The sequence below is a fragment of the Dama dama genome, chromosome 20 (genome assembly GCF_033118175.1).
Source record: "Dama dama isolate Ldn47 chromosome 20, ASM3311817v1, whole genome shotgun sequence".
Classification (NCBI taxonomy): Eukaryota; Metazoa; Chordata; class Mammalia; order Artiodactyla; family Cervidae; genus Dama; species Dama dama.
This window is the reverse complement of record NC_083700.1, coordinates 102,463,396-102,709,626: the sequence shown is the minus strand read 5'-3', so window position 1 is coordinate 102,709,626 and position 246,231 is coordinate 102,463,396. Positions and strand designations below refer to the sequence as shown.

General features: G+C 40.6%; 5 protein-coding genes and 1 pseudogene across 6 annotated transcripts; 4 read left to right on the top strand and 2 right to left on the bottom strand.

The window, feature by feature from the left end:
• Positions 1–49,435: 49,435 nt before the first annotated feature.
• Positions 49,436–127,276, top strand: RLF (RLF zinc finger). Of its 2 annotated transcripts, XM_061122280.1 has the most exons (8): positions 49,436–49,689; positions 80,278–80,432; positions 81,346–81,427; positions 83,982–84,114; positions 89,163–89,365; positions 112,674–112,810; positions 117,639–117,780; positions 122,397–127,276. In XM_061122280.1, exons 1-8 carry the CDS (start codon positions 49,453–49,455, stop codon positions 127,044–127,046), a joined length of 5,739 nt encoding a protein of 1,912 aa, XP_060978263.1. In that variant the 5' UTR covers positions 49,436–49,452; the 3' UTR covers positions 127,047–127,276. The 2 variants fall into 2 exon arrangements, with proteins under 2 accessions (XP_060978263.1, XP_060978264.1); XM_061122281.1 differs by lacking the exons at positions 49,436–49,689; positions 80,278–80,432; positions 81,346–81,427 and adding an exon at positions 86,163–86,225 and having other exon boundaries at positions 84,070–84,114.
• A 3,076-nt stretch (positions 127,277–130,352) lies between these two features.
• Positions 130,353–137,805, top strand: TMCO2 (transmembrane and coiled-coil domains 2). Its single transcript, XM_061122282.1, has 2 exons — positions 130,353–135,314; positions 137,391–137,805. The coding sequence occupies exons 1-2, from the start codon at positions 135,081–135,083 to the stop codon at positions 137,703–137,705; spliced, it is 549 nt and encodes a 182-aa protein (XP_060978265.1). The 5' UTR covers positions 130,353–135,080; the 3' UTR covers positions 137,706–137,805.
• A 4,566-nt stretch (positions 137,806–142,371) lies between these two features.
• Positions 142,372–153,799, bottom strand: LOC133041527 (large ribosomal subunit protein eL19-like; annotated as a pseudogene).
• A 196-nt stretch (positions 153,800–153,995) lies between these two features.
• ZMPSTE24 (zinc metallopeptidase STE24) lies at positions 153,996–196,757 on the top strand. Its single transcript, XM_061122279.1, has 10 exons — positions 153,996–154,183; positions 156,374–156,520; positions 164,220–164,306; positions 170,147–170,263; positions 170,842–170,994; positions 172,318–172,459; positions 177,015–177,199; positions 190,124–190,228; positions 191,837–191,980; positions 195,054–196,757. The coding sequence occupies exons 1-10, from the start codon at positions 154,061–154,063 to the stop codon at positions 195,276–195,278; spliced, it is 1,428 nt and encodes a 475-aa protein (XP_060978262.1). The 5' UTR covers positions 153,996–154,060; the 3' UTR covers positions 195,279–196,757.
• Positions 196,758–203,832: 7,075 nt separating this feature from the next.
• COL9A2 (collagen type IX alpha 2 chain) lies at positions 203,833–219,272 on the bottom strand. Its single transcript, XM_061120085.1, has 32 exons — positions 219,125–219,272; positions 217,783–217,857; positions 216,548–216,583; positions 216,401–216,463; positions 215,308–215,361; positions 215,148–215,183; positions 215,032–215,055; positions 214,649–214,702; positions 214,280–214,333; positions 214,112–214,159; positions 213,828–213,884; positions 213,692–213,745; positions 213,327–213,380; positions 212,893–212,946; positions 212,736–212,789; positions 212,562–212,615; positions 210,944–210,997; positions 210,495–210,548; positions 210,210–210,263; positions 209,209–209,253; positions 208,767–208,820; positions 208,123–208,176; positions 207,825–207,878; positions 207,668–207,739; positions 207,390–207,425; positions 207,143–207,187; positions 207,022–207,054; positions 206,664–206,810; positions 206,351–206,405; positions 205,851–206,039; positions 205,046–205,123; positions 203,833–204,603 (listed from the first exon to the last, which is right to left on the bottom strand). The coding sequence occupies exons 1-32, from the start codon at positions 219,194–219,196 to the stop codon at positions 204,404–204,406; spliced, it is 2,067 nt and encodes a 688-aa protein (XP_060976068.1). The 5' UTR covers positions 219,197–219,272; the 3' UTR covers positions 203,833–204,403.
• A 10,510-nt stretch (positions 219,273–229,782) lies between these two features.
• LOC133040011 (cytochrome c oxidase copper chaperone-like) lies at positions 229,783–230,146 on the top strand. The gene has a single exon (XM_061119765.1). It carries the CDS (start codon positions 229,783–229,785, stop codon positions 230,044–230,046), a length of 264 nt encoding a protein of 87 aa, XP_060975748.1. The 3' UTR covers positions 230,047–230,146.
• Positions 230,147–246,231: the final 16,085 nt, after the last annotated feature.

The window sequence follows — 246,231 nt, the reverse complement described above, 5'->3', positions numbered from 1 at the left end:
ATTTTAGTGCTTTCCTGGCCATGAGAAGATGGAAGAATTTGGGCTCGTAAAATCTTCTCCTGAAAATCTCTGACTACCTGGAGGCCAGCTCTGCCTGTTGTTTCCAGAGCCCACAGTGCTTCATTCCCACCCTGAACTCCCTGAAGGGGATGTTGAAGGTCAAAGACTGCAGTGGCTAGTGACTTCATTTTCGTAGTACCGCATGACGAGCGACAGTTTTTAGTTGCCAATTATAAGGCACTTTCATTTTGTGTATTATGCACTTCTGTATGGTTTTAATTTTTATAGGAAGGATACATAACTTATTTTCCCCCCAGTTTTATTGACATATAGCTACAATATTGTATTAGTTTGAGGTATACAGCATAATGAGTATGTATAATAGATACATAAATTTTATAATCAGTAAAGATATATGTACATTAAAATTATTGTATTTCTCATTAAGATAATGAAATAAAGCTTTCTCATAGACTCTGTTTCCACCAATACCCAAGAAAGTTTTAAAAGTTAAAATTTCATCAACAGCAAGCAAAGAGTAACAGCTTAATATCTTAAATGTCAACAAGTGGCAGTCAAGGAAAGATATAGAAGACTCTGGTCTGGAGCATTCCATCAATACTCATACTGTTAAAACTCAAAATCCTAGAAATTAACACATACGTGTGCACATATATCCTGAGAGAAAAGTAAGTGGCTTCCTTATCTTATATCTCTTCTCTCTGGAGATGTGAAAATGGCTGCTGGGAAGAAGAAGGTGGAGTGAGAAGTGAAGAATAGACTGTCTTTAGGTAGCAGTGAAGACTCCAAGAAAGCCGAGTGAGTCAGGGGAGGCTCTTTCCCATAGTAGAGTGAATTCTGAAATAGACCCTTGAAACCTCAGAAGTGATTGCAGAATATTTGTATTCTAACAAAGACTGCATCCTCCCTCCCCTGAGTTCTGCCCCCTCCTCTCCTTCAAACCAGCTTATAAGTCATAGAAAAAGTGTATACAGCATAAAATAACAACCTCAAGTTGCTGTTCCTTAGGAAAATCAAACCAGTTTCAGATCAAGTAGGAAGGAATTCAGGAGGCAAATAGAGAATCAGAAAAAATCACCCCAAGTGCTTTGAGCACTCAAATAATCTAAGAAGAAAATAAACTCAGTAGGCAAAACTCAAAAATGAGACAATAAAAAAACTGAAAGAGATGGACAGTGAAATTGCACATCTGATAAAGCAGGGACCAAAACAGTGTCATTAAAGAACTAATAAATACATTAAAACAGCAAGGAACAGAATAGACATGGCTGGAAGTTGAATTATTGATGTGGAAAATGGCTTGAAATAATTACAATAAAGGCAAATTCAAAAACACCAAGAGATTAAAACAATCAGAGAGAAGCTACTAGATATGGAAGACAGAAGTTGTTGGTGTCTTCAGAGTTAAGAACTCTTAATGGAATAAGAAGTATTAAAAAAATATAAGAACAGAAGTTCCTCTAAGATGATAAGTTAGTCTGTAGCTTGAAAGGCCAAATATTTGATACAGAATATTTAACCCTGAGATGTATTTCAGTTATTTTATTGAAATTCAGACATCCAGGCAGAAAAAAAGGCAAATCATCTCTAAGAAAAAAAGTCAGACTGTCCTCAGATATCTCAGCAGCAACATTCTGAGACAGAAGACAGTGAAACATTGACTACAGGATTCTGAAAGGACAAATCTGTGATCTAAGAATTGTAAACCCAGTCAAGATGTCATTCAAAAGTAAAGGTATTGGGCAGTTCCCACAAATATAAAAGAACTTACAGAAAAGAGAAATACTTAAAGTGAAATTCAGGCAGTTAAGAAATAGGGCAAAATTAAGATTTTTAAGAATTGAGAATCAATGATTTTAATTTAAAACATGTTTTTTGAAAATAACAGAATAACAATATCAAAACCACTTTTTCTAACCTTAAATTGATATTTTAAGAAATGATAGCTCTTGTAGTGCATAAACCCTTATTTGATGTCTAGCTTTTCTTCTAGTTTTTTAAAATTCTGTTAAATTCAACTAAGTTTGAATTTAACACATGTTAATCTTTAAATATGGACTTCCCTGGTGGTTCAGACGGTAAAGCATCTGTCTGCAAAGAAATTTTTAAATAGCACATAACTTATGATGCCATTTTTAAAAATTAGATATATCATTTACATTCCTGTTTATCTATCATTCTATCTGTAATAAAGCATGCAAAGATATTTAGAATGAAGTTAGCCAAATGTTAATAGTGGTTATTTTAGATGGTGAGTTTTGAGGGATTTAAAATATTTTTCCTTTGTGTGTATGTGTTTGGCATTGCTTAAATTCTTTATCATGAAAATGTATTTTTTATAAGAACAACAGCATAATTTTTCTTAAAACAAAGCAAACTGAAAAAATTTCAACACTCTTCCTAGTCTTCAGGATATGGTTGATTCTTTTGCTTTCAAAAAACAAAAAACCCAAACTATCTTTCCAAACCTATCTCCTTCTAATCTTGAATTAACTGGTCTGATCTACTAGAGATATTGCTGAAAATCCCCTTTCTGCTCCTTCTCCTACATCATTTATACCATCTTGAATGGGCTCATCATCCTTATTCCAGGCAAATACAGTCCATCCCACAAAGCTCAACCTCTCGTCTGTCTCTTCCATTGATCTCTTCAGAGTTTATCCCCTGCCCAAGCATTTTTTAACCAAATAGTTCAAAGTATCCATGTAGAGAAGTACCAGCAGAGTTCTTACTTCCCTTGGATTTGGTTTTAAGAGGAACCATTTAGTATGAGACAAAGTTCTTTCAATTTAAGTCAATTCCAGATTGCTATTCTAATAAGTAGCTCCTGATGCTTATTAATATTATAATAGGAAGTGAGAGCTTGCAAAGTGTGAATTCCCATGTAGCTTCAAAGAATACCGAAAGTTAACAAGATACATATACATATACATAGGCAGGGAACAATGAGATATTGGAGAAGTATTTGCACACTCGTAAGTTTCAGTTCTCTTTTTTTGCAGACGAGAAATGAAAACACTCTTTATAGATTGTTAAAATTTAGTAAAGTTGCTTGCTATCAAAAAACATGATTATTGATGACCAAGAGCTAGACACTGACTTTTCAACAAAATTAACAGAGATTTCAAGTGACCACATATTATAATTCTATAAGTAATAGTTGTAGAACCAAGTAATGTGATTAGATCCTTAGTGACAGAAATATATCCATATATCATCAAAACTTTGTAGCTCAAAAGGAAGCCTTCCATGTATCAAGATCTTATGGATCTTTAATTTTTTTTTCCCAAAGTCTTTTTCACTTTGTCTAGTCTTATACTTCTATCTTTTTTATCCGATATTTTTTTTTTTAACCCACTGAAATGTTGTGAAGTAATTTTTTATCCGATATTATATAGATCTTTGTTAGATTCAATTTTCATTTTGTGAAAGTGTTGTGGGACTTCCCTGGTGGTCCAGTGGCTAAGACTCTGAGTTCCCAATGCAGGGGGCCTGGGTTCAATCCCTAGTCAGGGAACTAGATTCCCACGTGTTGCAACTAAGATCCAGCACAGCCAAATAAATAAAACAAACAAACAAAAATTCTGTTGCATGCTATGGGTGCTATGTCACTTCAGTCATGTCCAACTCTTTGCAACCATATGGACTGTAGCCTGCCAGGCTCCTCTGTCCATGGGATTCTCCAGGCAAGAATACTGGAGTAGGTTGCCATGTCCTTCTCCAGGGGATCTTCCTGATCCAGAGATTGAACTCACATCTCTTATATCACTGCATTGACAGGTGGGTTCTTTACCGCTGAGCCATAGAATCCTGTTATACAAGTTTATCAAGAATCCCCCTACCTTTCAGGTCTCTCCTCTTAGTAATGTCCATTCACTGACCCCCTCACTCTGCTCTTCCAGCTGTCTTTGTTGTATTTGAAAATGAGTTTTAGTGAAATTTAGTTTCACTGCCATGTTGCAATGGTACTAAATAAAATTTGTCTTTATACAGCCGTTAACTAGTACCTGGCTCAATTTCTTAACAATTCTAGGTTCAAACAATTATTCCCTCACAATGACATTCATTGCTAATGATGACAAGTCTCATTTCTTTATACAAGAACTTGTTTTGTTTGTTTGCTTCTTTTCCTTTTTAGATACCTGGTTGCCCATGCACATTCTTATATAGGGAGTTAGCTTGAATTTCCTCTGCATGTGTGTTTTCCCAGGAGACCTATCCCTTAACTTTGGGCTCTAAGTGAACAAGAAGTGAAGATCATATCATCATGTAGTCTTCGTTGCAGGTGCCTGGGGAGTAGGTGATCTCTGATTCCCCCTTCATAGATCAGATCCTTGTGGTAGAGAAGGGGCTTGCATCACTCAATGAAGCTATGAGCCACACCGTGCAGGGCTACTCAAGATGGATGGGTCATAGTGAAGAGTTCTAAAAAAACATGGTCCACTAGGGGAGGAAATGGCAAACCACTCCAGTATTCTTGCTGCAAGAACCCCATGCTCAGTATGAAAAGTCCAAAAGATATGACACCAGAAGATGAGCCCCCCCACACACACCAGGTCAGAAGGTGTCCAATATGCTACTGGGGAAGAGCAGAGGGCAATTACGAAAAGCTTCAGAAAGAATGAAGTGGCAGGGCCGAAGCGGAAATGACCTCAGTTGTGGATGTGTCTGGTGGTGAAAGTCTGATGCTATCAAGAACATTATTGCACAGGAACCTGGAAAGTTAGGTCCATGAATGAAGGTAAATTGGATAACATGGTTAGATAGCGTCACTGACTCAATGGACAAGAATTTGAGCAAGCCCTGGGAGATAGACAGTGAAGGACAGAGGAACCTGGTGTGCTACAGTCCATGAGGTCACAAAGAGTAGGACATGACTTAGAGACTGAACAACAACAAAGTAACAAAAATAACTGAATTGTTCCCAAGTGAAGTTGCTTTCCCACTCCCCACCCCTTGGTTCCTTTTATACAAGATTTACTTTTTGTCGGGTAAACTGTTCTGTCAAATCCCCACCGCCTTCAAAGAACAGGTATACTGTGATTAGCAGACAATTCCTTAAGAGAAACTGGTTAGGTTCTTCCTTTGATGAATGGCTGTGTCGGACTGTCTGTTGGAAATTCACCAGTGGAGTTCAGGTTACTGCCAGCCAATGAAAGTCATTCAGATGAGATTTGGAAAGCAAAGGAGAAGTGGAAGCTATATATTGTTTCTTGGCCAGCAGCAGGAAGACAAGAGGTTTTGCAGTAGTCTCCAAGTAATTCCCCACGCCTCCGTGCCGCTTGCAGGAGTAATCATTGCAGTTCCTAAAACTTCTGACTCTTTGAAAGCTAGTGACAGGTCTGAGAACAAAGGACGGCTTACTCTGAGCTTCAACCCTCCAGCTCTTCTAATGGTTTGAGAAAAAAACTATTTCCCTGAAATAAATTCCTTCCTGCTTGAAATATCTAAAATAGTTTCTGTTTCCCTGACTGACTTCCAACTGAAACAGTGACATGATAAGGAGGGCTGGGAAGATAAATATGCTTTAAGACAAAATTGGTTAGAGAAGGTCCCATGTGGTGAAGGCAGGAGGTGTCAGCTCTGAGAAGAGAGAAGCAAGGATTGAATGTCGGGGACTCACAGCAAAGAACAAAGGGCCCAACAACCCTCCAGAAGAAAGTGCCTGGGGAGTTGCTTTTAAACTGTGAAGACCCATCCTTGTTTACTACTATCTCCCTGGTGCATAGCACATGCTTGACACAGAACTAGTCTATGATAAACATGTCTAATAAATGTATAACCTAGTAGAGAACAGTGCCTTTCGTTGTGCTTCAGTTAGGATGATTTTGATTGCAAATAATAGAAATCCCAACGCAAACTGGCTTAAGCAATAAAGTGAAGTTGCTCAGTCATGTCCAACTCTTTGTGACCCCATGCACTGTAGCCTACCAGGCTCCTCCATCCATGGAATTTTCCAGGCAAGAGTACTGGAGTGGGTTGCCATTTTCTTCTCCAAGAGATCTTCCTGACCCAGGGATAGAACCCAGGTCTCCTGCATTGCCGGCAAACGTTTACCATCTGAGCCACCTGGGAAGCCCTAAAGGGAATATATTCCCTTAAGCAACATTCCTATAAGCAATAAAGGGAAATATATTATTCTACATAATTGAAAAATTTTGAGAACTGTGCTAAAACTTGGTACCAGAACTTCAGGTAATACACTAATCCAACAGCTCAACAAGGATATAATATATTTTCATCCCTTATCTCTGCCTTCTGAAATGTTGGCATAAAAGCCAGTCATAAAGCTGACTTCTTTTTTTATGAATTATATGTTTATTGAGTCATACAAGGAATTCATTATTCTACTTTACAATATCATTCCAGGTTTAATAATGAGGATACGGCAAACATAAACACTTTCTTACCTTGACCTTCATTTGACTGGTGAAATATATCATTCAATGTATCTGGCTGGCATGATTATCCAGTTGTATTTTTAAACATTTTTTACTGGAGTATAGTTACTTAATAATGCTGTTAGTTTCTGCTTTTCAGCAGAGTGAACCAGCTACGTGTGTTCGTATGTCCCCTCCTTTTTGGATTTCCTTCCCATTCAGGTCACCATGAAGCACTGAGTTGATTCCCTGTGCTATACAGTAGGTTCTCCTAGTTATCTATTTTATACATAATAGTGCATGTACGTCAGTCCCAACCTCCCAATTCGTCCCATCCCCTTTCCCCTCTTGATGTCCATGCATTTTTTTTTCTCTACATCTGTAAGACTGACTGCTTTTGTTAACTGATCGATGCCCAAAGCTCCAGGGTTTGGCATTGGGAATCTTTAGCCTAGGGTGTCTAAAAAAGATATGATTGGATTGGATTAGATCACAAGTCCACCCCTGGACCTGTGACTGTGGTCACGTGTGCACTCATCCCCTCCACCCCTGAGTTAGAGTCAGCTTCTCCAGACAAAATGAATAGTATGAAGGGAGATGTTTTTTAAAAAGCTTTCTATTCTTAATATCTGATCTACTCAACTTTATTGCTAATTCTTAGGGGGGGGTGATTCATATCTCTGTATAACTGGGACTGGGCTTGCTGTGGGAATCACTAGATCCATTGAGATTTGACAACGGGTAAGACACAACCAAATGATTCCATTTAGTGAGAGAGGATCCCATCTTTCTTGATGACAAGCCCAATCATTCTTTGGACAAGGATGCTCATTCTCCAGAACTAGTGCTGATAAAGAAGGGGGTCTGTCTCTACCCTAAGACCTGACCCATAAGAGGCAAGTCCTGTGTCTTCAGAATTTCCTGTAGCTACTGAAATGAGTGATCTAAAACCCTAAATGCCACTTCCTCTTACCTACTCCAGGAATTAGCTCATGAATTTATTCTGTCTCACTTCTACATCATCAGAATTTCCCTGTCTACTTTATTGTTTCCATGAGCCTACCAACATGGTCTCATTTCTCATCTCTTTAGAAGATCCCTCCCTTGAACCTCACACCATCCTCTGGTAATCACTCCATTTCCCACCTTCTCTTTACGGAAAAAATAGATCCCCTTTAAAAGCTTTGTGTACTAGAAGTCTCTATTGCCTCTTCTCTCATTTTCTTTAAAATCCATTTTAATCAAGCTCTTGTGCTAACCTGCTCTCATCAAGGTCACCAGTGATCACAACTTCCCTAAATGCAAGGGTTTTTTTTCAGTCCTCATCTTTCTCAGCAGCATTCAGCACAATTGATCCTTCCTTCCTCCTCCTCCTTCTTCTTTTTTTTCCCTAGTATTTTAATTCATGAACTAATTTTTTTTGGCTCTACCAGATCTTCATTGCTTTCTGTGGACTTTCTCTGGTTGTGGCGAGTGAGGATTACTCTTCGTTACGGTGCACAGGCTTCTTGTTGAAGTGGCTTCTCTTGTTGTGAAGCATGGGCTCTAGAGTGGGGCTTCAGTAGTTGTGGTGCATGGGTTTAGTTGCTCCACAGCATGTGGGGTCTTCCTGGACTGAACCCGTGTCCCCTGCATTGGCAGGTGGATTCTTACCCACTGGACCACCAGAGAAATCCAAATCCTCCCTCCTTCTTGAAACCCATTTTTCACTTGGCTTTCAAGATCCCACATTCCCTATCCTTTCCCTCACTTGTTGTTTCTTCTCAGCCCCCTCAAGTGGTTCTTAATCCTAAACTCTAAACCAGAGTCGTAGATCAATTCTCTGACCTCATCTCTATTTATACACACTCTGTGGGTAATGTCATTTGTTTAAAAACAATCCATTATATACTGAAATATTTATGGGGAAAGCAATAAATATCCAGAATTTGTTTAAAAATGCTCCAGCCCCAGGAAGAGCAGAGGAGGATGGGACAAGACTAACAAAATACTAGTAATTGATGAAGCTAGGTGATGGATATGTAGATGATGGCTATGTTATTCTCTCCACTTTTGTATATGCTTATAAGTTGTTCCATAATGCAAATAAATAACATCTATATACTGAACCTTTCTGTATTTATACTTCTAGCCCTGACTTTTTCCCCCTGAACTTCAGATAAGTATTTTCAATTGCCTAGTCAGCATTTTTACTTGATTGTTTAACAGTCATCTCAAACTCAACATGTCTAAAATGAACTCCGGGCTATCCTTCCTCTTTACTGCAACCCTCTCCCCACCTCCCCAAACCCTATTCCTCTTCCATGGTTTCCTGTCTATGTAAGTGACACTATATTCACCCAGTTGCTCAGATCAAAACCTCTGGAGTCACCCTTCACATTTCTCCTTCTCTTATAACTCCACCCAATCCTATGAGCAAAACACATTTGGAAACTGGCAACAGATTCCTCTGCTGCCATTCCTCTACTGCTACCATCCTTGCCTGTTATTTCTCCCCTGAGCTCCTGCAAAGGCCTTGAAACAAGTCTCCTTGCTTCCACTTTGGTCCCTACAATTTGTTCTCCACAAGCAACCAGACTGATTCTTTGAAAATGTGAATCAGATCATGCTACTCCTCAACTTTCCAGTAAGGTCCAATCGCACTTAGAATAAAGCCCAGTATCCTTACGATGCCTGCAAGACCCTGCATGATCTGTCCCTAGCCTCCAGCCTCACGTCCCTGGCTGCATCTCTTCCCCCATCATTGTCATCTCCTGAGTTCTAGCGCACTGGCCTTCAGCTACTCCATGAGCCCACCAAGCAGACTCTCACCTTAAGATGCCTGCTATTCCTTCTGCCTGAAATGCTCTTCCCCCAAGTATTTGCATGGCTGACAACCTCACTTCATTCTCATCTCCATTCAGTGGTCACCTATGTAGAGAGGCAGCGGTGCTAAGTTACTTCCGTTGTGTCTGCGCAACCCTGTGGACTGTAGTCTGTGAGGCCCCTCTGTCCATGGGATTTTCCAGGTAAGAATACTGGAGTGGGTTGCCATTTCCTCCTCCATAGGCTCTTCCCAGGAGGGAAGGGAATCGAACTGACTTCTTTTACATCTACCTGCATCGGCAGGAAGGTTCTTTTCCACTAGCGCCTTCTGGGAGTTTTCAGCAAATAATATATGTTAAATATACAAATATAATTATTTATTTCTCTTTTCCTGTTTATTTTTCCGCCTGTTTTATATCCATTATTTTATGACTTTCTCTGCAATCTACCTAAGAGCAAGAACTTTGTCTTGTTTACTACTATATTCCAAGTCGATATAAGTATAATAATTGATTTAAGTATAAGTCGATAACCAACACTGAGTGAATGAATGATTAAATGAGTGGGTCTTAGATAAGGGTTAAAGACATCTCTGTTTTTGAAAACTCTAGAATGAGAGGTAACTATCCCTTCCTCACTCCCAGCTTCTCCCATGCTCACTTGAACAGATAAAACTATGTCGCTTTAATATCCAATGGTTTGTTCTTAGAGTAGAGTCAACTAAGTCTGTTTAGGTCAGATGGAGCCTGACTCCAGAGTCTAAGTCTTCATAAAGGAATTGTGAAAATTCTGCTTGTGATGGTCACGCACTGAGAAATGAGGAAAGGAGTACATGGGTTAGGCTGTTCACATAGGAAAGTGGGAGAAAGTGCAGTGGCAGAGAGGATTGGAAATGCTCTAAGAGGACTGAGTATTCTAGGCGTAGGCCTCCTGCTGGGTACAACCTGCTCACTCAGATGATATCCTGAGACCACAGATAACTCAGTGGATTTCTCCTTCTGAATACATACCTTATCCTTACTTAGCCCAGGAATGGTCTTGGTTCAGGAGGGCCCATGAGCAGCCCTTCCGGATACCTCCATCTCCGGTGAGAACATGGTTGGCAGAAAGAAGAGCAATTAAGGAGAATGAAGCTGTTGGTGCCATGCTTTCTCTTCTGTCTGCTTGCACTCAATAAACAAGCTGTTGGTGCCATGGTGTGACCCCATGCAGTTCATGGGGTCACAAAGAGTCGGACATGACTAAGCAACTTAACTGAACTGAAGGAAGCTTCATTGTATAGGCATGATTGATCTTAATTCAGTTTACAGTTCCCTTCCCAAAGGATGGTGGTGGGTGGGGTTGAAAGTTCCAAGCATCTAATCATGGCTTGGTCTTTCTGGTGACCAGCCCTCCCTAGGAGACCCCCAAGAGTTGTCTCGCTAAAACAAAGACATTCCTATTGCCCTCAAAATTCCAAGGGATTTGGGAGTTCTGTGTCAGGAACCAGAAACAAAGACCAAATATTAGAGCAAAAGATGTTCCTAGTTCTCCTATCACTTGAGAAATTACAAAGGTTTTAGAAGTTCTGTACCAGGAACCGGGGGCAGAGAACAATATGCATTTTTTATATTTCACAGAAGTGTATGAAGGTATTCTAATGAAGGTTATCTAACAACAACCCTATGAAGTGAGCCCAATCATCCTCAATTTTCAGATGAACGCAGGACAATGAAGTTGTCAAGGTGAAGGGAAGGTAAGAAACAGAATTTAAAGCCAACAATCTTTACTTCGGAGAACCAAGTAGCTAATCTCACTGCTACCTATGACTTGCCAATTCTTATGAGACTTATGAACTCACAAGATACAAAGGCATCCTGGAGTCACAATTCTGAGGAGTCAACTTTTATAAAGGATTTTATGTGGTGTAAGCCTGCATGTGCTAAAAAAAAAAAAATAAATTATTGGTTGCCTAGCTTTTTCAATGGATATGGTGCTAGATTTCAAGTTTTAGTTTATTAAATGTGTTCTGGCTGTGAGTTGCTTCAAATATTTTCTATATAAGGTTTAACATAAATAAATCTAATAAGCCATGTATTATTGGTACAGAAACTCATCTTTTACTTATGAGAGGTGGATGTGGTATAAAGAGATCAAGAGAAGGAGTCAGATCATTCTACAACATCTCTTACCAGAGTTTTTTCACTTATAAAACTGGGAGTAGCAATGTTATGTGCCAGCCTGGATGGGGGAGAATGGATATATGTATATGTATGGCTGAGTCCCTTTGCTGGTCACCTGAAACTACCACAACATTGTTAATTGGCTATATCCCAATAAAAAATAAAAAGTTTAAAGTTTGAAAGGAGAAAACAATTGGAAGTGGGGTACAATAAGCTAAGTTATTGTTCAATCCTTTCGGCCCCAAATTCTGGGCTTCTACAGTGTCAGATTTATCAGTAGACCTTAATTTAATAGTTTCCTATTTTATTTTTTTTTAAGAGGAGAGCAAGGAAAATTGTACCATATTTCAGGATGTAAAGTGGTAGGCAACAGTTCCATATTAAGATACTGAAAATAAAATACTTAGAGCTCAACACAGTACAAATGTACCATGCTAGTTTATTAACTATGAACCATGTACTGAGCAAAGCATAGAATACAGTAATGTTAAAATATTTTAAAATATTCATGCTAGAGATCAACATTTAATACATCTTCTTGATCCTTGAATCCCTTTCAGGGTAACTTATACTATAACAAAACTTACTTTAGTTTAGCATGTTTCTAAACATATTATTACTAAAAAGTTCATTGTTAGCTTTGTTTTAATTATATTTATGATACACAGAGATAAATTTAAACTTATTCCAATTTAACAATTGACACACTCTGCTTATTTCAACTTAATTATTTAAGAAGATTGATAACCTATCAACATAACAATTTAAAAATTATATATTTGTTGACCAGATATATTACAAAGTGAAAAACAAGCAAAAGTTGTCTTCCTGACTAATTTTTAAGTTCAGTTCAGTTCAGTCGCTCAGTCGTGTCCGATTGTTTGTGACCCCATGAATCGCAGCACGCCAGGCCTCCCTGTCCATCACCAACTCCCAGAGTCTACTCAAACTCATGTCCATCAAGTTGGTGATGCCATCCAGCCATCTCATCTTTTGTCGTCCCCTTCTCCTCCTGCCCCCAATCCCTCCCAGCATCAGGGTCTTTTCCATTGAGTCAGCTCTTCACATCAGGTGGCCAAAGTATTGGAGTTTCAGCTTCAGCATCAGTTCTTCCAATGAACACCCAGGACTGATCTCCTTTAGGATGGACTGGTTGGATCTCCTTGCAGTCCAAGGGACTCTCAAGAGTCTTCTCCAACACCACAGTTCAAAAGCACCAATTCTTCAGTGCTCAGCTTTCTTCACAGTCCAACTCTCACATCCATACATGACCACTGGAAAAACCACAGCCTTGACTAGACGAACCTTTGTTGGCAAAGTAATGTCTCTGCTAATATGCTGTCTAGGTTGGTCATAACTTTCCTTCCAAGGAGTAAGCGTCTTTTAATTTCATGGCTGCAATCACCATCTGCAGTGATTTTTAAGTTACTATGGGTTTAAAATGAAGAATTATTTGATTCTATGTGGTGGGGTTGTTGACTGCCAAATAAAAGCTCCCTGACTTATGGAAATAATTTGGGAGTTTTCCAAGTCTTTACGAACAAAAGTAAACTATTGCTTTTAAGGATAATTTTTCCTATAATTTGTGTGCACATGTGTGTGTGTTTATACTATACAGTCCATGGAATTCTTCAGGCCAGAATACTAGAGTGGGTAGCTGTTCCCTTCTCCAGGGAATCTTCCCAACCCAGGTCTCCCACATTGCAGGTGAATTCTTTACCAGCTGAGCCATCTGGGAAGCCCGTATGTTTATACAGGGAAGTGTTTTCTCTATTTGCTCTTATTTGGAAAATTTGTGGGCAAAACAAAAAATGAACAGTGATTGACTTAATTTTGTTAATATCTAGATGCGGTGTATTTTCAAAATACAATGAACAGAGATAAGGTAAGCAGGCTGGCCCAGTGTTTTATGAGAATTCAATTTTATCTTGAATATTCAATATGGAAACAATGAGATTCTGGGAACCCAGTTGGTGTTTAACTGGCTATGCAATTTATTTCCTGGAGACCAGCACAGAGAGTTTGATAATTTCCTGATTCAACCCATGGACTCACAAGAAGAAAATCTTGTTTGCAGGTGAGAATGTATTGTTACATATAATTTATAACACGTAGTGTGGATTTTTAGAAAATTCTTGATTTTTAAAAGTCTTTTGGAATTTTGAAATTGGTAGTGAATAGAGAAGACTTATATGCTTTTTAAAAAAATCTATTGATGTATAGTCGATTTACAATGTGTTAATTTCTGTTATACAGCAAAATGATTTAGTTATACATACATATACATATACGTATATATATATATATATATACAACTACTTTTTCGTATTCTTTTTCATTATGGCTTATCACAAGATGTTGAATTCCCTGTGCTATACATAGTAGGACCTTGTTGTTTATCCATTCTGTATATAATAGTTTGCATCTACTAATCTCAAACTTCCAATCCATCCCTCCCTGCCCCCTCCCCCTTGTCAACAACAAGTTTGTTCTCCATGTATGAAATTTATTTCTCTTTTGTAGATAAATTCATTTATGTCATATTTTAGATTCCACATATAGGTAATATCATATGGCATTTGTCTCTCTTTGTGACTTACTTGACTTAGTATGTTAATCTCTAGACCCAACCATCTTGCTGCAAATGACATTGAAAATACCTAAATACTTTAAAAAGCTTTGAAAATTATCAAGTTCATCCATTTAAATCATGCAATTAATATTTATTGACAGTTACTAGTGGGCTTCCCTGATGACTCAGCAGGTAAAGAATCTACCTGCAATGCAGGAGACCCAGGAGACATGAGTTCAATCCCTGGGTTGGGAAGATCCCCTGGAGAAGGAAAGGGCAATCCACCAGTACTCTTGCCTGGGAAATCCCATGAACATTGGAGTGTCGTGTGCTACAGTCATTGGGATAGTAAAGATATGCCAGGCAGTGTTCCTTGGACATCCCTTGTGGTTCAGCTGGTAAAGAATTAGCCTGCAATGCGGGAGATCTGGGTTCGATCCTGGGTTGGGAAGATCCCTTGGAGAAGGGAAAGGCTACCCACTCCAGTATTCTGGCCTGGAGAATTCCATGGAATGTATAGTTCTTGGGGTCGCAAAGAGTTGGACATGGCTGAGCACCTTTCACTTCACTTCAAGTGTTCCAGGGAACTTGCGGTAGGTCAGTGAGCAAACTGCACAAAATTTCTTGTGGTGCTTATCACAGGGATAACAGACAACAGCAATAAATACAATAAATAAGCAAAGTTAAAAAATGTTAGTAGGTGATAAGTAAAATAGAATTAAAAAACAAAAATAGAACCGAGCAAGGATTGCTAGTGCCTGGGCAGGTATTGTAATTTTGTGTAACATGGTCAACATAGATCTCATTGAGAAGGGACATTTATTCCAAACCTTGTAGAAAGAGTGGGGATTGAGCTGTGTGGTTATTGAGGGAAGAGGCTCCTAACTAAAGGAACCAACATATGCAAAGCCCCCAAGGCAAAAATGTGCCGGGTGAGTCTGAGAAAGAATAGACCAGTGTGATTGATGGAGAGTGGGTGGAGCTGACAATAGACGCAGACAGCACCAGATCAGGTAGAGCTGTATCATCCATGGTAAGGACCTTGCTTTTTACTCTAGATCGAGGTGGCTCAGCCATGGCCCTGCAGACATTTGGGGCTGAATATTTCTCTCGTGTGGAGGACTGCCCAGTCTATCTCAGGAAGCTATGCAGCATCCTTGGCTTCTCCCCACTAGGTGCCACTAGCATCCTGCCAGTGAGACAAGTCAAAATGTCCCCAGCCAGTGTCAAATGTCCCTTGAAACAAATCCTCTTCTCTTCTGACCCTAGTCAGGAAATTCTACCTTTCAGCAACTTCCCCACTTTTACCTGCAGAACTTCTGTCTTCTTTATTTTTACATGATCAAGATGGGAAATATTTACATCCAATCTTCTGTGCTGTGCTTTGTCTATAGGTTGATTCTAAAAGTGGAAATCTACAGCATAGAACTTCTGTTGTTCTGACTATGTAATTATTATTCAGCGCAAAGACAAATAATAGCTGCTAATTTATATAAATTTCTTGCGGTTTTCATCCAGAAGGCAGGAGGAATAAAGCAGAGTTAAAGCTGTGCTTGGTGAAGAAGCAGCTGCTGTTGCCGTTGTTCAGTCATTAAGTTGTGTCTGACTCTTTGTGACCACGTGGACTGCAGCACATCAGTCTCCTCTGTCCTTCACTATCTCCCGGAGTTTGATCCAATTCAGGTGATCGAGTCAGTGATGCCATCTAACCATCTCATTCTCTGCCACTTCCTCCTTTTGCTTTCAATCTTTCTCAGCTTCAGGGTCTTTTCCGGTGAGTCGGCTCTTCACATCACTTGGCTAAAGTTCTGGGGCTTCAGCTTCAGCATCAGTCCTTCCAATGAATATTCAGGGTTGATTTCCTTTAGGATTGACTGGTTTGATCTCCTTGCAGTCCAAGGGACTCTCAACAGTTTTCTCTAGCACCACAATTTGAAAGCATCAGTTTTTTGGCGCTCAACCTTCTTTATGGTCCAACACTCACATCTATACATGACTATTGGAAAACCCATAGCTTTGACTATACAGACCTTTGTCAGCAAAGCAATGTCTCTGCTTTTTAAAACACTTGTCATAGCTTTTCTCCCAAGGAGCAAATGTCTTTTAATTTCATGGCTGCAGTCACCATCCATTGTGATTTTGGAGCCCAAGAAAAGAAAATCTGTCACTGCTTCCACTTTTTCCTCTTCTATTTGCCATCAAGTGATGAGACTAGATGCCATTACCTTAGTTTTTTAATGTTGATCTTTTTTTTTCTTTGGATGTCCTGCTAGGATATGAACTTAATGTTGAGTTTTAAGCCAACTTTTTCAACTCTCCTCTTTCAGCAGTAGTCATTCATATTATCCAGGGAAAGGAAATATGTTATTGTGGTTTAGACAAGCTTCTTGTTTTTGTCTGCTCAGACAAGATTATGGAGTGGTCTTGTTTTGTCTGCCTCTGTCATAATCAGAATGCTCTTATCTGATGTTAGTGTCCTGTAAAATTGTTTATGTTCAACAGGGGGACTCTGTGGCTGAATGGTGAGCCCCAGGCTAGCTCAGGCCCAGATGTGAGTTCCAGGACAGTTCCAGAAAACAGTCAAGGACTGCTTTCAATTTTTAACGATATTAAGAATGTGGGGACTTTCCTGGTGGCACACTGGATAAGAATCCACCTGTCAGTGTAGGGGACACTGGTTCGATCCTTGGTCCAGGAAGATTCCACATGCCATGAGACAACTAAGCGTGTGTGTCACAACCACTGAGCCCACACGCTGCAACTACTGAAGCCCAAATGCCCTAGAGCCCATACTTCTTAACGAGGGAAGTCTCCACAGTGAGACTGCAGAGCACCACAACGAAGAACAGCCTCAGCCTGCCACAACTAGAGAAAGCCCGCGCAAACAGCCAAGACCCAGCACAGCCAAAAATTAAAAATTAAAAAGAGAGAGAGAAATCAGAAATATTGGAGAGGGAGAATTGCACTGGCAAATAATTAGAATTAAAATTTCTATTTAGAATTATTATTCACATTAGAGTAAAATAAAAGTAAGGAGATTAATGTTGAATTGAGCTCATGACTCTGAAAGGCTTCCATTCAGCCAGTGAAATGATTAATGTTTATTTTTGGCCAGTTGACACCCAACAGTCACTGAGAAGGATACAAATGTAGCCCTAATACCTAAATCCTTCATGTTCATCCCTCACTAAAAGGAACCCAGGCTTCTTGGAAGAGAGCCAGTGCCAATTCTCCAGGTAGAGGAACACCTGGTACATACTGTTACTGATGGGAACCACCAGGTCTTTGGGGAGTTCATGTATAGTGTTGGAGGAGGCAAACAGGCCAGTTTGAGAAGAAAGTTTTCACACCCAGGGACAAACTAAATGACTGTAATTAACTGAAACAAGTTGAATCTAGAAAATGTCTTGAATCCAGGATAATATGGGGGGAAAAAGAGATATTAACATGAAGTATGGTTAAAATATAAAGGCATGTAGAAGTAAATTATTAACATACCTTTATGAACATTTGGAAATGTTATTTATTGATTAAGCAAAATTATGAGAAGTCCAGCTTAAACCTGCGGTCATGACTTTAAACAATCACAAATTGTTGTCCTGTGAGGTAGCACTGTCCAGTTAAAATAATATGTGAACCACATATGTAACTATTTTTATGAAAAAAAATTTTAGTGAACTTTATTTTTTAGAGCAGTTTTAAGGTTACAGCAAAATTGAGGGAAGTTACAGTGATTGCCCATATACATCTGGCCTCCATACATGCACAGTCTGCTCCATTATCAACATCCCCCACCAGAGTGAAACATTTATTACAATTGATGAACCTATGCTGACACATTATTAACACCCCAAATCCATAGTTTACATTAAGTTTCACTCTAGGTGTTGTTCAGCCTAATGGTTTTGCAAGTGTGTAATGACATGTATCCACCATTATAGTATCATATAATATAATTCTACTGCCCTAAAAATCTCTGCTCTACTCACCCATCCCTCCTTCTTCCCTATCCCCTTGGTAACCACTGATCTTGTTACAGTTTTCACAATTTTGCCTTTTCCAAAATGTCATAGAGGAGCCACAGTATGTTGTCTCTTCAGATTGGTTTCTTTCACTTGCATGTATGCATGCAAACTCGCTTCAGTGGTGTCCAACTCTGTGCGACCCTAGGGACTGTACCCCCAGGCTCCTCTGTCCATGGGATTCTCCAGGCAAGAATACTGGAGTGGGTTACCATGCCCTCCTCCAGGGGATCTTCCCGACCCAGGGATCAAACCCACATTTCTTGTGTCTCCTGAATTGGCAGGCAGGTTCTTTTCCATTAGTGCCATCGGGGAAGCCCTTCTTTCACTTAGTAACATACATTTAACTCCATGTCTTTTTGTGGCTTGATAGCTCATTTATTTTTAGTGCTGAATAATAATTCTGTTACCTGGTCATACTAGAGTTTATTTATCCATTCAACTCCTGAAGTTCATCTTGGTAGCTTTCAAGTTTTGACAATTATGAATAAAGTTGTTAGAAACATTATACGTGGGCTTTTGTGTGGACATAAGTTTTCAACTCCTTTGTGTAAATACTAAGTAGTACAATTGCTGGTTTATATGAGATAAGAATGTTTAGTTTGTAAGAGGTTTTCAAATTGTCCTCTGAGTGGTTGAATCATTTTGCGTTCACAGCAACAACGAACGAGAATTCCTGTTGCTCCGCATCCTCACCTGCATTCAGTGCTGTCAGTGTCCTGGATTTCGCCCATCACTTCACGGTAAATAGATGGGGAAACACTGGAAACAGTGAAAGACTTTATTTTCTTGGGATCCAAAATCACTGCGGTGGTGACAGCAGCCATGAAATTAAAAGACACTTGCTTCTTGGAAGAGAAGCTATGGCAAACCTACACCGTGTATTCAAAAGCAGAGGCATTACTTTGCTGACAAAAGGTCCATATAGCTAAAGGTATGATTTTTCCAGTGATCATGTATGGATATGAGAGTTGGAATGCTGAAGAATTTATGTTTTTGAATTGTGGTGTTTTGGAAGACTCTTGAGAGTCCCTTGGACTTCAAGGAGATCAAACCAGTCAATCCAAAAGGAAATCAACCCTGAATATTCATTGGAAGACTGATGCTGAAGCTGAAGCTCCAATACTTTGGCCATCTAATATGAACCACTGACTCATTAGAAAAGACCCCAATGCCGGGAAAGATAGAAGGTAGGAGGAGAAGGGGATGACAAAGGGCGAGATGGTTGGATAGCATCACTGACTCAATGGACATGAGTTTGAGCAAGCTCTGGGAGATGAAGGACAGGGAATCCTGGCGTGCTGCAGTCCATGGTTCCCAAGAGTCAGACATAACTGAGTGACTGAACAACAACAACTGGTGTATTTAGTTCAGTTCAGTTCAGTTCAGTTCAGTCGCTCAGTAGGGTTCGACTCTTTGCGACCCAATGAACCACAGCACGCCAGGCCTCCCTGTCCGTCACAAACTCCTGGAGTTTATTCAAACTCATGTCCATTGAGTCAGTGATGCCATCCAACCATCTCATCCTCTGTCATCCCCTTCTCCTCCTGCCCTTAATCTTTCCCAGCATCAGGGTCTTTTCAAATGAGTCAGCTGTTCACATCAGGTGGCCAAAGTATTGGAGTTTCAGCTTCAACATCAGTCCTTCCAATGAACACCCAGGACTGATCTCCTTTAGGATGGACTGGTTGGATCTCTTTGCAGTCCAAGAGACTCTCAAGAGTCTTCTCCAACACCACAGTTCAAAAGCATCAATTCTTTGCACTCAGCTTTCTTTATAGTCCAACTCTCACATCCATACATGACCACTGGAAAAACCATAGCCTTGACTGGACAGGCCTTTGCTGACAAAGTAACGTCTCTTTTTTTTAATATGCTGTCTAGGTTGGGCATAACTTTCCTTCCAAGGAGTAAGTGTCTTTTAATTTCGTTTATGTTATCATAATCTGCAGTGATTTTGGAGCCCAGAAAAATAAAGTCAGCCACTGTTTCTACTGTTTCCCCATCTATCTGCCATGAAGTGATGGGACCAGATGCCATGATCTTAGTTTTCTGAATGTGGAGCTTTAAGCCAACTTTTCCACTCTCCTCTTTCACTTTCATCAAGAGGCTCTTTACTTCTTCTTCACTTTCTGCCATAAGGGTGGTGTCATCTGCATATCTGAGGTTATTGACACTTCTCCCAGCAATCTTGATTCCAGCTTGTGCTTCATCCAGCCCAGCATTTCTCATGATGTACTCTGCATAGAAGTTAAATAAGCAGGGTGACAATATACAGCCTTGATATACTCCTTTTCCTATTTGGAACCAGTCTGTTGTTTCATGTCCAGTTCTAACTGTTGCTTCCTGACCTGCATACAGGTTTCTCAAGAGGCAGGTCAGGTGGTCTGGTATGCCCATCTCTTTCAGAATTTTCCACAGTTTATTGTGTTCCACACAGTCAAAGGCTTTGGCATAGTCAATAAAGCAGAAGTAGATGTTTTTCTGGAACTCTGTTGCTTTTTCAATGATCCATCAGATGTTGGCAATTTGATCTCTGGTTCCTCTGCCTTTTCTAAAACCAGTTTGAACATCTGGAAGTTCATGGTTCACGTATTGCTGAAGCCTGGCTTGGAGAATTTTGAGCATTACTTTGCTAGTGTGTGAGATGAGTGCAGTTCTGCTGTAGTTTGAGCATTCTTTGGCATTGCCTTTCTGTGGGATTGGAATGCAAACTGACCTTTTCCAGTCCTGTGGCAGTTGTTGAGTTTTCCATATTTGCTGGCATCTTGATTGCAGCACTTTCACAGCATCATCTTTCAGGATTTGAAATAGCTCAACTGGAATTCCATCACCTCCACTAGCTTTGTTCATAGTGATGCTTCCTAAGGCCCACTTGACTTCACATTCCAGGATGTCTGGCTCTAGGTGAGTGATCACACCATCGTGATTATCTGGGTCATGAAGATCTTTTTTGTACAGTTCTTCTGTGTATTCTTGCCATCTCTTCTTAATATCTTCTGCTTCTGTTAGGCCCATACCATTTCTATCCTTTATTGAGCCCATCTTTGCATGAAATGTTCCCTTGGTATCTCTAATTTTCTTGAAGAGATATCTAGTCTTTCCCTTTCTATTGTTTTCCTCTATTTCTTTGCATTGATTAGTGAGGAAGGCTTTCTTATCTCTCCTTGCTATTCTTTGGAACTCTGCATTCAAATGGGTATAACTTTCCTTTTCTCCTTTGCCTTTTGCTTCCCTTCTTTTCACAGCTATTTGTAAGGCCTCCTCAGAGAGCCATTTTGCTTTTTTGCATTTCTTTTTCTTGGGGAAAAAAAATGCAAATGGAAAAAAAAAATGCAAATTGGCATATAATCGTATCTTATAATTGTTGTGGGCTTCCCTGATGGCTCAGACTGTAAAAGAATCTGCTTGCAATGCAGCAGACCTGGTTTTAATTCCTGGGTCAGGAAGGTCCTCTGAAGAAGGGAATGGCAACCCACTCGAGTATTCTTGCCTGGAGAATTTCATGGACAGAGGAGCCTGGCAGGCTACAGTCCAGGGGGTTGCAAAGAGTTGGCCACAACTGAGCCACTAAGACACACACAAAATTGCATTAATTTGCATTTCTCTAAAGACATATGAGTCGCAAAGCGTTCAACATGACTGAGCAACTAAGCACATTACAATGACATATGAGGTGGAGCATTTTTCTGTGTGCTTATTTGCCATCTGTGTATCTTCTCTGGTGAAGTGTCTGTTAAGGTGTTTTCTAGTAGTCACGTTAAAAAAAAGATACAATTAAAATTAACTTTAATGATATATTTGTTTAATCCAATATGTTGAAAATACAATGATTTGAACATGTGATCAATACAAAATTATTAATGAAATTTTCATTTTTTTCATACTAAGACTTTGGAAATTGGTGTCTATTTTATGATTATAGCTCATTTTATTTTGTACAAGCTACATTTCAAGTGCTCAGTAACCTTAAGTGACCATAGGCTACCATGTTGGAAAAGTAGACAAAAGGCCTCAAAAATGAGTTGCTTGGTTGAAGGGTAAATGTCAAAAAAATCAATGCTTATTATGATAACTTATTCTTCATATGTCCAAGTTGTGCAGAAAGATAAGACATACCTAGTAAAGGAGTGGGCTTCATAGGAAATCATAGAAATATCTATTTATAATGTTAGCCAACACTTATTTAGCACTTTCTATGTGTCAGGCACTGTACCATGAGCTTCACAAGGGTTACTACCAGAAACTTGGCTTCTCTGTACACCAGTGCTGAATCAAATCCCAGAGACAGAGTTATGGGTGAAGAAGGAAAGGATACCTTTGTTGCTTTGCCAGTCAAAGGGAGGAGACACACCAGATTTCTGCCTTGAAAAACTGTATCTCAGCCCCAGAGAACTAAATGAGAATTTTTATGACACTGGGTCAAAGATTCAGTCTCTGACAAGATTAGGGTGTGAGCAGGGCTTGTTTGCCCTTAACCTTGTCTCAGGTGATCAGTCTCCTAGACTTGATGAGTCTGCTAGTCTCTGATCCCTTTAACCTTGCCTCAGGTGATTCCTTGACTGTTTCTCCTTTGATTATTCTAATCTGCCTTTGGCAACTATTCTAATCTGCCCTTTGGAACTCCAGGAAGGTCATGGAGGTTGGAGTCTTGCCTACAAAAATGGGGGACAGAAAGGCCTCCGTGCCTGGGAGCCCCACAGGGCCCTGCTCAGTTTCAAGGTTATTTCATTAATTTTAATCTGCCAATACCCAATAATGGAATAATAATGATTGGCGTTTATATAAAAGTGCTCTTCAAAGTTTATATATATATTAATGCATTTGAGACTCAGGCAACCATATGATGCTATTTCTTTCATTATTCCTTTTTAAAGATCTGAGACACAAAGAAATTAAGTAAGTGCAGAGCCAGAATTTGTATGCCTATTTTAAAAATATGCATTACTTATTATTTTTTCTTGTCTTACAGGAGGGTCATGTTGAAGATTTGATTTCAAATGTATTGTTTGAAGAAATAAATCAAAGATCATTTTATATTTCTGGGTGATGCTGGGTCTTTAAAGATGTTGTGACTGCATGTTATTGTTGTTCAGTCACTAAGTCGTGTCCGACTCTTTGCGACCCCATGGACTGCAGCACGCCAGGCTTCCCTGTCCTTCACTATCTCCCTGAGTTTGCTCACACTCATGTCCATTGAGTCAGTGATGCCATCTAACCATTTCATCCTCTGTTGCCTGCTTCTCCTCTTGCCCACAAGCTTTCCCAGCATCAGGGTCTTTTCCAGTGAGTCAGTTCTTGGCATCAGGTGGCCAAAATATTGGGGTTTCGGCTTCAGCATCAGTCCTTCCAATGAATATTCAGAGTTGATTTCCTTTAGGATTGTCTGATTTGATCTCCTTGGTGTCCAAGGGACTCTCAAGAGTCTTCTGCAGTACCACAGATCAAAAGCATCAATTCTTCAACACTCAGACTTCTTTATGTTTCAACTCTCACATCCATACATGATTACTGGAAAACCCATACCTTTGACTATATGGACCTTTGTCAGCAAAGTAATGTCTCTGCTTTTGAGTACGCTTTCTAGGTTTGTCAGCTTTTCTTCCAAGAAGCAAGCATCTTTTAATTTCATGCCTGAAGTCACTGTCTGCAGCGATTTTGGAGCCCAAGAAAATAAAACCTGTCACTGTTTCCTCCTTCCCTCCATCTATTTGCCATGAAGTGACTCCTTATTGCCAAATTTAGGCTCAAATTGAAGAAACTAGGGAAAACCGCTAGACCAATCAGATATGACCTAAATCAAATCCCTTACTATTATACAGTGGAAGTGACAAATAGATTCAAGGGATTAGATCTGATAGAGTGCCTGAAGAATTATGGATGGAGTTTCATGACATTGTACAGGAGGCAGTGATCAAGATCATCCCCAAGAAAAAGAAATGCAAAAAGGCAAACTGGTTGTCTGAGGAGGCTTTACAAAGAGTTGTGAGAAGAAGAGAAGCAAAAGGCAAAGGAGAAAAGGAAAGTTATACCCATTTGAATGCAGAGTTCCAAAGAATAGCAAGGAGAGACAAGAAAGCCTTCCTCAAAGATCAATGTAAAGAAATAGAGGAAAACAAAAGAATGGGAAAGACTAGATATCTCTTCAAGAAAATTAGAGATCCCAAGGGAACATTTCATGCAAAGATGGGCTCAATAAAGGACAGAAATGGTATGAACCTAACAGCAGCAGAAGATATTAAGAAGAGATGGCAAGAATACACATAAGAACTGCACAAAAAAGATCTTCATGACCCAGATAATCACAATGGCGTGATCACTCAGCTAGGGCCAGACATCCTGGAATGTGAAGTCAAGTGGGCCTTAGGAAGCATCACTACAAACAAAGCTAGTGGAGGTGATGGAATTCCACTTGAGCTATTTCAAATCCTGAAAGATGATGCTGTGAAAGTGCTGCACTCAAGATGCCAGCAAATTTGGAAAACTCAGCAGTGGCCATGGGACTGGAAAAGGTCAGTTTTCATTCCAATTCCAAAGAAAGGCAATGCCAAGGAATGTTCAAACCACCACACAATTTCACTCATCTCACACACTAGCAACGTAATGCTCAAAATTCTCCAAGTCAGGCTTCAAAAGTATGTGGACCATAAACTTCCAGATGTTCAAGCTGGTTTTAGAAAAGGAAGCAGAACCAGAGGTCAAGTTGCCAACATCTGTTGGACCATCGAAAAAGTGAGAGAGTTCCAGAAAAACATCTATTTCTGCTTTACTGACTATGCCAAAGCCTTTGACTGTGTGGATCACAACAAACTGTGGACAGTTCTTCAAGAGATGGGAATACCAGACCACCTGACCTGCCTCCTGAGAAATCCGTATGCAGGTCAAGAAGCAACAGTTAGAACTGAACATGGAACGACAGACTGGTCCCAAATCGGGAAAGGAGTACATCAAGGCTGTATATTGTCACCCTGCTTATTTAACTTAGATGCAGAGTACATCATGAGAAATGCTGGGCTGGATGAAGCACAAGCTGGAATCAAGATTGCTGGGAGAAGTGTCAATAACCTCAGATATGCAGATGACACCACCCTTATGGCAGAAAGCGAAGAACTAAAGAATATCTTGATAAAAGTGAAAGAAGAGAGTGAAAAGTTGGTTTAAACTCAACATTCAGAAAACTAAGATCATGGCATCTGGTCCCAGCATTTCATGGCAAATAGGTGGGGAAACTGGAAACAGTGGCTGACTTTATTTTTCTGGGCTCTAAAATCACTGCAAATGGTGGTTGCAGCCATGAAATTAAAATATGCTTACTCTGTGGAGGAAAAGTTGTGACCAACCTAGACAGCATATTAAAAAGCAGAGATGTTACTTTGTCAACAAAGTCTGTCTAGTCAAAACTATGGTTTTTCCAGTAGTCATGTATGGATGTGAGAGTTGGACTATAAAGAAAGCTGAGCGCCAAAGAATTGATGCTTTTGAACTGTGGTGTTGGAGAAGACTCTTGAGAGTCCCTTAGACTGCAAGGAGACCCAGCCGGTGCATCATAAAGGAAATCAGTCCTGAATATTCATTGGAAGGACTGATGTTGAAGCTGAAACTCCAATACTTTGGCCACCTGATGTGAAGAGCTGACTCAGAAAAGACCCTGATGCTGGGAAAGATTGAGGGCAGGAGAAGAAGGGTTCAAACAGAGGATGAGATGGTTGGATGACATCACTGACTCAGTGGACATGAGTTTGAGTAAACTCCTGGAGTTAGTGACAGACAGGAAGGCCTGGCATGCTGCGGTTCATGGGGTGGCAAAGAGTCAGACACGACTGAGCGACTGAATTGAACTGATGGGATTGGATGCCATGATTTTCATTTTTTGTATGTTGATTTTTTTTAATTAATATTTTTATTTATTTATCTGACTACACTGTGTTTCAGTTGTGCCACATGGGATCTTTTTTTTTGTGTGTGTGTGTGTGCTAAGTCACTTCAGTTGTGTCCAACTCTTTGCAACCCCATGAATGGTAGCCCTCCAGGCTCCTCTGTCCTTGGGGATTCTCCAGGCAAGAATACTGGAGTGTGTTGCCATGCCTTCCTCCAGGGGATCTTCCTGATCCAGGGATCGAACCTGAATCGAACCTTATGTCTCCTGCATTGGCAGGTAAGCTCTTTACCACTAGCAAAAGGGTGGATAGGGTGTGTGCATATAAAGTCTATAATCTGTCCCCTTAGGGGAACATACTTTCCTATCTTCATTCCAATCCTAATACAAAAGGCTATCATCACTCAGCACTATAAAGCACAGCCTATGGTTACTTCCCTCGGAGAAGGCAATGGCACCCCACTCCAGTACTCTTGCCTGGAAAATCCCATGGACGGAGGAGCGACTGAACGACTTCACTTTCACTTTTCACTTTCATGCGCTGGAGGAGGAAATGGCAACCCACTCCAGTGTTCTTGCCTGGAGAATCCCAGGGACAGGGGAGCCTGGTGGGCTGCCATCCATGGGTCGCACAGAGCTGGACATGACTGAAGTGACCCAGCAGCAGCAGCAGCATGGTTGCTTCCCTAGCCATAAACTTCTAAACTCGGGATCTTTAATTGCGGCATGCAAACTCATATGTGGGACCTATTTCCGTGACCAGGGATGGAACCCTGGCCCTTGGTATTGGGAGCAGGGAGTCTTAGCCATTGTACCACCAGGGAAGTCCCAAATATTGGGATTAAGCCAGTTTTTTCACTCTCCTCTCACTTTCATCAAGAGGCTCTTTAGTTCCTCTTCACTTTCTGCTACTAAGGTAGTATCTGCATATCTAAGGTTGATGTTTTTCCAACCTTGATTTCAGTTTGTGATTTCAGTTGGAAATCAAGTTTCCAACCTTGATTTCAGCTCAGCATTTTGCATGATATACTCTGCATATTGCTATCCAGTTCCATCACTTCATGGCAAATAAATGGGGAAGCAGTGACAGACTTTATTTTCTTGGGCTCCAAAATTACTGCAGCTGATGACTGCAGCCATGAAATTAAAAGACGCTTGCTCCTTGGAAGAAAAGCTATAGCAAACCTAGACAGTGTATTAAATACCAGGACATTACATTACGAACATAGGTCCATATAGTCAAAGCTATGGCTTTTGCAGTAGTCATGTATGGATGTGAGAGTTGGACCATAAAGAAGTCTGAGCACTGAAGAATTGGTGCTTTTGAACTGTGGTGTTGGATAAGACTCTTGAGAATCCCTTGGACTGCAAGGAGATCTAACCAGTCAGTCCTAAAGGAGATCAGTCCTGAATATTCATTGGCAGAACTGGTGCTGAAACTGAAGCTCCAATACTTTGACCACCTAATTTGAAGAGCTGAATCATTACGAAAGGCCCTGAAGCTGGGAAAGATTGAAGGCAGGAGGAGAAGGGGATGCAGAGGATGAGATGGTTGGATAGCATCACCAACTCAATGGACATGAGTTTGAGCAAGCTCCAAGAAATTGTGAAGGATAGGGAAGCCTGGCATGCTGCAGTCCATGGGGTGACAAAGAGTCAGACAAGACTGAGCGACTGAACAGCAAAAGCCACTCTGCATATAAGTTAAATAAGCAGGGTGACAATATAGTTTTGAAGTACTCCTTTTCCAATTTTGAACCAGTCCATTGTTCCTTGTCTGGTTCTAACTGTTGCTTGTCGTGCATGTCAGTTTCGCAGAGACAGGTAAGGTGGTCTGGTATTCCCATCACTTTAAGAATTTTCCTCGGTTTGTATGGTATTTGTTGAATTTTTTCTCCATGAATAAGGTAAAGCAATCCTATCAAGAATGCTAACCTCCACATAACTCTTAAAAAGTCTTTGGAACAAATAAACCAATGTCAGATAAGCTCTCTTTTCTGATGCAATAACTTTGGGAAATAGGACCAGGTGGATTATTGAGCCTGATCTCTTATGGGTAGAAACGGACTGGAGATCTCAAGAAATACTGTCTTAGGATTTTCAATTTCCTCTGTACAGGGATTCAGTACCATTAATGCATGTCTCCAAAGGTTCCCTAATTTCATCTCCGTGGCTAGTCACAAGGTTTCTAAGGAGAATCTTGAATTTTAAAAATGTGTACCAAGGATTTCCCTGGAAGTTTGGTGGTTAGGACTTAGTGTGTTTACTGCTGTGGCGTGGATTCTACTCCTGGCTAGGGAACTAAGATCCCGCAAACTGTGTGGTTTGGAGGAGAAAAAAAAAGCATACAATTTCTTTCCATAGAAAAATAGTTCTAAAAGTTTGTATTTTTATAGAAAAAAAAAATCAACATAAAATTCATATAGTATCTCAAGGAATCTCTAGGAGCAAAAATAATATTGAAAAATGACAAAGCTGTAGTTCTCACAGTTCCTGATTTCAAGTCAGCTTAGCAACTAAATAACGATAATGGATTAGCTACAACAGAGTACAAATTGTGAACTGTTTCATTAATAGCCCTTGTGTGTGTGCTCAGTAGCTCAGTTCTGTCAGACTCTTTGCAACCCAATGGACTGTGGCTTGCCAGGCTCCTCTGTCCATGGGATTCTCCAGGCAAGAATACTGGATTAGGTTGCTCTCCTGATGGGGATCTTCCTGACCCAGGGTGTGAACCTGAGTCTCTTAAGTCTCCTGCATTGGCAGGCAGGTTATTTACAGCTAGCACCATCTGGGAAGCTCCTCCTGTTTTCAAAGCTTAATCCAAAGCTACAGTAATCAAAACAGTGTGGTATTGATGTAAAGATAGACATATAACTCAATGGAAAAGAATAGAAAGCCCAGAAAAAATAACCTTGCATATATATATATATATATATATATATACATACATATATATATATAGTCAAATAATTTTTGACAAGAATGGCAAGTCCATTGGACAGGGAGAGATCAGGCTGGAGGCTCTAGGGGAGAATCTTTTATTTATCTCTTCCAGCTTCTGGTGGCTGCTGATATTCTTGCTTTGTCATTATACCACTCCAATCTCTCCCTCCTGCCTTGTCATCTTCCTCCATGTTCTTCTTTAGACCTTTCTTAAAAGGACAATTGTGACTGCATTTATTTATTTATTTTGTTTTGTGACTGCAATTATAGTTGACCTGGATAACCCAAGATAATTTCCCTGCCTCAAGATGCTTAATTAACTTCATCACATCTGCAAAGGCCCTTTTCCATGTAGAGTAACATTTATGGGTCCCAGGATTAGAACCTGATATTGATGAGGGTCATTATTCAGCTTACTACCTCCTCAATCTTTGATCAATTATTTTAGTAAGGAACAAATAACATATTTTACTACCCCAGTCATGGGATCAGCCATTTCTCCATATATGTTTCTTCTTTTTTTAATGAAGAATGGTATTTGGAAGTCAAAATGTAGATGCTAGATGGGCTTATTGCTGTTAGAGTGTCATTCTTGTACCTCCTTTCTCTAGGACTAGGAAATAGGACACCCGTTGGGAAATAATGTATGATCACACAGACACACACACACACAAAGATACGTATTATGTGCATTCTGAAAGGTTGATCTGGAATCAACTTCCAAGGGTTTGCAAAAGCCTACAATTAAATATTCTGGAATACTGTTAAACTAATGGCAATTTGAAATCAGCTACGGTGGGAATACTTACACCATGGAAATCAGCAAATATTATAAAGCAGTTTTTTTTTTTAAAATAAGAAAGCCCTTTTACTAGCACATAATTACGTATAACACACACATACCTTCTCTCTCTCTCTACTTATAGTGGTTAATATTATACACACACACATACACCAAGTAGGCTCACACCTCGACTTCTAATTCTCGTCCAGCATCAAATGGTTTGTTCTAGTCTTTCCTACTTTCTATATTTCTATCTTCTTCAACAGTCAGAAACCTGGCTCACATTATTCTCAATATATTGAGTTATTTACTCATTTTCCTGGCTATAGGAACCATCTCATTGGCCCTGTCCTTAGTGACCCCGACCAAAAGAACTGCCTCCTTAGCCCTGAACACGAAGGCCTTTTTCTGTCCTGACCTTTTGAGTTAGACCTAAGCCCCAGCCCTGCCAGCCCAGACCATCAGAGTTGTCTCCTTGGCCTGGGAACCCCCCAGCTCTAAACTCAACAACCAAATCTTGCCTTCAGTTCAGTTCAGTTCAGTCGCTCAGTTGTGTCCGACTCTTTGTGACCCCATGAACCGCAGCACGCCAGGCCTCCCTGTCCATCACCAACTCCGGGAGTCTACCCAAACCCATGTTCATTGAGTCGGTAATGCCATCCAACCATCTCATCCTCTGTCATCCCCTTCTCCTCCTGCCCTTAATCTTTCCCAGCATCAGGGTCTTTTCAAATGAGTCAGCTCTTCACATCAGGTGGCCAAAGTATTGGAGTTTCAGCTTCAACATCAGTCCTTCCAATGAACACCCAGGACTGATCTCCTTTAGGATGGACTGGTTGGATCTCCTTGCAGTTCAAGGAGAAGACTCTCAAGAGTCTTCTCCAACACCACAGTTCAGAAGCATCAATTTTTCGGCGCTCAGCTTTCCTCACAGTCCAACTCTTACATCCATACATGACCACTGGAAAAACCATAGCCTTGACTAGAGGGACCTTTATTGACAAAGTAACGTCTCTGCTTTTTAATATGCTGTCTAGGTTGGTCATAACTTTCCTTCCAAGGAGTAAGTGTCTTTTAATTTCATGGCTGCAATCACCATATACAGTGATTTTGGAGCCCTCCAAAATAAAGTCAGCCACTGTTTCCACTGTTTTCCCATCTATTTGCATGAAGTGATGGGACCGGATGCCATGATGTTAGTTTTCTGAACGTTGAGCTTTAAGCCAACTTTTTCACTCTCCTCTTTCACTTTCATCAAGAGGCTCTTTAGTTCTTCTTCACTTTCTGCCATAAGCTTCTTAAGAATCATAAGCTCCTTAAGGATCTTGCCTTAGCTCCTCATATTTCCTTCTTTGTATACTCTTCCCATTAAAAATGCTTATTTCCCTGTTCTTTTTTTTTTTCTTTTTTATTTTTTTCTGTTTTTTTTTTTTTTGTTTTTGTTTTTCTTTTTTTTTTCTGGGTTTTTTGTTTTGTTTTGTTTTGTTTTAAGTGCATGGTGACAAGTGGTTAGCTCGACTCATTTATGTAGGTTGTCAGACAAAATACTGTTAAGTTTGGATCTGGGACATACTTATACTAAAACATTGTTTATCTGAACTGGAAATCTAACTGGATGCTCTACATTTTTCTTTGCTAAGTCTGGCGATCCTAGTTAGAGCTACAGACAAGCTTCTTTTAATCCTAAACACCATCTGTAACGCTAGACTTCCCTGCACCCTCTGAGCTTCTAGCTCCTTCTCTTCTGAGTCCTTCCCACTGCACACGTCTGCTAGAAAGGCACAAGGTGAGCCTCTCTAGGCTTACCTTTATACCACACCTTTTCTCTACCTTTGACTTGCACATACCCTCCAAACAGCTATCAGAGTCACGGACCGTGTCACACAGTTGCACACAGTCTACCACTAGAGAGTTTATTTTACTAATTAGTTCAAGTGTTTTTATCTTGGAAATCATAAAGAAGATGAAGCAGCCTCATCAATCCTCCAGAATCTTTCACCTAGTTAGCCAGTAATTTGTACACCCATGGAATTCTTCTCATTCCTCTACCATTATTTTTATCTTCTGTTAACCAGAATTTGAGAAACAAAGCACTGATTGAAATGAAAGGGTGTTGATTTGTGGTTTGTTAGGATTGCAGCCCAGGAAACACAAATTCAAGAAGCACTTGAAGTGTGTTCCAATGGACTACAAAATGAGGGGGGCTTATAAAGGCAAAAGCTGCGAGGTTACAGTTAGTTACATGAATTGTTTATCATGAGTTGTAATTGGAGCTGGCAAAAAGTAAGGGTGCATGCCAAGTTAAGATTGCTTGGGGTTGAAATGATTGTACAGTTACAAGGACAGAACTTGAGATCATAAGGTGGCAGGTGACAGGCGTTCTGAATACAACTGGTAGTGTCCTTGGGCCTGCTACAGTTCAAAGAAAGTTCCACTTCTCAGTGGTGCAGAGAGGTGTCTGAGACCAGATCCTCCATGACCATCTCACTCTATTTCTGTATGCCTGAACTGTGATTACCCCCATTATAATTTCAATTTATGATCACTTCTTGTATTGAAAACTACCTATTTGATTTGTTGGTTGTGGAATTATCTCCAGAGTAGACTGTTCAGTTAAAAAAACCAGCAACAAGGAGAAGAACTAGAATAAAGAGAAAGTAAAGCTACTGTATATAAAGCTACCATATCTATACTATATACAAACATGTGTGTATATGAATAGAGTAATCTCTGCAGGGATAAAAATAAACTGTTTTGTAATAGTTGCTTTCAAGGAGAAGAATTATGAGACTGACAGACAGGGAAGGGAGGGACACTTTTACTATCTCTCAATAGATATTTGATCAGTACAAATGTTTAAAAATTAAATGCATATTTTAATTATTCAAAAATATTTAATTTTTTAAAGGTGAAATTATCTTTCTATGTGGATGTGCCCCTCCTTAGACAGTAAGCTACTGCTTGAGATCAGGGACCATGTCTATCTCGATTTATATCCCAAGAGCCCAGCACTGTGTCTAAGTCAGAGTCATAATTTTGGCTCTTTATATGTATATAAAAATAGCACATCCCCCCACCATTTCATTTCCATTGCTGATATTATCTAAGTTAAACTAAACTCTATTAAATTATTTAATGTTAAACATAAAAATTAATGAATAATAAAAATAATAAATGCCAAATTCAGTTATTAAATTAATTTAAAGGGGATAACCATTAAAATAATAAGGCCAATAAAAACACTGGAATTTAAAAAAAATTAGCTCTACTGAGGTACAGTATACAAACAATAAAACATCCATTTAGGTTGATTTGACGAATTTTGGCACATGTCTATACATATGTAATGACCACAATCAAAAAACAGAAAATTTCTGTTACCCTAAAAAGTTCTGGATGTCCCTTCTCAATCAGTTTCTACCTCTACCTCTCATGCATGGCCACTGGCAACCACTGAATAATCACATTGCCACCTATTAATGAATTTTAAATAAATTTAACTACACACATTTATTAACAGAAAGTCTATATTTTGCTATTAAATCAAAAAGCAAAGACTGCCCCCACACCCAAAAATGCATAGTTTGATCATGTTCTTATTTCAAATCATTTAAAAAAATTCTTTATTGGAGTAAATTTGTCAAGTAGCATAAGAAGGAAAAGTAGAAAGCCTGCCTTCTTTTCAAGAGCAATAATAGCAGTTGCCATTTATTGAACATCTAATATCTACCAGGCACCATATTTGCACTTTATGTGAATCCCTTTTCTCATTCGATCCTCACATCTACCCTGACAGCTGAAATATTCATTATTATCTTCCTTTTGCATATGGCTTAGAAGTACCCCTGACCTTAACTAACTATGGATAACACAAATGGATCACCCATTTAAAAATACCCCAAATTCCAATCTCTAAACAACCACGGCATACCTTCAATTTCAGTTCAGTCGCTAAGTCGTGTCCAACTCTTTGCGACCCCAGGGACTGCAGCACGCCAGGCCTCCCTGTCCATTGCCAACTCCTGGAGTTTATTCAAACTCATGTCTATTGAGTTGGTGATGCCATCCAGCCATTTCATCCTCTGTCGTCCTCTTCTCCTGCTTTCAATCTTTTCCAGCGTCAGGGTCTTTTCTAATGAGTCAGTTCTTTGCATCAGTTGGCCAAAGTATTGGAGTTTCCGCTTCAGCATCAGTCCTTCCAATGAATATTCAGGACTGATTTCCTTTAGGATGGACTGGTTGGATAGTAAATCCAGGCATTCAACCAGGTTCCCTCTCTAGTTCTCAAAAATAATGAGAAATACCATTGTCAACTCTGTGGCTCAAGGATAGCTGATCTTATCCAAGTCTGTGCTTGGATAGAAGCAAAAGGCAAAGGAGAAAAGGAGAGATATACCCATTTGAATGCAGAGTTCCAAAGAATAGCAAGGAGAGATAAGAAAGGCTTCCTCACTAATCAATGCAAAGAGATAGAGGAAAACAATAGAATGGGAAGGACAAGCGATCTCTTCAAGAAAATTAGAGATACCAAGGGAACATTTCATGCAAAGATGGGCACAATAAGGGACAGAAATGGTATGGACCTAACAGAAGCAGAAGATATTAAGAAGAGATGGCAAGAATACACAGAAGAACCGTACAAAAAAGATCTTCATGACCCAGATAATCACGATGGTGTGATCACTCACCTAGAGCCAGACATCCTGGAATGTGAAGTCAAGTGGGCCTTAGGAAGCATCACTATGAACAAAGCTAGTGGAGGTGATGGAATGCCAGTTGAGCTATTTCAAATGCTGAAAGATAATGCTGTGAAAGTGCTGCACTCAAGATGCCAGCAAATTTGGAAAACTCAGCAGTGGCCACAGGACTGGAAAAGGTCAGTTTTCATTCCAATCCCAAAGAAAGACAATGCCAAAGAATGTTCAAACTACGACACAATTGCACTCATCTCACATGATAGCAAAGTAATGCTCAAAATTCTCCAAGCCAGGCTTCAGCAATACGTGAACCATAAACTTCCAGATGCGCAAGCTGGATTTAGAAATGGCAGAGGAAGCAGAGATCAAATTGCCAATATTCTTTGGATCATGGAGAAAGCAAGGGAATTTCAGAAAAACAATTACTTCTGCTTCATTGACTATGCTAAAACCTTTGTGTGGATCACAACAAACTATGGAGAATTCTTAGAGATGGGAGTAGCAGACCACCTTGGGCTTCCCAGGTGGTGCTAGTGGTAAAGAACTGCCTGACAATGCAGGAGATGTAAGAGACCAGGGTTTGATCCATGGGTCAGGAAGATCCCCGAGAGGAGGGCATGACTACCCACTCCAGTGTTCTTGTCTGGAGATTTCCATAGACAGAGAAGGCTGCAGGCGACAGTCCATTGGGTCACAAAGAGCCTGACATGACTGAAACAACTTAGCACACACACACTAGACCACCTTACCTGTCTCCTGAGAAACCTGTATTCAGGTCACGAAGCAACGGTTAGAACCTGACATAAAACAACTGACTGGTCCCAAATTGGGAAAGGAGTGCCAAATATACAAGGCTGTATATTGTCACCCTGCTTAACTACTATGCAGAGCACATCATGCAAAACACCAGGCTTGATGAATTGCAAACTGGAATCAAGATTGCGGAGAGAAATATCAATAACCTCAGATATGCAGATGATACTACTCTAATGGCAAAAAGTGAAGAGGGACTAAAGAGATTCTTGGTGAGAGTGAAAAAGGAGAGTGGAAAAGCTAACTTGAAATGCAACATTAAAAAAACTAAGATCATGGCATCTGGTCCCATCACTTTGTGGCAAAGAGAAGGGGAAAATGTGGAAGCAGTGACAGATTTTCTTTTTTTGGACTCCAAAATCACTGTGGACAGTGACTGCAGCCATGACACTGAAAGATGCTTGCTCATTGGAAGGAAAGCTATGACAAACCTAAACATTAAGAAGAAGGGGTATTAAAAAGAAGGGGTATCACTTTGCTGAGAAAGGTCTGTATAGTCAAAGTACTCCAGGCGTCCCTGTCCTTTACTAGCTCCCGGAATTTGCTCAAATTCATGTCCACTGAGTCGGTGATGCTATCTAACCATTTCATCCCTGATGCCTCCTACTCCTTTTGCCTTCAATCTTTCCCCGTATCAGGATCTTTTCCAATGAGTGGTGTGGCTCTTTGTATCAGGTGGCCAAAGTATTGGAGCTGCAGCCTCAGCATTGGTCCTTCCAATGAATATTCAGCCCTTCCTTTAGGATTGACTGGTTTGATCTCCTTGCAGTGCAAGGGACTTTTAAGAGTCTTCTCCAGCACCACAAATCAAAAACATCAATTCTTTGGCACTCAGCCTTCTTTATAGTCCAATTCTCACATTCATATATGACTACTGGAAAAACCATAGCTTTGACTATATGGACCTTCGTTGGCAAAGTGATGTCTCTGCTTTATAATATACTGTCTAGGTTAGTCATAGTGTTCCCTCCAAGGAGCAAACATCCTTTAATTTCATGCCTGCAGTCACTGTCTGCAGTGATTTTGGAACCCAAGGAAGTAAAATCTAGATGATACTATATCTTGATTCTATTTAGTCCAAGTGGGAGGCAGTTTCAGGAAGAAGTGACAGATTGAGCAAAGGCATAGGCAGGAAAACTGTAATGTGCAGTGGAGTGGGGATGTGATTGGGGAAATACCAAACAACTCAGTGCTTTTAGAAGTAGCAAGCAATTGAACTTAAAAGCCAGGTTGAGTATTTTTTTTTTATTCTATTTGAAGCAAGAAAGGGCTATTGTGCTTAAGTGATGGAGGTAGATTTAAAAGATGAATCAGGGAGTAAGTGGTAGGATCTGGAAATAGCAATATCCCTTGGAGGACTCCTGCAATAGCCCAAGCAAGAGAAAAGTAAGACTTGTCTATGAGTGGTTGTGCAATGAAGGAACTGATCCTTCCTTAATCCCAACAGATAAAATTCCCCAAAAGGAAGAGCAAAGAAGAGTTATCTGGGGGGAATCTCCAGCAAGAGGGAAAAGGCTGAAACAGTGTCTGTGAGGTTTTCAGATTTTCTGCCTCCTTTGGGGCTTCTCTACCTTTGAGGCCCCGGATTCTTCATCAAGATACAGCAAAAAAGCCTCCTAGCAGGGAACACCTGAGCTCCCAGGGTTTCAGTGAGCTGACCACCCAAAGTCCAAAGGTGAGGGTTTGGGAGGGAGTAGTGACAGTCATGGTGGAAATCACTCAAAAGGAGATTCTAGGGTATAAACAATGCTCCCATCCACCAAGCTGCTCCCACCCACCAAGCTCTTCTTGGACCTTTAGAGGGGATGTTGTCATGCCCCTGGGCAAGGCAAGTGGAACTAGGTTAGAGAAGAGGTGGGTGGAAGAAAATTTCCTAAGGACAAATTCATAGGATTTGGCATCTCACCTGATTAGATTTTGAGAAAAGGAAAGAGAGACAATGGAAAATAATTCTGAGAAGCATGGGTGTTGGCACCAGGGTGACTGAAGACCTTCTAGCTGCCTTTCCACTGATTCTTACCCTCCCTAAGCAAACTTCTGGTGCTAATTTTATTTGTTTCCCAAGCCATCTTTTCTATAGGGATTCCATTATATTTCTTAGGATAAATTAGTAAATTGGGCTCTTGTGATTTAATTACCACCTGAGTGATATCATAGAACCAAATTCTTGAATTTGCAAGTCAGAAATTCTAGCCTGATCAGTTCCTTTAATAATCCACAGTATAGGTCTGTTCTCTGATCATTTTATCACTCACAGGGTAATCATGACAATAAATTGTTTCTACAGTCAGTATATGTGTGTGGGTTGGGAAGGTCTACAATAAGAGAAGCTAAAATTATTCTCTGAGACTGAACCTCATAGAAGTAATGATAATATTTACTTTGAGATTTCTCTGTGTCTGTCCTAAAGATAAACTTTGGCTACATTTTATTAGACCTTATGGCATTCCTATGAGATACAGGCTACAGTTACACTCGTCTTAAGAAACTGAAGTTCAAAGAAATTAAATGATCTAAAGGTACACTACTAAGAAGCAATGGAACTGGGGTTCAAAGCCAGCAATTTGCACTTTTACGTATATTTATATGAAATTATCACTACAATAGTAGGCATCCACAATGCTTTTTGAATTGGAATAGATGAATCTGCAAAAAGAAACAACACTACTTCATCACTTGTAAATGTGTGGCTGATGGTGTGTCGAAAAATACCCAGCTTCAATCAACGGGAACTGTGAGAACCCATGAAACTGGAATACAAAGTACAAAAAGTTGCAAATAAATTGTTGCTATTGTTCAGCCGCTCCGTCCTGTCCGACTCGTTGTGACCTCATGGACTGCAGCATGCCAGCCTTCCCTGACCTTCACCATCTCCCAGAGCTTGCTCAAATTCGTGTCCACTGAGCCGGTGATGCCATCCAACCATCTCATCCTCTATCGTCCTCTTTTCTTGCTGCCTTCAGTCTTTCCCAGCATCAGGGTCTTTGCATCAGGTGGCCAAATTATTGGACTTTTCAGCCTCAGCATCAGTCCTTCCAATAAATATTCAGAATTGATTTCCTTAGGATTGACAGGCTTGATCTCCTTGCAGTCCAAGGGACTCTCAAGAGTCTTCTTCAACACCACAGTTCAAAAACATCAATTCTTCGACAGTCAGCCTTCTTTATGGTCCATACATGACTACTGGAAAAACCATAGCCTTGACTAGATGGACTTTTGATGGCAAAGTAATGTCTCTGCTTTTTAACATGCTGTCTAGGTTTGTCATAGCTTTTATCCAAGGAGCAAATATCTTTTAATTTCATGGCTGCAGTCACCATCTGCAGTGATTTTGGAGCACAAGAAAAGAAAGTCTGTCACTGTTTTCATTGTTTCCCCATCTATTTGCCATGAAGTTATGGGACCTAAATCAAATCCCTCATGACTATACAGTGGAAGTGAGAAATAGATTTAAGGGACTAGATCTGATAGACAGAGTGCCTGATAAACTATGGATGGAGGTTCGTGACATTATACAGGAGACAGCAATCAAGACCATCCCCAAGAAAAAGAAATGCAAAAAGCAAAATGGCTGTCTAAGGAGGCCTTACAAATAGCTGTGAAATGAAGGGAAGTGAAAAGCAAAGGAGAAAAGGAAAGATATACCCATTTGAATGCAGAGTTCCAAAGAATAGCAAGGAGAGATAAGAAAGGCTTCCTCAGTGATCAGTGCAAAGAAATGGAGGAAAACAATAGAATGGGAAAGACTAGAGATCTCTTCAAGAAAACTAGGGATACAAAGGGGACATTTCATGCAAAGATGGGCACAATAAAGGACAGAAATGGTATGGACCTAACAGAAGCAGAAGATATTAAGAAGAGATGGCAAGAATACACAGAAGAACTGTACAAAAAAGATCTTCATGACCCAGATAATCACAATGGTATGATCACTCACCTAGAGCCAGACATCCTGGAATGTGAAGTCAAGTGGGCCTTAGGAAGCATCACTATGAACAAAGCTAGTGGAGGTGATGGAATTCCAGTTGAGCTATTTCAAATGCTGAAAGATGATGCTGTGAAAGTGCTGCACTCAAGATGCCAGCAAATTTGGAAAACTCAGCAATGGCCACAGGACTGGAAAAGGTCAGTTTGCATTCCAATCCCACAGAAAGGCAATGCCAAAGAATGCTCAAACCATTGCACAACTGAACTCATTTCACAAGCTATTAAAGTAATGCTCAAAATTCTCCAAGCCAGGCTTCAACAGTATGTGAACCGTGAACTTCCAGATGTTCAAGCTGGTTTTAGAAAAGGCAGAGGAACCAGAGATCAAATTGCCAACATCTGATGGATCATCAAAAAAGCAACAGAGTTCCAGAAAAACATCTATTTCTGCTTTATTGACTACGCCAAAGCCTTTGACTATGTGGATCACAATAAACTGTGGAAAATTCTGAAAGAGATGGGCATACCAGACCACCTGACCTGCCTCTTGAGAAACCTGTATGCAGGTCAGGAAGCAACAGTTAGAACTGGACATGGAACAACAGACTGGTTCCAAATAGGAAAGGGAGTATGTCAAGGCTGTATATTGTCACCCTGCTTATTTAACTTCTATGCAGTGTACATCATAAGAAATGCTGGGCTATATGAAGCACAAGCTGGAATCAAGATTGCTGGGAGAAGTGTCAATAACCTCAGATATGCAGATGACACCACCCTTATGGCAGAAAGTGAAGAAGAAGTAAAGAGCCTCTTGATGAAAGTGAAAGAGGAGAGTGGAAAAGTTGGCTTAAAGCTCCACATTCAGGAAACTAAGATCATGGCATCCGGTCCCATCACTTTATGGCAGATAGAATAGGAAACAGTGGCTAACTTTATTTTTCTGGGCTCCAAAATCACTACAGATTATGATAGCATAAATGAAAGTAAAAGACGCTTACTCCTTGGAAGGAAAGTTATGACCAACCTAGACAGCATATTAAAAAGCAGAGACATTACTTTGTCAACAAAGGTCCGTCTAGTCAAGGCTATGGTTTTTCCAGTGGTCATGTATGGATGTGAGAGTTGGACTATAAAGAAAGCTGAGCGCCGAAGAATTGATGCTTTTGAACTGTGTTGTTGGAGAAAACTCTTGAGAGTCCCTTGGGCTGCAAGGAGATCCAACCAGTCCATCCTAAAGGAGATCAGTCCTGGGTGTTCATTGGAAGGACTGATGTTGAAGCTGAAACTCCAATACTTTGGCTACCTGATGTGAAGAGCTGACTCATTTGCAAAGACCCTGATGCTGGGAAAGATTGAGGCAGGAGCAGAAGGGGACGACAGAGGATGAGATGGTTGGATGGCATCACCGACTCAATGAACATATTTTTGGGTGGACTCCAGGAGTTGGTGATGGACAGGGAGGCCTGGCATGCTGCAGTTCATGGGTTTGCAAAGAGTCGGACACGACTGAGTGACTGAACTGAACTATGGGACCAGAAGCCATATTCTTAGTTTTTTGAATTATGAGTTTTAAGCCAGCTTTTCAACTCTCCTCTTTCACTTTCATCAAGAGGCTCTTTAGTTTCTCTTCAATTTCTTCCGTAAGGGTGGTGTCATCAACATATCTGAGGTTGTTGATATTTCTCCCGGCAATCTTGATTCCAGTTTGTGAATCATCAAGCTTGGTGTTTTGCATGATGTACTCGGTATAGTAGTTAAATAAGCAGGGTGACAATACACAGTCTTGTCATACTCCTTTCCCAATTTGGAACCAGTCTGTTGTTCCATGTCCGGTTCTAACTGTTACAAGTTCTTGACCTGCATATAGATTTCTCAGGAGGCAGGTCAGGTAGTGTGGTATTCCCATCTCTATCAGAATTTTCCACAGTTTGTTGTAATCCACACAGTCAAAGGCTTTAGCATAGTCAATGAAGCAGATGTTTTTCTGGAATTCTTTTGCTTTTTCTATGATCCATCGTATGTTGCCAGTTTGATCTCTGGTTCCTCTCCCTTTTCTAAATCCAGCTTGAACATCTGGAAGTTCTGTGTTCACGTATTGTTGAAGCCTAGCCTGGAGAATATTTTTTAGCTTGAAGAATTTTGAGCATTACTTTGCTAGTGTGTGAAATGAGTGCATAAAATTGTGCAATAGTTTGAGCATTCTTTGGCATTGCCTTTCTTTGGGACTGGAATGAAAACTGACCTTTTCCAGTCCTTTGGCCACTGCAGAGTTTTCCAAATTTGCTGGCATATTGAGTGCAGCACTTTCATAGCATCATCTTTTATTATTTGAAATAGCTTAGCTGGAATTTCATCACCTCCACTACCTCTGTTTGTAGCGATGCTTCCTAAGGCCCACTTGACTTCGCACTCCCGAATGTCTGGCTCTAGATCACACCATCATGGTTATCTGGGTCATTAAGATCTCTTTTGCATAGTTCCTGTATATTCTTGCCACCTCTCCTTAATATCTTTTGTTTCTGTTAGGTCCATACTGTTTCTGTCCTTTATTGTGCCCATCTTTGCATGTAAAACAAATACATTAGCTATATTGTTTCTTCTGGGGGAAAAAAAGAATACAAACATAGCGGCAACGTTCTTTTATTCATGCCATGTTTCTGCCCCTAGGATGTACCTGAAACCTAGTAGTCTGTCAATGAATATTTTTCTTTTGGTCTGAGCTACACTGCTTTCAGGATCTTAGTTCCCTGACCAGGATTGCACAACCACTGTGCCACCAGGGAATCCCCAATTTTGTTAAATAAATGAATGAATGCCATTCAACACTGCCCTATAGTTTTCGTGCACATACCTAGTAAGTATTCTTTCCTATAACACTCCTAAGTAACCCTAATGAAGTTTTTTATCTCTCCTCAGAAGTTCAACACTGCCTCTCTTCCCTTCTGCTTGAAAAAAAGTGTCTCTAATTTGTATTCTAGATCAATTTTTTTCTTGATGGGCCAGGGATTTTTTTAGATAAATTATAAAATGCATAATTAATATATTATTACATATTTAGTTCATACAATTAATTTTCTTGCCCTAGTAAAATCACTGAGTATGTTGTTTATAAAGTTTTTCATAGTTTGTGTCTATAGTAATAATGAGCTAAAAAGGACTAAAAATAAAATGTAGTTGCATTCAAAGTGCATAAAATAATTCATGCAAAATAATATATTTATATGTAATATTAACATAATACAGTGCTAATACAAAATAAATGTTTTGATAAAAAATTAAAAATGTCATCTCAAAAAATTGTTTTTCATGTTTTCAAAAAAGTTATTTTTGTCTTAAAACATTGATGTTACCTCTTAAAATTAAATACAAAATTATCACAGTTTTAAATCCGAATTATGTAAATATTAAAAATATTTAGTTTTTAAGAATTAAGTGTTATTAAATATTTTTATAAAAATAATATCATGCCCAAGGCTAACATTCATTGTTCATCTATTGGCAATGTAAAGAATCAGTCTTCTTCTCTCATGTCACATCTAGACACACGCACACATGCCTATGTGCATGCATGCGTGCATGCTTAGTCCCTTCAGTTGTGTTTGACTCTGCGATCCTATGAGCACGCCAGCCTCCTCTGTCCGTGGGATTTTCCAGGCAAGAATACTGGAATGGGTTGCCATTTACTGCTCCTATATATACGTAAATACCTTAAGGGTCATAGGAATTGCAGAATTTTTTTCAGCTATGGGACACTGTGCTAATTCATCAGTTGTTTCTGAACCATGCATTGGAACATGAAGAGACACAATAATAAATAACAAACATTCACCACTACTGGGAAACAATACTTGATTATGCAAGAACTTACTGCATTTGTGCTATCTGAGAGGAAGGACATGACAAGTTCATTTGTGCTTGTCTTAAGTGCTTCTGTTGTTCAAATTCTCTGAGCATTTCAAAGCAGCGTGTTTCTCTTTAAGTGGCACAATGCAAAACCTTAAAGGTGTTGTGATATAATTACCATTGAGGTTTTTCATACTGTGTTAAATTTTGCCATTTTAACCATTTTTAGGTATACCGTTCAGCATTAAGGACATTCGCTTTGCTGTACAATCATCACCACCATCCATCTTTAGAAGGTTTTATCTTCCCAAATTGAAACTCTAATATTAATATTAAACACCAATTCTCCTTTCTTCTCTCTCTCCAGCCCCTGGCAACCACCATTCTACTTTCTGTCTCTATGATTCTGATTACTCTAGGTGCCTCATATAGGTGGAATCATACAGTATTTGTCTCTTTTTGATTTGCTTATTCAACTCAGGGTAATGTTGTCAAGGTTCAAGTACGCTGTAACATGTCAGAATGTCCGTCCTTTTTTAAGACGGACATTCATTCATTATTAATGGACATTTAATTCATTATTAATGAATAATGCTCCATTGTGGGGCTTCCCAGGTGGCGCTAGTGGTAAAGAACCCCACTTGTGAATGCAGGAGATATAAGGGATGTTGGTTTGATCCCAGGGTTGGAAAGATCCCCTGAAGGAGGGCATGGCAACCCACTCCAGTATTCTTGCCTGGAGAATCCCCATGGATAGAGGAGTCTGGCAAGTCCCTAGAGTCGCAAAGAGTCGAACGTGACTGAAGCACCTTAGTACACAATGTTCCATTGTATATATGTACTACATTTTGTTCATTCTTTCATCTACTGATGGACATTTGGTTATTTCCATGCTTTGGCTACTATGAATAATACTGTTGTGAATGAGTATACAAATACGTGTTTAAGTCCCTACTTTCAATTCACTGGGTGGTTTTAGTTTTGAGGACACAGAAATGTGGAGGAGAGAGAGGGTTCCCTGGAATAGTGTTGGTCATAAAAGAAAATTTTTAGGGTTGAATTTTGTGGTGAATGCTTGATTTTGCATGAGATAAGCAGCTATGTGTTTTTTTATATAGTTATATTTTCTGTGTGTGTACGCACGTGCATGTACAAACGAGAGAAAGAGAGAGAATGATGTTTGTGCCAGGGCAGGGACTTTCTTGCCTAGGCTTCAGGTAGTATTAACAATCATATCAATGCTGTATCAGTGATATGAGCCTGGGTGAGTATGCCAATGAGTGTGGACAGAAAAGAGACTGAAAGATTGTGCCTGCTGCATTTAGAAATCAGAATGGGAGAACAAGAAGAGAAACAATGAAAAAACACCAGAAGAATGTGGAGACTTGAAAACTACGTAAAATCAAGTGTTGGGGCATGATCAACAATGCCAAATACTGCTAAGAAACTGATAAATTAAGAGTCAGAACTCAAGATTTAACACAGCAAAAGTGGTAAATGACTGGTTACATTAAAAAGAGCAGCTTCAGCAAGTAATGGGGAATGAAACCCTGGCTGAAAAGGGTTCAAGAGAGAATGAAAACAGAATAAGTGGAAACAGAGGGTTTGGCTTTCCCTTTAGAAAAGTTTTTCCATAAAAGAGAGCAAAGAAGCAGAAAGAAAACTAGAGGAGGCCGTGGTGAAGTCAAGGAAAGAAGTTTTGGTCTAATAACAGGACATAACAAGTGATGACTTTGTATCTCCAGTCCTACCCTCTCTGTAGCTTCACAGTCATATACCCAAGTGCGTATCTGGTATCTCCATTCAGATGTCTCAGAGGAGAGTCAAACCTTCTTCCTTTTTTAAATTGAGGTGTAGTTGACTTGTATTAGCTTCAGGCATACAACTAGTGATTCAAATTTTTATAGATTATACTCCATTTATAGTTATAAAATATTGGCTATATTCCCTGGGGTGTACAATATATCCTTGTGTTAATAACTTATTTATTTTCTACATTGTAGTCTGTACCTCTTAATCCCTTACACCTATCTTGTCCCTACCCCCTTTTCCTCTCACCAGTAACCAGTAGTTTGTATATCTCTGTTTCTATTTTGTTATACTCATCAGTTTGTTTTATTCGTTAAGATTCCACATATAAGTGATAACCTACAGTATTTGCCTTTCTTTGACTTATTTCACTAAATATGATACCCTCCAGGACCATTCCTGTTCCTGTAAATGTCTAAGTTTCATTCCCTTTTTCTGCCTAATATTATTACATTGTACATATACACCACACGTTCTTTAAATTCTGTTTATTGAATTGTAAAATGATAATAATAATAGTAACTTTTCATGGTATTATTTTTTAGAATTTTTTTTGTCTTCATTGAATTTGTTACAATATTGCTTCTGTTTTACGTTTTGTTTTTTTGGCCAGGAGGCATGTGGGATCTTAGCTCCCCCACCAGGAGAGAACACACATCCCCTTTTATTAGAAGGCAAAATCATAAAAACTGGACCATCAGGGAAGTCACTATTTAGTAGGATTAAATGAATTAATATATGTAATGAATTTAGAAAGTTCAGTTCAGTTCAGTTCAGTTCAGTGGCTCACTCTTTGTGACCCCATGGACTGCAGCACACCAGGCCTTGAAGTCCGTCACCAACTCCCAGAGTCCACCCAAAAACATGTTCATTGAGTCGGTGATGCCATCCAACCATCTCATCCTCTGTCATCCCCTTCTCCTCCTGCCCTCAATCTTTCCCAGCATCAGGTTTCTTTCCAACGAGTCAGTTCTTCGCATCAGGTGGACAAAGTATTGGAGCTGCAGCTTCAATATCAGTCCTTCCAATGAATATTCAGGACTGATTTTCTTTAGGATTGACTGCTTTGATCTCCTTGCAGCCCAAGGGACTCTCAAGAGTTTTCTCCAACAACACAGTTCAAAAGCATCAATTCTTCAGCACTCAGCTTTCTTTATAGTCCAACTCTCACATCCATACATGACTACTGGAAAAACCATTGCCTTGACTAGATGGACCTTTGTTGGCAAAGTAACGTCTCTGCTTTTTAATATGCTGTCTAGGTTGGTCATAACTTTCCTTCCAAGGAGTAAGTGTCTTTTAATTTCATGGCTGCAGTCCCATCTGCAGTGATTTTGGAGCCCCCCAAAATAAAGTCTGCCACTGTTTCTACTGTTTCCCCATCTATCTGCCATGAAGTGATGGGACCGGATGCCATGATCTTAGTTTTCTGAATGTGGAGCTTTAAGCCAACTTTTTCACTCTCCTCTTTCACTTTCATCAAGAGGCTCTTTAGTTCTTCTTCGATTTCTGCCATAAGGGTGGTGTCATCTGCATATCTGAGGTTATTGACACTTCTCCCAGCAATCTTGATTCCAGCTTGTGCTTCATCTAGCCCAGCATTTCTCATGATGTACACTGCATAGACGTTAAATAAGCAGAGTGACAATATACAGCCTTGACATACTCCCTTTCCTATTTGGAACCCGTCTGTTGTTCCATGTCCAGTTCTAACTGTTGCTTCCTGACCTGCATATAGATTTCTCAGGAGGTAGGTCAGGTGGTCTGGTATGCCCATCTCTTTCAGAATTTTCCAGTTTTTTGTGATTCACACAAAGGCTTTGGCATAGTCAATAAAGCAGAAACAGATGTTTCTCTAGAACTCTCTTGCTTTTTTGATGATCCAACAGATGTTGGTAATTTGATCCCCGGTTCCTCTGCCTTTTCTAAAATCAGCTTGAACATCTGGAAGTTCACAGTTCACGTATTGCTGAAGCCTGGCTTGGAGAATTTTGAGCATTACTTTACTAGCGTCTGAGATGAGTGCAATTGTGCAGTAGTTTGAGTATTCTTTGGCATTGCCTTTCTTTGGGATTGGAATGAGAACTGACCTTTTCCAGTCCTGTGGCCACTGCTGAATTTTCCAAATTTGCTGGCATCTTGATTGCAGCACTTTCACAGCATCATCTTTCAGCATTTGAAATAGCTCAACTGGAATTCCATCACCTCCACTAGTTTTGTTCATAGTGATGCTTCCTAAGGCCCACTTGACTTCACATTCCAGGATGTCTGGCTCTAGGTGAGTGATCACACCATTGTGATTATCTGGGTCGTGAAGATCTTTTTTGTACAGTTCTGCGTATTCTTGCCACCTCTTCTTAATATCTTCTGCTTCTGTTAGGTCCATACCATTTCTGTCCTTTATTGAGCCCATCTTTGCATGAAATGTCCCCTTTGTATCCCTAGTTTTCTTGAAGAGATCTCTAGTCTTTCCCATTCTATTGTTTTCCTCCATTTCTTTGCACTGATCACTGAGGAAGCCTTTCTTATCTCTCCTTGCTATTCCTTGGAATTCTGCATTCAGATGGGTATAACTTTCCTTTTCTCCTTTGCTTTTTGTTTCTCTTCTTTTCACAGCTATTTGTAAGGCCTCCTTAGACAGCCATTTTGCTTTTTTGCATTTCTTTTTCTTGGGGATGGTCCTGATCCCTGACTCCTGCACAAAGTCAGGAACCTCCATCCATAGTTCATCAGGCACTCTGTCTATCAGATCTAGTCCCTTAAATCTATTTGTCACTTCTACTGTATAATTGTTAGGGATTTGATTTAGGTCATACCTGAATGGTCTAGTGGTTTTCCCTACTTTCTTCAATTTAAGTGTGAATTTGGCAATAAGGAGTTCATGATCTGAGCCACAGTCAGCTCCAGGTCTTGTTTTTGCTGATTGTATAGAACTTCTCCATCTTTGGCTGCAAAGAATATAATCAACCTGATTTCAGTGTTGACCATCTGGTGATGTCCATGTGTAGAGTTTTCTCTTGTGTTATTGGAAGAGGTTGTTTGCTATGACCAGTGCGTTCTCTTGGCAAAACTCTATTAGCCTTTTCCCTGCTTCATTCTGTATTCCAAGGCCAAATTTGCCTGTTACTCCAGGTGTTTCTTGACTTCCTACTTTTGCATTCCAGTCCCCTATAATGAAAGGGACATCTTTTCTGTGTGTTAGTTCAAGAAGGTCTTATAGGTCTTCATAGAAGCATTCAACTCCAGCTTCTTCACTATTACTGGTCGGGGCATAGACTTGGATTACCATGATATTGAATGGTTTGCCTTGGAAATGAACAGAAAATTACCTAGTACATATTAAATTTAGAAAATTATCTCCATCCATGGAATTTTCTAGGTATGAGTACTGGAGTGGGTTGCCATTCCCTTCTCCAAGAAAATTACCTAGCACATATTAAATCTCAATGAATATGGATGATGATGATTACTATTATTATTAGGAATTGCTGGCTTACACGACATGTGCATCTTTAATTATTACACATTCTTCTCCTAAATGATGTATCAATTTATACTTCTATCAGCAGCATGTAAGTTCCATTTTCCTAATTCCTAGCACATGGTACTAATTTAAAACTTCTGCCAAGCTGATGGGTATGGAATTATGTCTCACTGCTGTTTTAATTTGTACTATCATAGTTACAGTAAAGTTAGGTATCTTGTCATGGGTTTAACAGCCATCAGTTTTTTTGCGGGGGTGACCTACCTCGTAATATCTTTTCTCTACTTTTCTATTAGATTGTTTGCTTTTTACCTTTTGGTTTTGGTGACTTCTTGGATAGTAATCTTTTGATGGTTATATATGTAATGAATATTGTCAAGTCTTTGGCTTGTCATCATGCACCACCTTTTAAAACTTGTTACTGCAGAGTTAACAATTTCAATCTAATAATATTTTTCCTTACGGTTTGTGCTTTTTGGATCTTAAGAAATTCTCCATTTTGATATCATATTTATATTTCCTTTACTCCATTCAGCATTTATTTTTAGATACGGTTTGAGGTAAAAATCCTTTTTTTTTTTTCCTTTTGGAAAAAAATGTTCCAGCGCCATTTATTGAAAAGTTCATCCTTTAGCTACTGAGGTGTAATGCCCTCTCTGTTATCATCCACGTTCCCATGGGGGTAGTCTTCATTTCAACCTCACAACCTCCACAACCTTGCTTATTATTATTTTCTACTGGGGATGCTTTCCTTTCTTTTTTTTTTTTTTCTTTTATTATTATTATTATTATTATTTTTTTTTCCAGTGGGTTTTGTCATACATTGATATGAATCAGCCATGGATTTACATGTATTCCCAATCCCGATCCCCCGTCCCACCTCCCTCTCCACCCGATTCCTCTGGGTCTTCCCAGTGCACCAGGCCGGAGCACTTGTCTCGTGCATCCCGATGCTTTCCTTTCAAAAGGCTCTTCTGCTGGCTACATCTCTCTCGTTCTTCAGATCACAGCTCAAACATCATTCTTACATGTCTAGATTATGTCTGCATGTATGTCCCGTCTCACTGACGCCGTAACTCCAAAAGTAATGGAAGGACGGCAGTGGACAGGAACTTCTGGCCAGTTGTTGCCAGGCTGTTGCCAGGGCGGTTGTTGAGGAGGCCGCGGAGGGGAGGAGCGTCCAGAGTTCCAATGACGGAATCCAACGGGCGCCCGAGTCGCCCCGGAGTGCGTCACCACGCGCGGTCGGCCGGGGGCGGGGCCAGGTCTGAGTCACGTGGCTTGGTTGCCTACGCGCTGCTGGGCCGTGGGAAGATGGCGGACGGAAAGGGAGACGCCGCCGCCACCGCCGGGGCTGGGGCTGAGGCTCCGGCGGGAGCCGGAGCCGGAGAAGGAACCGAGACTGAGTCCATGGCTCGGGGCCATAGTCCCGCATCTCCGGCGCCGGTAGCCTCCGGATTGCGACCCTGTCTGTGGCAGCTGGAGACAGAACTGAGGGAGCAGGAGGTGTCGGAGGTCTCATCTTTGAACTACTGTCGGAGCTTCTGCCAGGTGAGGGGCGGACTGGCTGGCTGAGGGCGGCGGGGCGGGGAGGCCAGGGGAAGAGGCCCCGGATCTGTTGCTGCTGCCGGGGCTGGACTGATAGGCGCCACCTCCGTGTCTTGCCGCGCCCCCGGGGCCGGGAAGGCCCAGTTCGAAAGCCCAGCCGCTGGCCCCCCTCCGCCAAGTGCCCGACTTTGGCCACCGCCAGGGAGGGTTGCGCTGGGTCAGACTGAGAGCTGGGAGGGCGCCGGCGGCTCCCTGGAAGGGCCGTGCCCTGTCGTCGTTGCCTGTCCCCCAGCCGGGTGGTTGGAGCGCCATTGCCTGTTGAAAGATTGATTGCTCGTTTCTGCCAGGAGATCCTTTTTTGAGTGCAGATCTCCAAATTGGAAAGCCTGGATTTTCCTAACTAATTCGGAGATATATGTTGGGGCCAGAGACTTATCTTTGGAGTCAACGTCTTTTGGGCCCCTGAAAGGTATGACAGTTGGCTTTGAAAGGCGTCTAGGGCTTTCTGTTTAGGGATTGTGGAGCTGGTTGGTGGTTTGGTTTTGGCTGCCTTTTGGGGAGGGGGGGAGGGAGTATTAAAGCTGTTCTTTCGTCTTTTCTATGTTCTTTGGAGAATTGTGCTGCCAGAAACGAGGCTCTTGATCCTCGCAATGATTATTCGGGTCTTTGAGTAGAAGAGGATTGGGAAAGATGTGGAGTGTGGTCTGTTTTGGCAGTTCTGTGACTATTTCTGTGCCATAGTGGGTCCTAACCTATGATTACATATTTCTTGGTATGCTGAGTTTCCTTTCCTTGATCATGTCGCGATTTTTCTTTTTAAATTTTGAAGATGTGCCATGATTATTTTTTCGTCTGCTTGTTTGTTCTAATCATGTTTTGGTCCCGCCCCTCTGCTTCTCACCTGGTGCTCCTTAAAGGATGCAAAATAATGGTAGTGTTTTGGCACTTGGGCTCTTAATGAGTAATTGAGTGTGCAGAATAAATTGCGGTGTTCCAAAGTTATTATTTAGAGGGACAATTTGCTCTGTTGGTCCGGAGGAGGATCGAAAATTGACTTGATTGATTGCTTTTCTCTCTCCTCTGCTAAGCCAGAGGCACTTCCTCTTGAATGAATTTTGACCTTGCCAATGAATCTTTTCCATACATTGTATCACTCCAGTTTGTCTACAACCTGCAGCCTTTACCCTGAACTGTGAAGCACTGTGTCCTTTGCATCTTTACTCTCAATGAACATTCTTACTATACAAATTTACAAACTTTTACTGACTCCATAGGATGGTGCCAGACACTTTACCAAGTACTGAGGAAACATGAATCAGACAGCATTTACCCTTGATGAGTTTACCATTTGGAGGAGGTAGTAGAAATAACAGTATTGCCAGATGCAGTTTTGGTGGTGATGGAAGAGGATACCTTGTACAAAGAGGGGCGGGGCTTATGGGACATCTTATGGGAAGACAGTCAACTAGTAAAAATAAATGTAAAGGTTAACTTAGAAGTTACTAGGAGAGGCCAGTTTGGATGGAGTGGCCTGAGAAGGCCCTGTGCTTGAAGCGTTGAAAATGAGCCTTGTTAAGTATCGGGAAAGGAGGTGGTATTATAGTGTTAATGGTGGAGATGAGAAGGAAAACAGTGCTTTGGGAGAAGAGGGAACTAACTGGACCAGGATTAGTGAGGAGGAGAGCAGAACTGTTGGTTTGGGATAAGCCTTCTAAGCTTTCGTTGTCTTCTTGGAAGGATAGCAGGAACGGATATAACCAATCAAATTGAAGCTTGTCAGAGAATAACATATATATATATATGTTGCTTTAAGCCTAGTACTGGTGGCTTCGATTTTGATTGATTTTTTTTTTTTTTATTAGTTGGAGGCCAGTCACTTCACAACATTTCAGTGGGTTTTGTCATACATTGATATGAATCAGCCATGGATTTACACGTATTCCCCATCCCGATCCCCGTGTATTGTCTTTGCAACACTTAGATATGTGAGGGCATAGAAAAGTTTTCTTTTTTTTTTAGAAGAGTTTTTAAAACAAAATATTTTTGTAATTTTTTTTAGTGAATTTTTTTTTTTTTTGGTCTGAAATTCTCCTGAAACAGTTTTTTACACTTACAAAATAAAAGTATCAGTGACAGTATGTTGTAATGGAAAGCATTGGATTGGGAGTTATTTGGGTCTTAATTGTAACTCTACCACTTACTAACTAATAACCTTGGGCAAAATGTGACTGTGAGATTATGTTTTGTTTTCTGACCTTTATCTGCTTGTAATGCTTTATACAAACAGACCAGAAAGTTTATTTTCAACTCTTCACAATATTTGTCACATTATTTTGGCACATTTTTTCCCATAGCCCAGTCAACTTAGGCTATCCTTTCTTATTAGATAATAGAATTTTTTTTTTTTTTTTAGTTTTATGATGAAGTAGGAATAATTTCACCATCCAGATTTGGTTGAATAGCTTTTGGTTTCACATTGGAAAGGCAGTGTCCGATTTTTTCACCTCCTGACTGTGTGTGTGCCCGACATTGCACTTAGTGCTGGAAGTAGTGACCTGTCCTGCAGGAGTCCCTAAGGAATGTGTAAACAGAAGTAGTGATGTTACATTATCATAAAGGCCTCACCGATGCTCCCTGGGATGCTTAATTGCCACAAAAGGTATTTTTATCATATGTTTAAGTTAGAGATATTGTCTTAGGGACTTAGAGTGTGCAAAGTAGAACCTCCTGCAACAGGCTGGGACCATATTCCCTCTAGCTTTTGCTGCACTTGTAAGAAATGGCTCTGTCTTTGGAATTGCACCAAGTCAAGAAATAAACTAGCATATGAAAGGATAGAGAAGCTTGTTTCATTCTGGGCATGTTTTCAATTTTCAGAAGTTTGTAAAGATGATCAAAATGAAACTTCATAAGTAATAGTTACTAAGAAAATGATCTTTAGATGAAGTCGTAGTCAGTGAAAATTTGCATTCAGTGACTGTTGGATGTGGATTTCTGCCCCCCCCCCTCCCCTTCCCTCAGTTCCTTTTCTGAAAACATTGTCTGCCACACTTTGTGGATAAGATTAACTCTAGAAAACAGTCTTTCTTTGTCTTGCTGAAAAATTGATGATATCCTCTCAGGTTCTTACTATGTTTTGGGAACCCAGATTCCTGAAGTTTTCCAACTGGTTGGTGTATTTGTAACACAGATTTTGAAGACTTTTACAGTAGACTTCATTACAAAATTGACATTATTGAGTGAATGATTATACTTTGAGAGTATCGGGCACAGTAGCTTTATGAGTAATCCTTGTTTATGAGACACTTCCAGTTTTGGACTAACAGTAACTGTAGATTTTTAAATGTTAACTCAGTGAGTATTGAATATATTTCAGTTTTCCCTAGATTAGTGATTGGGTCCAAAGGGCTAAGTCAGATTGTCATTCTATACCATCTTTACCATTTAAACTAGCTGTGTGACCTTGGGTCATGTTAATTTTCTTTAAACCGAAGTTTCTCATTTGCAAATATAATAATAGTACTTATTGTTCTCTTATGTAAATACATTGTTGTGTGGACTAGATAAAACAATCTCTGTTAAAAGCCAGTGGCTCTGAAACTGAGTTATCCAGATTTCTTGGGATGAAAAGTCTTAACAGCCTTGCCCCCAGCTTACTTTTCAGCTCTTGAGTAGCCAGTCCCACCACCCCAGTTCTACTCTTATTCAGAATTACTGTACTTGGATACCATGGACCAAGTTTGGGATCTCAGTTACTCTGTGGTTAAAATTATGCCTACAAGTTTTTAGGTGCATTATTTCGGAAAGATGATCTTAATTGTCATTGGATTCATCAAGATCCAAAACACACGTTAGGCTTTCAGTAAATATTTTCCAGGTGACTGATCTACAAAGGATGGCATTACTACTTTAACAAGAGCTCAGTTCATCCAGCATTTTTAGGTCTTTCCCTTTCATTGTGCTGTGAAAAGTGAAAGTCCCTTGGTCCTTTCCAACTCTTTGCGACCCCGTGGACTGTACAGTCCATGGAATTCTCCAGGCCAGAATACTGGAGTGGTTAGCCTTTCCCTTCACCAGCTGAACCACAGGGGAAGCCTAAGAATACAGGAATGGGTAGCCTATCCTTTCCCATTGGGTCTTCCCGACCCAGGAATTGAACCAGGGTCTCCTGCATTGCAGGCAGTTCTTTACCAACTGAGCCATCAGGGAAGCCCCTTCATCGTGCTGTTCTATCCTTTCTCACATTTTCTGCATGGCTGACTTTCCTTCTTTAGGGCCCTGTGCAAATGTCACCTTATCTGTGATGCTTTCTTTGATTTTAATAGATTTCCTTTTAGTTGTTTGCTTTCTTTTGACACTTTGTATATACCTGTTGTTCAGTCGCTCAGCTGTGTCGACTTTTTGCCACCCTGCGGACTGCAGCACACCAGGCTTCCCTGTCCTTCACCATCTCCCAGAGCTTGCTCAAACTCAGGTCCATTGAGTCAGTGATGCCATCCAACCATCTCGTCCTCTGTCATCTCCTTCTCCTCTACCTTCTGTCTTTCCCAGCATCCAGGTCTTTTCTAATGAGTCTGCTCTTTGCATCAGATGGCCAAAGTATTGGAGCTGCAGCTTCAGCATCAGTCCTTCCAATGAATTTTCAGGCTTGATTTCCTCTAGGATTGACTGGTTTGACCTCCTTGCAGTCCAGGGGACTCTCAAGAGTCTTACCCGACACCACAGTTTGAAAGCATCAGTTGTGTGCTGAGCCTTCTTTATGGTCTAGCTCTCACATCCATAAGTGACTACTGGAAAAACCATAGCTTTGACTAGACAGACTTTTGTCGACAAAGTAATGTCTCTGCTTTTTAATATACTATGTAGGTTTATCATAGCTTTCCTTCCAAGGAGCAAGTGTCTTTTTATTTAGTGGCTGCAGTCACCATCTGCGGTGATTTTGGAGCCCAAGAAAATAGCCTGTCACTGTTTCCATTGTTTCCCCATCTATTTGCCATGAAGTGATGGGACCAGATGCCATATTCTTAGTTCTTTGAATGTTGAGTTTTAAGCCAACTTTTCCACTCTCTTCTTTTACCTTCATCAGTAAGCTTTTTAATTCTTCTTCACTTTCTGCCATAAGGGTGGTGTCACCAGAATATCTGAGGTTATTGATATTTCTCCTGGCAATCTTGATTCTGGCTTGCATATACCTATTTGGTTTTAACTCTTTTTCTTGCTGTCAAGGTCTTAGTTCAGGCTTCATAATGTCCTTTTACAGCTCTTCACTAATCTTCCTTGCCTTCCAAGTGACCTTATCTACAGTCCATTTTGGTGTTCCTTCTAAATTATAAACATGATCTTGTTGGACACTTCATTCACTAAAATTCTTCCTTTTTTTTTTTTTTGCCCCAAAGGCAAGATAAAATTCACACTTATTAACCTGGCAAGCAAAGCTTTTTAGGGTCTGGACTGTTCCACGCCTTACACCCAACTCTCTCTCTCTCTTTTTTTTTTTGGTCTATCTTTACCCCAGTGTTCATCTCTTAGTCTGCTTGACTAATCCCAGGGTCCTCCCTTGACTCATCTGCTTATCTATCCTTGACTACCTGGATCAAATAATAAGTGTTTTCAAACATTTTCTGATTTCATTAGATAGAATGAGGTGACTCTTCCACTTAGAATATGTACTCCAGTAGCACCTTGTACATCAGCATGGTACCTGAATTTTTTTTCCCCATGTTTATTTCTTGTATTGACTAGTAAGCCAACAAGTCTTTGTTTTACTCTTGGTACCTAGAAATTAATACAGTGCCTGGCCCACAGAACTAATTTGTTGAATAAATTTTGTAGGAACACTTAATGTAAAATCTGGTATGTTAACAGGTGGTTTTACCATAAGAAATTATTGTAAAGAAACAAGGTAGATTTTGGTCATTTCTTAGAGACATTACTTGTCAATTTGGCTTACATTCATATTAAGGTACACATTTACATGTGTGAAATGAGGGCTAGAGTTGATGGAGAGGGGCAAATAGGAGGCATTATATAGTATTGAGAAAGATGCTAGGGCTTCCCAGATGGCTCAGTGGTAAAGTATCTGCCTGCCAGTGCAGGAGACTCAGGAGACTCGGGTTCGATCCCTGGGTTGGGAAGATTCCCTGGAGTATGAAACGGCAACCCATTCCAGTATTTTTGCCTGGAAAATCCCATGGACAGAGGAGCTTGGTGGGCTGGAACCCATGGGGTTGCAAAGAGTCAGACACGACTGAGCACACATGACTTGGAGATGCTGAGATAGGAAGGATCAGTCTTCCAAACTCCTTGAGGTTGGTGGCCATGAAGACTCTTGAGCAATATCTTTTTATTTTTACTTCTTTCAATTATTTAGTTTAAAGGGTTTTTATTAAATGCATTAGCTTTTCTTCTTGTGTTGCCTTCTCTTGGGAGATAGCTATATAGGAACTAGAGAACAGTTAGTTATAATCACAAAAACTAGTTTTTCAGTGCATATCACCAAAACATTATTGTAAAGGTGATCTGTGAAGCAGTGGGAGCTCTGGGTGCTGTCATTTACCGTGGTACCACCTAGTCTCTTAAACTGTAGCCTCTAGTGACTACTGTGCTTACCTGTGGATCATGCTCTTCTGAACCACATTAGTAAAAAATCTAAATAGAAAACATCACTTATTTCAAGACTGCAGAGGCACTGGCAGACTAAAAAATATTTGTTTTCATTCTGTTCTAGACACCTGTCACCTGCCCCAGAGGTCTCCCTTGACTGTCTTATCTGAAGCAGCACATCCCCATCTTCTCTTGACTCCTTAGCACTCCTTTATAGTTCTTTTCATCACTGACTGCTGTCTGAAACATCTCTGTCTGTGTGCCCACCTGGAATGTGAGCAGCATGAGGGTATTGATTGTTCTGTTTACCCCTACCTATATTAGTCCCTGGCTTTTAATAGCTGCTCAGTCAGTATTTGTTGATCCTTTCTCTCCTTCCTTCCATATATCCTTGACTATACTTCTTGAGAGTAACAAGGGAGTTTTAACCTATCTTAATCAAAAAATAAGAACTTTTTTTGTCAAGAAGGTCATGCTGCTTCCAGTAGGGATCAGGTCTACTGTTCTTGTGTTTTGGTTAACTAAAAGTAGAATCTTGTTTTAATTTTATTTACATTTTCTAAGAACTTCCCCTCGTTTCTTATATTCCACAAACATTTAAAGTAATGAATTTTTCAGCAAGGTTTGTTTAGCCAGATTGAAGTATTTATTTTGGATGTGATTGACACCATATTAGAAAACCCGAACATAGATTGCAAGTTGATATAAAAAAATAGATTCCTGAAACTTTCATTGCTGATATAAGCCAACATGGAAACCATGTCAAAAAAATAGATATTTAATATATTGAGCATCTTTTTGTGTGCCAGGCACGTGGGTAAGTGGTGGTATTTTCCTTTTACAGATAGAAAACTGAGACTCAGGGAAATTATGTAACTTTCTCAAGATCACACAGCTGTGGTGAAGTCTGACTCCAAAGCCTATGCTGTTTTTTTTTTAATCAACATTTCCTAAATTATGTTTGCTCCATGAAATACATGTATTCATAAGCACGTCTTGAAATAAGGATTCTGTGTTCATGTAAATTGGGATGATGTTTGGAAAAATGCTTTTTTAAAAAATACAAGACACATTGTGACTCCTAGAAAGACATTTAAGTTTTGTATAACATTTGCTAAGATAAGGGTGTCTATAGAACATTTTGCCATGTTCTAAACCTGTATCAGCCCCCAAATCACATGTTTTGCTTTCATTATAGTAAAACAAATCACTATGGTGAATAGTTGATTGCTTTATGTTTCTGCACAGCACTGAGTTTTGATTTCTTGGTTTCGGCCTAAACGACTGGGAGCTTTTTATAAAAAATTTCCTTCCAAAGTTTTTGCCATTTTTAGATTATACTTATTGTCCCAAATGAACAATATTTTAATGTATTATAACTTTTTGGAAATTGAGAATGAATTGTATTTCAGACATATTTTGAGTTCGTTTATTCATATAGGTTTTCCTGTATTTCTGCAACACAGGTAGCTTGGGAACTATTAATACTGATGTATTTATCTGTTTCTTCTCACTTTTGTGCTATACTGATTTCTCAGTGTGTTTTTTTGAGGCGTTTTCTTGTCGTTTGGGGGGGAATCTAGTAGCTGATTGTGCTGACATTTATTTGGTTTTAAAGTATTTTTACTCCCAAAGAGATTAACCTGAGTGTGCCACATTAGCCAGAACAGTAATGCCTTTTAATATGGACACTTATAAGAATTATTACCAGGTATGATAGAATAAATGACTTAGCTTGGGAATTGTATTTTTATGATAAATGATTATATAAAATAGGTGTATTTTAATTTGTGATTTTGTTTTCTTTTATCATGTATATATATTTATATATATGTTTAAGGTATATAAGATATCTTAAGGTAATAAAACTGAATACTCATTTTTTGTTTTTTGTGACTCCAGACCGATGCATGCTCTTTCTAGAAGTTTAAGACAAGACGTATAAATGCATAAAGCAAAAAGTGAAAGTACCATGCAGTCTCACTGTTTAACTCATAAACGTAATTGTAAAAAAATTAGAATAATGTAAGAGAAGAGAAAGTAAAGATGGAAGCTATCACATACCCTCTATATTTCAGTGCTACATTTTCTTTAGGTAACAGTTTGGGAATTAAAAGTTACAACACATTAAAATATTTTTCATTTTCATCATTCATTCATATACTTACAGAATTTTTCTGTATGATATGTACTGTCTTTAAAAAATAGTGTCAAGTTTATATACTAAAACTTGCTTCTTTCATTTAGATATCTTTTCATGTGGAACACATACATATTGACTACATTAAAAAAGTAACTTCATGGTATTCCATTGAAAACTGCATCAATTTTAAATTGTGCAGGTAGCAAAACTGTCAACGCTTTTTTTTTTTTAATTAATTTATTTATTTGACTGTGCTGGGTCTTAGTTGTGACACTTGGTATCTTTAGTTGCAGCATGTGGGATCTAGTTCCCTGACCAGGGATCAAACCCAGGCCCCCTGCATTGGAACGTGGAGTCTTAGCCACTGGACCACCAGGGAAGTTCCAACACTCTTAATTAAAAACTTTTTTTAACTATAAAAGCAATGCTCATGGCAGAGTATATAAAGTTACAGAGACATTTAAGGGAAAAGTAAAAGCCCTCTTCTGCCTTCAGTTCCTCCAGTCACTTGGCAGAGAAGTTAACAGTGTCTCATGTACTTTTAAAAATGAAAATATACAGTCTTCTGAAATTTGCATTTTAATTTACAATATTGAGGACAATTTTCTGTATCAGGACAATTTTCTGTATCAGTACACCACAATTAAGTCATTTGTGTTCTTTTTTGTTGTTATCACAAATAATATTGAAGTGAATAACTTTAAACACTAAGCACCAGTTATTTAAATCCATATCATGGATTTCTGGAATTGAAATTACAATACTAGACTAAAGAGAATGTTTTTTAAAATTTTGATAGATACTGGCCTTGCCATTTCTGATATTACTGAACTTATTAATATTTGGCCATCTGGTTGTGGCAGATAATTGCTACTACACTATTAAATTAACAACATTTGTGTATTTTTTAGGTATTAAGTATTTACTTTTTCCCCCTGTGAGATTTGTCTTTACTTTTTTTAAACATACCTCTATTTGAAAATGTTATTAGTTAAAAGTCATTAAAATTTGATTGTGTCTAATCATTCAGTGTGACCTTGTAATCTTAGGATTCCATGCTGTTTGAGGTTCTCAAGAAGCAGAACATACTGTAGAGTTAGTTGTGCCCTAACCTGAGGCCCTTGGAATGTATGATACATTTAGTGATTTTTGTGAGAGATTTGTCAGTGTACTCATTTCCAACAAACGTTTATTGATCGTTCCTATTTTGGGGAGATTTGGGAATCTTTAGAAAGACTAATTCATAGCTGAATAAATGGAAAGACCCTCGTGCTTTTCATTGGCTAACTTTTTTTCTGTGTTGTTATCTTTATACATTTTCAAATAAAGTTTCACTGAATGGACGTATTCAGTTCAGTTGCTCAGTCGTGTCTGACTCTTTGTGACCTCATGGATTGCAGCACACCAGGCCTCCCTGTGGACATGTTACCTTGAGCCAAATCAGTTTGTTATGGGGCTTCAAATTGCTACTTAAATGAGATGACCTTTTAGATGTGATTCTCCTTCAAAAGTAAATAATTCTATTGGGAAACATTTGCTAAGGATTATTTTCTAAGTTTTCTCCAAACATTTGCCTTGTGCATCCTTATTGAAATAAATGAATATTAAAATTTTTTAATGCAATACTAATATATAAAGTACAAGCAAACACAGAAGTATAAAAAGGGTGAGGTTTTTAAAACTAATTTAAATAAAAGTTTCAATATTGGACTTCCCTGGTGGTGCTTGTATAAGAATCCACCTGTCAGTGCAGGGGACACGGGTTTGATCCCTGATCTGGGAAGATTCCACCTGCCGAGGAGCAAGTAAGCCCATGGACCACAATTATTGAACCTAGACTCTAGGGCTTTTGAGCCACAACTGCTAAGGCTGTGTGCCACAACTGCCAAAGCCCGCACACCTAGAGCCTGCACTCCGAAGCAGAAGAAGCCACCCCAGTGAAAAGTCCACTTACCACAACAGAGAACAGCGCCTTGGTCGCTGCAACTAGAGAAAGCTCACATGCAGCAACAAAGACATAGTGCAACTAAAAAAAAGTTTCAATATAGTATTTCTGCCCCTTGATGGGTTATCATTTATTCCTCTAGGGTAAATGGCCATCCCAGTGGAAGCTACTCTACTAATTCGAGCTGAAATTGTTTACATTCATTGTTATGCTCACTATCCTTATTTGGCTCTTCCTTCGTAGTGAAATCTTGATATTGATGTTTAAAGGACTTGGTAAATGAGAATGTTAAACCTAAGACAAATTATCCCATGAAGTTCTAACAGTAAATATGGGTAAAACATCATGTTTGGTCAGTCTTATGTTTTATTGTCTAATGAAATGGAGAACATACATAGGAACATACATTTGAAGTTAAGAGGTTTCATTTTAAATCCTCGTTCTGATTCTCTTGTGACCTTAAACTTTGCTGTACCTCTGTATTCCTGTCTATAAAATAGGGAGTAATTAAAAAGCCCCTGATGCTGGGAAAGATTGAGGGCAGTCATATCCCTACATAATTACTGAAAAAACCATAACTTTGACTATACAGATCTTTGTCTGGAAAGTGATGCCTCTGCTTTTGAATACATTGTCTAGGTTTGTCATAACTTTTCTTCCAAGGAGCAGGTGTCTTTTAATTTCATGGTTGCAGTCACCATCCACAGTGATTTTGGAGCCAAGAAAATAAAATCTGACACTGTTTCCACTTTTTCTTCATCTATTTGCCATGAAGAGATGCAGTGAGAATTTGGAATTAAATCTCTTCCATTTGAATTTGTTTTGGTATATAGGCATATTAGTCAAAGATATGTATGTGAAAAACTGTCTTAATCAAACTTCAAAAATAAGTTGTCAGTTTTATTTAGAATGAGTAGCCAACAAGGACCTGCTGTCTAGCACAGGGAATTCTGCTCAGTGTTATGTGGCAGCCTGGATAGGAGGGGAGTTTGAGGGAGAATGGATACATCTATATGTATGGCTGAGTCTCTTTGCTGTCCACCTGAAACTGTCACAACATTGCTAATCAGTGATACTCCAATATAAAATAAAATTTTTTAAAAAAAATTATAAAAAAATAAGTTAGATCTTTAATAACTTGGCAAAGAATCAAAAAGCAAATAATTGTAAAATACTTGCTACATACTACTCAGGGTTGTGGTCTGTAGTGAGCTTATTGTCTAGTGGAGAAGATAAGTGTTAAACATTGTTTCCTGTTGCATTTGCTGACTGTTAGAGTAGAGCAGTAGTCAGTGTTTGACGGTCGTGTGTATTTACCCACCTTCCAACCAGTGTGTCCCTAGGTAACAGGAGCTTAAGGAAAACAGTTCCCTTGTCTAACTATTATGTAGTAATTTAAAACATAAGTGTTTTTTAGTAAACATTGTCGCTCCTTCCAGTTGGTATAGACCATAAAGAGACAAATTTCCATGCCACTTTTCTATAATCAGCTTCACTGCCAAACTAAAAATTTGAAGCAAGTGTATGATTAAGAAGAGAAAAAAACCCCACTAATTTAAGGGAAAGCGGGAATGCCAGAAATCCATCTTGAAATGGATGAGGGCTTTTTTATTTTAGGTTTGAAAATGCCAAAAAAACAAGTACCCCTTGAACATCCCAGAGCCATAAAATGTTTGAGCTCAAGAGATTGTTACAAAGAATCAGAAAGCTTTTGTTTATGTATACAAGGCGTTCCTACCAAGACATACCAAATTGTTTTTATCAGGGTTATTTGGCCATAGAGAGTAGGAATAGAATTAGATGGAACACAGGTGTGATCTTTTACTTCTTTATTGCATACAGAACTTTAAAGTTCTGTATGTATGTATGTATGTATGTATTTATGTAAAGTAGGATTATGTGTGAATTTTCCTTTTTGGTGTATTTCAGTATTTTTTTTTTTCAAATTTAAACAGGCAAAAAGATACTGCTGTATGTATTGATAGGAAAGGTTATCCAGGATCTGTTTTTTATAAAAAACGTGTTAGAAAACCATAATATAATTTTATAAAGCAGTGCTATATGGAAAAAGTGTGAAACACAGTTACTAAAGTGTTATCATTTGTTTCATTTCAGTGAGGAATAAGTGGAACATTCCCTTTATATTTCTTGTGTTTTTGTATGGTTTGTACTTATGTTACCCTTTTAAATTAATTTTCATTGTATCATCTGTTGTTTCAGTACTTGTCTTCTCTTTTTTCCCTTGTTAGATCCTGTTTTCTGGCCGTCATGCCTTTGACTTGTTTTACTCCCCTATTTGGGGTGTGAGTTACCATTCAGTAGCTTCCTGAGGAGGTTTCCCCTTTCTTTTGTGTTAGTTAGGCTGGGGATAGGAATCTAGGTTGAAAATTAGTTTTGCTCAAAACTTTGAAGGGTATGTTACTTTTCAAAACAAATATTTCCAACATACAAGTGTAAAGTGTGTAATGCTAAAATGAACACAACCTCAGAAATAATTGAAGCTACCTGTGTGAGCTGTGTCAGAGATTGTCTACCTCCCACCATCATCCTGATTTTGCTATTTAATGTTTCTCCAGCATCTCTTTACTTTGTGAATTTTAATATAATGTGTAGTATTATTTCTTAGGTTTTCCAACTTTGCTTAAATGATGTACTATATAACACTAGCAGTAAAGAACTCACCTGCCAATGCAGGAGATGTAAGAGATGTGGGTTTGATCCCTGGATTGGGAAGATTCCTCAGAGGAGGGCACGGCAGCCAACTAGTATTCTTGGCCTGGAGAATCCCATGAACAGAGGAACCTAGCAGGCTACAGTCGATAGGGTCACAAAGAATCATACTGAAGTGACTTAGCACGAAGGCATGCACATGAGTTCTTCTGAAGCTTTTTGAATAATGTTTCTAAGAGTTATCTAGTTATATGTATACTTTTTGGTATATATAGTTTTGATAACATTCACTTTTTGATACATTCATGGTATGTAGTATTTCGTTATGTAAATACATCACAGTTCATTGGTCCATTCTTTTATTAATGGATTTGGAGGCATTTACATTAACTGCTGGGGTAGACATCTTTTTTTTTTGTATATTTATATGTGGATGCAAGAATTTCTTTCAGAGTATATGCTTTGAGTGCAATTCCTGGGTTCATACATAGGCCTATCTTCAACTATAATAAATACTGCCAGGTTATTCTCCACAGTATTTGTAGCAGTTTATGCAGTTATCAGTGTTTGAAAGTTACTCTTGCCTTATATTCTTGCTGATACTTGGTGTAGTCAGTTTAATTTTAGCCATAGAGTGGACTGTGCTATCTTATTGTGGGTTTTTGTTTTTCTGATGTGAAGAGTTGCTTATCTTTTTGGTTACATTTATTGCTATTCAGATTTTCTCTTTTGTGAGTTATCTTTCCCCATTTTCTGCTCATTTTTCATTTGAATTGTCTTTTTCTTAACAGGTTTTATGAAAGTATTTTCTAGACATGAATTCTTTGTTGGTCATTACTTCAGAATTACATTTTCTTCAGTTTATCTTTTCACTTTTTGTATTACCTCTATGTGCAGAATTTTTACGTTTTATTGCAGTGAAAATAGTAAATCTGACAATTAAAATTAAAATTGATTTAAATTTTTTTTATGGTTTTGTACATTTTATGGACCATTGTCTTTTCTTAAAAATAGCTTTATTGAGGTATAATTGACACACAGTAAACCTCATATTTAAAACTTGATAAGCTTTGGCATATTTTTATACCCATGAAACCACAGTCAAAATAATGACTATACCCATCACTCCTAGAACTTTCTACTCCCATTGTATTTCCTCTTTCTTACTTTTCTTCCATAATAACTTTCCATCCTCACTCAGTTATGCTGCTTTCTCTATAGATTAGATTATAGATTATATTGCATTTTTAGAATTTTACACAAAAACCCTATACAGTCTTTTTATTTTTTTTCAGCCAGTATAATTATTTTGAAATTCTTTTATGTTGTATATATTAATAATTAATTCTTTTTATTGCTGAGTATTCTTTGTATGGCTTTATCATGATTTGTTTGTCCATTCACCTGTTGGCCATTCAGCTTGTTTCCAGTTTTTGGCTGATACAAACAAAGCTGTTATGAACATTCATGTGTAAGTCTTTGTGTGAACAAATGCTTTTCTTTCTCTTGGGTAAATGAATGGCTGGGTCACATGTCAGGTTTTTCAGAGTAGTATCATTTTACATTCCTAACAACAATGTATGAGAGTTCTAGTTTTCCACTTCCTGATCAACACATGGCGTGGCCAGTCTTTTTTATTATAGTTTTAGCCACCCTAAAATTAGTGGCAGCTCATTGTGGTTCTTATTTGCATTTCCCTAGTGACTTTTGCTGGGTATCTTTTCACCTGCTTATTTGTCAACCATATATCTTCTTTGGAAATGTATCTTTTCAACTCTTTTGCTGACTTGAAAAAAATTAGATTGTTTTCGTATTGTTGAGTTTTGAGAGGAGTGTGTGTGTGTTTCTGGACCCAAGCCTTTTATTTAGTATATTCTTTTTTTTTTTTTTTCCGCTTTTTTAAATGTTGTGGCTTAGATGGCAAAGGGTAGACAGATTGGAGGTGGTGATTTGTATCACTTAAGTTACATACATTCTGTCACTGGTTCACTTGGTATCTCTGGCGGGAACACCCTTGACTGTGATACAGATTCCATTGTGCTGAGAGGGTGGGCATGAAGAGAGCCTAAGGTGCTCACTCCCAGCTTAGGGAGAGCAGATCATGACAAGGATGAACTGAGGCACAACAGCATAGTGTCAGGCACACATTGTGGACAGAACTGTTGGTAAATTCACACGAGGCACTATCAAGAACTTCAAGGAAAAATTGGGTGAGACATTAACAGGAAAGAGAAGTCCTACATTACTAGATGGCCCCAGGAGCAGCCAAGCCATGGCTTGTTGGCATGTATTCTCCTAGGCTGTGGCTTGTCTTTTTACTCTCTCAACAGTGTCTTTTGAAGAACACATGTTCTTAATTTTGACAAAGTTCAGTTTATCAATTTGTTCTTTTATTGATTATAGTTTTCATGTTATATCTGAGAAATCTGCCTAACCTAAGAGCACAAAGATGTTCTATATTCTCTTCTGTAAATGTTACTGTTTTAGGTTTAACATTTAGATCTATGATCCATTTGGAGTTCCTTTTTTGTGTATGTTGTGTGAGTGATGGATGGAAGTTCTAAAGATATGAGCATCTAAATGTCCCAGCAGGAATTGTTGAAAAGACTACTTTCCCACTGAATTGAGAAATCTCCTTTGCACTTGACTGAAAATCAATTAGCCATATGTATGTAGGTCTATTTCAGGACTTTATTCTGTTCCATTGTTCTAGTTGTATACCTTGATGCCATTACCACACTCTTGTGTTGCTTTTTTCAAACAGAAAATACGATATTATGAAAGTATATTGCACACAGACAGGAAGTAGAATGGTGGTTGCCAGGGGGTGGAGGGAAGGGGGGAATGGAGAGTTACTGTTTAATGGGCTCAATTTCAGTTTTGTAAGATGAAACAAGTTGTGTGGATGGATGGTGGTGGTGGTAGCACAGCAGTGTAAATATACTTAATATCATAGAACTGTTCACTTAAAATTGATTAAGATGGTAAATTTTGTTACATGTGTTTTGCCACAGGTTTTTTGTTTGTTTTGTTTTTAAGCTATATTGCACAATGGTGCAAAATGAGTACTCAGTCATTTCAGTTGAATGTTTTAAAAAAATCAAGACCCATTGTTAGCTGGCAAATAATGGGGGTAGAAGTTCGACTCCCCAACTGAAAGGTATTTTATTTCACTGTTTTACATAGCTGCCTCAGAATTGTAATCCTGTCCAGTGATAAAGCTCAAATTTTAAAATTTTCGTATTTAAGAAGTATCCTAGATCTCTTTAGTAGTAGTGACTTACTAAAACAGAAATGGGAAATAATTGAATTTATCCTCCTCTCTTTCCCCACTCTTCCTGTTCATGCTCACCCACTTCTGTTTCTTGAAAATTGCTCTTCTTAAATCTCAAGACATAAAGTTAACTTTTTTGGGTATTTTTTTACATTGTGGTAAAGTATGCATAATATAAAATTTGCCATTTTAGCTATTTTTAAGCATACACTTCTGTGGCATTAAGTATATTATGTTGTTATGCAACCATCACCACCATTCATCTCCAGAACATTTTCATCTTCTCAAACTGAACCTCTGAACTCATCAGACATTAATTTCCCATTCCTCCCTGTTTCTTGCCTCTGGTAACCACCATTCTATACTTTTTGTCTATGAATTTGACATAAGTGGAAACATATGTCACTTTGTGGCTTGCTTATTTTGTTTAGCATAATGACTTTAAGATTTATTGACTTTGTAGCAAGTGTCAAGTTTCCCTTTTAAGGCTGAATAATATTCCATTATGTTTATATACCACAATTTGTTCATCTATCCCTTGATGTTTTCTTGGATTGCTTCCACCTATTGTAAGTAATGCTGCTATGAACATGAGTACAAATAACTCTCCAAGTCCGTACTTTCAGTTCTTTTGGGTATATATTCAGAAGTGAAATTACTGGATCATATGATAATTCAGTTTGATTTTTGGAGAAACCACCATACATTTTGCACAGTGGCTGAACCATTTTACATTCCCATCAACAATGCACAGGGGTTCCAAATTTTCCACATCTTTACAAACGTTATTTTTTATCTTTTCAGGTGCTTATTGGCCACTTGTGTATCTTCTTTGGAGAAGTCTAAGTCCTTTGCCTATTACTGTTGGGGTTTTTTGATGTTGTGTTTTAAAACTTCTTTATATGTACTGGATATTAATCCTTTAACAGGTATATGATTTGGCAAATATTTTCACCTGTTCTGCAGGTTTTCTTTTTACCACAAGAATAGTGTCCAGATTTCAGGGTAGGAAAATTTTTATTTTGATATAGTTCAGTTTATATATTTTTACTTTTGTTACATAATGCTGTTGGTATCATATCTAAGAAATCATTTCCAAATCCAATGTCATGAAGCTTTTTCTCATTGTTTTCTTCCAAGAGTTTTATGATTTTAGTTCTTAGATTTTTTTTTTCCTTTTTTCTTTTTTTATTTGAAGTATATTTTATTTACAGTATGTGTTAGTTTTATGTGTACAGCAAGATTATTCAGTTACTTTTTTTTTCAGGTTGTTTTCCATTATAGGTTATTGCAAGATATTGCATATAGGTCTCTGTGTAATATGGTAAATCCTTCTTGCTTATCTGTTTTATGTGAAGCAGTTTGTATCTATTAATCCCATAGTACCCTTAATTTATCACCCACCTCCCCGTTTGGTAACCATAATTTATTTTCTGTGTCTGTGAGTCTGTTTTTTGTATATAGATTCATTTGTAGTATTTTTTAGATTCCATTTATAGGTGATATTATAAGATATTTGTGTTTTTCTATCTGATTGACTTCATTTAGTATGATATTCTCTAGGTCCCATCCATGTTGCTGCAAATGGCAATATTTCATTCTTTTTTATGACTGAGTAATATTTCACTTTGTGTGTTTGTGTGTCTACATGTACACACGTACCACATCTTCTCAAGTCAGTTGTCTGTCGATGGTTACTTGAATTTTTTCCATCTTGCTTATTGTAAATAGGGCTGCTGTGAACACTGGGGTACATGTATCTTTTTAAATTAGAGTTTTTGTCTTTTCAGTATTTATACCCAGGAGTAGAATTGCTAGATCATATGTAACTCTATTTTTAGTTTTTGAAGTAACCTTCATACTGTTTCCCATAGTCTCTGCACCAGTTTACATTCCCAACAAGAGTATAGGAAGGTTCCCTTGCTCCACACCCTCTCCAGCATTTGTTATTTTCATACTTTCTGATGATAGCCATTCTGACTGATGTGAAGTGATACCTCATTGTGGTTTTGATTTGTGTTTCTCTAATAATTAGTGATGTTGAGTATCTTTTCATGTGCCCGTTGGTCATCTGTATGTTTTGTTTTTGAGAGATACCTGTTTAGGTCTTCTGCACATTTTTTGATTGTGTTGTTTGGTTTTTTGATATTGAGTTGTAGAAGTTATTGGTATATTTTGGATATTAATCCCTTGTCAATCATATATCATTTGCAAATGTTTTCTCCCATTCCCTGTTTCAAAAAAGACATTTCATTTTGTTGATAGTTTCCTTTGCTGTGTAACAGTTTTTAAGTTTGATTAGGTCTTGTTTAGGGTTTATTTTTGCCTTTATTTCTTTTCCTTGGGAGTCTGATCGTGGATCTATTTTGAGTTAATTTATGTATATGGTATAAGGTAAGAGACAAATTCTTTTGCATGTGAATATTCAATTTTTCCAGTAGCACTTGTTGAAAAGACTGTCCTTTCCTCTGCTGAATGGTCTTGGCACCTTGGAAAATCATTTGACCGTATATATGAGGGTTTATGGCCCTAGTGGAAAGAACTCGCCTGCCAATGCAGGAGACATAAGAGACGCCAGTTTGATCCCTAGGTCTGGAAGGTCTTGTGAAGGAGGGCATGGCAACCCACTTGCCTGTAGAATCCCATGGGCAGAGGAGCCTAGCGGCCTCCAGTCCATAGGGTCACAAACAGTCAGACGTGACTGAACCAATTTAGCATGCACACACACATGCACATGATGGTTTATTTCTGGACTCTCTAGTCTGTTTCGTTGGTCTGGGTGTTAAGTTTATGCCAGTACACACTGCTTTGATTACTGTGGCTTTGTAGTAAATTTTGAAATCAGAAAGTGTGACATAGGAAAAGAAAAGAAAGTGTGTGATTCTACAACTTTATCTTCTTTTCAAGTTTGTTTTGGCAATTCAGGGTCCTTTGAGATGCCCCCCTCCCCCCCAGAATTGAGATTTTGCTAGGGATTTCATGAATCTGTGCATTGCTTTGTGTAGAATTGACATCTTACACTATTGTCTTCCATTCCGTGGACATTTTTGTGTCATGTCTTGCCATTTATTTGTGTCTTCTTTAGCGTCTTTGATTAAGTTTTAATGTTATAGTTTTCAGTGTGTAAGTCTTTCACTTCCTTGGTTAAGCTTATTCCTCTGTTTTTAAAATTTGTTAATTTTTGGCTGCCCTGGGTCTTTGTTATAATCCATGGGCTTTTCATTGTTGCATGTGGGCTTTCTCTAGTTGTGGCTGAGGAGCTACTCTTCATTGCAACACATGGGTTCTCATTTTGGTGGCTTCTCTTGTTGAGGAGCACGGACTGTAGGGCGGGTGGGCTTCAGTAATTGCAACACATGGGCTTAGTTGTCCAATGGCATGTGGGCAGATCTGGGATTAAACCTATGTCACTTGCATTGGCAGGCATATTCCTAACCACTGGACTAACAGGGAAGTCACTATTCCTGTATTTTTGATGCAATTATAAATGGAATGGTTGACCTCTTTTTCAGATTGTTCATTGTTGTTGTATAAAAACACAACTGAGGGAATTCCCTGGTGGTCCAGTAGTTAGGACTCTGCTTTCATCCCTGGCTGGGGAACTAAGATCCTGCAAGCTGTGTGTTGCAGCCAAAAACAAAAAAACAACACAGCTGATTTTTGTGTGTTGATTCCATATTGTGCAACTTTTCTGAACTTATTTGGTTAGTTGTTTTGATGTAGAATTTTCAGTATTTTCTACATATAAAATCATGTCATCTGCAAACAGTGATACTACTTTTCTTTCCAATTTGGATGCCATTTCTTTCTTCTTCTTGTCTAATTGCCCTCACTAGGACTTCAACTACTGTATAGAATAGAATTGGGGAATGTGGACATCTTTCTTCCTGACCTTAAAGGAAAAGCTTTAAGTCTCTCACCATTGAGTATAATGTTAGGATTTTTCGTTCATGGTCTATATTATTTTGAGGTACTTTTTGCCTACTCCTAGTTTGTTGAGTGTTTATCATGAAAGGTTATTGAATTTTTCAGATATTCTTTCTACATCAGTTGAGGTGACGTGAGGTTTTTTCGCTTCATGCTCTTAATGTGATTTTCATATGCTGAACCATTCTTGCATTCCAGGAATAAACCCCACTTGGTCATAGTGTACAGGTTATTTTAATATGCCATTGAATTCAGCTTGCTAATATTTTGTTGATGACTTTTGTATCATAAGGGATATTGGTCTGTAGTTTTTTTTACTTGTAGTCTTTGGCTTTGATGTCAAAGTCATGCTGGCCTCATAGAATGAGTTAGAATTTGTTCCTCTTCAGTTTTGGGGGGAAATTTAACTGTTGTTACTGTTCTCATTCAAGCTCTCTTCCTCACTATTATTGATAACTGAGATGAAGATACCATATAGATGCTGTAGTAGTTAAAGATATCATAAACATGAAAATTTTTATTCAATCACAGTAGTAATGAAAGGATTGTAAATTGAATAAACAAAATACTGTATTTGCCCTATCCACGTGACCCTGAAAAGACTGTATTTAGATTGTAATGTACAATAATTGTGATAATTTCTCAGTCTGTCGATATCTTAAATAATAGGAATGTAAATTGGAACAAATTTTCTGGTGCAGAATTTAGCACTATGTAAATTATTAAAAATTATGCATCCTTTGACCCAGCAATTCTATTTATAGACCATTGTGCTAAATATAGTAGTTATATAAATATTGCATATAGAAATTTCTAACTTTGCATGGTAATGAAAAGTTAGAAACCATCATGTCCAGAAACAGGGACTTGAGTAATAAATTGTGGTATACACATGAGGTATAAAAATATTGATGTTGAAGAAAGTTTCACAAAACAGTATAGCTTGAGTCCATTAATATGCTACTATTTAGGCATAAAAACCCCTCAAACTTAATTTTATCTGTTAACAGTGGTCTGTTTTGGGAGTAGTGGTAGTGTTTATTAATGACATTTTTATTTTTACTTCTCCATTATCTGTATTTTTTAAAACAATAAAGTATATTTTATTACAAAAATTTATTATTTTATTAAAGCAAAAGATATATTTATGAAATTTTTATTTATTTATTTTTGGCCTTATTGGGTTTTCGTTGCTGCGAGGGCTTTTCTCTAGTTGCAGAAAGTTGATGCTACTCCTCAGTTGCAGTGCTCGGGCTTTTCATTGTGGTGGTTTCTCTTCTTGCAGGCTTTAGTGGTTGTGGCTCCTGGCCTTTAGAATACAGGCTCAGTAGTTGCGATGCACAGGCTTAATTGTTGCATAGTATGTGGTATCTTCCTGGATCAGGGATTGAACCTATGTCTCCTGCATTGGCAGGCAGATTCTTTACCACTGAGCCATCAGGAAAGCCCGCAAAAAATATTTTTAAAATTGAAAATGAAGTTAGAAAGCATAGTTAAATCCCATGACAGAATCAGTATCTAAAAATAATCTTGGTCGGTGAGGATGATGGATTGAATCCTGTGAAAGTTAATCAGAACAGATAAGTAGGTAGGTAGATAAAGTAACAAGTCATATTTCTGGGTTTAAAAAGCCAACTATAACCAATATAAAAAGTGTGAGGTGTGGTCTAATAGCCATGTATGTTGTAAGACTTAAAAGTTGTAATTTACTCTAGCCACTTTCTGAATGTAAGCAGCCAGCTGTTCACTCCCCATTCCATTCCATCTCACACCCAGCTTAGTCTCTTCGAGAGAAATCTCCCATGCTTCCTTACCAAGTGATGTTAAGTCTTGTCACTGTTTTGCCCCATCTGTTCTATTGATTTTTTCTGATTTTGTTCAAGTTGCTGTCTACCTGAATTTCTTTCCCCCTCACTTTCACATTTTCAAACTTGACCCATACCTCAGAAATCCAACTCAAGTGCTACCCCTGCTGGAAGTCTGTCTGTCATAGTACAGTCACATTTTACTCAAATTTATTTAATTCTGGGAATTTCACATGTTGAGAAATTAAAATCAGTAAGATTTCTCGCTTAATGGGCAAAAATTGAAGTAATGCAAATCCTCTTCTATCAAAAGTCACATACAGACAGATTTAACAGTAAGGACCAAATACCAGATACCGTTTGTCATTTCTGTGTGAACCACCAACGTTCTAAAGTGTGGAGCGTCAATCTCACTATTGCTGAAAAACTTTCCCCAGGAGCAGTCATTTTAAATGGGAATTAAATGTTGTAAACTCTTGGGAAGAAGATCAAATGATGCCCATGATACCACTTGTAAAAGATTAAAGCTAGTGCTTGGGGGCAGGAGGGGCAGAATTTAAAATACAAGTAAAATAGTTGTCGAATTGTGCATTCTTGGAAGTCTTGTAGCAGAGTGGTTAAGTGTGGGCCCTGGAGTCAGATGACCCCAGTTCAAATCCTAAATCCAGCATTTACTACAATGGTAACTTTCAAAAAATAATCTATCTGTGCTTTTGTTTCCTCATTTTAAAAATAGGCTGATGATAAATCACTTACCTCTTTGGGTTATTGTATTAAATGTTAGTACCATGTAAAGCTCTTAGGAAAATACCTAGTGCATAGTGTGTGCTCAAAAATATTAACTATGACTATTCCACTGGAAAACTTAGACCATTTGAGTCTTAAATTGGAATGCATCCCTGCATAAAAAGTGACCATTATGAAAAAAATTTCTCCTTCCCTGGTAGTTTCAGAGAATAGTCCAGATGCTACCAACCTGTTTGAAACCATGTAGTGAGGAATGTAGATAGAATTGGGATAAGGGGAGATAATCTTTCCTTCTTACTATAAATATTATAATGCTTAATAAAGAAAATTTGGGAAGAATTTCAGAAAAATATAAAAATGATACAAAATTGTTTATAACCCTACTACTGTTGTTCAGTTGCCCAGTTGTGTCTGACTCTTTGTGACCCTATGAACTGCAGCACACCAGGCCTCCCTGTCCCTCACAATCTCCCAGAGTTTGCCCAAGTTCATATTCATTGCATCGGTGATGCCATCCAGCCACCTCTGACGCCTTCTTCTCCTTCTGCCCTCAATGTTTCCCAGCACCAGGGAGTTTTCCAATGAGTCGTCTGTTCGCATCAAATGACCAAAATACTAAAGCTTCAACTTCAGCATCAGTCCTTCCAGTAGTTCTTCCTAACATTAATATGGCTGAATTCCTTCTAATTTCCCCCCCTGTGCATTAGTTTTTTATGTACAAATAAGTTATGATTATAACACATACACAGACTGAAGAGTATTTAACTTAGAGAAGTAAACTGTTGTGGCATTCCAGATGAGGGATGTTCAGAGCCTGGTCTAGGTCACTGGCTATAGAAATAAAGCATAAGATCAGAGACAAAGGTATTCATGTTTTTGCCATTGAGTCAATAAACTTTGGTGTGGTGATTTCAGAGATAGTTTTTTTTTAGCTCTGGCTCCTGAAAAGAGACAGATGGAACATAGGAGGAAGAGCATATTTGCTGGGGAAGATGTTTGTTTTCACCATGTTGAATTTTAGATTTGAATAGGACATTTAGGATGGAAATGTCTAACAGGCATTTGAGGTATATAGCAAGGACTTGAGAGATAATCTGCCTGAGATATGAATGAGAACATCCTGTGAGAATGTTTAAAATAAAGATGGTACCTGTTTGGGCTAAGTGTACTTAGTTCTTTAAGGGCAGGAATGGAGTCTTCATCTCTGTTACCCTCCACATAAACTTTAGTAGAATAAATAAGTTTACTGAAACAAAGAGACGAGGCCATTAATTTGGTTTCTGAAGAATGCCAATGAACTTGAGGGAGTCATGATTATCATTTACTGCCCCTTTCTTAGTTTTGTTGGTGTCTAAAATTTAAATTCTTAAAGAGAAATAAAAGACTCCCATTTTTCTTTTCTGCTTTTGATGGAATTTTATTTACATGAGTTACTTAAAAATGTTATTTGGATGGCTATAATTCATTCAGTTTAATCTTGCGTTCTTAAAAACTATGATAGTAAAGAAGATTGTTCCAGTGGTTCTTTCAGTGTCCAGAGTATGCACATAGTGGATATGTTAAGGACACCTCCCTTGTAAAAAAATTTTTTTTTTTAAAAAAATTTTTTTAACCACTTTAACTTTTTGTTTTCTATTGAAATATAGCCGATTAACAATGTTGTGACGGTTTAAACAGCCAAGGGGCTCAGCCATACGTGTACGTGTATCCATTCTGCCCCAAACGCTCCTTCCTCCCAGGCTGCCACAACAGTGAGCAGAGTTCCCTGTGCTGTGCAGTAGGACCTTATGGTTATCCATTTTAAATATAGCAGTGAAGGACACTTCTTTAATGTGATTAACGTATAAGGGGGGAAAGGTTTAGGAATATAAAAAATATATAAATAAGTATAGGGGAAAATGTAAACATAAGTACTCAAAGGGTATTGAATCTTGTGTGGCTTGGGAGGCTTAATTGGACGTTTGTGTCAGAAGATATTAGATTGGTGGCAGGGGCTTCTGAGTAGGAAGGGCGACTGTGGAGAGAACCACCTCATCTCTATGCCCTCCACCCTTCTCTTTGCATACATTAGCCAGCAGTTGGTTAATTTGCACATGTGGTTTCAACTGTCAGGTTGTGTTGACTCATTCTGAAAGCTCCAGAATAGGCCCCTGTGTCTTTCCCCCCAGTACCTAGCGCCTTACTGGAGTAGGCTATGAAACAGTATTTGGGAAATGAATAGAATGATGAGTTTATTCAGTAAAATGGTGAATTAGTTCAGGAAACATTTAATGAGACTTGAATGTCCTGTGGAGATGGAAGTGAGTGGAGGAGTGTTGGCCTACTAAGGTTGATATTATCTGACCTTAAGGAACATAAATTCTGATACTGAATATAAATTTGTAAAACCTTCTGGTTTTCAGATTAACCAATGCAGAAAATAAGTAATTTGCTGACTCAAAACGGTTTCTTTCTGACATAGATTTTAAGAGATTTGTTAAAAGGTATTATGTGAAATAGTCCAAAATCACTGTAGATGGTGACTGCAGTCATGAAACTAAAAGATGCTTGTTGCTTGGAAGAAAAGCAATGACAAACCTAGACAGAGGTTTTAAAAAGAGACATCACTTTAAAAAGCAGAGACATCACTTTGCTTAGAAAGGTCCGTAGAGTCAAAGCTTTGATTTTTTTCCAGTAGTCATGTATGGATGTGAGAGTTGAACCATAAAGAAGGCTGAGTGCCAGAGAATTGCTGCCTTCCAACTGTGGTGCTGGAGAAGACTCTTGAGAGTCTCTTGGACAGCAAGGAGATCAAACCTGTCAGTCCTAAAGGAAATCAGCCCTGAATATTCACTGGAAGGACTGATGCTGAAGCTAAAGCTCCAGTACTTTGGCCCCTTGATGTAAAGAGCTGATTCATTGGAAAAGACCCTGATGCTAGGAAAGATTGAGGGCATGAAGAGGAAGGAGGCGATAGAGGATGAGATGGTCGGATGTCATCACCGATTCAGTGGACATGAGCTTGAGCAAACTCCAGGAGATAGTGAAGGACAGGGAAGCCTGCAGTTCATGGGTTTGCAGAGTCAGACATGACTTGGCGACTGAACAGCAACAGTGTGAAATCTTATTTATGTAACTAATAAGCACACAATTCTGCATTCCTTCTCTTCACTCATTTAGCTAGAAAGGATAATTATGGGATCAATTTTATGATCCTCTGTTATCATTCAGTTTTTTTCTTATTTTGTTAAAATTTGGGATTTGATTAGATGGGGACATCATGCTCTTCTGAAAATATAGGAGTCCATTTCTCTAAAGTGACTGTGGTAAAGCAGCAAGATACTTAATTGAATGGATGTACTGAAATATTAGGTTGGTGCAAAAGTAATTGTGGTTTTGCATTGTTGAACTTTGCTGTTTGATATTGGAATATATTCTTAAATTAATGTCGTTATGTTATACATCATTTTCACGCACTTTTCTCACTTTATGGCTTTTGCTAATGACTTATTGCTTGCTGTATATTTTATATTTATTTTAGGCTATGGAAATGATGTTAGACAAAAAGCAAATTAGAGCGATTTTCTTGTTCGAGTTCAAAATGGGTCGTAAATCAGCAGAGACAACTCAACATCAACAATGCATTTGGCCCAGGAACCCCTCATGTACGCATAGTGCAGTGGTGGTTCAAGAAGTCTTGCAGAGGAGACAAGAGCCTTGAAGATGAGGAGTATAGTGGCCGACCATCAGAAGTTGTTGTTCAGTTGCTCAGTCGTGCCTGACTCTTTTGCAACCCCATGGACTGCACCATGCCTGGCTTCCCTGTACTTTACTATCTTTTGAAGTTGACAGTGTCCAATTGAGAGGATCATCAAAGCCGATCCTCTTACAATTACATGAGAAGTTGCTGAAGAACTCAACTCCTACCATTCTACAGTTGTTTGGCATTTGAAGCAAATTGGGAAAAGCTCAGTTAGTGGGTGTTTGACTGCAAAAAAAAAATCGTCTTTTTGAAGTGTTGTCTTCTATTATTCTGCACAACAACAGTGAATGTTTCTTTTTTAAAAAAAAATTTTATTTCATTTGTTTATTTGGCTGTGCCTGGTCTTAGTTGCGGAACATGGGATCTTTGATGTGGCATGTGCATTCAAGCCCCCTGACCATGGCTTGAACCCAGACCCCCTGCATTGAGAGCATGGGGTCTTAGCCGCTGGGCCACCAGGGAAGTCCCCAATGAGCCATTTCTTGATTGGACCGTGATGTGCAACAAAAGGTGGATTTTACATTATAGCTGGTGATGACCAGCTCAGTGGTTGGACCGAGAAGAAGCTCCAAAGCACTTCCCAAAGCCAGACTTGCACCAAAAAAAGGTCATGGTCTCTGATGGCCTGATCCACTACATCTTCTGAATCCCGGCACAACCATTATATCTGGGAAGTGTGCTCAGCAAATCGAGGAGATTCACCCAAAACTGCAATGCCTGAAGCCAGCATTGGTCAACAGAATGGGCCCAATTCTTCTCCACGACAGTGCTCGACCACATGTCGCACAACAAACGCTTCAAAAGTTGAACGAATTGGTCTGTGAAGTTTTGCCTCCTCCACCTGACCTCTTGCCAACTGACTACCACTTGTTCAGCATCTCAGCAACTTTTTGCAGGGAAAATGCTTCCACAAGCAGCAGGAGGCAGAAAGTTCTAAGAGTTTGTTGAATCCCGAGGCACAGATTTTTTTTTTTCCATTTATTTTTATTAGTTGGAGACTAATTGCTTTACAATATTGTAGTGGTTTTTGCCATACATTGACATGAATCAGCCATGGATTTACATGTGTTCCCCATCCTGAACCCCCCTCCCACCTCCCTCCCCATCCCATCCCTCTGGGTCTTCCCAGTGCACCAGCCCCGAGCACTTGTCTCATGCATCTAACCTGGACTGGTGATCTGTTTCACCCTTGATAGTATACATGTTTCAATGCTATTCTCTCAGAACATCCCACCCTTGCCTTCTCCCACTCTCCCACAGAGTCCAAAAGTCTGTTCTGTACATCTGTGTCTCTTTTTCTGTTTTGCATATAGGGTTATCGTTACCATCTTTTAAAATTCCATATATATGCGTTAGTATACTGGATTGGTCTTTATCTTTCTGGCTTACTTCACTCTGTATAATGGGCTCCAGTTTCATCCATCTCATTAGAACTGATTCAAACGAATTCTTTTTAATGGCTGAGTAATATTCCATTGTGTATATGTACCACAGCTTTCTTATCCATTCGTCTGCTGATGGGCATCTAGGTTGCTTCCATGTCCTGGCTATTATAAACAGTGCTGTGATGAACATTGGGGTGCACGTGTCTCTTCCAGATCTGGTTTCCTTGGTGTGTATGCCCAGCAGTGGGATTGCTCCAGGCACAGATTTTTTTTTTTTTTTTTCTCTGCAGGGATCGAAGGGGTTTGGGGCAGGCACAGATTTTTATGCTACAGGAATAAACAAACTTACTTCTTGTTGGCAAAAATGCATTGATTGTAATGGTTCCTGTTTTGATTAATGAAGATGTGTTTGAGTCTAGTTATAATGACTTAAAATTGATAGTGCGAAACCGCAATTACTTTTCTTACCAACTTAATAGCTTAAGTATCTTGATCATTCAAGTATATAATGATCAGATAATTCAGTGTGTAAGTTAAGTGAGCTTTTATTAAAGTATATGATATAATGGTTTATCATTAATTTCCCTGTTAAGTTTTTTTTTTAAATAATCAAGACAGTTCTTAATTATCAGAACTGATACAAGGACTGTTATTGTGAAAACTACAGAAAAAAACTATAGAAAATCAATGGAATCCTGCAATACCACCAAGCTATTTGTAGTTTGCTAGGCAGAAAGATCAGAATATAGGAAGTTAGGAATCCTTGAAGAGATTATTACTGAAGTAGCCTTAACTGCCTACCTAACCAGTCAGAATGTGTGTTCTAGGTGGTGGGAAACTTGCATAATTCAAGTCTTAACCTGTTAATTAAACATGTATCAATTAAGCATAAGAAAAACTTATTCAGTTGTTAGAGGAAAGAAGTATATTACTAGAAGGGAGAGCAACTTTGTGGAACCTAGAGAGACTCCAAACAAGAACTTAGCCTATTTTCCACACTGTCCAAAGAGAACAGAAGCCAGCTTTCCATTGTGATTTGAACATGTAATTTTTCAGGCCTTATTGTGGTTCTGGTTTTCTTTTGTTTTAGATTTTTAACTCACCAGAAAACCTATTATATCAGAATATGGGGAATGAGGTCTCTAGGTGGTAATATGACTGTCCCCTTTGTAAACAAATAAACTGGCATCTGGCATTGCTGTTGTTCAGTCGCCAAGTTGTGTCTGACTCTTTGCGACCCCAAGACCTGCAGCACGCCAGGCTTCCCTGTCTTTTCACTATCTCCCAGAGTTTGCTCAAACTCCTGTCCATTGAGTCAGTGATACCAACTAGCCATGTCATCCTCTGTCACCCCCTGCTTCTCCTGCCCTCAGTCTTTCCCAGCATCAGGGTCTTTTCCAATGAGTTGGCCCTTTGCATCAGGGGGCCAAAGTACTGGAGCTTCAGCTTCAGCATCAGTCCTCCCAGTGACTTTTCAGGGTTGATTTCCTTTAGGATTGACTGGTTTAACTTCCTTACTGTCCAGAGGACTCTCAAGGGCCTTCTCCAGCACCACAGTTTGAAAGCATCATTTCTTTGACATTCAGGCTTCTTTGTGGTCCAGCTCTCATATCCCTACATGACTCTTGGAAAAACCATAACTTTGACTATAGGACCTTTGTAGGCAAAGTGATGTCTCTACTTTTTAATATGCTGTCTAAGTTTGTCATAGCTCTTCTTTTGAGGAGCAAGCGTCTTTTAATTTCGTGGCTACTGTCACTGTCCGCAGTGATTTTGGAGCATCTGGCATATATGTTAGTTTTTGAAATAACTTCATTAAATATAGCCATAACCTTTTATAAATTGATAAGTGTAAATTAAGCCTAATCAGTTCTGTGTGTGTGGGGAAAAAAGAGCTAAAGGCCACACAAAGCAATGTATTTTGTATAAGGCAGGAATCATAGTCTTGTTTAACCAGTGTATTGGTGCATGGTTGGTGCTCAATTTAGTGTTGTTATTAATGAAGCTAATTACTAAATTTCAGAGATGATAACTCCAGACCTCTATTGAGAACAACTATCAGCATTTTATGGCTCTATTCATAGATTTATTCTCATGTCAATAGATCAGTTCTGCCTTTTCTTTAATTCAGCAGAAACAATTCATTAAGTGATGAAAATAGAATTCTCCCAACAAACTAGAGCCAAATAAAAGGTGCATTTGTTAGAAAATGCACATGTTAGAAAATGCACATGTTAGCAGAAAATGCATCTGTTAGAAAAAAGGGATGGGGTAGTGCATTTGAGAACAAAGATAGTCTTATTTGTTTCATTGTCTTTATTTTTAAAATAATTAAAACTTTATTTTTTAGACCTTGTTGCAGTATGCAAGCAACAAGAATGCATCAGAACATATTGTGTATCTTCTGGAGGTATATCGACTTGCCATCCAAAGCTTTGCCAGTGCTCGCCCGTATTTAACTACTGAGTGTGAAGATGTCCTCTTAGTGCTTGGCAGATTAGTACTGTAAGTTTAAGAACTTAAATCACTGTTAAAATTGAGTATTTTCGGTTGTAATGTTTGTCGGACTTCTCTTTACTATGGCATCACATTGTTTAAAGGGTCATACCTTTGAATGAAATTTCTTTTGCTCTGACCCCTTTATATTCCCATTTTCAGGAGACAAGTGTAAGTGAAACTGCAATCAAGCAGCTGCAGTTAATATTTAATTGCCCTTAGAGTCTCTCTCTCTACTCAGGCTTAGGTTGATATGTTTTCTTTTTGTCCTTAGGTATAGATCAACTGAAGTGACAGAGTATCTGGAAGGTGTAGTGGTCTTTGAGGGAATTATTGTGAAATTCTGCAACTCAGTTGTATTATTCGAATTTTACTAGCAGAAAGTATCAGGGCACAGTATAAAATTACCACCCTAAGAGCCCATAATGATTTAGCTGATATTTTAATACTTGCCTGCCTAATAGCAGACAAAATTACACCTTTAATGTATTTTATTTGCAGAGTGAAAAAATATAACAACTGTTAGTTTTTAGTTCTGGAATCACTTTGATTCAGTTTACAGATTGTTGGTAGGATAAATTTTAGTCTAGGTGATCGATTTTGCTTTTCTGTAGTCTTAACTGTTTTCTTTCCTATTTTCCAAAATCCCACACCTGTAACATCATACTTTTTTTTTTTGGAACACATACATTCCTTGTTTTATAATCCTGTTATTCCTTCTCTAAAGCTTCATAGTTTTACTTTTTTATTTTTTTTAAAGTTGAAAAGTTAATATAACAATGTTGAATAAAATTTTGAAGAGTAAAGAATTTGAAAAATTTGAAATAGTCCAAATCTAAAATGTATATTGTGTCACTGTCATACTGTACTTGATTATGACTATAACCAGTGTTATATACTGACTTAGTTTTTCATATTCTAGGAGTTGTTTTGAATTACTGCTTTCAGTGTCTGAAAGTGAACTGCCATGTGAAGCCTGGGTACTCTTCCTTCAGTCTTTACAGGTGGGTTGATTTGTCCTCAAAAAAGTTCTCTGATTGGATATCCAAGACACCTAGTTAATTTCTCCCAGCAAACTGAAATTGGAAACTTAGAACAAAAACAAGTTCATTCTATATTGTGTTAAGTTCATGGAATGAGAAAGAGGCCTTCCAGATGAAGAGAGTATCCTAAAAATTATTGGGTTTTTTCCTTTCATTTGATTTTGTTAGTCTTTACATAGCTTAGAAGTCAACAAAAAATTTTTCATTCCTCAGAAAAAAAATTTTAGAATAAATCTATTAAAATATAAGATTGTATATGTTTATTATGTAACACTATTTGGTTCATTCATAGTACATTGATCTAGTAATTTCCCCTAAAATTTCAGGGACTTATAATGCTAACAATTAAAAGTAGCCATCAGAGATTCTGTTCATGCATTTTACTTACAGGAGAGCTATTAGTTCATCTGTTGGCTTGATAATAAGCATTCTTAGATGAGCAGATCAGAAAATAGCAAGTTGGGGAGAGGAGAGTAAGGTAGGAGAAAAAAAGCAAGTGTACTGCCAGCGATAGAAAACAAATTTGCCTGTTAGCAATAGAGATATTTAAAGAAAACAGACATAATAAGTAAAAAAGCTATCATTCAGTTATTATCATTAACTATGTGGCAAACAGTACTCTACATTATTTTTACATTTTGTATCTTTTAATCAAATTGCAAACCTTATATAACACAGAGATCATTTGAACCACAATTTATAAATAGGGAGGCAGGCATAGAGAGGTGAATTAACTTGCCTAAAGTTAACACCTAGATTTATACCTAGAACTTGCTTTGTTTAACTGTTTCCTCAAGGACACAAACTCCATAGTAGCCTGGACCTGTTTCATGCAGGCATAAGTCAAGGTTTGCATGTTAACAGACATACCTCATTATTTGAAAATTAATTTCTTCTTGACTATTTAATCCAAAACGAAATGATATAATGTTCAGTTCAGTTCAGTCATGTCTGACTGTTTGCGACCCTGTGGACCGCAGCACGCCGGGCCTCCCTGTCCATCGCCAGCTCCTGGATAATTGTTACTCTTTAGATTTTCTGTTTAAGAAGAATTCTTTGTCATGTCCTTGGCATGTTCTAATCCCTGTAATGTCCTAACTCTTCACGTATTCATATAGTTGTTAAAATCATCTCTCATGCAGAGCATACTGATTTTGTCATTCTCTCTTTTGGGGTCTGCCAGTAGTTTTGCCCTGGCATAAGACATTCTAGAAGGGCAAATGAACTTATCCTTATTAGGGTTGTTACTATTATTTTTTATTAGTATCCCTTTGCAGAGTGATACTTTCTTAGTATCTCTTCACTTTTTTTTTTTAGATTGTATGCCTAAATATTTGTCTTCCTCCCTACCTGTACAACTTTGTTAAAATATTTATCAGACAGTTCAGGATATATACATTCACATTTCTGAATATGTGTTCAATAAAATAAATACAGTAGGGGTACAGATAAATATAAGACACAATCCCTGTCGAAATACAAAGCATGAAAAATTGAAGTTTTCTTACTTTAGGTAAAAATGGATAAGACATCAGACTGTTTTGATGATACCTTTGGTAAGAGAATAGTTTTACCAGGCAGGCCACAGAGAGCATTCTCAACCACTATTTACAGCTTGTGTAACCCTTCCAGACCTTTTCTTTATGTATATAAAAATACATTCTGAAATGGAGTTTTAAATAAAAATGAGATCCTATGTTTTGCAACCTTTTTAACTTAATGATTTTATCGTGGACATATGTCTAGGATTGCATATGTAGATCTTCCTTGATCACTGCCTGGGATTCTGTTATGTGGCTGTACCATAAATTATTTGGCCAGATCTCTTTGCTGTTTATTGTAAATAATGCTATAGTGAACATCTTGCACTTGTATTTCTATATTGTAGATTTCAAGATGTGGACTTCGGATAGTGTTACCTTAAACAAGAAATTATTTTTAAAATTCCACCATAGTTTTTGAAGACTCTATTTGATGTTATTTAAAAAATTTTTTGTCTTTATTTGTTTATTTGGTCATGCTGCTCAGCTTGTGGAATCTTGGTTTCCCAACCAAGGATTGAACCTGTGGCCCCTGCATTGGAAGTCCATGGAGCCATCTGTCATGTAAAAAGTCTTCTGATAGAAGAGTTTAAACAATTAAAAAGATACATAAGAATAGATATCGTTGTCATGCTTATGTTAGAAGGAATAGGTTGCCTATGTGAATACTGCAGAATATTTTAAAAGAAAGCTGTGCCAGTGACCTTAAAATAATTTAGTAATTCAAGGATGTAAATTGAATTGTGGTGATAATTTTACTTAGGGGAATTCAGGAAAACATTTTAAAGGTACTCTTTAACTTAGAGAAAATGCCCTAGTTTCATTATTTAAAAGTAGCAACAGAATTTCATAAAACTTTGAGGATAGCTATTTTTTCCCCCCTGCTTATTTATTTTTAGGAAATCCAAGATAACAGGGCTTTTCATAGACTTTCAGATATTGCCTGTTTTCTGGAATGCTTTTTTTTTTTTTAGGAGTCACATGATGCATTATTGGAATTTGGGAATAATAACCTACAAATACTGGTTCATGTTACCAAGGAAGGGGTGTGGAAAAATCCTGTTCTTCTTAAAATACTGTCTCAACAGCCAGTAGAAACAGAAGAAGGTAAGCTTAAAACTGTACTGACTACTGAAGGAGGATTTAGTTCTAAGATAATTAAATTATGGGTTAAAATTTTGTGAATTTCACCTGTGTGAAATAACCAGTCATTCTGGTCTCCTTTGAATAATAAAAACTAGCCATTAGCACTTAATGTTTTGTTTAAAGATTCTTGAATTTTAACATAGAATTTTAAAAGTATCCCTTTGTCCTTGTTTTTAAATATTGCTTTGAATAACAATGTTTATATAGAGCTCCTGTGATAGAAATTAATAATCTGCTTCTAGTCCTGCGTATATAGTAGAGCTTTGCTTATATTTTGTTTAGGTTACTAGAGCTGAGGACTATGGCAGAAAATTACTTTTTATTTTAGATTTATGAAACGTTGGAATTTAGCATTTTATAGAGATGTACAAAGAAGAAAATTTTTATTTAAGAATTGTCAGTTGAAGACCAACAGATTTACGGATTTGGGTTGATGTGTTTGCATTTAGACGCACAAAATATCTCATTTTACATGTCCAACAATTATGATTTTGTTTGCTTTAAGTTAGTAGAAAATTAACAAGGATCACATCTTTCTTAAGTATGTTTCTGGAATAAGAATGAGTTTCAAAACAGTTTTTTATTTACACTTTTGATATATCTTTAGTTCAAGTCTCAGGCCTTTTGTATGTTGATATCTTAAAATATGGGCCTCCCAGGTGGCACTGATGAGAAAGAACCCGCCAGCGGGAGACTAAGACACACGGATTTGACCCTGGGTCAGGGAGCTCCCCTGGAGGGAGGGCGGGGCAACCAACTCCAGTGTTCTTGGCTGGAGAATCCCATAGTCACGGGAGCCTGGTGGGCTACAGTCCTTAAGGTCGCAAAGAAATGGGCACAACTGAAGCATGGAGACACATCTTAAAATATTTCAGTTAACTTATTCATTCCCCAAGTTTGATAACCTATTGTATACATGTTATTTGCGTTTTTCTTTATAGTGTGATCATTGATAATAAGAGTGCTTAGATTTTCTCTTGGTCCCTTACCTCTGATAATTCTACTGCTTATCAGTTATACTGACAAGAAAAAAAAAAGACCTGTTAAATAGAAATAGATTTGTATATATGTTTTACGTTGAGGTTCTTGATAAATGGCATCCTTTTGTAAATATAGGCAGGTGGACGCTCAGTGATTGCCTTTATCGTTATTAAAAATTGCATTGGCAGGAGGGATCTTTACCACTAGTGCCACCTGGGAAGTTTTTTTTTTTTTTTTAAGTGTTAGAGGACAACTCCACATAATTGCAAAAGGATCCTAGAATTAGCAGATTCCCAGATAAGGATCCAGGAGTGAAGAGTGCATGACCTTTGTAGACAGGTTCAAGCTCCAGAGGGAAGAAATGGAATTGCATTAAATGTCCCTCGTTTATTTTTCCTGATGTAACTAATCAAATATTTCACCCTCCTACCTCTGGAATTAATAGTATTCAGTTTCTTTTTCAGTTCAGTTCAGTCGCTCAGTCGTGTTCGACTCTTTGTGACCCCATGAACCGTAGCACACCAGGCCTCCCTGTCCATCACCAATTCCCGGAGTCCACCCAAACCCATGTCCATTGAGTTGGTGATGCCATCCAACCATCTCATCCTCTGTCATCCCCTTCTCCTCCTGCCCTCAGTCTTTCCCAGCATGAGGGTCTTTTCAAATGAAGGTGGCATCAGGTGGCCAAAGTATTGGAGTTTCAGCTTCAGCATCAGTCCTTCTAATGAATATTCAGGACTGATTTCCCTTAGTGTACACTTTATTGTGTCATTTTAAATATTGAAGTGTATGGATGGATTCCTTTTTAAAAATACAGTTAAGTAAGGATTGATTTTAACATAACAAAGTGTTTTTAAAATGCAGCTTTGATTTCTGTGTTAAAAATTGATACAGTGGTTTAACTGTGACTGTAAGCTATTGAGTAAAGTAGTTTTACCTCATAGAAATAATAGCTGTAATTTATAGCGTGCCTGTTATGTGATGGGCACTGTATTAGTTCTTTCCGTCTCATTTAATCCATTCAACAGGCGAGAGATTACACATGGGCAAGGCCATATAGTTAAAATTGTGGAGACAGAATTTGAACCCAGGTGAGGAAATATTTAAAAGTTTTTAATTGATTAAAAGTGATAACCATTTTGTTTCTAAATACATGGTTTTACCCAAAAGTTAACAAGGCATGGTATTTGTCCTCAAATCGCTGATTGTATAATCAGGTCGATATCAGAGCAAATAATAGCAGTGCTATTGAGCGTTCACTCTGCCTGGCCCCTGTGTTCAGTGTCTTCCTTGCATTCTGGTATTTCATTTATCATCCTTTCATTTCTGCCAGGTAAGCTTTTCATCGTTGAAGAAACTTGAGACTCAGGAAGGTCTGATTTGTCCAAGGGCCTCACAACTAGTATGTGTGAGAGTCATGATTTGGCCTCAGTTAATTGATTCCAAAATCTAAGATCTTAGCCTTTATACTCTGATCATTTATTACTATATGTAAAGAGAAAAATAAGTGTGGTAAAAGAAGTAAAATGTTAGGGGAATTTAGAAGGGATTGGACTGTATAGCTAACATACCTGTTTTCAGGTGTGAGATTTGTGAAAATGCGTATACTTGATAGAGTAGATCAATGGAGCATAATCTGATGTCAGGCAATTTAGGATGGAGGGGACAGATGTGGCAAGAATTAACATGAAGTAATTAGGTTGGAGAGAATTTTTAAAAGAATTGCTAGGACACGGTAACTAAGTTGATTTTCTTAGGAAAGGAGTTGGCAAGGAAGGGTAATTCCAGAATTTCATTTTTTAAAAAAATTGAGCGAATACCATTACTGAAAATAGAAGTAAGGAATGAGGAGCTATTTGAGATATGATTGTGAGTTCATTTTGTGGAATTTAGTGCTTGTGGGACTAAAATAAAGAAGTCCAAATGCAAGTGATCTATTTTCTGTCCATGCCTTTTGACCTTGACTGTGTATCAGAGTATCTGTGGAATTTAAAGCCAGAACACACAGACACATATCCCAGGTCCAGGCTTCATCTGCTAAATCAGGGTCTCCAGAGTTGAAGCTCTGAATACTGACCTTTTTGAAGTGCCGCAGGAAACAAGCCCTTCCACCTGTGCGTGCTGGGAGTATAAATTGGTACAATCTCTGAATATCAATCTGGCAGCAGTTTCACTTCTAGGAATTTTTTCTATAATTTTCTTCTAACCATGCATTGTGAAATGGTCTCTGTACAGGGCTGTAAGTTGTAGCATTATTGACAATTGCCAAAGGTTGGAAACAACTTGCAAGTTTATCAGGAGGGGATTGGTTAAATTAGTTAAAATTGATCTGTACAGTGGAATAATACACACTTGTTAAAAGTATTGAGCTCTCAGTGTACAGTGATGTGGTAGAATGACCTGTATGATATATTAAATAGGAAAAGAAATAGGTCTTCTGTACTCAGAAGGATTAACAAACTGTACTGGAAGGATAAACAAAAATGATTGTTGTTTCTTGAGGAAAGAGACTAAGAGACTGGAGTCAGAGTAGAAGGGAAACAACTTTTAACTGTACATCTTTTTGTGGGCCTTTTGACTTTTGTGTTATTTGCATGTATAATGTTACCTATTTTTTTAAAAGAGAAAATTAAAAAATCTCTACAGTTGATTCTCATATGTAGTTAAGATTGGGCCAGTGGTTCCCCCAACCCTGGTGGTTTATCATTAATTTTAATGATTTCTGTTCCACATGTGGCCTGTAGACCGAGTAGCATGGATGTTATCTTTGAGGCTTATTAGAAAAGCACAGTCTCAGATCCCATTCCAGACCTACTGAATTAGAATCTGCATTTTAATAGGATTTCCCTAGTGATTCAGAAGGCATTTTCAAGTTTGAGAAACACTGTGTTAGGTGAACCATCTAAAACACCTAAAGTGTTCGCTTGCAAGTCATCTTAACATGTACATTCCCACCTCTGTTCTTTAAGTAATACTGTGTAACAATGCCACACACTCGTTGAATATTTACTATTTATAAGTCAAGGGCTTGTTCAGAACACTGTAAAAATCAATGTGAGTACTGCTCCAAGCAGCATTTTCCAAAGTGTGTACTGAACCAGGAACATGGACTTTATGTCATGTTAATGATATGTGTAAAAGGGTTCTCTGGTCAAATCAGTTTGGGTAAAATTGGGTTTAAATAAGAGTGAACAGTTTTCTTCATTGCAGGACTGTTCAGAGATTTGACCAAGGAATCCTTTTTTTTTCTAGGACTATCTCTCAGGTCTTTTGCTCGGTGGAACACACTTTGAGAAATGCCTGGTTTAGAGGAAAGACCACCACTGACTTTGGAATCCTTGGCAAGTTACCTAATTTCTCTGAGTATTGATTTTCCTAACCTTAAACCGGGGATAACAATACTTGCCTTGGTGGTGGTGTGAAGAATAAATGAGAGGTGTGTAAAAACACTCAGAAGCTTGGTCCCTCATGAGTGTTTAAGTGGTAGTTGTTAATATTACACAGGATACTTCATTTTTCCTTGTTCTTATGTTTATAGTTCATTTCACTGTTCCTTACTATCCTTATCAGGATGTGAAGGAGGAGAAAGTGAAAGAATAAATTTTGGTGAAATGCTAGTAGTAGCTTTATTAAAAGGTTTGCTGTTTGTGGGACTTCCCTGGTGGTCCAGTGTTTGGGGCTCTATGCTTCCAATGCAGGGGGGCACGGGTTTGTTTGATCCTTGGTCAGGGAATTAGGATCCCACATGCCATTTGGTATGGCTAAAAAATAGAGTTAAAAAAAATTTTTTTTTAATGGTTTGATGTTCAAAGTAAAATTGCTAAGTAATATGGGAATAATTAGCAACATTATTTTGCTCTTTGCTCTGTTAAATGAGTACAGAGATCAGAGTAAACTTCCAGTTATGTCAACTGACCTTTTATCTGCTAAAAAAACAACAACAACAAAAGATATCAAACTTTCATCTTCACAACCTTGATATGTTATGTGGTATGTTATCAAACTGTTTTATTTTTCCTTTTTTCTAGTCAATAAATTGATTGCACAAGAAGGACCTTTCTTTCTGCAAATGCGAATAAAACATTTGTTGAAATCTAACTGCATCCCCCAGGCTACAGCTTTATCAAAACTGTGTGCAGAATCTAAAGAAATTTCAAATGTGTCATCTTTTCAGCAAGCCTATATCACATGCTTATGTTCTGTTCTTCCTAATGAAGAGGCTATTAAGGAGGTAGGTAAAGCAAGTAACTGCTGTTGTCATTCACACAATAAATTTATTAGATTTTAATAATTTTTGCATGACAGGATGAAAACCAAGACTTTTTTTTGGTTAGGCTACTGGTAAGTACCATTTTAATTGTATATTTAACTCTTCAGTACATTGAATATAAAATTGTGTCTTTTAGGTGTATTTGAAAAGTAGATACTTAAAAATATGCAGATAAATGCTTATGAATTTGGCTGATGGTTTGTTTTGAAATGTTTAAATGTGAAAGTCATTTTTTCTTCTTAAACTAACAATTTCTCTGGGAAATGTAGACATTATTAATAGTGGTGTCGAGATAAAACTAAAAAAAAAGATAAAACTAAAGATAATGGCAGTTAGCTTAAGTTACTTTATACATTTAAATCTGTAAGCAGAGAAGTATAGGACTTTAGAACCTGTGGATACACTTTGAACGATAATCAGGCAGACAAATGGGTTTTTTTGGTGGGTTTTTTTTTTTTTTTTAGCCTAAATCATTGTTTTCCTTAGAAAAGTTGGAATTAGTCTTTTGATAAATTATACAGAGAAAAATAAGGAATTCCAAGGCTATATTTCATCATCTATCTTTAATTCTCTTACCTGCCATTCAGGTCTTAATATGGATTCTCATTTTACCTCTACACTGAACTTGTTAAATGAAGGAATCACGAGGATCTGGTTCTATGCTGTAGTGATTCTTAAACGTCTATGACAATTTCAGCTGTAAATATCTCATTCTCCAAGTGAAACTGTCTTTCCATTTTAATAATTTTATTTGTTTATTTTTTGCTGTGCTGGGTCTTTGTTGCTGTGTGGGCTTTTCTCCAGTTGCTGAGAACGGGGGCTACTCTAGTTGTGGTGCTCGGGTTTCTCATTGCAGTGGCCTCTCTCGTTGTAGAGCTGGGGCTGAAGGACGAGCAGGCTCCAGTAGTTGCGGCTCCCAGCCTCTAGAACACAGGCTCAAGAGTGTGGCTTAGTTGCTCCTTGGCATGTGAGGTCCTCCCAGATCAGGGATGAAACCCATGTTTCTTGCATTGGCAGGTGAATTCTTTACCATTGAGCTACAAGGGAAGCCCCTATCTTTAGCCTTTATATACAGACTCCACCAGGACCAACAAATCTATCGGTCTCATCCACTTTTCACTCTCCTTCACTCTTCTCATATACTCACTTCTCTCCTTACCCTGCTTTCCATAGTCAATCACTATTATCATTCCTTTGCATATACCCTCAACTCCTCTGCTGGTCTTTTTCATAATTATACTTATTTGGCTAACGTGTATCCTTATTATCCCTACATCTCCACCTCCTTTGTATCTTTACCTGCATTAATAGTTTGGGGGGAAAAAACCTGCCAACTGATTCACTTTAATTGAGTCACACTGTGTTTCTTTAGTCTGTTCACTCTCCCACTCTCTGAGGTTACTATTTCATACTCTTAACTTTTTCTTTTAACCTGTACTGCAGCACCTTCTCCCCCATCTCTGTCTCCACTGATGAGCTTTCTTCCTCTTTCTCTGAGGAAATTGGGAATGTTGGAAGAGAATTTCCATGACCTCTATTGACCTACCTGCATTTATGTATTTACACCTTCTCTTCTGTTACTAAGGATAAACTATATCTGCTTTCCCCTGCAAAGGCCGACAGTCTTCTTGACTTTTGTACGAGATCCCATCTGCTCTTGTCCCCTCAAGGTTAATGCTGCAGCAGTTCTCCTTTTCTCTACTGCATTATCAATTCCCCCTCTGCTTGTAACCATCTTAACAGCACTTATGCTGTTATTTCTTCCATTTTTTAAAAAGAAATGCTTCTTTCAGCTACCACCTCGTTTCTCTCCTCCCCTTTCAGTATAATTTCTCAAATGAATTTTCTGAACTTACTGTTTGTTTTTCTCCTTGAACATATTCTGCTATGGTGTTGCCTTGTGCCAGCCAACACATCACTAAAACCAACTACAAAAGCACTTCTAAGAGGAAGTTTTATAGCAATACAAGCCTACCTTGGGAAACAAGAAAAATATCAAGTAAACAACCTAACTCTATACCTAAAGGAACTTAGCAGACTAAACCCAAAGTGTAGAAGGTAAGAAATCATAAGGAATCAAAGCAGGAATAAATGAAAGAGAAATTAAAAAAAAAAAACACAATAGAAAAGATCATTGAAACTTTCAACAAGCTGGTTCTTTGAAAAGATAAACAAAATTTGATGTCTTTTAGCCAGACTCATTAAGAAAAAAATGAGGGCCCAAATCAATTCAGAAATGAAGAGAGCTCACAACTGACACCAGGGAAATACAAAAGATCATAAGAAATTACTACAGACAGCTATATACCAATAAATGGATAACCTGGAAGAAATGGACAAATTCCTAGAAATGTACCTCTCCCAACACTGAACCAGGAAGAAATAGAAAATAGGAACAGATCAATTACCAGTAATGAAGTTGTTAGTTGTTTTTAAAACTCCTAAAAAACAAAACTCCAGGAGAAGATGGCTTCAGAGGTGAATGTTCTAAACATTACAGAAGAGTTAATACCTGTCCTCAAACTATTCTAAAATCTTGTAGAGGAAGGGATACTTCAGGACTTCCCTGGTGGTCCAGTGGTTAAGAATCCACCTGGCAATGTAGGAGACACTGGTTTGATCCCTGGTCTGGGAAGATTTCACACACCTTGGGGCAGCTAAGCCTGCATACATCAGCTGCTGAAGCCCAGGTGCCTTTAGCCTGTGCTCTGCAACAAGAGAAGCCACCACAATGAGAAGCCCATGCACTGCAACTAGAGAAAGCCCACGTATAGCAACAAAACCCAGGCACAGCCAAAAATAATAAATAAATAGAATTAAGAAGAAAAAAATACTTCAAACTCATTACACAAGGCCAGCATCACCCTGATACTAAAACCAGACAAAGACACCATGAAAAAAGAAAATTACGGGTTAATAGTACTGATAAACATAGATGTAAAACTTCCCAATGAAATATTAGCAAAGTGAATTCAACAATAAAGGATCATATACTATGATCAAGTGGGATTTATCCCAGGGATGTGATTATGGTTTGACATCTGGGCTTCCCTGGTAGCTCAGCTGGTAAAGAATCCACCTGCAATGCAGGAGACCCCAGGGTTGATTCCTGGGTCAGAAAGTTCCCCTGGAGAAGGGATAGGCTATCCACTTCAGTATTCTTGGGCTTCCCTGGTGGCTCAGATGGTAGAGAATCCACCTGCAGTGCGGGAAACCTGGGTTCGATCCCTGGGTTCGGGAGATCTCCTGGAGGAGGGCATGGTAACCAACTCCAGTATTCTTGCCTGGAGAATTCCATGGACAGAGGAGCCTGGTGGGCTACAGTCCATGGGGTTGCAAAGAGTCAGGCACAACTGAGTGACTAAACACACACACGTCTGCAAATTGGTCGGTGTGACTCAGCACATTAAATTGAAGAATAAAAATTATGTTAATCTCAATAGATGAAAAAAGGCTTTGACAAAATTCAGCATCCGTTTGTGATAAAAAAAAATAAAAAACTCAAAAAGTGTGAATAGAGGGTACATACCTCAACATAACAAAGGCCATATCTGACAAGCCTACAACTAACATCATACTCAATGGTGAAAAACGGAAAACATTTCTTCTAAGATCAGGAACAGAATGAGGATGTTCACTCTTACCTCTTTGATTCAACATGGTATTGGAAGTTCTATCCAGAGTGAAAGTGAACATCATTCTGTCGTGTCCGACTCTGTGCGCCCCCATGGACTGTAGAGTCCATGCAATTCTTCAAGCCAGAATACTGGAGTGGGAATCCTTTCCCTTCTCCAGGGGATCTTCCCAACCCTGGAGATCGAACCCAGGTCTCCCTCATTGCAGAGTAGTCAGACAAAAAAAGAAGAAGAATCCAAATTGAAAAGGAAGAAGTAAAATTGTCACTGTCTGCAGATGACATGTTTTACATAGAAAGTTCCAAAGACATCATCAAAAAACTACTAGAGCTCATCAGTGAGTTCAGTAGAGTTCATCATGAGTTCAGTAAAACTCATCAGTGATTTCAGAATACAAAATAAATATACAGAAATCTCTTATACTTTCTATACAGTAACAGTGAACTGTCAGAAAAAACAATCTCATTTATAGTCACATGAAAAAGAGTAAAGTACCTTGGAATGTGTTTATGTATGGAGGAAAATACCTGTATTCAGAAAACTATAAGACCCCCCTGGAGTAGACAGTGGCAATTCACTCCAGTATTCTTGCCTGGAGAATCCCAGGTACAGAGGAGCCTGGTGGGCTACAGTTCATGGAGTTGCAAAGAGTCGGACACGACTGAGTGATTAAGCACACAGGTGAAAGGATAATTAAACTGTGGTACATCCAGACAAAGAATATTATTCAGTGTTAAAAATATGTGAGCTGTTGAGCCATAAAAACACTTGGAGGAAGTTTTAAATACATATTACCAATTGAAGAAGTCAGTCTGAAAAGGGAGGGAGGGAAGATTAGGTGGAGCAAGTGGGAATTTTAGGGCATTAAACTACTCTTTGATAATATAATATATCATAATTATACTATAATATATGTATAATGCCATAATACTATAACATGATGTGTAAAACATGTCACTGTGTCTTTGTCCAAACCCATAGAATGTGCAACACCAAGAGTGAACCATAGTGTAAACTATGGACTCTGGGTGGTTGTGATTTGTCAAGTAGTCTCATCAGTTGTAGCAAATGTCATGCTCCAGTGGGGAAACCTTGATAATGGGGGAGGCAGTGGCAGGGGCTAAGTGGGAAATCTCTGTACCTTTCTCTCAATTTTGCTGTGAATCTAAAACGGACCTAAAGAAATAAAGTGTTTTATTCTATTAAAAAAAAAAAAAGGAAAACTATAAGATACTCATGAAATAAATTGAAGGTGACACAGATGGAAAGATACACTGTGTTCCTGGATTGGAAGAATTACTACTATTAAAAAGACCATACTCATGGCAGTCTACAGATTTCAGTGCAAACCCTATCAAGTGGCACTTTTCATAGAACTAGAACAAAGAATTCTAAAATTTGTATGGAAAACATGAAAAATCTCAAGTAGCCAAAACAGTCTTAAGAAAGAGCAACAAAGCTGGAGGTATCATATTCCCTGACTTTAGACTGTACTACAAAGCCACTGAAATGTTGGGAAGGATAAGGAGATGGAAGATTGCTTGCCTCTAATAACAGCTGCAATATTATGTGTTGGGAAGCTTGATCAGAGTAAGATGGAGTAATGGTTAGTCTCAGCACCTGATATAGGCCAAAAGAATTCAGAAGAAGCAAAATTGCTAGACCTTGGATTTGATTCTTCTTCTATAATAACAACTTTTCCTTTAATCTCTCAGACTTTGTTTATTTGAAACCTGTTTTGTTTTTAGCATTGTATTAGGCACTGGCAAATACAGAAGTGTGTGTATGGCCTAGTTTGGTTACCAGAAACAGTAGTAAGATACTTAACTATATGATAGTTCCCTGAGATTATGTAGAAATGGAGAGCATATCTTTGTAGAGTGGTGTAGATCCTTTTATAAGGCTTTACAAAAATTGATCCTTGAGTTGGACCTTGAAATAATGGTGGGGTTTTTGTAGGTAAAAAGAATGGTTTAGGGATAAATGTGATAGTAAAGGTACAAAAATGAATGTGCACTTTGTAGGGAATCACTAGAGAACACCTTGCCTGAGGAAAAGAGTGGATGTTGAGGTCTTATGAGAAGTAATTAGACCTGTTGTATAGGGCAAAGAAAGTCCTCGGAAACGGCAGTGCATTTGAACTTCTGAGGCAGTAGAAATTAGGACGGTTTTGAAGATAGGAAGTAAAATGACTGAAACAGTGTTTTAGGAAGCATAGACAGAAATAGATTTAGGAGAAGAGATTGGAGTTAGCAAGAAGAAAAAGAATGGGGCTTGCTGACAGGACCAAAATAGAGTATAATGTACAGAGATCCCTTCAAGAGACTCATGAGACCTTGAGAGACTGGAAAAAAGGGAGTGTTCTGCTGCTGACAAAAATGGCAAAGAAGGGAGAATATGGGACACTTTGTACAGAATCTTTCCTGGTTTATTAATAACAAGGCAAGAAAATAGGATTCCTTCCTGAGGTTATACAGATATCAACAAATTTGTTGGGTTATTGGAAATATGATTTGGTTTTTCTACAACAGGGACTGGCAAACTATGGCCTGTGGACCAGATCCACCCTGCTGTTTGTTTTTGTAAATAAAATTTTACTGGAACACAGTCACGCCCATTGGTTTATTATCTGTGACTGGCTTTGCTCCACAGTAGCAGAGATGAATAGCTGTAACTGAGACCATTTGACCAGCAGCATTGAAAATATTTTCTCTCTGACCCTTTACAAAAAATGTTTGCTGACCTTTGCTATGCAAGATTCAGATTTCCTAGTGCATTACAACCATTAAATATCATTTAGTTTAACCTTCCATGTTTTATCAATGGTGAGACTGAGGCCAAGAGGTAGTGTTTCCAAGGCCCTACCTTCATTAAGCTAATTATTGAGTCCAAGCCCAGGCCAGAACTCAGATCTCCTGACTCCCTGGCCAGCTCTTTTTACACTGTACAACTTATTACTAGTTGGTAAACATTGATGAGTCATGTTCTCATAGGAAACATTTTGGTGGTATTTCATTCCATTCATGTTTATACATTTATGTATAGGTGCAACTTAAAATATCTTTATAATGATTGGGATTAATTTGTTAAGTATGTTGATGTGAAAACGTTTGGCACGCTTCATAAAATTATTTTTAAAGGAACACTGGTACCATCATAATTAGTCTCTTATCCAGTGATGCTTTTTTTTGCAAGTGAGAGCACTGTTAAAGAAATCTTAAAATTTTGCTTTGGAAGAAGACCAGTGAATCACTTGATGTTCATTAATTGGAGTTTAAAATCAGCATATGTTCTAAGGCAGCAAAAGTTACATACACATTTGCCATCTTCTTCTGAGTTCAGGAGGAGAGTCAAATTAACTTCGGCAACAACTGGGAATAAAAGTACTTATGTGTTGGCACCTGTGGGTATCACAATAATGGGTGTGTGTAATGGGAAACCTCTGCTGGGGAAGATTTAGCCAAGCGCAATTAAGATTAATTGATGGAGTCAGCTTCAAAGCCAGAATTTTTATGTTTTTATTACTGAAAGAGAGAATCTTTGCAAAGATCAAGTTTTCCACATATAATATAAAGGATAAAGCTGTTTTAAACATGAAGCACTTCTGTTACTATGAAGAGCAAGAATTCTGTCTGCAGAGTTGTTGGCACAGATAAGGTAGGGGTTCAGTCTTGATCCTTGAATGAACTATATCTTCAGTGTCTGATGTGGTTACGAGGCTTGTTTCTTCTCTTGATGGGAAAAGACAAAGACAAACAGGACCTGATTTACTCACTGGTCTAACACTGTTGGGAATTAACTCAGTCACTAGGTATATAAATGATAAACAGAGCAAATACATTTAAACAGGACCCACTGGGAATTCAGTTTGGGAATAGAAGAAACAGTAAACAAGAGCATACACATTCCAGGTGTAGCTTAAATAAGATTAAGATGGATCCTGAATGAGGAATAATAAACTGTGTAATTAAAATCTGGATAATTTACTTCATGTAACCTTATGGTCATATGGTGAATAAGATGTACACTCAGAAAATACACTAAAGTTAGATTATATGAAGAAGTGGAAGGTTTGCCGATTTAAATATTTATCTCCTAAAGCAGAGTTCTTTTATTTATTTATTTTTTTAATATTTTAGTTACTTGGCTGCATTGGGTCTTAGTTGTGACGTGCAGGATCTTTCGTTGCCGCACACAGACTCTGTAGTTGTGACTTGCGGACTTAGTTGTGCTGCAGCGTGTGGGATCTTAGCTTCCCAATCAAAGATTGAACCCACGTCCCCTACATTTCAGGGTGGATTCTTAACCACTGATCACCAGGGAAGTCCCCCAGAGTTCTTTTAACTAACTCTGAAGAAACTTCTTCCTAGAACTCATATATATTTGGATCTCACTTTTACTGTTACTTTCATGGGTTGTACTCAGTCACTTCAGTAGTGTCTGACTCCTTGTGACTTCATGGACTGTAGCCTGCCAGGCTCCTCTACCCATGGGATTCTCCAGGCAAGAATATTGGAGTGGGTTGCCATTTCTTTCTCCAAGGGATCTTCCCGACCCAGAAATTGAACCCACATCTCCTGCATTGCAGGCAGATTCTTTACCAACTGAGCCACTTGGAAAGCCACTTTCATGGGTTACATGTGGGTATTTTGGTTGATATATGATTATACTGTAGGGATCATTATGGAGAGTTAGTCAGACACAGTCATTTTCAAGAATTCAGTAGGACAGTTCAGGTATCTTTCAGATACTCATAGGATTAAGCCATAGGATTTAATCAGAAGCATCAGTGACCATTTATTTCTTCAAGAAACATACAAGTGACCAACTTGATAGCATAGTGTTGGTCTGTAGTATTGCTGCAGTTTAAAAGAAACCTGGTGTTTAGAAGTACAGCCTTTTTTTCAGGTGATGTCTGTGAACCTGATGAATAATTCTCCCAAAGTAGACTCAGGGTTGTTCGACATGAAGACTTACTAAGAGTAACTCCTCCCTTTTTCCTACTCAGGGATGCAAGTGAGAGAGATCTCATTATATGGATAACCTTAAATCCACTTTGTCTCTATTTTGAAAGAAACATTTACCAGCTTGTTTTTTAAGATCTCCTATTAGGAACAATGGAGAAGGAAATGGCAACCCACTCCAATACTCTTGCCTGAAAAATTCCACGGACTGAGGAGCCTGGTAGGCGACAGTCCATGGGGTCTCAAAGAGTTGGACATGACTGAGTGACTTCACTTCGCTTCACTTCATTAGGAACAAATTATTTGCCTTATACCCCAGAACTGATCAGGAGAATACTAGATTGAAAACCATTATTCTTGAGAAAGGTAAAATATTACAGTAATGTCACTGGCCAGAATACTAGTTTACCTTGGTAGCCTAAGCATGATGATAACTAAAGAAGACAAATAAGTCATCTAAATGCACATTCTTTTATGCCAGTGACTACCTGTTGTACCATTGGTGTTTAATTCACTGATTATCATGAAAGCCTTCTAATAACATCTGTTCTTGCCCCAGAATTTATTTTCTACAACAGCCAAGGTGATCTTTTTTTCTTTTTTAAATTAAGACATTTTATTTTGAGATAATAGTACATTCTCACTGTTACTATAAGAAATAATACAGGCATGCCTTCCAGTCATTTAATATATATTCATTGGGGACTGTGGTAGGCACTGGGAATACAAAGATGAACAAGACACAAGGGAGAACCGACAGCAGACAGTGTTCACGCAGTGTGAGATTTGGTGAAAGTTTGGTGCTGGAAATTGAGTTCCAAGTTATCAGCATTTGAAACCAGAGAGTGGAGGGCATTCACTTTTTTAGACCTCCAGAAATTAAAGGCTTACCATAATCCTAGGAAGTTTTATGCAAGAGAAACACATGGATGTCAGAACAGTGAGCTTGGTGGCATTTGAACCTTGAACCAGTAAGCTTCCTAGCAGCCACCTGAGGAAGCAGAATGGTTTTGAAACTCTGCAAAAGCCCATCTCCACAGAATTGTCACTCTTTGACCTATTTGGCAACATTCCGAAAACCTCTGCTCTCAGCATTTGTTTTTATTTGATTCAGATCGCACTCTGCCAAAAGATCTGTTCCAGGGCACTTATCAGAAAGAATCATTGGAAATTGTTTAACATGACATTTGTCTGAGGAGGAATTACCAGTTCAGGTAACAAAAGGCTGACAAAAAATTTAAAAAGAAAAACTGAGATAAAGGATATCCATAGAGGACTTTGAAAACCTCTGATGTTTTCCTAGTACTCTGGAAGGTAGCACAAATGTATAGTGCTGTGTGTCTGCCAAGGAATGACTTGAAAAGGCTATAATCCCTCACTCTTCTTTACCGAGAGGCTCCATACAGGTAGGAGATGAAGGGCAAGGTAGAGCTTTTAACTTCCTACTGAAATATTGAAAGGATGCCCCAACACACACACACAGCTGTTTGGCAAAAACAGAAAGACTACTGGTGGTCCAGTAGTAAAGAATCCACCTGCCAATGTAGGGGGACATTGGTTCAGTCCTTGGTCTGGGAAGATTCCGCATAATACCTTGGGGCAACTAAGCCCATGCACAACTGAAGCCTTCATGCTCTAGAGACCATGTTCTGCAACAAGAGAAGCTACTACAATAAGAAGCCCATGCACTGCAACTGGAAAAAATAGCTTGCCGCAATTAGAGAAAGCCTGCATGTAGCAGAGACCCAGTGCAACAAAAAATAATTTTTTTTAAAAAAGTAGACTTACATTTTCATGCCATTTAGGCAACATATTCAGCTTGTTGAATTAAGCTAATGAAGCAGAGACCACATATGACAGAATATAGGCTTTACAGAATTATTCCAAGAAAATCACTAAGCAAATAGTAACAATAGTAAACCCCAAGAGGTGGAAGATTCTGATTTCTGGAGTTGCCACAATATATTTTTTAAAATATTCACTTATTTAAAAAAAAAAAAAAAGGTAGCCCATACACAGGGAAACAGTACGAAAAGGCAAAAAGATATGAAACTGAAAGATGAACTCCCCAGGTCGGTGGTGGAGGTGGTTTAGTCGCTAAGTCATGTCTGACTCTTGCGATCCCATGGACTGTAGCCTGCCAGGCTCCATTGTCCATGGGATTCTCCAGGCAAGAATACTGGAGTGGGTTGCCATTTCCTTCTCCAGAGTATCTTCCTGACCTAGGAATCGAACTCAGGTCTCCTGCATTGCAGGCAGATTCTTTACCGACTGAGCTATGAGGGAAGTCCTATGAGGATACCCAGTATGCTGCTGGAGGAGAGTAGAGAAATAACTCCAGAAAGAATGAAGAGACAGAGCCAAAGCAAAAACAACTCCCACTTGTTGATGTGACTGGTGATGGAAGTAAAGTCTTATACTGTAAAGAACAGTTTTGCATAGGAGCCTGGGATGTTAGCTCTGTGAATCAAGGTAAATTGGAAGTGGTTTCAAATAGGAGATGGCAAGAGTGAACATAGACATTTTAGGAATCAGTGAACTAAAATGGACTGAAATGGGTGAATTTAACTCAGATAACCATTATATCTACTACGGTGGGCAGGAATCCTTTAGAAGAAATGGAGTAGCCCGCATAGTCAACGAAAGAGTCTGAAATGCAGTTCTTGGGTGCAGTCTCAAAAACAACAGAATGATCTCTGTTCGTTTCCAAGGCAAACCATTCAGTATCACAGTAATCCAAGTCTATGCCCCAACCAGTAATACTGAAGAAGCTCAAGTTGAACAGTTCTATGAAGACCTACAAGACCTTCTAGAACTAGCACCCAAAAAAGATGTCCTTTTCCCAACTCAGGGATTGAACCCAGGTCTCCCACATTGCAGGCGAATTCTTTACCGTCTGAGCCACTGGGGAAGCCCATGAGGAATAAAAGAGCCCCAAAATATATGAACTGGCAGAGTCGAAGGGTGAAATAGACAATTCAAATACAAAGGTTGGAGACTTTAATACCCCACTTTGAGTAGCGGATAAACCAACTAGGCAACAAGGATATGGAAGGCTTGAGCACTACTGTAAACCAACTAGACCAAGCAGACATCTGTAGAATACTGTATCCAAGAGCAGCAGAATTCTCAATTGCACATGGAACATTCTCTAGGGTAGAAATATGTTAGGCCTTAAAACAAACCTTGGTAAATTTAAAAGGATTGAAATCATACAGTGTGTTCTTTGGCCACAGTGAAATGAAATTAGAAATCAGTAACAGAAGGAAATTGGGAAATTCACAAATAATGTGAAAATTAAACTACACCTCAAAATAAGCAGATGATCGAAGGGAAAAAATGGTAAATTAGAAAGCACATTGGGATGAATGATGAAAGCACAACACACTGAAATTTAGAGGATGCAAGTTAGGGGATGCACTTAGTAGAAATTTATGGTTGTAAAATGTCAGTCTTAAAAAAGAAAGATCCTGGGAGTTCCCTGGTGGCCTAGTGGTTGAGATTCCAGGCTTTCATTGCTGTGGCCTGGGTTCACTCCCTGCTTGGGAAACTGAGCCCCTGCAAGCCGCATTGTGTGGCAAAAAAAAAAGAGACCTCAAATGAATAACTTAACCTTCTGCCCTAAAAGTCAGGAAAGAAGAGTAGACTAAACCCAAAGCAAGCAGAAGGAAGGAGGAGGATAATGATTAGAATGTAAATAAATGAAATAAAGAAAACAAAATCAATAGAAAAAGTGGTAAAAGTTGCTTTTGTTTTTAAAGATCAACAAAATTGATAAAGTTTTAGTTAGACTGAACATGAAAAAAGAATACTCAAATTATCAAAATCAGGAACAAATGAGAGGACATGACAACTGACATTGTAGGAATAAAGATTATAAGAGTATTCCTTGAATGACTGTATGTCAAAATGTTGGATTTACTGAGATAAAATGGACAGATCTTAGAATAAAACAAGCTACTAAAACTAACAAAGACAACAACAACAAAAGAAAAAGTGAATATACATACCTATGACTAGTAAAGAGATTGAGTAGGTAATTTTAAAACTTCGCATAAAGAAAAACCCACACCTTCACTGGTCAGTTGTACAAAACACCTATAGAAGAATTTACACCAGTCCTTCACAAAGTCTTCTAGAAAATAAAAGAGGAGGGGATGCTTCCAAACTCATGCACTGAGGCCATTATTATCCTGACAACCAAAACCAGACGAAGACATCAAAAGAAAGATACAGACCAATATCTGTAATGAGTATGGATGCAAAAATCCTCAACAAAACCCAGCAATATAAAATAAAGAAATGCTGTCTGCACTCTGTATCCATAGGTTCTGCCTCCAACTACGGATTAAAAATATTCAGGGGAATATTTTCTAGAAAGTTCCAGAAAGCAAAACTTGAATCTATATACTCCAACAACTGTACATACCTTTTTATTGTATTGGGCTTCCGCAGTGGCTCAAGGATAAAAAATTCACCTGCAGTACAGGAGACACTGGTTTGATCCCTGGGTGAGGAAGATCTTCTGGAGGAGGAAATGGCAACCCACTCCAGTATTCTTGCCTGGAGAATCCCCTGGACAGAGGAGCTTGGAGGACTACAATCCATAGTGTCACAGAGAGACAGGCACGGTGGTATTATGAACAATCTAGGGGTGATTTAAAGTATACAGAAGGTTATATGTGCGTAGGTTATATGTAAATACTGTGCCATAGAATAAAGGACAAAAGGTATGTTTGTCTCTGTCATCAGAGGCAGAAAAAGCATTTAACAAGATCCTGCACACTTTTGTGTTAAAAACATTCAGCAATCTAGGAATAAGTGAAAACTTCCTTGCCCCAATAAAGAGCATTTGTGGAAAGCCACGGCCAACTGTATACTTAATGATGAAAGATTGAGTGAGTGGTTTTCCATAAGATCAGGGACAAAACAAGAATGTCTACTTTTGCTACTTCTATTCAGTATTGTATGGGAAGTTTTAGCTGGAGCAGTTAGGCAGGGAAATAGCTAAAAGGCTTCTCGATTGAAAAGGAAGGTGTATAAGTATTTCTGATTGCATGTATCATGATCTTGTATATAAATGATTCTAATGAGATCAATGTACAAAAATGATTTTTATTTATATACATCTAACAACAAACAACATGAAAATGTAATTAGGAAAACAATTCCATGTACAATAGCATCAAAAAGAATAAAAAATCTAGGAATAAATCTTTTAAAAGAAGTACAAGACTCATTTGTATACTAAGGACTTCAAAAATTTGTTGAAAGAAGTAGATGGAGCAACATCCCATGTTCATGGACCAGAAAACAATACTTTTAAGACGGCAGGACTCCCCAAATTGATCCTCAGATTCAGTGCTGCCTGTATGAAAATTCTATTTTTCTCTTTTGGAGAAATTGACAAGATGATCCTAAAATTCATATGGAAATTCAAGGGGCCCTGGATAGCCCAAACAGTCTTGTAAAAGAACAAAGTTGGAGGGCTCATTCTTCTTTATTTCAAAGGTCACTAAAAATGTCAGTAATCAAGACAGTGTTTTTCTGGCAAAAGGGTAGGGGGGGCGGGAAATCAATAGACTGAAATTGAAAGTCCAGAAATAAGCCTTCACACTTAATGGCCAGTTGCTTTTCTACATGGCTGCCAAGATAATTCAGTGGGGGAAAGAATAGTCTTCAGTAGTTGGTTCTTTAACAAATGGATATCTACTTGTAGCAGAATGAAGTTTGACCCTTAATACCATGTGCAGAATTTAACTCTGAATGAATCACAGACTTAAATGTACTAGCTAAAACTGTATCATCTTCAAAGAAAATACAAGAATTAATCTTTAAGCCCCTTGATTACACTGTTTCTTATATCTGACACCAATAACACAGGTTGCAAAAGGAAAAACAAGTAGGACTTTATCCACCTTTGTATGTCAAAGTCAACAACATGAAAAGTTGATCTGCAGAATGGGAGAAAATATTTGCTAGTGATATATATATATATATATATATATATATATATATATATATATATATATATATATATATATATTCAAGAATATATATAGGATTGAATATATGTAGAATTGAACTGAATTCTTGAATCCTGAATGTATATAGAATTCTTGAAGATCAGTACTAAAAAGACAAATAATTTAATTATTAAAACGATCAAATTGTTTTTAATCATTAGATTGGTTTTTTTTTTTTGAGAAGTTTTAGATTTACAGAAAAATTGAGTGGAAAGTACAGAGTTCCCATATGTACTCCCTCACCCCTGGAGTCACCTGTTGACATCTTGCCATTGATGTCTTAAATTTGTTAACAATAGGTGAGCCAAGACATTATTATTTACTAAAATCCATAGTTTACATTAGGTTTCACTCTTGGTGTTGTACATTCTGTGGGTTTTGACAAGCCTATAATGACTTGTATCTACCATTGCAGTGTCGTATAGCATAGTGTCACTGCCTGAAAGTACTCTGCCTATTCGTCCCTCACTTTCCTCTCATGCCCCTGACAATCACTGATCTTTTTACTGCCTCCATAGTTTTACCTTTTCTGGAATATCATGTAGTTGGAATTATACATTATGTAGCCTTTTCAGATTGACTTCTTTCACTTAACAATATGCATTTAAGGTTCCTAGATGTTTTTGTCTCTGTCTCTTTTTCCCCAAATTATTATCAAACTCATATTGTCCTTATTAATTTTTTAAAATTATTTTTTATTGAAGGATAATGGCTTTACAGAATTTTGCTGTTTTCTGTCAAACCTCAACATGAATCAGCCATAGGTATACCCTCCCTTTGGAAACTCCCTCCATCTCCTTCCCCATCCCACCCCTCTAGGTTGATACACAGCCTGTGTTTGAGTTTCCTGAGATAAACAGCAGATTCCCCTTGGCTATCTATTTTACATATGGTAATGTAAGTTCCCATGTTGCTCTTTCCATATATCTCACCCTCTCCCCCTGTCCATAAGTCTGTTCTCTATGTCTGTTTCTCCGTTGTTGCCCTGTAAATAAATTCTTTGGTACTATTTTTCTAGATTCCGTATATATGTGTTAGACTACAGTATTTATCTATCTCTTTCTGATTCACTTCACTCTGTATAATAGGTTCTAGGTTCATCCACCTCATTAGAACTGACTCAGATGTGTTCCTTTTTATGGCTGAGTAGTATTCCATTGTGTATATATACAACTTCTTTATTCATTCATCTGTCGGTGGACATCTGGGTTGCTTCCATGTTGTAGCTATTGTAAATAGTGCTGCAGTGAACAGTGGGTACATGTGTGTCTTCCAGTTTTGGTTTCCTCAGGGTATGTGCCTAGGAGTAGGATTGCTGGGTCATATGGTGGTTTTATTCCTAGTTCCTTACTTCATTTTTTAAAACAACCAAAGTCCATGATAGGCTTCAGTCTTTGTGCTGTGTATTCTGTTATCTGAAATTCTCAGGAGTCTAAATCTGCGCTTTATTGTGTGTGGTGACACTTCTGGAGTGGCTTGTTTATTTGTGCTTCTTATAGTTTGGGATTGTGGGCATCAGTTTTGGTGGGATGGATGGGGGTAGGGAATGCTTTATGTCTGAAAATTTTCACAGGCCTTGGTTAGCATGTGTCTCTATAAATCATTTTTACATTTGCTTCTACCAGGTGATTCAAAGATATTACCAGCCAGAATCTTCTTTTTATTTTTGTTTTTCTCAGTTTGGAGTTTTTAGACAAACAGAATAGTATTATATCAGACTCCTAGTTTGAATGAGGACAGATTAAAATTCCCAAAGACTTTTTGGTCCTACCAGAACCAGGGTGAGATGGACCAACATATTTTCCTGTTATATCCCTGTTCCTCCCCTTTTTTTAGTCTGTACTTTCTCTGAGTTTTTAGCTCTTCAGGAGTTCCAACCATATGCTGAAGGGCTCAGTGCCAACTTCCTGTCCTCAGGTTCAAGCTTTATCATCTAAACACAACTTGCAAAACCCAAGCCTCTTAGTGAAATTACCAACAACCCCAGCAAGTTAAGGCAGTTGTTCATTCACACTTCTTTCTTGAGTTTTCAACTGTGTATTTAAGAAACATATTAGTTGTGTTTTATCCAGGATTTCTAAGTGCTTTGCCACAGGAGAATTTTCAGACATTATTCTTGTCAAGTTCAACTCTTTGTTTTTATTCCTTATTCAGCACCAGGGCTGGAAGGGAAGTATATAACCATTATCTATAAAATTCATACGGTAAAGTGTTATGTTTTTTGTCTTTGACACCTGAGTTTCCAACATTAGCCTTTATCCACAAAGTTTTGATTTTGGTATATTTAAATGTCATTAATAATGTTTCTGCACGATTTATATTTTTGTATCATTAAGTTTATCAAACTTTATGAGGTAAATCTTGATAAGGAAAAATCTGAGGAGACTGTTTAGGGTTTGGAAGAAGCTTAAGGTGAAAACATGGTGTATAATGAATGAGCCTGAGTAGTCTTTCAGATGCTTCTAAGTTCTTAGCTGGTTTTGCTGTCAGTTCATTTCAATTCAGTAAATGTCTAGACATAAAACAATCATCATATTCCTTGCCTTCAAAGAGCAAACAGTTAGGAATATAGTTTCCTTTCTATTTAGTAATAGTGTATTGTCAGTTCTACCCTTAAAGCATCTCAGTAGAGCATAGTGGCCAAGAGTATGGACTCTAGAGCCAGACCACCTGGGGTAGATCTAGGGATGTGTACTACCTATAAAACTTTTGTCAAGTTACCTAATCTCTCTGTGCTTCAAGTTTTGTAATCTATAAATAGGGATAACAGTAGTTTATCTACATTGTAGGACTGTTGTGTAGATGTAATAGTTTATATAAATTTGTAGAGCAGTATATGACATACGTAATGTTGTATAAGGTTTAGAAATATTATCATCATTATTATTACTTTCACAATGCTTTTTTTCTTCACATCTTATTGCTGTCTCTGCCTCGATAATCTGTTTACATTCTCCTTTCTGTCTTGTGAACTGATAAAAAAAACTCTTAAGTCCCAACAGAACATTAGGATAAAAGAACAAATATACAATCAACATAATCCAACCTTTCTCTTGAATAGCTACATATTTGCAGTAGTCATGTATTGAACCCATGCTATGTAGTTAGTGTATATAGACAGAATACGCGATTAAAACTCACTATATTTTTAACAGTTATTATTGAGTTGTAAGGTCTTATGTTTTTCTGGTTTTCTAATATAAATATTTTTATAAGCAGGAGAAATTAATAAATATAAGTTAATCAAAATAAAAACTATGCTGAATTCCAGTCATCCCTTTCAGATGTATATCCAGAAAAACAGTAACAGCAAAATCCTCTGATTCCCCATAAAACACAAAGGATAAATCCCATGTCCTAGAGTCTCCACTAGCATTAGCCTATAGGTACTTTTATGGAAATCAGTAAGAAATACCGTGCTCCGCTGTCCCCCTATCTCACGTGATTGCCTTTCAGAGGTCTCAGTTCTAAGAGGAAGTGCCACGTGTTGGCACTTGGGGCTCCGCGAGCTGACTGAACTTTAGTACCTCTTACCCTCCTTAGCCAGTCGCCCACGTGCAGTGTGAACCCGTGCAGCCCTGTGGCGTGGCCCCATCCGCGACGCCTCCTGGTGCCGAGGAGCTGTCCTGTCTGTGCTGTGTGCTCGGTTGTGTCCGACTCTTTGCAACCCTGGGAACTGTAGCCTGCCAGGGCATTGTCCGTGGGGATTCTCCAGGCAAGAATACTGGAGTGGGTAGCACTGGGTTCGATTCCCAACCCAGGAATCAAACCAGGGTCCCCTCTTTGCAGGCGGATTCTTTACCAGCTGAGCTACCAGGGAAGCCCATCCTAAGTCTCTAATCTTACTTATTAATTCAACTTTTCTTTCACTGAGTGCCAGCTAAGTGTAAATATCACTCTTTACAGTTTTATCAGATAATCCTCCTCCCCTCATATGCCATGACTACTCTCACATTTGTTTGTGTGCTCATTCTGGCAACTTTTGAGGGGTCATTCACACCTTTGTCCATCTAGACACTGGTATCCCCTGAAGAGCTGTTTTTCTTAAGCCCTTCTTTGCTCACTCCAGTCCACATTGTGCTGCTTGTTTTCCATCTTTCCCACTTATCCTGCCACTTTGTGGGCACTTACTTGTTTATCTTGTAGTTATCTTTCATCCAACAAATATTTATTGATAGTCCTTCATGTACCTGGCACTGTTGTACACTGAAGATACAGTAGTGAATGAAATAAATTTTTGCCCTCCTGAAACATGTATTCTAGTGGATAAGATAAATAGTAAACAAAGATTTAATTATTGTTTGATGCATGTGTTATACTTGGCTTAATAGCTATAAAATGTAAACCCAGAAATAAGATTCATATTTAAGAATAAGAAAGATATTTCAATACCTGTCAAGGTACAAAGTATTTCTAGATACTGATTGAAATTCTCAAAATCTTGTCCGTGACCTTCGTTTTAGTTTACTTTAGCTGATAAGTATTTTGTGGCATGTATTTTATTTTTAGTGTGCTTTTAAGCTTTTTATTGCAGTAGCTGGGGACAAGTAATATAACTGTATTACTAATAAGGTGTTAAAAAGTATGACATCTTAATTTTTTTGTCATATTTCCACATTTCCTCTACATTCAAGAAAATGCAGGTATTTGGGGCAAAATGCTAAGATTCTCTTTACCCCCACCCTAAGAAAAAAGTTAACTGGTGTTTATTTGTTGAACAATGATCCTGAGGCAGGCATTCAGGGGGTTGGTGGGTAAAAGTACAAAATGAGGGCATGGTATTGGCTTTTTGGGGGTTTAGAGCCTGTAAGGGAGGACAGGTAACAGACACAGTCAGATTTGTTTATTACTTAGTAAAATGAAAGTGGAAAGTAAGGCTAGAAGGATGTTCCAGTGTTAATAGCCTAGATAGGTGTGTGTGAGGCAAATGAGTTCTTAATCAGAAGGTTAAAATAATTCTGCTATTAAATAGGCCCACCATAAAATAGTGCTACTTTCTCAATAAAAACCTGAATGGAAGTAAAACTATCAAGTTCATGAATAATAAAAGAACATGTGTTAAAATTATGTACTTGGCTTCCCAGGTGGCGCTAATGGTAAAGAACTTAACCTGCCAATGCAGGAAACATAAGAGATGCAGGTTCGATCCCTGGTTGGCAAGATCCCCTGGAGGAGGAAATGGCAACCCACTCCAGTATTCTTGCCTGGAGAATCCCATGGACAGAGAAGCCTGGTAGGCTGCAGTCCATGGGGTCACAGAGACTCGGACACAACTGAAGTGGCTTAACAGGCTTAACCCAAGCATGTGCTTGGGTGTTATGGACCTTGTGTTAGGAGAGTCATTATCAGGCATATAGTTGTATTCTAAAATGTAAGGTAAATGTCAGTGTTGAACACAAACCAAAAGAATGTTAGTATTTAAAATTTACTGGAAATGTATAGCTTTTGGAGAAAAGTTGGAAGTCAGTTTGAGAAATTGCTGGAGATTAGTCCAGTGCAGTGGCGTGGTTACCACAGCACCCTGTGGCAGACTCAGAAGGCCCTGAGATGCTGAAGAACAAAAGTACTTCTTTTCCTGGGAACTCGCTGGATTTGCTGTCCCAGCAGTGCGGCTCTGTTACTTGGTTATATTGAAATATCTCTGTTCCTTCAGGACCATGCTCACTTTTAGGCCCTTGCATGTCTTTTTCTTCCTGTCTGGAACAGTTTTCTTATTTCTCTCTACTTTTTCTCATAGCTTATTCCTACGCATTCTTTTAATTCACATATCAGTTGTGACTTCATCCAAAAAGTTGTTTTCAAATCCTTCCCCCCAAATTTCAGTTAGATTTTTCTGACAAAAGGTATTTGAAAAATACTCTGTACACCCCCAGTGTAGTCTTTAACATGCAGTATAATCTTATTTATTATCCCTGTGAGTTACACGAGGGCAAAAATGACTTGTATCCCCAATGTCTAGCACAGTACATAAGTATTTTGTAAATAGCACTACTTTGACTGAAGGATACGTACATTTTCCTTCTGACCAGATTTAGTGCACAGACAATTTTGGATATCATTTATAAGACTGCTCTTCTCCTCAAAGAGTTCATCATCTAGTTGGAGGGCCAAAGTAAAATCATGCGAAAAGGTAGAATAAGAAATGAAAAAGGCCAATGTGAATCATTAGTTTAATGGTTGACTTAGTAGAATTAAAAATAGCCCAATTAAAAGTGTTGACAACGTGCTGTGAATTCAGGGCAGGGCAACAGATCACTGGATGCTAGAGAAATCTATGAGTGGAGACTTGATAATGGATAAAGAGTTTCACATGGATGTTGGAGGAGGAGGAGGATTGGTTAGGCGAGAGGAGGAGGGACTGTTCTGGCCTATTAGACACTGTTACTGTTCTAAACACTTTGGTTCCAAAGGATGAAAGCCTGTATATCTCTGAAATGTACCCTTTCAAAATTGAAGGATTTCCCTTTAGGAGTAAAATGACATATGAGATTAGTTTTTCACTTTGTTTACCACAGTTGACTTGAGACAAGAAACAGTCTGTCTTAGGCTCATTTTTTTGTGTGAAGTAAGTATACCATCTGCCTTGCTAATGTTACAGATCTTACCATGTTGATAAAGTAAGACATTACAGTAAAATTATTTGAAGTGAATAAAAATATTCTAGAAATACAGCTTGTATTTTTTTCCATTCTAATGTATATGCCTGGCAGTAGAGAGCTTCTTGTGCTATTTCTCAGCTTGGAGATTTTATACTGCTGCGAAAATTGAATGTTAGAGTTCTTGGTTTTCAACATGAGCTTTAACGTGGTGTGGAGGGTAGGCGGTGGTGGTGGTGACTCTGGAGCGACTCTCACTACTTGCTGTGGAATCCTTATTTTGATCCTTCAGCCAGCACAATTTTAAGTGGCTCTGTTCTGGGCATTTCGTCTCTGGATGACCCTTCTGATTGATTCAGCTATGGTAGAGGACATGGAATTCCATTTTCATAATGTATGATTTTATTTTTTTCCTTGAAACCTGAATTTAATTACGTTTAGGCTTTAACAACTTTCCCTCCCAACACTCATTAGATATAAATTTGCATCAAGTGATTTTTGCATCTGAGAATGATCTTTTTAATTACTTTCTAGTATCCCAAGGTTCACTTTCTTTTTTCTTTTTAAAATTTGTTTTATGAAAACAATTTTTTGTTATTTACTTTTAATGAAAAGTTTTAACTCTGACTTTAATAGGCACATGTACCACATCTTTAAAAATTGAGATATAATTGACATATACTCTTAGCAAATTTCAGATATGCAGTATGGTATTATTAACTGTAGTCACTGTGCTGTACTGAAGCATACAATTCTTGTAATAACTATGAGGGACGTTCTGTTATTCCCATTTGATAGATGAGGAAAGAGGCAGTAAGTTACTGAGAAGTTACATAACTTATCTAGGTTCATACAGCTAGAAGCTATAGAGCTGGGAAGAGAATGTATACAGCTTGGCTCTACAATAATTGCTTTTAACCACTGTATTGCACTGCTTATTATGTCATTGGATGGTCCTTGAAAAGATTAAAAAACACAGAAATAAGATTCACTTTTTAAAAATGATCTGTTTATCCTGGTTAGACCTGATTTCATTTATTCCATTTATTAGCACATATTTACTAGGTGTCTTTATGTTTTGGACACTGATAAATGCTGAGTTTTGAACAAGATGTACATAATCCTGAACTCATGAAATTAGAGACTTAGAAACACCAGAGATGAGCTAAACTATATGCTTCATTTGCCTTGATAATACACCTCATTTGTCCTGAAAGTATCATTGTTTTGTGTGGTTGGTGCCTAGTATAATTGACATTTATAGTGCTGACACAGTCGTGAAATAGATTATGTTCTTCATAGCCTGTTTATTAAGACAGGAAAAGGATAAAATAGACTGAGAAAGGTTCTTTGCAAGTCTTAATCTCCTGTTTTACCACGATACAAAAAGATCCCCAGAAAATTCTACTTATTTGCTCCGAGATTGGTTTTTTAAGATTCCTATAAATAGTATAAGTATAAAAGATGAGTTTCTGAAAGTGTTTTAGTTGTGTGAAAAACTCATTTATACAAAATACTTTTTCCTTAATTATATGAGAAAACAATATGTTACCATAGCATTTATATTTAAAACAGTTTCTCAGCAGTCCTCCTTTAGCCCTACCGGGAGTAAGGGTAAGCATGGTGTTTTTCTTTCTGTAACTTGAGTGACTTGAATAAAATTGAACAAGAAAGAAACAAAAAACAAGGGAAAAAAAAGATGATGGTACTTCAGGTGAAAATAACCTGAAGTTATGCATAGTTTGATTCTTTTATATAGTAACAGTGTTCATGACTAATTTTTTTTTAACTCTACAGAAATGTTTTTATATGTGTTGGGACTGCAGTGGAACTTCCTCATAGTGTCTGATTTCTTCTGTTTAATAATTTCTTGTATGAAATATTCCAGCAGACTCAGCCATTAGTAGAAGAAAATTATACGCCTCTAATTCTTGCCTCATGAATTATCAAAGATAGAAAATGTTACATAAAGAAGCTTCATGTTATATAACAAAATTTACAGAAAAGTCACCATTTTCTTTTTGACTTAGTCATCTCATTTTTGATAGATTGCAAAGGTCGACTGCAAGGAAATACTAGACATCATATGTAATCTGGAATCTGAGGGTCAGGATAATACAGCATTTGTTCTTTGTACGACTTACCTTACCCAGCAGCTCCAAACTGCAAGTGTATATTGTTCTTGGTAAGTATATCTAGTTTTTATTCCCTTTATTTGTTAGTACATAGTATAGCATTTAGGGTTTATGTTAAAACATTGGTTTGTTTCAAACTTAAAGTCTAAGTGGATTAAATGATGACATGAGAATTAAATCTCACTTACAAGCTAAACCATTTAATTAAAAATATTGAGTCCAAAAATAAAGAAAGAGTGAAAAGTCTGAATTCCTCTTGATTATTTCATGGAGGGTTGTCTGTTAACGTCAATGTAAATCTTCTTCTTTGAAGATAAAATTATGGCAGTATGAACCAAATAGGTGTTGGTTTGTTATCCTTTACATTTATTTCACATCTTCTGGTAGTCACTTTCACCCTCATATTTGGAAACTCACTAATTATCTAGGTTTCTAGGTCAAACTTGCACTAGAGAGGGAAATCCTTTTGAATAGTAATCTTTTTTGCAACTTTAGTACTGTTCAGCAAAATTGCATTATTTGGTTTTAATTCAGTTTATGTCTTGTTTGCATACAGAGTACTTAGTTGCTAAAAAGGAAACAGTAAGGTGTAACCCATGGTTCTTTCATCCTAACTGTATTGAAGCTATTTAGGACAGCAGGACAAACCTCTAAAATGTAACACTCTGTCAGTAAGTATCAGATTAGTGGTATGGATGAGCTATAAGGTATTAGAGAAAGGTGCTCACTGTATACCAGTATTTAAGCAGGGTGTTAGAGAGGAGGTAGTATTCAAAGAATGGATTGGTTGGATTTGCGTCATCTTGATTAGAAGAGCTTTTAAGGATGGCTTGAAGTTGGAATAAGCATTTTGTTTATAGGAAAACCCAGTAAAGCCTTTTATATATACTTTAGCCCTTATTGATCTCCCTCTGGAGCATCTGTATATATTTATAAAGTTTTATAGCTGTTAGCATTTTTTATGTTACTGTATTTCTTTTTATTTACTAATTTGTGTAGAAATATTATTTGTGTTCCATAAATTATCTCACCCAGTCCTCATAGTAATCACTGTACAGATAAGGGAGTGGAGGATCAAAGGAATTCTGGAAGTCTTCAGTTGCCCAAGGTCTCAGGGCTGAAGTCACAGAGCGAAGCCCAGGGTTTTTGGCTCCTCATACGGTTGTTTTCTTGACACAGGGCCAGAATTCAAATGGCAGTCTTCTGCTACCGCGTCCTCTATGCTAGAGTTACATCTCCTATGAGGAGGGAGGAGATAGTGGGACAGGACTTCACTGTATTTTGTAATAATCATTGTGGGCATTTTTATTAGCTAACCAAAAGAAATGATGTAAGTAAAAAGAAATTTTAGCAGAGCAGTGATATTTTTGATCACTATCAAGTAGAAGGATTTGTTTGCTTTTCATGCATAAGAAATTAGAGATTTAACCTCAGTAAAGCAGATGTATTTATTTATTTGTGGAGCAACCCCCATTTTTTCCTTTTTATAGTTATTTTCCTTGCCTATAATGAATATAGGCATTTTTTCTTTTATAGTTATTTTCTTTGCCTATAAGGAGTAATATCAGCTAGCTACAGCTAGGTTTTTAGTGCAAAGAAATCACATTGAGCCACATAGGGGATGTGTTACAGATTATAAAGAGTTTTTTAAACTGTAGTCACATGGTTCTTGTAATATTCTTGATACAGCTTCCCTTGTTTCCCTAATGGGTCTAGGATTAATGCTCTTCTGCAGCAGGAAGGGATTAACAGGGATTTCCCTCTTGTTGGCCTCCTGAGGAGCTGTAATGAGTAAAGGAAAGGAAAGAAAATCTTAAATCACTTCACACTTTGTTAAAAGTAAGCTTCTTCCAAGCATTTCAGAAGGAAATAGAATATAAAATTTTAGAATTTTAAAGTATTTTTTTCACCTTTCTATTTGGAGGGAGGGGGGTGGGTGGTAAGTTAGTAGATACTGGAGTTAGAATAGCCATGACATAAAAACTGAATTTTACTAAGGAAAATAAATCCCAGGAGTTCTGTTCAAATAGATTAGATTCTTTTGTTATGATCAAGATGTTCCTGTTGTTGAAGATAGTAGGCTATATGGGAGTATTTGTCTAGAAAAGGAAAAAAAAATGTTAATTGACATTTTATCAGCAACAGTAAAGTTGGAATATGATAATAAAACCAGTCACTTATTTTTAAATACATATACTAGAATTTATAAAGTGTCGTTCTTGAATTTCATTACCTTTGGAGATAGTTGAAAGGTAAACTATGTAACTGTCGCCCAAACTTTTTTATTCTTTTAGAAATTTCCTTCAGAGATGCTTAACAAATTTCAATAAATCTTATTACTTTATAGTGGTTACCATATTATTGATCTCAAAAGGTATATCACTTAGCTTATTCATTAAGCTTGGCCACAAAAGATTTTTGGCTGTTTACAAAAGTCAGGGAAGGGCTGAAGGAGTGAGTTCCCTATCGCTGTTTGGCAGTGGTAATGTAATTAGAGTAGCCACGCAAGTGAGAAAGGTAACCATTTTAAATGGGACAGTGTATATACAGGTGTGTAGTTACCACTGCTGCTCTGAAAATAAAATCATTTAAAGTTGAACTTTAATCTCCACTCTAAACTTTCAGTTAGTGTTTGATACGTTGACCTTTGGTTTCTGTAGCACCTGTGAGCTTAAATCTTGTGTGTTATATATTTATGTTTCTTCAGATGTAATTTCATGTCTTTTCTCTCTCAACTAGACTGTGATGGATATACCAGGGTCTTCATATATGTTGTCTAATTTACAGGTCAGTCCTTAGCACGTGGCAAAGATCAGATCCAGGATATCCATATGTTTTATTAATATTTAACTGAAATTTTTAAAGGATGAAAAAAGGTCATGAGAATCAGCCTTTCCAGGAGCTCTTTTTAGGGGGTTGCCATTCCTTAATTCCACGAAGTTGTCTTTACCTTGCTTCTAAAATGTCTAAATTCTGGATCACAGTGTGACATCATGGGCCTCCTTCCTGCTTTGTAGAAACATAGTTTAAAGTTCTTATTTGGTAGATAGAAGTCTGCCAGTTTTTCCTTTAAATTTCCTTTCCAATTTTTATAAATTTGTATGTAATTTGTTATTTTGAGGTAGGCAGTGACCTAATTTGAAGGTAAAGTAAATCATCTGAGCATTGGAAGTATCCATACAGTAGAATCATTTTCAGTATATTCTTTAATGATTGTCTATTTAAAAAGATCACATCATTATAGTGATTAAAGAAGTATTATCCTAGTACATGTATGATCCGGGAGACTATAAGTTGCTGGTGGTAGTTCATTATTCTGGTATGTAGATTTGAATGGATGGTTAAAGTGACATTTTGACTTTCTCACTAGTAAGTAATCCACTAGTTGTCATGGTTTCAGGCATGTTTCTATGTTTGGGAGGGCAATAGTAGTTTTAAATTGTTGAATTGAAACTGTGGAAATATGTATACAGATATAAAATACATGATAGAGATTCTCTTTTTTGATCATGGTTATTTGGAGTTAAGATAACTAGAGTTTGAAATACTTAATTTGGAATAAATCAGACCCCACACATTCTTATTTATTAAAAAAATATTTTGAGACATTTTAATTCTCAACCTGCCTTTTATCACTTTATCAAATTTGCCTAACTTTAAACTTCTAGCTAGTTGATGAATTTTAGATAGTAGATATTCTTTACCCTTTTATCTTTATAATCAGATTTCACTAGCTTTGATGATTTTTTCTTTTCTAATAGCATAGATTTCATGTACATATATTTCAGTAGGTACTCTGAGCATATGTAATTCTCCATTTTCTAAAGTTTTGTTAGTAAAATAAACATATGCGTAAAACAGTCTTGTAAGTTTAAAAATGAACAGTCATCCCAATTTCTTGCCTGGTAGCTATTTTCATAGGTGGTCTATCTTATATCTATGTAAGAATTTTACCATATCCAAATGCCAGTTACCTCCTTAAAAGTATGAGAAAATGATAACATTTCTCTTCTGTTTTGCTAAGTAACTTTCCTTGCATTCACATTTCATATTCACATTCTAACTCATTTCTGTCCTGGGTGGTTTTGAGTTTCTAGTGCTTTTTCTTGAGAGTTTTCTCTGAACCCATTCAGTGCTTTTATGTAACTTATTCTTTTCAAGATTTTCTTTGTATATTTGTGGGATTCTTCTATTGTAGCCATTTCCAAGAGTGTCGCTTTACTAATTTTATTAGTAATATTTAAGCGTTCCAAGATATAGGCCTAAGTAGCATTATGACATTTTAGAGATGGAAAAGCGTTTTTCATGAGATTAATGTGGAGAAGTATACCATTAGACTGTTTCATAGTTGTATGCACTTTGTTAGCAGCATAGTGATGTCTGATGATCCCTGCCCACTAGAACAGGGCTTGATTCAGTCAGTATAATTACCAGTGTAAGGAGTAAAACCTTTTAGGATAAGGTGGGATCTAAAGAAGTCTTTGAAAATGTCAGCATAAAGAAAGTAGTCTTCTGTTGTTTTTATTTTTCCCCAGACACAAAGAAGAAAGTGGGGAAGTTTTCAAGGAGGATTCTTTTTAACAATTTAACCAGTTTGAGAGGAAGCAATAGGGAATACGGAAAGGGAGGTGGCAACCCATTCCAGTGTTCTTGCCTGGAAGATCCCATGGACAGGGGCGCCTGGCAGACTACAGTTCATGGGGTCACAAGGGAGTCAGACATGACTTGGCCACTAAACAACAAAAATAGGGAATATAGTTTGTTCTTCTAGATTTTGTTACACTACTGTCAGCTTACTTTCACAAACTGAAAAACTGGGGTAGCAATACCAGTTCCTTTAAATGTTTTATCATAATCTCTCTCTTTTTTTTAAAATAGGGAATTGACTCTCTTTTGGAGTAAACTGCAAAGAAGAATCGACCCTTCTGTAGACACTTTTTTGGAGCGCTGTCGTCAGTTTGGTGTCATAGCTAAAACACAGCAGCATTTATTTTGCCTGATTAGAGTTATACAAACGGAAGTGAGTAATTTATGCTTTTTGTGCTGATTGTTTATGGAGGGAAGAAATAAGTGGAGAGAGAACTTCTCAGGCAACTCTTTTTAAATAAGGGAAAATGAGAAATAATGAGGTTTAATAAGATTATGGAACTGGACATAGCTAGCTGTTTCTGCAGATTTACTTCCTAGGAATCTACAGTTTTCTTCGTGGAAAATAGTGATTGACATTACAGACCACTGGAGGAAGGAAAGATTGTTTCTTGATTGTCCCCTCAGTCACCCCAACGTAAGTCTGGTTTTCCTAAAATAGTGTTCTGTATTATATACAGACATGTTTGTTGGCAAATTAGGATAGTAATTGTTAGTGAAGAAAGCATAATTGTGTTTTCCAGCTCCTTGATAATGGAATGACTAACTCCTTCATGATGGAGTGATAGATTATCTAGGTTTTAGAGGAATGGACTGTACACAGATTGCAAGCTTCTGTGCAAATTAGGAAGCAAGTTAGTTTTATCTTGTTTTTTAAGAAATAAATATTTCCTAAAATGAAGTGCTATGTATAAAACCTTATTTTTTGAATTCGGCCCCATAAATTAATGCTAAGACTGGAGATTTAGATGAGCCTTATGCTATGCTTGGTTTTTGTTTTTAGTGTCTACTCAATGACAGAGATCCCTATATACTCGTATCTATGATGGTTTATGGCTATATACGTTTTATGGGTTACTTTTTTGACAACATCCAAGGATTGTTTATATTAAAGTCAAGGCACAGTTGTATCATTGATGTGTTCTATCTCCTTTAATGTATCCTATTTTAGTACTATCCATATCCTATTTTAATACTGTGTATCTAGTCTTCTCCAGTGAAGATAGGAAAATGTAAAACAGTTACCAGAAGCAAATTACATACTTAGACAAGCTAGGTGATTATTATTTCTCATCACTACAAATGAAGTTGTGTCCCTATCTTGGGAGCATGTTCAAGTAATTACAGAACTTGCCTGTTTAAAATAATCAGTGGTACAACTGGCCTTTTAAAAGTTTTGGCTTTAGCGTTTTTTTTTCTTTTTAAAATCTTTAAGGAAAGGCCGTTTTCCCTTGCTGCATAAGAGATTCTCACAGCTTAGCCCTAAAGTCAACACCCATTTATTAGCTCACAGTTTTGTGGGACAGAAATCCAGCACAGTGAGGCATGGTTCACTGCTCAGCATCACAAGGTCAAAACTGAGGTGTTGGCCAAGCTGAGTTTTTATCTGGAGGCTCTGTAGACAGTCCACTTCTAAGCTCATTCTTAACTGTTGATAGAATGCAGCTCCTTTCCGTTGTAGGGCTGAAACCCTCATTTTCTTGCCGGCTGTCAGCCACAGCCTGTTTTCAGCTCCTGGAAGCCACTCTCGTGTTCATGCTTTCATTTTGAAGCCACAAAGGCACAAGGAATTCTTCAAATATGACCTCCTTCACCTCTGACTTCCAGACCTAGATTTAAAGAGCTTGAGTGATTGGGTCAGGTAATCCACTTGTCTTAAGATCAGTGGGTTTGGGGCTTTAATTATATCTGCAGGGTCTCTTTTGCCATATAACATACAATGTAGTCATAAGGATAATTCCATATTTATAGGTTCTGCTTATACTCAAAGTGAGGAGATTATACAAAAGTGAAGGTCAGGGGGTCATTTTAGATTTTTTTTTACTTCAGGGAACCACAAAAATGAGAAAATGTTAGAGGATTAGAGAAGGTGGGTTTCTGACACATACCAAGGAATTTGCTGTCCATTTGTATAACCAGAACCCATTTGTTTTTCAAATCCTAGTCTAGGATATTTTCCCCCTGTAATCTTTACTTATGATATTTGTCCTAAAGGGTAGAAAAGCTATGGACTGGTAGGTGGAAGGGGAGTGAAATGGAATTCCTTCAAATTGAGTGAGACACCTCTAGGTTTTTTTTTTGTTTGTTTGTTTGTTTGGTTTTTTCTGAGCCGGACGACCCGCGACCGGACTCCGGCCGGCCAGGGCCAGCAGCCCGGCGGCCGGCCCCACCTCTAGGTTTTTAAAAAGTGAGAGGTGATCTAAACTCTGTCATTTGGGATCTAGTTCTACTGTGAATGGAGATATCCCAGATGATAGTGATGTAAAGAAGAAAAAAGTTTTTCCCTCTCCTATACAGGTCGATAACCCAGCTAGATAGGCCAAGGATCCTTTCATGGCTCCACATATCAGAAACCCAGGTTCCTTTTATCTGCTATTAACACATAGGTTCCATCTCATGTTCCAAGATCTAACTGTTCCAATCCCAGCTATAATGTCTTCATTCCAGATAGCAGGTAGAGTGGGAAGCAGACCACGACACACCTTTCCCCCCATTCCTTCTAACACATACACAAACACGGTCACCTAGCTGCAAGGGGGAGCTTGGAGATAAACTGATTATTCTGGGTGGCTCTGTAACCAGATAAAATCAGGTATTTGGTTTTTGTGAAAGAGGTGAAATGATCTTAGTGCATAGCAACCAGTTACATAGCCCTTGGGAAGGAAAAGATTAATGATGCTGAAAAACTTTTGTGGGCATTGGGTCTCTTGCGGAAGGCAGGCCTTGTACCTCCTTATTTTCTGGGTTTTAATTTTCTCTAAATAAAGAGCTTAAAGCAGATAATCAGTTAAAGGTGCTCAGGAGTTGTTAAACTTTGATTCTGTGACTTGAGAAACTCATATTGGAAGGGATGACTTTAGAGAATCTAGGGTCTCTCTTAAGACTTTTAAAAGTAGTATGACAGAAGAATGGATATAGATGTTGGTTATATTTGAAGTGGAAGGTATAAGAAGAGGGATAATCTTGAAGCCAGTTTATTTGACCATTGAGCTCTTTTTGGTGGAATATACAAGTTAGAACCATTTTGCAAAATTTTGTCTAGTTTTATTTCCTTCTCTTTAGTGATAAAGAAGCTGACATTTAGAAATGGTGACTTGTAAGGATCTAGACCCTGGGTATCTTGACAAATAGCATAATGGTTATCATTTGTAAGTCAGAGCACAGAGGACTTGGAGGAGAAAGTCCATTAAGTTTTAAAATCTTTCATTGGTTCTTAACAGGTTACTCAACCCCTTTTGCAAGACTCTGTGAGGTAAACAGCAAAGAATCCAGATCTGTTCTTTCTTAAACCGCCCAATCTAGTTGAAATGGTAAAATTTGTGAAATCACTAAGAATACTTTTCCCAAAAAATCCCCACAAAACTACCACTATACATTCTGAACAGATAGTTACTTGTTAAAGGAGTGGTGAATAAATTAGAATTAGGGTGTGGAATGTGGAACTGAATTTTCAAGAAACTGATGGATATGAATAATTTGATAGGTTTTAAACAGGAAACTGAAGAAGTGACTTGGCATATTGTATCAAGGGCATGTGGGATATAGCCAAGTCAAATGAGGATAATCTATGCAAAAAGTTTATTCAGAATAATGTCCAAGATTAATGACAGTTCTGTATATTGAGGCAGTTATTTCGTTGTGTTCGGCATTTAGAATGGTATCCAACACAGAATAATTGCTTAGCGAATTGATGTTTGAACAGTGGGATTTATCCTCAAGTATTTTATATGGGATTCTGTTGAACATGTACTGTGTGCCAACATTGTATTAGTCACTTTTATGTTGCCTTACTTCATTTGTATAACAACATTAGGAGAAAATCTAATACTGCTGCTACAGTTGTCATTTTACAGATAAGGAGACTGAGGCTTAGAGGAGTTACGAGCTTGTCACTGTTGTGAAGCTGGGGTTCAAAGGCAGTCAGAGTCTGGCTCAAAATTCTGTTCTTTTCTGTATCGTGTTTTAAGCTACTCTGTCATAAGATCCTGCTTTTCTTTGCTCATATACCCTTTCAAAGAATCATCTTAAATGCACTTGCCTTTTATCATATACAACCAGGTCTTTTTCATAATTTTTGACTGATTTCTGAGAACCTGCTGCTATAGAGAAATTTTCTTTTGTTTTTCTGTGGGAAACAGATTCAGTACACCTGTAACTATAAAATACTAAATTTTTTGGAGGAAATGGAAAAATCATTTATTTTACCCTTGAGGTTTTGAAAACACCCAGTTATTCATGATACATGAATTTTTAAAATGGAATTCAGTCTTAATCTCCCTTATACACATGTATTTCCTCTTAAACCCATTTATTTAAGCCCTATCCTTCCTACCCAGCTTGAGACAATTCTTTTTTGAATCTTTCAGTGACCTTATTTATTCTGAGCTCCTCTGAATTTATGTGCCTTTTTTATTTACACATTTAGCACATAGGTAGATTCCTTGAAGGTTAAGGACTGCTTTAATATGCAGTGCTTTGGGACTTCCCTGGCGGTCCATTGGTTAAGACTCCACATTTCAACTGCAGGGTACATGGGTTTTATTGCTGGTTGGGGAACTAAGGTCCTGCATGCTGCACAGTGTGGCCAAATAATAACAATATACAGTGCTTTATAAAGTTGGATACTCTATAAATGTACATTGTTGTTGTTTATAAGTTTTAAGAAGAGTGTATATGTGTATCTTATCAGTGAAATTTATGTAGTGTTTCCAAATTTATGTAGTTTTCCAAATGGAAAAAAAACCTTTTCTTCCCTGTTTTTCTTAACAGGCACAAGATGCTGGTCTCGGGGTGTCGATTTTACTATGTGTCAGAGCTCTTCAACTCAGAACAAGTGAGGATGAAGAAATGAAGGCATCAGTTTGTAAAACAATTGCTTGTCTTTTGCCAGAAGATTTAGAAGTTAGACGAGCCTGTCAACTTACAGAATTCTTAATTGAACCCAGTTTGGATGGATTTAACATGTTGGAAGAACTGTATTCCCAACCAGATCAAAAATTTGATGAAGAAAATGCACCAGTTCCAAATTCTCTCCGATGTGAGCTCTTACTAGCTTTAAAAGCCCACTGGCCTTTTGATCCTGAATTTTGGGACTGGAAAACTTTAAAACGACACTGCCACCAACTTCTAGGACAAGAAGCCTCAGATTCTGATGATGATCTAAGTGGCTATGAAATGTCTATTAACGACACAGATGTTTTAGAGTCATTTCTCAGTGACTATGAGGAAGGTAAAGAAGATAAACAATATAGAAGAAGAGATATGACAGATCAACATAAGGAGAAGAGAGACAAGAAACCCATTGGTTCTTCTGAAAGATACCAGAGGTGGCTTCAGTATAAATTTTTCTGTTTGTTATGTAAGCGGGAATGTATAGAGGCCAGGATTCTCCATCATTCTAAGATGCATATGGAAGATGGAATTTACACCTGTCCGGTTTGTATTAAAAAATTCAAGAGAAAAGAAATATTTGTTCCTCATGTGATGGAACATGTTAAAATGCCACCAAGCAGAAGGGACCGCTCTAGAAAGAAATTACTGTTGAAAGGCTCTCAAAAGGGAATTTGTCCCAAGAGCCCCTCTGCAGCCCTGGAGCAAGGTCAATCACTGAATGAACAAGCCAAAGGAGAGTCACATGAATATGTCACATTCAGCAAATTAGAAGATTGCCACCTGCAAGACAGAGATTTGTACCCATGTCCTGGCACAGACTGTTCCCGTGTGTTTAAGCAGTTCAAATACTTAAGTGTGCATCTTAAAGCTGAACACCAAAATAATGATGAAAATGCCAAGCACTACTTAGATATGAAAAATAGAAGAGAGAAGTGTACTTACTGTCGACGACATTTCATGTCTGCTTTTCACCTGCGAGAGCATGAACAAGTGCATTGTGGTCCTCAGCCTTATATGTGTGTATCTATAGATTGCTATGCTAGGTTTGGATCAGTGAACGAACTGCTTAACCATAAACAAAAACATGATGATCTGCGTTATAAATGTGAATTAAATGGCTGTAATATTGTTTTCAGTGACTTGGGACAGCTTTACCACCATGAAGCACAACACTTTAGGGATGCATCTTACACATGCAACTTCGTTGGCTGTAAAAAGTTCTATTATTCCAAAATTGAATACCAGAATCACCTCTCAATGCATAATGTTGAAAGTTCAAATGGAGATGTGAAGAAAACAGTGAAACTTGAGCCGGCAGCAGGTGAAAAGCAGGATTGTATTGATCAGCCCCATCTGCTTGACCAAACTGATAAGTCACATTTACCAGAGGATCTTCTCTTCTGTGCAGGATCAGCTAGTTCTCAGATAGAAACTACAGAAACTCTGAAAGAAAACAGTGACAGTAATTCTAGTGATCAGTTAAGTCATAGCTCTTCAGCTTCCATGAATGAAGAGTTGATTGACACGCTGGATCACTCTGAAACCATGCAGGATATATTATTAACTCATGAAAAAGTTTTTGTGCCCTCCAGTTTAAAGGAGAAATGTTCCAGTGTAGCAGTTTGTTTTGATGGGAGTAAGTTTACCTGTGGTTTTGATGGCTGTGGTTCCACATACAAAAACGCAAGAGGCATGCAGAAACACCTAAGGAAGGTTCATCCATACCATTTCAAACCCAAAAAGGTAAAGACAAAGGATCTCTTTCCCTGTTTGGGTAATGAACACAATCCAACGACTGAAAAGTTTGATGCAGAACCTAAACCCAGCTCAGATACAAACAGTGACTCCCCAGATGAAGGTCTGGATCACAATATCCATACTAAATGTAAACGAGAACATCAAGGCTATTCCTCAGAAGCCTCCATCTGTGCATCTAAAAGGCCCTGTACAGAGGATACCATGTTGGAACTTCTGTTACGCTTAAAACATTTAAGCTTGAAAAACTCAATAACCCATGGATCTTTCTCAGGGTCATTGCAGGGGTACCCATCCAGTGGTGCTAAGTCTCTTCAAGCAGTTTCAGCTACAATCTCAGATCTTAATTTTCAGAATCAAGATGAAAATATGCCAAGTCAGTACCTGGCACAGTTGGCAGCCAAGCCTTTTTTCTGTGAGCTTCAAGGATGCAAATACGAATTTGTGACTAGAGAGGCTTTGTTAATGCATTATCTTAAAAAACATAATTATTCAAAAGAAAAAGTCCTTCAGTTAACCATGTTTCAACATCGGTATTCCCCGTTCCAGTGTCATATTTGCCAAAGGTCATTTACGAGAAAAACACACCTTAGGATTCATTATAAAAATAAACATCAAATTGGCAGCGACAGAGTAACTCAAAAACTATTAGATAATGAAAAATGTGATCATGAAGGCCCGTGCTCAGTAGACAGGTTGAAAGTTGATTGTCCTGCAGAACATGGAGGTGATCCCAGTGGTAACTCTGAGAAGCCACACTGTCATTCTAAAAAGGATGAGTGCAGTTCGGAAACAGATTTGGAGTCATCCTGTGAAGAAGCAGAAAGTAAAATATCTGATCTCTCATCACCAATAGGCAGCCATAGAGAAGAAGGAGAAGGAAGAGAGGGCAGAGGTAGCAGGAGAACTGTTGCTAAAGGAAATCTCTGCTACATTTTGAATAAATACCACAAACCATTCCATTGTATTCATAAAACTTGCAACTCCTCCTTCACCAATCTCAAAGGCTTGATCCGCCATTACAGGACTGTACATCAGTACAACAAAGAGCAGTTATGTTTGGAGAAAGACAAAGCGAGAACCAAAAGGGAGCTTGTCAAATGTAAAAAGATATTCGCCTGCAAGTATAAGGAATGTAACAAACGCTTCCTGTGTTCCAAAGCTCTTGCGAAGCACTGTAGTGACTCTCATAACCTAGACCACATTGAAGAGCCGAAAGTGCTCTCTGAAGCTGAGTCAGCGGCCAGATTTTCCTGTAACCAGCCTCAGTGCCCTGCTGTTTTTTATACATTCAGCAAGTTGAAGCACCACTTGATGGAACAGCATAACATTGAAGGAGAAATACATTCAGACTATGAAATTCATTGTGATCTTAATGGCTGTGGCCAGATTTTCACCCATCGCAGTAATTATTCTCAACATGTATATTACCGACATAAGGACTATTACGATGATCTGTTTAGAAGCCAGAAAGTGGCAAATGAAAGGCTACTACGGAATGAAAAGGTGTGTCAGACAACTCACCCTCAGGGGCACGAACATCAGACGACCAGGAGATCGTTTAATGCCAAGGCTAAAAAGTGTGGCTTAATCAAAGACAAGAAGGCTCCGATTAGTTTTAAAACGAGAGCTGAAGCCCTCCATATGTGCGTGGAGCATTCTGAGCACACGCAGTACCCCTGCATGGTTCAGGGGTGCTTGTCTGTGGTGAAGTTGGAGAGCAGCATAGTGAGGCATTACAAACGCACCCATCAGATGAGTAGTGCCTACCTAGAGCAACAGATGGAAAACCTTGTCATGTGTGTTAAGTACGGTACCAAAATTAAGGAGGAGCCCACTTCTGAAGCAGAGCCCTATATAAAGAAAGAAGAAGATAGAGGCTGTGAATCAGAGCTCACCCAGCACAGCCATCCCCGAGGCGACACTGGCGTGCCTGTCCAGACCGCTGATCCCCTCCATCCAGGTGAAAGGGACGGAGGGCAGAAAGGATGTACAGAGAGCAGCCCAGTTTTTGATGCGGATTCTCTGCTCTACAGAGGAACTCTGAAATGTAACCATAGTTCAGAAACCACTTCTTTGGAACAGTGTAATATAGTTCAGCCTCCTCCTTGTAAAATAGAAAATTCCATTCCTAATCCTGATGGGACTGAAAGTGGGACTTATTTCACAAGTTTCCAGCTGCCTTTACCAAGGATCAAAGACTCGGAAACTGGGCAGCAAAGTTCAGGGCAAGAAAACACTGTAAAAAATTCAACCCATGTTCCAAAAGAGACTTTCAGGAAGCATCCACAGCCCAGGTCATTTGATTTGAAGACTTATAAACCTATGGGATTTGAATCTTCATTTCTGAAATTTATTCAGGAAAGTGAAGAGAAAGAAGATGATTTTGATGATTGGGAGCCTTCAGAGCACTTAACATTAAATAATTCTTCACAACCCTGTAATGACTTAACAGGGAGTGTTATGGCAAATAATTTGGTGAATGACAATGACCCTGAAGTTGACATACCTCATTCTTCCAGTGACTCTGCAATTCATGAGAACCTGACTGCAATCCCACCTTTAATAGTAGCTGAGACGACAACAGTTCCCTCCTTGGAAAACCTGAGGGTCGTATTGGACAAAGCATTAACAGACTGTGGAGAACTTGCCTTAAAACAGCTTCATTATCTTCGGCCAGTGGTTGTCCTTGAAAGATCTAAGTTTTCCACCCCAATTTTAGACTTGTTTCCAACAAAAAAGACAGATGAGCTTTGTGTAGGAAGTTCCTAAATAGCAATTTTGTTTTAGAAACAGACTGGCTCCAGCACTGCAACATGGGGACAATTGCCAACTTGAACAAAGGCTGAGAACCAGCCACACCGTCGTTTAGGGTAGAATAGGCTGTGTATTTACATGAATGTATAATATCTATGTCAGCAGTATTGGCTGAGTCCATTAGCTCTCCAGTTGGTTTATTGATTGGGTTTTTTGTTTTTGTTTTATTAAAAAATGGAACTGTATTCTTGTTTGGTGCTAATTAATACATCAAAATATATCGGGGCTTCCTTTTTCAAATTAAGTGTGCATGATTGTATATGGAACAGATACTAAGATCCCAGGGTGGGAGGGCTAGGGAAAGGGATATGGAGTTCTTACTTGACTTGAATGTGCACCTGAGGGTGCTTTGTGTAATATATTGTACACTACAGCATCTTATATTTTTTGAGTTGAGTTTCAATAAATTACAATTTTTCACCCATTTTTTTTCGTTTACTCATAATGAGTTTTCATGCCACACATGAATTGGAATTGCACATATATTTTCTGAAATGTGCACTTATATTTTACCTTGGTTATTAACCAAACCATTCAGATCAAGCTTCCTTTTGAATGACTGTTGTCTTAAAAATTTTGTGGAAAGAAAATTCTGAGATAGAGTAATTAACTCTGGGAGTCAAGGTAGCTCCTGGAAGAGGATGTTCAGGAGTTTTTCAGGTAGAAAGGAGAGGGTATGCCAGGCATAATGTGAAGAGCTCACCACATTCAGAGATAATAAAGCCATGTTTCCAGGCAACTACAGATAATGTGATCGGCTGGCAGTAAAAGGGGAGCCCTGGAGCAGATGAGCTGCTTGTAGAGACAGGAGCCAAACCACAGACACTGAGGGGTTCGGACTTGAGTCCATAGGCAGCTGAGAGCCTTTACAGGATTTTAAACAACATTCATATTAATCTATAGATTGCTTGAATGAGTGTGATTTGAGGGGGTGAGAATGGAAACAGATCTAAGACTGTTAAAGTAATTGTGGCAAACGACGGCAGCAGAGCGACGAGCAGATGAAATTGAGAAATTTAAGAGGCGTATTAGGCACTGGAGAAAATGAGGAAAACTTAAGGTTCTGTAGTGATGGATGCAACCAATTGAGGCAAGACTAGAAAGGAGTTTGGGGGAAGAGAATAGAAACACAAGATGAGTTTGGTCTTTGTATTAAAGTTTCAGCGGACTGTGGGACATCCATGTATGACGACAAGAAAAGCAGTGTTTTCTTATAGAGCAGCTTTATTCTTTGTTCTTTGTGAAGTCACTTTATCATTATTTAACAGTGAAATGACACAGATACTCCTAAAATCCCCTTCTTATGCCTCTGGTTAGAATTTTAAGATCTTTTCTCTGACCCTTAAACCTTGTTTTGTCAGCTCTTAAAAGATTTTTATTCTACCACCTCATCTCCCTAAGAGTCTAAAGCACCCCACCACTACCACCACCACCACCAAGCCAAAGTCATTTCTTGGCTCAGATCTTAGTAGGATACAAGATTCTCAAACAAGATTCTGTTGAAAGCAAAAGTGGCAGAAACAGTGGAACTTCTTAGAGGCTGAGGTCACTACTGACTGAGTTCTTTGGGATCTTGAGCTCATTTCCCCTCTGGACTTCAGTTTCCTGCCTTACAAAGTGTTGAGGTGTAAGTGATCGTTTCAAGAGGTCCTTTACCTGTGGTCTGAGCATGAGAAATAACCAGTGGCCCCATCTTAAAAATTCCTCATTGTAGAGATTTTTAGATCAGACCAAGAGAAAGCTGCTAATTTTAAGACTCAAATGTATCCATCCAAAAAGGGGAAGTCCCCGGTGGTCCAGTGGTTTAGTTAGGGCTCTGCACTCCCACTGCAAGGGGCACAGATTTGATCCCTGGTTGGGGAACCAAGACCCCACATGCTGTGTGGTTTGGCCAAAAGAAAGAAAAAGACTCAACTGTATTCATTTAACCACTCCTAACTCCTATACCCTGGAAGGACCAAGAGAGTCCATTGGCAGTAGTACCAAACCCTAGTTTTTAGAACCCAGTTGAAAGTTTGCTTTAATATGATCCTAGAAGCATTTTCTATTCTAGTTGGAGTGGTTTGCTTCTTTTGATCCTTTTTTTTTTTCTTTGTTTTTTTTTAAGATGTTTCAATATGGACCCTTTTAAAAGTCTTTATTGAGTTTGTTACAATATTGCTTCTCTTTTTAAATGTTTTGGTTTTTTGGCTCAGAAGACCTGGGATCTTAGCTCCTGGACTAGGAACTGAACCTGCACTCCCTGCACTAGAAGGCAAAATCTTGACCACTGGATCGCCAGGGAAGCCTTTGATCTTTATTGAAGACGATGTTCTGTTAAAACCAGCATGTGTGATTATATGATAATACAGAAGGTCAGGGGGTTATCTTTGAAGCTTTTAGTCCTATCATTTTTACTTGATATCTCTGGGGATTGTCCTCCAAATACTCCAGACTTGGGAGCACTGAGTTTGTGCCCCCTAAAATTAATAGGTAGAAATCAAGAATGCCAGACACTTTGATTCTTGCACTTTACCCAGAATTCTCCTGTTTCTGTGTTTCTCCATGTTTGTGAGCACATATGTGAAAGAGAGCAAGTAGGCAATGATGGAGAAGAACAGTTTTGATGAGTCTTCCTAGGGATTTCAGCCCCAACCTATCCCCTCCGTCCCAGGTTGCCTGCTTCTGAGCTGCGCTGGAAAGGACAGTCATTGAAGGACAGAGTCATTAGCCAAACACTTAAGTACACACATACTTAAAGATAATTACAGGTATTTGGGAGATAAAAATAAATTTGTTATGGAGTCTGCCATCATGGAGCTTCAATGTGAGGGCTGGGGTAGGCTTTCCAGGTGGTGCTAGTGGTAAAAAACCCACCTGCCAATGCAAGAGACTTAAGCGACACTGGTTCGATCCTTGGGTCAGGAAGATCTGGAGAGACATGGCAACCCATTCCAGTATTCTTGCCTGGAGAATCCTATGGACAGAGCAGACTGGTGAGCTGCAGTCCATGGGGTTGCAAAGAGTCAAAGTATGACTATGGGCCGGCAGCATGGATGTCATCTAAGAACTTGTTCAAAATGTAGACTGTCAAGTTCAAAATCTGCGTTTCAGTAACATCTCCAGATGATTCACAGGCACAGAAAAGTTATAGAAGCAGAGGCCTAGAATACAAAATGGAAAGTGCTGAGATTGCAGGATAATTAGACTTTTTTTTTTTTTTTTTTAGTACTTAACATAAAATTATCTTGTTGGATTTTCATAACTCCGTGAAGTCAGTACTGTTTGTATTCTTATTTGACAGATTAAAAGGATGGGGATGCAGTGTCTAGCTTATAAAAGTTAGGAAGAGGTGGAGCTAAGTTTCCAGTCTTATCTGACTGGAAAAATATCAGGAGGGGAACTTAATGTGAAGGAGGAAAGATAGAAAGTCGCAGGTGGCATTTAAAGTACCAGAAATACCAGTTTTGTAATTAAGCTGTACTTTCTGTGAGAGTGAGTAGTGGGAAATAAAGTTGGAAGCATAGGTAAAAACCAGGTCATGCAGATCCAACTTAACTCATGTAGGTTCAACTCCAGTTATGCATCCAGTGTTGACAGTTCCTCATTTGAGAAAGAGATGGAAAACAGAAATTACTGTTTCTGTGAATAACATGTGACCTTTGAAAAGGATTTTTTTTTTTTTTGCCATACCACAGGCTACTTGCAGATTCCCCAACTAGGGATTGAAGCTCAGCAGTGGAAGCACAGAGTCCTAACCACTGGACTGCCAGGGGATCCTCTCAATTTTTCTTTCTGAAAGAAACTTCTAAAAGAGAAGTTGCTCAGTCCTCTCTTCGTACCCATAGTAACCTGTGAGACCGCGTGGCTTTATACTCCTGACTTGGGACATGGCCTCCTATTAGGTCAAACTGAGTCTACAAAGAGTGGCCCATTGTGCTAACAGGCCTGCTTGGTCTACACTTGCAGAAATATACTCTGTGATGGCCTGCATTTGGAGGCCTGAACCTCTTCGAGAAAGGTAACCTGTTCAACAAACGTTAAAACTGCAAATAATTAAAAGTGCTATGAAAGATGCCCAGACAGGGAACCAAAAAAGGACAGAAAGTTTCCATAAACGAAGCAATGTTTAAACCTGAAGAAACGAGAAGTTGGGATAATCCAATTCTGTGCCAAATCTTTGTGGTGTACCAGCTGGCTGGGTGTGTTAGCGACACTGACAAGTCTAGAGCCAAAGTTAAGAGAATAAATGGGAAAGGGTTAGAAGATTGGATAGGTCAGCAGGAAGCCAGTATTTTGGCGTCTATAACCATGTTCTGGACTTTGGGTATTGTTTGACAAAAAATGAAGAGCCTAGTGAAGGTTTGAAAGTGTGTACCTCATAGATAACAAGTTGCTGCATGTGTAAATCAGACAGTCTTAATAGGGCACTACTGTGGAAATGACTGAAGGATGGATGGATGGATGATACTAAAGGTGGGCTGAGATATACCTTCCGTTGTGATCAATTCTTCCTCAGTGTTCAGGAGTCTAAGAGGAGTCAAACAATAAATGGGTTTTTCAGACTAGATTTTCTTTGAGGAGCTCTGTACTACTGAAGTCTACAATACCTAGCATTTGATCATAAACATCACTATAAATGATAGTTGCCTTTACCTTCTACACAAATTGCCAAATTCTCATTACAGTAGTCCTATAAGGTGGGAATTATACTTGCTTTACCAATGAAGGTACTGAGCCTCGAGTAACCTGCCCAAGGTAACAAAGTTCATGAATAGTATAGCCAAAATTTGAAGCCAGGTCCATTAGACTCCCAAACACCTATCCCCTTAACAGCTACTCTGTAAAACTTCTATAGGAACAAGTAACCAATGGAATAGGCACTTGATGATTAAACAGTTTAGGCTATAAACATATTTGGAATTCTTCTAGGGGACTTTGTATTTACTTAAAAATACTTGAATGCCTGCTACATGCCAAGCAGTGAATACAGTAAACATACAGTAGTGAATGAAATGAACATGCTCCCTGTCTTCCTTCAGTTTACAGTAGTCATGGAACACATATCAAACCCCAAATTGCACAAATAACCTTAATCATGTTAAGTGTTTTGAAAGTAAAGTGTAAGGTGCCATGTAACAGGGAGATCTACTGATGGATGTCTTGGGTAATGAGTCTGTTGTCACAATCATATTTTTCTTCAAAAAATTTCTGGTTACCATTCTTTAATGGTTTCTGGCCTATGTTTTAACTTGTTATGGTAAAACAATTACCTGAGTAATTTTATTCCTTTCTAGAAAAGATTCTAATTGTGATCAGTCACAAGCAGACTGTGGGTTTAACATTAACAGTCATGCCTAAATCAATATGTCATTGTGACCTGACATGGTTTTAATACTATATCCAACAGCATTCTAGACTCCACGTTCTAGATGTGTCCCTGATACCCTGGTAGCTCAGTCGGTAAAGAGTCTGCCCGCAATGCAGGAGACCCAGGTTTCATTCCTGGGTCAGGAAGATCCCCTGGAGCAGGAAATGGCAACCCACTCCAGTGTCCTTGCCTGGAGAAGCCCATGGACAGAAAAGCCTGGCAGGCTACAGTCTGTGGGGTCGCAAAAGTCAGACACGACTGAGCGACCAAGCAGACAGCACACACTGACACCTTGAGCAGCTGGCCGTCCCTCCCCTTCCTGCGAGAATGAGCGTTCGGGCTTCCCTGATGGCCTCGTGTTTAAGAAGCTGCCTGCCAATGCAAGGGACACAGGTTCGATCCCTGGGCCAGGAAGGTCCCACGTGCCACGGGGCAACTAAGCCCATTCGCCACAACTACTGAGCTCAGAGCCGCAGCTGCTGAGCCCGCGCACCTAGAGCCTGTGTCCACGAGAGAAGCCACCCCAGTGAGAAGCCACGCCCTTGACAGAGTCGTCCCCGCTCACCAAACTAGAGAAAAGCCCAAGAAGCAACAAAGACCTAGCACAGCCAAAAACAATTTTTTAAAAAGAACAAAATAGTTATTTTTTCCAGGCATCCCTATCCATGTTCTTTCTTTCAGTCAACCAGATGAACAAATCAGAATAGCATCAGACAATATTTTTCTAAAAAGATTTCATATTTCTCCCTTTCTCTCCTTCCTTACCATGCCCCTCCTCTCCTCTTGGTACAAGCCGTCTGTTGGATTCTTGCTGTCTTCATAACTGATCTCACAATTTATATGATAACACTTGTGTGTGAACTACCTTTTTTCATGTAAGACTTTTGGGAACAGACCTCGTATTTTATCTTTTCATACCTCCTTGTCAAGTGCATAGGTGCTAGTCAGTAAATAATGGATTTGATAACATGGCATATAGGTTATGGGACAGCATGCTATTCTTTACAAAGTGCTTAGGCAATTATACCATTTGTTCCTATATCAATCTTATGAAGCAGAGGTAAATAGATGAGCACAATGAGGCTCAAATATGTCAAAAGCTTTCCCAAAAATACAATTTCTAAGCAATCAGTTCAGTTCAGTTCAGTTGCTCAGTCGTGTCCGACTCTTTGCGACTTCATGAATCGCAGCACGCCAGGCCTCCCTGTCCATCACCAACTGCTGGAGTTTACTCAAACTCATGTCCATCGAGTTGGTGATGCCATCCAACCATCTCATCCTCTGTCGTCCCCTTCTGCTCCTGCCCCCAATCCCTCCCAGCATCAGGGTCTTTTCCAATGAGTCAACTCTTCGCATGAGGTGGCCAAAGTATTGGAGTTTCAGCTTCAGCATCAGTCCTTCCAATGAACACCCAGGACTGATCTTTAGGATGGACTGGTTGGATCTCCTTGCAGTCCAAGGGATTCTCAAGAGTCTTCTCCAACACCACAGTTCAAAAGCATCAATTTTTCAGCGCTCAGCTTTCTTCACAGTCCAACTCTCACATCCATACATGACCCCTGGAAAAACCATAGCCTTGACTAGACGGACCTTTGTTAGCAAAGTAATGTCTCTGCTTTTTAATATGCTATGCAGGTTGGTCATAACTTTCCTTCCAAGGAGTAAGCGTCTTTTAATTTCATGGCTGCAATCACCATCTGCAGTGATTTTGGAGCCCCAAAAAATAAACTCTTGACACTGTTTCTACTGTTTCCCCGTCCATTTCCCAGGACGTGATGGGACCAGATGCCATAGTGACATACAAAAAAGGAAATGCTACAAAATGATCCAGTAATAACCTCTCTCCACATTTCCCAAGTAAACTATTAGCTTGGATGTGTGTGTGTGTGTGTGTGTGTGTGTGTTTAGTCATGTTCGACTCTTAGCTACCCTGTGGACTGTAACCTGTCAGGCTTCTCTGTCCCTGGGATCTTCCCAGGCAAGAATACTGGAGTGGGTTGCCATTTCCTTCTCCAGGGGATCTTTCCAGTCCAGAGATCAAACCCATGTCTCCTGTATTGGCAGGCAGATTCTTTACCACTGAGCCACCAGGGAAGCCCAGCTCTTTAGAAAGTCCCTCTTTAAATCCTATCTCCTCAAATCTCCACTTAACCTCACTTTTCTCATTTGAAATGTGAAAATAACTGTTCTCCATCCCGTGGATTGTTGGAAATGCACTATACACTAAGAGGTAACCACATGTGGCTACTTAAATTTAATTAAAGTTAAATAAAATGTAAAATTCACTTCCTCAGCCACATTCACCACATTTCAAGTGACTAGTGGCTTCCACGTTGGAAACAGCAGATATATCATTACCGAAAGTTCTATTGAACAGTGCTGTGTCAGCACTAGGACTGGTCAAAGATCAGAGAAAGGGATATGATTGAACTGAAAACTCAGGCCATTGCCTGGTTGGTTTTGAGTGAGAAGGTTCAGTGGGTGGGTGGGAAGCAAGCTGACCTTCAGAACAGTGACATCACAAAGAACAGCTCACAGTGGCTCTGGAACACCTGGACTCCCAGACCACTCTTCCTAACTCATATCTAGGTTCCTGAAGCCTCTGCACATGTAGTTCCTGGAGCTGCTGGTATATTAAAATGTCATCTTCATCTTCTATCTGGGACACCATCATAGATTATCTCTCTCTGAGCACGATATGGAATTATCTACAAGCAACTCTTCTGGGAGAGACTAGTGCGCCTCAGCAAACAAATTTGGGGCCACTAGATAACCTTGCTCCGGCTGTGCAAGTTATCCTGGGAATTTCCTTTTTGATTTTGTTGGGAGTGGGAATGTATGCCTTATGGAAACGAAGTGTTCAGTCAATTCAGGTTATACTCTTTTGTTATGGAGAAATTTAAATAGTTAAGCATTGTGAAATTTGGTCAGTTCTCTCCCATATTGCTGCCACCCAGTTTTAAGACCATGCAGATGAGCCAGAGTGCACCTTTTGTCTCTGAAGTTGGTTGAAATTAGGTTAGCCTTAAAATTTTTCCTTCAATTAGGTTTTTGACATAAAAAAGCTTTCTCACAATGATCTTTGGCTTGCTTATAATAAAACAGATTAAAGAAGCTTATAACATGAGAAGGCAGCCTTATCTCCAGATTTCTTTGATCACGTATTTGTATTCATCTTTGAGTGTCTAACCGTGAGCCGGACACCATGTAGAGTACTTCTTATAGAATAGCACCACTAGTATAACTGGGATCTTGGGTTTTGCCTTTCTGTTCTTACTGTGCCTTTGCTCTGTAACTGATGAGGAAGCATGTATATGTTTATTTAGTCATTGCAATGAATATACAGGGGCTCTTTGGGGGATTAGGAGTATAACTGGCTGGAATTACAAGAAACATGTAGGATTTTATATACTTCTGTTTAATTACCAATAATAACAGCTATATTTATAATATAGTTAAAATCTTTTGAGAATCTCAACAATTCCATGAAATGGATAGAGTTTCATGTGACAAACAAGGAAAGAGGTGCGTTGACATTCAGCCTAAATTTAAGAAGATGGGCTTTAAAGAGGGCTTTGTTAAGAAGTGACTGGTTTACTTGGTAAATGTTGAAAGAAGTTATTATTGGATTATTTTGTAGCATTCACTTATTTTCATGCCACTCCTCTTGAGAAATCACTCACCTGCATTTCTCTCAACCTTCGAAAACCTTGCATGGTAGGCAGGGAAGGGATTATTGACTCCATTTTGTAGGTGAGGGAATTTGGTTATCACCTACCCAAGGTGACATAGATTGTAAATGCTGGCCAAGCTGAGATTCAAACCCAATTTTTAGCATTCCAAATTACATTTTCCAAAATCTCATTTACTATAGTCCAACTGATCGAAATCCTTAACCGGGATTTGTGTGTCTACATATTCATATTCTGCATTTCAATTAGCTAATAAAAGAAGAGAAGCCAAAACACCAAACTCTATCTATGCTACTCGGTTCTGCTCTTGTCTGGTTATTGCTTAATTCAATCAGATGAGTTCGCTGCCCTCCAGGCACTTCATCCAAGAAAAAGAGGTGTATAACAAGAGTGGTTAATAAACTTTGGAGTCAGACTACAGGGCTCTCTTGGTTTTGCCACTTCCTGAGTGAGCTGAGAGCAATCACTTAGGCTCTAAACCCCAGTTTCCTTATCTGTGAAATGGGTTTGATAACAGTGCCCCCTTGGGGTTTTTGTGAGGATTAAAGGAGGTATTGTATGTATAAAACTTAGCACGTAACAGTGCTCAATAAGCAATGCTAGTTATTATAAGGAAAAAAGGTGATTTTTTTTCTTTTCCTAGTTAGACTCTGTCCTAGCACCTTAAAAAAAAAATTTCCATGTCCAAGAAATCCAGCCTTTCAGACTGCTGTGTCCTAAAAGAATGTACATGGAAATCAGAATTCCTGGATTCCAGTCATGGCTCTACCATTTCCAAGTATATGACAATGACAGTGTACCAACTGGAAGATATCTAAATGATTACCTGGTGTTTTTTTTTTCCCTGCATAAATAGGTCATGCACAGGCAAGGAAACTCCTAGCCTGGACATGGACTATGACAAGGTACCAAATGGAAGGTATCTAAATGATTACCTGTTTTTTTTTTTTTTCCCTACATAAATAGGTCATGCACAGGCAAGGAAACTCCTAGCACAGAGCCTTGCATGAAGCAAGCTTTCAGCAAACATTATCTACTATTATAATCTTTATTAATTAGATGCAAATAATAATCTCTGATCTGCCTACCTCTCCACTTTGTGGTAAGTAAAGATCAAAAGACAAAATAGCTGTGAGGATGTTTTGTTAGGAATGAGGGATTATTATTACTATTAGAGGTTTTTTTTGCATCTACAGTAGACTGTGGCATTTCACGTGACTAAACAAGTAACGTTCAACTTCTGTTGTTTTATTTTAGAAAATACTGTTGTTTGCAATCACACTCTACAAACTTTACAAGAAAGGCTCAGATTTTTTTCAGGCTTTGCTGGTCAACCCAGAAGGGAGTGATCTCACACTTCAAGACAATAATATTTTCCTGTCTTTGGGTCTGCAAGAGAAGATTCTGAAAAAGCTTCAGACAGTGGAAAACAAAGTGAAGGACTTGGAAGGGATGATCATTTCCCAAAAACCTACCACAAAGAGGGATTACTCCTCTGAGCACTACTGCAGCTGCTCCGACTGCCAGAGTCCCTTGCCTACATCAGGGTTTACATCCACATCTGAAATGTGATGGACTCCAACTGTTTCTAGAAAAGCGCTCTTTTCCTCATGTGTGCGGTGGTGTATCAATAAAGACAGAGAACTATATTGAAATTACCTGGCCAGGACTGGTTCTCTCTTTAGCACGGCTGTTTCCACTTGTGTGTGTGGTGGGGTCACAAGGGGGATCATGGTGGCTAAAAATGGCTGAGATTGTGGGGCCAGCTTGACAGGCTGGAGACCATAAGCAGCCATATAGAAAAGGAACCGTGGGGGAGGGGATAGAAAGGAGAATGGTCAGGGATGTGACCTTGAGTTCCATGCTGAAGAGGTTGGATTAGATACAATGAAAACAGGAGAGTACTGTTAAGGGTGATGCTGTGGACTGTCCTATAGAGAGGGAGGCTGACTTTTGTCCTTGTTTTTGGTCTAAAATATGTGGCCTGGAATCTCCTTGCATTAATTATTCAGAGGTGGGCAAGGATGGGGCTGGAAATAAAGGAGATTGTTTGATTTTATCCAACTTTTACTAATTCTTACTCTGTGCTAAGAGTAAGAGCATTATGGTAATTCTTGGGAAACTGTCCTGAATGCTTCTGGGGCACTCAATTTTGCTGGTTGGATGGGAAATTTCAGAACAAGGAATTACAAAAACAATACAGGGAATTCAATGGAGGCCCAGTGGTTAGGAGCCTACACTTTCACTGCCAAGGGCATGGATTCAATCTGATACCGTGCAGGGCCCGGTGGGGCTCCTAGGCACAAGGTCTTTCTGTGTCCCCTATTTCTTTGATTATAGGAAATGACCTTCATTTAGCCTCCATGACTTTCCAAATTCCAGTGGGTAGATTCAAGCTGTTGTTAATTAGGGAAGGGCGGTACATGTGTGCATTCACGAGTGCTTGGTCTTGTCCGATGACTCTTTGCAATCCCATGAACTGTAGCCTGCCAGGTTCCTCTGCCCATGGGATTTCATGGCAATAATACCAGAGTGGGTTGCCATTTCCTACTCCAGGGTATCTTCCTGACCCAGAGATCGAACCCTTGTCTCCTGCATTGGCAGGCAGGTTTTTTTTAATCAGTGGGGCCACCAGGGAAGCCCATAATTAAGGATGGAGGAGATAGAAGACTAGGGAGAAACAGTCAAGAGCAGCCTTGGGGCAAGGTCCTGTTTCCCCATCAACAGCACAATAAGATCTTTGAGCTATTTTCCAGATCCTGAAACTTCCGGTGGGCAAGTTAATGATTAATGATGGTGTGCTGCCCACAGCATGGAGACCCTACACCAGTTGGACCTGAAGGTTGTTGATGCTGACTCCTACTTATGCACCACCAACCCATCAGAAGAATGTCCAGGAATTGATCATGCCATCTTTGAACAGTACTATAAAACTTTTTGCTATCGTCCCCAAGTGGGACACATGATTTTGAGGGCATTAGCCCACTGTGTCCCTCTTCGTCTGGCAAAGCAATAAAGCTATCCTTTTCTGCTTTACCCAAAACTCTGTTTCCCAGATTCAATTAGGCACCAGTGTACAGAGAGGCTGAGGTTTTGGCATCAGATCCCTGGTTGAGGAGCTAAAATCCTGCAAGCCATGTGGTAAAAAAAGAAAAGAAAAGAAAAGAAAATACTGAACAAGGGTCATATAATCTCAACTTATGTGAATTTTCCACATGTGAATCCTGGCTTAGTAAGGAGGGAAGAAGGGAAGGAGACACCTACCTACTGTTCCACGCAATGAGTGTGTCCCTGATGAGACAGATAGCTTCCTGGAGAGACGGTGGTAGGTGGTCGTCTCAGTGAGTCTCAGATTCCACAAACTTTGTTTGTTGTTCAGTCACTTAGACGTGTCTAACTCTTGGAGACCCCATGTACACCAGTCTTTGAGAGCCCATGGATCCCAGCATGACAGGCTTCCCTGTCCTTCACTATCTCCTGGAGTTTGTTCAAACTCATGTCCATTGAATCAATGATGCCATCCAACCATCTCATCCTCTGTCGCCTCCTTCTTCTCCTGCCCTCAATCTTTCCCAGCTAGGATCTTTTCCAGTGAACTGGCTCTTTATATCAGCTGACCAGAGTATTGGCACTTCAGCATCAGTCCTTCCAATGAATATTCAGGCTTGATTTCCTTTAGGATTGACTGGTTTGATCTCCTTGATGTCCACGGGACTCTCAAGAGTTTTCTCTAGCACCATAATTCAAAAGTATCGATTCTTGGGCACTCAACCTTCTTTATGGTCCAACTCTCACATCTGTACACGACTACTGGAAAAACCATAGCTTTGACTATATGTACTTTTGTCGACAAGGTGATGTCTCTGTCTACGTTTGTCATAGCTTTTGTGTGTGCTTTTTGCCACAACAAGTGTGATTACAGTCATTGAAACACTTTAACACCTAAATGAAATATTTTATGTGCAAATAAACAGTGACTTGTTGCCATACTCAAGAAAAACTGGCTGCCTTGTTCCACAGGAGACAATATAGCAGTCTCCCAAGTGGCGTCTTCCTAAGGGATTTCTGCAGGTAACTCTGATCATAACTTTTGTCTAGTGCATAGGAATTAAAATGTAACTGCTGAATAAAGATGAGATCATGCAAAAATTGGCTAGTGAATATAGGGTGGGGGCCAGGAAAGGCTTTGCAGAGAAAGTGAAACTCTGCAGAGAAACTTTGCAGAGTTATCCCATAAAGGGTTACATAGGCAGACAATGACATGGAAAGTATTCCTACTTGGAATAACATGGGGTTATCACACAGCCATAGACAAAAGAGGATGGCTGACCTGGTGGACAGAAAACTAAGATCATGGCATCTGGCCCCATTACCTCATGGGAAATAGATGGGGAGACGGTGGAAACAGTGTCAGACTTTATTTTTTGGGGCTTCAAAATCACTGCAGATGGTGACTGCAGCCATGAAATTAAAAGACGCTTACTCCTTGGAAGGAAAGTTATGACCAACCTAGATAGCATATTACAAAGCAGAGACATTACTTTGCCAACAAAGGTCCGTCTAGTCAAGGCTATGGTTTTTCCAGGGGTCATGTATGGATGTGAGAGTTGGACTGTGAAGAAAGCTGAGTGTTGAAAAATTGATGCTTTTGAACTATGGTGTTGGAGAAGACTCTTGAGAGTCCCTTGGACTGCAAGGAGATCCAACCAGTCCATCCTAAAGGAGATCAGTCCTGGGTGTTCACTGGAAGGACTGATGCTGAAGCTGAAACTCCAATACTTTGGCCACCTCATGCGAAGAGTTGACTCATTGGAAAAGACCCTGATGCTGGGAGGGATTGGTGGCAGGAGCAGAAGGGGACGACAGAGGATGAGATGGCTGGATGGCATCACCGACTCAATGGGCATGAGTTTGAGTAAACTCCGGGAGTTTGTGATGGACAGGGAGGCCTGATGTGCTGTGATTCATGGGGTCGCAAAGAGTCGGACACGACTGAGCGACTGAACTGAACTGACCTGGTGGACAAAGAGAATTTCGGGATGACTGAGAACTGGCTATTTCCAGAGCTACCATGAAGGATTTTGGCTTCAGGCAAGGACACATCCTCAAATCAGCTTTAATTCATGATGTGAACAGAACAGATGGGGTTTATCAATAATGTACATTGGCTGACAGTGTAGGTGGGAAGGTTTTTAATTGTGCTGCTGAAGGAGTGCCAATCAATCTTTTAAAGTCAGTGTCTCAATTTTTGTGCTAATTTTCAGTGCCTCCCTGCAAATTTCTAGTTTTCTTATCTTGGTTACCGATCTGGGCTATATCAAAAGGACCTAGAAGAGTAGAATGATGTTGAAACAGGGCACAAATTTTAAAAGAATGGCCTGAGGACATGACATAAACTGATTAGACCCAAATAGGTCCAAGATGGTGGACAAGTCAACTTCCACTAGACCTGGTGCCTCAGTATACACTCATTTTAACACATCAGAAAGCTAAATGAACACCCACAGGCATCATGAGATTTCTGAGACTGACCATCAAAGATCAAAAAGTGGGTATTGGCCCAATTCCTGGAACTCCCCACCCCTTTCCAAAATAATTGGAATAATTCTCCCACTCATGAGCCTATGAAATTACCCAGCCCATAAAAAATAACCGTGTCATATTTCAGGGTCTCTTGCTTTCTGAGATGGCCCAGTCACTGTCTGTGGGGCATGCTTCTCTCTAAACAAATCCATTTCTTACCTATCACTTTGTCTTTCACTGAATTTTTTCTGCTCTGAGACACAGAGAACCTGATCCTCAGTAAGTCTAGACACCAGGTGAGTGATTCTAATGAAAAAACTATGGATGCAAGTTTCAATCAGAGGTGCACCGTTTCAATGTCAGGTAATGAAGGGCCTTAAAGTTCATACCATTACTCTTGGAAATGGCCCAGTATAGGTTTTTAAACAGGGGAGTAACATAGATTTGGTAGTCTGTGAGGGAGACAGAGGGTACAATGAGCTAGATGCAAAAGAAACTGATGGTTGTCACCTTGTTCCTAGCTCTCAGTTCCAGAAAAGATAGGTGATTCACACTACAATCATAAGAGATTGATACCAAACAACTCATTCCTAGTGGGGGAGGGTCATTCTTTTCTTGAGATCAAATCACTTATGTAAAATACATCATTAAGAGATCTTGGATGCTTGGCAAGCGGAGAATCAAGGCAAAATAGGGAAAAGGTTTGAGAGCTACTTTATCACTCAGGTTAGATGGGGTACATGAACTACCTTATACCAGTGCCCACCACTCTAAGGAGGAGAATCCTTACCCACCAAATTCAGTCTCTCTTCTTTCGCAAAACCCAGACAACAGCCTGTTTTGAGGCTTCTGTGTCAGTCTCCACGCAGGCAAGCCCATCTTTTTTTATTTTTTTTGGTAGATGAAGGCTTGTTTTTTATTGAATGAGTGATCTATGCAATTGCTGAAGCCACTATGTACAGAGAAGAAGGGGAGAACTTTATTTCTTGGTCTCTTCCTTCTTGGACAGAGTCTTGATGATTTCCTCCTTTTTGGCCTGGAGATGCTCTTCATGGGGCTTGCAAGCTTCCTTGGTCTTAGACCTACGGGCCTCAGCCTGGTCCACCAGAAGTTTCTTGTGAGTCTGCCTTCAGCTTGCGGATATGTTCCATGGGGATCTGCTTGTTTTTGAACACATTATCCTTCACCGTCAGGTACAGGTTGTGATATATGTGGCAGTCAATCTTAGATTCACGGTACCAGCTGAGCAGCTGGCACAGAATTATCAATCTCCTCATCCAGGTTACCTTCCCAGGCATTTGAGCACTAGTAGTACAAGGCAATGGCACCCCACTCCAGTACTCTTGCCTGGAAAGTCCCATGGAAGGAGGAGCCTGGTGGGCTGCAGTCCATGGGGTCGCTGAGAGTCGGACACGACTGACCGACTTCACTTTCACTTTTCACTTTTACACATTGGAGAAGGAAATGGCAACCCACTCCAGTGTTCTTGCCTGGAGAATCCCGGGGACAGCGGAGCCTGGTGGGCTGCCGTCTATGGGATCACACAGAGTCGGACACGACTGAAGTGACTTAGCAGCACAGCAGTACCCTTTTGCTTACCTATGCCTATATGCCTGCCCTTCTGGCAAGCCAATGTGTTTTCGGGCATCAACCCCAGGAATGGACAGTCACAGGCTTCCCCATGATCAGCCTATCTTTGATCAGCTTCCAGATCTGCTGATGGGGGGTGGCACTGGCAATTTCATTAGCCTCACTGGGATCCAACTGGACCTTCTTTTTGCCACAGCGGAGGACCCTGGAGGCAAGCCTCTCCTGAAGTCTGAGTATACTCCTGGCTGCAGCTGCAGTGGCAAAAAGAAAAAAAAGTACTATTTTTTTTTCACTGATGAATTGACATTTATGGAGCCCCTTTCTTGTTCCAGGGTCAGGGCTAAAGTTACAAAGGATGAATAGGGGCTGCCTCATGGAGATCTCCAGCCCATCTATCAATACTATTTTTCTGCAAAGGGGAACAAGTTATTACTCATTTTCCATGATTTACTTCTCTAGAGTTACACCCCTACCACCCAAGTCCCAGTCACAAACATTTCTCATCTGGATCTTCTATGAATTGGGCTCCTAATGGGACTCTCTACTTTCATCTTTGTCCCCTTTCAATTTATTCTTTACAGAGTAGCTGAAAACATCATATTACTCCTTTTATCAAAACTTTTTAATAGCCTATTGTTTCCTTCTGTGTAAAGGTCAAATTCCTAAGTAAAAGACTGTGCATTACGGCATGACCCACATTGCCCTCTCCTTACTTTTCCCACTCTTTCCCAGTTCCTTCCTCCTCAAACATGCTAAACATTGTCAGACCTCAGGGCCTTTGCTCTTGCTGTTTGCTGTGCATGGCACACTTTTCCTGGACCCCCAGTTTTTCTCTTACTTTCTTTGGGTCTGTCTGTACTCAAATGTCAGCTACTCTTGTAAACAGATAACATATGAGGGCCTCAGAGAAAAAGAACCAGGCATGGCTTTCTTGACATAAGAGCATCCATTTTTGGCCTAAGCCATTTTGTGATCTAAGCCTGGCAAAAATGGTTGCCCTTGAACAGGCCTGAGTAATTAATGGGCTTAGGTCATGTTCAGATGTCAGATCTGGACCATAAAGAAGGCGAAACGCAAATTATTGATGCTTTTGAACTGTGGAGAGTCCCCTGAATTTGAGAGTCCCTTGGACAGCAAGGAGATGAAACCAGTCAATCCTAAAGCAAATCAACCCTGAATATTCACTGGAAGGACTGATGCTGAAGCTGAAGCTCCAGTACTTTGGCCACCTGATGCAAAGAGTCAACTCAGTGGAAAAGACCCTGATGCTGGCAAAGATTGAGGGCAAGAGAAGTGGGTGACAGAGGATGAGATGGTTGGATGGCATCACTGACTCAATGGACATGAGTTTGAGCAAGCTCCAGGAGATAGTGATGGACAGGGAAGCCTGACATGCTGCAGTTCATGGGGTCACAAAGAGTGGGACAGGACTTAGCGACAGAACAGCAACAACAAGGGGGAAAAAAGGCAGCAACACAGGAAAAGCAGTCAAGAAACAATAGTTCAGGGCTAAAACAGCGTCTTTTAACAATCTGATGTATATCTTTGAGCTGTTCTTCAGGAACTAAGGTCTCCACCTTAGTGGCTTCCCTCGTGGCTCAGATAGTAAAGAATCTGCCTGCAATGCGGGAGAGCTGGGGTCGATCCCTGAGCTGGGAAGATCCCCTGAAGAAGGTAATGGCTACCCACTCCTGTATTCTTGCCTGGAGAAGTTCATGGATAGAGGAGCCTGGTGGGCTACAGTCTATGGGGTGGCAAAGAGTTGGACACAACTGAGCAACTAACACACAAGGTCTCCACCCAGGTGGAGGATGGTAACTGTCAATACATGCCAAGACCCTCAATCAACTAAAGCTTAGGTTCTGGCAAGTTCTGCCCCAATTCTATGCTGAATTCTCTTTAGCTTGAGTCCCTTCATGAATATGCATGTTCCCATAGTTCAAAACTTCCCCAATTTTGCTGTTTGGGGAGATACTGCTGCAGGAAAAATCCATGGTGTTCTCCTTACTTGCTGCAAGAAATAAATCATTCCTTCTTCCATTCTTTGGCTTGCTTGTGTCTTTTTTGTTGTTTTTGTTTTTGGCTGCACCACATGGCTTGCAAGATCTTAGTTCTCTGACTAGGGATTGAACCTGGATCCTCAGCAGTGAATGCAAAGAGTCTTGACTACTGTGATAGGAAATGTGTGTGTGATAAGTCATTTCAGTCGTGTCTGCCTCCTTTCGAACTTATACAGTGAAGCCCGCTAGGCTCCTCTGTCCATTGGGTTTTCCAGGCAAGAATACTGGAGTGTAAAAACAAACAAATAAACAAAAGAATACTGGAGTGAGTTGCCATGCCCTCTGCTGGGGGATCTTTCTCACCCAGGGATCGAACCCCTATCTCTTATGTCTCCTGCACTGGCAGATGGATTCTTTACCACTAGTGCCACCTGGGAATAGGAACAGAATAGAATAGTTATACAGGTAGCTGTGAAAGTTCCAGTTTTTGTTGTTCAGTTGCTAAGTCATGTCCAACTCTTTGTGACCCCCATGGATTGCAGCATGCCAGGCTTCCTTGTCCTTCACTGTCTCCTAGAGTTTGCCCAAATTCATGTCCAGTGAGTTGGTGATGCCATCTAACCATCTCATCCTCTGCAACTCCCTTCTCCTTTTGCCTTCAATATTTCCCAGCATTGTTACCCAAAGGAGGTGTGTGTGTGTGGGCTGGGGGGGCGGCGTCCAGCTGCTCAGCGCTCAAAAGCCAATAAGCAGGCCAGGTTGGTGGAAAGGAAAGTTCACTTTATTTCAGATGCTGGCAACTCTGGGGGACGGTGGCAGACATCTGTTCAAAGGCTAATTCCCCCCATCTCCCTGCCAATAAGGAGGGGGTGAGAGTTTTTATAAATAGAGTGGGTTGAGGGGCAGTGGGTTACATGCAGAAACAGCACAGTCATCTCTAACAGTCATGTTCAATTGGTCATCAGTGGTCTGACCAGCATCATCTTGGTTGTTTTAGGTACAGTTAAATCTTCAGTTCCAGGGTACACTTGCTCCCATTTCTTTTTTTTTTTTTTTTTTTGCTCCCATTTCTTTGAGGTCAGTTCTCAGAACTGTGGCAGCTCAAGTCCTGGGTACAGTCTGGTCAGCATGTAGTTAACTTCTCCACCTGGTGTTTTGGTATCTGTAAGACAGCTCACAGGATATGGCTCAGAACATTACCTATAGCTCTTGAGAAAGAACTAAAGGTCCTTGACTACACAAAGACTATGCTTAATGACTACATTATTATCATTTAGTCTCCTTTGTTTTCCTTTGTTTCAGCATTTCTCACTTCTCTGATTAAACTTATTCTTTGACTAAGGTTTTCCACAGGCAAAAGACAGGCAGAGGACATGGTGTGGGGTCAAGGACCATATGGTCCTGCTCCGTTTCATCATCAGGGTCTTTTCCAATGAGTTGGCTCTTTGCATCAGGTGGTCAAAGTATTGAAGCCACCTCCAATGAATATCCAGGGTTGATTTCCTTTAGGACTGATATATAGAGGGAAACCTAGGAAATTTTGGGAGACCACTGTATGTCAATGATCACTCAAGAAAGCTAACAGAACAAGGTCATGAAACTAAGTAGTCTTGCTTAACTATAAAGCCAATAAGAGCACAAGATATGCCTCCAGGTCATTAGGTGAAAGAAAAATGTCACTACCCTTCTACTGATTTGAATAAGCACTATGATAACCCTAGTTTGACCTCATAGGGTCAGACACTGTCTTCCCGATATTAAGGAGGAGATAATGATGTAAGCCTGATGTCTACTCCAAAACTTTCCTTTGATTATAAAACTGTAGCCCACTTAATCCTTGGGGCAGAGGTACCTCACCTGCCCACTTTCATCTCTTGCAAGCTTCCTATATTAATAAATCTACTTCTTGCCTACCAGTTTGTCTCTCAAGGAATTCTTTCTGTGATGAGACATCAAGAACTTGAGCTTCACTAAGTTCTGAAATCAGGTGTGTGATCTTAGATGGAAGACCATGGGTTTTGCCAGGGTTCAAGTCTCAATCTGACACAGACAGTTTCATCTGGACTGCCAGGGAATTCCCATTGGTTGGGTTCTTTGGCTCGATACCCACCATAAAGACTGGTGACCCAGTTTTTTGCATAACAACCTGAGAGGTTTTCCTTGACCATCTAATATGAAATAGTGCCCATCCCAACACACTGCCTCCCTCTTTCCCTACTTTTTCTTCATAGAACTTATCACAGCCTCAGCTTTTATTGCTGTATATATGCTTCTTAGCTATCAACTCCTCATCCATTTCAGCCCACTACAAAAGTTAAGTTTCAGGAGAGGAAGGGGCTTTGTTTGGTTCATTGTAATATCCTCAGCACCTAGTACACTGTCTAGTACTTCAGTTCAGTTGCTCAGTCGTGCCTGACTCTTTGTGACCCCACGAACCGCAGCACTCCAGGTCTCCCTGTCCATCACCTTAGCAGACATATATTTGTTAAATAAATGATTGAATTCCAGTTTTGACTTTTAGAAATGTCATACCAGCTTTCTGATCCCCTGTCTCCTCAGACTAATGGTGACAGATCAACTAAGGTGCGATTCTCCGAAGTATGGTGAGCTAGTAGTTAATCCTTATTGGACATTTACTCAGAGCCAGACACATGACTAAGTGCTTTACATGATTTTCCTCATTTAATCCTCACAAAATGACGGGGTAATACTATTATTCTCATTTTACTGATAAGGAAATGATGCACAGAGGTGTTATGTTACTAATACGTGGTGTAGCTGTGAAGTCCTAGCATGCAAGCAGTGACTCTACATCTGTACCCTTAGCCTAGGTGGCAGGGGCTTCTGTGAGGCTCTGAACTAAATGCAGCAGGCTGGGTGGACCCAGAGAGAGGAGACAAGATTGAAGAGGACACAGCAATGAAAGTCCAAGAGAGCATTTTGAGAAAATGTTTATCTCCTTGCATTTTTAAGTTGATATCTAATTTGTCTTCTAAAAGAAGGCTGAGGACCGAACAATTGATGCTTTCAAACTGTGGTGCTGGAGAAGACTCTTGAAAGTCCCTTGGACTGAAAGGAGATCAATCCTAAAGGAAACCTAACCTGAATATTCATTGGAAGGACTGATGATGAAGCTGAAGTTCCAATGCTTTGGCCACCTAACCTTGAAGAGCAGACTCATTAGGAAAGACCTTGATGCTGGGAAAGATTGAAGGCAAAAGAAGAGGGCGGCAGAGGATGAGATGGTTAGATAGCATCACTAACTCAATGTCATGAATTTGAGCAAACTATGGGAGATAGTGAAGGACAGGGAGGGAAAGCACACCCTCTGGTGTGCTGCAGTCGATGCGGATACAGAGTCAGACACGACTTAGTGACTGAACAACATCTAAAAGTTTTCATCATAAACTGGAATAGTTGCAATGTATGTAAATCCTGGAAAATTGTCAAGTCAGTTCAGCTGCTCACTCATGTCCAACTCTGCGACCCTATGGACTGCAGCACACCAGGCTTCCCTGTCCATCACCAACTCCCGGAACTTACTCAAACTCATGTCCATAGGGTTGGTGATGCCATCCAAGCATCTCATCCTCTGTCGTCCCACTCTCCTCCTGCCTTCAATCTTTCCCCCATCAGGGTCTTTTCCAGTGAGTCAGTGCTTCACATCAGGTGGCCAAAGTATTGGGAGTTTCAGCTTCAGCATCAGTCCTTCCAATAAATATTCAGGACTGATTTCCTTTAGGATGGACTGGTTGGATCTCCTTGTAGTCCAAGGGACTCTCAAGAGTCTTCTCCTACACCACAGTTCAGAAGCATCAATTCTTTGGCACTCAGTCTTTTTCATGGTCCAACTCTCACATCCATACATGACTACTAGAAATACCATAGCTTTGACGGACCTTTGTTGGCAAAGTAATGTCTCTGCTTTTTAATATGCTGCCTAGGTTGGTCATAACTTTTCTTCCAAAGAACAAGCATCTTTTAATTTAATGGCTGCAATCACCATCTGCAGTGATTTTGGAGCCCCCCAAAATCAAGTCTGTCACTGTTTCCATTGTTTCCCCACCTATTTGCCACGAAGTGATGGCATCACCGACTCGATGGACATGAGTTTGGGTAAACTCCGGGAGCTGGTGATGGACAGGGAGGCCTGGCGTGCTGCAGTCCATGGGGTCACAAAGAATCGGACATGACTGAGCGACTGAACTGATGGGACCAGATGTCATGATCTTAGTTTTCTGAATGTTGAATTTTAAGCCAACTTTTTCACCCTCCTCTTTCATTTTCATCAAGAGGCTCTTTAGTTCTTCTTCACTTTCTGCCGTAAGGGTGGTGTCATCTGCATATCTGAGGTTATTGATATTTCTCCCAGCAATCTTTATTCCAGGTTGTGCTTCATCCAGCCCAGTATTTCTCATGATGTACTCTGCATAAAAGTTAAATAAGCAGGGTGACAATATACAGCCTTGATGTACTCCTTTCCCAATTTGGAACCAGTCTGTTCCATGTCCAGTTCTAACTGTTGCTTCTTGACCTGCATATAGATTTCTCAGGAGGCAGCTCAGGTGGTCTGGTATTCCAATCTCTTTCAGAATTTTCCACAGTTTGCTGTGATCCACACAGTCAAAGGCTTTGGCATAGTCAATGAAGCAGAAATAGATGTTTTTCTGGAACTCTCTTGCTTTTTTGATGTAATTGTGAATTGTAAACAATGACAATTTAAGATAAAACTTAAATCATTCATCATATCTCCAACAGGATCGACATAACAACTGAATAACCATCAATCATTTAAAATTACATAAATGAGGTCTTCAACATTCTGTAATTCTACACTGTTCTTTTATAACTTATATTTATGTTCTATTTCCCCATAGAATGGTATCCAAATGTAATGTTTTATGTTTGAAAAACATTTTACTGATCACATCTTTGCAATAAAAATATGTATATAGGTAAAATTTTAAAATATTTTCTGTAATTGTATGACTGTATTAGAATCCTTCTGAACTAATTATTATAGTTATCTTTAACATGTAGCTGCTCAAAATGACATGATTACAAATTTGATAATACATAAACAAAAAAGGTAAAATTCTACTGGAAATGCAACTCTCAGTGAGATAGATGGGGCCTCTCTACCAATTAATTCATGTATCTGAATGACTACTTCTTGCTGTTAGATAAAAGATTTCCCTTTCAGTTTTATTTCTTCTTTATTTTAGCTAATACAGTGCTGAGGAATATTACTCACAAAAATATATGATAATGCTGGTAGTTTTGTTAGAAGATTATTAATCAGTTCTTTGGTTTTATGGACAAAAAACACTGCCTGCTATTTCAGTAAACAAAGAATGTTGCCTGCAAGAATTCCCTGCTGCCCCTGTGGTTAGGGATTTGTGCTTTCACTACAGTGGCGCTGGGTTCAAATCCTGGCCAGGGAACTAAGATCCTGAAGGCTGCAAGTGGTCAAAAAACGAGAAAACAACAGCAAAAAGAGAGACTGTTGCCTGCCATCAAGTCATCAGCTACTGCAGCCGCCCCAACATTGCACCCTGAAAGCAATTTAGGATGGAGAAAATGAGCATACTGGCCCTAGATAGTAAGACATTATATCAAAGGGAATAATTTCAATGAGCCCAGAATCTTATATCTTCCCATTCATAGAGAATTGATGCTTTTGAACTGTGGTGTTGGAGAAGACTCTTGAGAGTCCCTTGGACTGCAAGGAGATCCAACCAGTCCATCCTAAAGGAAATCAGTCCTAAATAGTCACTGAAAGGACAGATGCTGAAGCTGAAACTCCAATACTTTGGCCACCTGATATGAAGAACTGATTCACTGGAAAAGACCCTGATGGGGGAAACATTGAAGGCAGGAGGAGAATGGGACGACAGAGGATGAGATGGATGGCATCACCAACTCTATGAACATGAGTTTGAGTAAGCTCTGGGAGTTGGAGATGGACAGGGAAGCCTCGAGTGCTAGTCCATGGAGTCGCAGAGTTGGACACAACTGAGTGACTAAACTGAACTGATTCATAGAGAAGCACTGAAACCATTAACTTGAGATGCCTGTTTTTTGTGCTGAGCAGTAACCTTTTCATGTTTTACATGTTTTGTTTTGCTTTTTTTCCCCAGCAAAAACTCACTTATCCTGGCTTACCCCTTACTTCTTTGAAACAATCCCTCAGAGTTCTGAGAGGCCTTCCCAGGTTATAGTCTTCAGCAATGTCCTCAAAAAAAAAGAGATAATTCTCAGCTTTTAGGTTTTCCATTTTTTTCACTGGACAGTTTCCTTCGGACTTTATGTCAAAAATCCAATAGTGTTCCTTCATCAGCTGACAGGTTAATCAGCTCCACTACTAATTTTGTTGAAAGCAAAGAACTTATAACCATTTGACATGCAAAAAAATTTGTTATTCTGTCATTAGATTCATTAACTTTCTCAAGGGACCTTTAATTATACTGATCACTCTCACTGAGAGGCATTTAGGAAGAGATGTGAAATTCGAGATACTGTTAATTGCAACACATTTTTAGCATTAAAATATCACTTTAAATATATCTTAGCTGCAGCTGCAGCTTTAGCTCAATTATTGTAAATAAGAATCATGCAAATTAGCAAGGCCAGTTCCTTTGTCAAACTAGTTAAATCAGACTTCAGTCAGAAAAATTTTCAAGTCAAATCAATGTGCTAACAGGTATTATTGTGACCACAAGTCATTTGTAAATTTCAAGACACACATGGTACAGAGTTTTGAAAGAAATCTGTTCTTAGATAAGGAGTAAAGCTCTTTCACTTTAGGTAATTTTTTTAACTTTTCATTTATATTGGAGTGTAACTGACGGACACTGTTGTTGACACTTTCAGGAGCACAACAAAGCACTCAGCTATGTGTATGTATATATTCTCCCCCTCCCCTGGAACCAATTATCATTTGTTCTCCAAGTCTGTGAGTCTGCTTCTGTCTTGCAAATAAGTTCATTTGTTATCATTTCTTTTCAGGTTTTGCATATAAACAATATCATATGATACTCCTCTTTCTGTGACTTCACTCAGTATGACAATCTCTAGGTTCATGCTTGTTACTGCAAATGGCATTATTTCATTCTTTTTAATGGATGAGCAATAACCCATTATATATATATATATATATATATATATATATATATACCATGTCTTCTTTATCCATTCCTCTGTTGGTTGATATTTAGGTTGCTTCCCTGCACTGGCTATTGTAAACAGTGCTCCAGTGAACATTGGGTGTATGTATCCTTTCAGACTGTGTTTTTCTCTGGATATCTGCCCAGGAATGGGACTGCAGGATATGGTAGCTGTTTTTAAAGGAAACTCCATACTGTTCTCCATAGTGGCTGTATCAATTTAAATTCTCAATTTAAGTTTAAACGGTATAGGACAGTTCCTTCACTTCAGATACGTCTAACCTAGCTCCTTGCTTTAATCCAGGGCACACTCTCTTTGGCAAAATGCCACCTCTGACTTCACTTGGGATGGGAGCCTTGAGATTTTTAAATGAAAATTCCCGTATGCTGCAACTACTGAACCAGCCTGCTGCAACTAGCAAAGCCCCCTGTTAGGACTCAAGACTTTCACTGCTGTTGCCTGGGTTCAATTCCTGGTGAGGAACTAAGATCTTCTAAGAGGTTGTTGTTTCGTCGCTAAGCGTTGTCCAACTCTTTTGAGACCCCATAGACATTAGCGCCCACCCCCCCGCCCCTCGCCCCCAGACTCCTCTGTCCATGGAATTTCCCAGGTGAACATACTGGAGTGGGTTGCCATTTCCTCCTCCAAGGGATCTTCCAGACCCAGCGATTGAGCCTGCAACTCCTGTGTCTCCTACATTGGCAGGTGGATTCTTTACCACTAAGCCACCGGTAGCCCATACCGTGCCTTACCTCTTCCATTTGGCTATTCCTCAGTTGTATTCTTTTAACAAACCTGTAAAGTAAGTGAGGTGTTTTTCTTAGTTCTGTGGGACGTTCTAGAAAATTTGTGAACCTAACTGGTACAAAGTGGCGAAAGAAAACAAAAAATTCCTTACTACCGCCCACCCTCTAACATGCCTAAATTCAGAACAGCTCAATAAAGTAAAAATACTACACTTACAATGTCTACTCCCGCTCTTAACTATTCCTTTAGTCTTAAAATTTCCCCGGGATGCACACCATGCTCTGCGAAGCACCAGTTTAGAGGAATGATTCCTAGAGCCTGGGAAACCGGCTCGTCTTCCGTTTTTCCTCACGGCTGGAGCAGCGGTCCACTCTCTTCGTTCCCCCTTAGCCCCAAATACAGTGGACTGGTCCTGGCCGCGGAAAGTACAGCAGAGGTTGTAGCCCAACCAGGATAAGACCCGGAACAAGAAGTAATTTCCCCTCTGGAGGCTAGAAAGCGGAGATTCCACCTCACTGCCTCGGATAGAAGGGAAACCGGAACACTTAGCAGGCACCCGGCGTGAAGTGGAGGGTGGGAATGTTGGTGCACCGCAGCAACAGGGACGCTGGGGCTGGCGGAGGCCGGAAATCGGCATCTGGACCGTCTTCGGGCCGGAAGTGAGAAAGGCGGGGCTTGTCCTGCTCCAGCAGACACTAGGCGGCCCTAGGGAGCGTCAGTATGGGGAAGAGTGTCTGTGTAACACTGCGGGCTGAGCGGAGAGAATGGGATGGGCGGGGTGTCGGTATAGAGGCGTTCGGGAGGGACGCGTATTGCTGTGACACTGCGGGGACTCTCTGAGGGGACGGGTGTCGGTGTGGCACCAGTGCACGCTGAAGGAACCGGCGGAACCGGGTGGCCATGGGGATGTGGGCATTGCTGGACGCGATGTGGGAGATGCCGGCCGAGAAGCGTATCTTCGGGGCCGTGCTGCTCTTCTCCTGGACAGTGTATCTCTGGGAGACCTTCCTAGCACAGCGGCAGGTGAGCCTAGACAGGGCCCACCTGACCCCGACACCCGGCCTGCCCTAGGCCAGCCTCGTTCTCCATCCATGTCCCTGGATGATTGCTGCGGCCACAGCAGCAGCCTTGACCTGATGGGTCCCTATGAGCCTCCTAGCTTGGCCCGATGGCGGGGTAGGCCTTGAGGGAATCTGGTGCTTCAGGATGTTTTCCGCAACGTGGTCATGGGCCCCAGGCCGTTTAGGGCCTGGTGAAAGGGGAATCAGGGCTTCCGCCTTGTCAGGCCTGAGCTCTCGTACCTGCCCCACAGCTTCCTGAAGATTCTCGGACCCAGACTTACCTCCTTTATGTTTGGCAGCAACCCATAAGCCTTTAGAAGGAAGGTGCTGAAAGTTTAGAATCACAGCTTCCCCATGACATTTGTGTCTCGTTTAACCGTAGGACTAGGAAGCCGTTTTCTGAAAATAAAGATTTCTCAGTCCTTCCAAGGACCTGAACTCTTTTCCCTTAAAAAAAGAAACAAGTATGTTGGTTTTTGCCCAAAGAGCAGTATTTTCTTAAAAGCATATTTATTGTTTTTGTTCAAACAAACAGTAAAGTAGAAAGTGAAAGTTACCTAGTAACAGTTCCCTGGAGATAATCAGAATTAACAGTTTGATGGATTACAGATCTGAACTTTTCTTTTTCTGGCAGCACGGTACTGCTTGAGGGATCTTAGTTTCCCTACTCACCCTGGCAGTGGAAGGGCAGAAGTCCTAACCACTCAACCACCAGGGAATTCCTGAAATGTGAACTTTTAAGTAAGATAGATTTTTAAGTGTAACTGACCATTTTAATTGACCAGTCTGGTTTTCTTCTGTGTTGGCACTGAATTGTCAACTGATGGTCAGGAAGACCTTTCCTTTTTTAACTATTGGAACCTTTTTCTTGAGCATTACATTCTTTTTCCTCTGCAATTTTTTCCTCTCAGATTGCATTCTATATGAATCTTTAAATCAAAATTTAAATTTTTCGATGTCATGTCTGGATTCTATCTAGATTTCTTTTTTTTAGTCTGTGATATTCAAAGAGGTGTTAAACTGTATAGCACTAGGTTCCCTGACTAAGCTCTTAGGATAGCTTCCTTAGTACAGAATCTTTAGGCCTAGAGAAGTACCTTTGCAGAAAGTAAGCACACAGGATCTAGTGTCTAAATTGAAGATGGGGTATTGAACATCTACCTATCTTTAATAATAAGCCTAGTTATAGTAACTACTTTTTGGTAGTCTTCTTTATTCAATTATGCTTTAATGTAATGCCAGTTATCAAGGGTTTGTTAAGGTGTCCAAGTAATAAATAGAAAAGCCATTTGTTATAAAACCATTGTAGAAAATGCTGCCCATTATATTATTTGGAATCTGTTCCCTCTATTATGTACCATGGGCTGAAATTACTTTTTAGAGTTTGGTATGAGTTTCTTCCTTGAAGACCTGATCTGTTTCTGTCATTTCTCAAATTTCCCTTAATTTGGCTTCTAGAATCAAATTTAATGACTAGTCCCAGTAGCCGTTAATACCCATGGTTAGCATATTTACATTCTTCTATCCAGAGATTTGTTTTCTGTGTTATAGGATATATGTTATTCCTGGAATGATTGGTAGCCTTTGTAATGTTACAGTTTTGGTTTACCTGTGCAAACATAAGTGTGATGACAGCTTTGATTTTAATTTCACCTAGTCAACTAGTTTCAGGTTTTCTCCTTATACTTTCTTCTACCAGTTGTTTTAGTGGTCAGTGTATTTGACCAAATGCAGTATTTGTGCACGTATAGAGCAAATTCTGAAACTCCAATACTTTGGCCACCTCATGCGAAGAGCTGACTCATTGGAAAAGACCCTGATGCTGGGAGGGACTGGGGGCAGGAGGAGAAGGGGACAACAGAGGCTGAGATGGCTGGATGGCATCACCGACTCGATGGACATGAGTTTGGGTAAACTCTGGGAGTTGGTGATAGACAGGGAGGCCTGTGGCATCCTGTGATTCATGAGGTTGCAAAGAGTTGAACACGACTGAGCAACTGAACTGAACCGAACTGAACTGAGAGCAAATTCATCAGGCTTAAGTGGCAAGTTAATGTTATAAGCCAGTCAATGTTTCATTGTAAACAACTATTGTAAAAGTAACAAGTTGGCTTGACTGTTTCCTTAAGGTGTTTTCTTCAAAATATTTCAGAGACGGGTATATAAAACTACAACTCATGTACCGCTGGAGTTAGGACAGATCATGGATTCAGAAACATTTGAGAAATCTCGACTGTATCAGCTGGATAAAAGTACTTTCAGCTTCTGGTCAGGACTCTATTCAGAGGTTGAAGGCACTGTGAGTACCTTACTTCTTGGAGAGACAGTCTCTCAAATTATTTAATACCTTGTAATGTTTATTTTCATTTTTGTGTTTTGTGACACAAAAGAGGGTAGGTACCACACCTACAAATCCCAGAATACTTTCTTAACCTTTATTGTTGATAGTAATGAGTGGGAGCAAAAGAGGCAGAAACATAACTGTCTATAGACAGTTGAAAATTGTGGAATATGGTAACTGTCACCCTGAGGCCATGTATGAAAAAGAACCTTACATTGTAAGTTATTTTTGTAACAATTTCAGCTTGTCTTCTTGCTTCACTCATAACTCTAACCTGTTCTCCACATTGCAGCCTAAGGAATCCTGAAGCACAATTCTGATCATGTTATTCTACATAAAACCTTTTGCTGGCCCACTGTTTCCTTCAGAGTAAAGTCTAAATTTCCTGGCATGATTTAAGAGGTCCCTTTGATTGGGGCATTGCTTACTTGAGCCTCGTCTTTTTATTCCTTCCCCCAAATTCTTCCCACTTCTTTATTGTCCATCTCACACCCAGATTGATTTCTTATGACCTTGAGTCTTTTCACATGCTGTTATCTCTGTCTGGGCTGCCCTTCCTGTCCCCGTTCATCTCTACTCTTGCACTGGGGCCTGATTAATCCCTATTCTTTCACTAGAATCCAGCTGAGACATCATCTCTTCTAAGAAATTCTTTGAAATTTCCCCATCCCTCAAGTCTGGGTTAGGCAGCATCCCATTATTATTCCCATCAGAGTACTTACTTGGCACATTGTATTGAATTTGCCTGTTTGAATTACAGACTGGTAGTTCCTTAAAGACAGGGTACTTTAAAGTCTTGTTCATCATTTTATACCTAGTATCTGACATATAGTAAGCATATAATTCATATTTACTGAGTAAAGTAATGAGTGACAGATAGTTTTTACTTAGTAAAACAGGGCCAGTCTTTCCCCATACCAAAACAAGAGAGGCTATACAGTACCGAGCCGTTTCTCTGTCTTCTTCTTATGATCTTTCCTGGCCCTTGACCCTGGTACTTTATTAGCCAGTTTTCCTAACTGCCCCTCCACAGATATCTGTGTGTCTGTTTCTGTACTGTCTGTGTATATAAAACTGTGCTTTACACATAAAATGAGTAAGATTTTTTCACGACCGCACCCTAAGACTGATTCTTGGTTTTCCACTCCTGAGAACCATGCACCCTGGAGAAGGAAATGGCAGCCCACTGCAGTATTCTTGCCTGGAAAATCCCATGGACAGAGGAGCCTGACAGGTTATGTCCATGGGATCACAAAGAGTCGGACATGACTGAGCAAGTAAACAGTAGGAACAATGGAAAGTGCATGCTGTTGAGGTTAAGAGCTGACTGAACTGCAGTGGCTTGAGTTTGAATCTCAGCTCAATCACACTAGCTTTGTGACCTCAAGCAAGTCATTCAGCATTTATGTGCCTAAAATTTTCCATTAAAATTGTATGGTAATAATAGTTCCTCATTCATATGTTGTTGAGAGGATTGAAAATTATTTAATATATGTAGGATGCTTAGAACAATTCCAGATCCACTGTAAGGTGCTCCATAAGTGTTGTCTATTGTGTTTTTTATCATCATAGTCATGGTTATCACTGTGCCCCCAGAGCTCTTTTATTTACATTTTTATTATTTTTATTATTTTTTTTAAAGACAGATCTGCTACTCTTTATCCATTTATAAAACTTAGTTTAAAACTCAGCACCATTCTGTTATTCTGAAATGTGACTCATTCTATGTATCTATCATATATTTAACTGAGCCAAAACACCATACTCTACTTATTTCATTAGGCACAAAATTAAGTTATAAAACTTAAATTTTGTTGATGTTTTTAAGAGCTACTATTGATAAATAGTACAATATAGAGTGATACATACATGAATAGAATCCACAAGTTTATATTCATGAAAAAAGGATATATATTCTTTTTTAAAAAATAGACTAGACTATTTTTTAGAGCAGTTTTAGGTTGACAGCAAAACTGAGTGAAAAGTACAGACATCCCCATACACCCCAAGCCCCCACGTATGTGCAGAACTCTCCCACTGTCCACATCCTGAGTCACAATGACATGTTTGTTTCAATGGATTAACCTACACTGACACATCGCTATCACTCAGAATCCATCATTACATTACCATTGCCCTTGGTGTTTTCCATTCTGTAGGTTTGGACAAAAGTATAATGACAAATATTCACCATTACTGTACCATACAGAATAGTTTCACTGGCCTGTGCTCTGCCTGTTCGTCCCTGCCTGCCCTCTCATCCTCAGCGACAACTGATCTTTTTATTATTCCCATAGTTCTGCGTTTTCCAGAATGTCATGTAATTGGAATCTTATAGCTTATAACCTTTTCAGATTGAGTGCCTATTACTAAGTCTCCTGTGTCTTTTCATGGCTTGATTTTATATTCTTTTTGAGAGAATACTCTGTTATAATTTCTCCAGAACTCTTTTAGATCCCTCAGTATCACTAAGAGAAAGATTCCTAAATTGAAAATAAGGTTTTAGGTACTTTCACTGTAAGCATCTTTGCTGCAAACATTTTCTTCACATAACCAATTGACTGTAAGGCATTTTTGCCATAAAATATAAAATAATGAAAAATAAGAGAGACATTAAAAAAGACATAACGAAGCATGTAAAATTAATACCAAAATTAAGAAGACATTATTGCAAAATGTAGAACATTTGAATGCATTTAAAATGTATGTGAATTCATGTCAATACTGTGTAAGAACTAATATTATTCTGTGAATTGTACATAAGCATTTTTGTCTTCTAAGTCTTTTGTTCATAGTATTGTATACATTTTTTTCTTGTTGATTTGTTTCATTGTTTAGTATCGCACTTTTTCACTAAAACTTATTCCTTTGTTAAGAGAAGTATTGGTTTACAAATACTAGGATGTATATTTGTAGTTGAGCCCTGTATTGCTTTGTTAAAGCCTCTATACTGTATTTTATCTGGTGTATTGTAATATGTCCACTGATAGATGTTCCAAAATTCTATGGAAAATATGGGTTCAACTGTGCACCTTTGAGACGCTCAATACCTCTTTCTCCTGTGAAGTAGTGTGTTTCAAAGTAAGAAGCCAATTCAGTAAAACCATCAATAACATCACTAACTGCAGGTTATGCTAACTAATTTTAGGCAGTTGAAACCAAACTGTCAACCCCCAAACTGTCAACCAGTTGTTTAATCTTTCACAAGAAATTTCACTTACAGCCAGTTGGTTATGCAGTGAAAATGTTTGCAGCAACATTTTTAAGGCAAAGAAGCTTACGGCAAAAATACAGACATGGGAAAGTAATTGAGATTGGCTACCATAATTGTTTCATCAGTTAAAGAAACCAGCTGTTTGTGGCTTTGTTAAATGATTTTGGAATTGCCTAGTAAGTCACAAAATTTGCATTGACAAATATGTATTGTTAAGACTAGTATGGTTAGAACCAAGTTGTTAGGAACCTCTCTAATTTCCTTAAGAGTATGGAAAATGGCAAAGATTCTGGAAAAGTTAAATCTTGGCATTTTAGAAAAATTAATAAATGGTCTGAAAAATAAAATTATATTGCCTTTTAGGGTACAGAGTGATTGCTAGTAATTAGTCTTTTCAGAATTGACTTTTTATTATATTTTTACTAGTCCAAGCCACGTTTATTTACTGAGATATTGAGGATTAATATTAAAACTCAGTCCCTTCCAGCTAAGCCAGGAAAGGTATACATGTGTGATATATGTGGATTGTATCTGGTTTTGGCTAATTTAACTGAAGCATTTCTTCTATTAGAGACATGGTCCAAGCAGGAAATCTGCCTTCAGATGGAAGTAGAGGGGCAGAATTTAGACACTGTCCTCTTTCCTCATTGATGTTTGATTCTTTGAAATTCATTCACTTACCCCTACAAGGCCATTATACAATGACAGGAAAAATATTTTCAGTCTCCTTAGCTGTCACATAAACGGTTCTAGGAAAGATGCGTGGTAGCTTGTTTATTATGCTTAGTGGCTATGAGAATGGCTCAGTTTGTTCTAGGAGATGACAGAGGTAGGGAGAATCCATATGTAGAATGAGAGACCTTTGTAATGTGCTACGGCTCAAACTAGAAGCTGTACTGATGGGCTAAAGCTGGGAACAGTAACAGTCATCTTCATAATAATTGTATGGGTTGTGATTTTCACTTCATATATTGCTTTTATATTTATTGTTTTGTTTGATGTTTACAACAGTGCTCTGAGGTTCTAGAAGGGCTTCCCAGGTGGCACTAGTAAAGAACTGGCCTGTCATTGCAGCAGACATAAGAGACACGGGTTCAGTCCCTTGGTCAGGAAGGTCCTCTGGAGGAGGGCATGGCAATCCACTCCAGTATTCTTGCCTGGAGAATCCCCTGGACAGAGGAGCCTGGGGGTACAGTCCATAGGGCCGCACAGAGTTGGACATGACTGAAGCGACTTAGCCACACACACATTGAGGTTGAAAGTATATAGGCATTATTATTCTCTTTTTATGGATGAGAAAGCAAAGGCTCAGAGAAATTAAACAGCTTGACCATATAATGGCCAGGTGACACTCACTGCCAAATGAGAGAATGGAGTTTCAGACTCTGTTCTTCTGAATCTAAAGAAAAAACCATTCTTGAAACTCTGGGGACTGCAACATGGATATAGTAAATTTACCCTGGGGGAATTAACAAACTATATTTGCCATTAGATAAGAAGCGTTTTGTGTTACTTTGAAATCCTGTTCTGTTTGAAAGCAAATTCATTAGTTCCCATTTTGTGTTGATTAAAATTAATTGGTTTGTAAGCTTTGGTCACAAAGAAAAAGTACAAAGATTAAATTAGACTTTTTTTGCTGTGCTACTTTCTACCCAGGGGAACGTAAGAGGCCCATGTGACCAGTTACAGATGCCGCTGTTCACACAAATGTGACAGAGCACCCAGATATAAAATGTCCCCCCTCTCTGAGACAAACTTCCCTGATATCTCATAGGTGTCACTAAAGAGTCCTCTCAAGAAATGGAATGGTTGGGGAGTAGAGTAGGGTAGAGTGGAAGAATTTCAAACTGTAGCTTCTCTAATTTCTGATCACTTCTGAGTGAGCAATTCATCCTCTTTGAGTCTCATTTTTCCTCCTCTTTTAAGATGAGAAGCAGATTGATTAATATCGTGTTTCATATGGTTTGTGGCAAGGACTGAGTAAGGTAATATAAATGAAGCAATTAGTACAGTACTCAACACAAAGCAATGACTTAGTCATTGGGTTTCTCTGGGCAAGTTACTTTAACATTTCTGAGTGTCAGTCGCCTTATCTATAAGACAGAGATTACTGTGCTCCCTAGCCTGGCTGCTTTTCAAGACTTTAGTGAAATAATATATGTGAAAGCAGGTGACTTGTTTTTCTTGGCATCATTAGTTCTTTTTAAAGGACATCCTATCTATACAGAGAAACATTACCGTTGGCTGTGTTTTGTTTTTCATTCCCCAAAGCATGCTAAACAACATTAGCAATAGCTGTTTGCAAATGCATTCAGAGTTCATATTAAAGCTACCCTTGATACTTATTAAAAGCTGGACTATTAATCATAGGTGTTCCAGCCTTTTCCCGAAAGCATTATAAATCCTTAATTCTGCATTATTTATTAGTATTGAGAATAGGATGAAGGAAATGCCATTCCAAGTCAATTAGTTCAACAAGTGGAGCATATACCATACAAAATGTTGCCAAAGCATGTCCTCTGGGAAAATAGTTTATATCCAAGATTGAGTTAGTCAAAGTGGAAATGACTGGATGTAGTTAAGGGGGCCTTACTTGTATTTATTATTATTTGGGGGGGGGTCTTACTTTTAAAAAGCAGTTTATTAAAATAGTGATTTTCAGACTTTGGTTGTACATCACATATAACTGGAGACTGACTCTCGGGCCCCTCTCCCAGTTTCTGATTCTGGTTCTAGGGTGGAGCTGGAGACGTATTTCTAACAGATTCCCAGGCAAGGCTGATGCTGCTGTCCAGAGACCATATTTGAAACCTGTGGTATTATATCAATCCTCTGCATACTGGTGAAACTCCAAAAGAATGGGGACTTCTCTCCTGGTCCAGTGGTTAAGAATCTGCCTTGCAGTGCAGGGAGTGTGAGTTGGATCCCTGGTTGGGGAACTGAGATCTCACATGCTGCTGGGCAGCCAAGTCCACACAGTGTGACTGCTGAGCCTGTGTGCCGCAACGAAAGATCCCACGTGCAGCAACTAAGACCTGAGGCAGCCAAATAAATATTTTTAAAAATCTGAAAGATGAATAGATCAAGTATGAGTGAGATAGTGGGGAAAACAGGAATGCTCTAATGGGAGTGTAATTTGGTATAAACGCTTTAAAGAACAGGCTGATGATGCCAAATAAAGTTAAAACTCACCCTGTATGTATCTAAAAAGATGTAGAGTGTAAAAAGTAAGTTGTAGAATGATAAATACAATATGATCTCATTTATATATATTCTTAAAAGGCATAAGTAAACCATTATATTAGGCTTTCCTGGTGGCTCCAGTGGTAAAGAATCCTCCTGCCAAGCAGGAGATGCAGGTGTGATCCCCGGGTTGGGAAGATCCCTTGGAGAAGGAAATGGCAACCCACTCTAGTATTCTTGCTTGGGAAATCCCATGGACAGAGTAGCCTGGCAAGCTACAGTCCATGGGGTCAGACAGAGTCGGACATGACTTAGCAACAAAACGATACCAGTAGCGCCAAACCACTATGTTATTTATGGATATATAAATGGAAAGTGGGTTGGAAGGACACCTGTGCAATATATAATAATGCCCCAAACTCTCAAAGCCACAAGGAACCATGTCTGAATGGATGGGAATATTGTGCTTCTAACCAAGGAGTATGATCATTGTGTTTCCAAGCCTCCATGGGTGAAGAAACAGTATATTGACGACTCTGGCCAAAGTGCTTCCACAGACTTGGTATTTGTTGTGAGAAGTCGTGTTTCGTAAGCATATATCCTTTTCACATTTTAAGAGCTGCTCCCTCATTCATATGTCCTGTTGGTTTGGTGGATATCTCTGTTCACTTTATCTGCTCAAGACAAAGGGTGGTGCTGAGAAAGGGGCCTACTCCTGTGAAACCCTGATTCCCACCTCAGGATTCACTTTTTCCTTATCGAAAGATGACTCTGATAGCCTATTCTGTCCCCAGGTTTGGAAGGTGGACATGTTTAGTTACACCAATACGAATACTTTGTCCTAACCAAGAAAGCTGTTTCCTTTCAAGGAGAAGCCAGTTATGGAGCCATAGAGCCTGGCTTAAATCCCATTTCTGTCACTCACAGGGTTTTTGATAAGTTGACTCAGTCATTCTAAGCTTAGTTCCTGATTCTTAAGGTCTTTTATGGTCTTTTGACAACAGTTTTTTTTTTTTTTTCCTCTCTCTCTAAACAGCTTTATTGAGATAAAATAACATATACAATTCATCCATATAAAATGTATAGGCAAAAAACTTTTGCTTAACAGTCTAACCTTAGTATATCAGTTGGTTTGTATTTGTCTGAATGTGTATTTTATCCTAAATAAGATAGATCTCTCTCTCTCTTTTTTTTTAACATCTCTCATATGGTAGTTTCTAGTACTGCTTAAATGTGACCAACATATGCTTTGTTTTACAGCTTATTCTTCTCTTTGGAGGAATTCCGTACCTCTGGAGACTCTCTGGGCGCTTCTGTGGTTATGCTGGCTTTGGACCAGAGTATGAGGTATGTCATTCATTAGCATATATTTGTCAGTCTTTTCTTCTTCCTTGGCTAGCTTTCTACTCAAGTTAATTTTTTGGCATCTACCTAATGAAGGCTTCTCTGTGTAGTTCTCATCCACTTATGTTAAGATAATGCACATTACCGTAGTAAACTCCTGAATTTCAATGGCTTATCACAGTAGTTTATTTCTCAATCACATAATAGTCCAGTGTGAGTATTTTGGGAGTCAACAGCTGACATCCTTTTATGTGGTAAGCCAGAGACCCAGTCTTTTCTTATATGGCTCTGCCACTCCCTAAGTTCCCCTATGTTCTCTGCATCCAGCAGGCAAAAGGAATGAGAGGGTGGAGAAAGTGCATCCCCTTCTTAACTCCCTTGGCTCCGAAGTGATACCTGTCCTTGGCATTCACGTTTCACTGGTGAACCAGTCATTTAGTCTCAGATGCAAGGGAGCTAGGTAATGTAGCCTCTGGGTAGGCATCTGATTCTTAGAAACCACTCTGTGCGATCAGTGAAAAATGAAGCATGAATTTTGTTGAACTTAATGCTAAGCAGATCCCTGTGATACACATGTATAGCAGATACTTTGAACAGAGACAAAATATATCTCCTGGTATCTCCACTGAGCTCCTTGGGTGGGCGGCCCACTCTTCTGGGAATTCTAGGAACAGTGTTGAAATCAAAGCCTTAGACCTGAGACTTTGCCTGTAGTGGATGCTGGGACACTGTTTTTGACTTTTTCTCAGTAATTAGTCTGTTCTCTCCTTCCTGTTTATTTGAAATGATGCATCTCTTCAACTTGACATGTGTAGGTACCTTGGGCTTTAATTCAGCTCATACCGAGTCACTTTTTGTATACCATTTTCTAAGCAAGCCAAACTCTTTTAAGACCTCTTCTTCCTGTGATATCTCTGTATCTTTGTAGACATGTCCTGACCTGCCATTGCACTATGGCTGTTTACTTGCTTGTTCTCTGCATTGTTTTGTAAACAGTTTAAGGTGGTTTTCTGTAAACATGACTGGTTCCTATGAGGCCTTCTTTGACCACTATCAGCTAAAATAGCATCCCTCTGTCACTCTTTAGTGAAGCACATCACCTTATTTTATTTTCTTTACAAATGCATTTACCACTGTCTGCATTTATCTTTAGTGTCTGAGCCACCAGGGAAGCCCTCCATCTATCTTGTTGTTATTTGTTTACTTCTGATCTATCACCCTGACAAAACTTTTAGGTTATAAGGGAACAGAGATCTCACATATTTTCTTCACTGCTGTGACTTGTGCCTAGAACAATGCTAGTTACAGAGTAGGTACTTCATAAATATTTGTTGAGTTAATGAACCCAATCTATATACATACATATAAAAATATTCCTTACCTTAACAGGAAGTTTTTTATATAATGTTCTTAGATGTTATCTTTGCATTTAACAATGTTTTAGAGCTCTCTTTCTGTCTGTGTATATAGATCTTCATTTCCTTTGATGGGTGCATGGTACTGGCAGCAGTCCTCACTCTGCGCCATTCTGATATACACACATTTCAGTTTCCCTGGTTTAGGTAATAAGACCAGCCCCTCAGCAGTTTCAAATTTCACTTACCAAAATATGTTATATGTGTAACTGCATAAAGTACAAGTTCCCTGCTAGCTCTTCAGTTCATAAATCGCTGTGCAAATAACAGATGCTCACACAGTGACTGATCACATCACTCTTTTCAAATTCTGCCAGTGACTGGTCACTGCCCAACTGCTGCTCAATGGTTCAGAGTGTGCAGTTGTGTTGTCTCCTCTCTCCCAGCTATAAACCCACATGACATTTTACAAAGATGGATCATTGAAAGAGGGAATTGGCCAACAAAGATGAAAGCATAAGGACTTCCCTGGTGGCCCAGTGGTTAAGAGTCTGCCTTCCAATGCGGGGGGCATGGGTTCCATCCCTGCTCTGGGAAGATCTCACGTGCCGCAAAGCAACTAAGCCTGTGCGTGACATGACTGGAGAGCCCGTGTGCTCTGAAGCCCATGTGCTACAGCTGGAGAGGAGCCTGCAGGCTGCAACAAAGAGCCTGTGTACCCGATGCAGCCAAATGAATAAATACTTTAAAAAAAAGAAAGTAAAGAAATGAAAGATGATAACGTTGGTATTGAAATTCACATCTAATGTACATGGTATAGAGGAAATAGCTGACCAAATTCCTACCTGAAACAGCTCTTCTTGGTTTATGTTTTTTCATAGTGTATGAAGTACTAAAATGCCTCTTTCTTGGGTCCCGACAGTACTTATTATATACATGATATTCTTATTTTTGCCAGTTGGACAGGGAGAAAATATTATTGTACTATTATTTCATATAACTTATTGTTGAATGGAAAAGTCAGTAATGAAGCAGCATATGAAAGTAAAAGTATGTGTGAATATCCATACAGATTTTTCATATAACTAGTGTCCTAGTGATGAATATTTAAGTTGGTTCAATTTTTCTTGATTGCATATAGAGGTGTCCATTGTTGTAGACAGGTTTCACATCTATAAGAAACCTGAACTAGTACATACCAAAATTTGAAAAGTAGTTTCCTCTGGAGAGAATTTTGGCAATTTTTATTTCCTTATTTTTGCTTATCTCTTAAGAAAATTCAGTAATGAGCATGTACTTCTTATATAATGAAAACCAATTTCCTCACTAAAAAAAGAAGAAAACAAAGTGGACCTCAACCTATCCTTAGGCATAGGTAGTGTGTTTTTCGGCAGGACTTTCTGCTTTCCAGGATTCCCTGATAGCTCAGTTGGTAAAGAATCCGCCTGCATTGTGGGAGACCTGGGTTCGATCCCTGGGATGGGAAGATCCCCTGGAGAAGGGAAAGGTTATCCACTCCAGTAAACTGGCCTAGAGAATTCCATGGACTGTATAGTCCAGGGGGTTGCAAAGAGTCAGACACGACTGAGTGACTTGCACTCACTTTTCTGCTTTCCAGAATACCAACAAGTGGTCTCATAATTAGTGTCCTTACTTTTTGACAGTGAGATTTGGCCCAGCCTTTTCCAGCAAGTGCTCAACTTAAAGACTCAGAATGCTCCAGAGTTCTGTTGCCACGTTATGAATATGAGCTGGAATGAGTAGGTTCATCTCAGACAAGAGGTGAAGTGTGCCATCAGGCCATTTTGGTCTGGATCACTCCACCCCCATGGCGCAGGACTTTGTAATACTCTGTGTCTGGAATCTTAAGTTATTCACTTATGGGGCTAGAGCCCAGATCTTTTTGCCTTTGAGAGACTATAAGTCAAAACCCTTTCCCCTCACTGCCCAGTAGATCTTGTTTCTAAGATATTTTCTCCTTTCTGAGTTAGAATTAGGGTTCTTCTGAGAAAAGGTCCTGGGCGTTTGTGTATTCTCCAGTTTTCCCAATGTGACTGTCACACCTCCTTTTTTCAACTAGAGTAATAATATCTTCCTTAACTCAATCATCTTCCTTAAATATTAGCTTATAGTTATCTGTTAGAAGTAGAAGGGTCTTAGAAAAGAGTAGTGAAAAGTAGCATTTTGGGATTGGATTATGAAAATCGTTAAAAGCGTAATGAGTTTGCAGTCTTTTAGAGCCATTACAAGTTTTTCAAGTAGAGAAGTGACGTTTTAGATTCATCTGGTGTGTATGTAGGATGGATTGGAAGGGGAGGGATTGATAATAGGCAGGGAATGGTGCTGGCTGTTTTAGTGTTTAAGGCAAAATAATTTAAAACACCCTTGGAATCTTAGTGTTTAAGGGGGATATAAGCTCAGTGATTAGGGAATTAGACTTATTAATTAATTAATTATTTGACTACATCACACTTGGGATCTTTGTTGCAGCACCCAGACTCTGTAGTTGTGGCACATGGGCTCTGGAGCTTGTGGGTTTCAGAAGTTGCAGCAAGCATATCCTATACCAACATTACATTATGCTCTGTTATTTAATATGGTTATATATATTTTTTTGGGGGGGGTGTTTTTACATTTTAATATTTAACTTACAATTTGGTTTTAATTTATTTATTTGCTTTTTTTCATTTATCTTTATTAGTTGGAGGCTAATTACTTTACAGTATTGTAGTAGTTTTTGTCATACATTGACATGAATCAGCCATGGATTTACATGTATTCCCCATCCCGATCCCCCCTCCCACCTCCCTCTCTACCCAATCCCTCTGGGTCTTCCCAGTGCACCAGGCCCCAGCACTTGTCTCATGCATCCAACCTGGGCTGGTGATCTGTTTCACCCTAAATAATATACATGTTTCGATGCTGTTCTCTCGAAACATCCCACCCTCGCCTTCTCCCACAGAGTCCAAAAGTCTGTTCTGTACATCTGTTTTCCCAATGTGACTGTACATCTCTTTTTCTGTTTTGCATATAGGGTTATCATTACCATCTTTCTAAATTCCATAATATGGTTATATTTTTTGAAGATGGGATTCTGACTCAGTAGTTTTGAAGAAGGTCCTGGAATCTGTTTTTTTTGTTTGTTTGTTTTTTTAAAAAATATCTCATTTTCCATTTGGGGACAAATGCTGAAATAAATCACCTGCATGTTGTAGCCAAATCTCCTTTCTTCCTATTCCCTTCTCCCTTTTTCTATGTTTAGAAACAGTGCTGCATCTTTACTACCAAATCAAATATGCTTTGGTGGTATGCTCCCATTTAAAAGAATTCAGTTTTAGGGGCTTCCCTGGTGGCACATTGGATAAGAATCTGCCTGCCAGTGTAGGAGACACAGGTTTGATCCTAGTCCAGGAAGATCCCACATGCCTTGGGGTGACTAAGCCCGTGTGCTGCAACTATTGAGCCTGTACCCTAGAGCCAGTGAGCTGCAACTACTGATCTACCTGCCGCGGCTGCTGAAGCCTGCGAGTCCTATAGCCTGTGCTCCACAAGAGAAGCCACTGCATTGAGAGGCCCACACACTGCAACTGGAGAGTAGCCCGTGCTCACGGCAACTAGAGAAAAACCCATACATCAATGAAGACCCAGCACAGCAAAAAGTTAATTGATTTTTTTAAAAAATGAAAGAATTCAGTTGTCCACTGCGGAGTAAGAGGGAGAGTGATAATGTGGTGGGAGGGAAGGAGAGGGTTCTGTTTGCTTCATTGCCCTTTCCCCCTCCCTACAAGTCCCTTTATGCTAATTAGTCCTTATTCTCCACTATCATAGGAAAATGTTTGTGAAGAAAAATGAGGCAGTTCTTAGCTTTTGCTTTCCTAAGGATTGGTTGTAAAGGCAATGAAAGGAATCCTTGAGAACAATTGTCTCTATTGGATTTGGGCTCTATGAAAGTTTCAGCACACTCTGCCCCACCTGCCCTGGCCCAGCTTTTCTGAGGCTCCATTATGTTTTTCCGCCTGGTCCCAACCAGGCCCATCATCTTGTCATCTTTCACTTTCAGGACGCTGTTTTCTTTCTCCTTGCTTTTTCAAATTGTGTGGAATTCCTCTTTGTCTTTTCTGTTCCACTAATTTATCTCTTTCTTCAGAGTAGCACTCCAAGTCTCATCAGCTTTATAAACCTCTTGAATTCATTAGCATATGTGGCTGTCTCTCATTTTTAAGTTCTTTTAACCATTTTGTCTGTATGACTTCAAGTTAACTTTTATATGGTGCTTGTGTAATTAAAGAAGTATTTTATTGCCTCTCTATCTTACAAATTAGCCCTGAGGGTGGAGGAGATGTTTTAGACCTTGTGTTACCCATAGAATCAAGCACATTGCTTGAGTTATAGTAAGTACTTAGTGTATACTCATTGATTTGTTCCCTAGTAATTTGTTTGAAGAATGAATTAATATTTAAAAACTGCCTTTTTTTCTCTTGTGTTTAGATCACTCAGTCCTTGGTGTTTCTGCTGTTGGCTACACTTTTCAGTGCATTGACTGGTTTGCCATGGAGTCTTTATAATACTTTTGTGATAGAAGAAAAACATGGTTTCAATCAACAGGTAAAATAGAGAATGCAAATGTTGTCTTTTCAGTGTGAAGATCTTTTGTGCTTTTGTCCTCTGTTAGTAATAATTAAAACGTAATTTGCTCTTTTGGAGAAGGAAATGACAACCCACTCCAGTATTCTTACCTGGAGAATCCCATGGACAGCGGAACCTGCCAGGCTACAGTCCATGGGGTCACAAAGAGTCGGACATGACTGAGTGACTAACAACAACAACAATTTGCTATTTTAGAGCATGACTAACAACAACAACAACAATTTGCTATTTTAGAGCATGAATTAATCTAGAAAAAAGGAACTGCAGATATGGTAAAGATCATAGTTTAAGGTCTTGCCATAAATTCTTCTACTACTAACGTCTAGTGTTTTTCAGCTAATAATGTTTAAATAAGTTTATTTTAAACTGTAAAATGCAAGGCATTGATTTATTGTCTTAGGCTACCTGTTGTCATATAGTCTTTATATGACTGCCTTTTCATTTTTAAACTTGCTTTAATGATATATCCTTTGCTATTCACTCATTATTTTAAAAGCAGTTTCTTAGTTTCTTATGATGACTTTTTATTTTTTCAGACTTTGGGGTTCTTCATGAAAGATGCGATCAAGAAATTTGTTGTGACTCAGTGCATTTTATTACCTGTATCTTCACTTCTGCTTTACATTATTAAAATTGGGGGAGACTATTTTTTTATTTATGCCTGGCTGTTCACGCTAGTTGTATCTCTGGTGAGTGAAATCTTTGTTTCAATTTTCTTTTACAAAGCGTACCTTGGTGAGAAAATTGTGACTTAATCTTTGTTAGCATCTATACGGTCCTTAAGGAGCAGAAGAAATATAAATAGGTGCTCATATAAATTCCGCTTTTATTTTCTGCTTTTAGCTATAGAAATAGGAGAGCTGACTCTGACCATAGATTTTCTTCTCCTTATACTGACTCTTACAGATTCTAGAAGCTAGTTGTTAGTTACTTTTAATTATCCAGTTGTCAGGCAGTTTGGGGCTGTGCATTTGTGAGTTGCCACCAGAGTGATGACTGACAATTTTGATGACCCTTGACTGAGCTCCAGTGTCTAAAAACTGTGGATATTTTGAAGAGAGAACAGATGTAAGTGGGATGAGAAGAAGAAAGCATAACTGTATTTGCTTTCTTCTGCCCTCCTTCCCCGCCTTTCCCTTCCTCCTCCTTCCCTTTTCCCGCTACCTCTCCTTCCCCATCCCCTGTGCCCATCCCTTCTCCCTGTCTTCTCCCTTCTCTCCCCTGCAGCTCCCTCCCTTCTCTCCCCTGCAGCTCCCTTTTCTTCCTTCTCATCCTCCTCCCTCCCCTTCTTCCACTCCTCTCCCCCATGATCCCTGCCTCACGTCTTCTTTTCCTCTTCTCTTTCCCAAATTCTAAACTGCTTCATGGTACAAACACTACTACAACAGAATCAAAATGGTCTATTAACAGCCCCCAGAAAATGCCACCTATCAGCTGCATTCATGATGAGGTTACTATGGTGCTCATTGCTTCACTTCCAGCAAGTGGATTATAACTACAAAACGGGTGTTAGTTGGACTTACAAATATATGTTGTATGGCTAATTGAAATGAGAGGAGAGAGAGCACAAGAAATGCTCCCAAGATGCTTAAAGAAGTGCTGTTTCAGCCAGTGTGTACACTTGTGAGCTGCAGGTCATTAGTGTTAGCAGGCAAATTAAGCTCTAGTAGTTCTTTTTTTAGCAAACACTTCAAGTCTATTATGATTACCCTGAAAGAATTCCAAGTTATGATGGGCTTATGAAGTGTCAGAAATACCCAAGATAGTTTTGAGCAGACCACTTGGCTTCTTAATTATTGTCATCTAGGGACTACTCATTTTGATTTATTTCATCAAACACATATTAAGTGCTTACTGTCCGATACTATTTGGGGCTGGGAATACCGGAACAAATAAGATAAGGTCCCTGCTTTCAGGGCTTGAAATTACATAATTGTTTTTGTATTGAATTTGTATAGTGAGTTGTTTCTCTTTAAGGACATAATCAGGTTGATCTAACATTTGCTTTTCAGGTGCTTGTCACCATCTATGCTGATTACATTGCCCCTTTATTTGACAAATTCACCCCTCTTCCTGAGGGAAAGCTGAAACAAGAAATCGAAGTCATGGCGAAGAGTATTGACTTCCCTTTGACTAAGGTGTATGTTGTTGAAGGTAAGGCTCCCTGGGGTAAGAAGGTTTTATTTGAGTAATTTGTTTTAGTTGAGTACTTTATTCTTAAAACTTTAATAAAAGAGCACATCAGTTGGTTTTGGGGGGTGGGTGTTTGTTTTTGTCCTTTAAAGAGTAGGATTTTCCATTTTGGCTTTTGAAGATTTATAAGAATTGAAAACATAGTCCAGGGATAGAAACTGGTGGCCTGATGCCAAATCCTGCTCTTGCCTCTAGCTGCATATGTTTGGCTTTACAGTACTGTTAATTCTGGGCCAAGGCCTTTTTCAGTCCTTGTTATGTCATGATACTAGACTGATTTATTCACTTCTATTACCTACCTGGCTTCTTTAGGTAATTGAACTGGACTCTTGCTTTGTCAGATTCCATTTGGCACTGGTTTGGGGGCTTGGAAACAAAACCAGTGTTATTGGCTTTATCTCCCCCAAGAAGACTTCCAGTGTTCTGCTAGACTCTGATTTCACCTGCAAATTACCCAAGGCTGGTACCACTGAGTACTTTATATTAGTTATATTCTGCTTTTCTGATGATTACTTTTGAGAGTTAAGCTATCTATGTTAGCTTGTGTAAGACTACTAAAGTCTCAAGGAGTCTTTCATCAAGGAAAGATGAGTTAACAGTAACCAGAAGAGTAAAGAAATCTTAGACATTTGGTGGCCAACTGAAGGCACAATTGGAACATGTCTTTGGGGAAATGGTAGAAAAATAAGCCAATGCGTACTACTTCTTTAGCCTCTGAGATTATTATTCTTCTAATCAATATTAACCCATTAGCACAATGATGAGTATAGTAGAACAATCTCTGAGGCACTTTTACTGAGGGAGAAATCTAAGTTGCTGACCACTTAAGTTATAATCAGAAAATGTGAATGCTAATGCTATGACAGTAGAGGTAATTGAGAAGATATGTGAAATATACTATCAGTACTATATGATGTTAGCTGAAATAGAGAAGGCTTTATGGAGGGTTATATGGGACTTTGTGGGAAAATCAAGATTTGAGTAGGTGGGGATAGCATTTCAGAGGTCAGGTTGTAGAGCCAATAGGCTTGCATTTAAATTCTAGTTCTATCACACAGTCCCTTTTTGACTTTGGGGAACTTACCTCTGCTAAACAGAAGTTACTCATCTGTAATGCATATTTTTGTTGTTGTTAATAATGGTAACAATCCTCAAAAATATTTTGAGTGAATGAATGTTGTCACTAACAGCAACACATATTATGGATTTGTAAACTGAAAGGAAAAACCAAGTGAAAAACTAATAGTCTTGATCTTAGAAAACATCAGGGAGCAAGTACTGCACAGAGAATTAAACTGGTGTGAAGTGACGAAGAATGACTGAGTAGATACTTTAGATTAGGTCATTAGACAAGACTTCTCCAAGCAAATGAATTTAAACTGAGATCTGAAGGAAGGAGCCATCCATGGGGAGACTATCCAGAGCTTGGTATCTTCAAGAAACAGAAAAAAGTCCAGTGTGGCTGTCGCATGGCAGGAAAGTGTTTTGACATAAAATCTGAGACATAGGCCAGAGTCAGACCACACAGGCCTTTATAAATCAGGGTGAGAATCTTGAATTTTCAGTCCACAGATAACCTGTGGAAGGTTTTAGGCAGGAAAGTGACATGGCCGGGGTTTTTACTTTTTAACCTATCTCAGGTTGCCATACAGAGAAGGTGGTAGGGAGGCGAGGGCAGAAGCAGGGTGAGCAGTTAGAGGCTGGTGCTGTTCAGGAGAGAAGGTTAATTAGGCCAGAGCAGTCTATCCTGAGGGCTCAGTGGTAGAGAATCCACCTGCCAGCCTGGGAGACCTGGGTTCCATCCCTGGATCAGAAAGATTCCCTGGAGGAAGAAGTAGCAGCCCACTCCAGTATGCTTGCCTCGGAAATCCCATGGACAGAGGAGCCTGGTGGGCTACAGTCCATGGAGTTGCAAAGAATTGGACACAATTTAGCGACTGAACCACAACAGTAGTAATTGATGGAGAGAAGTGGGTGTATCAAGGATGTGTTTTAGAGGTAGGGTTGATGGAATTTGATAATAGATGACATGTAAAAGAATAAGGGAGCTAGAGACCTTAAAGATAATGACTTAGATTTTTGGCCAAGCAGTTGGATAAATGGTAGGCTACTGAGATGGGAGAAAACTGGGAGAAGAACAAGTGTGTGAGAGTTGGAGTTCTGTTAGGTGTGTTATAATTTGAGATACCTATTGAATATCATACTGGAGTTCTACAAGCAATAATTAGTTGCAAGTCAGCCATAGAAACCAACTATGGCTAATTTAACATGAAAAATTCCTTTTGAAACAATATTTTATAACTCACAAGGTCACAGGAAAGTTAAATTTGCCACACTTGGGAAATGGGCTCTTCCCCGGGAGACTAGGAACTCAGAATCACCCTGAAGAACCAGTCTGGTGAGGACACTGCTGTTGGAATTTAGCAGTTTACATCTCTAACATCCCTCCCACTAGTACCTGCAGAATTAACTTCTCACTGCCTTGCTTCCTCGTGTAATTAGCTACTATTCAGGGTCCCCAGTGGGTGCATCTGATGGACTGAGCCAGGGCACTGGACTAGCTGTCAGGAGTGCTGGGGAAGCAGATATCTAGCTTTTTTCAATTTCTTAAATGAGAAGCAGTCTCTCACAAGTCTTGCATGATGCTAAATTCCCTAAACTCTGCAAGGGGATTCGAATACTCGTCAGGGAAAAAATGACATGTGAGAATATAAACAGGAAAGATGTACTATAGACATTCTTGTGGAGATGTAAGCATGTCAAATAGGCAGCTGGATATATGACTCCAGAGTTCTAAGGAGAGGCCAGGGCTGGACATAGTGGTCTGAAAAGTATCTGACATGTAGATACTTCCATGGATGAGGGCGTTCAGAGAGGAGAAGGGGGCTCAGGTCAGGGTCAGCAGAGGGGGAAGAGCGGGCAAAGGAGGCTGAGGAGGAGAAACCACTGAGGTAGGAAGAAAATGAGGAGAAGATGGTGTTTCTTTTGGGATAAGAGAAAAAAGTGTTTCAAGGAGGGAATGGCCAACTGTGTCAGATGCTGCTGAGAGGTTGATTAAGATAAGACATCATTAAAAAAAGATGAAGAGACAGCCGGCAGTGCCGTACAGTCACATAGGACATTTTGGTGTTCAGAATTCTCAGATACATTACTTCATACCTTAAATGGTACGATAAATGTATTCAGTAAACAAGCATTATTGAATAAATGCTACATGCAAGGCACAGTGATACAAGAGCTTATTGTCTTAAACTTTAGTGAGTATAACAATTCCCTGGAAAATCTGTTAAAAGATTCCTTGGCCCCATTCCCAGACATTTTGACTTATTGGATATTTCTGCTGTTTACATCTAACAAATACCTGTAGGTGGTTTTGGTGTAGGCATTCTTTGGGCCATACTTTGAGATCCTTGGGCCAGTGGGAGATACTAAGACATTAATTTCGTTTTGCTTATCTGCCTACTTCCATAGATAACTTAAGGTAACTTTTAAGAAGTATTTTTAAATTAATTAAAAATTTTGAAAAAATAGGAATGAGATAGAAATACAAGATGCAGATATACAACTTTGCAGATACACAACTTTGCAGATGCTAAGATCCTATATCATTGATAAAATTGGACCACATGTTTGGCTCTTAACTTCCAGGCAATCAAACCAAAAAGTCCTAGCCTCATATCATAAACAGGAAAATAAAGCTTAAAGAAATTAAGAAAATTTCTTGCATTTATATGAATAATACATGGCAGAGTCAAGATTTGAACTTAAAGTTTATCATTAACAATTAATTCACTGCACATGGCAGGACATAAAATATAATGAAAATAAAGAAAAATATAAAAAAGAAAATAAATATCAACCATAGTTTAGCTATTGTTAGCCACTGCTAAAAATTTAGGGCTTTTTTTTTTTCCCAGTTGATTTTAAGATAGTTTTAATTTTTTCTGATTAAATAAGTATACTTTAAAAGCTTTGGAAGAGAAGAAAGTATAAAGGAGGGAGCAAAAATCCATGTTTCTATAAGCCAGTGATAAACACTTCAGTATTTTAATATATTTCTTAATAGGCTTGTGTTAGGCTTTTCTATTTACATGTACATTTTTTCACAACAGTAATGGGACTTTGTATACATGAGGTTTTATATCCTTTTCAGTATGTTGGTGAGCTTTTCCAATCTTGTTAAAATATTTCAATAGTATAGTTTTTTTCTGGCTGCTTAAAATTCCAACTCATAGCTTTATCATAATTGAATCATTCCACGACCATTGGATATTTAGGCTTTATTTATTTATTTATTGTTAGAAAGCTTCAATGAGCTTAAATATTTGTTGTTAAGACTGAAGAGAAACAGACACTCTCCACTGCTGGTGGTGATTTACGTTGATATAATATTCTTCAGATAATAAACAATTTGAAAATGTTAACGTCCTTTCTAGTAATTCAGTTTCTAGGCATCTCTCCAAAAGACCCCAGACTCTTTAATTATTTTCCGTGCTTTGAACTGTCTTTTCCTTAGGATCTAAACGCTCTTCCCACAGCAATGCTTATTTTTATGGCTTCTTCAAGAACAAGCGCATAGTTTTGTTTGACACTCTACTAGAAGAGTATTCTGTGCTAAACAAAGACATCCGGGAGGAGTCTGGCATGGAACCCCGCAATGATGGAGAAGGGGACAGTGAAGAAGTAAAAGCTAAAGTTAAAGTGAGTTCTTCTTTTCCTAAGAGACCCTGGCTTAGTTTTTATAAACAGTTTCTATGACAACTCAAAATAATATTAATTTCTATGTAGTGAGTGTTGAACTCAGGGAGACTATCAAATGAAAATATAACTGCCCCTTTATAATTGTGGTATTTGGGAAAGAATATCACTGTTGTTACATGTTAACTATCTTTTAAGTTTTCACAGAATGTGCACAAGTATAAGATAGGAAAATTTGTATGATTATAAACTTTCTAAAAACAGGGACTTTATATATAATTCCTGGTATGTTTATGATTGAAGAATTCCCACAGACAAGACAAAGAGGAGATAATAATCATCTCATTTTTAACTTCACTGAGATGTAGTAATTATAGTCTTTGGTGATGGAGACTTAAATCTGAATCCTGGTTGTCATTTAGTAGCTGTGCATTTTGGAGTATACTGTGTAACTTGGTCAGTTTTCTTTTGTTTGCTTAACAAACATTTATGAATTGTAAACTCTGCTGAGATACTTTCTTTGGAATTCAGAAATGAAGAGGGAAACCTTGCTGTCAAGGAGCTTATAGTCTAAAGGGGAGAAAATCATACAAGCACAGCTCCATATGGTGGGTGCTGCAGCGAAGCTATATATACTTGTGAGAGCATAAGAAATGCAGTGAGAGCCTAAGAGAAGACATTTCTTTAATCTGACCTTATAGTCTGAGAAAGCTTCTTCTGAATCTTCTCCTAGATGAGGTCAACAGATGGTAATTAGCAAAATCTAAAGTATACCAAGACTAAATGGGGAAGGGGAGACAGTGATAAGAAAACAATACATGTTTAATCAGAAACAGTCTCTAGTAGTTGCATATGTGATGGGATGTGCCATTGGCTTTGATGGCATTCAGAGATGATTTGAGATCTGTGTAACTGTGCAAATAAGTTAAGCTGTTTAAAGCTTTGATTTCTTAACTGATAGACAATGCCAGCAGGGTCTCTCATCTTGAAACTATTGACATTTTGGACCAAATAGTTTTTCACTGTAGGAGGCTGTCTTGTGCCTCATGAGATGTTTAGCAGCATCCTTGGCCTCTCCCTACCAGGTGCCAGTATCAGTCCCTCCTTTCCCAGCAATTGTGACCATGGAAAATGTCACTAGATATTCCTAGATGTCCCCAGGGTTGGGAGAGAAGAGGCAAGATCACTGCTAATTGAAAAACACTGAGATAAAGATGCCTACCTTTTAGGGTTGTGGAGATTCAATGAAATAATATATGTGAAAAACCTGTGTACTCTGAGTACCAGTGGAAAAAACTATTATCATTGAGCATCTGTTTTGATTTTAAAGAGACGGTCTAATAGAGTGCCTGGACTGTTATAAATATCTAGACTGTTATAAATATCACAAAATGTGAAGGGGTTAAATAGCATTGGATGAGGGTTAACTCTTTGGATTGTATTTTTTTTTTTTTTAGTAGATTTATTTTATCAGGCTACTGGGATAAAAGTCATTTTGATCTGACCAGCGATCATAGGATTTTAAGCTAGGAAGAGCTCTTAAGGTCATCTTGTAGATAGGAAAACTGAAGCCCAGAAAGAGTAACCAGGTAAGAACACTGGGGAATCATGCACGTTCAGCAAGTCAACCTGCTTAAGTGGTATCTACATACAGGGTAGATGACTATAGTCGACCTGGGTGTTAGATAGTGAGTGGTCTGCTGGTTTCAAGCAATCTAATGAAATTACTGACCTTTAGTATCTATGAGACTCTGGAGGAAGAAATGACAACCCACTCCAGTATTCTTGCCTGGAGAATCCCATGGGCAGAGGAGCCTAGTGGGCTACAGTCCATGGGGTCACAAAGAGTCAGACACGACCGAAGTGACTTACATGCATAACACAGTATCTATGAGAACAGTATTCTTTGGTTTAGATCTTAGAAAAGGTTAGTCTTTTGAACTGTGTTGAATGGAGTTTGAGTTATTTTGTTAGCTTCTTGAAGAGCCTACTTTATTTCATTGATACCTGCAAAAATCTTATTTTTTAAAATTAAAAAAAAATCATTTTATTTGTGGTTGTGCTGGGTCTTCGTTGCTGCATGAAGGCTTTCTCTAGTTGTGGTGAGTGGAGGCTACTCTTTGTTGTGGTGTGCGGCCTTCTCATTGCTTCTCTCGTTGTGGAGCACAGGCTTCAGTAGTTGTGGCACGTGGGCTCAGTAGTTATGGCATACAGGCTTAATTGCGCCTCAGTATGTGGAATCTTCCCAGACCAGGGATTGAACCGGTGTCCCCTGCTTTGGCAGGCGGATTTTTATCCACTGTACCACAAGGAAGTCCAGATGCAAATGTTTTAGCATCTATGTATAAATTACATAGTCCTAGATTACGTAGTCATACATACATACAATCATAGATTACATAGTCCTACATAACTAGATTTGGCTCATAGTTTAAGGCAGGGGGTGGTAAATAAGTGGCTGAAATTGTGTGACTTTTAGAAATTCAGAAATGAATGCAGATTCTAATGGTCAGACAGATTTCTTAAAAAAAGAGGATATTTGAAGTAGGCAGAATTTTGATTTGGGGCTGGAGCTTTTCAGGATGAAGATATGTAATGAATAAAGCTATAAAAACAATTGCACAATGGTTACTCTAAGACTAATGAATAAATGGATTCTTGTAGAAGGGGATAGAAAGGTAGGCCAGGACCAGTTTGTAAAGTACTTCTTCCTGAAGACATTCTAGTGGTTGTTTTCAATGACCTGGAAAGTTTCGATTGATTTGGGTAAAGGCCAAGGGGCTTCTCTGGTGTTTCAAATGGTAAAGAATCTGCCTGCAATGCAGGAGACCGAGGTTCGATTCCTGGGTCAGGAAGATCCCTTGGGAAAAAGAGTCCAAAGTTTGTTTTAGGAAGTTTAAGATTTGATAGCAACATATATGATAGAGCAAAGATTAGAGGCAAAGGGGACTGCTAGGGACTTACTGCATCAAGATAACCCAGACAGGCATGAAATAAGGGCCTACCCCAGAGTGAGAGGTCAGAATAAGTGAGGAGTCATAATAAAAGATGGACTTACGGTGATTGCTGTTATGGAGACTGAAGGAGAAAGTCAAAGATTGACCCAAATCTCATGTATTGCTTTTCATTCATGTATACAGGTGAGGTGATTTTGGTAGGATATCAATATTTGAAATTTGAATGGCTATATGTGTATTAATGTATATTAGGAAAAAGATCAAACTAGTGTATCATGATTTCATGAAAGTTGTCATTTGGGATAAGGCTAAGTTTTAAAGAGTGAATTTATTTTTTAAAAGATATTAAATAATTACACAGCAAGTACACAAGTGTGGCAGAAGTTTAGGACATGGTGGTTTATTCAGCACTTGCTACTGTATAGCTACTATGTATTGATACAACACAGTGGGGAATGCAGAAATGGTTTTAAGTCTGGATAGTGTAGAGAAGATGAAGTGTTTCAGTTTGAGCAGATGTTTAAAGAAAAAAACTAAATCCCTCTTCTTAGAGATAACTATTATTAACATTTCAATGAGTATATCTCCATACCAGCTATTCACATTTTAAAAGATGTCTAGGAAACTTTGTCCCTGCAGTTTATCCTGACAAATTCAGTAATTAGAACAACCTGTCTCAAAAGCATTTTAAGTGAAAGGAAAATTTTGAATATATAAAAACTGTCCTTTTATAGAAGAAAACAAGTATTTCCCCAGCAAGAGCTAGGGTCATGTGAATGTCTCCCCAGGTGATAAGTACAAGAGAAAGAGGACAAGACCCAGAGGGGCGAGTGTGGGTTTTACCCGCTGCTTATCAGCATGGTAATCTTAGGATACTTTAACTTCCTGGTGTCCATCCTCTCTAAAACGAAGACAATACTTCCCATCTTGCCCAGCTTGCTGTTGTGACGATCAAATGAATCAGCATGTGAATTTTATTTTATGAAAAGGAAAGTGCTATAGAAAAGAGAAAGATACTTATTTTTTTTCTTATATGTGAAGTTAACATGGGAAAAGAAAATCCAATTTTATCTAAGAATCTACCACAAATAAACAGGTTTCATTTTTGCAAAAAATGACCCTTATTTAAGCTCTTGTCATTCCACATCTTTGAACATGACTCCGTGGAGTTCTGAATACCTTCCTAAATGCAGACATCAAACCAAGGTACAAGAACCTATGTTTTCTAATAGAGACCTGCTTGTTTTATAAAAGAATTAATTCATAGTTCAGATTAAGAACCAATGAGGCTGATGATAGCTGCCTTGTAGTAGTGGAGATTAACTGTTTGTAAAATATCTAATAATACAATGTCTGGTACATAGGTCATTTAATGAATGGAAACTGTTAATCATTATTATTAAACATAGCAGCCTATTTTACTTATTACTAAAGTAATAGATAAATTAGAAAACATGAATAATCCAACTAGCCATAAACATCTTGCTATATGTATTTCTGTTTTTTTTAAATTAAAAATCATTTTTCCTCTTATTGGGTATATGGGTTTCCAGTTTTTTGCTGTTAAAAATATTCTTGTAATGAATATTTTTGTATGGAAATCTTCAGTTGCATCTCTTAATTCCCCCCTTAGAATAGATGTCTGTTAATTTGTGCTTTGTTCTCCCCTCTTGATGGCCATTGCCTGAAGGTACAGGTACACATGTCTCTGAGCCATTTAAGAAACTAGGCTAGTTAGCTCATTCTTTACTTTCTCTACCAAGTGTATTCTGACCTAGATTCTCATGTTTAAAAGGAAAAGAGATAGTGAATGTAAAAGCTGTCTTGCCAATCACTTTTAATCTATCCCTCTTTTTCATGCTCGTTTTTCAGCCTCGTTTTTAAGTGGTCATTTTCCTTAAAAATTAGGAATTGATGAAGAAATGGAAAACTGGTAGAATATCTAGATTCCAGTATTTTGCTGCCTATATTCCCATTAGATTGTGTTTTTCTAAGGTGTATAAAACAAAATCAGTTCCATGTTCATCTATTTGTACTTCACTCTTTTAAGTAGCTGGAGTTTATTTCAAAACCATTAGCCTTCACTTTCTAGGATATATATTCTCTCATTGTTTGCTGCAGAACTGATATGTCTCCCATAGATGAAGCTTTTTTTTAAGCTTTTTTATTATTTTGTTTAAATCTTTATATCTTTGTTGACATTTTATTTGTTTGATGTCTTAATTGATAATGATGTGTTAACATTCTCTACATTGATACATTTGTCAGATTTTCTTTGTTTACTGATAATTTTGAATGAATATATTCTGAGGCGTTAGTATTAGGAACATACAAATTTAGAATTATGTGTCCCCCTGGTAAATTGAATCTTTTATCATTCTTTTGTGACTTTCTTTAATAATCCTTTTTGCCTTTAAGTTGATTTTGTCTGGTGTTAATACAGTGACACCAGATGCCTATCTGTTAATATTTGCTGGATGTCATCCTTTAACTTTTTAACAATAGTATTGCGATAGAATTACCATTGTAACCATTTTAAAGTGTACAATTTAGTGTTTTTTAAAGTATATATATATTTTTTTTTTAGTTAAAGTATATTCTTAATGTGCAGCCATATCACTTTATGGCTGCACCATAATATGGTGATATGGATATCACCATATCACTTTCATCCTTTTACTTTTGACCTTACCGTGTGTCTTTGTCTCATACATAGATATACTTTGTTCTTATGATTGCTTTTAAATCCAAACTGACACTATCTTTTTTTTGATGAGCTTTGTTTGTTCATATATATTGTGATTACTGATATATTTGGAATTATTTCTGCCATATTATTTTATGGCCTTTTTTCCCCTTTATCCTTTTTATATCCCTCCACCCCACCTCCACCCTAAACTTACACACACCTCCTTCTGCTTTATTTTTAGAACTGATGGAAGGTTTTTAAAAAATTATATTTGAGTTTTCATTTAGGTTTGAAGGTTCATATGTGACTATTCTTTTATGGTTGCTGTTAAAAATAAATCATGCCCACAAAGCCTAAAATCTTAAAATATACAGTATCTTCACTGCTTCCTAAACAATCCAGGAACCTTAAATAAACTGTTTGATCTAATTACCCCTTTCATGTTATATTTTAGTTTTATCTTTTTTATTTTTCTTTTCTTTTTTTTTTTTTTGGCTGCATGCAGCATGTATGATCGTAGCTCCCCAACTGAGGATCAAACCCACGTCCCCTGCAGTGGAAACATGGAGTCTTAACCACTGGATCATTAGGAAAGTCCCTCACACCTTCCTTTTAGAGATTACTTTGGTTCTTCCAGAAGTATATGCTTTAGAAATTTCTTTGGAAATTTCTGGTTTTGTTTTTATTTTGCTCTCATTCTTGATGTCAATTCAAGATTAACAACTATTTATCCTAGCACTTTAAAGATACTATTCTATTTTGTCCTGGTTTCCTTTGTTCCTGTTGAAAAAGTCTGCTCTAAGCTTAGTTGTGTTTTACTTATTTATTTTTTAGTTCTTTCTGGTTATTCTTAAGATTTCTCTTTGATTTTTGTGTTGTCCAAGTATGAACTTTATCCCAGTCCTGCTTGGGATATATTTTGGCCCCTATAAGGACTCATGTCTTTTCCTGAAGTTTAAGAAATTTTTTCCATTGTATCTTTGAGTATTGCTTCTTTCCCATTCTCCCCAGTTTATCTTTCTGGAATTCCAATTAGATGAATGTTATACCATCTCATTCTGTCTCCCACAGGTACTGACACTTTTAAATTTGTTTCCTGGAGCTCCACATTCCAGTTTATAGGTTCTTTCTTTAGCTATGTTTAGTCTGTTTCCTGACCAGTCTATTGTGTTTTAAAGATCTGTTTGGTTCTTTTTCAAATCAGTCATTTCTGGTAGCCTCCTTTCCTTCCTTGTGGTTTTAGTTCCTTGTTTGTATGTGTGTGTGCTAAGTCGTTTCAGTCGTGTCCGACTCTTTGCGACCCCGTGGACTGCAGCCTGCCAGGCTTCTCTGTCCATGGAATTCTCCAGGCAAGAATACTGGAGTGGGTAGTCATTCCCTTCTCCAGGGGATCTTCCCAACCTAGGGATTGAACCCGCATCTCTTACATATCCTGCATCAGCAGGCAGGTTCTTTACTACTAGTGCTACCTGGGAAACCCACCCTTCTTTGTATAAAACATGTTTATTTCATATTCTGTATCTGATGGTTCTGTTATCTGAAGTCTTAAGGAACTACTGCAATTCTGTATTGTTTCTGCTAACTCTTATTTACTGTGGCTTGTTTTCTGAAGTATTTGATAATTTTTACTGTAAATTCATAATAGTTCAGTAATCTTAATCTTCAGGAATCTTGAAGGGTCTGGGTTTAGGGTACATTCCTCAATAGAGCATATGCATTTGCTTGTATCAGTTGCCCCTAGTGCTAGCAAGCCAGCTTGGCATTTTCTGGTCCAGGCAGATAATGTTTTTGAATTTTTTTTCTTTCTTTTTTTTTGCCGTGCATGCCATTGGGCATGCAGGATCTTAGTTCCCCATCCAGGGATCGAATCCATGCTCCCTGCAATGGAAGTGTGGACCACTGGACCACTAGGGAAGTCCCATGTTTTTTAATTTCAATAAGAGACTTTTCTTTTTCTCCACTTTAGGTGAGCTTGACACAATTGGGTTATTTTGCCAGCATTTTCCCCCCTAGCTCACTCTTTGACTCAGAGTATAGCCGTTCATAGTTTTATACAAGGAATGTTAATTTCACCTCCTCAGCCTTTCCTTACTTTAAAATGAACTAAACTGTATGTTTAAAAGGATATTTGTTTTACCTTATTAAGCATTTTTTAGATGTTTTTCAGAGTGTGTGTGTATTGGTGAATGAATGTGGGTAGGCACATGTGAGTGTGTGTATAAGAAATTGTTCATTGTGTCTTGGCACTATTTAAATTGAGCCTGGAAGGTTTATAAACAATGAGAGTTTTATTTGGTTTTGTAAACATTATATTGTATCATTCATATGACCACCTACCATTTATGTTTATTTTAAAAGCAGTACTATAACAATATACAAATGATTACATATCTGTTAACTAAAAATTATTTATTTGATAAATGTTGAATAATTTATTTTTCTATCTATAGTTGTGTGAAAGTTGAAAGCACAGGTCTCTGGCATCAGACTACTTGGCTTCAAATCCCAGGTTTTTATTTATTGGCTGTGTGGCCATAGGAAAATTAGCTAATCTCTCTGGACCTAGATTTTCTCATCTGTAAAATGGTAATAAGTATACTTATTTCATATCATTATGATGTATAAATAATACAGTATATAGCACAGAGGGCCTGGTACATGGTCAGTGTTTAATAAATGTTAGCAACTTTTGTTGTTATTTTTTAAATCTTTCCTGGCCTATTCTTCATGTGTATTGAAGGAAAAGATATATGTATGCATGTGTGTATATATTTTTGTGTATACATATATATATATCTACATATATGTATTTTTAATGTTGGTTTGAGGAGCTATGATAAAATTAGGGAAGTAGAACGCCGATAAATTTTAACATTAAATTTTACTTTATTAAAGTAATGTAAAAATATTGTTTAAAAGTTAAGAGTACAAAAAAGCATATAATGAAATATAGCAGTTTCATGTTCCTCCCTTCTCTATGCCTCTCACCCTGTCAGGCTCCTCTCCCTACAGATTTCAGCTCTGTTAGCTTCTTCTGACATTTATGCATATCATTTATATATACAATATATGTATACTATTATCTACTGACAGTATCTTGACTTTTAGTTATGGTAGATGAGGATTTAGTTCTTGCCTAACATGTGCTCTGCTCTTACCTTCCCCCAATTCTTCCAGTATTATCCAGTTATAGTTCTTGTGGGTTTTTAAAAATTTATTTAGCTTTAATTGAGGGATAATTGCTTTACAACATTGTGTTGGTCTCTGCCCTATGCCAACATAAGTCAGCTGTAGGGATACATGCGTCCCCTCCCTCTTGAACCTCCCCCACCCCCGCCCCGTCCTGCCCCTCTGGCTGTCACTGCGCCCGTCTGAGTTCCCTGAGCCACACAGCACCCCCCCCCCGGCTGCCTTACTTCCTATACGGTAGTGTGCTGCTTCCATGCTGCTCTCCATCCATCCCACTCTCTCCTTCCACCCGCCCCACACACCCCCCCACCCGTCCATAAGTCTGTCCTCTGTGTCTGTCTCTCAACCAGTATCAAAACATTATTTTTAAACAATATTGTACCTTTTCACTGCTGAGAATATGTTACCTTTTTTCCCTCTTGATTAATAATTGCTTTTTAAAAAAAAAATGTGTTTAGTGTTCCTTTTTCTTTTTGCTAATTCTTCTCACAACTTTTGCTATCTCTCAATATAACTTCCTACAAGGTTAATTGCATGATTAACCTTATTAGTTTTAGTCCCCCTCATCCCTCCTACACCTGGGAGAGATTTCTGTTCTCTTTCTTTGGGGCGTTTCTCTGAAGTCCTGCTCTCCGGCTCTCACAGTAGACTTCCCCTGTGGTTACTCTTTTATATTTGGCTGAGCCAGGTCTTAGTTGCGGCGTGTGGGGTGGCATGTGGGGTCTAGTTCCCTTACCAGGAGTCAAACCAGGCCCCTTGCTTTGGGAGCATGGAGTCTCAGCTGCAGGACCACCAGGTCATTCTTGATATTTCTTTTCCTTTTCTTTAGGTTGAAATCAGTGTTGATCTACTGTGTTCCCTCAGTAGTGTACATCTTCTACAGATTTCTTCAGGTTAAAAAGATGCTGTGGTGACTGACAGAATGCGATCATGGCCGTCCTCAGCAGATTTGTCTTTTGAGTCACATTGTTCAAATCTGAATAGGTTTTCTTCTTTTATCTGGTGTACAGTTGTCGTTCTGTGGTTGTCCTTTGCCATTAGAGATTCCCTTCACTTCTCTCCTTCACTGGGTCTCCTGTGTTCTGTGTTCCATGACTTTTTGTTCTTAATTTCCTCCTTCATTTTAGTAAAGAACATCCTCCAGCACCTTCCTGAGAAAGGTTGCATAGTAAAGTTTTTGAGTTCTTGCATCAAAATGCCTTCATTTTTCTGTCACATGTTTTTCCTGTCACTTTGACTAGGGTTTAGATTTCTAGATTGAAAATAATTTTTCTTCAGGATTGTGAAGGCACTGTTTCATCACCATCTTGATTCCAACATTGCTGGTGAGGTGTCTGAAACCATTCAAATTCCTGATCCTTAATATGTTACCTTAATTTTATTCTTCTGGAAAATTGTTTTGTGTGTTTTTTAAAGTTTCCTCTTTTTGGAAAATTGTTGAATCCTTTCTCTGTGTTCTGAAATTTCACATACCTTGGTGTGTGCCTTTTGTTTTTAAAATTGAAGTATAGTTGATATACAATATTATACTAGTTACCAGTGTACAACCTTGTGAGTCTGTTTTTACCCGTTGTGCTGGGTATGTATTTGGCCCTTTTAATTTGGAAATTGAGGTTCATTGGTTCTAGGAGACTTATTGTTTTGTTGATGATTTTCTCCTCTCTATTTTTTCTATTCTTTCTTTTCAGAGTTCCTGTTATTTGAATGTTGGCTTCCTTATACTGAACTTTCTTACCTTTTCTTCCCTGCTTTTCCATTTGTTTATCTCTTTCTTCCATTTTCTGGGTGATACCATCATCTTCCAATCATTCTATTAAGCTTAAATTTCTAAGAATTATTTTTTTCTGAATGTCCTTTTTTTTTAAAATATATTTTTAGATTTTTTTTTTTTTTTTGACTGCTCTAAGTCTTTGTTGCTGCACGCAGGCTTTCTCTCGTTGTGACCAGCGAGGGCTCCTCTCTGGTTGTGGTGCACCGGCTTCTCACTGCAGTGGCTTCTCTTACGGCAGAGCACGAGCTTTAAAGCACAGGCTTAGTAGTTGTGGTGTACAGACTTAGTTGCCCTGAGATGTGTGGAATCTTCCCAGGACCAAACCTGTGTCCTCTGCATTGGCAGTTGGATTCTTAACCGCTGAACCACCAGGGAAGTCCTGAATTTCCCATTTTTTGTAGTATCTTCAATTTTCCCATGAAAGCAGTGTCTCTCTCAATTTTCTCCTTAGGTAATTTGTTTCTTCCATATTGCATTTTTTCTGTATCTGGTCTTCCATCTTGACCCTTACCTTGTATATCTTATAATGTATACAATTGTTTGTCTACTCCTTAGTAAGAGAATGGGCTTCCCTAGTGGCTCAGTTGGGAAGGAATCTGCCTGCAATGCAGGAGACCTGGGTTCAATCCCTGGGTTGGGAAGATTCCCTGAAGAAGGAAATGGCAACCCACTCCAATACTCTTGCCTGGAGAATTTCATGGACAGAGGAGCCAGGCAGGCTATAGTCCATGGATAGCAAAGAGTCAGACACGACTGTCCAACTTTCACTTTCTTTCATTTTAGTAAGAGAATGGGACTAAAAACCTGGTTGATTCTCTGAGCCTGTAGATAAGGCTTATCAACTTTGAGCTTCACTGTGGTGTGTCCTGGGGGTGCTTGCAGTTGGGGGATTCCTGCGTTAGTTATCTCCTGGTCTTTCCTGGTAGAGGGATCAGAGTTCCCAGGGAGTACTCTTCCAGTCTTTTGCCTGGAGGGGAGTGTTTTGGGAGCCAGGTATGGGGAGAGGGCTAGCTTGGGAGAGGGAGTGCTCAGTACCATACCATTAGGTAAGCAAATCCATGGTCTGTTGCTGGTGTACCCAGGCCTTCAACTATGCCGAACTTCCAGGTGAAGTGTCCTTTTCTTTGCCCTATCCAAAATGAGCTTTCAGGCTTTTGCCAGGATGAGGGACGAGCAATTGCCTTTTGCTCGAGTGTGGAGTTGGAGAGGAATCTGTACCATTTCTCAAACAGCTCTCACCCAATTCTTATATTTGCCACAACCTCCTTCCTGTTCCTCCCACTTCAGAAATACCTGGTTACTGTTAGTATTCAAGTCCTTTGAAGACACTGTAGTGTAAATCAGACTGGTTCTATATATTTTCTCCACTGCTGGCTTATGATTCTTCTTGACCTGCCTAGTCCATTTTTATTTGTCTGTCTGCTTTTCTACTTCCAAAATCTTGTTACTATTGCCAGCTCTCCTGTTTTCCCTATCCTTTTCTCTATCCTGTTTATGTCTTTAAAAACAAAAACAAAAACTCTTGATTGTAGTTTTACTGGGGTTTTTGGAGGGAATAAAATTAGATGTGAATGTTCCTTCTGCCATTTTAACTTGGAGGTCTCAGTTTTTAAAACGGCAATTGATGATGTTTTTGGAGGCCACAAGTGACATGTACTTATTTGTAGATCATTTGGAAAATAGGAATGATCTGAGATAGTTAAACATCACTGTATTTCTACCATACAGAAAAAACTGTTAACATTTTGATATACTTCAGTCTGTTTTCTTTATTTGTGTATTCTTACATACACATTTGTCTCTTTTCATAATTGGAATCATACTATTTATTTTTAGTTTTGTTTCCTGCTTTCTTCATCTAATGAACCATTTTCCCCTTGTCAGAACATAATCTTTCAAAACATTTCTAATGGATGTATAATATAAATGTTGTTTGGCACTATCATGAGCAGTTTCCCATGTTATAACATAATCTTTGAAAGCAAAATTTCTAGTGGGTTTATAGTATGACTGTTACATGACTTTGTCATGATTTATTTAACTGTTTTCCTATTGATAAAGATTTATATGTTTTCTAACCTAAATTAGACTCATGTAATCAGAATATGTGTGTCTTCTTCATGATTCTGTGTTTGAGCTTAACCCAGTATCTAATGTGGAGTGGCTGGGGGAATAATGTTTTGTTCAGTGAATGAACAATTTTGCACAAAAGTCTGATTGTTTCCTTAAGTTAGAATCTAAGAAGGGCTCTTACTTGGTTAAAAGGTATAAACTTTTTGAAGCTTCTTGATGGTTTATTTTCAATTTGTTTTTTGATTCAGAATAAGAAACAAGGATGTAAAAATGAGGAGGTGCTTGCTGTACTAGGCCATGAACTGGGGCACTGGAAGTTGGGACACACAGTCAAAAATATCATTATTAGCCAGGTAAGTCTGGAGTAATTCTCTCTCTACCCCTTTTTCTTGGCCACACTGCCAGCTTCTCCAACCAGGGATTGAATCCATGCCCCCTGCAGTAGAAGCACAGAGTCTTGCTTGCTATAAACCCACTAGGGAAGTCCCAACAATTCTCTTTTTATGGCAGGAGAGTCAAATAATAAGTATAGCAGGCATGAGAGTTCACATAGTAGAGAAGTGAAGACAAACTCTGTAGCCAGGCTTCACATCACAGCTTGCTGACTTACTACCTTTGTGACCTCAAACAAGTTCCTGAGCCTCCCTCTGCCTCCATTCCCTTGTTGAGTGATGATACCTCATAAGACGGAAAGAATTAAATGAGTTAATACATGTAAAGAGTTTGGAATAGTACGTGAAATGTGGTAAATACTACATAAATATTTATTGTTGTTATCAGTTGCTCAGCTGTAGGAGCTATGAAGATCAAAAGGAGTGAGCCTAGATAAATTGGACATTAAAATGCTTTTTAAAAACCATTTTTTCTCTTTTAAAAAAGTCATTGTACAATCATTGAAAAGAAATTGCAAAAATTAGTAAATATAAAGAAGAAGATACTGTCTGTAACATTCCTCTTCTGGGTATTAATACCGCTAAACCAACAGAATGACCATAGTTTTCAGGCTCTGAGTGAAATAGCACTCTGTTTTTTTGACTGGTTCTGAGCATGTATGGTCTCAGTTGCATCTTTAATGGTCTTTGTAGCTTTCTAAAAGGTCAGCTGGTTCTGAGTGGTGGACTGCATGGAAAGACTTATGTACCTGCTCCTATAGGCACTTCTTTGTTGCCTTACATCTGTAGGTATAAAAATGAGTGCCTTGGCTGGAAGCTATGTTGTGTGGATACATGGCAGTGAGTAAGACATTAAATAAGTCCAAATCCAAGTTTATTTAAGTACTCAGTTTAATAAGGAAAATCACTGGTCCATTCATGAAAGAAGGGGTCCAGTAGCCTACTGTGAGGGTAGTGGCTGATCCCTGAGGTGCCTCATCGGGGCTGGAATTGATTGCCCCTTCTAATAGATTGGGCACTTCAGCTAGAGTCAGTGGGGAATGTCTGTGTTGCTGATTAATGCATTGACTCCATCCCTGTCACTATGGCTACTCTTTTCATGAGCAATTGACCAAGTCCTAGAGTGGCTGGGCAAAGAAGCTGGCTTATATCCACAGAGCAGGTATCTTCTCCACATGAGCATTGAGAGAGCCGCCTCTGCTGTGGAATAGTTTCGGTGAAGGTTCACATTAGACCTAAGTATTATCATACTCTGGGCTAGTTTGGGAAGTTTTCCCACATACCTCTTTTCCAAATCTCCTTGTTAGCCATCCTGTAGTTTGTTCCAAGGCCCTAATCATCCAGCTAAACCATTATTTGCTCACTAATAATGAATTAGTATATATATATATACATATACATCTCCTCAACTCAGGCCCTCTCTACTTCTAGAATAAAAGCAAAACCTAAACCACCTAAGTAACTTTTTCTGTGGTCACGCTAACATCATTCTTAAAATCACATCATGATGTGATCCCACAATGAAATTAGCTTAGTAATAACTTAGAAATTTTGTGTCCTTCTTTCTAGATGAATTCTTTCCTGTGTTTTTTCTTGTTTGCTGTGTTAATTGGTCGAAAGGAGCTTTTTGTTGCATTTGGTTTTAATGACAGCCAGCCCACTCTAATTGGACTGTTGATCATCTTCCAGTTTATTTTTTCACCTTATAACGAGGTAATGTATAATCTTTAAAATTATCTCACCTATGCTCTTGTCTATTTCAAATCTAGTACCTTGAAAGTAGTGAAAAAAGAAACAAAACTATAGTTTTAACAAGCAGATAAAACAAAGTTTTAGTCCTTTATTTACTGGCCAGTATAAGAATGTAGCAGAAAAACCCAGCCCCAAATAATAAGTGCTTCTATATTGTTAGAGGAAAAAAAGTGGAGAATTAGACTTTAGTGGTGAAAACCTCAATGTAGCATGTACCTCAGAGACTTGGTAGATGGAAATTAACTATTGGAACACTATGTCCTAGACCACATTTCTCCAAGTACTGGTGAAAATCTGTGTGTGAGGGGACAAAACTGCTGATAATTGAGTGTGTGTATGACTGGATAAGAGAGATTGTATGGCTGTTCCTCTGGTTGCATTTCCTGACCACCTGCTTCATAACAGACTTAGCATCACACTCCAGACCCTCTGAAGCAAAGTTGGATGTTTTATGGTAAGCAAAGTTTGAGAACCACTGCTCCATGACTGGTCAGTAGGGGAACGCCATATATGTGATAAGACATGGATTAATGAGACAATGTATGAATAAATCCAGTGATGGCAACATACTACTTGATTAGGCTTCCAGAGTAAGCCAAGAGATCAGGGATCTTGAGATATCTCCATTCAGAAGAATTCTTTCTTTGGAACAAGTTGTAGAGTTTAGGTTTTAACTTTCTCCTTAAAAGGTGGGGGTAGGGTGAGGTATAAGGCACCAGGAAAGAAAAACGGGGAGGAAGGGATCATGTTTGTATAGCATTGTCCACAGAATCTACATTCATTTTCCAGAGAAATAAGATGTATTATCATTAAACTCTAAATGTTTTAATTTTTTAACTTTTGTTGAGAATATTTATAAAGTGCTGTATGCTGATTGTTACTCCTTAAAGAGGTTATAGAACCACTTGTAATGGTATTGTGGAGAAGGAAATGGCAACCCACTCCAGTATTCTTGCTTGGAGAATCCCATGGACAGAGGAACCTGGCAGGCTACAGTCCATGGGACGTAACTTAACAACTAAACTACCATCATAATGATATTGTCATTTCTGTCTTCAGTCACAATTCAGGAATGCCTTAAAGACACTGAGCTGTGTGTATGAAATGCCCCAGAATCCTCTGCTCTTTATGCAGTTGTGCTATTTATTTATATAACTAATTTTCTTATAATCTCTTCGTTGACTGTCAGGCTGATAATCCTTGCTAATGTCAGTGTAACTTTCTGATATGGTCATTATTTTTTTCTAATTTTCTTCTTCAACCAACTATAGACTGGGAAATCAGATAATCAAACTCATTAGGTAAAATTTACTAGATTCTGACTGAGTGTAAGTGTCCTCTGATAAATAAGGCACCAGTAATGTTAGTCTGCTTTGGGCATCTAATTTGGCCTCTCAGTTTTTGGTTTTATCTCCTTCTATTTTGAGTAGTTGAGTTCACTTCAAAAAATAGCTAAGTAAATTAGATATTTACTTAGGGATATTAGAGTGATTTGAAATATAATTAATTTAGAGATATTAGCAACTGTTTTAAAAACCTCAATGAGCCCAGGGTACTCATTTCAAAAAGACTAAGTATTTAAACGAAAGATTGAGGGCAGGAGGAGAAGGGGACGACAGAGGATGAGATGGTTGGATGGCATCACTGACTCAATGGACATGGGTTTGGGTGGACTCCGGGAGTTGGTGATGGACAGGGAGGCCTGGCGTGCTGCGGTTCATGGGGTCGCAAAGAGTCGGACACTACTGAGTGACTGAACTGAACTGAAGTATTTAAACAGAGAACTGTATGTTTAATGTCTGCATTTAAGAGGTCATAATGAGAAAGAGATATTTTCCTGGGAAATGGGAAACATGCCTTATTGAGAAGGGTTTGAAAACCTACAGTGGAGCAGATGAATGCGGGCTAGTGTCTGCTCAGGGTTTATTTGTGTCACGGTGAGGTTCAAGGGACAGCTGCCCTGGGACACTTGAAATCAGGAGACACATAGACAGACAGATTAGTTAATGATTATAACCCAAAAAGTACATTCAAGATTTGGAAAGAAATTTCAGGTAGGAGCCAGACATTAGCTTTGAACATGTCTAAGAAGATATCAGGAGCTCCCAGACTTTATGTTGAAGCTCTGGATTTGCTGACGGCAATATGAGGTACAGTTGAGAGATTTAAACTTTTTTTTTTGCTTTATTGCTTGATGTATTTTAAGGTAAGAGATAGACATCATGTCATCCAACCTGTAATATTAATACATCAGTATGCAAATAAATTATTTTTCCCTCAGAAATTTCTATTTTCAAATGAAACTTGTCCCCTTCATAGTAGTCACCCTTGGAGACTGAATATTCTAATGAAGCTACCATAGCGCAGAACACTCTAGAAGATTCTATTTTGAGGCCATAATTAGAGGCTATAGTGTGTGTGTATACATGTATATACACCTATACATGTATACTTGTGTATATATATATATTAGAATATTCTCAGTGAAGACTGTTGTTAACATCTAAAGGTGGGTAAGTGAGCAAGTAATTTTTTTTAAATGAAAAAAAGAGTCTGACTATAAATCCCCACATCTTACCTCTGAGAAAGATGGTGTCATGGGCTTTGGAGTCATCAAGAATGTCAGCACTACCACCTTCTAGTTGTGTGACCACGAACAAGTTGTCTCACTCCTGAGATACGCCTTCTTCATCTGTAAAACAGGAGTAAGAGTAATCACTTTGTAGGATTGCTGGAGAATATAAAATGCCAACTCAGTGCCTGGCCCATGACAGGTTCTCAGAAGTCAGTATCTCTTCATTAAGATTGACATGTCTTTGGATATATATCTATTTCTGATCTATTTGCTTAGAGGGGGAAAGGCTTAATTTCTAATAATTCCTCCACCCTAGGGTCTCCAAAATACAAGTGATGTTTCTTTTGGCTTGCTGTTTCTCTTATCCTGGGCTGAACTTCCTCTGCAGTATTGGCTCATGAAAGCTTTAGTGACAACAAAGAGGGGAAGTGGTTAAAATGCTTTTATTTCCTTTTTCAGGTTCTTTCTTTTTGCCTAACAGTCCTCAGCCGCAGATTTGAGTTTCAAGCCGATGCATTTGCAAAGAAACTTGGGAAGGCCAAAGACTTATATTCTGCTTTAATCAAACTAAACAAAGACAATTTGGGATTCCCTGTTTCTGACTGGTTGTTTTCCATGTGGCATTATTCTCATCCTCCACTACTAGAGAGACTTCAAGCTCTGAAAAATTCAAAACAAGACTGACTTGCCCAGGATCTGCAACTGAAGACATTTCTGATTATTTTCCATCCTGGCAGCATGTTCTGGCTCTTGATGTTTTTATCTTTTTTTTTTTTTTTAGGAAAAATGATTAAGTACAGAAAAGCCAAGATTTAAATACATTTAATATCTCATTTCAAAAATGATTTTAATATTCCATTTCTTAAAGAAAACACTGGATGAAATTTTGAGGCTTAATGTTTTTAAAGGCATAGTTTTATCTTTAAAATCTAGTTTACCATCAACTTGTAAAATTGAGAAAATACAGAACTTGTTTTATTTACATGCTTATATGGAACCTGCATATAAGGTATTTGGGGGGCATTTGTTTAAAAGGGAACACCACCTCTGAATTCTCTCTGTAAGGCAGAAACTGGTCCCGAATCACTGTGCTCATACCTAAGATGAAACTTATTTCTACTTTTAAGCTGTTATGATTTAAGCTGGCCAATCAGTGTTTTAAATAAGGAAGAAAAATAATAATTCACAAGGCTGATGTTATGTAACTGAAAGTAGTTAGAAATACGCTCTCTACTATTCTACCAAATTTCTCTGTTCCCTCTCTTGTTATACACTGATCAGGAATTTCTAATAATGTTTTAAAATTAGAAATTATGTACAGAGTATTTGGGTTTTGTTTTTCTTTTTTAGAAAATCTCAGTCTTTATCTTTCTTTCCACCTGGTGGGTATGATCCCATTAGGGGTAATATAGTATTTTCCCAAACATTCAGCTTTTTTCATTCATACTCTTAAGTATTCAATAAATAGTGTATCCTTTTACTTAGCAGAAATTGCCATATTGAACAGGTTTTGCTGTTAAAAGTGGGAGAATGTGGAAAGAAGAAGAAATGACATTTTAAGAGACATAATGGTGAAATATTGATCATTCTCTTATGATGTTTCAGGAAGAAATATAATTTTCTATCTCTTTGGACAGAAGAGTTTCTGTTTTTATTTTTCTAATTTTTATTAGTAAGTCATGAGTACTATTTTATTTAATCAGGCCTAATTCCATTTTAGAAAATTATAGTTCTTGATATGCAGGCAATTTTTATTTTCAAAACAAATGTCATGAAAGATTTACAGTTTTTGAAGCTGCATTTTTGACTCACATCTCTGTTCACTTTCTGAATGAGACCCAACTTTGTGCCCAGAGTCCCACTCACTGGTGATGTGTACCTTCTAGGCATTTATTCCAAAGTGGGATCAACTGTGTGCGCTTGGCCTCTGGCCAGAAAGTCTTTTGCTCAGCTGATATTTGGATGATGTCTGTACATGGAAACATAATAAAAATAAACCTCTAGTTTAGTACCACATTATTTATTTTCCTAAGGAACAGTCCTATGATTTTATCCAGCTTCTTTTACCTGTGAATTCATGATAACTGCCTTTCCTTCTTTCCTTGCCTTTAAGTACAAATTTCAGTTCTACACCAGTGAAACATTAAAAATTGCCAATGCAGATTGATGTACTTTGTCTTTGATTTGACAAAATCTGTCTGTTATTTGTTACCTAGGATGTATGTGTATTACCCTAGGGGAGCTGAGCGCCTCTAGTGAAGAGCAGGTGAAGGAACAGCCGCAGTGCTGCGTGGTGGCAGGCCATGACTGTACCTCACTCAGAGCCCTCTTGACTGCCTTCCTCCTGCGCCACTCCAGAGCATCACCAGTTCTTGCTGATGTCTCCTCAGACGCGTCGTTCAGAACCATTCCTTCTCCATTCCCATAACCTCTCATTGTCTTGGTCTGTTTGGTCTACTCCAGCTGCCTCTTCGGTCTTCCTTTTATGTGGCAGCAATAACTAGCTTTTAAATATGTGATTGTTTTGACCTGGTCCCCTACAGTTTATAGGAGGCCTAGGGATAGCCAGAGGATACTACTGGTAGTTCCTGAGGTATTGGCCAATCAAGGGAGGGAGAAAGGCCAGCCATGGAGGGAAGGTGGTTACACTCTATACCCTAGTACTTGGTGGACAGAATGAAGTAGATCAAGGCCTCCGATAAAATGGCATGACCTCAGCGGGGCTGATTTCTGAATCTGAGGCAGAGTCCTTGTTGTGTGTATGTACTGCCTTTGTCTGACTTGGTCCTCTGCTAAAGTCTGAGAGCTACTAGTAAATGACACCTCTGTTTAGGATAGGAGCTGGGATCAAGTTAGTGATTTTAATAGCAGTGCTGGTCCCAGCTTGCCCTCTAACCTGTATATCCTCATGGTCACCCCAATCCTTTGTGTGGTAACTCCGCTCCCTGAGGACTGCTTCTTCCACTCGGTCTTTGTCATCCATCTTTTGGTTTCTTTTGTGCATATGTACTTCATGTAGTTTTGATTATTTTGAGAGTTCTACCATCATTTGCAGAAAAGTTTTCCCATAGCAGAAAGCTTACCTTGAAGGCCTTAAGTTCTGTCTTAGATGCCATACAAAGAAAAAGTACAGAGAACCCCTTCCTAAAAACTCCTTATTCAGGATCATGATGATGTGAGCAAGTAACTTCTGTGCCAGGCTCTGTACAGTCTGGTGGATGAGCTGGAACAATTCACAGTGGGATGGTATAGCCCTATTCAGACGATATGGATAGGAAGACCTCTGCTCTTCCCTTATTATCCAGGGTGGTTTCCAGGGAGGAGGGTTTCCCAAACAATTTGAACAGATAGGAAGATACCTCCATGTGTCCTAAAAACCCTGTGAAGCCAGGACTGTTCCCACCTGGCGAGGAGGGTGAAGCCTGCACCTTCAGGAGAGAGCTCCCCTCTGGCTCTCTGCCTGATGAGTGACAAACAGGGAAGCTTCACTTAGGCTTAAGATCCAGGGCAGGGCTCTAGAATGTAACACACCACTTACTAGGAAGACCTTGGGTAAGAAACTGACTGAGCTTTTATGTCTGTTATTTAGTTTAGCTTTAGTTTAGTTATTTAGTTTAGCTTTTATGTCTGTTATTTAGTCAGTACATGTGGGGCCCCCACGCTGTACCAAGCTCAGCTCTAGGTGCTGCAGGATGCATGAGCAGATAAACCATAGAAAGAGCCCCGCCTCGTGGAGTTTACATTCTAGGGTGGAGAAACAGACAGTCAAAATAGAAATTCAATAGTGATACATGTCTTAGAGAAAAAGGAAGGCCTGAGGTGTTTGTGGAGTAGGAGGGAAGTTGTGAAAGTTGTCATTTTAAACAGGATGGTTGTAAAAAAGTGTCACTGAAGGTAATGTTTGAACAAAGGCCTGGAGGAAGGGAGTGATCACTCGATACAGGTGTTTGGAGGAAGAGCATTCCAGGAAGAGTGAACATGAACAGCAAGTGTGAAAGCCTTGATGTGGGAGTGAGCCTGGCATTTGAGAGACACCACAAGGCCAGAGAGGCTGGAATGAGGTGTTCTAAGAAGATATGGTAGGAGATAAAGTCTGAGGGGTAGAAATGCAGCAGATTTAGAGGGCCTTGTAGGCCACTGGAGGGACTCGGACTTTGATTAGACTGCGGAGGGGAAGCCATTGGAGGGCTTGCGGTCAGGGAATGACATGATCTGAGTGTTAACAGGATCGCTGGCTACTAGGTTGAGCAGCAAAGGTACAAGCTGGGGACTAGTTGGGAAGCTCTTGCAATACTAACAGCAAAAAGTAAAAATGGATACTAGGGTGGTAGGGAAGTGATGAGAAGTGGTTGGATTCTGGAAATATTTTGAAGGCTGAGCCAACAGGATTTGCTGATGGATCAGACCGAGGTACAAGAAAGAGTGGAGGAGAGAATGCCTCCAGCATATTTAGCTTAAGTCACAGAATGGCGTTGCCAGTAACTGCGATGGCAAGGAGGGGGATTTTGGAGGGGCAGAGCATCTTAACATTTTCCTCATGTTAAAATTGAGATATCTACTAGACATCTAAGGGGGGATGTTGAGTGGGCAGTCCAATAAATGAATTAAGGGGAGAGATTCAACCTCGGGAGTTAGAGGCGGAATTTAAAGCCACTAAACTGAATGAGACCACAAGAAGAGTGAGAGAAAAAGATGTGTCCCAGCCATGTGGTCCTCTGACTTTCACATGCTGGGGAGACGAGAGACCCAGCAGAGGAATCTGAGTAGGACAGGTGGTGAGCTAGCAGCCAAAGTTTGTTTTGACTTTTTTCAAACAACTTTTTATTCCCATACAAAGGAGCAACAATATGGGATCTAGCTGTAAGGAGACATGGGATTGAGAGAGATTCATTTTTTAACATGACAAATGGGGATAATACCTGGTTTTTGGAGCTGTCTTAAGGGTTGAACGAGATCACGTTTGCAGGATGTTTAGCACAACAGATGATAAGAGCTCAACAGCTGATTAATAATGGTGATAATGATATTAATTTCATCATAATTGCTATGGTGTAAATAAGCACAAAAACAGAAGTGCCTAATGCAGCTGGCAGTTGGGGTGAGGAGAGGATTACTAGAGGACATGATTAAGTTTTCAAAGAGAAGGAATCGGGTAGACAAGGGCAAGGGGGTACAAAACTATGAGAACATGGGGCACTTGGGGGACTATGAGATGTTAGAGTGGGAAGCGAGGCTGGAGAGGAAGAGGGCCACGTGTAAAGACCTGTGTGCCATAATAAAGCAAATGGCTATTATCCTGAATAATACAATCAGGCATTTAGCTGATACGTATTAAATCCCTGCCAAATGCCATACATTGTTGTAGGCTCTGAGGGCACATCAGGGAACAGGACAAGATCCCTTGTTTCATGTAGCTTATATTCTTGTTGAGACAAAGAACAGCACTCAAAGAATGAATGAATAAATATTTGCTAAACAAATGAATGAAAAGGTGGTCAACGGGGTTGGAGATGAATTTGCAAGACAAGGTGAAGGCAGATAGAGTTAAAGATGATGCAGGTTTCACAGTCCTGGGTACTAGGTGGATGGTAGAACTAGATACTAAGATAAGGGACCCTGAGGAGCTGGTTAGGGGCAGGGGGCGACCAGTTTTGGATGAGTTGAGTTTGAGGTGCTTAGCAGAAAGGTATTCAGAGGGGCACAGGACACATTTCTCTTCATCCACTATAGCTGATTGTGACCTCATGAACAGCATGAGAGTGGTGGCTCCAAAATCACTGCGGATGGTGACTGCAGCCATGAAATTAAAAGACACTTACTCCTTGGAAGGAAAGTTATGACCAACCTAGACAGCATATTAAAAAGCAGAGACATTACTTTGCTAACAAAAGTCCATCTAGTCAAGGATATGGTTTTTCCAGTAGTCATGTATGGATGTGCGAGTTGGACTATAAAGAAAGCTGAGTGCCGAAGAATTGATGCTTTTGAACTGTGGTGTTGGAGAAGACTCTTGAGGGTCCCTTGGACTGCAAGGAGATCCAACCAGTCCATCCCAAAGGAGATCAGTCCTGGGTGTTCATTGGAAGGACTGATGTTGAAGCTGAAACTCCAATATTTTGGCCACCTGATGGGAAGAGCTGACTCATTTGAAAAGACCCTGATGCTGGGAAAGATTGAGGGCAGGAGGAGAAGGGGACGACAGAAGATGAGATGGTTGGATGGCATCACCAACTCAATGGACATGAGTTTGAGTAAACTCCGGGAGTTGGTGATGGACAGGGAGGCCTGGTGTGCTGCAGTTCATGAAGTCGCAAAGAGTCGGACATGACTGAGCGACTGAACTGAACTGAACAAACTGAACTAATTCTGCCCCTACCAGAAACAGGGTAGCCTTTCTACTGCTGCTCTACTGCTCTTGCCAGTGCTTACCCGACAGAAGTCTTTGTCAGCTTCTGAGCCCACCCAATGCCATCATACTGAGACCCACTCTTGGTGGTGGAGGGAACAACCTGGATGCTCTAGGCCAGGGGTCCTCCACCCACAGAAGTACAGCAGGCAGTGAGCAGTGAGCGAGCAAGCAAAGCTTCATTTGTATTTACAGCTGCTGCTCATCACTCGGGCTTCCCTGGTGTCTCAGTTGGTAAAGAATCCGCCTGCACTGCAGGAGACCTGAGATCAATCCCTGGGTTGGGAAGATCCCCTGGAGGAGGGCATGGCAACCCACTCCAGTATTCTTGCCTGGAGAATCCCCATGGACAGAGGAGCCTGGTGGGCTACAGTCCATGGGGTCACAAAAAATCAGACACGACTGAGAGACTAAATGCAAGCTCATCACTCACATTACCCCCTGAGCTCCACCTCCTGTCAGATCAGCAGTGGTATTATAGTCTCACAGGAGCATGAACCCTTCTGTGAACTGCACATGTGAAGGATCTAGATTGCTCGCTCCTTATGAAAATCATCTCAAAACCACCCCCCATAATCCCCCCAGTCTGTGGAAAAATTGTCTTCCAAGAAACCAGTCCCTGGTGCCAAAAAGGTTGGTGACTGCTGCTCTGGACCATCTTAAGAAATGCCTCAGCCACACACAAGCTGAGACCAAATCCCTTCCTGGCTTGATGATTGGTGGAGTCCTCTCTGAGCATCCTGAACATAATTACGCGTTCACTTAATCACTATTTTATTGAGTACGTGATATGTGCCAGGCACTGTTTTAGTCTTTGAAACTCTTATTTTTCTCTTTACACATGATTTTTTTTCATATGTATAGAGTATGTATGTATATATGTATCTTTGGTGAAACATTTGAATTCTACTCTCAGCAAATTTCCATTATATAGTCTTATCAACTATATAGTCACTTATGTTTTACATAAGCTCCCTACCAGGCACTGTTCTATGTGGTGGGGAATGGAGTGGCCAATGAGACCAGAGTTTCTGCCCGTATATGTTATATGTTGTATGTTGAATAGGGGTAAGTGCTAAGGAAAAATAGTAAAACCCAATATGAGTATCAACACTGGGGCAGGGATGAGAAGGTCACTTTTGAGTAAAGACCTGACCTGAGATCGTGGACTATATTTTGCAAAAGAGCTTTCCAGGTTCAGAGCGTAAATAGCAAGCATGTGGTACAGCATGTTTGAGGAGCAGCGCAGGGGCTCGAGTGGCTGGAAGGAAACGAACCAGGGTCCAAGCATGGACATGAGATCAGGGAGGCTTGTAGATCACAGTAAGGATGTGGGTTTTTCCTGAGTGAACCACCCTCCAGGAAGTATCAGAAAGGTTCCCTGCCACTAGTCCCTGGGAGTCAGCCCCCTTTTGGCTCCTTCAAATGCCTCTGAGTCATAAGGAATGAAGTGTAACCCTGCTTAAGACCTGTGAATCATGTAATTCAAATCCTCCAGTGGACCTACTCAGAGAAAGTCACAGAGAGGGACAAGAAAGGAGGCCAGGAAACCTCAAGGACTAAGTAGACTGGCTGTTTAAATCCAAAGTCTCAGGCACCAGGACAAGTAAAGAGCCATGGCTTTGGAAAGGAGAACACTTCCCCATCAGGTATGATAGACCTGGGAGCCAGCTCGGGGCCAGTCTTCACTGCCTCCTGCAGCCCTCATCCGCTTCCCCTGCACTGAACGCTTGATTCTCTCTGCATTCCAAGCGTTCCCCCAGCAGCCTACGGCAGCACCAGGGCCTTCCGTGGGGCCTGGGATGCTGTGATTCAGGATTTGCAAAAGCACTGGGGGTAAAGCCACCTCTGTGGGCCCTAGGGCTACCTAGGAGTAGCCTTCTGTCCCTGGAGGAGTAATGGAGCTGAGAAGTCACCCATGGTGTGTGTGTGTATGCAGGCAAGGAAGGCTGTTTAGGGGAGTCCCGGCCTCTGCTGGCCAGGGGAAGAGAAGGCTGCTTCAGTACAAATGGGGACATACAGCCAAGTTTAGGGTGAGGTGTAGGAGGGCCCAGACTTCATCAGATGCTGGGACCTCAGGCTGGAGTTCTTATGTCTCCTGGAGGGAGCCAGCAGAACTCTTCATTTGGGGAATAAATGCCCAGATCAATAATGGAGCCAAGGGGTTGGTCACTCGCTGAATTTCAACAGCTCCCACTGTCACGTGGGCCAGAGGCACCTGCCACACCCTTTCCTGCTCCTGCTGCTTGGAGCAGCCTTGCTGGCCTACACAGCTAACGAGGCTGGGAGCCCCCAGACGGACACATCCGAGCCAGTCTCCCCTGGATGTCCCCTCAGTGAAAGTGGCATGACTGAATGTCACTTCTGTTCTCATCATCCAGGTTCAGGTCTGTTTGTCTCACGGACCTGGTAACCCCTGGAAGGCAAGAGCCAGGTCCTCCCATCTTTGGCTGCCAGCTCCTGCCCCAAGGCCAGCACACGCTGAGTGCCAAAACTCACAGAGGACCTCCTGTGGGCCGGGCTCTGGCGAGACACAGGGACTCTCTACAGGATAAATGAGGCGAGCTGGGTCCTTGCCCAGCTGTACAAAGGCTGGGAAGGGATCTGCCCACACCTTGACAGCAGGTCACCATCCTGACTCTACCTGCAGGTTTATCCCACAGGCGTTCCTAAAATAGGCCAGGCCACCCTCACAGTTCAGGATGTGCCCAGAGGAAAGTACCCCACCTTCCACCCTCCCCCTTCTAGAACCCCTGACCATCCTGCTCAGGTCGTGGGGGCCCACCCCTAACCCATGAGAAATTAAGCTCAGCACTCACATCTTGGCTTGTACCCAAGTTGAGGGTTTTTATTTACAGAAAGGCCTGGGTGGATCTAGGGTTTGATGGGAAAGGGTGGTGCCAGGAAGGGAAGGGAGATGGGTGTTTAAATACTCAGATGGGAGGAAAGCAGGTAGGAAGTAGAGGACTGGCTTAAGGATGGCCCCCTCTGGGCAGTCACCCAGTAAGCCTGGGGGTGAAAATGGGATCAGGAACTAGCAAAGGCCTCAGTCTACTTGCCCCAAGGACAAGATGGCCAGTGGAGGATGATGCAGATTAAGGACACGTTTGTTTTGATGACATCCGAGCGGTGCTCCAGGAACAAAGGCCACCCCATCCTCTCTGGACCGTGGACTCTCCAGTGCCACGTGCCCTCTTGGCCTCACCTTTTCATCTGATGCCCTCCCTTCCCTTCCCTTCCCCCATGTTTTAGAATTTCCTTTTCCTCAGGACTCCTGGATCCCAGATGGAAGGTCCTGGAAAAGCTAGTTTCCTGGACTGAGGCATGGGGTGCATGTCCACCCAGAGGGGCCCGAGTCCTTTCCCCCCCAGGATGCCCACTGGGCTCTGTCTTGGCCTGATGCTCATGGCCCCTTGATGGATCCAGGCTCTGTGAGGCGTGCAGAGGCGTAGGCTGAGGCTCCAAGGCAGGCCGCAGGCTCACAGAAGCCTGGCAGCCCCATGGGGCCTGGCAGGCCAGGTCGACCTGCCTCTCCTGGGGCCCCTGGAGCCCCTCGATCTCCGTCTTTGCCATTGATTGCCTGACCAGGCCGGCCAGGCAGTCCTATGCAAGGAAAGAGGTCAAGACATCAAGGCCTCCTTCTATCTCGGCCTTTGAATTCCTCAGTCTCTCAGGGAAACTGAAGTCAAGGACACCAGAGAAAGAAGGGACTCTGCCCCAGACACAGGTTCTAAGAGAGTCATGTCTCATGGTCCATTACTCCCAGTGAGTCGGGGGAATAAATGCCCCTTCCCTTCCCTCCGTGAAGCAGATTTTTGTGTAACCCAGGAAGTCCTTGGAATCCCAGCTGTCCAGTTCCCAGCCAGACCTGACCCAGAGGCTCCTGGCTGCTCCAAAGGGATGCAAAAATTGGATGCGTGAGACTGAGTTGGCCTCATGTTGTGAGAGCACGAGAGAGGCCTCCATGGAAAAGACCAAGTTGTCTCAGGTCATTAATCCCAGGACTGAGGGACAGGACTGCTACTGGGCAGGGCCAAGGTCTTACCTGGGATTCCGGGGGGCCCAGGCATCCCGGGGTGCCCGCGGCCAACTTCTCCCTGATCGCCCTTCTCTCCACGTTTTCCTGCAGAGAAAGAACCAAGCCTTAGTTTTTAAGAATAGGAAATTTTTTTTCTTCTTGGCTTGATATTTAATCTCTATTTCACACAAAATTATTTCTATTTTGTGCTAGTTTATAATAGGAGACAGTTGGAAATAACTGCAGAACTGATTAAGTAAAGGCAAGTCCAAAGGATGGAAGACTATAAAGCTGATAAAGTTCATTACAGGAAAGTGTCTGTTATGTCAATAGTATTTACCAACTCCATGTAAATTACCTCTAAATGTAATCCTCCTGGCAATTATGAGATTGTTACTATAAATATCTCCATTTCACAGATGATAAATCTAAGACCCAGGAATATTAATGGGTTACTTGTCCAAGAGCCACAATGAGAAAGTGGCACAGTCTGGACTCACACCTGCTCTGACTCAAGCTTGCCTTCTTTACTGTTTTATTCATCTGCCTCCCCACTTCTAGAGACATGGAGGGATGTTTATGGAGTACCACTAAGTCAATTTAAAACAGAAACAACATTCCCCCCACCCCCACCCCCCCAAAAAAACCCAGGCTATAAATTAGTACATTTGTTTCTATCAATTTGCTACTGAAAAAGCAAGCCCAGGAGTTATATGGGAGAGCCTCATCCTAGGAAGGGGAATGATGAAAGATAAAATAGGAGGCTGAGCCATCAGCTGGTGTAACTGAGCACAGTGGTCCCACCTCCCGACCAGCACAGAACAGCACTTACCCTTGGGCCCGGTGTTGCCAATCTGACCCACGGCTCCCACAATGCCAGGAATGCCCCGAGGGCCAGGGTGCCCATGGGGTCCCTGTTTGCCTGGGTACCCAGGAGGCCCAGGGGGTCCTGGGGGACCCATCATCCCAGTCGCACCCAGGGCCTCCCGCTTGGCACTCACAGCCATTTCTGCCAGTTGCTCTGGAGGGAGGGAGGAGACAGAGGAGTCTGTAAGATGGGTGTGGCTCAGTAAAACCGGGAAGGCAGAGCATCCTGGCCTCTGGCCACTAGGTGTGCAGACAGAACAACAGAGGGTCAACTCCCCCTTCCTCAGGCTGTTCTGCAGACATCAAAGGTCCTGAGTGGGTGAGGACATAGGTAAGACCCCCAGCCCCTTGGAGGCAGAGCTGGAATGGCCACCCACGACTCATGACTCTCCCACAAGGCCACATGGAGAGTCTTCTGAAGGGTGGCGATGCCCTGGAGGTGAGGAGGAGGAGTTGCCCCCTCACCTTGCAGCATCTTCAGAACCACGTCCTCGATGTGCTGGTCACTGGCATCTCGGCCCTGAAAGCAGAGGAGGTCTTTCAGGAAGAAGCCCCTGGCTGCCAGGTCTGACTGCTCCCGTGCTATGACCCCTTCCTTTTCCCATTTTCTCACCCGAGGTATTTTCAGCATCTGACTGAAACCCCTCCAGCACCCACACCCATCCTCTCTGATCTCAGGGCTTGGTACCAGCCTCAGGGAAGGAACTTCCAGCCTTTGAGAGGATAAGCAGCAACCAATCCAAAGAGACGACTCCTCCTCCCCTGGAGGCCAACTCACCGCCACGCCCTGCCTCCCGGGCTGTCCGGGCAAGCCTCGGTCTCCAACCAGTCCTCGAGGGCCGGGGGGCCCCGGGTAGCCCTGCACCCCCGGGGCGCCCGCATCTCCACTGGGGCCGGGGTAGCCAGGTTCTCCGCGGACTCCTTGCTGCGGGGCGGGTTGGGTTCCCAGCGGGAATCAGGGGACGCAAGCCCAGGGGTGGGGGTTGGGGGGTTATGCAGGAGTAGGGGAAGGATGGGGTGGGGTGCAGGGAAGCCGGGGGAGTCGCGGTCCTAGTCCCCAGCGGTGCTGAGGCAACAAGTGGGGGCGGGGGGGCGGCAGGAGCGGGGTAAGGTGGCGTCACAGCTGCAGGACTCACCTGTCCCTTGGGTCCTGGTTCGCCCGACTCGCCCTGTAGGCACAAGAAGGTGCTGTCCCGAGGCGGTGGGGTACCCGGGCCGCCCGCTGCTCCCCTCCTCCACCCCGCGCACCCCGCTCACCTTCTCGCCTTTTTCTCCTGGGAGGCCAGCCACCCCCGGGTCGCCCTGCAGATTGAGACAGTCAGATCGCGGTGGCCCCGCATGGCATGGGAACACAGGCTGCACTGGCCTGTGACACCCGCGCCCCGCTCCCCCCCAACCCCGATGCGAAGCGAGACCTGATGCCCTGATGGCGTGGGGCGGGGCGCGGGGCGGGGGGTGCGGGTAGAGGGGGGTGGTGCCGGGAAGGCAGGTTGCTGGCACTCACCACTCCACCGCGGGGCCCGGTCTTCCCTGGGGAACCCTGTTGAAATTGGGGAGTCCAGAGCCTGGTGAGCTCCGATCCAGGGCAGGCTGGGCCCACAGGTTCCCCCAACCCCGACTCCCAGCCACAGCGCCCTCCCAGGCTCCACCTCGCCCCCCAGGGCCCCTGGGGACCCGCAGGGGGTCATTTTTCCAGGTGGATTTGAGGCACTGGAGCTCCACTGACCCCTCCCTCAAATCTGAAGGCCTCTTTCCCTGGTATTTTTCAGTCCCAGTTAGTACCTTGTCTCCCTTGATGCCTGGCAAGCCTTGGGGCCCTGGAATTCCGGGGGGACCCTGTTCCCCTTTGGGGCCCTGAGGAGAAAAGAAACCAGAGGAATAAGTCAGACAAGGTGCCCAGACATACTCCCAGAGCCCATCTCAGCTGTCCTGTACTTACCTGCCGGCCTTGAGGGCCTGGCTGCCCCACTGGCCCCCTCTCACCATGGTCACCCTGAAATGGAAAGTGAAGGTCACACCCCAGCCACCAGCCAGGGCAGCATCTCCCTGCCTCAGAGTGCCCTCTGTTCCTGCTGTCACCACCATGGAGGTCCTTGGCTCCACTTCACAGACCAGCAAACTGAGGCCCTGGCTGGGGAGGCCTCACAATGGAGCCTTGAGAGGACCCAGATTCTGGGTCCAGCAGTGCCAGCTGCTGCAAAGACCCCCAGGGAGGGACCACTGTGCCAGGCACTTACCTTCTGCCCCATGATGCCCTGGGGACCGATTTCTCCTCGAGGCCCTGGCTCTCCCTGGGAGACAGAGAAATCCGGAGGTGAGCAGTAGCCTGGAGGGTCCCTCCTTTCCACACCTGACCAACCCCTACCCACCCCTGGGGCTCAGCTAATTTGCTTCATCAGGGAAGACTTCCTTCACCTTCTTTCTTTGGGTTACTGTCCTTTTCTTTCATAAGACCCAATACATTTGGGGTCTTTATTTAATTCAATGTCTCTCTCATGAATCTGTAAGCTCTATGTAAATAGGAGACTGTCTATCTCAGTGTCCAGTGGGTTGCAGATATTTGGTGAATGTTTATGCAATGAGTGAATGATTCTGTCTGCTGGATTGTCAGCCCCAGTCATCTGGAGAGGTCATACCCCAGGACAGAAGCAGCCCCATCCTCTCTGCACTGTACAAAGGGAAATGGGGGCGGGGAGAGATGAGAGCTTTCCTGGGTCAGCAGCAGAGCCCTGAGTGGCCCCAAGGGCACTCTGCGGCTAGGGCTCCACCCCACAGTCTCACTCTGCCCCGTATGCTGAAAGCAGAGTCCTCAGGCCTGGAGAGAGGGATGGGGAGGAAGGAAAGCAAGAAGAGCCCTTGAGTCAGAGGAGGGGGAACTTACCTCCTTCCCGGGGGGACCAGAGACTCCAGGGAAGCCCTGCCTGCCCGGCTCACCCTGCAGGAAAAGAGTTCTAAGGTCAGTCTGTGTAGCCTAGTTAGACCCTTGCTTGGCCTTGGAGAAGCCAGGTGAACGCTAAACAGACTCTGGAACCAAATGAGTTGAGAAGCAGAGTGGGTTCTTAGTCAGGTCCTCTGGACACCACTGATTTGCAGCCATGCCATCCTGTTCTCTAGCCAGGATGAGAGGCGGAAGGGAGGCGACCGGAGGGAGGTGGTTAGGCCCAATGAACCTGTGTTCACTGGGTCATTGGCCCAATGACCCAGTCTCTGAGCCTGAGAAGGCCTGGACCTTGCAGTCTTTAAGCCATGCCCCTGGTCCCTGCCCTCAGGCCCCCTTGCTCAGATGAAGCCAACTCTCTGCCCCCAACCTGGGGTCACCTTACCTTGTCTCCAGGGCCTCCTTTTGTCCCAGGCATACCAGGCACTCCCTGTAGAAGGAAACTGATGTCAGTTTCTCCCCTGGCAGCGGGGAGCCCCCAGCATCTGCTACTTTGCCTCCCAGATTCCTCCCTCGCCTTCTGGGAGCTGAAGAGCAGAAGGCCCAGCCATGAACTTGACTGTGCCCAGCCCCGAATCCCTGGTGAGACAGGACACAGAGACAGAAGGACCTGCTTTCCAAGGCCTGTGGTCCACGGGGAGAAGCGGAGCACATGTGAGTACACACAGGAACACAGTCTGCACCTGGATATGTTAGGAGTCCTCAACTTAAGTATCCCTGGCAGGGAAGGATGGGGGTTCCCAGAAGGTGGGGGACGGAGGTGGGCCTGGACTGTGAGAAGACTCAGAGATGGGAAGGGCATCCCAGTAAGGGGGACCAGTAAAGGCCTGAAGGTGTGGCGGTAGAAAGGCTGAGGCTCTGTTGAGAAGGGAGAGGGTGAAGAGGGGCAGTGGCTGACGGGTCAGATTACGGTGGTCCTTGGATGCTGAGATGAGCTGTGAGGATGAGGAGTGTAGCTATCCTGGTCATACTGTTCCCCTGCCACTTTCTGTACCTCAGTGACTCTGCCGAATGACTGGACAGAAGGACATTTTCCTGGAGGCAGTGGTGTGGGGGTGGGGGGTTGGGGAACAGGGAGGGTGGAGCACCATGGAAGGTATTTAGCAGGGAAATGGTCAGATTCCACTTAGCAAACATGGAGGGTTGGTATAATCTAAGAGAAGGCTGGGGCAGCTGTCCAAACGATGAGGCCTAAGCCAGGCCAGAGTTGGTGAGAAGGCCTGAGCTGAGCAGGGACAAGGTCCAGAGCACGAGTCCTGGGTATGACTTCCACCTCATCAGCCACTCACACCACTTTGGGGAAGTGGGCCGCAGAGTGCCTGGCCTCTCGGTGGAGGAGAAGCGACGTGCCCTGTGGCAGCCCCCACGGCTCCACCCTGTACTCACCGCTAGGCCCTGGTGGCCTGGGTTTCCCGGCCGCCCCGCCTGTCCTGCACTGCCCTGCGAGAGATAGAAGCAGAGGCACAAATGAGAGCTCCAGCCGGGGGTCCATGGCCCCCACCCGAGTGCAGGCAGGGAAACGGAGGCCCCAAAGCAAGAAGGAACGTGTTGGTGACACACCTGAGGATCCCAGCCTCCAAGGCCTCCAGGCTCAGTGCAATGGGACTCAGAGCCTCAGCTGGGAGGACCCCTGACCCTCACCCCCATCCCGGGGGCCGTCCCCACTCCTACCTTCACTCCAGGCATGCCTGGGGTCCCGTCCTTGCCGTCAATGCCTGGGGGTCCCTGCTCAGCAGGAAAATTGAAGGGAGATTTACAATGGGGAGATGCCTGGGATCAGGGCCCCCACCCATGTCCCTCTGTGGGGGGCAGTGTGCAGGTGGGAAGTGGGCCTGGTCTTCGTGGGAAGCCCCAGCAGCTAACTGGGGGAGGGGAATGGAAGTAGGAAGGGATTTCATGGGATGGATGACAGTCCTTCCCTTGTGTGGGTGATGAGTGTCCCAAGATCCCTCCTACATCACCACTCTATTTACAGGTGAAAAAAACTGAGGCACAGAAAGAGGACACTTCCCGAGGTGACAGAGCCAGCCCACTGGCAATAGAGTGCAGTCTGGAACCCCAGGCTCCTCCTCTTCTGGGGGCTTGGAGACCCCCCTGGACCCTGCCCTCTGCCCACTTACGGTTACTCCTTTTGGGCCTGTTATTCCCTGGGGTCCTCGAACTCCTTGGCTCCCCTGCAAAGTAGACAGAGAGCAGACCACCCTCAGCAGGCTGAATCCCGGTCTGGCTATTCAGAGAACTGCTGAGAACAGTGACCTCCGAGTCCCAGGGTCCCCGTGGCACAGGCCATGCTTGGCAGGGGCTGGTGGAGAGGGTTCTAGTTGTGTGACTTTGCCCTGGACCCTGCGGGAGGGAGTAGAGTTGGGCACCAAGCAAGATGGTGCGGGGGCAGCGGCAGGACAGGGGAGGAGCCAGTGTGACCCACCAAGGCCCTGAGCAACACTGATGTGAAGAAACCCAGCAAGCAAAGACAATGTGTGGACTTGGTTTGGGTCTTGATTTGAACAAGAACCCTGAAAAGACATTGTTGAAATCATTAGGAAAAATTGAGCACAAGCTGATGATTAGATTACGTTCAGGAGTAACTGGATAATTTTGCTGGTGTGATAGTGATATTGTGGCTATGTGAGGAACCTTATTTTTAAGAGATACATTGAGAAGTGAAATGGGTAACATGACATAATGTTAAGAATTTGCTTGAAAATATCAGAGCAAAGCAATGAAGGAAAGAAGGGAAGAAGGAGATGGATGGAAGTGAGTGTGGCAAAAGATTAATTTGGGGAGAGAGGGACATAAGGGCTCACTATATTATTCTCCCTACTTTTGAATATGTTTAAAAACTTGCATTTTTAAACATATTCAAAAGTTTTTAAGCATATTCAAAAGTAGGGAGAATAATATAGTGAGCCCTTTACGTGTTCATTGGAAGGACTGATGCTAAAGCTGAAATTCCAATACTTTGGCCACCTCATGCGAAGAGATGACTCATTGGAAAAGACCCTGATGCTGGGAGGGATTGGGGGCAGGAGGAGAAGGGGACAACAGAGGATGAGATGGCTGGATGGCATCACCGACTCGATGGGCCTGAGTTTGAGTAAACTCAGGGACTTGGTAGTGGACAGGGAGGCCTGGCGTGCTGCGATTCATGGGGCTGCAAAGAGTAAGACACAACTGGGCGACTGAACTGAACTGAACTGAAAAACTTGCATAATAAAAAAAAAAACTAACAGTAACAATAAAACCCCTAACTTTACTTTCTGCTCAATTTTTCTGTAAACTCAAAATTGCTCAGAAGAAATACTCTTATTAATTTAATTTTATTTTTTTAATTTTTTTTCTCTTATTAATTTTAAAAAGGAGAGAGTTAAGAGAACTGGGATCTGGGCCAAATCCCATTAGCCCCATGACTGATTTGCTGGAATTTCATTGTCTGGCCTGGTGACCGTGGGACTGGATCCTACAGCTTCTCCCTAAGCCTGAATTTGACCAGCAGTAGGCGGGGCCTGGAGGAAGGAGCTGCTGGAGCTAGCTGGGCTCCGGGAACTGATGTTCCGCCCTCACATCAGCCACCCACATGCAGAGACACACAGAATAACACATGGGCAAAGGCGTCTACATGTGCACACACTCAGACACACGTGTGCACCTCAGTATATACACCTGAGCCTTGGGTGGAGCTGAGTCTACTCAGTTCTCCCCCCAGGGACCTGACTGCAATAGGGATGACTGAGGACTCACCACATCACCCTTCTCTCCAGCTCGGCCTGGTGGTCCCCGTGGACCTTCCTCACCCTGGCAAGAAGGACAGACAGAAATCCAAGTTACATGAGCTCGGGGAAGTCACACCTTTTGCAGCTCCAGAAGCTGTGTCCAGGGGAGGAAGGTGGGGGCAGGGAATAGGAGCAGACTCACAGGTGACCCAGCAGCGCCGATGGAGCCCACCATGCCTTTGTACCCCTGAGGGCCCTGGGGAGAGGAGAGATTGTGGGTCAGTCCTGGTTGGACCCCAGAGGCCAGAGGGCTGGTCCCGGCAGCTCTTTCTTGCAGGACACCCCCCAGACCCACTCACCGTCTCTCCTTTGGGTCCCGCCATGCCTGGATAGCCCCTGATGCCCTGGGGACCCTGTCAAGACAGAAGAATGACAGTGATGGCAACTAGAAGGCCCACGTCATGACACCTTCCCTGAACCCCAGCCCAGCCTTCTTGATGTCTTCCTGAGGCAGCACAGAGTCCCTGTTACAGATGGTCAGTGAGGCTCAGAGATGCCAGGGACTCGCCAGGGTCACTCAAAGGAACAGTGGCAGAACCAGGCCCTCAGCTGAGCCTTTTGGCTGGCAGCAGCCTTGGTTCCAGTCCCCCAGTGTCTCACAGCCAGCCTCATCCAGAGCCTCACCAGCTGGACACAGGTATCTCTTCCACCAGTTAGAGGCCAGAGCAAGGGAATAACTCCACTGAGGTCTCCTAGGTGGATGGGGGTGGGGGGCGGGGAAAGTGTTCCTTACCGGTGGTCCAGGGATGCCTTGCTCTCCAGAGACACCCACATCTCCCTTGGGACCCTAAGGGCCAGGAAAGAGAGATCAGATAGGCAGGCAGATCGAGAGACAAATATTCAGACAACCAAAGACAACATCCTCTTCTCAGCAACAGCAGACAGGAAGGCGTCCTGGAAAGCATAGGGTCCCAGGGATGACAGATAGGGAAATGAGGGCACAGCAAGGGAAGGAGCTTGCCCAGGGACACACTGTTTAGAGCCTAGGCCTCCTGCCTCCCGGCTCAAGGCTTCATTCCCGGAGCCCCACAGGGGAGGAGAAGGGAAGGGAGAAGGATGCGCGGTGGCTCCAGTAGGGCCCTCCGCCCTCGCACTCACCGGCTTCCCCTGGCGGCCGGAATCTCCCAGAAGCCCGCGTCTGCCTGGATGCCCCTGCGGGGAAGGAGAGAGCTTAGCGTACGTCCTGTCCCCCGCTCCCCTGCTCCACCCCCCAGGACGTGGGCCAGAAGCTCACCTTCACGCCCTGCAGCCCTGGGGGCCCTTTCACGCCCGCTGGACAGTTGGTTGGACACTGGAAGAGAAATTCCGCAGGGTTGTGTGTCACTGGCCTGCCCCAGGCCAACAGGGCAGTGCTTCCTAAGACCGCTTCTCCGCCCGTACCTGGCTGCCCCTCTCCGCTGCAGACGCTCCCGTCTCCCAGGGACCCTACCTTCCGTTGGAACCTGTCTCCTTGCCCGCCCCTCTCAAGATGACCCGCCCCTTCCCCGGACTAGCCCCGCCCCAGGCCCCGCCTCTCACCAGGAAATCCGCGCTGCCTTCCAGGCCCTGAATGGTTCCAGGGCGACCCTGCGAAAAGATGTATAGAGATAGCACCTGACTCGAACCGTCCCCACCCCAGGCTTGTGCCAAAGACTCTTGTCCTTCCCCAGCCACACCCTGCCATGTGGGAGGACTGAGGACACTTACCGGTTTCCCAGGGGGTCCTGGGGGCCCTGATGGTCCTTCTGGTCCAGGATCCCCCTGGAAGCAAGAGAGGCCCAAGTCATACCCTTGTCCATCCTTGGCTAGGTCACCCTTGCCCCCTGCTCCAGTTCCTGCTACTGCCCTGTCCATCCTGCCCTCCAGGTCCCCTCCTGAGATCTGGGGACATCAAAGCCTGGTCTGCAGAGGACGCCCTGTGGTTGGTGTGTGCTCAGCAGGAAGGGTTTCTGCCCACACCTGGAGGAGATTCCTGGTGGCCAGAAGCAGGCCCAGGAACTCCTGGAGAGGTGCTCAGCTTGCACTTGAAGGCAGAGGGCAGGAGACAGAGTGAGCAGAGGGGTGTCTGGGGCTCACCTTGGGGCCTGTGAGTCCAATCTCACCCGGGAGGCCAACAGGTCCAGGTGGTCCCTAGGAGCAGAGACATCAGTGGCTAGGATGCCTCAGAGGGTTAGCCCAGCCCTGCCACAAAGATAGGAACAGGGGCCCAGAGCCCCTTTCCCCACTTTCACCTTGCAACCAGCCCCAGAGAAGCTGACAAATTAGGACAAATTAGGGCTTCAAGGACCAGAGAATCTCAGAGCCAGTGGATAGGCCCAGGATTCTCTGACAAGTCTGCCCATTTCTGACACCATCACAGTATGCTGGCCCCTCCCCACGCTGGCCAGTCCCCTGGAAGCCCTTCTCTACCCTCCTCCTCTGAGAGTCCCAGGGACACTGCCCTATCCCTGAGGACTTACAGGAGGTCCAGCAAAGCCAGGGCCCTGAAACAGAAGGAAAGATTAAGTTCATGGCTCCTTTTACAAGTCCCCCAACCTACAAAGGGTCTCTTAAAGCCATTACAGGTTATACTCACTGGCAGGCCGGGGGGCCCTGGGAGCCCAGGCTGGCCCTGCAAAAGCAATGGGAGAGGCTCAGAGGCTGGGGTCTCCTACATTTCTGTTCCTCTCTGCCACAGCCCTTCCCAGACTCTGGTACCTAGATTGCCCATGCTGAACCTCTAGCAGGCCACTTACCTTGACTCCAGGGATCCCTGCGGGACCGGGCTCACCCTTGGCTCCAGTTAGACCCTGGGGAAGAAAGAGAAGATACATCTGTGAGGGGCAAACCTGCTCCCTGACACATGGGGCAGGGTGGGTCCAGAGGTCTCTCCTGGTTGGGCCCAGGCTGCCTTTCACCACACTCCGGGAGGGCCTGTGGGCATCAACGCCTCACTTTCCTTTCCTCCAGTTCCCACACTAGCCCTTGATGATTATCCTTTTTTGAAAGATGAGAAACCAAGATCCAATGATTTGTCAGCCCAGACCTCACATCTCCAGTCTAGAAGTCTAGAAAACCTAGATAGATATGGGTCTGGATTAGCCATTTTCTTAATGTCTGCCCTTGACAACTTTTTCTGAGCCTTGGTTTTCTCATCTGCAATATGGATTAATAATCAATGCTTGCTTCTCTGGGTGGTTATGAAAATCGATGTGTAAGGCAATATGCTTTGTAATCTTTGCAGGGTGTGGATGAGTTGGAGTGACCCTGTGGCTACTCACAGCCCTAATGGGCACTTCTTGAGCCAGCAGGCCATTCATGGGGGGCCACTTTTTCCTCCCATCTTTTAGTGATTGACTCAAGTGTCTCCCCGACCAGATGACTTCCCAGTGACCCTGTCCAGGAGCCAGTGACCTTGGAGCCTGTGTCCAGGAGCCTGTGACCTTGAGCCCATGAACCCCTGGAACTGCATGTTCTCAGCCAAACGATGTTCTTCTCCTGAGTAGTGCCTGGGGCTGTAAGGGGGTGGGGTGGGGAAGGGAAAAGGGGAGGAAAGGAGAGGATGCAAAAGGACAACTCGGCCCAGGGAATTAAGTGTCATACTTGGAGGCCAGAAATGTGCGGCTAAATTCTGACTGCTGCTAAGCCCTCTGGACCCCCATCTGCCCTTGATTCAGTGTTCTTGGCGTGGGTGTGAGGTCACAAGTCACATGAAGGTAAGGGGAGCTCACAGCTGTAGAGTCTCCATCCTGCTCTGCACAGCAGATCAGGGAAGATGCCAGAACTAGGTTTCGGAAGTCAGGGGCTGGAGCCCTAGCCTACTCTACCTGACGCTCAGTAGGTACTCACATCAATCCCGGGCTTCCCGTCTGGTCCATCTGTCCCCGCTTTGCCAGGCTCTCCCTTAGGTCCCTTGAAAACAGAGGTGGAGCAAATATTAGCCATAGGCAGGAGAGACCTGGAAGCATCAAAGGTCAGCGGGGAAGAAGCACTCACCGGAGGGCCAGCTTTCCCAGGGGGCCCTTTGTCACCCTGCAAGATATAAGTTGTTGAGAAAGCTTACCATGGCTTGTGCTACTCCAGATGGGCACACACAAGCCCCGGTTGACCTGCCCACATGCTCCTCTCCTCTTCTGTCCTGGGTCCTCTCAAACCTCGTGCTTTTTAGGAAAATAGCTCCCTTTCCTTCAAGAAAACCATAGGTGGATCGAGACCAACCCCATGCAGACTGGAGAGGGTGATATCAACATACAAGTGAGTTCTAGACATGCCAGCATTGGGACGGTGCCAGTCATGAGATCTGTGAATGGGTTGCCTTGGAGAGCGGTGCCTCTTGGATTTAAGCAAGTGTGGGAAGAAACTCTGGGGCTTTTAGGAAAACACGAAGAGGAGGTAAGCGAAGGGGGCAGTGGTGGATTGGGGTCAGGAGAATGAGATGGGGCAGGGGCAGGGACCAAGGGGGCAGCTTCAATGTGTCCCCAAGGCAGGAAGGACCTCCTTCCCCTGTGACAAAGGATCCTCGGTGGAGAACAGATGTGGCCTGTGGAATCACATTCAGCCCCAGAGAGGCCTCCAGGCATTTCAGGGCCCGAGGTGGCCAGAGAACCTGGCAGGGTCCCAGCGCCCCTGTTTGGAGGGTGGGGGCACCAAATTGAATAGAAAGCTGTGGAGATGGGTAAATATGGGGCTGACCCATAAATATGGGGGAGCATCCAGAATGAGGTATTTAACTCTCACCACGGTGGGGAGAGCACGGAACCAGCCCAGCTGCTTCTAAATCGGGAAGAAAAATGTAAAGGGAAGAGACTGGAGTCTGGCCCCGGCCGGACAGCGGTCTGGCCAAGCCTCCCAAGCTACCCTGAAGAAGCATCCAGACGTGCCCGGAGGAGTTAAGGCGTCTCCCACCCCAAAAAAGGGAGGAGGGGGCGGGGGGTGAGGAATCGCTGTGAGCTGTGGCAGGTAGACCGAACAGCAGCTCCTTGTCAACCGGCAGCTATAACGGGCGCTGCCGCTCCAAGCTGGTTTGAGGTTTTTGTAGAACAAACGGGCTCCTTGTGGGGCGGGCCGGCGCTGCCTACTGGCAACAGGGGGCACTGCAGCTCCAGGCACCGACCTCACCGCCGCCACCCCCTGCCTCCACTCCCAGAGCTCACAAAGTTCCCCTTTGTCCGCAGCCTCTCGCCCCCCGCGCCCCACCCCCAACAACCCCGGTCCCCGGTTAGAGAGCTCACGTCGATTCCGTCGGATCCAGGCACTCCCGGTGGCCCTGGGGGACCCGGAGGCCCCGGCTCTCCTGGCGGACCTCTCTGAAAACACAAAGAGGGCAGCTCTCAGACATTGCAGGGAGCTGGGCATCCAGAGGCGCATCTCCCCCGCTGAGGAGCCGTGAACTCCCCTTCACTGAGAACACACTGTGGACCTTCACATATATTATCTTATTGATTGGCTCAGAGCTGTGAGCCGAAACTAACGAGCCCCAGTTTGCAGGTGAGGAAACAGGCTCCGTAAGATTCAGGGGTCCATGATCACAGGAGGTAAACTGTGGAGCTGCAATTCCGTCCTAGGTTTGCCCAGCTCCTTCCACTGTACCGCGCTGCCGCTGCGCGGTCGTGGGTGGAGAATAGGAGATGATGATGACTCAAATAACGGATGGCTAAGGAAGATGGTACCTAGAGATGCTTGATCCTCAATGACTGGTTGCTTGGATTATTTTTAGACGGACGACAGATATTGAAGATGTATAGGTACCCCCTACTTCTCCCCCTGGTGCGGATAAAGCCCGACGGGAAAGTTGGGGAGGCGCAGAGAGATGGGGCCGTTAGGGGGCGAGGTGTCTAGGGAGGGCAAGCCTGTTCTCTTCTCCTACTCAGAGCACCCTTTTCCCAGCACGCCTCCTCCGTCCTCGGTTGGATGGCGCTCTTACGCGATCCATCCTAGACCCAGGCAGGGGTCCGGCGTTTGCCAGGTGCCCGCGCTCCCACCCCCACCTCCAGACCGAGAAGTGCCAGGTTGGCGCCCCACGGGCGAGCTGCGAACCGCCCAAGGCCCCAGACGGCGCCCGGGCCCTGCCCCTCCGCGCCCGCATCCCGTGAGGCCCCCTGCCTCCAGCCGGCCCTCGGAAGTGAGACGCGGGCGCGCGAGCCCGACGGAGAGCGTCAGCCGAGCGGGAGCGGCGTCTGGCTGGAGCCGGCGCCCCCTAGGAGGCGGCGGGGGCGGAGGATCCGGAGCCCCGTGAATGGGCACCATTGTCTCCCCCGCCACCTGGGCTCTCCAGGCTGCCAGGACCCGGCGCCAGCTCCTGCCCCACGCCGCCGGGCCCGGGCAAGGCCGAGCATCTCCGGACAGGGTCCCTCCGGCTCCCCGGCTCGTCCGCCTTTTTCACGGTGGCGAGATCCAACCTCTTACCCCCATTTGTGCCCCTGCTGAAGGGACGTGAGCGGCTGCCCCTCAGGCTAGGGGGTGTCAATAGAGGGTGGGGGTCAGGCCGAACACTCCCCCAGACCCCAGGATCCGGAACCCCGGGCCCAGACCCCGCACTCCGGAGCCCTGCTCGGGAGTGGCCGCAGGACTTACGATCTGCGCCAGGGCGAGCCCCAGCACCTGCAGGAGAACCAGGAGGTTGCGGGGGGCGGCCGCGGGGGCCATGGCGGGTGTCGGGCTCGAGGTGGACTGAGGCGGGCACCACGCACGCACCGACGGCTGAAGCTCCCGGCGCGACGGCTCCGGCTGCTCTCGGACCCCGCGGGCCGGGCCTCCTGAATATGCGGCGGGGCGGGGCGGGGGGCCCGCGGGGTCTGTCACCTGAGAGGACCCGGGGAAGGAGGCTGGCGTTCCCGGCCCAGCTCCGCCCCGCTCTGTCCAGCCTCCAGCGCCCACCCTCCATCCTCTCCCTGGGCTTCCCGGAGGCCTCGGCCGGGTGATCCGAAGAGTGGCCAGGATGCGGGACCGGGACCACAGCTCCGTTCCTCTATGAAGAGGAAGAGGGTCGTCCGCGTTGCCTGTCCAGCCTGATCTCCGGGACCCAGTTTTCCGGGTCCGGGAGCCCGTTTTCCCGACCCGCAGTCTGCCTTCCATCACTTGCGCCTGTCCTCAGCCACTTCAGCCTGAGAGCCCGGGCCTGGGTGCCCTGCTCCAGGGCCCAGGCCGAGGACACCGCAGGTTGTGCCGACCTTGTAGCAGGCTTTGCCCAGCTCTCCATCCACCTCGTTTCTCTCCAGGTACGATCAATCAGGCCTCGTCCCTATTAAAACATACCGCAGAGGATGAGATGTTTGGATGGCATCATCCACTTAATGGCCGTGAGTCTGGGCAAACTCTAGGAGATAGTGAAGGACAGGGAAGACTGGTGTGCTGTAGTCCATGGGGTCAGCAAAGAGCTGGACAAGACTGAGCGACTGAACAACAACTAAGGCCCTTCCTGGATCAGCCATGCTATGAATACTCCTTCACCCTCTCCCCCTGGCTTCACTGCTAATACTAGCCAACCTGTCTGCACCCCATTTCTAAACTTCCTCATCTCCCTCTCATCTCTTTGCTTCCACCCCAGCTGGGAGACCAGTGAGGCTCTTTAGTCCTCCAGTCATGAAGCTGTTGGCACCCGGGTCTGCCTTGGCCATTCTGTCCTTGAAGTCTTCACTGCCCAGGTGTCCACCATTCAACCCTCCTCCTCCTCCTTCGGCTTACTCATCTTTCTTAAAGAAAAAAAATTTTTTGTTTGGCTGCTCTGGGTCTTGGTTGTAGTACTCCGGATCTTTGATCTTTGCTGGAGTGTGTGGAATCTTTAGTTGAATTGTGTGGAATCTAGCTCCCTGACCAGGTATTGAAACAAGGTCCCCTGAATTGGGAGCGCTGAGTCTTAGCCACTGGATCACCAGGCAAATCCCAAGCCCTTCTTCTTCTATTGCTTTTCTTTCTCTGCAGCTCCCTTAAGCACCAGGGTCTGTAGGACTGACCATGCCTCTACCTCCAGGTGATATCCTCCATGTTCACAGAAACAACCCACACCTTATTTACCAGAGTTTCCAAAACCTACTTGTCAAGTATAGCCTCTCTCCAGCCTCCTGCCTTCTCTTTCATTCACGTAAGCAATGTTGGTTTAATGCTTTGGTATCTGACTGTCACTAAGTATGACCACGGGCCCTAAAACTGTATGAAGTCTTTGCTGCTGCTGTTATTTAGTCACTAAGTTGTGTCTGACTCTTTCGCAGCTCCATAGACTGTAGCCTGCCAGGCTCCTCAGTTCATAGGATTCTCTAGGCAAGAATACTGGAGTGGGTTGCCATTTCCTTCTCCAGGGGATCTTTCTGACCCAGGGATCAAACTTGTGTCTCCTGCATTGGCAGGCAGATTCTTTACCACTGAGCCACTTGGTAAGTCTCAGATTGCTCTTCTGTAAAAGGGGACAATAGTAGTTCCTATCTTATGGGGTTTTGTGAAGATTGAATGAGATGATGCATGTGAAGTATTTAACCTAACAAGCAGCACATAGTAGGTGCTTGCTACATTTTTGCTTTCATTATGATTTATTCAGGACTCTCTGTATCAGTCCTATTGTGTGAGGAAGATGATCACAAGCAGGTCAGCTAAAATAGAGAAGGAGAATACTGTCTGGAACCCAGGAAAGTTCAACTCCATTGGGCATGTTGGCAAAGGGCCCTGGATTTTGAAAAGTGTTCCTGAGTTTGGGAGAAAGGGTTTGAGAGAACTGAATTGTTCTGCCTAACAGAGTGATGGGGAATTTGGAGTTTGTAGGAAGAAAGATGAGAGGAGGAGAGAGCAAGCTGACGGGCACTGCCTGGGTGCATGGAGTTATATGTAAAGGATGTCTAAGTAACAAGATGTCCAAAGTTGTTGGTTTCATGTTGTTCATTTCTTCCTCTCTTTGTGGGCTGAACACACAAAAGCCTCTGGGGAGTAAGTACTGTTTTTTTCCTGTGTGTGGAAATGATGGAGCTTCATCTTTGAACAGCACACATGAGTGTATTCATTGTCTATTGCAGCATAACAAACCATCTGAAAACTGAGTGGCTTAAAACAACCACTGCTTAGTGTGGAAATTCAGGAATGGCTCTATTGGTTGGTTTTTGACTTGAGGTCTGACTTGAGGTTGCAGTCAGATGGTGGCTGGAGTTGGGGTCACTAGAAGGCTTTTTCACTCACGTGTCTGGTATCTATACTGGGAATCCTTCAATAGCTGGGGCTGGAATAAGTGGAATTTCTTGGGTGGCTGTCTTCTTGATCCTTTGGTGGGCTTGCCACAGGGTGTCTCCCACGTGGCAGCTTCAGTGTATCTGAACTTCTTTTTCTTTTTTCCCCATTTATTTTTATTAGTTGGAGGCTAATTACTTTACAATATTGTAGTGGTTTTTGCCATACATTGACATGAATCAGCCATGGATTTACATGTGTGTATCTGAACTTCTTACATAGCAGCTCAGAGATAGTGGGATGATACCAGACTGTAGCAGAATTGCCACCCAGGAGCTAGTTTTGGAAGTCACACAGCGTCAACTTCACTGCATTTTTTTGACCCCGGCAATTACAAAGATTTGCCCAGTTTCAAGGGGAGAGAACAGGGACTTCCACCTCTTGACAGAGTGTCACTGACACATTTCAAGAGCATGGGGGCCCAAGCAAGATCTTAGCCTTTGGGTGAGTACTCCTGGGTATGCTCGCCACCAGCTTTTATGTCTCAAGAGAGAGCCGCAGCCTCCTCAGGAGACCCTCCAAGACCAACAGGAAGAAGCAGAGACACGAGGAATGCACATACATAAAAGGCCACGTGAAGACACAGTGATGAGGCAGCCACTGCAACATGAGAAAAGAGAGGTCTCAAGAGAAACCAGTCCTGCCAGCACCCTGACCTTGAATTACCAACCTCCAGAACTGTGAGAAAATGAACTTCTGTTGTTTAAGCAAAAAAAAAAAAAAACCCACGGAAGATAGAACATATATTGGTTCAGCTATTTTTGGAAAATACAATCTACCACACTTGGGCTTATAAAATGAACCAATTCAGTGGAAGCTTAAGCTCCAAGCAGGAGCTAATCAAGAGAAATCTTAGACACAAGTCATGAACCAGAGGTTCCAGCCAATCTCATATAGCTATTAAGGAGCAGGGAATAAATGGAGAGTCATATATTGACATTCCTGGATAGGAAGACTCAACGTTGCAAAGAGGTCAGCTTAGTCTATGAATTCCATGCCATCCCAATCAAAATTGGAATGTGGTTTATAAAAAATAATTTTATTTATTTCTTTTTGGCTGTGCGGGCTTTTCTCTAGTTGCAGCGAGCTGCAGCTACTCTTCGTTGTGGTGCAGGGGCTTCTCGTTGCTATGGTTTCTCCAGCGTGCAGGCCTCAGTAGCTGCAGCACATGGCCTCAGGAGTTGTGATTTCCAGGCTTAGTTGCTCTGTGGCATGTGGCATCTTCCCAGACCAGGGTTCAAATCCGTGTCTCCTGCCTTGGCAAGTGGATTTTTTACCACGGAGTCACCAGGGAAACCCTGGAATGTAGTCTTTATGAAATTTGACAAACTGATTCTAAAGAGATTCTAGGAGAGAAGTGGCATGAAAATAGCCAAAAAAAAGTTTTAAAGTAAATGAGAAACACCTTTACCACCAGAGATCAAAACATACTCTATAGCAAGTAGAGTTTTATCAGCCCAAGGATAGAAGAAAGAGAGAGAACACATATTCACACTCATGACACACATTTAATCTATGATAAAGGCCTATATATTTAGTTTATGATAAATGTTAAATTTAACATCATTAAGGAAAATGTAGGTTAGTCAAAAATTTTTGAAGCAATTGGATATATAGTCAGAAAAGAAGTCAGTTTTGTAGTAAGGAAAACGTTTCTGAGCAATAGACAAAACCATGAAAAGATGTTTAAATTTGACTTCATAACACTTTTTAAATTGAAACATGTAAACTATCATATGTGAAACGAATCACCAGTCCAGGTTCGATGCATGATACAGGATGCTCAGGGCTGGTGCACTGGGATGACCCAGAGGGATGGGATGGGGAGGGAGTTGGGAGGGGGGTTCAAGATGGGGAACACATGTTACACCCATGGCGGATTCAAGTCAATGTATGGCGAAACCAATACGATGTTGTAAAGTAAAATAAATAAATAATTTAAATAAAAATAAATAAATAAGTAAATAAATGTCTTTATATTAAACATGTTTAGGTAAAATTAAAAACAAAAAAGGAAATATTCATCATGTACATTATCAAAGACTTAATTTGAATAACATACAAAAGATTCTTACAAGTCAATAAAACAAACTCTGACAAACACTTCAAAGGATTATCTAATTCGAATCTTTTACAAGCTTTTTAGAGAATGGAAAAATAAGTAATACTCTCAAGCTTATTTTATGGGGCTAATAAAACCTTAATATCCAAAGCAGTGATGGACTGTAACAGAAAGGAATATTGGAGGCCAATCTGTCATATGAACACAGATGGAAAAATCCTATTTAAAATATTAGCACATTGAGTATAGCAATCTATTAAAGGAAACATCATGACCAAGTTGGTTTTATACCGGGTTTAAAATTAGAAAACCTATTAATGTGATTCACCACATTATTAAAGAAGTTAAGATGATTTCAAAATGCCAAAAAAAGAAACTCAAATGTCTGCTCTTGTCTTTCCACCTGCCATAGTCATTACCTCTGCAAGAATAACCTGAAAACGGGGGCCCAAGAAGCCAGATACCAGACCAGAGGGAAACGATGACATCACACCCTTTCACCCTCATCTCTCCCAACGGGTGCACAGAGCCTGGACACAGCATCATTAGTCATTAGTGAAGTCACTCAGTCGTGTCCGACTCTTTGCGACCCCATGGACTGTAGCTGACCAGGCTCCTCGGTCCACGGGATTTTCCAGGCAAGAATATTGGAGTGGGTTGCCGTTAGGGAAATGCAAATCAAAACCACTAGTAATGGGCTGCTACATCACACTCACTGGTGTGGCTATAATATAAAATCAGATAATGAAAATGTTAGCAAGGATGAGGAGAAATTGGAACCCTCATACACTGCTAAGAGGAATGTAAAATGGTACTGCCAATTTGGAAACAGCCTGGCAGTTCCTTGTTCATAAATGTCCATTATAGCATTACTCACAATGGTCAAAAAGTGGAAACAACCCCAGTGTCCATCAACTAATGAATGAATAAATAAAGTACAATGTAATATATACATACAATGCCATATACATATAATGTAATATTAACTGGCAATTAAAGGAAGTACTGATACATGCTACAACATGAATGAACCATGAAGACATCCTAAGTAAAGGAAGCCAGTCACAAAGGACCTCATATTCTATTATTTTATTTATACAAAATGTTCCTGATAGGTGAATCTGTAAAGGCGGAAAGCAGATCAACGATTGACTAGAGCTGAGAGAAGGAAGTGGTTGAGGAGAAATGGGTTGTGACTCTTACAGGTACAGGGTTTCTTTTTCTGAGATGATGAAAACATTCTAAAATTAACTGTGGTGATGATGGTACAACTTTGTGAAAATACTAGATATTGTTAAATTATATGCTTTAAGTAGATGAGTTGTGTGAATGTGGATTCTATCTCAACAAAACTGTTATTTAAAAAACTTATAGAATTGAAAAACAGAAATAGACAAATGCACAGTTGAAGACTTCAACATCCTTCTGTCAACAACTGATACAACAGCTAGAAAATCAGCAAGAATACAGAAGAACTCAACAATCTTCTCCAGAAAATAGGAGAAAACACTTTTCAGTTCACTTTAGGAAGCTACCATTGATCTGAAAGAAAAACTATAGAGATATTACGTTATAAATAAATAACATCATATTTTATCAGTTTCAGGGAAATGTATAAAACTTATCTCCCTTTATGTCCTTTTAGCCTCCCTCATTTATCCTCCTTAATTATCCTAAACGTTTTTTTGACATACACCTAGAACCACATCAAAAAGTCTTACAATTTTTGCTTCAACCTCCAAACACAATTTGGATCTATCAGTTCCGTTCAGTTGCTCAGTCGTGTCCAACTCTTTGCGACCCTATGAACCGCAGCACACCATGCCTCCCTGTCCATCACCAACTCCTGGAGTTTACCCAAACTCATGTCCATTGAGTCGGTGATGCCATCCAACCATCTCATCCTCTGTCGTCCCCTTCTCCTCCTGCCCCCAATCCCTCCCAGCATCAGGGTCTTTTCCAATGAGTCAACTCTTCACATGAGGTGGCCAAAGTATTGGAGCTTCAGCTTCAGCATCAGTTCTTCCAATGAACACCCAGGACTGATCTCCTTTAGGATGGACTGGTTGGATCTCCTTGCAGTCCAAGGGACTCTCAAGAGTCTTCTCCAACACCACAGTTCAAATGCATCAATTTTTCGGCACTCAGCTTTCTTTATGGTCCAACTCTCACATCCATACATGACTACTGGAAAAATCATAGCCTTGTCTAGACCGACCTTTGTTGACAAAATAACGTCTCTGCTTTTTAATATGCTGTCTAGGTTGGTCATAACTTTCCTTCCAAGGAGTAAGCGTCTTTTAATTTCATGGCTGCAGTCACCATCTGCAGTGATTTTGGAGCCCAGAAATATCTGGGTTCCCCAGCTATTTGCCATGAAGTGATGGGACCGGATGCCATGATCTTAGTTTTCTGAATGTTGAGCTTTAAGCCAACTTTTTCACTCTCCTCTTTCACTTTCATCAAGAGGCTCTTTAGTTCTTCTTCACTTTCTGCCATAAGGCTGGTGTCATCGGCATATCTGAGGTTATTGATATTTCTCCTGGCAATCTTGATTCCAGCTTGTGCTTCTTCCAGCCCAGCGTTTCTCATGATGTACCCTGCATATAAGTTAAATAAGCAAGGTGACAATATACAGCCTTGATGTACTCCTTTTCCTATTTGGAACCAGTCTGTTGTTTCATGTCCAGTTCTAACTGTTGCTTCCTGACTACCTGCATACAGATTTCTCAAAAGGCAAGTCAGGTGGTCTGGTATTCCCATCTCTTTCAGAATTTTCCACAGTTTATAGATTGCTGCATTTTTAAAAAATTAAATTTAGAAGCTTGTCAGCAATATTTCCTCAAAATTTTGCTATTCCTCATAATCTCTCTCAAATTTTTCTGAAATTCCAATTATACACATATTAGAGCTTTCAATAGTGTCCCATAGGTCATGAAGTTTGTGATTACTTTTCTGCAATCTTTTATTTTCCTTTGTGATTCAGGTTGCTTGATTCCTATTATTTTGTTTTATATTTATGGATTATTTCTTTGTGTCAAATCTGTTATTAATATATCCAATACATTTTTAAATTTCAGATGTTATTTTTTCATTTCTAGGCTTTCCATGTGGTTCTTCTTTTTTTTTTTTTTACTGTTTCCAAGTCTCCCCAAACTTCCTCATTTTTTAACCTAATGTAAGTAATCATCCTTTCTTGTGGACTCTTAAATGTATTTCTCATGGTTATTTTAAAGTCCTTGGCTCCTAATTCCAGTATATGAGTTGCCTATGGCTCTGTTCCTATTGATTTATTTTTCTATTTGACTATGAGCCACATTTTCTTGATTTTGTTGTATATGTACATATACTGAATATGAGTGATGTGTTATAGAGACTCTGAATTTTGTAATATTCCTCCAAAGAATGTCAAATATTTTTCGGCCAACAGTTAAATTACCGGAAGATCATCTTGCATTTGTGGATGTTTAGTTTTACTCTTTGTTAAAATAAGTCTACTTTTGGTTTTGCTCCTAGTTCTAGGGTCTAACTCTTAGTTATAGGATATATAGCTTTTTCCTAAGGTGTGGTCCTTTTGAGACCTTAATAGAATGTCCTGGGTATTTACTAAGGATTTCTAACTTGGCATAATTTAACTCCAAACTGTCATTCTTTGGGCAGTAACTGAAATCTTTGCTCAGTTCTCTCATCCTTCATTATTGATTTCCCCGTGGGGTACTTGGAGTCTTGTTCACGCATGTGCTATTCGTTAGCTAAGGATTAGAACTCAACATTCAAAAGGTTAAAATCATGGCATCTGGTTTCAATCACTTCATGGAAAATAGTTGGGGAAACAATGAAAACAGTAACACTTTTATTTTCTTGGGCTGCAAAATCACTGCAGACCGTGACTGCAGCCATGAAACTAAAAGATGCTTGCTCCTTGGAAGAAAAGCTATGACAAACCTACATAGCATATTAAAAAGCAGAGACATCACTTCACTGACAAAGGTCTGTATAGTCAAAGCTGTGGTTTTTCTAGTAGTCACGTACGGATATGAGAGTTTGATCTTAACGCTGAGCGCCAAAGAATTGATGCTTTTGAACTGTGGTATTGGAGAAGACTCTTGAGAGTTCCTTGGACTGCAAGGAGATCAAACCAGTCAATCCTAAAGGAAATCAACCCTGACTATTCATTGGAAGGACTGATGCTGAAGCTGAAGCTCCAATACTTTGGCCACCTGATGCGAAGAGCTGACTCATTGGAAAAGACCTGATGCTGGGAAAGATTGAAGGCGGGATCAGAAGGGGATGACAGAGGACAAGATGTTTTGGATGGCATCATCAACTTAATGGACATGAGTTTGAGCGAGCTCTGGGAGATGGTGAAGGACAGGGAGACCTGGTGTGCTGCAGTCCAGGGGGCTGGAAAGAGTAGGACAAGACTGACAGGCTGAACAACAGTGAAGGATTAGAGGGGGGGTTATGCATAGAGTTTTGGCCGTCTCTCCTTTTGGCTCTTTCGGTTTTGGAGTTTTCCCCTCAATTTTAGACACTGTGATAATCCTGAACTTTGTCCTCTGATTTATCGAACAATAGGTTTCTGGATTTCTGCCTGAAATTTAGCTTCCCTGTGCTGTGAAGATTGGGGAATACCTTCAGCAGAAAATCCATATTCAGTGTAGCTCCTTTATTGTATTTTTAAATTTATTTATTTATTTTATTTTTGGCTGTGTTGGGTCTTCATTGCTGCTCATGGGCTTTCTCTAGTTGCCAAGAGCAGGGAGTACTCTGTACTCTGTACTGCAGTGCATGGGCTTCTCATTGCTGCGGTTTCTCCTGTGAAGCGAAGGCTCTAGGTGCTCAAGCTTCAGTACTTGTAACCTGTGGGCTCAGTAGTTGCGACTTGTGGGCTTAGTTGTTCCTCAGCAGGTAGGATCTTCCCGAACCAGGGCTCGAACCCATGTCCCCTGCATTGGCAGGCAGACTCTTATCCACTGTACCACCAGGGAAGTCCCTCCCTTACTTTAAATGCTGAACTTTTCCTTCAGTTTATGCCTGCTTCTGGTCACTTTCCTGTTACATAGTTCAGTTTTTATGTTAAATATTTTGACATCCACTGTTACCAGAACTGAAACTTAGCCCATTTTAGGAATTTAACAACTATTTAGTGAACACTTGCTTTATACTGGGTAGGTATAACTGAACAAGGTAGACACTTCACAGAGCTCACACCTGGGGCTGGGAGCTCAGATAAAAAGGAAGCCTACTGGAGGTGGTGTGAGGGGAACTTGGAGGCCTCTGGAGGCCCAGGGACTATTGATGTCCACTCTAGTGGAGACTTCACTAGGGATCCTATTTATAGCTCCTTCTCAGATGTGCTTAGCACAACCAAAAAAGTTCCTTGCGTTTTTCATTATGCTCTTCCTCTTTTCCTTCCTTCCTTTCATCCTCTTTTACTTTCTTCTTTCTAAAATACTGGTAAAGAATCCGCCTGCCGTGCAGAAGACTCTGGTTCGATTCCTGGGTCGGGAAGATCTGCTGGAGAAGGGATCGGCTACCCACTCCAGTATTCTTGGACTTCTCTTGTGGCTCAGCTGGTTAAGAATCCACCTGCAATGTGGGAGACCTGAGTTCAATCCCTAGGTTGGGAAGATACCCTGGAAAGGGGAAAGGCTACCAGTATTCTGGCCTGGAGAACTCAAAGAGGCAGACATGACTGAGCGACTTTCACTTTTCTAAAATATTAACTTCCCTGGTGGTCCAGTGGTTAAGAATCTGCCTTCCAAAATGAGGATATGGGTTCCAGTCCCTAGACAGGAAACTAAGGCCCCACATGCCCCAGGGCAATTAAGCCCGTGCTCTGCAAATTACAAGAGTCTGTGTGCCACATAAAGGAGCTTGTGCACCACAACTAAGACTTGATGCATCCAAAAATAAATAAATAAATAAATATTTAAAAGTAAAATAAAATATTCACAGCATGTTAAATCGGCTTTGCCAAGTCTGGCGAGTTCAGGGTGTCTGCGCTAGTTGCTGCTTTCGGGCACGAAAAGTGCCTGGTCTGGCGGCCGCAAGCCCTGCCCCATCTGAGTCGCAGGAGAAGAAGCCGCTGAAGCCCTGCTGCGCCTGCCCGGAGACCAAGAAGGCGCGCGATGCGTGCATCATTGAGAAAGGAGAAGAGCAATGTGGTCACCTAATTGAAGCCCACAAGGAGTGCATGAGAGCCCTGGGATTTAAGATATGAAATGGTGGTCTGCTCTGGGAGTGAATAGTTCCTGAAAAATGAAGAAGATTAAATAACTTTGGGAGTTCCTTGCTGAAAATTGATAAATAAAAAATTATTTATAATTTATTAAAAAAAAATATTCACAGCATGTTATCGCTGTACACAGACACTGTTCTGTACACTACAGAGGGTGTGGTTATCTTTAGCTGGTCCTTAAAGACTCTCCACCCCCAGAAACTAAGCCTCTACAACCTGGATTAGCCCAGAGAACATGAACATAAATGTTCATTTCACTAATATTTCCCAAGGACCTTCTTACTATGTGTCAGGCCTGAAGTGTGAGGAATTAATTAAATGACAAAAATCATAAAAATGGTAGCTAGAAATGACTATTAAGAACAACATTCATCATGTATATTTTTGTATTGTAATAATATAATTATATATTTATAAGAATATACAAAGCACTTGCTATAAGACAGACATTGCACTCGTGTGTTATGTGCATTTGGTTAAGTCTCCAGAACCCCTCAATGAGATAGGTCCCTTGATTACTCCCATTTCATGAAAAGAAGACTGAGGCTTGGAGAAGTGATTTGCCCAAGAATGCTCAGCTTGGTTTCCACAGTTTCTGCCTTATGCTAGGTACCGGGAATGTGCATTTTCTCCCTTTTCCACTGAGATCACAGTGTATGGCTGTGCAATTTGAGCTCCGCACAAAAGTGGATGACAGAACAAGGTGTGGAATGAAATCCATCCCTGCCACAAGCCTGACATTGCTTTCACTGCTCCTCCCAGTCCTTATGGCGCTAGTGGTAAAGAATCCTCCTGCCAATGCAGGAGATGCAAGAGACGTGGGTTCAATCCCTGGGTTGGGATTGGGAAGATATCCGGGAGAAGGGAATGGCAATCCACTCCGGTATTCTGGTCTGAAGAATCCCATGGACAGAGAAGCCTGGCAGGCTACAGTCCTTGGGGTCGCAAAGAGTCAGACATGACTGAGAGACAGCTTCAGCACTGCTCTCCTTAGAGGCAAATTCTTAAGTCTTTTTGAGTTAAGGCCTGGAGCACTCAAGTTTACAATCCTCAGACCTCTTATCTCTAAGCTTCCAATCTCCTGATCCTTTCTCTGCATTTTTATGGGAAGGAGGTCCAGAAGAAAAGGCAGGCTCCCTTCCCCACCCATTCCTCCCTACCTGGGAGAGTCCAACTCCTTCGTTGTTGTTCAGTTGCTCAGTCCTGACTCTTTGCGACCCCATGGACTGCAGCAGGCCAGGGTTCCCTGTCCTTCACCATCTCCCGGAGCTTGCTCAGACTCATGTTCATTCAGTCAGTGATGCCATCCAACTATCTTGTCCTCTATGGTTCCCTTCTCCTCCTGCCTTCAATCTTTCCCAGCATCAGGGTCTTTTCCAATGAGTCGGCTCTTCGCATGAGGTGGCCAAAGTATTGGAGCTTCAGCTTCAGCATCAGTCCTTCCAATGAATATTCAGGATTGATTTTCTTTAGGGTTGACTGGTTTGATCTCCTTGCAGTCCAAGGGACTGTCAAGAGTTCTCCAACACCACAGCTCAAAAGCATCAATTCTTCCGCGCTCCTGGCCTGCCGGAATCAGGCTTCTGGTACTCTGCCGCCACCTAGTGGTTATCGGCCGCATCACACCATGCTGAAAAGGTGAATGGAAAACCTTTTTCTCAGGCAGAAGAATTCTAGGGAGATGGAAAGGAGAGAGAAGATAAAACACGGGAAAGACCACGACTTCTGGGGAACTGCGACTTAGAATTTGTATTCAGCTAGACTTGGGTCGTGATTCTACCACAAACTGTGTGACCTTGGGCAAGTCATGTCGCCTCTTTGAGCCTGTTTGCTCATTTGTAAATGCAGGGAACACTCATTGCCTCTTGATGGCCAAGAAGTACTTAGCATAGTGCCCAGCAAGCTTTGGATAGTTATTTTAGGTAGAAGGAACTTTGTAAGCAAAGGCAGGGAACAGGATGAATGTTCAGGATACCAGGTAGATGACATGATCCCTCTTCCCTGCTGGAGTGGGGTCGGGGTGGGGGGCACACGTCTCTCAGCCACAGCAAATGGGGGGAGCTGGAAGCCCTTCCTGGAATCAGCTGTGTATTCTAAGCTGAGCCCCTGTCTTAAGCAGGTTTGCTCCCCTGGACTCTGGCAGTCCTCACATATAACTGGACAGAAAATGCCAACCATCATACTTTCTTGTCAAGCTTCAATAAATCTCCTCCAAATTCCTGTGACCTGCCAAATTCTGGTTCTGGTTCCATGTCTCCCCCTATTTTTTTCCATCTGAGTCTTTCTCAGTTCTGGTATGACATTGATAAACTGCAGTGCTGGATTTCCCTGAGCTATGAAGTGAAGTGAAAGTCGCTCAGTTGTGTCCGACTCTTTGCGACCCCATGGACTATATGTTTATCAGTCCATTCCTGCTGCAACCCTAGACTCCATTCTCTTTTGCTTGAATTTGAGTTTTTTGTTTGAATTTGTCTGAATTTGACTCTTTGCCTAGGTTTGGCCCCTTGTTTGTTTCTTGTGTTTTCTTCTGGAAGCTCCAGGGCAGAGTCTATTTCCTAGTCTTCTCCAGCTTCTTGAGGCTTCCCCGATTCCGTGGTTCATAACCCCTTTCCTCCATCTTCAAAGCCAGAAGACTTACATCTCTCTTACCATTCTTTCATAGATTCCTCTCTGCTTCTGTCTTCTGTTTTCTTCTTCTACTTTTCTTTTTTAAATCACATTTCCTTGTGATTGCATTGGACCCACTGGTGTAATCTAGGGTAATCTCTCCATCTCAAGATCCTTACCTTCATGCTATCTACAAAGACCCTCTTGCCATGTAGTTTAACAGATTCACAGACTCTGGGGATTGGGATGTGGACATCTTTCAGTTCAGTTCAGTTGCTGAGTCATGTCTGACTCTTTGTGACCCCATGAACCGCAGCACGCCAGGCCTCCTTGTCCATCACCAACTCCCAGAGTGCACCCAAACCCATGTCCATTGAGTCGTTGAAGCCATCCAACCATCTCATCCTCTGTCATCCCCCTCTCCTCCTGCCCTCAGTCTTTCCTAGCATCAGGGTCTTTTCGAATGAGACAGCTCTTCGCATCAGGTGGCCAAAGTATTGGAGTTTCAACTTCAACATCAGTCCTTCCAATGGACATCTTTGGAGGGCTATTATTCAACCTACCATAGTCTTCTCTCTGCTCTTGAAACATTTGTGTCTGTCCTACATGAAAAATACATTCACCTATTCAAAAGTTCCTTCAAAGTCTCAGTCTTTTAAATTATCAACTCAAAGTCCAAAAATCTCATCCAAATCTCTCAAGCTCAAAAGTCTCAAATCTCATCATTGAAATTATCTGTGTTAGAAATTGGATGACACTCAGTATAATCTATCCTGAGGCAAAGTTTCTCTCCATCTGTGGACTTGCGAAACGAGAAAACAAGTTTTCTGCTCCCAAAATAGAATGGTGGTGCTGGCATAAGGCAATAGTTACAGACATTTGCATGCAAAAAAAGAGAAAAAGAAAAGATAAAGGAATCACCAGTCCCAAGCAATTTCAAAATTAAGTTGGACAAACTCCATTAGATTTCAAGGCTTAGGAAGCTCAAGGTTCAGCCCTCTGGGCCTACAGCTTTGCCTTCTGAGTCATTTTTCCTTTTTCTTTAAAGATAGCACCTGTTTCAGACTTCCCTGGTGACTCAGACAGTAAAAGCATCTGCCTACAACTCAGGAGACTCGGGTTTGATCCTGGGTTGGGAAGATCCCCTGAAGAAGGAAATGGTAACCCACTCTAGTACTTTTGCCTTGGAAATCCCATGGATGGAGGAGCCTGGTAGGCTTCAGTCCATGGGGTCGCAAAGAGTCAGACACGGCTGAGTGACTTCACTTTCACTTTTCAGGCTAGGTTTTTTTTTTTTTTTTTTTTAAGATTTTATTATATATATATTTTAACATTTATTTTTGTCTTTTCATACTGTTCATGGGGTTCTCAAGGCAAGAATGCTGAAGTGGTTTGCCATTCCCTTCTCCAGTGGACCACATTTTGTCAGGAAAGGAGTACGAAAAGGCTGTATGTTGTCACCCTCTTTATTTAACTTATATGCAGAGTACATCATGCGAAATGCTGGGTTAGATGAAGCATAAGCTGGAATCAAGATTGCTGGGAGAAATATCAATAACCTCAGATAGCATATGACACCACCATTATGACAGAAAGCGAAGAAGAACTAAAGAGCCTCTTGATGAAAATGAAAGAGGAGAGTGAAAAAGTGGGCTTAAAACTCAACATTCAGAAAACTAAGATCATGGCATCCGGTCCTATCACTTCATGGCAAATAGATAGGGAAACAATGGAAACAGTGAGAGATTTTATTTTTTTTGGCTCCAAAATCACTGCAGATGGTGACTGCAACCATGAAATTAAAAGACGCTTGCTCCTTAGAAGAAAAGCTCTGACCAACCTAGACAGCATATTGAAAAGCAGAGACATTACTTTGCCGACAAAGATCCACCTAGTCAAAGCTATGGTTTTTCCAGTGGTCGTGTATGGATGTGAGAGTTGGACTATAAAGAAAGCTGAGCGCTGAAGAATTGATGCTTTTGAACTGTGGTGTTGGAGAAGACTCTTGAGAGTCCCTTGGACTGCAAGGAGGTCTAACCAGTCCATCCTAAAGGAGATCTGTCCTGAATATTCATTGGCGGGACTGATGCTGAAGCTGAAACTCCAATATTTTGGCCACCTGATGTGAAGAACTGACTCATTAGAAAAGACCCTGATGCTGGGAAGGATTGAAGATGGGAGGAGAAGGGGACGATAGAGGATGAGATGGCTGGATGGCATCACCGACTTGATGGACTTGAGTTTGAGTAAGCTCTGGGAGTTGGTGATGGACAGGGAAGCCTGGCCTGCTGTGGTTCATGGGATCGCAAAGGGTCAGACATTACTGAGAGACTGAACTGAACTGAATATTTATTTATTTATTATGTGTAGCTGCACTGGGTCTTTGTTGCTGTGTGTAGGCTTTCTCTAGTTGCAGCAAGCAGAGACTACTCTTCATTGTGGCGTGTGGGCTTCTCATTGCGGTTGTGTCTCTTGTGGAGCGCATTCTCGAGGTGCATGTGATTCAGTAGTTGCAGCCCAAAGGTTCAGTAGTTGTGGCACATGGCCTCAGTTGCTCCGCAGCATGTGAACTCTTCCCAGATCAGAGGTTGAACCCAGGTACCCTGCATTGTTAGGCGGATTCTTATCCAGTGCACCACCAGGGAAGTCCCTCAAGGCTAGTTTTATCAGCCCGTTTCTTGCCTATAGAATTTTGGGAGTCGTGCAGTCTTTTATTTCATTCTCTCTGTCCCTTTCAGCCCAAGTTCCACTGTTTCTCCTGGTGTAAAATTCTCAAGAACTTTATAGATCTCTCATGTACGTCCCAAGAATGCACTCCACTAGACAAGAAGATCCATAGATCTTCCCTAGATAATTTCATTTCTATTTTTGGCTTCTGTTGAGATACCTGAGGGGAATCTGTGGGTTACATACTTTATCTCTCCAAAACACCTTGTGTGACTGAATACTCCAGTCTTTCGATCTTTCAGAGAAATTAATAAGAGATTGTCGAATACATCCTCAGCTTTTCCCCTCCAGGAGCTTTCCTGGCAGTGAATCTTTTCATGTTAATATCATATGCAATTTAGATAGGCTGAGAACTCCCCAAATCAAGTCCTGGTTCTTATTTGTTGGTCAGTTCTTCCCTCAATTTATGTGTTTCCCCTCTCATTTTACCAAAAGTAACAAGAAACCAGGCCACACCCTTCAACTCTTTGCTTGGAAATCTCCGCAGCTAAATATTCGAGTTCATTGTTGATTAAGTTCTGCTTTCCACAGAACTGCAGGGCACACAGTTCTAATTTGGGCGGGAGGGTGGGGAGCTCCTGAGTATCACCCTTTCCTCCAGTTTCCAATGACATGTCCCTCATCTCCTCTGAGCGGAGCGGGAGCTCTCACAGGCACCCGTATTGCTACAAGAATATTCATGTGCTTTAGGTATTCTTCCAGTTGTTTCTGTTTTCTTGGCCGTGCTTTTTTCTGAGTCCTTACCGGCAGTCCACCCACATTTCTCCTAAGGTCTGTCCAAGGTGATCCAGGGTTTTTTGTTTCATGTCTCTCAGAGTTTTCCTGCCTCTTCCCACTGTCCAACTCCAAAGTCACTTCCACTTGTTTAGGTATCTGTTACAGCAGATGTTATTAGTTCTTATTGCTGTTGTAAAAAATTACCCAAAATTTAGTGGCCTAGAACAACACAAGTTTGTTATGTCAAAATTCTGTGGGTCAGAAGTCCAATGCTGGGCTAAAATCAAGAGGGGAGCACAGCTGCTTTCCTTTCTGGAGACTCTAGCGGAGAGTCTATTTCATTTCCTTTCCTTTTCTACCTTCTCTCTCTCTCTCTCTCTTTTTTTATTTTGGCCACGCCACGTGGCATGTGAAATCCTAGTTCCCTGATCGGGGATCAAACCTGTGCTCCCTACATTGGGAGCACAGAGTCTTAACCACTGGACCGCCAGGGAAGTCTCCTTTTTCTACCTTCTAAGGGCTTCCCACATTCCGTGGCTCACAGTCTCTTCCTTCCATTTCTCACAGCCAGTAGTGTTACATCTTTCTTACCATTCTTCCATAGCAAAAACTCCTCTGCCTCTGTCTCCTCACCCCACACTTTCACTTTTGAGAATGTTTGTGATTACATTGAACTCATCTGCTTAATCTAGGATAGTCTCCACATCTCAGGAGCATTAATTTAATCATGCCTGCAAAATCCCTTTGGTCACATAATGTAACATATTCATAAATTACAGAGATTAGGATGTGAACATGTTTGGGAGGTCATTATTCTGCCTACCACCACACCCATGCAAATTTTAGCCAGCATGGCCTCCCCAGACAAATTCGATCATGTTAGTCTCCTGTTTAAAATTCTTAAAATGAGTTTTGCCTTGGGGGCATGATGCTGAGTGAAAGAAGTCAGACTGAGAAAGAAAACAACCATATGATCTCACTTATATGCGGAACCAAAAAATGAAAAACCAAAAATCTCATGGATACAGAGAACAGATTGGTGGTGGCCAGAGGCAGGGACTGGTGATGGTGGGGTGGGTAAAATAGGTGAAGGCGGTCAAAAGTTATAAACTTCCAGTTGTAAAATAAGTAATCCTTGGAAATGTAGAGTTCAGCATGATGGTGATAGTTAATAATACTGTATTACATAAGTGAAAGTTGCTAGGAAACTAAATCTTAAATGTTGTTTATCACAAGAAAAAAAAATTGAAACTTTGTATGGTGATGGATGCTAAGTAGACTTATTTTGGTGATCATTCCATGATATATATAAATATCAAAACATGCTATACACCTGAAACTAATACGTTATATGTCAATTATACCCCAATTTAAAAACCCAAAACCAACAATAGAAAAAACCTCTTAAGTGGCTCCCTGTAGACTTTGGGATGGACTTCCCAGGTGATGCTAGTGGTAAAGAACCTGCCTGCAAGGCAGGAGACGTGGGTTCGATTCGTGGATCAGAAAGATCCTCTGGAGGAGGCAATGGCAACCCACTCCAGTATTCTTGGCTGGAGAATCCCATGGACAGAGGAGCCTGGCAGGACCATGGGGTCACAAGGAGTCAGACACAACTGAGGGACTGAGCACAGACTTCGGGTTACTGATCAGATTCCTACTGTAGCTGTTATAAAGCAACTTTTTGCGATCATCCGTATCTCCTGGACACTCTCACCTTCCCCCTCTGTCCAGCCTCAAGCACCCCACTAGACCGCTACACTGGACTGTTGTAGCTACACAGTTCCATGACCGCGGTCACTGTTCATTGAGTTCAGTGTCAGGTCCAGTTGAGCATCATCCTCTTCTGGACCTTTCCTGGACTAGGTGTCCCCCTGCAACACCCTCCAGCACTTTCCCCAAGGCAGGATGTGTTTTATGGCATTGGAGTGACCTGTGGACTTTTCAGTGTCTCCCTCTAGATTGTAAGTCTGTGAGGGCAGGGACTGTGCCTGCCCGGCTGCCGTGTCCTCTCTGCGTGGTCCCGCTAGGGTTCATTGTGAAGTAGGCTCTTCCTGAGTTTTCCTTGAGAAGTGATGGACACGATTCCTTCCAGCTCACACATTCTGTTCTGTGAACTCCAGTGCAGGGTATGCTGGAGGATTTTGGCAGAGGTGTCCAAGGCAGTCACCGTGCTTGTGGGAGTGATGCGAGCTTTGAATGACAGAGGCAGAAGTGAGAGTGTTGGGTGGCCAGACTGTTGCCTCTTTAATGATTGCTGCTGATTCCCAGCTCAGAAGGCAACACTTCCAGCCCCAGCTGTCGCACCCCAGAATATTCAAGGAGTTTCCTTTCTGCTGATGGAATGGAGACTTCTCAACTCTAAAAGTTCCCATTTATTTGTTTTAAGTTTGTTTTTTGTGAAAAACAAAATAGTAAGTAACATCCAGATTCCCACCTCTTAAAAATTCTTTCTTTCTCAAGCTCTCGCTCTCCACATACACAGATACACAAACGTAATCTGCTTTTCTTCAACATATCAACATATCATGGATTTCATTGATCAGTACATACTCTTTTTTTTAATGCCTGCATCTATTGTATGCAGTCATATAATGTTAAAACCATATTCCACCAATGAAGGACACTATTGTGTCTTCCAATTATTGTTTTTTGCAGTTACCAATATTGTTCTTCAATCTGAACCTTAGGAACAATCCATCCCCAACCAAATTCAAATCTGTTTTTGCTCAGCTTCTCCTCTTACCCTGCCTCTATCTTGCCTTCTACACAAATTTCTGTCCTTTCCCAGGTTTTATTCCAAACCAGGTACAGGTAGAGAGAGGAAGTGGAAGAGGTCAGAGAAAAAGGTTGAAGCCTCGAGGCTTTTGGAGGTTTGGCCAGTGAGAGGCCTGGAGAATAGGGGATGAAGTGTGGCTGCGGCTTCCCTTCAGGGCCCTTTGGGAAATAAAGCATTGAAATTTTTTTCTACTGGAACTTGATTTTTAAAAATTTTCTTAATTAAAAAAAGCCTTTTTATTTTGTAGTGGGGTATAGCCGATTAACAATGTTGTGATAGTTTCTGGTGTACAGCCAAGGACATGGTGTACATGTGCGTGTCTCCATCGTCCCCCAATCTCTCCTCCCAGTCAGGTTACCACATAACATTGAGCAGAGTTCCATGTGCTATAGAGGAGGACCTTGTCAGTTATCCATGTTAAATATAGCAGCGTGTACATGTTCATCCCAAACTCCCTAATTATCCCTTACCCCCATTCTTCTCCCTGGCAACCCTGTTTGTTTTCTAAGTCTGTGAGCCTGGTTCTGTTTTATAAGTAAGTTCATTTATATCATTTCTTTTCAGATTCCACATATATAAGAAATGTGATACGATATTCCTCCTTCTCTGTATGATTTACTTCACTCAGTATGACAATCTCTGGATCCATCCATGTTGCTGCATATGGCATTATTTCATTTTTTTTTAACAGCTGAGTAATGTTCCATTGTATCTAAGTACCAAATCTTCTTTATCCATTCCTCTGTTGATGGACATTTAGGTTAGGTTACTTCCATGTCTTAGCTATTGTAAGCAGTGCTGCAATGAACATTGAGGTGCATGTATCTTTTCAGATCATGTTTTTCTCTAGATATATGCCAGTGGGATTGCAGGGTCATGTGGTAGCTCTATTTTGAGTTTTTTAAGGAACCTATACTGTTCTACATAGTGGCTGCACCAATCTACATTCCCACCAACAGTGCAGGAGGGTTCCCTTCTCTCCACACCCTCTCCAGCATTTATTGTTCATGGATTTTTTAGATAATAGGCATTTTGGCTGGTGTGAGATGATATCTCATTGTAGTTTTGATTTGCATTTCTCTAATAATTAGTGATGTTGAACATCTTTTCATGAACTGGCACTTAATTTTGATTGCTGAGCATTTTTTCTGAAATATAGTTGATTTACAATCTTGTGTTAGCTTCAGGTGCACAATAAAGTGATTCAGTTATACACATGTATTAATATGTATATATCTGTATTCTTTTCCCTAGATTCTTTTCCATTAGAGTTTGTTGCAAGATATTGGGTATAGTCCTTGTGCTGTACAGTAAATCCTTGTTGTTTATCTATTTTATATATAGCAGTGTGCATCTGTTAATCCTATAGTCCTCATTTATCCCCCATTCCCCTTTCCCTTTAGTAACCATAAATTTGTTTTCTATGTCTATGAGTCTGTTTCTGTTTTGTATATAGATTCATTTGCATCATATTTAGATTCTGCCTATAAGTGATATCATATAATATTTGTCTATGTCTGACTTCATAAGTATGATGATTTCCAGGTCCATCCATGATTGCTGAGCATCTTTGAATGTGACTCCATGTAAAGACTGGCCTGTTTGGATGTGTGAGGATTACCAAACAATACTGCAGTGGATACCATTGAATGTGCTTCTTAAGGTGTTTTTGCTATTATTTCTGTAGGATCCATCGCCAGATGAGGACTCCCTTGTTCAGTGGTATGTGCATTTAAATATCACTCCAAAAAAGGTATCAAACCACTTTCCAAAAAGTTTGTAGCCCCTTTTATGCTCCCACCATGGTTTGTGAGCCTGGCCATTTTTCTACACCCTCACCAACACCAGACCTTATCTATCTTTCATGTGTTTGCTACTGTGATAGGAAAAACATGCTCTAGCCAAGTAATTGCTTTTCTTTTTATTAGTAGGGAGGTTGTGCCAGACATTTCAGTGACACAATTTTGATGAAGTTGACATTTTCACTCTATGTTTATGAATATGAATGTTTTAATCAGAATTGTACCCAGGGTTTTACAGACCTAATACTTTCAATTCCTCCAGAGTTCCAATGAGTTATCCAAAATTGTACCATAAATGGCAGAAATAGGCTTAGAAATCAGCTCTCATAAACTCTAATTCAAAAAGATACATACACCTCAATGTTCATAGCAGCACTGTTTACAATAACCAAGACATGGAAGCAACCTGAATGTCCGCTAACAGATGAATGGATAAAGTAGGTGTGATACATATATACAGTGGAATACTGTGTTGTTCAGTCACTCAGACATGTCCAGCTCTTTGCAACCCCATGGATGGCAGCTCACCAGGCTCCCCTCTCCTTCACAGTATCCTGGAGTTTGCTCAAACTCATGTCCCGCTGATGCCATCCAACCATCTCATCCTCTGTTGTCCCCTTCTCCTCCTGGTTTCAGTCTTTCCCAGCATCAGGGTCTTTTCCAATGAGTTGGCCCTTGGCATCAGGTGGCCAAAGTATTGGAGCTTCAGCTTCAGCATCAGTCCTTCCAGTGAATATTCAGGACTGATTTCCTTTAGGATTGACTGATTTGATCTCCTTGCTGTCCAAGTGACTCTCAAGAGTCTTCTCCAGCACCACAATTTGAAGACATCAGTTCTTTGGCGGTCAGCTTATTTTATTGTCTAGCTCTCACATCTGTACACGACTACTGGAAAAACCATAACTTTGAATATATGGACCTTTGTAGACAAAGTAATGTCTCTGCTTTTTAAAACGCTGTCTAGGCTTGTCATTGCTTTTCTTCCAAGGAGCAAGCATCTTTTAATTTCATGTCTACCGTCACTGTCCACAGTGATTTTGGAGCCCAAGAAAATAAAGTCTGCCACTGTTTCATTGTTTCCCCATCTATTTGCCATGAAGTGATGGGGCCAGATACCATGATCTTAGTTTTCTGAATGTTGAGTTTTAAGCCAACTTTGTCACTCTCCTCTTTCACTTTCATCAAGAGGCTCTTTAGTTCTTCTTCACTTTCTGCCATAAGGGTGGTGTCATCTGCATATATGAGGTTATTGATATTTCCCCCGGCAATCTTGAATCCAGCTTGTGCTTCATCCAGCCCAGCATGTCTCATGATGTACTCTGCATAGAAGTTAAATAAGCAGGGTGACAATATACAGCCTTGATGTACTCCTTTTCCAATTTGGAACCAGTCTGTTGTTCCATGTCCAGTTCTAACTGTTGCTTCCTGACCTGCATACAGATTTCTCAAGAGGCAGGTCAGGTGGTTTGGTATTCCCCATCTCTTTCAGAATTTTCCACAGTTTACTGTGATCCACACAGCCAAAGGCTTTGGCATAGTCAATAAAGCAGAAATAGATGTTTTTCTGGAACTCTCTTCCTTTTTTGATGATCCAGCGGATGTTGGCAATTTGATCTATGGTTCCTCTTCCTTTTCTAAAACCAGCTTGAACAACTGGAAGTTCATGGTTCATGTATTGTTGAAGCCTGGCTTGGAAAATTTTGAGCATTGCTTTACTAGCGTGTGAGATGAGTGCAACTGTGAGGTAATTTGAGCATTCTTTGGGATTGCATTTCTTCGGGATTGGAATGAAAACTGACCTTTTTCAGTCCTGTGGCCACTGCTGAGTTTTCCATATTTGCTGGCATCTTGAGTGCAGCAATTTCACAGCATCATCTTTTAGGATTTGAAATAGTTCAATTGGAATTCCATCACCTACACTAGCTTTGTTCATAGTGATGCTTCCTAAGGCCCACTGGACTTTACATTCCAGGATGTCTGCCTCTAGGTGAGTGATCACACCATCAAGATTATCTGGGTTGTGAAGATCTTTATTGTACAGTTCTTCCATGTATTCTTGCCACCTCTTCTTAATATCTTCTGCTTCTGTTAGGTCCATACCATTTCTGTCCTTTATTGAGCCCATCTTTGCTTGAAATTTTCCCTTGGTATCTCTAATTTGGAAAGTCCCATAATCATCCTTTTATCCCATGTTAGAGATGAGGACACCAAGGCACATAGAGGTTAAGTAGATTGCCTGCAGTCAAGCAAAAAGTAAGTGGAAAGCTCTTCATTATTTCTCATCCTCATGACAACATATGCAGTGTTATTTTCTCTGCAATTCAAACACCCATTTTCCATCCTTTCTAAGGTCACTCACAGGAGCACCTTTTCCATTACGGCATCTCACAGGCACTTGTTGGAAATAGAAGAGGACTGGTGAGTCAGATAGACAGCAAGAATTTTCTCCAACCTTTCCAGAGAGTCCAGGTTGGTGGGGGGGACAGTACTCCCCACAGGTCCTCCCAGAGGATGTGGAGGTAAATTCCCCACCAGTAAGGGGGAGCAGGTGTCTGGTCATGAGATTCCTGTCTCAAGAAGTCAGGGAATAGCTGCCCGGCTGGATCCAGTACCAGAGACCAGGCCAGAGGAGCCAGAAGAAAAGTCATGAGTTCCCCCAGCCATGACCTTCAGCAGGGTACCCAAACAGAACCAGCTGAACCTCAGGCTACCTCAGCACTGGGTATATAGGAATCGGGTCAGGTCCATCACACTGTTTTGAAGATCAGCAAAAGGCACAGAAGGCAACGCACAAATCTGAGATCCCTGCCTATGACACCATAAGAGCCTGGCCAGATGAGGTCCAGGAATCAGTGAGTACTTCAAGAGCAGACCAAAGTTCAACAAAGGGTGATACATCTGTTTACTGGCAAGAGACAAAACCAAGAGGAAGATTGTTTTACTGGCGCAAAACTGAACTTGTGTGGCAATTCGCAAATCTGGGCTACTTCCTGTTTAGGCACTAGTTGTGCAATATATTTGGGTAATAGGGCCCCGCCTTGCTAGGTCAAGGGAAATTCCCACCCGGCTCAAGGTGCTGACAGTTACCTGGAGGTCTGTTGAGTTTACTGGATGAATGTTTTAAGGATGTGGTACTTGAAGAGCTAAGAACCTAAAAGCCTTCTTAAACTCAGGAACTGATTGAAAAGAACCAAAAGAACACCATTGTCAAACAGTTTAGTCCTGTGAAGAATGTTTCTGTATAATCTTCTAAAACATTTTTTATAAAGTAATTTCTCTGAGTTAAGAAACATAAGTAATAATATTCTGCCCTACTATGCTGGTTCATTCATCATAAGTAATGGTTGTAAACTGCCAGAGTTGAAAGACTTCTGAAGACACAAGGGAGGGAAGAGATCCAACTGATCCTACTCTTTAAAAAAAATACAAGTACATATATTTATTTGGCCACACCAGGTCTTAGTTGCGGCACCCAGGATCTTCAATCTTCACTGTAGCATGTGGGATCTTAGTTCTCTGACCAGGGATGGAACCTGCAACACATGCATTAGGAGCACGGAGTCTCAGCCCACTGCACCACCATGCAAGTCCCCAGTTAAGTCTACTGTTTATGGGGAATCACAGGGACAAGTCACAGGTGACAAGTTCTTTTGCACTTATTCCACTCGCCTTGGAAACATTCACTCCTGTTCTATTTTTCTGGTGACTTCCTGGTGCAAAGGGTGCCATTCTGGAGTGTCCCAGCCTTGATGGATAGCAGTGGTTCTTACACTGTAGATGTTCCATCTCCTCCTTTCTCATCATTTGAAAGAGGCAATAGAGGGCAGGACTGAGAGGTTTGTGGAAAGAGGAGGAACTGTAGGACCTAGCAGGTGTTTCTCACACACTGGAGGAATACCCATCTCTCTGGGTATCTGTTGGAGAGTGCTCATTTCAGAGATTTCACAGGAAAGGACTCTGGACAGGAAAATGGAACTCTGGTGCTAGTCTGAGCTCTGTCCTTCTCTAGTTAACCTGGACCTCGAATCTGGTTGGAGTCTGAATTTATTCTGGTGATAAATACAAAATCTAATGACTAATTCTTTGATTCCTCAAAGAAGTGATTCTTAACCTCGTTTGGGTTGTGTATATCTTAGCAAAATTTAGGGCCCACTCCTCAGAAAAGTGAACACACCTGCACAGCCATGTTCTAATGAAATCTGTGTTCTAATTTCAGAGGATTGACAAGGTTTAAAGTCCATCTGTGGGCCCAGGTTAAGACATCCTCCAAGCTTTAATGATATTAGGAACAGTGTAGAGCTCAGCCTCCTCAGCACAGCACACAAGGCCCTTTATAATATGGCCCTTTGCTCTTTCTCCAGCTTCTCCTAATACTCATCACCTGGACTCTTTCTAACAATTCACTGTTCTCCTTTCCCACCTCTGCTCTTTCAGGAATACTCTTTTTTTTTTTCCTGCCTGGACTGTTCTGCTTGATTGCCTGGAAACTAACTCTATTAAGATAGAGTTAAGCACTCCTTTTTGTATGTTATGTGTACCAAAATAGGGCATCTTGATGGGCTGTTTGATCATTGGTATCAAAGCAGTCACTTTGTCAAATCTCCATGTTGACATGTAAAAACAGTGTTTCTTTCAGCCAGTGTGGCAGGACAGGATTTTCTGTCCCCTCTTTCCCCTGGGCAGGGGTTCTTTCTGCATAAAGAATTATGGTAAGAAACACCATGCCATGAGAAGCAGATAATTTTAATAAGAATTCAATTTCTATGTCTTGTAGATTCTCCCATCTGAAGAATTTGCCAAGTTCAAAGGCTATTTTGGGGACTTCTTAGGTGGCACTAGTGGTAAACAATCCTCCTGCCAATGTAGGAGATGCAGGAGATGCCGGTTCTATCTTTAGGTGGGGAAGATCCCCTGGAGAAGGAAAAGGCACCCCACTCCAGTATTCCTGCCTTGAAAATTCCATGGACTGAGGAGCCTGGTCAGTTACAGTCCAGGGGACTGCAAAGAGCGGGACATGACTGAGTGAGCACACACACAAAGCTATTTTTGCAGAAGAGTGACAAGATCTGCCGCTGCTTTTCCATGATGGGGTCAGGAATGATGCTGTCTATCGCCCTGACCATCATAAACCCTGTGGCAGATGCTGTCTGCTTACTGTACACAGCCATTCCCAGCCCTCTTCTCTACTGCTGCCTTCAAGTCTAGGGCCTAGAAAACTATACATGCCTTCCCCATCATCTTTGTAGTTAGGGGTTGAGTCATGTAGCCTGATTCTGGTTAAGGAGTCTTAAGGGAAAGTATGCTGGAAAGTTCTGGGAAATTTTTTGCTTTCCTGATAAAAGGAATTTAAAGCATTCTTTTCCCCTCTTTCCATCTTCAAAGATAATGTGATGTTTGGCACTGTGACAACCCTTTTGTGACCATGAGGTGATGAACATGAGAGTGGTTCTCAAACTTGAGTGTGCACCAGAATCACCCAGAGGGCTTCTTTTGTTTTAATATTTAATTAATTAATTAGTTTTTGGCCGTGCTGGG

Coding starts and splice junctions, on each gene's coding strand:
- RLF (XM_061122280.1), top strand. CDS start 49,453: ATGGCGGACGGAAAGGGAGACGCCGCCGCCACCGCCGGGGCTGGGGCT. Junction 89,366..112,673: donor ATGAAGAGGCTATTAAGGAG/GTAGGTAAAGCA, acceptor CATTTTTGATAG/ATTGCAAAGGTCGACTGCAA. Junction 117,781..122,396: donor TTAGAGTTATACAAACGGAA/GTGAGTAATTTA, acceptor TTTTCTTAACAG/GCACAAGATGCTGGTCTCGG.
- TMCO2 (XM_061122282.1), top strand. CDS start 135,081: ATGTCATCTTCATCTTCTATCTGGGACACCATCATAGATTATCTCTCT. Junction 135,315..137,390: donor GAAGTGTTCAGTCAATTCAG/GTTATACTCTTT, acceptor GTTTTATTTTAG/AAAATACTGTTGTTTGCAAT.
- ZMPSTE24 (XM_061122279.1), top strand. CDS start 154,061: ATGGGGATGTGGGCATTGCTGGACGCGATGTGGGAGATGCCGGCCGAG. Junction 170,264..170,841: donor AACATGGTTTCAATCAACAG/GTAAAATAGAGA, acceptor TTATTTTTTCAG/ACTTTGGGGTTCTTCATGAA. Junction 190,229..191,836: donor AAAATATCATTATTAGCCAG/GTAAGTCTGGAG, acceptor CCTTCTTTCTAG/ATGAATTCTTTCCTGTGTTT.
- COL9A2 (XM_061120085.1), bottom strand. CDS start 219,196: ATGGCCCCCGCGGCCGCCCCCCGCAACCTCCTGGTTCTCCTGCAGGTG. Junction 210,998..212,561: donor CTGGAGAGAAGGGTGATGTG/GTGAGTCCTCAG, acceptor TCTACTTTGCAG/GGGAGCCAAGGAGTTCGAGG. Junction 206,040..206,350: donor GGTTCTGAAGATGCTGCAAG/GTGAGGGGGCAA, acceptor CCCTCCCTCCAG/AGCAACTGGCAGAAATGGCT.
- LOC133040011 (XM_061119765.1), top strand. CDS start 229,783: ATGTTAAATCGGCTTTGCCAAGTCTGGCGAGTTCAGGGTGTCTGCGCT.